The sequence below is a fragment of the Engystomops pustulosus genome, chromosome 11, assembly GCF_040894005.1.
Source record: "Engystomops pustulosus chromosome 11, aEngPut4.maternal, whole genome shotgun sequence".
NCBI classification, from domain to species: domain Eukaryota; kingdom Metazoa; phylum Chordata; class Amphibia; order Anura; family Leptodactylidae; genus Engystomops; species Engystomops pustulosus.
In genome coordinates, this window is record NC_092421.1 from 56,773,125 (window position 1) to 57,061,482 (window position 288,358).

General features: G+C 42.0%; 4 protein-coding genes across 9 annotated transcripts; 1 reads left to right on the forward strand and 3 right to left on the reverse strand.

Moving 5' to 3' along the window:
• Window positions 1-9,674: 9,674 nt before the first annotated feature.
• POLL (DNA polymerase lambda) lies at window positions 9,675-27,609 on the reverse strand. 3 transcript variants are annotated; one of them, XM_072131177.1, is made up of 9 exons: window positions 27,484-27,595; window positions 24,923-25,042; window positions 23,671-23,968; window positions 22,425-22,590; window positions 20,987-21,304; window positions 20,482-20,655; window positions 19,764-19,892; window positions 13,776-13,944; window positions 9,675-9,823 (listed from the first exon to the last, which is right to left on the reverse strand). In XM_072131177.1, exons 2-9 carry the CDS (start codon window positions 25,029-25,031, stop codon window positions 9,798-9,800), a joined length of 1,389 nt encoding a protein of 462 aa, XP_071987278.1. In that variant the 5' UTR covers window positions 25,032-25,042; window positions 27,484-27,595; the 3' UTR covers window positions 9,675-9,797. The 3 variants fall into 3 exon arrangements, with proteins under 3 accessions (XP_071987278.1, XP_071987277.1, XP_071987276.1); XM_072131176.1 differs by lacking the exon at window positions 9,675-9,823 and adding an exon at window positions 11,343-13,462 and having other exon boundaries at window positions 27,488-27,609; XM_072131175.1 differs by lacking the exon at window positions 9,675-9,823 and adding an exon at window positions 11,343-13,462 and having other exon boundaries at window positions 27,484-27,579.
• On the forward strand, window positions 27,572-42,797 carry DPCD (deleted in primary ciliary dyskinesia homolog (mouse)). 2 transcript variants are annotated; one of them, XM_072131178.1, is made up of 6 exons: window positions 27,572-27,710; window positions 30,070-30,150; window positions 32,039-32,163; window positions 32,400-32,533; window positions 41,650-41,752; window positions 42,628-42,797. In XM_072131178.1, exons 1-6 carry the CDS (start codon window positions 27,647-27,649, stop codon window positions 42,730-42,732), a joined length of 612 nt encoding a protein of 203 aa, XP_071987279.1. In that variant the 5' UTR covers window positions 27,572-27,646; the 3' UTR covers window positions 42,733-42,797. The 2 variants fall into 2 exon arrangements, with proteins under 2 accessions (XP_071987279.1, XP_071987280.1); XM_072131179.1 differs by lacking the exons at window positions 41,650-41,752; window positions 42,628-42,797 and adding an exon at window positions 34,100-34,226.
• A 20,863-nt stretch (window positions 42,798-63,660) lies between these two features.
• On the reverse strand, window positions 63,661-172,741 carry FBXW4 (F-box and WD repeat domain containing 4). 2 transcript variants are annotated; one of them, XM_072131361.1, is made up of 9 exons: window positions 172,415-172,737; window positions 147,994-148,089; window positions 141,129-141,314; window positions 136,844-136,976; window positions 129,502-129,596; window positions 101,463-101,528; window positions 70,964-71,104; window positions 66,297-66,438; window positions 63,661-65,462 (listed from the first exon to the last, which is right to left on the reverse strand). In XM_072131361.1, exons 1-9 carry the CDS (start codon window positions 172,603-172,605, stop codon window positions 65,325-65,327), a joined length of 1,188 nt encoding a protein of 395 aa, XP_071987462.1. In that variant the 5' UTR covers window positions 172,606-172,737; the 3' UTR covers window positions 63,661-65,324. The 2 variants fall into 2 exon arrangements, with proteins under 2 accessions (XP_071987462.1, XP_071987463.1); XM_072131362.1 differs by lacking the exons at window positions 63,661-65,462; window positions 66,297-66,438 and adding an exon at window positions 70,697-70,889 and having other exon boundaries at window positions 172,415-172,741.
• A 90,225-nt stretch (window positions 172,742-262,966) lies between these two features.
• On the reverse strand, window positions 262,967-271,992 carry FGF8 (fibroblast growth factor 8). Of its 2 annotated transcripts, none has more exons than XM_072130115.1 (5): window positions 271,104-271,992; window positions 270,954-270,990; window positions 269,541-269,688; window positions 266,002-266,108; window positions 262,967-264,044 (listed from the first exon to the last, which is right to left on the reverse strand). In XM_072130115.1, exons 1-5 carry the CDS (start codon window positions 271,133-271,135, stop codon window positions 263,766-263,768), a joined length of 603 nt encoding a protein of 200 aa, XP_071986216.1. In that variant the 5' UTR covers window positions 271,136-271,992; the 3' UTR covers window positions 262,967-263,765. The 2 variants fall into 2 exon arrangements, with proteins under 2 accessions (XP_071986216.1, XP_071986217.1); XM_072130116.1 differs by having other exon boundaries at window positions 262,968-264,044; window positions 269,541-269,721; window positions 271,104-271,257.
• Window positions 271,993-288,358: the final 16,366 nt, after the last annotated feature.

A 288,358-nucleotide genomic window follows, 5' to 3' on the forward strand; every position in this document is an offset into this window, starting at 1 on the left:
AGGGTTCTGTTATTGTGCAGCTAATACATCGGCGACATCTAAATGTGACTTTTATTATCTCATTAGAGAGGTTTATGGATATATAGTTATTTATTTGGGTTACCATTGTCTAAGGAACAGACAATGTTACATCTGTGTGAATTTTCTGCAGTTCCCTTTGCTGCATATTTTGGTGAATATATTGGTGTGGGGTCTGTATGATCTCCTCACATCTTACTGGTTTAGGAAAGTAGATTTTCTTTATATAAGTATCTGGATTTGTACATATTTTAGAGGAAATTTTGAATGTTGTGACGGTAAACATTTTTGCCATCAAAGTCAAATTTTAAGTATTTTTAATAAAATGTTTCAATTTGAATCAAAATTGCATGAAGGCGCCTATGTCTATAAAATCTTTGATGCAATTTTGAAAATGGGGCAAGTGTCTGCTTTCAGAAAATATCGGTCCCTCTCCCCAATGGGCCTCACAGTCTAATCAACCTACCAGTAATTTTTTGGAGTGTGGGAGGAAACCGGAGGACCCGGAGGAAACCCACACAGACACAGAGAGAACATACAAAATCTTTGCAGATGTTGACCAGCGCTGCAAGGCTGTAGTGCTAATCACGGAGACACCATGCTGCCCATACATCTCCCTATCATTTATCTATCTCCTATAAAATTCTCCCATATTACAGTTTGTTTTACCATACTAAAGGGAGCCTCTTGCTGACTGTGACTGGTCATAAAATAGTTTTATTTTGGGGCCCCACTTTTAGTTTTGCCCAGGGCCCCACTTTGTCTAGAACCGGCCCTGCCCTTGCTCTGTAACTGCTTTCAACAGGAGACAGGAGTTGGCCTGATATTGTTCAAGTGAACAGGCACAGCTGTATACAGCTATCTAGGGAAGGAGTGGAATACAGCAACACTGGGCCCCTTCATTCTTAGGACAAATAGTGAGTCCTCAACAATGATAAAATTAGCTTTATATAAATAACCATGAGTGGGCTGTTTCATATGATAAACTAAGTAATATTTTAGGGAACAGGGAACTATTTCAGTTTCTGAATTTTTAATGTCGCCATGTGAGTTCATTGCATAGGGGCCCACTGAGGCTCTGCCGCCCAGGGGCCTACTGAAACCTGGAGCCAACCATGCTTTAAGTGATCTGGTATTTACCGCTTAACCCCTTCCCGACAGCTTAACCCCTTCCCGACCCCTTCTAGTACGGCACGTGCCGGGTCCCGGTGCATGGAGATGGCTTGCGGGCCGAGCCCTCTCCATAACTGGTAAGTCTTTGCTGCATGTTATCCCGCCGATCCCCTCTGGAAATGCGCTGCCCATCCGCTGCCCTCTTGCAGCGGATCGTCGCTCCCCGTGACGTCATCGGGGAGCGGCGATCCGTCGCCATGACAGCCTCAGGTCTTACGAAGACCCGAGGCTGTCTTGTTTCAACCCATTCCTTACAATGTGCTAATTAGGAAAATCCCTATATACTGCCATACTGTAGTATGGCAGTAGATGATAGGATCGATCAGACAACCTAGAGTTAAAGTAAAAATAAAGCAAGTAAAAATAAAAATAAAAAACCTAAAAATTCAAATCACCCCCCTTTCCCTAGAACTGATACAAATATTAATAAACAGTATTGTGAAAGCTGTAATATCCAAGCCCACAAGAATACGTCACAAATGCGTTTTTTCACCATTTTCACTGTATTTGGAATTTTTTTCCCACTTCCCAGTACATGGCATGGAATATTAAATATCATCCATATGAAGTGCAATTTGTTACAAAAAATAAGCTGTCACACAGCTCTTTATGTGGAAAAATAAAAAAGTTATAGATTTTTAAAGGTGGTGAGTGAAAAATGGAAGTGAAAAAACTAAAAAGGGCCAGGTCGTTAAGGGGTTATAGGAAATCTACCATCAAAATCCATCATGATAAACCATGGACACTTACTCAGATCCAGACACTGTGACTGTGATAATGTTCTTATATTTGTTATTTATGGCCTCCTTCCTTCTAAACTCAATTTTTAAAATTATGTTAATGAATGGTTCCCATAGCTCCTCTCTGCGGCAGTTTTACAGGCTGTTGGACTGTTCAGGAGCACTTCCACCCTCCCACCTTGTGCTGAAACTTCCTCTGCTGCAATGAGATTACATTAGACAGAGGGAGGGGGAAGTGCTGAGGGGGCTGTGGGGGAGGGGAGTCAGTGTAACAGCCTGTGAAGCTCTGGGAACTTCCCCAGTAACTCCACAGTAGCCTCTGAGCATAATTATAAAAGTTGATTTTGGAAGGAAGGAGGCCATGGATAACAAATATAAGACGATTATTGCAGTCATAGAGCCTGCGTCTATGAGTTATTGTCCCTGGTTTATCATGATAAATTTGGATGGTAGATTTCCTTTAAATTGGGTTGTCTGACTTGTAATATCAGAAAGACACTGAAAACATTGTGTGATGGTATAAAGCACTCAGCCAGCAGGGGGCGATGTATAACCATGTTAAGCAGCCGTCCCTGGGGTGTAGGGATATCCCAATTATTCTTAGATAGCTAAGAATCAAAACTATAGTATTCTAAAGTTTAAGATTCTATGTGATTAGATACAAAATAATCTTTATGCACCACTCTAATCATACAGACTAATCATAATCATACATACATGCTCTATATGATTTGCTAAGTTCCGTATTGTATTTTACTTGTCCCCTACTTAAGAACACCAGACTTACAGACGACCCCTAGTTACAAACGGACCTCTGGTAATTGTTAATTTACTGTACTTTAGTCCCAGGCTACAATAAGCAGCTATAACCTTATTAAATGTGTCTGTAATTAAGATTTATGGTTATTCCTGGATCTTATGACAACCCAACATTTTTAAAATCCAATTGTCACAGAGACCAAAAAAAAATTGGTTTGGGTTACAAAAATAAAACATGCAGTTCCGACATACATACAAATTCAACTTAAGAACAAACCTACAGACCCTATCTTGTACGTAACCCGGGGACTGCCTGTAGTTGGTTCCTGACTAAATTCTCTTGTCTTCCCACAAGGTGATATGAGGAGGGTCAATGGCCGCTGCCAGCAGTGGGCATACCTGGGCAAGTGCCGAGGCTCATAGCTGCAGTAGCTGTTGTAGTATGGCAGTATATGATAGGATCGATCAGACAACCTAGGGTTAAAGTACCCTAGGGAGTCTGAAAAATAGTAAAAATTAAAAAAGTTTAAAAAAAAAAATTATATCAAAAAACCCTAAAAATTAAAATCACCCCCCTTTCCCTAGAACTGACATAAATATAAATAAAAAGTAAAAATCATAAACACATTAGGTATCAACGCGTCCAAAAATGCCCGATCTAACAAAATATATGAACAGTTTTTCAATGCGTTTAACCCCATAGCGGAAAATAGCGCCCAAAGTCGAAAATGGCACTTTTTTGCCATTTTGAAAAGTATAAAAAAATCTATAAAAAGTGATCAAAAGGTTGTACAGTCCTAAAAATGATATAATTGAAAATATTATCAAATGTCGCAAAAAATGACACCACCCACAGCTCCGTACACCAAAGTATAAAAAAGTTATTAGCGCCAGAAGATGGCAAAATCAAAAAAAAAATTGTACAGGAGGTTTTAAATGTAATTGTAAATGTATGAAAACATAAAACCTATACAAATTTGTTATCCTCGTAATTGTACCAACCCAAAGAATGAGGTAGACACGTCATTTGGGGCGCTCAGTGAAAGCCATAATATCCAAGCCCACAAGAAAATGGCGCAAATGCGCTTTTTCACCAATTTCACTGCATTTGGAATTTTTTTCCCGCTTCCGAGTACATGGCATGGAATATTTAATACCATCACTATGAAGTGCAATTTGTTACACAGAAAACAAGCCATCACACAGCTCTTTACGTGTAAAAATAAAAAAGTTATAGATTTTTGAAGGTGGGGAGTGAAAAATGGAAATGAAAAAACAGGAAAGGGCCCGGTCCTTAACCGGTTAAATCATAAGGCTTATATTTAAAGGAGAAATGTCAGGATATTGTTACAGCTTGTCCATAGGATATGGTACTGGAGGTGACAGCATTGTTGTGGCTTTTTCACAGTCCCCCAAGGATAGTACTGTACATGGTGTAGTGTCTCAGCCCCACTCCCTTGAATTTACTTTCACTGGCCTCCACTATTGATATAGATGAGTACAGATGATTCCAGAAGTAATGGAGCATCCCTTTAAAGGAAACCTACGACTTGTAGTGGCAGGTTTCTGATGGCAATACCGAGCACCAGCTCAGGGTGAGCTGGTGCCGGAGCTTATTTTCGTTAGTGTTTTAAACCGCGGTATCGCGGTTTAAAACACTTTTTAAACTTTATAGCCGGCGCAGGCAGGTACGCGCTCGGCGCTTACCATGCGCGCGGCTCTCCTTCACTTCCTATGTAGCCGCGCGCATGGTAAGCGCCGAGCGCGTACCTGCCTGCGCCGGCTATAAAGTTTAAAAAGTGTTTTAAACCGCGGTTTAAAACACTAACGAAAATAAGCTCCGGCACCAGCTCACCCTGAGCTGGTGCCCGGTATTTCCATCAGAAACCTGCCACTACAAGTGGTAGGTTTCCTTTAAGCTTCAGGTTAAAATCCTAAAAACCTAAGAACAGTATGTGATGGTTAGTAGAGGAATATAGACTCAGAATTTTTAGGTATTCCTTTATAACAACAAACACTCATTGCCCTTTAGGCTTCATTCTGATGAATGGGTGCAGGCGTCCGTGCTCTGGAGAGAAGGAGGGACGAGCGCTCTCCTCTCCATAGAGAAGCGAGGGGCCGGTACCGTAAAACGGCGAAATGTAGGACATGTCCTATATTTTTGTGCGCACGGTCCCGGTGCGGTGAGACAAGCTGATTTTATCACACCGTGACCAAGCACCATTGGTGTCGATGGGGCGGGTATCAGTCCCCACTACATTTGTATAATTGCACCCTGTAAATACAATAACTACAATTAAAGGGGTTTTCTAGCCACAACAAGTGCCTAGCCTGTGGATATTGCTAATACCAGTGATGGGACCCCATGGATGAAGAGAACAGGGGGTCCACTACAGGGCAGCCATCAGGAAATTCGGGGCCCCATACAGCAAAAGTGTCTGGGCCCCAACACACCCCAAAACCGAACAAGCCTCCTGCCCCCCGCAGTGACCTTTCACAAACAGGGTTTGAGGCCTGTTGCTACGACAAGGCACACTCTTCTGGTAGATTGCCAATAGGAGTCATACTTTTGGTCAAGTATATTTATTATAGTGCAAATATGGCATCAAAAACTAAAGCATGGTGAACAGTAAACATATAAAAGTGTTTAACAGACAACATATAACAAATATAACATTATAAAGTGCAATTGCTAGGGCCGCCACTATCTTTTAATGTTTTAATAAAGAATTGTGTTAATTACCAGTGGGGGTGCTCCAGTGCACCTAAGGGCTCTTTACGTCACCCTGCCACCAGTCCTGAGGTAATCTGAAGTCCTGGTACCTGTGCCTGCTCAGCAACCTCTGTGAATCACTGCATAAGGGTCAGGACTTCATATTTCCTCAGAACCAATGGGAAGGAAAAGAAGGAGCGTTCATTGCATGCCCCAAGGAAACCTAAAGTCCCAGCACCTGCACACTGATTCACAGAGGCTGCTGAGCAGGCACAGGTATCGGGATTTCGGATCACCGCAGTCCGCAGGACTGGCCGCTGGGTGACATAAGGAGCCCTTAGGTGCACTGGAGCACTCCCACTGCTCCTAAGCTGGTAATTAACATAATTCTTTATAAAAGCATTAAAGGATAACCATAGAGGCCATTTTGATGGAACTTACAGTGCTGAAGTCAGGGTCATCAGGTGCATAGCATGATACCTTCAGGTACTATGCTGTGCACCTGGTGCTCGATTCCCTTTAAACAAGGGATATATATAAAGACAAAATACTCATGTACCACACTATAAAAATAACTTTATTAGATGCATGCATCTATAAGTGTCTAGTCACAAGAATGCCAATAAATAAGCATCAGCATTCAATGGATAAAGTAAATGCAACAATGTTTATAAATATATGTAAACTTCACCATAGGTGTAAACAAAAAATTAAACCAACTCAAATCACTTTGAGCCTCTATTGCAACAAACAGTTGGTCCCAGCAGCTCCAAAAAAGTGTACAGTTGGTGCAACATGGTCCTTGTGCTGACTGCATCACAAGGACTGCACTTCTCACATCATAACCCATATATGATGCAGGGAGCTCTGAGCACTTGGAGCTGCAGTGAACTGTAATGACATCGTTTGTCTTTACAGTGCACTGCCACTCCAAGCACTGTGGAATTCCTTGCATTATAACTGGCTTAGGGTGCAGTCCTTGTGACGCGGTCAGCAAGGACCATGTTCTACAAACTATACTCTGGCCTGAAGCCACATCAGCTAGATCTTGGCAAAGTAACCGCAAATTCAGATTCACGGAGCAATCAGTCTTCTTACTTTCAGATTTGCAAAATCTTTTATCAAATTCCGCTACCTGTTCAGAAAATGCTGAAAACTTTACTAACAATTAACATCCCTACAGACAGCTCCCTGACACTGTGTGACTGACTACAGGATCTGGGAGTCATTAGTGGCATCTAGTACCTTATAGATGACAATCTCTTCCATCAGGAGGACTTTATTCCGGGTTCTCCAATCCATGACGTATCACAGGTGAATTCACAGCTGGATATCTTCAGCTCCGTGCAGCATCTCCACCCGGCGTCCCTAAAAATACCACAGTCACTTACAGTATAAAGTCTCCTGGATAACAACACTGCGCTCCTAAATAACCCTCACAACACAAGTGACCGCACGCTACCCCACATAGAACACATCCCCTCATTATTGATATGCTGCCCCCCCCCCCACAATGATTTATTTGATATGCTGCCCCCCACAAGGAATGAAATGATATGCTGCCCCCCCACAATGAATAAAATGATATGCCGCCCCCTCCCCCACAAGGAATGAAATGATATGCCGCCCCCCACAATAAATTAAATGATATGCCGCCCCCCACAATGAATTAATTGATATGCCGTCCCCCCCCACAATGGAATAAATGATATGCTGCCCCCCCACAATGGAATAAATATGCTGCCCCCCACAATGAATTAAATGATATGCCGCCCCCCCCCACAATGGATTAAATAATATGCTGCCCCCCCCCCCACAATGGATTAAATAATATGCTGCCCCCCACAATGGATTAAATGATGTGCTGCCCCCCCACAATGGAATAAATGATATGCCGCCCCCCCCCCCACAATGAATTAAATAATATGCTGCCCCCCACAATGGATTAAATGATGTGCTGCCCCCCCACAATGGAATAAATGATATGCCGCCCCCACAATGGATTAAATAATATGCTGCCCCCCCCACAATGGATTAAATAATATGCTGCCCCCCCCACAATGGATTAAATGATATGCTGCCCCCCCCACAATGGATTAAATGATATGCTGCCCCCCCCCACAATGGATTAAATGATATGCTGCCCCCCACAATGAATTAAATGATATGCTGCCCCCCACAATGAATTAAATGATATGCTGCCCCCCCCACAATGAATTAAATGATATGCTGCCCCCCCCACAATGAATTAAATGATATGCTGCCCCCCCCCCACAATGGATTAAATGATGTGCTGCCCCCCCACAATGAATTAAATGATATGCCGCCCCCCACAATGGATTAAATGATATGCTGCCCCCCCCACAATGGATTAAATGATATGCTGCCCCCCCCCCCAAAATGAATTAAATGATATGCTGCCCCCCCACAATGGAATAAATGATATGCTGCCCCCCCACAATGGAATAAATGATATGCTGCCCCCCCCCCACAATAGAATAAATGATATGCTGCCCCCCCCCTCAATGGAATAAAATGATGTGCTGCCCCCCCCACAATGGAATAAATGATGTGCTGCCCCTCCACACTGAATTATTTAATATGCTGCCTCCTCCCCCACCATGAATTATATAATGTTCTGCCCCCATATTTTAATAAGCCCCCACCATGTTTTTACTGCTATTTGATTTAAAAAAAAAAAAAACTCGTACTCACCTCAGGCTCCCACATCTTCTTTCTTCAGCCCGCGGCCAGGCAGGAAAGGGTGCGCGGCCGCGTGATGACGTCATCGCGCGGCCGCGCATCCTAATTCATGGAGCGATGTGGCCGGAAGACAACCCCGGCGCACATCGCTCCAGTAATAGTGCTCGAGCGGCCGTTTCCGGCCGCATCGAGCACTATACAGTGACGGGCAGGAGCTTCCGGTCCGGACGGACGGAGGTCCCTGCCCGTCTACCGTGGAGAGTGTCGGGGCCTGCCGGGGCCCCAGCAGGAGCATGAATATCGGCGCTATTGGAGCGCCAGGCCGGGGGCCCCCAACCAATAAATCCGGATCCGGGGGCCCGGCGCTAGCGCTCCAATAGCGCCAATGATGATCCGGCTCTGCTCATGGCAGATGCGGCCCTGCGGGCCCCCCCCTAGTGTCTTAGAGTCCGGGCCCCATAGGGCAGTACCAGTTGTACTGCCCTATCGGCGGCCCTGGTCCACTATACCCCGCGTGAAAAGAGGGAAGGTCAAGCATGTAATCTGCCGCTCCATTCACTGTCTTGAAGACATAGCTGAGTACAGTGCTCTGCTATCTGTCAGCTCCATAGAGATGAAAAGAGCATCAGGTACATGTGTTCATTTCGGGGTACAACTCACACCTGTTTTTCTGATCTTTGGGATTCCCAGCATTTTAAGCAGTAAGTTATTGCTTCCTGTTTTGCCACAACTTTCAATTGTATCGGCCTCCTGAGGACACCAATACAGTTGAAAGAAGAAGAGCAAATTTGGACAATCATTGTAGCCACTCTGAACATGGGGCAGGCAAGAGGGCCTCCAAAATTAATCCGGTACACACATTCTCAGGCTTCCTGCAATCCCAAGCAGCCAAGGATGTGTTGCTATAAAATATGGCTGAGAGCATCATATCATGAATCGCTGAGTGAAATCTATAGTGGGCCGATGCCCACAGAGAGGTAGCACCTGTGCCATAGGTTCGCCACCATAGTCCTAGATACTAGGTGAGCTCTCAATGCTGTGACCCTTATATGTTAGGTGTAACAGCTAAAGACCCCCAACATCTGCAAGTGACTGAGGCTCTGTCCACAGCTGTGCTTTACATAAGAAACACTTCAGCTGTCCAGCGCCCAGGTCCTTTAGATACATTTATGGGTTTAATCCGCTACATAAAGTTCACAATAAGCGATCCACAGTCAACGACGTGTGAACGGCCTCATTACGGGGCGGGTTTTGTTGTGCAAGTGTGATGACATTTTTTTTATATTCTTTCCAATTGGGTTTTTATTAATGCTAATCGCACCCCTCCCTACTACAGGTCACCTTTCTCACACCATCCATGACAAAAGAATGGGGGAGTAGGGGAGGCTCAGAGCTGCGTAATAGACTCCCCTTTTATTGGCCTGTCTTCTGTAAACGACTGTGTGATGTCTCAGGTTAAACCGTGACTTACCCCGAGCTCAGCTAAAGGCCTGCCACCTACTTGTCAATTTATGCACCTGGACCAGGACTTTGTGACCGCGGCTCATAAAAGATTTAATGACTTTGCCTTGTTCTTTGAAGAAGGTTGTTTGAGGGTTTAGTGTAGTGTCGTCAAGTACATTCAATCTTCTGACCTTTGTCACCGTCGATGGTGGTTCTTTGTCAGCTTTGTCCTTCTAAAAACTCGTCCTTTAAAAATGAGGCATAATTCTGTATACTAAAGAAAAAAATACAACTATTTACTACAATGATTGAAAAAAAAAAAAATCCCCTAAACTTACAGCTTTCACTTATTTTTATCCCCTCCTATATCATCAGCAAACCTGGGCCAAATTGTACCCCATTAAAAACTACCCCCCTTAGGTAGACCAGGAAATCCCCTTTCTAATATTCCCTCTTATGTGACATCTCACCTATTTACCTCCTCCAATGTCACATGAAAATGAGCAGAGAAGTGTCATATTTTGTCTGAGATGAGTCAAGTTTACAGGCTGCAAGGGGAGCTTCACTTCAGACGCTTTTATCTTCTGTTCTATGGCACCTAGAAACATGCTTTGTGTCTCATATTTAAAATAATGTTTTCTATCTATCCTACCTGAGGGTGTTATTACTTTAGTGGGGTATAATCTTGTGACAGTCCCTTCAAGGAATCAGGTTACTCAGGGTAACAAGCAAAAGGACACTAGAGACATTATATGTTCATGAGAAACATCTGTAACACCTCCTATGTACATTCGCGTACCCAAGGTAGCTGCTGGTCCATGTAGGGATCTGTTCTATCTTGAGGCCTCAATCATGATGTAACATATCTCATTGAAGGATTTGTTGAGAGGATTCCCCATGTGTCCTTACAGCAGAGTATGTTTCCCGCTATATAATATAGTATCCAGTGATTGGCTCCTCTCATCCTATACGGGACTCCTGGGGACTGCACAAGCACTGAAGCTGCCGATCCATGGAAGTCCTGGGTAGATTGAGTGAAGCAACCAGCTTCCCCATACTGAAAGGGACTTGTTCTAGTGATCAATGAGGATCTCGGAAAGACAATCACCTTTTCCCCATCTGAATGGAGTGGCAGGTGTTCTTCAGCGCCGCTCATTCTCAGAGGGACTGCTGGAGACAGCACAGTGCTTTCAGATATTCCTTGGAGTCCATTATATAATTAAAAGGAAATCTCCCATCAAAATCCATCATGATAAACCAGGGAAATTACCCATAGATGCAGGCACCGGGACTGTGGTAATTTTCCTGTATTTGTTATCCGTGGCCTTCTTCCTTCTAAAAGCAACTTTTAAAATTATGCTAATTAGCCAGATGGGCTCTAGGGATAGTGACCTTACAGGAGAACTTCCTTCCTCCCACTGTGTAAGATTACATCAGGCAGAAGGAGGGTAAATGCTGGAAGACAGTGTAACAGCCTGTGATAATGCCCCCATAGCACTTTTGGCACCACAGTCACGGTGTCTGGATCTATGAGTAAGTGTCCCTGGTTTATCATAATGGATTCTGATGGAAGATCAGGTGTTGTCCCAAATTTGTTTGCCACAGAAATAAGGATAAAAATCTTATTAGTCCATCTATTGGGAGCATAACCTCAATGATAATGAGGACAGAGGTTCAGCTATATCTGGTACTACCATCGACGTTGAGCAGGACAGACCTCCCCTTGATGTGAGATCTTAGACTTACTCAGTTCACCTTTCCGATAAGATAGTCCATGACACAATACACGGGTGCACACATTATAAATTTATTATGGACAAATCACATAATTATATCAGATTTACAAAATTCATCCAAGCGTCAGTTCAACTTCATATTAAAAAAAAACAAAAACAAAAAACACATTTTTGCAAAATGTCTTCAAGTATTGTACAGATTTAGTGCAGGATCTGCAATCCCTTTATCTGATGTTATGACAACCCCATCCTTATAAGGGGAATGTTAGTGGATAACTTATACATCCATTTGCGTGAGTAATAACAGAGGGACATATACATATATGTGTATATACATATATATATATGTGTACATATATATATATATGTGTGTGTAAAGAGAAGATACTGAATTATTATTTCATGAAGAATACAAGTATTTCCTAAAAGTGACCTGTCAGAGAGGCCATCCTTAAAGGGTAATGAAGAGTGAATACTTTCAGTCATATAGGTATAAAGTGCGAGAAGAACATAATAGCCTAACACATTATTACTGGTTGTGTGATGGTTCAGCATATAAGATACAGTGCATTACGCTGTGGACTAGATGATGACTAGTCATACACATGAGAATAAGAAGCGCGGCATATATGTAAAGTAATGCTGAGATCCCATTACTGTTGCGGCTGTCGGTGTATCATATATTGTGCAGAGAGATAAGACATATCGGGTACCAGATTATACTCTTGATGGCCAATGAGAACATAGAATAATAGAACAATGAGTGAATGATTGTTTGATTCCTTCCTCCCTATATTTTGCAGTAGTCTGTAGTTGGCTATTGGGCATTTAACTAAAGACCATTGTAAAGGTAGGTGATACTGCTAGTCCTACCTATCTGACCACTCTAATACATAGCCATGTTCTACCAAATGTATATATGTTCTCAGTGGGTTAAAGGGATTTAACCAGTGTCAGACATATCTTGTGTTCGCTCACCTCTCGTGATCAAGAGAATACATACAATATATCAGATCCTTCCTTTCCCAAATATTTGCTATTGAGGAGAGTGTGGACACTCCCAAGCACATAAGATGGTTGCCTGGTTCTACCAAAATGTTAGGTTTGGTTGTTTCATCTAATGTTTATGGCCACCTAAACTGTAACAGGCAAAATAAGAACAGAAGTTCTGCATCTTTAAAATTCCTTCATAAATTATATTCTTAAAAGGGGGGGGGGGGGTAAAGCTCATTTTAAAAGAAGTAATACCACCTGAACTTGTCCAACTTTAGGGCTTCCTGGATCCCCTACTAGTATTCACCTCCTGTTCCTTTTCAACACTCAAACAATCATTGACTATGTGCGTCACGTACGTGGCCAGTGATTGGCTGAGCAGTCACTTCCTGTGTAAAGAAACGGGCCAGGAAGTAGATACCAGCAGGGTATGCAGGCAGTATTGGAACATGAGCCTATAAGAACCACTTACATAAGATGGAAAATTTCCCACAGAAGGGGTAAAACAAAATTTAAAAAGGGAATACGCACCCCTCTGCTATTATGCTTGTCCTATTTGAGGGCTTCCTGGATCCCCTACTAGTTTTCACCTCATGTTCCTCAATCATTGGCTACAGTGTGGCATCATTGGGATGGGAGTGTCATCTGTGTGACCAGTGATTGGCTGAGCAGCCACATCCTGTGTAAAAAAACGGGCAAGGAAGTAGAGACCACCAGGGGGTGTAGGAAGCATTGGGCTTACAAAAGACATACAATTAAAAGTAATAATTTCTATCCTAGCAGCTGATCCAAATTTCATGTAAACTTGTCACTTTTTTTTCTTTACCAATCTCTTTCATGTGGCTCTCTAAAAGGAAGGCCGAGGATCTCAAACACATGTCTCTCGGTGGGTGTGGGCAGAGGATACCCGGTGTTGACTTTTAGATTTCTATTCCGCACCACGTCCTTGTTGAGAGAATGCTCAGAGAGGCTCATGCCCTTAGTCTTGGCAAGAGCACGCATGGAGCGATTAAAGTGCGCCGAACCCGTAAAATACAAGAGGGCGCAGGCAAACTCCCCATAAGGCACAATGATGATATCTAGTCTCCGATGCTTCTGACCAGGCCCCGGTAAGCGACATACTCCCAAATACTTCTTCTGATTTCCATTCTCTTCGTGGCTCACCAAATCATCAGTCAGGAATCCTGGATGGATCAAAGCAAAGGGAAGTAAGATCAAATATTCGGACGTTGGCTTTAATCACAAGGGGCAATGTATCTCTATTCTGTCATGTCTGTGACGGCAGGTGCAAGAAATCCAGAAGGGAATAGTACATACAAGATGTACGGTATGATTAGCACATGGAAATTACAGGGCGCTCCGTCATGGTTCCTGTTCTCTGCCTAATAACTAAGTAGAGCTCAGAGTTTGTAGCGTTGTTAGGATTTGATTTGTGGTGTTTAATGCCAAGTTATATATGTTTTTCTCTTATGTAATGGACACTAAGGGTTTCCTTACCTCGCAATTTAAGGCTGTCGATCAGTTTGCTGAACACTCCTTTATGAGACTTGCCATCAGGATGCGTAACTAATACATCAACATCCCCACATGTCGCTTTCTGTCGCCGGTAAGAGCCACAGGCCACGGAGAGAAGCTCTGGGTTTATAGACTTTGCTGCTTTTCTAACCTGATGAAAAAAGATAGATTAGATAGATAGGAGAGACAAGCCAGTGATAGATAGATATATATCTATTTATTATATATGAGATAGAGAGAGAGAGGACCTGGTCAATGGGCACTCTATAGGCAGAGTGTCTCTAATACATTTAATATAGAATTGGACTTTTTTTTCCTGTATATAAATTGAGACTTTTCTGCTAGAGGACAATCTGTCACCATCGGATCAGTAGGGGTCCAACTTTCTTCACCACTAGGTTCAGGATCCACCTGAAAGCAACCTATGTGGGGGTTATTTTCTATAGTTGATATAGGACGGGCCTTGGGATTTATCTTAAATAGTCCTGGAGAAGAACATGTCGAATCCTTGGTGGGAAAAATGGACGATTTCTTCTGTTTTTCACAGCAAATTTGCTTCAATTTGTCAAATGTTTTTCACTGATCCTGATAAACTGTAGTCTATGGGTGACACATGAAAACTGTTAAAATGGACGTATGAAAGTACAGACTGTCCCCTACTTTAGGGCACCCAACTTAGAAGACCCCTAGTTACAAACGGACCCCTCTGCCGCCTGAGACCTCTGGTGAAGCTCTCTGGATGTTACTATAGTCCCAGACTGCAATGGTCAGCTGTAAAGTGTCTGTAATGAAGCTTTATTATCCTTGGTCCCATTACAGAAAAAAAAAAATGTAAACTCCAATCGTCACTGGGGCAAAACAAATTTTTGTCTGGATCTACAATTATAAAATATAAAGTTTTCACTTACATACAAATTCAACTTAAGAACAAACCTCCGGAACCCATCTTGTACGTAACCCGGGGACTGCCTGTAATGCATTGAGTGCAGCCATGTGCTGCCTGCTGTAAAATGAGGCGGATAATGGACGCATTTCACTGTTTTGTGCATCTGCCCTAGTCCCACACTGCCAGATGCAGATGTATGGAGCATTATAATCCATTAACCCCTTAAGGACGCAGCCATTTTACAGCTTAAGGCTCAGCCCGATTTTTTGGATTCTGACTTGCTTCGCTTTATATGGTTATAACTTTTGAACACTGTTACTTATCAAAACAATTCTGAGATTGTTTTTTCCCCACATGTTGTACTTCATTTTAGTGGTAAATTTTGGCAGATAAGTTTTGCGTTTATTTACAAAAAAAAGAAAATGTGATGAATTTTTTGAAAAATTTGCCATTTTCGAAATTCTAAATCATCACGTTTTCAGGCAGATCGATTTACCAGCTAAATAAGTTGCTGAATAACATTTCCCATTTGTCTACTTTACATTTTCATAATTTCTGAAATATCTGGATAATTTATTTTGATGTCACGCGGCTTGCAAATAGAATATCGCTTTTCCGGATTTTCAGAATTGACTATTTTGGGGATAAATACAGTTTTGAATGAAATTTTACATATTTAGCATCAAAACCCCGTATATAACCAACCCATTTTCAAATCTGCCCCCTCAAGATATCAGAAACAGCTTTTACGAAGATTGTTAACCCCTTGAGATCTTCATAGTAATTGAATCAAAATGGAGGTGAAATTTAGAATGGTCATATTGTTCCCTTATACGTTCATTTAGCACCAAAATTTACACATTTCCAAAATATAAAAAGAGAAAACCCACCATACAATTTGTTCTGCAATTTCTCCTGAGTACAAAGACCCCCCACATGTGGCCGTTACTTGTTTTATGGGGGCACAGCGAGGCGCAGAAGGGAAGGAGGGCGCTGCAGCTGCCAGGAATTTAGTTTCCTCATTGGCCCCTTTTGAAGGCTATAAAATTTTCGCTTTTTCGTTATTGGGGCCATGTGACGGCATTTTTTTTGCGGGATGAGATGCTTTTTCCATTGTTACCATTTTGGGGTTGGTATCACCTATTGTTGAAAATTTAGGAACTTTTTTTGAGGGCAGGAGTAGAAAAGCATCAATTCTGTACTGGATTTTTTACTTTTTTTTTTTTGGTGTTCACCGTATAGCCTAATAGTCATGTTATCTTTATTCTATGGGTTGATACGATTACGGGGATACCAGACATGAATATATTTTCTTACGTTTTACTAAATTTGTCAAACAAAACCCTAATGTGGGGAAAAATCTATAATTTTTGTATTGCCATCTTCCAAGTGGCATAACTTTGTTACGTTTTTGGCTACGGAGCTGGTTGATGGCTTATTTTTTGCGGGACATGTTGTACTTTGCACCAGTATCATGTCTGAGTACATATGGTTTTTTGGTCGCATTTTATATCATTTTTTGTGGGATTGAAAAGGTAAAAATCATAATTTTTGGAGGGTTTATAACAGTTTTTTTTTACGGCGTTTATCGTGGGGGTTCAATAATGATTTACTTTTATTCTACGGGTTGTTACGGACGCGGTGATACTATATATGTGGGGTTTGTGTTATGATTTAGACTTTTTTTTTGAGTTATATGTCTCTTTATATGTTTTGGGGGTTTGGGGCATTTTTAGTGATTTATGACTTTATTTTTTTATTGAATAACTTTTTTTTTTACTTTTTCACTTTTATACCATGGGACATGAAGAAGCAATCTTCTGATTGCTTCTTCATGATAATATTCTGCAATACTCATGTATTGCAGAGTATTATCAGTGTCAGCCTATGCACTTGCATAGGCTGGCACTTTGCCAGTAAGATGACGTCACAGACGCCATCTTACTGGCAATTCTTGCTAGTAACTCTGGGGTCCAGATCGGACCCCAGAGTTACTATAGCAACGATCGGCGCCCCCCGAAAACGGTTCGGGGGGGCCGATCGTGGGGGAAAGACCCCCCAGATACTTGTTAGATGCCGCGGTCGCGCTGACCGCGGCATCTAACGGGTTAAGCACCCGCGATCGGAGACAACTCCGATCGCGGGTGTTACACTGGGGTGCCGGCTATTAGTTACAGCCGGCACCCCGTGTTTCCCGATGCCGGTTCGGCTCTGATCCAGAGCCGAGCCGGCATAGGAGCCGTGGCGGATATATCCGCCACTGAGCGCTAAGTCACTGCGCTCCGTGGCGGATATATCCGCCGCGGAGCGCGAAGGGGTTAAAGGGGTTGTCCAGTTTCAGCAAATAATTGGTATTGTTTATGTAACGAGAAGTTATACAATTTTAAAATGTATTTTCTGTATCAATTCCTCACATTTTTTTATATCTCTGCTAGCTGTACATTTATAGGAAGCTTCATCATTTACTTCCTGTAGATACAAAACAAGTCCCTGGTAATGTGATGTCACACAGGTTCACGGGTCATTATATCCCCATTCATGTGATGTCACACTGGTTCACAGGTCATCACACACCTTTGATGTGATATAACGAGCCATGCACCTGTGTGACATCACATGATCAGGGACCGATACATATCCACAGGAAGTAAACAATGACTCTTCCTGTTCTATGACAGCAAGCAGAGATCTAGAAAACAGAGAGGAATCGATAGAGAAAGTATAAATCGGAAAATTAAATTGGACAACCCCTTTAATGGAATCCTCCTATGTAGAGTAATTACATACCTGCCCTGGAAGAAAAGGTTCTGCTGACTTGTTTTCTATAAAGGATTCAAAGTTTTATAAATGAAATGGCGATGGGTGAGCGGCCAGTGACGTATGTGTGTAAGCCGTTTCCCAGATGTGACAAACAATGACACACTAAAGGGTCTGCAATCCCCCAATATTGGCCCTTTTCTGTGTCATCCTTCTCTTTATCTCCAGATAACAATTAAGGATCATCTTTCATTAGCAGAATAAACCCATTAATTCTATCTTGTGTGTGCCGGTGACATGCTTAAGAAGGTCAGCACTCTTTTCTAATGCATATTTTGTCTCTTTTTAATGAAGATTTCTGAAGACCTGCTACACTGCTACTGAGTGCAAAGCTGCCCCCCTCCCCTTTAAAATCTGGATGCGACATACAGCAAGGACAGTGGCTAATCCCTTAATCCCTTCTTTCTCCTGTGTAGCACCCACAGGGGCCCAGAGACCCAGGACGAGTAATCCAATCAACAACAACAATAGGGCCGGGGTCCTCCTCCGACAGCAGCCACAACAACCTGGCTGACTTTTCAAAAGACGGGGAGGGGAGGGAAAAAGGTACTTGAAATTGGAAAGTCATTCTTGAAAATCTTTTACGTGACAACCAAAAAGGAGGGGTGGCGCTGGGGGAGTTAGGCTTTGGCCCTTTAATCATACGCATGGGAACAAGTTTCTCAGTGGGGTCCGGTTTGGTGCACATTCTTCGGGGTCAGGCTGTGTGGCTGAGTGACAGCGTCGCAATGACCGATGCTTCCACGGTGATGGGGGTATGCAGGTGTAACATAAAGCGCCTCGTTCCAACCCACCCCGAGGGATCCTGTCACTCAACCCCAACGTTCGGACTCCGCTGCCTTTGAAATTGTTGTGTCCTGATGATCATCACAAAGAGCCGCGGTCTTATAGAAGTTTGTGGGAGAGAAAACCTTTTCTGAACGGAATATATTAATGTTGTGACCGCATAAAAGAAATTTCTGAGGCTAAAGGCACAAATAGCCCCCGAAAACAAAGGCCGGAGTAAAGCCGGAGTTTATCTGCACAGCTTGATCGTGTCTTCTGGTTCCATTCTCAGAAGCCCAAAAGATCTCAGATGTGGTGTAACCTTATTTAAGTCCTGGCCAAAGCACCTTGGAATGTGTTCAGACGTTGCCAGCTATTTATGAGCATCTATTATGTCCCGACTCCCTTCTGTGCTCTGCAGTCCTTGCGTCTTGGTGGTATCGAGGTGTAACGGGCTTGGGGTATAGGATCTGGAGCCCACAGCAACTAGTTACATCATGTCATTTACTATTCTGCACCCGGATAACGAGTAAGCTGGAATCTGTTTTGTTGCTGTTAATACAGATGTCACTTACGGAAAGGTGTCAAAAGGTGTCTCAGTTGAGAGCGTTAGTGAGAGCGTTTAACTGGGATTATTTTTACCTGGTTCGATTTTAAAGGGGATGGTCCCATTGAAATGCTTTTCCATGTCCGGTGATGCGCAAGTCAGGTCCAACAAACTTTGTGAATGTGTTCAGTTCTAATAAACGGAATGCATGCCCAATACTTGCCATGTAAACTGTCCCATCGAGCCTATAGGAGTGTCACCCCGTACCCAATGTCACATCAGGAGGCCAGAGAAGGTTGACAATCACAACGAGCAATTGTCTTTAAGTCCAAAAAGAACAACCCCCTAATCCCAAGTGTATATCTGGGGTCCTACCACTATCATTAGGGAGTGTGGCGGGCGGGCAACATGTAGAAGAATAAGAAGTTAAATAGAGACAAACAGGTGAGGGCAGGTGATCAGCCACATGAGCATTCAGCTGATTGTAGACACATGGCCACCTTAAAGGGGTTTCCTCAGGTTTCATTGGAACAACAAACTGATCGAGGAGGTGCAAGGCTGGATTGTGAATTATTATTGTTGTGAATAATAGGGACCCGGCAGTCGGACCCCCACCAATTTGGTTGTTATTCCTTGTGGATAGGGGATAACAATGAAACCTAGTACAGCCCCTTTAACAAAGTAACTCATTTTCCCTTATCTGTGGTAAGACCATGACATATATCCTCCATGTGGCATCTTGACAATGGCTTCCAAGCACACAGCTGCGAGAGTATTCCCAATATACCAGCTACTCATACAGCTTTCTACCCTCATCTTGGAGCTAGTATTGAAGCTGTCAATATTAATGCAAGTCATATTCTTCAAGATATGGCAGGTGATACACAACTATAATACAGACTCATAAAAACTGATAACAATTAGAAGTAAGAACATCGAAGAATAATGATCTTACAGTTTCTTCAATCTGTCCAGCCTCCTCCCTGGGCATACGATCTAGGAAGTCTTCATAATGTTTCAAGCCAATAGCCTGCTGTGAGGTCAGGTTTGCCTTAGTCCGGATGTCATCGAGACTTCGAAATCCCTTTGAATAAGAAAAGGATAATGAGTGATATCTATAGGAAAAGCCATATCATACATAAATATTCCCTATTTCACACCTGTAAGACATCTATGTGCAGGTTTTTTTCCTGCAAGACCTCAGGGTGTAAGTTACCCCCTATCCTGTGTGTAACAAGCTGATCGATGAGGATCGAATCACGTGAACAAGACCCAAGCATTCTGGATAATGGGGGTTCCCTTCTAACTAACAGGTGGAGAAGCAGGTTGAGCATGTGTCCTGTCGCTCCATTCAACAGTATGGGAGGCAGTGTCAGAAATTGCTGAGCAAAGCGCTCTACTATTTCCATCACTCACCTGACAATCAATGGGAGTGCTGGAGATGGCGAGCATGACATGCCCATTGATTTGAATGGGGCAAGAATTGAATGCTTGATCGGCCAGCCATCATTTAGTAAAAACAGTTCTCTGGATTTCTGGAGGTCCATTCTTATGATAGGAGAGGGTTCTACCGTAGGACCCTCGCAGCTCAACTGATTATGCCCTATCCTGTACACTTGGTACAACCCCTTTAGAACTAATGTGTATGTTGGAGGCTGTTGAATAGGAATTACCTGCTGGTACCAGCTTTGTGCCGTCTTTACACCAGCTCCCCATATATTAGTGAACACCTCCAGAATGTTCACACTGTCACTAATATGGTCAAGTTTACGCAAGTGTCCACTGTCCAAAATTTCCTCAATTTTCTCAGCCATCTTCTTCCCAATACCAGTGATTTTTGCAGCTTCCTGGGGAAAAATGAGATTAGATGAAAAAGACAATTGTACCCAAAATAATGTAGTGTAGCATGAGACAATTGTTTTTAGTAAGGATCCAGTAATTGCAATAAGCTTCATTTATATAGGCTGGTAGGATAATTTAACAGATCTTTGTGGTTGTGCCGAAATCCATAAAAATATCTGATCGCTGGGATCCTGCAGAAAAATCCACCACTCACAGCGTAGACACACATTCGCCGTACGCATTACCAGTGCAATCCGATGCAGACACTGATTCAGCAGGGAATGCTGAGAAATTTCAGCTCAATATTACTATTAAAAGAATACCCGGATAACTAACCTGTGCTGATGTGACTGGTTTATGGTAACTCTTCAGGGCATTTATGGCTTTCTGATACCCCAGAGATCTCCATCTGTCTCCTTGCACAGTGTAAGCCTTGGCCAGCACCTCCAGCTTGTCTGTGATGAACTGATTATGATTCTGCTTCTTACTCTCGGAGGAGTGAGCGCACACCCACCTTCCGGTGGCAGCTGTAGTGTCTTCTGTTGTCTTGTCGCCATCTTTGTTCTTTGTAAGTTGCTGACCAAACATCAATGCGTCCAGGTCTCCTTGTGTGACACCGGAATCTTCTCCATCACTGGCCTCGTCATCAGAAACCTTCAAAATCGAAAAAAAACCCCATCATATAAATTAATAATGACTGTAGCTAATGTATGGACTAGTGTGACCTCTGGCTGGAGAGTCATTGTTCAAGGATTTGTCATTGTCACCATTCAGGAGGAAGTTTTGGTAGGCGTCCCACCCCATCATGGTGCTTAGACTGTGCTTATGTACCTATGTATAACTATCTATACTTATCATCCACACGATAGGTGAGAAGTTCGTAATCAGACAGTCACCTGTTCCATGAAAATGGGGGTCTGCATGTGGCCCTGAGTGCACCATCATTCACCTCTAATAGACTCCCAGGACAGATAACTCTTATAGTCTCATTAAAGGTGCAGGCCCCACTTGAGTGTGTGATGGCTGTTGGTACGATTGCCGTGACCCCCAGTGTACAGACACTGTACATGGTGGGAAAAACACACAAAATCATATAAAGTACAGTAGGAATTGCACAAGGATGAGGCCCTTTTGGGTGGACATATTGGGTATTGTTCTAGGACTGTTCTATACCCCCTGTGCAAATGAGCCCAGTAGACCTAGAGACCATGTTAGTAGCTCTGCTCTGGGTGAAAGATGCGAGTTAAAGGAAACCTACCATTTCAGATCGTCGGTGTAAGCTGTAAACACCGAGCACCAGCTCAGGGTGAGCTGGTGCCGGTGCTTAGTTTCGTTAGTGTTATAAACCGCGGTATCGCGGTTTTAACACTTTTTAAACTTTATAGCAGAAACTGCTTCGGCGCCGAAGCGGCTTCTGCTATAAAGTTTAAAAAGTGTTAAAACCGCGATACCGCGGTTTATAACACTAACGAAACGAAGCACCAGCACCAGCTCACCCTGAGCTGGTGCTCGGTGTTTACAGCTTACACTGACGATCTGAAATGGTAGGTTTCCTTTAAGAATTGGGGACCCTGCTCTAGTAATAATGAATTTCCTAGTAGAGATTAGTTGTTGCCACTGCCCATTATCTTGCTTTATCATTGGTGCACGGTTATTACCCAGACCGCGGACTTTGTCTATCCTAGATTCCATAATCGTTTGATAACTGGAAACAATTATGTAATTCAGGCTGAATATATTATATACTTCCTGAATGAGAAGTGGTATATCTCACCTGTGCTTTCAAGTCTCTGCTGTCACTCAGCTTGGAGACATCAGAAGCCGTGTCTGTGTGCGAGCAGCTGGTCGTGGCTTGTGGCCGTTCATCATCCGCTTTCCTGTCTATCACAAGACCCCCGTGCCTTTGTTCTGGTTCTGCCTCGTCCTTCACATCCAGGTACCTGTCGCACGATTATAGTCATTTCAAGTATCATCTTTATTTGTGGCTCTATTGAAGTTTCAGACACGGCGCTTTTATGCCCAGGGGGCGCATACCTGAGTACAGGGCGATACATGGCTATTATGTGATAAAAGGAGATCTCAGGAGCAAGTTCTAGGAAAACTCAATGCCGATTTCAGGAAGTCAGAAATATTAACTAAACACGGGAACACCTCCGCAGTTACCGGCATCACCGTTATATGTGACAAGATCAATACAAGCTGATAGTTACAGTGCAATGATATCTGCCTCCCAGATCAAGCACGGGACCTGAAATTGTCATATTCAGAGCTTTACCAACTGAGAGACTAGACTAGCTATTCTACAACCCAAACCTTCTTCTCTGTGTTGATCTGGTAGTAGTGCTAGAACCTACTTCTCCGAGATGATCTGGTAGTAGCGCTAGAACCTACTTCTCCGAGATGACCTGGTAGTAGTGCTGGAACCTACTTCTCCGAGATGATCTGGTAGTAGTGCTAGAACCTACTTCTCCGAGATGATCTGGTAGTAGTGCTAGAACCTACTTCTCCGAGATGATCTGGTAGTAGTGCTAGAACCTACTTCTCCGAGATGATCTGGTAGTAGTGCTAGAACCTACTTCTCCGAGATGATCTGGTAGTAGTGCTAGAACCTACTTCTCCGAGATGATCTGGTAGTAGCGCTAGAACCTACTTCTCCGAGATGATCTGGTAGTAGCGCTAGAACCTACTTCTCCGAGATGATCTGATAGTAGCGCTAGAACCTACTTCTCCGAGATGATCTGGTAGTAGCGCTAGAACCTACTTCTCCGAGATGATCTGGTAGTAGTACTAGAACCTACTTCTCCGAGATGATCTGGTAGTAGTACTAGAACCTACTTCTCCGAGATGATCTGGTAGTAGTACTAGAACCTACTTCTCCGAGATGATCTGGTAGTAGTACTAGAACCTACTTCTCCGAGATGATCTGGTAGTAGTACTAGAACTTGTGTTTCTCAGATGATCTGTTAGTAGTACTAGATCTTACGTCTCTGAGATGATCTGGTAGTAGTACTAGAACTTACTTCTCGGAGATGAAGATGCTGTATCCCGCTGTGTTGACAATCTTCTTTTCTTGAATACACAAGCTTAACCAGCTGCACTTCACAAGCTGCACACCTGCTGGAAGCTTTTGCAACTTCAACAACCGAAAGGCACGGTCACAGTCCATTCCTTCATCCACTATAACATGTGTCACCTCAGGGAAAAACTGGCCGTAGACCTGACCACCATTCTGCACAATCTGTTTCTGAAATATCCCTGATCTGGCTTGGCCGATCCCAGCAGGGAGAACGTAAGCGTGGACTCCGGCAAAACATTTTCCTATATAGGTAATAAAAATAAGATGAGATATATGGGAAGGTTGAAAATGTTATAACACTTCCAACTCCTGTTTCATTGAACACTTTGTAAAAGGGAAACTAAACTACCAGCCCCTGCAGGTTTTTCTGGAATTCACTCTTATGATAAACCTCATCTTTTTACCTTTAAAAAAATACTCTCCAAAATCACACACAAGTGAGCTGAGAAGGAAGGAAATCTACCATTTGGTTGTACATTGTGAACAAAACGTACCTTGAGAATGCTGTAGCGACACTGATGCAGAAATATATCTTGTTTAATAACTGAACCAAGTGGTTTTTCTCAAAAAACTATTATACAATTCAGGACCTTGAGAAAGCTGGGTGCAGGCTGGCTGCCGTACATAAACACAATACTGAACTCTTCAGAGACGACTAATCAACCTGAGCTGGACGACTCATATGGCAGCTGTGGGATGGTGCAGCAATTGATTACTTCTGCCTGTCAGGGACAACACAGTGATTACATAGTCTCGGCTTATGCTGGCCAGGACAATGCTGGAGCAGTGCATAATTAGGGTGAGGAGAAGCGAATTGGCAGCCACAGGAGTGACAGAGCCTCATTATCATAATTTTATAATTGTTTTTTCAGCAAAACCAGTTCAGAGATTAAACAAGATATATTTCTGCATCACTGTAGCCACATCATTCTCAAGGTATGTTTGGTTCATAAGGCATAAAAGCAAATAGTAGATTTCCTTTAGGGCTGGAAGGGCAGTGTCACTTCAGATGCCCCCATCTTTGGCTCTATGGTACCACTATAATTTTGGCATAAAGATAACAATCTCATCTTTCTGTATGCTACAGAACCGGAGATACAAACAGTTAAGGAAGTATTTGGCCAGTCCCTGGTTAATGTGATACATATACATCCAGACACAACTTATTATAAATGCTACTATACTGACTTGCTTACCCTGAATACCAACATCTGCCTTGATCTTCTTGGTGTCTTCTTTGGGGTCACTGCTTTCTCTTGCCCGTTTTACTTTAGGGAAAGATTTCACTATCCCTCTTGGTTCCATGCACACGCACTCTAGAAAGAGACACAAAAATTGCAATGGAAAACATTTGGCCTTATACGGCAGCTGGGGGATGGTGCAGCAATTGATTAGTTCTGCCTGTCAGGGACAACACAGTGATTACATAGTCTCGGCTTATGCTGGGCAGGACAATGCTGGAGCAGTGCATAATTAGGGTGAGGAGAAGCGCAGGGGCAGCCACAGGAGTGACATGGATCAAAAGTGTCCATGATGCCCACCGCACACAAGACTGATACTAGAAACACTCTCTCCTAGTATGCAGTGCAGCACAGAGGATGGCAAGTTGTTGGTGCTGACGAGACATCTTACTGTTTTCATTACAAAGAGTAGAACTGTGACTACATATCTGTAATTAAAAGGAAACCTATCCGTAGAAAGTGACCTAATAAACTTATACCAGTAATTGTGAAGAAGCTTCCAGACCGTGTTTCTTTCATGGCTCAGCGTGATGGCATCACCAAGAAAATCAACTTTAAAGTTGGGTGCAAATTGGTTGTAAAGGAGGCTTTATTGTGTTTGATGTAGTTTCTTCCGGGATGAATAACTAACCGCTATTAACCGGAGGCAAAAAGGAGCCCCCTCCCCCCACCTGCCAGTACATGTCTATGGACACGGCCAGTGTGTGTGTGGAGGAAAATGTGATGTGAAATTATTAATGCAATTTATTTACACAGTTACTAAGTGTTTACCAGATAACTGTATTATACTTATGTTTATGACGGGGACATTCTGAGAGTTTCTCAAAAGCAGGAGAAACACAACACTAGTGGGACGTGTGACTGCACCTGTAAGTCAGAGACCATGGCTATAAATCAGTAGTTGTCAGTGAGCAGCCATGTTTGGAAATTTGATCTGAACATATAATTGGCCATGAAGCAGCTGCTGCTGAACACCTTGGCTTTCAGGACAGGGTACTTGGACTGTGAGCGGCCAAAAATGTGTAAAGTAAAATCCCTTTACAAGTCTGGGAAGGGGAACATGATGGGAATAAAGGGGGCATGCCACGTTTTACTCCAATTTCTGCATCGGAATGAAGTGATGTGGCCCACTCCATAGAAGTCTAGTGAGCGGTGCTACACAACAATCGTCATATCTTTGAAAGAACTTGTTTCACACTACAACTCCCAGCATGCCTTACACATGCCGCTGCTTCACACTACAACTCCCAGCATGCCGTACAGATGCCTCTGCTTCACACTACAACTGCCAGCATGCCGTACAGATGCCTCTAATTCACACTACAACTCTCAGCATGCCCTTCAGGCGCCGACGCGACAACTCCCAGCATGCCATACAGAAACTATTGCCTCACACTACAACTCCCAGCATGCCATACAGATACTATTGCCTCACACTACAACTCCCAGCATGCCATACAGATGCTATTGCCTCACACTACAACCCCCAGCATGCCCTACAGATACTATTGCCTCACACTACAACCCCCAGCATGCCCTACAGATACTATTGCCTCACACTACAACCCCCAGCATGCCCTACAGATACTATTGCCTCACACTACAACCCCCAGCATGCCATACAGATACTATTGCCTCACACTACAACCCCCAGCATGCCATACAGATACTATTGCCTCACACTACAACCCCCAGCATGCCCTACAGATACTATTGCCTCACACTACAACCCCCAGCATGCCCTACAGATACTATTGCCTCACACTACAACCCCCAGCATGCCCTACAGATACTATTGCCTCACACTACAACCCCCAGCATGCCCTACAGATACTATTGCCTCACACTACAACCCCCAGCATGCCCTACAGATACTATTGCCTCACACTACAACCCCCAGCAGGCCATACAGATACTATTGCCTCACACTACAACCCCCAGCAGGCCATACAGATACTATTGCTTCACACTACAACCCCCAGCAGGCCATACAGATACTATTGCCTCACACTACAACCCCCAACATGCCCTACAGAAACTATTGCCTCACACTACAACCCCCAGCATGCCCTACAGATACTATTGCCTCACACTACAACCCCCAGCATGCCCTACAGATACTATTGCCTCACACTACAACCCCCAGCATGCCCTACAGATACTATTGCCTCACACTACAACCCCCAGCATGCCATACAGATACTATTGCCTCACACTACAACCCCCAGCATGCCATACAGATACTATTGCCTCCCACTACAACCCCCAGCATGCCATACAGATACTATTGCCTCCCACTACAACCCCCAGCATGCCATACAGATACTATTGCCTCCCACTACAACTCCCAGCATGCCATACAGATACTATTGCCTCACACTACAACTCCCAGCATGCCATACAGATACTATTGCCTCACACTACAACTCCCAGCATGCCATACAGATACTATTGCCTCACACTACAACTCCCAGCATGCCCTGCACACCCCTCCTCTCCCCCTGATCACTTATTACCTACAACTCTGGGGCAGCAGGGATTATTTCTCTCGGTCACTGCCGCTTCCGGCTGACCCGGAACTTGTAATGGCGGGTCACCGGAGTTATTAACGGCCTGGGTGATGGGGCCGCGCTGGTTGCCATAGTAATGACGCTGTGACAGGCGAGTGGGTCGTCCAAGATGGCGGTGCAGCACTGGCTGGAGAATCTGCGGGCAGCTAAGAAGACGTGCATCCTACAAGACGGTGACTGCTATCCTCCCTCCTTGTACAGAGCAGAGCTTGGCCGGGGGCAGCCCTGCTCTATAACATCCCCAGGGGACACTGTGTTTTGTGTAGAGTAGGGGAAACCTCGAGCCAATCAGACTGCAGCTTTCATTTTCTAAAGAGCTTCTGAGAAATGAGAGCCGCAATCTTATTGGTCTATAAGGGGAACTTTTATTTTTCATCCGGATTAGACCCAATGTGGACGTATTTGAGCGTCTTTTTTTTAGGTCTACAAATCCAGTCCTAAGCGTATGGCAGTGATGTCGATAATTCGGGTCAAATTTTACATAGCCAAGACACTATGGCTCCCAATATAGAGCATAAGGTGTAAGCCCCCACCTCGCTATATTCCTTCGTTACTGCTCATTCGACTGAACTTCTTATAGAGTAACCTACAATGTCCTTTCTAGAATTCCCTCTTTTATGTGAAATCTCCTACATTTACCTAAAAAAATAAATCCACCAAAATCATGTGAGAATTAGCAGAGAAGAGTCATATTTTACCTGGAGTGAGTCCAGTTGGGAAGCGACAGGTGGAGTGCCGTACCGTCAGGTCTATAGCACCTAGAAAGATCATAATCTAATCGTTCAGATAGCATCAGGCATGTGGTCCTGTGATATACAGAACCAAAGATCTAGACAGCTAAAGAAATAGTTGGAAATGTAAGGTGCATAAAAAGATTTCCCTCCTATTTTTTTTATCCGCCTGTCTCTGATTCTATAGCTCACAGAACCCTAAGCCTGATGTAATCTGAAAGATGAGAGTAGTATCTTTTTTTTTTAAAAAAAATGTCACCAGTATGTTTCTAGTTGCTATAGAACCAAAGTTAGGGGGATCTGAATTGACTAGCCCCCACCTCCCCCTACTGTCTTTTAGGGTACATTCAGACAGCCATATGCTGCCGGGCGGGCATACAGCTGTGTGCTGGAGTGGAGGAGGAGGAGGTGGTGACCCCTCCATAGAAAAAAGTGTAACACGGCCGTAGACACAGGGAAAGATAGAGCATGCTCTATTTTTTCGCCATGTACTGCGCGGATCATTACCACACACAGTACTGCTGCTGAACCGCCATTGCCATCTATGGGGACGTATATACGGCCGCATATACATCCTCCCAGACAGCCATGTAAATGAGGCCTAAAATGTGACTCCTCTCAAAATAGGGCAAAATATGACTCTTCTCTGCTCATTTTCACATGGCTGGGGGGAGGTGTTTTTTATCTGGTAAAAATCTGCTTACAGATCTCCTGAGTTCTGGTTTCTTAGTGGCTGATAACACAACCTTTAGAGGAAATCTACCATGAAAATCCAGCATGATGAACCAAGGGCACTTACTCATAGATCTCGCATCGTGACTGTGGTAATCTTACATCTGTTATCCATAGCCTCCTTCTTTTTAAAATAGAGATCTAAAATTTTACTAATAAGCCAGAAGGGTTCTGGGGGGGGGGGGGGTGATACCGGAGCTCCTCCACGCTGTAGCTTCACAGGACTCAGCACTTCCCGTTTTCCTCTGATGTAATTTTACTTCAGCAAAGGAACTGGTAACACGTAACATGACTCATCAGCATAATTATTGTTGAGTTTAGAAGAAAGGAGGCCATGGATAACAAATATAGAAAGATTACCACAGTCACGGTCCATGGATCTATGAGATATTTCCCTGGCTTATCATCATGGATTTTGATGGTAGATGGGCAGTCCTGGGCAGTTGATGAGCACCACTGTTTAAAGATCCCTGAATCCCCTGAACAGCCGTATTGAGCCAATATATTTACTCATTGATGGGGTCACTTTCATCCCAAAAGTTAGTAGAAAAACTTGAATATCACAGAGGTGATAAAGTTTATAAAACCCTGTTCACACATTGCATCTCTGCAAGACCAGGCTGCATTCATTGACTTCTACAGAACCAGATGTATATAAATAGCAGAGAATCGTTTTACTTGCCTTTGATGGGATTGACTTCTGATTTTAGAGGGAAGCGTATGGACCAGGACATGCACTCATTTACCCATTTGTTGCAGTACATTTTCACATTGTCCTGATGTGTTACTGTAGTGATTTCATACATTCTCCACACCAAGAGAATCTCGTCATAACCATGTATTTAGACCCAAATTGTGTAGGACAGGCACTACCAAGGTATATGAATGTATGTAAGCCAATGCACCCCAATAGCTATACAATCCAAACAGTACCATACAGTACCATGTATTGTCATCTCCCAGTTAGTTGTACCAAATGACTATACACGGTAAAAAAAAAAAAAAAAGCAGCTTTATATTTCAGTTTTAGAGTTTTACACTCTTTATTTTTTGTATGTTTTCTCTACAGGAAGAAGAAAAGTGCATTATCTGTTTTCTGATGGAAAAGAAATGGTGGAAGAATATGATCATAAGACGCATGAACTGTTGGGTAAGAAGACTCGCTTATAGTCCTAGTCTGAGCCCATTATAGTACTTTAATAACACTAGATTAAAGGGATGGCTACCACAATTAAAAAAAAATGGAGGATGCAATCCAGTCCCAAAATTCAGGTGTCAATACGTTGTAAAATAGATTCTTTTTGCAGCTTTTGTCAGCTCGTATGTACAAATAAAATGTCAACATATTGCGGCTAGTTGGTGGAAAGCGACCATGGTCTTCTCAGCTGCACTGCCAAGCAGGACTAGGAGCAATTTCTATTGGTTCTTCTATCCTATGTATCTCTTGATGACCTACCCATTCTTGGCAATGTTTAATATCAGATCCTGGAGATGGCAGCATTTTGGCTGGGTGAGGAAACCTGAGATGAATCTCAAGGTGACTGGCCTGGTAATCGAAAAAGCGGAAAAGAAACTGCTCAAGTGTACCTCGCCTTATATGAGGCCTGGTCTTGGGCATATAGAAATGGAGAGCAGCTGGTCGGTCAGAAGGTGCCAGATGTACGGACTGATCGTAAAATTGGTTTTTATTGTATAGGATGTATAAAATTGAATAAAAGCAACACGGGCCGGAGCAACTTTCAAGTTTTTCTTTTTTCCCCACAAATCAATAGCTCTTGGGGTGTAAAACAACTTTGCTTATTATCTTTATTTCCTATATCCAGCGGTTTCTTTGCTATCCCCCTCACATTATCTGAGTGCTGCAGTAGCTTCTTCCTCTCCCTGTGCTGATAAGCCCTGGAGTCCATAGTACAAACAAACTCTACAAATTCTATGGACTCCTGGGAGGAGAGGAGCTACTTCTCCCTGCTCACAGAGGGAGGTCATGTGACAGAGCTTTCTCTGTGTATGTAGCCGAGCTAGATGTGTTCAAGACTGGATTCTGATGTCTGCTGTACAGAATAGTGAGGTACAAGATCTCCCCTGTTCCCTATAAGTCGCTGCATCCCAGTCTATGATTCTACAGAATTTTCTCTCTCTCTTCTCTCCTTATGCTGCTCCCCTTCCCCATCTTGCAGTCCACACTGTCTGCACTGGGCACATAAGCTATGAACCCTTAGTGCTCACACAGCACAGGCTAAAGACTGCATGTAACTGGGTTACTTATGCTCCTCCATGTGATGGAAGCCGCCAGGCAGTCACCATATATTTCCTGTATGTGCATTGTGCAGTGTTCAGTAGATTTACTTGTGGGAAACTAAATGGATTTAATGCAAAATTATTTTGAGAGAGAACACAAGGCATCATGGGATCTGTGGGCAAGCTAACTGGCCTCAGCCTGAGGGCACAGACTGACAGACATTAGTCTGAGCCCACTTCCCATCTGGTGAGAGATTTTTATCAAACACTTTCAGAACAGAAAATGCCATAACTTTGGAAAGAAAGGGACAAACAGCACAAAGTAGGCATTGGTATGTTTGTTTTCAAAGGGGGAATTATATATATTAATTTGGTAAAATCATTATAACTTTACAGTTTATGCTTTAAATATACATAGAAACACTGCAATATCAGATCCTGGTGTTGGTAAGCCACAGATCAACTAATTTTAATGCTAAAAGCAACAAAGAGAATGCTGGTGGAATAACAGCTCTAGTCTCTGTGAAGTGGCCAGGTTGGGTTACTGCATCCCAGCTCCCATTCTAGAGAATGGTAGCTAAACCAAGCAACTCAAGTGAGCTGGGACTTGGCTGTAATAACACAGCTTGGCAACTACAGATAGTGGAGCTGTACTTCCATCTGATATTGATGCCCAGTCCTATGGCTAGGTCATCATGATGGCCCAACTCAGTGTAACGAAGGATACCAAAAATATCTCCTTTATTTGCTTCCTAGAAATAAGTTCTGTAATGTGGTTCCTATGACTGTTTTGTTCACAGTAAGAAAATGGAGACAGAAGTCTGCGCTGGGGGCGTATGGTCAGTGGCAGATTGAAGTCGGTGAAGCTCCTTCCCCAATAGTTGTGGCCGTGCAACCAGATTTCTTAAAGGAAGACAGTTCAAATGTAAGTCCCTCTGACACCATAAATTGATTATGTAAAGTGAATATAACAGAAACCTGGGACAAGATTTCAGAATGAATGAAGGACACTGTCTACAGTCCCAATGTGACCAGTTTGGGGGTTCACCTCTCCGCTTCCATCCCATCATTTTCTACTGAATCCATAATGTAAATGTCTGTGTTCTGTCTGTGGAATAAACCTTGAAAGTTTCGTAACATGAAGTGTTTCTGCTCCTTTAGCCAGTTTTCATGAGGAAGGATACAAAAACAAATTTTCAGTGGAGAATCCGTAATCTTCCTTATCCAAAGGAGGTTTATAGCGTGAGCGTGGACAAGGCGGAGCGATGCTGCATTGTACGGACGACTAACAAGAAGTAAGCCTCTTATTCCACACTCCTCATCTATCCCTCCAGACACTCCCTCTGTACACAGTACCACATAGTGAAATATTACAGCTTATTGTTTTATTTTTTTATTTTTTAAATCTCGCCACCCACTCTCTTTTTTTTTTTTTTTTTTTTTTTTTTTTTTTTTTTTTTTTTTTTAGTTATGCTTGGTTTTCTGCAACTTGGCAAACTTGATTGGCATTCCATATCCGCAATATAGGGGATAACAATCTTATTATTGGAGCTGATCATTTAATTAATTAAATGATTGATCATTTGATTAATTAATCACTGATTAATGGAACAACAGGTTAAGTATGGGTCATACACTCCATTCAATACTAAGGGAGTATCAGAAATTGCTGAACACAGCGTTCAGATATCGCCAACATTTCCATTCACTGTCTGAAAGTGCTTGGCAGTTTCTGACACTCCCCTGGTATTGAATGGTGTGGTAGGACACATGCTCCATCTACTGCTCCATTAATTGGTGAGGACAGGACCCTCGTTCTCATAATCAGGTCTGTTCATGTGATTGGTGGGGGGTCTCAGCAGTCAGCTCCTATCCACAATAAAATATTTTTTTATATATATATTTATTGATGATAAGAATAAGGGTAGAAATTAGGAACACAGTCCTCAGCATATCCACAATGTACAATATAATAATGTGAGTCTTATCATACAGACATGTATGCAGGAAAATAAAGGACATGCAAATGAATACCACTTGTCTTCCGACTTGTTTTATGAAAAAGGGGGTACAGCAAGGACCCAGTGACCCCGCAGGGTCTACAAAAGGGTCCTCAATAAGAACAAGAATGATACGTAGAAGAATAAAAGGGGAGGAGGGTATGAAAAGAGTACACAAGGAGCAGGAAACACAATAAAATCTTGGTCAGTTTATTCCTTCACACCGGTGAGGCTCAATCTACACTACAGTTTACATCACATCACTTGTGGTCCCTTGTTCTGCGGATCACATGGGTAACGGTTGTCGGACCCTTGAGATCATACATTGTTTTCCTATACTGTGGATAAAGGGATACATGTCACACTTGATAAAAGCCCTGCAAGACTGCTCGGGACTAATAGGTTTTTGCAGGATATTGTTATGCCTTTATATAAATAAAGGATTTCTGCTGCACACTAACTTGGGTGGACTTCACAGGTGCTCTGGAGAGGGTCCCAAATTCTTATAGTGTAAGAAATTTGTAAACAGTCACACTGTTTGTGTTGCAAATTTTGATTTTTATTATACAAACTTCCAAAATAGTTACATCTTTGACTTGGTGGGGTTTAGATGGGCTTCTAGAGGGAACCCCCTCTGTATGTTAAGCACAGAACCTGAGGGGTTCAACATCTGTCCAGCCACTACATTACAGCATGTTGTGGGAACTGCTGCTATCACACGTTATATAATGCTGGAAGGGGTTAATGGGTATTGGGTTCTGAGCTGGGGGAACACTTCTATGATGTGCATATGCTCTGATAATTTACATGTGAAGAAGGGGCAACAACTACTACAAATATGACATGCACATTTGTCCACAGAACAATAGAGGGCGCTGTTGGAGAAGAGGCCGCAGCACAAGTGATGATCTGTTCTACCAGTACAGATAGTGAATCCAGGGATGGCCGCGATTCCATTGCTCATATTGTATGAATTCCAAGTATCTTTATTTCCCCCAAAACAACAAGTAATAGAATCAGATAAACAGAAAATGGCATGCAAAGAGTGAGATTGAGGTTAACAAGAGCTTACACTTTAAGTAGGTACCTGGCCATAAGAGCTTACACTCTACAGGAGAGAGGGCACTGCCCATTAGAGCTTACACTCTACAGGAGAGAGGGCACTGACTATAAGAGCTTACACTCTACAGGAGAGAGGGCACTGACTGTAAGAGCTTACACTCTACAGGAGAGAGGGCACTGACTATAAGAGCTTACACTCTACAGGAGAGAGGGCACCGACTATAAGAGCTTACACTCTACAGGAGAGAGGGCACCGACTATAAGAGCTTACACTCTACAGGAGAGAGGGCACCGACTATAAGAGCTTACACTCTACAGGAGAGAGGGCACCGACTATAAGAGCTTACACTCTACAGGAGAGAGGGCACCGACTATAAGAGCTTACACTCTACAGGAGAGAGAGGCCACTGACTATAAGAGCTTACACTCTACAGGAGAGAGGGCACTGACTATAAGAGCTTACACTCTACAGGAGAGAGGGCACCGACTATAAGAGCTTACACTCTACAGGAGAGAGGGCACCGACTATAAGAGCTTACACTCTACAGGAGAGAGGGCACCGACTATAAGAGCTTACACTCTACAGGAGAGAGGGCACCGACTATAAGAGCTTACACTCTACAGGAGAGAGAGGCCACTGACTATAAGAGCTTACACTCTACAGGAGAGAGGGCACCGACTATAAGAGCTTACACTCTACAGGAGAGAGGGCACTGACTATAAGAGCTCACACTCTACAAGAGAGAGGGCACTGACTATAAGAGCTTCTACTCTACAGGAGAGAGGGCACTGACTGTAAGAGCTTACATTCTTCAGGAGAGAGGACCCTGGCCATTAGAGTTTACACTCTACAGGAGAAAAGAACTGACTATAAGAGTTTACACTCTACAGGAGAGAAAGGGCACTGGCCATAAGAGCTTACACTCTACAGAAGAGAGGGCACTGCCCATAAGAACTTACACTCTACAGGAGAGAGGGCACTGACTATAAAAGCTTACACTCTACAGGAGAGAGGGCATTGACTATAAGAGCTTATACTCTACAGGAGAGAGAGGCCACTGACTATAAGAGCTTATACTCTACAGGAGAAAGAGGCCACTGACTATAAGAGCGTACACACTACAGGAGAGAGGGCATTGACTATAAGAGCTTACACTCTACAGGAGAGAGGCCACTGACTATAAGAGCTTACACTCTATAGGAGAGAGGTACTGACTATAAGAGCTTACACTCTATAGGAGTGAGGTCACTGACTATAAGATAGTACACTCTACAGGAGAGAGGGCACTGACTATAAGAGCTTACACTCTACACGAGAGAGGGCACTGACTATAAGAGCTTACACTCTACACGAGAGAGGGCACTGACTATAAGAGCTTACACTCTACACGAGAGAGGGCACTGACTATAAGAGCTTACACTCTACACGAGAGAGGGCACTGACTATAAGAGCTTACACTCTACACGAGAGAGGGCACTGACTATAAGAGCTTACACTCTACACGAGAGAGGGCACTGACTATAAGAGCTTACACTCTACACGAGAGAGGGCACTGACTATAAGAGCTTACACTCTACACGAGAGAGGGCACTGACTATAAGAGCTTACACTCTACACGAGAGAGGGCACTGACTATAAGAGCTTACACTCTACACGAGAGAGGGCACTGACTATAAGAGCTTACACTCTACACGAGAGAGGGCACTGACTATAAGAGCTTACACTCTACACGAGAGAGGGCACTGACTATAAGAGCTTACACTCTACAGGAGAGAGGACACTGACTATAAGAGCTTACACTCTACAGGAGAGCGGGCACTGACTATAAGAGCTTACACTCTACAGGAGAGAGGGCACCGACTATAAGAGCTTACACTCTACAGGAGAGAGGGCACCGACTATAAGAGCTTACACTCTACAGGAGAGAGAGGCCACTGACTATAAGAGCTTACACTCTACAGGAGAGAGGACACTGACTATAAGAGCTTACACTCTACAGGAGAGAGGACACTGACTATAAGAGCTTACACTCTACAGGAGAGCGGGCACTGACTATAAGAGCTTACACTCTACAGGAGAGAGGACACTGACTATAAGAGCTTACACTCTACAGGAGAGAGGACACTGACTATAAGAGCTTACACTCTACAGGAGAGAGGGCACTGACTATAAGAGCTTACACTCTACAGGAGAGAGGGCACTGACTATAAGAGCTTACACTCTACAGGAGAGAGGGCACTGACTATAAGAGCTTACACTCTACAGGAGAGAGGACACTGACTATAAGAGCTTACACTCTACAGGAGAGAGGACACTGACTATAAGAGCTTACACTCTACAGGAGAGAGGGCACTGACTATAAGAGCTTACACTCTACAGGAGAGAGGGCACTGACTATAAGAGCTTACACTCTACAGGAGAGCGGGCACTGACTATAAGAGCTTACACTCTACAGGAGAGCGGGCACTGACTATAAGAGCTTACACTCTACAGGAGAGAGGGCACCGACTATAAGAGCTTATACTCTACAGGAGAGAGGGCACTGACTATAAGAGCTTACACTCTACAGGAGAGAGGGCACCGACTATAAGAGCTTACACTCTACAGGAGAGAGAGGCCACTGACTATAAGAGCTTACACTCTACAGGAGAGAGGACACTGACTATAAGAGCTTACACTCTACAGGAGAGAGGGCACTGACTATAAGAGCTTACACTCTACAGGAGAGCGGGCACTGACTATAAGAGCTTACACTCTACAGGAGAGAGGGCACTGACTATAAGAGCTTACACTCTACAGGAGAGCGGGCACTGACTATAAGAGCTTACACTCTACAGGAGAGAGGGCACTGACTATAAGAGCTTACACTCTACAGGAGAGAGGGCACTGACTATAAGAGCTTACACTCTACAGGAGAGCGGGCACTGACTATAAGAGCTTACACTCTACAGGAGAGCGGGCACTGACTATAAGAGCTTACACTCTACAGGAGAGAGGGCACTGACTATAAGAGCTTACACTCTACAGGAGAGAGGGCACTGACTATAAGAGCTTACACTCTACAGGAGAGAGGGCACTGACTATAAGAGCTTACACTCTACAGGAGAGAGGGCACTGACTATAAGAGCTTACACTCTACAGGAGAGAGGACACTGACTATAAGAGCTTACACTCTACAGGAGAGAGGACACTGACTATAAGAGCTTACACTCTACAGGAGAGAGGGCACTGACTATAAGAGCTTACACTCTACAGGAGAGAGGGCACTGACTATAAGAGCTTACACTCTACAGGAGAGCGGGCACTGACTATAAGAGCTTACACTCTACAGGAGAGCGGGCACTGACTATAAGAGCTTACACTCTACAGGAGAGAGGGCACCGACTATAAGAGCTTATACTCTACAGGAGAGAGGGCACTGACTATAAGAGCTTACACTCTACAGGAGAGAGGGCACCGACTATAAGAGCTTACACTCTACAGGAGAGAGAGGCCACTGACTATAAGAGCTTACACTCTACAGGAGAGAGGACACTGACTATAAGAGCTTACACTCTACAGGAGAGAGGACACTGACTATAAGAGCTTACACTCTACAGGAGAGCGGGCACTGACTATAAGAGCTTACACTCTACAGGAGAGAGGGCACTGACTATAAGAGCTTACACTCTACAGGAGAGCGGGCACTGACTATAAGAGCTTACACTCTACAGGAGAGCGGGCACTGACTATAAGAGCTTACACTCTACAGGAGAGAGGGCACTGACTATAAGAGCTCACACTCTACAGGAGAGAGGGCACTGACTATAAGAGCTCACACTCTACAGGAGAGAGGGCACTGACTATAAGAGCTTACACTCTACAGGAGAGCGGGCACTGACTATAAGAGCTTACACTCTACAGGAGAGAGGGCACTGACTATAAGAGCTCACACTCTACAGGAGAGAGGGCACTGACTATAAGAGCTCACACTCTACAGGAGAGAGGGCACTGACTATAAGAGCTCACACTCTGTGGGAGTTTCGTCTGTATATTGTATATGTAGCAGGAGATAAAGGTGTGAAATAACCATTTATTATCCTCTTCACTATAATACGTTTGTGAGTGAGAGCTGCTGTGGTCAGTAGGGGCCTCATCATGCACCTGATAGAATCTTATCAAGTTCTGATCCGGACCACCTTTGATAGTGAGGGTCTGGTGGGGGTGTTAGGTTTTCTGTCTTCTTGCTAGAACTTGCTTTGCAGGGAAATCTCCCTGACTAATAGCGGCTGGTGGAGTGTCAGGCGCTCGGCGTGTCCCGGCACCTCTCGTGTGCTGCACGTTATCAGCTCCAACAATGTCCCAGATACATCCATTGTAAGGAACACTCAGTCACTGGATTACTCGCTGAGTTCCTCCCTGTCCCATCCAAAGTTCTGCACTTTGTATAGTCTTTTTATCTATCATTGAGGAGTTAACACTTCTTTAACATGTCTTTGTGTTCATCTAATCTCTGCTGTTTAACCTTTGACATCTCCCTTATTATCCATGTCTGCCACCTTTTGCCAAATACCAAGAGCAGCTACATCACAGGAGACTTTAATCTCTGTCGGAGCACATTCTGCACCCAGTCTCTTTCTCTTCTCTCTTCGTTTATTCCATTTAGACAAATTTTGACATTTATTAATATATTAAAAAAAATCTGTATCGCATGGCGGCAGCGGACAACCCATTTCTCTAGGAAATGCTGAAAATTATACAAAATTAAGGAAAATAATTTTATCTCTGATAAATGGACTTGAATGTTTGGTAATCTGGCATTGGACCAAAATAACGTTAAAGGGGTTTCCCATAAAACATGTTCGTCCCTATCCACAGGGCGCTCAGCAGTCTCCGTGAGCTCCATAGCTGAACATGGCAGTCTGGCCATGCGTGACCGGCTGCTCCGCTCTTGGGGAGCGACAAGGGGCCCGACGGGGGTACATTGGACCCTCATTCTCGTGATCTTTGGGGGTCCCATCACTGAGACCCCCACTGGTCAGCAAATTAAACTTGTTTTGTGGGAAAATCCCTTTAAAGAGGTTTAGTCTTGTTACCTTGTATGGAGTTCTGGGTTTCAATCTGACCAAGGGTGTTTGTGGGGCTGAGAACTCCAAACACAGCCTAGTTTAAAGAGAAATGGGTATTTATGGAGCACTGGTCCCAAATATCACTATATCAAATAGGCTTTGCTGGTTCCCCAACTTCTCCTCTAGTCACTCTAGTGAAAATCCCAGCTAGATGGAGAGTCCTGGGACTGCTGCAGCCTTTCAGTCCAGCCAAGTGTGTCTGAGGATGTGTTGCATGGACTGGGAAGCTGGAAACCCCCTTTAAGCATCTTTTGCACAGGACGGCTCTGGTGCACTGTGATGAATTATGCGACTACGCCACCTCCACACCGTGTGAGCCTGAAAGGGGCTAGGGTCGCCAAGGGAGGCAAGGGGTTGTTCCTGCTCTTCCTAAAATCCTGCGCACCTTCACTGCTAAACATTTGCAGGTTTTTACACAAAGTAGTTTTGTCGGCCAGCGCAGCCGGCAGGTCTAAGCCTTATGATGTATCCTGCATGGCGTCGGGCGGGGAGGGGAGGGCTTTATCATACAGCGACACACATCTCCCTCTATGTAAGAATATATGGGGGCTTTCTAACAATTTAAGGAAATAAATCCACCTATGTCTTCTACCAGTTCCGGTTTCCAGGTCAGACCTGGCGTAGTTCTGTCCACTAGCGCGGCCGGCAGATACATCATGATATATCCACCAGGGGGCGGGGCTTTATCATTCGGTGGCGCACAGGGAGCCAGTGTATGATACATCTCCCCTATATAAGAATAGATAGGTGCGGTGTAACAATACAAGGAAATAAATCAACCTTTGTCTAAGTCTAGACTATTGGAGCACATTTACTAAGGGCCGTTTGCCAGTTTTCTGTCGTTCCTTTTAGTGGAAACTGCTTGCACAGGTATTTAAGAAGTGTCTGCGCCACATTTGTGCCGCATGGACCCTTTTGTGGAGCAGTCATCATGACACACAAATTAGGGGGTTTTCCGGTGCTCAGTCGGACCATGCGCCAGATTTTACATGCAAAGTCAGACAAAAGTGTGTCGCAGCCTCATGTTAAAGATAGACCATAAAAAAAGTGTCAGACTCTGTCGGGCCAGATTCATGAAGAATGTGCACCAGAAATCCTGGATTATACACAGGGAGCCACACTTAGGGAAGTTTGCACCATTCTTAGTACACACTGCACTGTTAGGTCCATGGGGCACAGTTACTAGCAGAATTTTACAAACTTTACGATTTGGATTCAAAGTGACTAAAGTGAAAAGGTTTGAGAAGTGGAGCGTGTTGGGTGTTGAAGCACGATGCGTCCAGCTCTGGAGGTGTCTTAGTCGGCGATGACTTTGCAGCGTCTTGGTATGTGGTGGAGACATTCTTACCACATGGCCGCCCCCACTTTCACCCTCTTTGAGAAATCGCAGACCTATCAGCTGTCTAAAATATCTTCCTCCACGTCTGATACCACAAACGCGAGGGAACCACCAGTCACTTGCTGAGATTCCTATTAGTCCCAGTATACACAGGGAGCGGGGGGGGGGGGGGGGGGTCTGTACATGTCATGCACATAAGGATGCTATGCCATGCTTTGTTATGCTACAGGACTGCAAGTGTAGAGGAAAATCATCAGGATGGACTAACAGTAAGGCTGCTGTCACATGTTATGTCTACATTACAAGATGTGTACATTGTGCTTACAAGGCATATACATAAATGAATTAACATTATGAAAATCTGATGTTAACACATTGTAAATGTGAATGTGGCATAAAGGAAATCTACCATTAACATCCATCAAGATAAACCAGAGACACTTACTCATAGATCCAAGCACCATGAATGGGGTCATCTAATTAGATTTGTTATCCATGGCCTCTAATTTCTTAAATTCAACTTTTTAAAATTCTGCTAATGTGCTAGAAGAGGTCCCGGGGATGTTACCAGAGCCCCTCTGTGCTGCTGTGCACTGTGTAAGATTACAGCAGGCAGAGAGAGAGAGAACGGACAAGCTGAAGGAACAGCATAATTGTAAAAGTTGATTTTAGATGAAAGGAGGCCATGGATAACAAATATAGGAGGTTACCACAGTCACAGTGCCTGGGTCTATGAGTAATGTCCATGGTTAATCATGATGGTGGATTTCCTTCAAGGTTGTCCCTACATTTGTGACCACTTGTCTCCCCAACATACATGCACACTCAGCTCACCTGGAGTAAACCTGGCCTTACAAAGCCCCTGATCTTCTTCTGACCTCCTGCTTTATATTTTCCTCAGGTATTATAAGAAGTTTTCTATCCCGGACCTAGACCGATGCCAGATAGAACTGGACGGCAACGCCCTAAGTTTTGCCCATGCGAACAACACTTTAATTATAACTGTAAGTATTGACAAAGGGGTGACCAGCGATGCAAAAGTGTGCTGGGGCAGGTGACATAGTAACCCTGTGTGTACAGTTACTACTGGTCACTGCACGCCACTTCCTGGGCGTGGCCCACTATACAGGAAGCACTAGAGGAGGCCACTCAGCCAATCACAGGTTATAGCAGCAAATCCTTTGTCTCTGGTATCGGGAGACACAGACAGGAAGAAGAATGTTACCGACCCCCAGCAGATGCCTTTTTAGCATAATTCTACCCAGGGGATGATGGGAATGACAGGTGTGCAGTCCTATACGCTTGGGCTTTGCTGTATTCTGCTTTATTCGTTTGTAGAATAACGATGAATTCAAGGCCACACCCATCATAGGGGGAAGGGAGGGACCACTGACTTCACAATCTGGGCGGGTTCTAGTGCTCCTCCCACACCAAACACTTCTTACCTTTGTTACACAGGGGTTAAACGTGGTGACAGGTTCACTGCGAATCACAGGTTTAGTGATTCGCTACCAAAAGTGCAGATGTGCGGCCCATATGTTCAGTGACTTCATGCGGATGACTTGCATTGCTGTTTGGGGGATTTTGCTATGTGTCCAGAATTCTCCCACCAAAGAAATAGGCTCTTTCCTGCTGTTCTGTAATTACTAGCAGCCTGACTAGAGAATGGTAAGGGTTAAGACCTCCTAAGTTCCAAATTCCAATTAATTGCCCGTTTGGCACTGAAAGCATTTCACACTGTAAATAGCGCCACTCCTGTCTACAGGTTACTCACGGTATAGCAGCTTAGTCTGATCCATTACATGACACAAACGTGACCGTATCCATTCTACTGCCCGTGACGAAGACGCATTAATATCTCCCATCATCCCTTTCACAGTATCAGAAACCAAAGGAGATTCTCGCTGTGGAGGAAGAACTGCAGAAAGAACTGAAGTCCATGAAGTCCAGTAACGACGGCGACGTGGACTGCAAAACCCAGTGACGTGGCCGGAGTCTGAATTATCTTTTTCTAGTTTTGTATTTATGAGAATAAATCTGTGTACGATGCGTCCGCCTATAAATTAATGGAGAATCCGGGCCTGGCACGTGTGAGGTTAATGGCTGCGAGGACGCGGTGTCTGGGGTAGGACGCGCTGTCAGGGAAGGCGGCTTAATGGCTCCAATTTATAGGAAACAAACACAACGTAGATTATAGTAACATTCAACAGAGACACATTATAAAGCGCTGCAGATTAAGTGTGAGCGGCCATGAATCATCAAGTACAGGGGAAAGCGAAGGATTGTGTTCTGGATGAGTCAGGGAAATGATACGACGTTACAATATGGTCTGTTATATATGTTCTATGTACTATCTGCTCCGCTCCTCCTGCTCTATAACACGCTGCCTCTAGATAAGACACGATGTACAATCTGCTCCGCTCCTCCTGCTCTATGACATGCTGCCTCTAGATAAGACACGATGTACAATCTGCTCAGCTCCTCCTGCTCTATAACATGCTGCCTCTAGATAAGACACGATGTACAATCTGCTCCGCTCCTCCTGCTCTATGACATGCTGCCTCTAGATAAGACACGATGTACAATCTGCTCAGCTCCTCCTGCTCTATAACATGCTTCCTGCAGATAGGGCCACTATCTGCTCAGCTCCTCCTGCTCTATAACATGCTAAGAGTATTATTAATACACGGTTCATGTCCTGCTGTCACAAGAATTATCTGCCTGATTAGAACGGTTAAAAGTCTTTAATATCTTCCTTCAAAATATCATTAAAAGTCTGCTAGAAATAGCCATAAGTACTCATTCAGGCATTTCATGGTGCACCTTCAGGTGGCAATCCCAACACATATGTGCCAACCGAAGTCCGATAACATGCACCAAGAAACAAGTAGGCGCAATCACAGGAGCACAGGTTAGCTTCCCGCGGTAACACCTATTATCAGTATTGTATATAGTAGGTCTGTCTCAATTATGTCCCTGCCGGACGCGTTTCGGCATCGACCCTACTGATCGATGCGTCATCAGAGGCATAACAGGATACACTTAGACAATGACGGCCACAACAGTGCCGTGTGTGTCTGTGTCTGCAATGCCAATGCAATATCGGGCAGCTAGGGCAATCTATAGCATGCTGCCTGCAAATAGGACACTGTACAGTCCACTTAGCTCCTTCTGCTCTATAACACGCTGCCTGCAATCTGCTCAGCTCCTCCTGCTCTATAACATGCTGCCTGCAAATAGGACACTGTACAATTTGCTCAGCTCCTACTGTATAACATGCTGACTGCAGATAGGACACTATGTACAATCTGCTTAACTCCTCCTGCTCTATAACATGCTGCCTGCAGATAGGACACTATGTACAATCCACTCAGCTCCTCCTGCTCTATAACATGCTGCCTGCAGATAGGACACTGTACAATCCACTGAGCACCTCCTGCTCTATAACAAACTGCCTTCACAATGGACACTATGGATAGGTTGCTTAGCACCTCCTGCTCTATAACATGATGCCTACAAATAGGAGACTATGTACAATCAGCTCCCTCTGCTCTATACCATGCTGCCTGCAGATAGTATGTAGATTATGTACCATTCACTCAACAGCTCCTGCTCTATAACATGCTGCAGAAAGCACACCATATACAAGCTTTCTACTCCGTAGATCACATACAAACCTTATGTGCTCTACAGTCCAGGGATGATGTAAAACTCATGAAACAGACCTGGACAGAAATTATGGATCCCCTGAAAAACATACGAGCAGAGGGAGATGTTACATTGCAGTGTGTACTCTACATAGCATCACATGTATCTACAGTCTATAGAGCTACAGCTCCTCAATGTGCTGTATATAGCATAGCTCCCAACCGTCCCGATTTTGCCGGGAAAGTCCCGTTTTCTTACTTCTGCCCCGCGTCATGGGCAGCTACCCCCAGGTCCCGCATGTCCCGGCACTGTGTCCGCATAGTAAATTCTTTAAAAACCTGAACTGATAGGACAGAATGGCTTCTACAGACATCAGGCAGGGAATCCTTTTCAGAGAAGTGTCGGCTTAGCGGAGAGCAGGGACCACGTCATCAGGTCTGATCAGCATCTGTCCATATATGGTCTCCAGGGCTTCCCCAGACACAAGCTCTTTATTTAATTACATAAAGTTTTGCCCAGGCTGAGATTCAAACCTGGGGCCCTCGGCACTGTAGACAGGAGCCTTAACTAACTGAGCTATAAGCCCAGTGATACAGAGGTCAGGATTTATGGTAACTAAGACATGTTATCTGCCGTTTACACTGTGACACAGACTAATGCACTGATATATAGAGAGGGATCTTCTCAGAGATTATTATTGTAATTATTGTGACTATTATTATTATTATAAATTTTATTATTTTTATTATTATGGAGATGATTATTAATAATAGCAATAATAATAATATTAATCATCTCAATAATAATAATAATAATCTCCATAATAATAATAATAGTCTCAATGATTGCAATAATCTCTGAGAAGATCCCTCCCTATATACCAAGGCATTAAATCTGTGTCACAGTGTAACAGTAGCAGTCACAGTTCTTAGTTACCAAAATTCTACACCTTGAAAATCACAGAGGTCATAGCTCAGTTGGTTGAGGGGCTGTGTAATTATTGTACATGGACACTGCAGGTTCTAGGTTCAAATCCCATAGAGGATAATTTTTTTTTTTATTGATATGATTTTTATTATTATAATATGGCTAAAATTTGGGGCGTGGCCAGGGAGTGATTGGGGGTGTGGCTTAGGGGGATCGCCGCGTGCCGCCATTTTGTCCCTCTTTCCCTTTCACAAATGTTGGGAGGTATGTATATAGGGCTACAGCTACTCACTGTGCTGTATGTAGGGCTACAGCTCCTCACTGTGCTGTATATAGGGTACAGCTCCTAACTGTGCTGTATATAGGCTACAGCTACTCCCTGTGCTGTATATAGGGTACAGCTACTCACTGTGCTGTATATAGGGGTACAGCTCCTCACTGTGCTGTATATAGGGTACAGCTACTCATTGTGCTGTATATAGGGCTACAGATACTCCCTGTGCTGTATATAGGGTACAGCTACTCACTGTGCTGTATATAGGGGTACAGCTCCTCACTGTGCTGTATATAGGGTACAGCTACTCATTGTGCAGTGTATAGGGATACAGCTAATAACTGTGCTGTATATAGGGCAGCATGGTGGCTGCATGGGTAGGACTACAGCCAGGGGCGGACTGGGAATTTAAAATGGCCCTGGAAAAAACTATAAAAGTGGCCCCATTTTATGGGCGGAGTCAAAACAAGTGGGTGTGGTCAGATAATGTGGATGGGGTTATAACAGACAAATTGTTGGTACATGGCATTACTGGAAAAGATGTTCTTGTTTTGCATTAAGTGAATTTAATGTGCAAAGAATGTGACCTGTCGTTCAGTAAATGATGCAAACACACGACCCGATAAGCCTTAAATACCTTTCCCCTGTGCCATACATGTACAATTCAGAGAAAGAATATATTGATACTGCCTCCTATGTACAGGAATAATGCTACAATAACACATTCAATCCTGCCTTCTATATACAAAATAAAACTACTACCATACCTTCTCCCATATACAAGCCAACTACTATAATACTGCCCCCTATGTACAAGAATATAACTACTATAATACTGCCCTCTATGTATAAGGATATAACTACTATAATACTGCCCCCTATGTACAGGAATATAACTACTATAATACTGCCCCCTATGTACAGGAATATAACTACTATAATACTGCCCCCTATGTACAAGAATATAACTACTATAATACTGCCCCCTATGTACAAGAATATAACTACTATAATACTGCCCACTATGTACAAGAATATAACTACTATAATACTGCCTCCTATGTACAAGAATATAACTACTATAATACTGCCCCCTATGTACAAGAATATAACTACTTTAATACTGCCCCCTATGTACAGGAATATAACTACTATAATACTGCCCCCTATGTACAAGAATATAACTACTATAATACTGCCCCCTATGTACAAGAATATAACTACTATAATACTGCCCCGTATGTACAAGAATATAACTACTATAATACTTCCCCTATGTACAGGAATATAACTACTATAATACTGCCCCCTAAGTACAAGAGTATAACTACTGTAATACTGCCCCCTATGTACAAGAATATAACTACTGTAATACTGTCCCCTATGTACAAGAATATAACTACTATAATACTGCCCCTATGTACAAGAATATAACTACTATAATACTGCCCCCTATGTACAAGAATATAACTACTATAATACTGCCCCCTATGTACAAGAATATAACTACTATAATACTGTCCCCTAAGTACAAGAGTATAACTACTGTAATACTGCCCCCTATGTACAAGAATATAACTACTGTAATACTGTCCCCTATGTACAAGAATATAACTACTATAATACTGCCCCTATGTACAAGAATATAACTACTATAATACTGCCCCTATGTACAGGAATATAACTACTATAATACTGCCCCCTATGTACAAGAATATAACTACTATAATACTGCCCCCTATGTACAAGAATATAACTACTATAATACTACCCCCTATGTACAAGAATATAACTACTATAATACTGCCCCTATGTACAGGAATATAACTACTATAATACTGCCCCTATGTACAGGAATATAACTACTATAATACTGCCCCCTATGTACAAGACTATAACTACTATAATACTGCCCCCTATGTACAAGAATATAACTACTATAATACTGCCCCCTACGTACAAGAATATAACTACTATAATACTGCACCCTATGTACAAGAATATAACTACTATAATACTGCCCCCTATGTACAGGAATATAACGACTATAATACTGCCCCCTATGTACAGGAATATAACTACTATAATACTGCTCCATATGTACAGGAATATAACTACTATAATACTACATATATAAACAGAAGCGAACATGAAAAAAATCAGTATTTATCATATACAGCTACAAAAAACACATGAGATCCTCACCTTTTGCATCCAGTGACATCAGGTGACGTCTCCCCGGATTGTTCTCGTTCCTCATCTTCTCCTTTAGTTCCACCATCACCTTGTCTCTTCCTCCAGGTACACAGCTTTCCTGCAGAGTTTACCACACAGACGTCTTATGTTCTGCACTTTCCCATTGTCCCTTCTTCTGCTGCCACCAATACTGTGCCCCAAATACTGTAATAGAGCCCCCTACAATATTAGTACCACACAAATAGTGCCCCATAATGTAACATACTGTAATAGTATAGGATATTTTATTTCTTCTTTCTATCCTTTAACCCCCTTAAGTCCCCCAACCCCCCACCCCAGTATTGATAGAGCTCCGACTATGACCCAGGCGTAATAATAATGGCCCCAGTCTGCCCCAGACATAGAATTAATGGCCCCAGCCTACCCCAGACATAGAATTAATGGCCCCAGCCTACCCCAGACATAGAATTAATGGCCCCAGCCTACCCCAGACATAGAATTAATGGCCCCAGCCTACCCCAGACATAGAATTAATGTCCCCAGCCTGCCCCAGACATAGAATTAATGGCCCCAGCCTACCCCAGACATAGAATTAATGGCCCCAGCCTGCCCCAGACATAGAATTAATGGCCCCAGCCTACCCCAGACATAGAATTAATGGCCCCAGCCTACCCCAGACATAGAATTAATGGCCTCAGCCTACCCCAAACATAGAATTAATGGCCCAAGCCTACCCCAAACATAGAATTAATGGCCCCAGCCTACCCCAGACATAGAATTAATGGCCCCAGCCTACCCCAGACATAGAATTAATGGCCCCAGCCTACCCCAGACATAGAATTAATGGCCCCAGCCTACCCCAGACATAGAATTAATGTCCCCAGCCTGCCCCAGACATAGAATTAATGGCCCCAGCCTACCCCAGACATAGAATTAATGGCCCCAGCCTGCCCCAGACATAGAATTAATGGCCCCAGCCTACCCCAGACATAGAATTAATGGCCTCAGCCTACCCCAGACATAGAATTAATGGCCCCAGCCTACCCCAGACATAGAATTAATGGCCCCAGCCTGCCCCAGACATAGAATTAATGGCCCCAGCCTACCCCAGACATAGAATTAATGGCCTCAGCCTACCCCAGACATAGAATTAATGGCCCAAGCCTACCCCAATCATAGAATTAATGGCCCCAGCCTACCCCAGACATAGAATTAATGGCCCCAGCCTACCCCAGACATAGAATTAATGGCCCCAGCCTACCCCAGACATAGAATTAATGGCCCCAGCCTACCCCAGACATAGAATTAATGTCCCCAGCCTGCCCCAGACATAGAATTAATGGCCCCAGCCTACCCCAGACATAGAATTAATGGCCCCAGCCTACCCCAGACATAGAATTAATGGCCCCAGCCTGCCCCAGAAAAAGAATTAATGGACCCAGCCTGCCCCAGACATAGAATTAATGCCTCCTGACAGCCCCAGATATTGAATAATGCCCCCCCCCGCACGCCCCAGACATATAATTAATGCCCCCTGCCCGCCCCAAATATAGAATAATGCCCCCCCCGCCAGACAAATAATCAATGCCCCTTGCTAGCCCCAGATATAGAATAATGCCCCCCCCCCTCAGACATATAATCAATGCCCCCTGCCAGCCCCAGAAATAGAATAAGGCCCCTCCTCGCACGCCCCAGACATATAATCAATGCCCCAGATATAGAATAACGCCCCCCCCGCCCCAGACATATAATTTATGCCCCCTGCCAGCCCCAGATAAAGAATAATGCCCCCCCCCGCCCCAGATAAATAATAATGTCCCCCCCCGCCCCAGATAAATAATAATGTCCCCCCCCCCCGCCCCAGATAAATAATAATGTCCCCCCCCCGCCCCAGATAAATAATAATGTCCCCGCCCCCGCCCCAGACATATAATTTATGCCCCCTGCCAGCCCCAGATAAAGAATAATGCCCCCCCCCCGCCCCAGATAAATAATAATCCCCCCCCCCAGATAAATAATAATGTCCCCCCCCACCCCAGATAAATAATAATGTCCCCCCCCCGCCCCAGACATATAATTTATGCCCCCTGCCAGCCCCAGATAAAGAATAATGCCCCCCCCCCGCCCCAGATAAATAATAATGTCCCCCCCGCCCCAGACATATAATTTATGTCCCCCCCCGCCCCAGATAATAATAATGTCCCCCCCCCCCGCCCCAGACATATAATTTATGCCCCCTGCCAGCCCCAGATAAAGAATAATGTCCCCCCCCCGCCCCAGACATATAATGTATGCCCCCTGCCAGCCCCACATAAAGAATAATGTCACACACCCCCCCCCCCCCCCCCCGCCCCAGATAAAGATTTAATGTCCCAATTCTATAATTTAACAAAAAAAACCCCATAATACTCACCTCTATGGCGCAGGTTCGTCTCGTCCCCGGTCTTCAGCAGCTTGGTGTAGAGGCGCGGGATAGTGACGTCACTGCTCCGCGCCTCTCACATCAAGCCGCGGAGCTACATGGAGGCAGGCTGACATCTGGTAGGTGTCAGCGCTCCTCCACTGAGTGTACACACAGACGCAGAAGCAGCAGCGCTGCGCTGCGTCTGTGTACTAATCTATAGTACCTGCATCTTATGATGCAGGTACTATAGATTAGATGAAAAGTTGAAGGGAGGGAGGGAGTGCGGACCGGCCCCGGACGAGCTCCGCACCGGCCCCACACCGGCCCAGGACCGACCGGCCCACCGGGAAAATTCCCGGTGGGTACTATGGCCAGTCCGCCCCTGACTACAGCCCTGTAGCGCTGGGGTCCTGGGTTCAAGTCCCATGCAGGTCCACATCTGCAACATGCAAAAAGTTTGTATGCTCTTTCTGTGGGGTCCCTCCCACACCCCAAAACATATTGGTAGGTTGATATTATTGTGAGCTCTGTGTGCACTATATAAATAAATAATTATTGATTATTATATAGGGCTATAGCTACACAATTTACTTATCAGGTCACCAGAGTTCACATAAAGTGCATTGTCCGTCTATAATGCTGTGTGCGGCGATTCACTAAAATCGTGCGCCAGAAATCATTAATGTGTTGTTTCCCTGTACTGGTCTGACATTTTTTATTGTGGTGCATATTAAACATAGGGCGTGCGCATAATTAGCAAGTTAAATACGCCGCTCGGTCCAATCAGTTGGACCGTCAGGCGGCATGACCCCTACTTGTATCCCACGGGCGCAGCGCCTCAAAAGGTCACGTGCAACACAATCCCAGCGCAGACACTTCTTAAATACCTGTGCAAGCTGTTTTAGCCATGAAGAACATGCACAGTCCGACAAAAGTGCAGCACGCGACTCTTAGTAAATGTGCGCGTCCCCAGCTACTCACTGGGGGGGATTTATCAATGTCTCAGGTTCTGCCAGTTTCTGGCTGGAAAACACTAGTCTTTTGCTCCACCAGATTTATCACTGTGATGATAAATTCTGGTGCAGTATCAAGACTGTCGATTACTACTTTTTGTTGGTCTAAATTGTGCACCCGTAGGTCACGCCCCTTTCCCATGAAGCCACGCCCATCTCCCAAAGGTCACGCCCCTTAATCAGACAAGATGGAAAAGTGCCAAAACAAAGGTCTAAAAGCCTTTGATAAATATGGTGCAAGCACTTCAAGCCTGTTGGCAGATTTATCAAGGTGTCCTGAGGTTAGACAGTGCAGAGTTAGACTAGAATGTCTTATCCTGCACCAAATTTATGTGTTTGGTGCAGGATGATAAATCTGTCCTAGTATAAGACAGTCTAGTCATACTCTGCACTTCCTATTACTTGGTTTACTTTTCCCCAGAAAGTTAGGACAAAATTCTGTCTGGTGGTCACGCCCCTTTACTTAGGCCACACCTTTTTGGCGCACTAGCAGTAGGAGATCATAAATGCGGTACAGAGAGTTTCTTTTTTTGTGCAAACGACAACAGAATTCTGTTGTGGACAGATTAAAAAAATCTCCCCCAGCGTTTTTGCTACACTTGTTGTGGCACAAGTACATTTATAAATGTACCCCCCACTCTGCTGTATATAGGGTGTAGCTTCCAAATGTCCATATATAGTCTTTACATCTCCCAGGGCTTCCCCAGACACAAAGTCTCTACTTAACTCAATCAAATACATTTTTGCGCAGCCTGGGATTTGATCCCACAACCTCCACACTCCCACTGCCACTGCCACTGCCATAGAGTTACAGGACAGAGCTTCTTTCCACTAGGCTATGCGCTTAATGGTTGTCTATGGGAGGATTTTATGTAACTTAGAGCTTCACTCTTACCTTGTGTCTGGCAGAGCTCTGTGTCACAGTGTCTCTATTTAACTCAATCAAATACATTTTTGCCAAGCCCAGAATTTGAACCCACAACCTCCACACTCCAACTGCCAGAGATACAGGACAGAGCATCTTTCCACTAGGCTATGGGCTTAGTGGTTGTTTACGAGAGTATTTTATGTAACTAAGAGCTTCACTCTTACACTGTGACTCTCCAGACAGAAGGTCTCTATTTAACTCAATCAAATAAACTTTGGCCCAGGCCAGGATTAGAACCCACAACCTCCAGACTCCAACTGCCATAGAGATAAGAAATGGAGCCTCTATCCACTAGGCCAGTGATGGCGAACCCTTTAGAGATTGAGTGCCCAAACTACAACCAAAATCCACTTATTTACCAGGAAGTGCCCACATGGCATTTCAATCAGTAACTTATTGCTACCTGTGCAACAATTGTATTGTCTTCCTAAGGCCACCAATAGAGGTGGGCAAATTCAGACCATCATTGTAGCTCCTCTCCAGGAAGAATGGTGGGTCCAGCAGGAGGACCTCCAAAGACATTGCAGTACTGTCTCACTTTTCAAACAGCCAATGAAATGTCGCTTTAAAATGGCGCTGAGAGCAGTATTTTTTAAGTTGCTTGGGACTGTAGGAAGATTTGGTGTATTTGGTCCTGTTTAGTGGTATTGGGACAATGGCCTGAGTGCCCACAGAAAGGGCTCCGAGTGCCACCTCTGGCACCCGTGCTATAGGTTCGCCACCACTGCACTAGGCTATGGGCTGAGTGGCTGTCTATGTGAGGATGTTATGTAACTAAGAGCTTCACTCCTACACTGTGGCACAGGGCTTCCCCAGACAAAAGTTCTCTATAATTACAATAATTATCTCTGAGATCCCGTGGAGCCTGTGTCACAGTGTAAGAGTGAAGCTCTTAGTTACATAAAATTCTCCTACAGGCAACCACTAAGCCTATAACCTAGTGGATAGAGGCTCAGTCCTGTATCTCTATGGCAGGTGGAGTGTGGAGGTTGAGGGTTCAAATTCCATGGTGGGCAGGACTTTATTTAATATTATTATTATGGAGATTGTTATTAGCATTATTATTGAGGTTAGTATTATGGAGATTATAATATTATAAAGCATATAATACAGTTAAACTAAATTAATAAAAATGTATAAGGCAAATAAGGGATCATTCAGACGGGCGTTGGTGCTGCTTATCTCAAAAAATGTGGTGTCTGTGATCAGTCCATATTGTATCCGTTCGCCATCCGTTTTTTTCACATATGGAACCCAGTTGGTTGCCTAGCAACATTTGAAGAAATAACACTCTGCATACGGATGTCAAGCATGTGCCGTCCATTTTTTTTGCGGATCCACTGACTTCTATGGATGTTGCATAGAATAACGGATGCTGCAATTTTTTTCTCACAATCTGCTCCTCCGTGAAAAAAATGGACATGTGAACAGACCCATAGTGAACAGTGAGTCCGTTTGCCATCTTTAAAAAAAGGATAGCACATGGAAAGCAAAAACACCGGTCTACATGAGCCCTCAATGATACTATTTAGTATAGTTATTTATATTAACATTACCAGGATAACCATTACAACACATCCACTACACAGTCATAAAGCACTAAACTTCTCCTGGCAAATCACTGGTGACCGCTACTGATTGCATGTGTTTCAATGGAAATGTAAATGTGATCAGGCTGAGCCCCGCCCACAGAATTTTGCATCACATTTCTGAATGCAATATAAACACCCCATGTGACCGCACGCTAACATTCAGATAATCCTTTTTTTTTCTTGAAGTATCTTATCGAGTATTGTGATACTTTTTCAGGTATCAAATCGCCCTCAAAATTCTGGAATCCGTGCAACCTTAATACAGCCCCCGAGTTCGGCCTCCGTCTTGGTCACCATAGTAACTCTAAGTTAAGCTGAGAGGCGGAGTAATGATATCTCCACCACGGACGGTGCTGCCTAGGAGGCGGAGCCCTCTCTGCCCGCACAGCTACTCACTGTACCAGGGGCATAACTGTACCAGGTGCAGAGGTTGCGATCGCACCTGGGCCCAAGAGGTTTAGGGGGCCCTTATGGTGTCACTTTCCCATATGAGAAGACTAGTACTATAAGCCATACATTATAGTCGGGGGCCTGGCACAGACTCTGCTTCTAGTTACGCCACTACACTGTGCTGTATATAGGATGCAACTACTCATTGTGCTGTATACAGGGCTATAGCTACTCACTGTACTGTATATATGGCTACATCTACTCACTGTGCTGTATATAGGGTACAGCTACTCACTGTGCTGTATATAGGGCTACAGCTACTCACTGTGCTGTATATAGGGCTACAGCTACTCACTGTGCTGTATATAGGGTACAGCTACTCACTGTGCTGTATATAGGGTACAGCTACTCACTGTGCCGTATATAGGGCTTCAGCTACTCACTGTGCTGTATATAGGGCTACAGCTACTCACTGTACTGTATATAGGGCTACGCTACTCACTGTGCTGTTTATAGGGTACAGCTACTAACTGTGCTGTATATAGGGCTACAGCTACTCACTGTACTGTATATAGGGGTACAGCTCCTCACCGTGCTGTATATAGGGTACAGCTACTAACTGTTCTGTATATAGGGTACAGCTACTCACTGTGCTGTATATAGGGGACAGCTCCTCACTGTGCTGTATATAGGGCTACAGCTCCTCACTGTGCTGTATATAGGGTACAGCTACTCACTGTGCTGTATATAGGGGACAGCTACTCACTGTGCTGTATATAGGATACAGCAACTCACTGTACTATATATATGGCTACAGCTACTCACTGTGCAGTTTGGTGACATGGTGTGTACCACACTCAACATGGACCAGAGGAAGCAGAGGATTGAGTTGTCTCAGGAGCTTAAAGGTAATAAGACCATCTCCAAGCAGCTTGATGGTCCTGTGACTACAATTTTACATATTATACAGCAATCTATAGGACTGTAGCCAATGAATGTGGCTGCAGGAGAAAAAATGATAAAAAAAATTAAAGAGATGAATAATAGGAATGGTAACAAAAGAACCCACAAAACTTCTAAGAGAATAAAGCTCAAGGAACATCGCAGCATCCGTCTTTGTTTGAGTCAAAGTTGACTTAATGGGAGACGACCAAGGAGGACATGATTGCTGAAAACATATAATAAAAAAAGCAAGACTGGACTTTGCAAAACTACAGGTTGACAAGCCACATAGGTTCTGGGAGAATGTTCTTGGACAGATGAGACTAAAATCAAACTTTTTGGCAAGGCACATCAGAAATGTGATTTATTTTTACTTTTGTCAGATTCAAGTTATTTCTGTGACCATTGTGGGTTTTTCTTTCATTAAACGAGTGGTAATAACACCCAAAACAGGGTCCAGGATATTCTCTATACAAGCCCCTCACTTTTATAACACACCAATGACCTTACTGGGTCACATTCACTCAGGTTGCTGCCTGTCTTCTGGAGTACTATGCACCCAAACGCTGGCACAAAGTATTTCAGAAAGATGTATTTATATTTTTCGCTAAGAGTAATGACCTGATTCACCAGGCTTGAGATTTTCTTTGGCTCAAACGTGGACGTGGCCAAAAGAAGTTGTAACGTAACACAGAATTATTATTGGCGGGAGCCTCCCTATGACACAAGTTAATATTCTATAGTTGGCCAACTAAGTGCAAGGAAAAGAAGGCTCAAACTTTTAGTGTGATGGACCAAATCTAGGACACATGTAATACCGAAATCGTACCTTTCCAATGTGTTGGAGGCAACTGAGAAGTTGAATTTGAGACACACAAGAAGTGAACAATATGCATAAAGCCCTAGAACAGATCTCCATAGGGGCTCCTAGACATCCATCATGATAAACCAGGGGCACTTACTCATAGATCCAGACACCGTGGCTGTAGTAATCTCATATTCATTATCCATGGACTCCTTCCTCCTAAAATTAACTTATATAATAACACTAATTATGCTAATGAGCAGATCTTCTTGGTGTGTTAAAAGATTTGAGTTCTTTCTGCACAGGCTGTTACACTGTCTTCCCCTTCCCTCCCCGTCTGCTTCCTCAGTACTTCCCTAATCCGCCTGCTGTAATCTCCCTTCAGGCTCATTGGCATAATTTTACAAGTTGCTTTTTGATTATATAACAAATATAATTTCACCATAGAGTTAGATTAGTGCCTGGATCGATGAGTAAACATTCCCTTTAAAGTATCAGTGAAAAGTCGAAGTTTAAGGGTTACTTTTCCCAGGCTTTCCTTCCCAAAAGAAATTTACTCACCATTTCATACATTAATACATTTGCTTGACATATGGTGGAGATGAGATGGTAACAGCTACAAAATAGAGACCCCAAAAAGACATGTGGCTCCTGGTACACTATGGCCCCCCTAGCTCCACTCTGCAAGTCCCTAAAGGAGTTGGCCACTAATAAGAAACTTGCCAGCATAGAAAATGCTAATAGGGTCACCCTTATTATACTTACCCCAGTAAAGTCTCTGTGCAGCCCCCGGGAGCCGCAGGCATACCCAAGCAAGTGTCAGGGCCCTGAGCTACTGGGGGGGGGGGGGGGGGTGCACCAGGCTGGATCTCAGAATCTCACCAAGGTTATAATATAACAATGGGAGGATGTATATAAAACAACCATGGGGGGGGGGGGGGGGGGGGGCTGTAGCAGGAAATATAAGTAGCAGGAGACTGTTTTAATTTCTGAATTTTTAATGCAAAGTGCGTTCACTGCCTAGGGGCCTACTAAAACCTGGAGCCGGCCCTGGCCACAGGTCACACACGTCCTTTGAAGTGCTGCTGCCTTCTGGTGGATGAAGGGAGCCGTGCAGTCATCACATATCCCCACATTGACATCTGCCCCCCCCCCCCCCCTTACCACTGATATGAGAGTAGTGCAAAAAGTAATGACTCTTCATGCGCCAGAATCAGCAGGAAAAGAGACGTCACAGGAAGTCCAGAGTCCTACTGCTAGGGGTCACGTGATCCATGGCTACTAGGACACTTTACCAGGGAAATTTCTATATCTTGACCCTATTAGGGTCTTATACTTACCCTGATAAAGTTTTATATTAGGGTTCAACCCCAATAAAGAGAAGATGGTTCTGCTCACCCTGACCAGTCTATGTATAACATCCAGATGGGTTCTAGTGTCCTATGGGTGCTCAGACTTCTACGTCCCCTGAATTCTAATGTAAAGATGAATAGTCATCACACTAAGGCTTTGCGCCGCACTTTTTTCGGACTGTGCAGGCTCTTCAATGGTAAAATAGCTTGCTCAAGTATTTAAGTAGTGGGGGCGTTGCGATGTGGGGGTGTCGAAGCGCCTCCTTTTTCAGGCGCAGCTATGCATGCCATCGGACAGTCCGACTGATTTAGACTGAGGGCAGGATTTAACTTTCAAATTGTATTGCAAGCCCTAACACTTAGATGCACCACTAAAAAGATGGTGAACTCTGTAGGACCTCAGCGGGGAAGCGACACATTCATGATATCGGGCGCACAATCTTAGTGAATCTCAGCACAGTGCATTAGAGTCGGACGATGCACTTTCTGTGAACTCTGCTAAACGGGTAAATAAATGTGCCCCTATATGTCCATCGAATAAGCCAGGTCTGATACCGAGGTGCCGTAAATAGTGTACGACGCGTTTCAGGAACAGACAATTCCCTTCTTCAGGTTCAATTTACCTCTAGAGATGGATCCTTTCGGGTCAGATGCATATAGCAGTTATTTCAGGAAGGTAAATTGTGGTGACAATTCTATTTTACTCTTGAAGAATATGTAAAATATGATAACAGATCTGACGTCTATAGAATAGACTAAAGTCCTACAGTTTTTGTACTTTGCCAAATATGCGACGTCTCTGAGCCCTCAGAAGAATGTGGGAAAAGTATCCAGTACATTGAACAATCCATAGACATGCCTCGTCTTCATGTTCTCCTTTGATCTCCTCTTAGGGCTGTCCCTCTTCTCTCCACTATATTCCTTCTATTCTAGGTGTCTAATAGTGAGCAGCAGACCATTAAGTAATGCATCTCCATTCCCAGAGAGCTGAATCCCCACATATCTTGATGGTAAGTCTGATTGACAAATGATGGGACGTGTGACCATCCCTGGACTCTACAGGAGCAAAACACAAAGGTTTTAGTCAAAACCACAGCTTTATCTGATGCAACCGCGACACGTCTACTCAAATACTTCAGACACTTTGGTAAAAACACTTCAATATTAGGAAGGAGTCAAGTTATTTGTTTTTTTTTTTTCCCTTCTTCTCAAGATGTTTATATTGCCCCAAAGCCGAGAGGCCAGATAGTCCCACGAAATTCATTTTGGGAGTCATGTTACGCTTTTGACGGAGATAAAGAAGGGGAACTGTCTTTATCCAGTGGTGATCTGATGAGCTCCTGTTTCAGGTGACTGCTTGCTCCCTTACATCTGACCTCTTGACAATGGTGCACAACTTCACATGATGGATCTCGAGCTCCACACAATTTGGTCTTGTCAGTGGTATCCTGTTTTCACAAAACTTTTCTTTGGATGTGTTTTAAGTTCTCCCACATTGACTTCTAGTAAAAAAGATAGAGTAGATTGAGGAGGGGATGAAAAGCTAATAACCCTATGCGCTAGTGGATAGAAGGCCATAATTCTATCCTAATGTCTCCACAACTGGAAATAGATTGACCCTGTAGGGTCTAGAATGTTCTGTAACCCATCCAAAGAGTATGTTCCTGGCTTACAATTTAAGTATGAATAAAAGTAAGTCTAGGAATAGACTTTGGCTGAGGACACCTTCATACATATGGCCGATCTTTATCTCCCATCTTATCTTTTCTCAGGATGCATTAGGAGGCCCACATACACATCTAAAGGTCCATTGAAGCAGTTTAAGGCTACATTCAAACGAACGTATGGGGGACATATATACACTCACCGGCCACTTTATTAGGTACACCTGTCCAACTGCTCGTTAACACTTAATTTCTAATCAGCCAATCACATGGCGGCAACTCAGTGCATTTAGGCATGTAGACATGGTCAAGACAATCTCCTGCAGTTCAAACCGAGCGTCAGTATGGGGAAGAAAGGTGATTTCATGCCTTTGAACGTGGCATGGTTGTTGGTGCCAGAAGGGCTGGTCTGAGTATTTCCGAAACTGCTGATCTACTGGGATTTTCACGCACAACCATCTCTAGGGTTTACAGAGAATGGTCCGAAAAAGAAAAAACATCCAGTGAGCGGCAGTTCTGTGGGTGGAAATGCCTTGTTGATGCCAGAGGTCAGAGGAGAATGGGCAGACTGATTTGAGCTGATAGAAAGGCAACAGTGACTCAAATCGCCACCCGTTACAACCAAGGTAGGCAGAAGAGCATCTCTGAACGCACAGTACGTTGAACTTTGAGGCACATGGGCTACAGCAGCAGAAGACCACAGCGAGTGCCACTCCTTTCAGCTAAGAACAGGAAACTGAGGCTACAATTTGCACAAGCTCATCGAAATTGGACAGTAGAAGATTGGAAAAACGTTGCCTGGTCTGATGAGTCTCGATTTCTGCTGCGACATTCGGATGGTAGGGTCAGAATTTGGCGTCAACAACATGAAAGCATGGATCCATCCTGCCTTGTATCAACGGTGCAGGCTGGTGGTGGTGGTGTCATGGTGTGGGGAATATTTTCTTGGCACTCTTTGGGCCCCTTGGTACCAATTGAGCATCGTTGCAACGCCACAGCCTACCTGAGTATTGTTGCTGACCATGTCCATCCCTTTATGACCACAATGTACCCTGTAACATCTGATGGCTACTTTCAGCAGGATAATGCGCCATGTCATAAAGCTGGAATCATCTCAGACTGGTTTCTTGAACATGACAATGAGGTCACTGTACTCAAATGGCCTCCACAGTTACCAGATCTCAATCCAATAGAGCATCTTTGGGATGTGGTGGAACGGGAGATTGGCATCATGGATGTGCAGCCGACAAATCTGCGGCAACTGTGTGATGCCATCATGTCAATATGGACCAAAATCTCTGAGGAGCTTCCAGCACCTTGTTGAATCTATGCCACGAAGAATTGAGGCAGTTCTGAAGGCAAAAGGGGGTCCAACCCGTTACCAGCATGGTGTACCTAATAAAGTGGCCGGTGAGTGTACGTCCCCCATACATCGCAATGGCCTCACGGCGCTCTCCCCCTCGCTGATGTATGCCCGTTGTACTACGGTACGGCGGGCATACGTCGTGTGAATGCAGCTGGTGGGTGGGTTCAGCACCAGTTGTTATGACTTTGCAAAAACACTTTGAGCCTACATGAATAGATTTCCATCACCATTAAATATCTGGACCATGAAATTCCTGATGCTTTTAAAATCTGGGGTTGGGTATGTTGAAAATAATTATGTCCAAACTTTTTTTACCCAGATACCTGCTGTCGCATGACACCGTCAGACATGGTTAAGTTTAAAGTATAGGGAGATGCTTCACAGTGCCTGCACACAAACATTGAAGGCGACAAAAACATTTTAGGAGAATCTTTCACTTGCTGCTTGATCTCCGGCCACTAAATCTCAGCCATACTGCTAATAGGTAAACTACTGGAGAAGTGTCATATGGGTGGTCCTAGGCTATTGAGGAGTCACGGCTGGACCAGAACCAACCAGCTACAGCATCCAAGGTGTATTGGTCACGTAAAACTAGAAGATACCCAGGGGCATTATAAGACCCGATTCCTAAGAATGTAGAAAAATCTTCTGTTAAATAACAGGAACTTTGGTGGCCGTTTCATACAGTTACACAATCTAAATCAGTTTCATCATGTTAACAAACGGCATAATGTCCCATGTACAGACTCCACCCCATCTCTAATCTTCATAAACTTCTATTGCTGAGGAACACATCCTCCTTACATATTGCGTGCAACATAATTCTGTCAGATGCGGCCTATTCTGGAGACATCATAAAATAAGCTGGACACTTTTTCATGGGAATCATCATATAATTTACGAGTCCCGAGACCCCTGGATCTATTGATAGGAAATGAGTGTTTGAATAGTTCAGCCCCATTATCGTGGCTCATAGGCCATAACATGTGATGACCTAGGTCCTAGGGGAACCGGCACAATGTTATATATGGCTGATCAATAACCTCACAGAAGCAGAAGAGATGATTTTGGAGGGAATTATGGCACGTATCAGGAAACATTTACTTCCAAGCTTCAAAACGTATCCAATTATTTATCTCGTACACAGTGGGGTAACTAGAAGCTGATGGGCCACAGTGCAAAGTCTGTGCCAGACCCCCCCCCCCCCCAACTATAATGTGTTGTTTATAGTACTAGTCTTCTCATAAAGGAAAGTGACACTTTATGGGCCCCCTAAGCCACTTGGGCCCGGTTGCGACCGCACCATCGGCACCCCCTCAAGTTACGCCCCTGCCCGTACTCCATTGAATCTGCAAGCCGTATACTTCCTGTACATCCAGACAATAAAAGCCAATTACAATCTATAGGGGGAGAGTTATCAGTAGAATTGTGCCATCATTTTGTATGGTATGGAAAAAACTTCAGGTGTGTGGGAATTATGAAGCAACCCATTCCATATCCTAGAGTTCCCCAAACACCAGGCCACGGTACAATGCCAGGCCAGGAACCAATTAGTCCCGGGCCACAAGGGGACGCAGGAATGGCTGCTGACTGACAATGTGGTGGAGGCCCTTCTGGGGTTGTCCACAGGTTAAAAACCATGGCTGCTTCCTTACAAAAACAGCACCACACCGGACCATAGCTTGCACCAATATTGCAACTCAGCTGCATAGTGATGAATAAAGCACAAACTATCCATGGTCAGGAGAGGAGCTGTTTTTGGAAGAAAGCAGCCATGTTTTTCAACCTCCAGACAACCCATGTAAGGGAAACTCCCTTCAACACCATCATGCATTGTGCAAGACTGTCAATCCTTCCCATCACAATCCCCACTCCTTCTGCTACTGGCCCATTGGAAGGACCTATGGGGTAGCAGCCACTATGAGGCCCGCAGTGTAAGGGGGCCATGGCATCTGGGGTATTGGGTGTGTAAATGCTGCATGAGTGTTGTATATGTTGCATGGTGTATATGCCATTGTATTTATGTGTGCTGTATGTGTGTGTACATATGATATGTATGGATGTATATGTGGTGTGTATATGCTGTATACCAATATGTCAGAATGAATGCAAGAAGGAAATTACAGTACTTTATTTATAACAATTCCATAAGGGGTTAAAAACAAATAAAAAACAGTTCATATCCAAGGGCTAAAAACCCATTCAGTTATGGTATAAAATGTATGCAATTGTAGCAAAGTGAACATACAGTGGGCAGGAAAGAATACACTCACAGGAAATAATACTGCAAATAATGCCCATCTGTCCAAAATACTGGGATAATAAATCTAATGGTGACAAGTAAAAAAGTTACATTACCAGATTATATAAACCAGCAGACGGGGAGAGAGGAGGTATATAAGTATATACATGTGTGTATATAAGAGTGTATAAATGTTTGTGTCTGTAATGAAGCTTTATTGTTAATCCTGGTTCTTATGGCAACCCAACATTTTTAAAATCCAATTGTCACAGAGACCAAAACAAATGTGTCTTGAGTTACAACTATACAATATACAGTTACTGCCTGTAAGGGGGAAGAAATCTGCTATGGGACACTGCCTCTCCTAGTTACGCCCCTGTCCCTGTGTTAATAAAAATAAATAGGGGACCACTGTCTAGCCCATTAACCTCCTAACGCTCCATGATGTACATATACGTCGTGGAGCGTTAACAAAAATGTGAAGAGGTCTCAAGGACTGAGCCCTCTTCTTGCAGACATGTGGTTTGCATAATCCAGCAAACACTTACCGATAGCACCCTCAATTGGTTAATAGCCGCTGACATCATTGTTTTAATCGACTCAGAGAGCACCACATGACACAGCCATGACAGCATTGGGTCTTATTTCTGTAGATCTGTTACAATGTGCCAGCGACAGACACATTGGGGGTTATTTATTGTTGGTTTTTGGTGTAAAAAAAAAGGCGTAAAAAATGTGAGGTTTTTTGGGACTTTTCACAGTCTCCTCTTTCACCTCTTCATTAATAAGGTGTAAACATAGAACTAATCCTAGTGCAGAGCCAGATACACAACTTCATGTCTCATAGTTACTCTATTTCCCTGCTGTTGTATGTGCTGGGACATTTTATGCATTTTGAGACTTTTTTTGGGACTTTTTGAAAGATAAATCCCAGACAGATAATAGACCATAAGAACATTTATTAAAGGGCCAAAGCCCCTTTAATGAATCTGATGGGTAGTGGAGATCCAATAACCGACATAGAACTGTCCCAAGCAGCCGCCTAATGATAAATAAATCCCATTCCCTTTAAAAACCAAAGCAGTACGATCAAACACTGACATTTAGTGCAAATACACAAGGGAGGAGACCTAGACAAGTCAGGGAAGCCAAAAATAACAATCAAGACACTTGGAAGAAAATCAGTTTTTATTTAAAAAGAAGAAAATCTCTTTGTCATATAGATATTTCCATATATAATCATCAGATTCATGTTACCATATACTCTTCATATCACACACAGAACCCCATAGTGTGGAGCGTTCCTACAAGGATCACAGGGGCCTTCTACATAATAATGATCCCAGCGACATCAATGCAGCTTGTGAAGGAGCCGCGTGTGATCCGGACCTCCCATGTATATGGACCATATGTGTTCTAGGACATACATGTTCCCTATAATTCTGGAGTAAGATCTATGTTTGTGCCTCTTCTACCTTGTTCATGTAATTTATGCATAAATTGACAACTGGGTGTTACAGGGAGGGTCTTCCCCTCTTTGGGAAGGTTAATGGTAACACCCATCTGTCAAATTATACTCAAATTTTCTGCTGAAATAGCTGAGGAAATAAGCTCCAGAAATGCATTAAAAACTGCAAGTATAAGATTTCTGCTTGCTGACACTGAATAGGAACACGTATTATACATTCACATGATGAAAATCCTTCTTGAATAAAACCAATTCACCAAGCTGCCGGGCTGGTCTCAATGTATCAGTCTTAACGTGAACCTGTGACCAGGAATGTCATTTTTTTAAGCTTATGACAGATTCCAATAGACTATGCTATGCTGATTTTAAAAAAATGCCTTTGTCAGCATTCTGAATAATTTCAGTACTCTCTAAAATTTTATTTCATTTGTCTAACTGCCAGCAGCATGTGGTGAGTCCATGGGGACAGGACAGCAGCCTGTGTCTCCCTATCCACCTCCCACCATTGTCTGCTTAAAGGGCATCTACCACCAGTATGAATGACTGTATGCAAATGAGCCTGAGGGGCTCCATGCTCCATAGGTGTTAATGGAGCCTGGAGCATCTGAGGCTTATTTGCATACAGTCCTTCATTCTGGTTGTAGATGCCCTTTAATGCACACGAAAGGAAGTGTGGAGGAGGATAGGAGACACAGGCTACTGCAGCTGCACTCCCCCAACCCCTCCAGCACCATATTCTGCCGACAGGGAGCCAAATAATGTGAAATAAAGTTTAATAAACTACTGAAATGATTCAGAATGCTGACAAAGGCATTTTTAAGCCATCCGCTTAGCACAGGCTATTGGAACCAGCTAAAAATGACATTCCTGCAGCCTACGTCCAGAGAAAGACGTGTGCATTAACGAGTTACAGGACTGAACCTCAAATTACTGAGCTCAGCAAGTCTGTTCAGTTCAGAAATTCTAGGTTGAGTCCGGGTAATCCAGCAAGTGCGGGAACAAACTCACTTCTAGACTCCAGTCTCCAGGCCCAGCAGCTGTGTGAGCAAGACTAGGACATAAGGGGGTATCAGACCCAGTGTGAATCAAGAAAATTTCTATTAACAGAGATTTCGTCATGTTGGTTAGTCTTCTGGTGTGAACCACGATAAATGTGGTGGAGACTCATGGCCGTGCTGGGGGGGGGGGGGAAACCAAAAAAAAAACAAAGCTCCCCTTGTTTATTGGGTACGTGAGGAGCCTTCTATAAGAACACAGGACGCTGTATACAGAAGGCACCTGGGTGCTCTGCATATACCATTAAGGCTCTTTCAACATGGAATTTCTTTGTGTAGGTTAAAAAGGTCAAAGCCAAGTTCCTGAGGACTACAAGGCTGTGACCTGGCTGCTGGAGACAGTGAAATCCAGGCGGTGCAATGATGTAGCCAGGGCGGCGTAGAGGTGACACGTATTGAATCGAAGGCTGTACACCGGGCTGCTGGTGGGAGATGACAACGAGTAGGACTGGAAGATATATAGAGAAAAAATTATACCAAAATATTCCATACACATGGGGTAACCTAGAAAAACGGGATTCGGATACAAGGGGTCAAAGACTGTGTAAAGAACATAGGTCTATTCTCTGAATATTGGCTGTATCAGGTCACTACAACCAAACTCCTATTTATGTGAATGGGAGCAGATCTGCAGTGCCCTGACATGACCACTACACAGTGTGTGGAGCCATCTTGCAACATCCACTGTGCTGGAGGCAACAAAGAACAGACAATCAGGGGGAAAAGATGTGCCGAGTATCAGAACCTGACCTATCTGATATTGGTGAGATAAGAATAAGTCATCAATATGAACAACCCAGAAAACCCCTTTACATGTTCACAATTTCTGACCAGATTATAAAATTAAAGTACCCACAAGCCTCTGCTGTGGTCTTCAGTGAACTTCTACTTAGAATACTAAGTAGGTTACCTAAAATCAGTGGTGCAACATTCATGAGGCGAGGTGAGCCTCTTGCCTCAGGCAGCACAATCTACAGCAAGATAGGGGGCAGCATCAGGGTGCGGTCATCTGCTATAAGGCAGGACCTGACACCTAAATAGTGTCTCTTCACACCCAAAGTCAGCATAAGTGTGAGACACTGCATAGAGAACCCATTCACTAAAAATGAACCTGATATATTACTTCTGGGCAGGACGGAGGGGGCGCATTCTAAGTCGCTCGCCTCAGGCAGCAGAGAGTTAGGTTCTCCCCCGCCTACAATGTATGATATTATAACAGATACTACGTCAAGCAGGATTTATGCCTTGTTTTAGATACATACAACAGAGAGAGGGATCTTACCTGTAAACACCTATTCATTCTTCTGTCCCACAATCTGACGACACCGTAGTACGATGACCCGCTGGAGATCATGTAGTTCCCGTCGCTCTGTATGCAGTACAGGGCGCTGTCATGGGGCTCCTCCCACTCGCCGACACATCTCCTGAACAAACGGGAAAAATATGGAAACTTGTAATGTATTGACCGCAGATGCTGTCTTTGCTTATAATATAATATCACCGATAGGGTTGACACATGTGGAACCCTGGCACAAAATTCTTCTAGCCTTTTTATTTGTAAAACATTTCAGGGGCGGCCACTTTCTCCTTGTATTTGCGTCTGTTCATCCTGCACCAGTCTATACAACAAAGACTCAGTATAAATGTTATATATCACATACAATGTGTGTTACAATATAGTCCTCTGTGAATACAAGACCTATCGCCCGCCAATACACTATATCCTTATGCATATATACAGGGTCAGTGTAAAGTAGAAATAACCCAGGTGCAATGGATCCTCAGTACAGGCACTGACCCCCCCCCCCCCAGCACTTTGAGGGGGACACATTCCACACGGAGGGAACTTACTGTATCGATGATTATATTTCCTTCACTCTTACTCTAGGTCAAGCGCAGCTGAGAAGCAGGAAATCCCTTAGTACCCTTTGTGTGCCGATCAATAGTGTTTTAAGCAGCATCTCATTGCAGGAGGGAAACGTTCCATTGGCTCTGTACCACAGGGTCTCTAAGCGAGGATGATATCTCACATCGCACCTCACAGCATCCACTTCCTAAAGGAAATCTTCTCCTAAAGGACAATTACACATGGACCCAGGCACCGTGACAGTGGTAATCTTCTTATATTTATTATCTAGGGCCTCATTCCTTCTAAAATATAAAATAATGATAATATATCTATGGGACTCCTTTGGGTGTTACCAGAGCCCCTCCATGCTGTAGCTTCACAGGTTGTTACACTGTCCCCCCTTACCTTCTGCTCCCCCAGCACTTCCCCCTCCACCCACCTTATGCAATCTCAATGCAGCAGAGGATGTTTCAGCACAGTGGGAGGGAGTGGTGCTCTATACAGTGTAACTGGCTGCGAATCTGCAATACGGAAGGGTTCTGGTAACGACAAAGCTCAGAGACCTTCAGACTGATTAGCATAATTGTAGATTATAGAAGGAAGGAGACCATGGATAACAAATATTAGATTACCACAGTCACTGTGCCTGGATGCATGAGTAATGTCCCTGGTTTATTCGTGCTGAATTCTGACAGTAGATTTCCTTTATTTCGTGACTTTCTGTTATTACTAGTGAAACAAAATAATTTAGTTTCACTTTTGTGTTAATTTGAACACTGGTGGGATTCAGTCCGGCTTCTCCCTGGTAACGCTCCCGCAGGCTATATCCTCATTAAACTCAACCCAACAAGATATTTCCTGAGCAGGTGGTGGCCATGAGAAGAGATATGATGACCAATAGCATCTTAGCAGAGAAGTTCTGTAGCCTAAGGTCCATCACCAAGATCTAGCCCAGGCCAACAATGTCTGGATACCACCAACTCTTGGTGGCAGAAAACCTCTGTGTTGATTATTCTATGTTGTGTTTTCTCCTGTTGTCCACATGTCTACTAAAATGGGGTTTTCCCGGAATTACCATTGACTGCCTATAGTTGACCGGTGGGGAGGGCGACATCTTTTGGGTGCCATATAAATCAGTCTACAATCAGTTGACTTGATCAGTGCACCCGTAACTCCCAGTGACAATTTGGCAGACAAATACTAGGACCTTGTGCCCTAGTTGAGGTCCTATTTGGAGATTTACTGTGGACCCCAAACCCTTCCATTATTTCCTGTAGACATCAACCACCAATGTAAAATCTTATTCTCTGAACCAGAACCAGACTCCAGTTTTTATGAGAAAGTTGGGGACCTAAAGTTCCAGGCTCCTACACCAATAGCATTAAAAAAAAAAAAAAAAACTTGTAAGCTTTGGTGTGAATATTCTGCTATAATAGGGCTAAAAAAAAATCAAAAGCTGAGAAGATGTGAAACAACACCCCTGCTGCTACAATTGTTCTGGGGTACCAGAGCCCCCCAGCTGTGATCTGTACATTAGATAAGGTGGGGTGCGAGTATCTGACATTACCTATGAATGTTTAGTGTTCTACAGGGATCTGCATTAATAAATTATAATAGGATGGCATCACTTTCACTCGTCTGACATCTTGTCTATCCCAATAAGTGAAAAGCAGGAAGACCAATTAGTATCTGGCAGAAAAGACCCATGGCTGAAAGATAATCAATTCTATGGAGACCCGACCTGTCCTTCTCCCATTAATGTAGGACGCTGACAGTAAACAAAGTGTTCCCCTTGACCTTATGTGCAGTCACACTGACTCTGTGCTAAGTGGTAATGTACCCAATCAATAGCTGCGAGCTGCTGGATGCTGCACACTGCTGGCCGCCAGCGCTGCTCATATATATTATACACCCAGGATAGACCGCCCAGAGCATCTGCCTCAAGAAAGGAAAACTTCACCAGCAATTGCTATGGCATTAGACGGATTAAATGAGCTAAATCTTTTTTAAATTTCTGTATTGTATTAGGATTTATTTATGGCGCTTTACGCTTTAAAATTCTGCTCAATCGCAGAGAGAGATAGAGAACACAGTGCGTTGTGGGGGGCTCTGACGATACACTAGGCAAAGGATAATTGGTAATTAAAAGTTGGTACAACCCCTTTAAAGGGAACCGGTCATCAGCTCTTTTTCTGGCTCCCCCAAGTCCCCATAGACAATAGTGTGCACATCAGGTTCCCTTCAGAACTCAGCAGTCTGTCCGAAGTAGATGGATGTAGCCACACAATTGTGATCGACTCTCCACTCCCTAACGTACATTTTCAAGATAAAAGCTGTGAAACACATTAATCAGACATTTGGGATATTCCATGTCCTTGATGAGAGTCCCCCTTTTAAGAGCTCACTTTAGACATCTAAAAACCAAATTCAATAATTAAAAAAAAAAGGTCTGCAGGATTCTCATTAGCGCCCTCTTGTGGTGGCTACAGTCAGCCAGAATTTCATTCAAGAGAACATACCAACAGAAATCCTATGAAGGTAGATCTGATAGTAGGTTCCTTATAACCGAAACCCTAATAATCTAAACCCTAATCTCACTTAACTAATCCTATGATAGTTTTTAAGCAAACTTTATCTAGCTAATATGCAAATTATCAGCAGAGGCTAATGGTGCGTGGAGTAGCTGCTCCAGGGAGCAAAGGCTCTACACTACTACTACTGTGTGACACTACTGGACAGTGTGCATGCAAATTTTTACATTTTCTTTTCAATTTTACAATGACAATGATCTTAAAAGTAACTTGTAATCAATCCGTGAGGAGATTACTAATAAAGATCCTGTTCAATAAAATGAAAGTAGCCCAAGAAAGAATAAGTGTTCTCAGCATGTAGCAGTACGGAAACTGGACGTGTCAGCTGCACTTAGGCCCCAACAATGAAGATCCCCCGTGGCGCCTCGCCAACGCCCGTAATTAAAAGTTATTTTAAAATTATTTTCTAATTGCAGTGGGAGTGTGATTCCTCATTCCTCGGATGCCTCTGACTCCCTCATCTGTTTCTCAGACCTCGGATGGTGTGATAATATAAATGTTACGGTTATTAATAAATTCATCTTCTGCAACTTTGTACATCGTAAGTGCAAACTGAAACATTATTAAATTTGGCTGCAGAGAGAGATACAAAGCAGAGTGGAGGTCTCAGGAGGCATCCTAGTCACCACACGTGTGGGCCTAGGAGGAATCCGTGTAATCAAACTGTCTATAGCAGTGGTGGCGAACCTATGGCACGGGTGCCAGAGGTGGCACTCAGAGCCCTCTCTTTGGGCACCCGTGGCATAACCCCAACACAGAGTTCGCCAGACAGGACTCAAGGCCTCCTGCAATACCAGGCAGCCCAGGACCCTAGAAGGAAGCTACAATGATAATCCAAACTTCTTCTCCTTATTTCTACTGTATTGGTGTCCTCAGGGGCCTATACAATTTAAACCTGTGACAGAGCAGGGAGTAATAGATTACTGCTTATATTGTTGAATTGGCACTTTGCAAAAAATATGTGGGTTTCAGTTGTAGTTTGGGCACTCGGCATCTAAAAGGTTTGCCATCACTGGTCTATAGTTTAGGAACTCTTAGATCCACAAAAATTCTTATATTTGTTATCCATGGCCTCAACTTTTGAAATCATTCTAACAAGCCTCTAGGGCTCGGGTGGGGTAACCAGAGCCACTCTGTGCTGTAGCTTCACAGGTTGTTACACTGTCTACCCCCTGCTCCATCAGCACTTCACCTCTTGTCTGCAGTGGGATGGGGGGGGGGGGAGGGGGTTCCTGCACAGTGTACCAGTCTGTGAGGCTACAGCAATAGGGGCTTCTGTTGAGGACTCCTCTGGCTCGGTAGCATCAATTTAAAAGTTGATTTTAGAAGGAGGGCCGCCTCGGATAACAAATATAAGAAGATTACCACAGTCACAGTGCCTGGATGTATGAGTAATGTCCCTGGTTTATCAAGCTTGATTTTGATGGTAAATTTCCTTTAAGAAAATAATGAAATTAAGTTAGTTTCATGCAAATATATTCAGGTATCATCCAAATTCACCAAATTTACCTGAAGCTTGTTCTTAAATCCCAGCATCGAATGTATGTATCATAGCCGCAGGACAGCAGAATTGAGGGAGTTTCATAGAAGACATCCAAAACGCCAGCACCTCTTTTGAAGTCCGTCCCAAGGCAGTTCATGAGCTCTCCACTGAAATTAGACAAGGTAGAGATATTACTTCTGTGTACAGTACAGGCGGTCCCCTACTTAAGAACACTCGACTTACATACGACCCCTAGTTACAAACGGACCTCTGGATATCAGTAATTTATTGTGCTTTAGTCCTAGGCTACAATAAACAGCTATAACAGTTATCAGATGTGTCTGTAGTGAAGAGTTATTGTTAATCCTGATTCTTATGACAATCCAACATTTTTAAAATCCAATTGTCACAGAGACCAAAAAAATTCTGTCTGGGATTACAATGATAAAATATAAACTGCCTGTATCTGCATATGGATTACTCGGAGAAATTGAACAAGGGGTTACGGATCGGGAAGACGACCAACCAGAAGTTCACTCTTCTTGTAGTAGAATGGAATCTGACATGAGATTCATGCGTTGGTCCAAAGTTCTGAGAGCTTAAAGAAAATCCTCACCCAATCCATCCACCCCTACGTTCAAACTTTTATAGTATGACCCTTCATGGTGAATGGAAGTGGAGGTACATGGAAGAAGATGCTCACCTAAGCAGCGTCTTTCCAGTCTTCTACCCACATGGTAAATATGACTTTGCCTTTCAGATACAGATATGGAATATTGGTCACTGTAACAACAATATGTTCTACTGCTTAGTGTAGATTATGGTCAATGTTAGAAGAGACGTATTGGCTTCGACAAGTTGAATGTCCAAATAAATAGAGCAGGAAAATGTTCATCACCAGCTAATCTAATCTCACCATGGGCCATAAATCAATATCACCAGAGAATACATTTTCCTTTCTCGGATACTGGAAAGGCCAGTAATATTTATTAAACCAGATGCCTATATGTCTCATCTTTGGAACATATGCTTCTCATACTGAAAGGCTGTCTCCATCCTCCGCGCTGGTCCCTGAAGCAGGTGTCTGAGGCAGCTATCCAACTTTATGTTTTTTAGGCAGCAACATTGCATATTAAAATGTGTATTTGCTCCAATACACTCTAGAACCTGCTGACGCTTGGACTCCCCAAGTAGAATTCGGCCATTGCTCAGGTTACATTGTTACATGTACAATATTTAGAAGAACAAACTATTTTATATCAGAACTCTTATCTAGTTATTGATCCTATTCTCTCCATATATCATAATGGGCAGTTGTACTGTAAGTATCACATACTGCCGATTCATTCTAATCAACTCTCACAGTAGTAAATACACTTAAACTTATCACCTCCCCCAAAATTCAATAAAAACAATATTTTAGGGGGTAGGCCCCCTTCTTTAGTGGTTTGTTGTAGAAGAGGGGCTAAATACCTATTGGCTGGGGGTAGTACCAGGCACAAGCTTCATGGGTGCGAGTATGGCAGGCAGTAAGCTGACCTTGTGCCATGATAGGTTGTACGCATCCTACACATCGACAAGGAGTAGTCTTGTCGAAAGAGTTTCTAAGTAAAGTGCATAGGGATGGGGCATGACTGGTATGTTCTTCTTGGCTCTTCTTACCCCTGAGGTAATGAGTTTTACCAAGAGTAGTCTTATAGGGGTATTCTCAATCTATGGTTGATATGCCAGAAATATTTCGTGTTCATTAAAATTTTATTAGGGTTATCGACAATGGTACAATCAGTGGTGTCCAAGACAATGGTGTTCAACTTTTGTTCTGCGCTATGTAAAAGTCATTCTTTTAGGCTGCAACTCGAATCATGTTCAGTTTAACCGAATTATTGGAGCTGTCCAAGAATTTGGATTCTATCCTCAAGATGATCCATCAGTCTCTGATCGGCCCTCGAACTCTGGATGATCCATGAGTCTCTGATCGGCCCTCGATCTCTGGATGATCCATCAGTCTCTGATCGGCCCTCGATCTCTCAATGATACATAAGTCTCCGATCGGCCCTCAATGTCTATGTACAGTAGTTTCTGGCCACTCAAACAGAGCCAATTCTAGCCAGCCCTGGACATAAGGTCCCCTGACTGATAAGAGATTGGTAGCCTATCCCGAGGATAAATCATCAAATAAAATTCCTGGAAAACCCTTTTAATAAATGTAGTTTACATATATTTTAGAAACTCACAAGACAGTTCATATTTGACTTCTTTTGAGTGGATCCAATACTACATAAATAATTACAGGTCCTTAGGAGCTTCACCATCCACTATTCTACAACAACTTAAAAGCCTCAAGTAATAAAAATAAGTAGCCACTTCAATGTATTGTAGTTGACTGGTTCTTTACAATCGGCTCTTGTGAAGGGCATTATTTTGGAGTGCGTTACCATTCATTACAATATGCTGGAATGTATCAGCTGGGTAATCTCATCTGCCCATTATTAGCACTGCACAGTTACTACCAAAAACTAATCATGGCCGGGTAATCCCTGGGAACAGCGTCTAAATGACCTGCTTAGGGGAAAATGAAGCCAAATAACGCAATATCATAATCTTCTACTTTGTTCGATAATTTAACTGCTCCTCTTGTCCGCCGCACAATGGGACGAAAGCACCTGCTCTTTAAGTAAGTTACAAGCGATATACATTAAGTCGAGAGAATGGGATCTGACATGAGATTCATGCGTCGGACTCCATTATTTTGTCACTCTCTGCTCCTTGATCCGGTGTCACAGATCTGAGGCACCATCTGTAATCTGGGCTAAAACCTTGTTGGGGGATAAAGACCACACAAAAGGAGAAATAGAGTCCTAGGAGATGTTAAAATAAGTAAACACCTTTGTGTCAGCGAAATAGCTGATAAAGCAGATTAGCGTCTGGTGCGCTGGAGTTCCCAGATCAGAAGGCCAAGTCCTGTACGATCTTTGTAGCCAGCACGCTTCTGTGATCACAGCCCTGGCGGCATGCTGAGGCCGGCCCGTTTCCCCCAGTGGCTCTCCAAAGAGCAGATTATGTAGAATAACAATTTCATTGTCGCTGTGTAATTCCCTCCGTGACCGTGACTGTGGGCAACAACATCGACCCTTGATGCCTCGTCCCTATCAACCATTTACACCGGCTTGACAGCCCTAGCAACAGCCTCCCATGAGATCATCATGGACAAGCTTTAGCATCAAGTGCATGGACTAATCCCCCAAACCTCAACACAGGGGGTTCTAGTTATTGGACTTTAGACTTTCTCAGGGCACTGGACGTGTCGTTATCGGCTTTCAAGTGTATCTTTAATTTGTAACTACACTTAGTTTTTGATACATTGAACTGACCAAAATGTCAAAATTTATTTATTTTAAATAAAGTGATTCTTTTTGCCACTCAACAATGGGATGTTGCTGAGGTTAAGTGTAGATCATATTGGAAATCAAAGTTTGGTTCCTGTCCTCTCTACACAATGCCATAGGTCTGCTGGGTTGATCGCACAGGCTAAAAACATTGCAGAGGGCAGGAGTCCTTGCATCATATAGATATATGATGCGAGGACTCACTGCCTGCCAAACTGCTATTGTAACAACTGTATCCTGTACCGGTGCTGCAGTTGCTGCAGATATCAGATAAGGAGCCCTAGATGGATAATTCTGTATAATTCAAGGACTCCTGTCCTGTCCGGTTCAATGTGTTCAGTCTTAGTGATCGGACCAAGTCACAGTCCATTGAGCTGAACACATTTGTTTGTTAAAAAGGAGCTTGAGGGGTTAAAAAGTTCTCCTCAAACCTTTATTATTTATTTAATAATTTCATGGTGCTGTACAATCAATAAGGGGTTCACATGCATAAAAGACAAGAACAAAGCTGAAATCTCAAACAAGTAAAAGGAGGACCCACAGTCTATATGACTTTTAGAGGCATCTTGAGCCTCGGCTGTGCCTTGTACACGAGATCCAGTCTCTTCTCGTGACGCGTCTATTTTAGTATCCTCTATGGAATTATTGAGCATTTTTTCTTAAAACTCGATGTAAGGCTACATTCAGACAAACGGGAGAGGAGGAGGGGGTGCCTACCCCTCTCCATATAGATACACGGTGCCATATTAGGGGGAAAGTTAGGACATGCCCCATCTTTTCCCTGGGTACGCAACTGTGCAGCACTGCACAGTTCCATTTGATCCTTGCTGGCCTATAGGGGGCTCATATATACGGCGGCCGTATATATATGAACCATACATTATATTCGGGAGCCTGGCACTGCCTTTGCACTGGGGCCCATCAGCTTCTAGTTACGCCACTGCTTTTAGGATGGCTGCAAGGAACGTGCTCAAGCTGTGGAGACGATCCTGTATGTTGAATGGATTCCACGGAATGAACAATTTGTGCAGGACTGGTAGAAATATGATGCAAGGACTCCCTCTGTCGGCTAAATTCCTGCTCTGGCACGGTAACAGTTCTGACACTTCCATCTCTACAGTTCGGCTTGCAGACAGGGAGTCCTTGCATCATATTTTTGAAAGTCCTGTGCAATGTGTTCGGTCCGTGGGATCCAACCAACATATAGATCCATTTCCATGAGTTGAAGGCATTCATGAGCAGCTGGTCTAAGGCCAAGGAAGGTGGCATATGTAGGCGAGGCAACAAGAACCCAAATTTAATGGCCAAATACCGTGTACATATTCCTGAAAGTGCCTACAGAATCTATAAGGAGGGGGGGGGACTATGTATTGTCATATAGGCTTTTAGAGGCTAAGAGAGATGGGTTCCTCCTCAAAAGTGCTGGAATTCTTACGTAATTTGCATAATGACATAACTATAGTAGCGCTAATCTAAAGCTTCTAAATACAGAAAATAGGTAAATCTCAGCCCAGAGCACGGGGAGACACAATGACGAACATCAGCCGGCGTTATACACGTAGCAAAGAGATGTAGTGTCTAAGAAAAGCTGTCTAGGGGGTTATTTACATCGAGGGTTTGATGTTCCCAACGATAGGAAAGGAGCAGTAGCGCTACCCTGTGACCAAGCCCTTATCTCCCCCAGTCATCCTACATCTTATACAGCGCTAGATGAAACATCAACACAGATTAAAAGCCAAATTTGTCAGGAGTTTAACTTCAAAAGAAAAGCCCTCACCGTCATTCCTTACCTTTAGACATCTCCTGAAGGTAGGAGACCACCACAAAGACAACAATGAGGCTGAGCCTACAATAACATTTCTGTCATTCCATCCACAACTCACAAGAGACAGAAAAATGTGTCCTATACCTGGGATCATCACATATATAGGCACGCTATATACAGGCCCGGGGTCACAGGGAATATTCTCACAAAACTCAGAAATAACACAATATCAAAACCAAGTAATAACAAAAATGAACCTGTCAGTCTGGCTCCACACAGGACACTATGGGTAATCTGCTCAGCTCCTCCTGCTCTATAACATGCTGCCTGCATACAGGACACTATGGGTAATCTGCTCAGTTCCTCCTGCTCTATAACATGCTGCCTGCATACAGGACACTATGGGTAATCTGCTCAGCTCCTCCTGCTCTATAAAGCGCTCCCTAAAGACAGGACCCTATGTACAATCTGTTCAGCTCCTCCTGCTCTATAACATGCTGCCTGCATACAGGACACTATGGGTAATCTGCTCAGCTCCTCCTGCTCTATAACATGCTGCCTGCATACAGGACACTATGGGTAATCTGCTCAGCTCCTCCTGCTCTATAAAGCGCTCCCTAAAGACAGGACCCTATGTACAATCTGTTCAGTTCCTCCTGCTCTATAACATGCTGCCTGCATACAGGACACTATGGGTAATCTGCTCAGCTCCTCCTGCTCTATAACATGCTGCCTGCATACAGGACACTATGGGTAATCTGCTCAGCTCTTCCTGCTCTATAAAGCGCTCCCTAAAGACAGGACCCTATGTACAATCTGCTCAGCTCCTCCTGCTCTATAACATGCTGCCTGCATACAGGACACTATGGGTAATCTGCTCAGCTCTTCCTGCTCTATAAAGCGCTCCCTAAAGACAGGACCCTATGTACAATCTGCTCAGCTCCTCCTGCTCTATAACATGCTGCCTGCATACAGGACACTATGGGTAATCTGCTCAGCTCCTCCTGCTCTATAACATGCTGCCTGCATACAGGACACTATGGGTAATCTGCTCAGCTCTTCCTGCTCTATAAAGCGCTCCCTAAAGACAGGACCCTATGTACAATCTGCTCAGCTCCTCCTGCTCTATAACATGCTGCCTGCATACAGGACACTATGGGTAATCTGCTCAGCTCTTCCTGCTCTATAAAGCGCTCCCTAAAGACAGGACCCTATGTACAATCTGCTCAGCTCCTCCTGCTCTATAACATGCTGCCTGCATACAGGACACTATGGGTAATCTGCTCAGCTCCTCCTGCTCTATAAAGCGCTCCCTAAAGACAGGACACTATGTACAATCTGCTCAGCTCCTCCTGCTCTATAACATCCTGGCTGCAGACAGGACACTATGTACAATCTGCTCATCCTGCTCTATAACATGATGCCTATATGTATATATATCACACATACACACTATAGACCAAGCAAATGAATTACTGTACTTTACTGCTTGGACACATATAGTCATCCCAAAAGACAAAGGCCCTATAAAACATCACTTAAATTGTATTAAATCTAAAACCTAACAAAAATATTTGTTGTATGACACACATGTGATACTGTACTATCTGCCTTGATTCATTGGTCTCTTATAGAGCGTCACACACCGGCCCCTCACTTGTAATATACGGGGCCTCAGAGAGTCTCTTCTATGAGCGGAGGCATCCTTAATCTGATCAGCTAATAGTTCATTTACCCCTTGTGAATCGCAGCCCCCCTGTCACACAACAAGAAGTGGTCTTGTCTTGTGAGGTCCTCTGCTCTTAATAACACCCGAGACACTTTCAAGTGGTATATTCATTACCGGATAATGAAAAGAGCTCCCTCCGCAGTTTTGTTATTGTACCACTCCATTCATTAGAAAAACATCTGCTCGGGGCTCTCCAATATTACCAAATTTACCCCCCTGATCCCCCTTCCCCTGAGCATCCGCTAATGAGTCTAGAACACACTGAAGAGCTCTTGTCTGCTTCAATCTGGGCAAGAAATGTACGTTTTGTTTGTTTGTTTATTTTATATTATGGCAGATGAAAGGGACGGAGGGGGGGGGGGTGTGAGAACGGCTTGGCACTTGTAGGGCGCGGGCATGCCAGCGTGCAGGGTGAGGGTGGTAGGAGTAGAGCCAGCATTATCTAGTTACTAATGCCTCCCTGCTTCTGGATGAAGTGGAGCCTCTGGCAAGTCGGGGATGTGACCATTTGTATCAAATGTTTGTTTTCTTACTTCCAATAGATAAGAGGCCACAAAATAAGGATAAGAGTAAATACTTTTCATAAATTTCAATAAACCAGGATAGTCAGGAGAGGAGATAGGTCTTCTTAAAGGTGTTGTACAAAGCTCGCAAGTCATTACCTAGCCTAACAGGACAATGGATAACTATGTGAAGGTCCAAGTGCTGGGCTCCCATCAGTCACTGAAATGGACCTTCAGCAATCTGGAAAACAGGGGTCCAGTTCTCACTAATGTGTGTCCTGCTTATCCGTATGCGATAGTATGATAGTATGCGAGTGTCAGAAATTGCAGAAGATAGGGCTTGGCCATCACCGGCAGAGTGAACGCGAGTCCCCGAGATAGCCGAGTGCTGCGCCCCTATATTTTCTACACTCCTATACTATTGAATGGAGTAGCAGGGCACGTAATCAACCTGCCACTCCATCTATTCAGGGCCTGGTTATGCAGATCTGCAGTTCTTGTGATGGTTGGGGTGTTCCAGCAGTCAGATCTTCACCGATCAGCTCATCACCCATCTTATTGATAAGGGATTACTTCCTTACTTGGTACAAACTACTGTATCCCCCTCATGGCCATATCTATTGTCCCAATAGCCAAACCAGATCCCCCTGTTCTGGTGATCTTGGGGGTGTTCCCTTACACATTCTGATCAGATGAGCCATAATTGAACAGTGTAGGAATACAACCGGGTAACAAGGTAATGAATACAGTAACACCCACTTGTAAATTCATTCAGATATTTCCGAGAGGCACAAACTATGCAGTGTTTTAAAGAAATAGTTCAATAAATGGTTTTGGCCGTGATTTTTGAAAACAGAGATGATGACAATGGCTAGAAAAGTTTACATAGACGATAGGAGATGTTTCTTAAAGGAGTATTCCGGTCACAAGGAGTTTCGATCCTGTGCAAAGAAGATACCTGGCTGTTTGGTGGGGGGAGGTCTCATCAGCCAACTGAATGAAGAGGTAGATTGAGCATGAACTTGGATGCTCCATTATGGCACAGAAGTAGCAGAGTCCTGTGCTCTTCTATCTCCTTTCCTGCCGTAGGAGTGGGAAGTAAGTTCTCCTTACGGAGACTGCACATTAAGGCCACCATGTAGAGAAGACTAAAGCTGCAGGCACATGAGCGAACAGCTTCTCTCTTCTTGGGGTACAAAGGACCCCCGTTCTTATAATCGGTCGGTCTGGATAAAGAAGCACAGGCTGAGTGTTACATGCCCCATCCTTTGCTTTTGGAGGAGATAAGCCACTGCCAGCTCCTTAGCTTGAATGTACAAGTGGAGGCTCGTGAGGAATAGCACACGCTCTGTTAAAGATTTATCACCAACTTTTGGCTTCAAAGCCGAATGTGGTAAACTGTGAATTGTAGTATCTTCTTATACTTTATCTCTTGTTATAACGCACTACTGATACAAAAACCTGCATGTGTATGGAGAGCCTTAACCTTGACACCTACTACAGGTGTCCGGCCTCTTGTTACAAACAAGAACGTGTGGAAAAGTTTCATGTGGTTGCATAACTTTAGGCAGTGATCCCTGAGCTAAAGCCGGACTGATCCACGTTATCCACAATGATACATTGTAACAGATTCTCAGAGACGCTAGAGAGATGGCTGCAGATGACTGCCTGGGCTCCATAACAATGCAGCAATCTCTCAACCTTGAGAACGATTAGCTATGTCCAGCTGTTCAGCCTCTCGATAGAAGCGACAACGTGTCTATGTTGGCCGAAACCGAGATCATCACATTACTGATACAATTCAGAAACTTTTCGTGACATAATTGGACGTTTATCTAGTAACCTTCTTAAGATGAAGTTTTTACTTAAAAAAAAAAAAAAAAAATTTAACAGCAACGACAAAGCTGTCTGTATCTCCTCAGATTGATGAGAGTGCGTTCTCTGGTAGGAAGGAGAACACATGTCTCCATCCGTGGTGACCCATCTGCATGTACCTTGTACCGGACACCTGTTTTTACACTTAAAACAGCAAAAAAAAATTTAAGCCATTTACAACTCCATATAAATCCAGGAAAATATGAATATTTTTACAATGTTTATTGTATGAATAGGTCTCTCCCAATATATTTTTTTAATAGTAAATATTTGTATTCCCCATCTATGACGGGATCTTAAAGTCACAGTGTCAGCCTATGCATATACATGTGCTGACTGAGCTAATATCCTGCAATACATCAGTATTGCAGGCTAGTATGATAAACAAGCAATCCGATGATTGCTAGTTCATGTCCCGTGGTGGAAGTAATAAAAAAAAACAAAAAAACAAAAACAAAAATGTAATTCAATTAAAAAAAAATAATAATAAAAACACGAAGTACAATGTGTCACGAAAAAAAAAATCTCAAAATTATTTTTGGTAAGTTAAAGTGTTGAAAAGTTATGTCAGATTACAAAACAAAAAAAAGGCAGAGCCGTTGGCCCGTTAGCAACAGTTCGCAATTAAAATTCTAAAAAAATATAAAAAATTTAAATGACTCTCTGCAGATTCTATTTTACATGGCATTAAACATAAAAAAATAAAACTACCCAGTTTTCGCTGTGTCCTAAAAGGACCATACTAGTAAAATATAAAAGGATGATCTGATAATAGTAAATGCTGTACCAATAAAAAAAGGAATCAAAAGATCATTCCACAAAATGTTTGTATCTATAGTTTGTCCCACACACAAAACAAAAAAATCCATTTCTACAGATCAGTTTACAGAAATGTAAAAAAGCTGTCAAAATAAGCCGATAGAAAAAAAATTGGCCCCAAAATTTTATTTTTTAAGGCAGTAAAACATAACAAAAACTATACTATTTTGGTAAGGTAAAATTTAACTTTGTCCACAAAAACCCCTCAATAAAATGATATGTGTGCATTTCTTCAGCCAAAATTATAACCAGAACAATATTCTGGTAATTTACATATGAATATAATATACAATAAAAAAAATATTTAGTAACTTTCCACTTCAGTAAATAAATAATAAAAACAAATGTAAAAAAATTGATGCACATTTCTAACAAAGTTCCTTAAAAAATGTGAATTTTTTTTTTTAAATGCCCATTTGGGGAAAAAACTAAATTCAGGCTAAATTTGAAACATAAAATACTCTTCTTTAAGATCCCCACAGAGAAGAACAATATCTTGATCCCGTTCCTTTTCTCCCTAACACCTGAGTGCTAAATTTGTTATTATGTGGCTGCATTGTATACATCAAAGCAAAGCGAGGGTTTGCAATTTACAGAGGGTGGGATATCCCGGCTTTTTATGGTCTGCCCACCCAGCTTACACAGCTTGGGGACATGAGCATGAAGAAACCTGCAGTGAAAGAAAGCTTAGGGTGTCTGTGTGTAGGGTGAATTGGAGGTAACAAAGGGAGAGGCAGGTCTGCAGAGGGAGATTGCTTTATCCCGCCATAGGAACGCAGGTTTCCTTTCAGTATTGGCCTCCACGGATAGAGAAAGGGCCATTTCAAAGGAGCTCCGCTCAGTATGCCTCAAAAGCTCATGGCACAATTTAGTGACACTTGTTTCACAATACGCAAATCTTAAGTCAACGCCTTGGCTCGACCTTGCCCGTAATTGAAGAATTCTGTGACAAGCTCAATTCTCATGGACAATGTATACTGTGTACACAGAGGAGGCTCGGAAACTGTGCAAGTGCCATGGTGACCACAGGTTTCCTTACATTTAACAATCTGAAAATATGTATAGTTTTCCTATGAAATCCCGTCCTATGGACATGCTATGGGTTCCTGGGGTCAGCACCTGTCTCTAAAATGAGTCCTACAGCACCTGGGGTTCACCAGCAAATACAGACTATATTAGGGTTGGGTTACGGAAAAAAAAAAGCTCCAGAAGAGCGGGCAACGAGTAACTTGTGTGCTTTCTCGAGCCAGAACCAACAGCTCTGGGGTCCATTGTTTGCTGGCCGTGTGTAGAGATGAGTGGAGTAGCTCATCCCCACCGGTAACATCACCACCATTTTCCTGAGGATTCTCGCGTGACAACATCAAGGCGCAACAATACTAGAGTAAATGGCAGCATGAGTATGCCGTCGGAGTTAACACCCATGATCGGTGCCAGTACCGAACGCCGAAATTCTGGCTGAAGAACATTGTGGTTTGGATCTGCTCATCACTACCTGTGAGTCATTGGGGTGTGAGGTCCACTCACAAGCTGATGACTGTAGAAATGTCGCCCGAGCCACAAACACGGACTTGATAAGACCTGCTCTGAGTTTCGGGCAGTCTGCTCTCACACAGGACAGTGGAAACCACAACCCTATGTGTGGGCCCATCTAAATGAGCTTGCCATCTATTGGATCAATAGAAGGCACACGGTTGAGAAAAAACTCTGAAAAACGTATATTTTGTTAAATCATTGTCATTTATGGATGACATATGCAGAAAGTGTTCAACCATATGCATTAATCCGTCACATACGTTTTTATGTCCAAATATGGATCTTAGAATTCTCCATCTTGGTAAGGACACATGGGAATGGCTTCAGAAGGAGCAAGAAGCGGGGGAAAAAAAGTATACCTTTTTCAAGTGTAAAAACAGATTCAAACAGATGTGATGTATACGTCAAATAAATGTAGACGGAGGACAGAAAATGCATCTGTTTTTGTCCATTTATAAACATATACGTTTTGGCATTAATCAAGTGGAAGCAAAAAAAACGTGATATGAACTCAGCCGTACAGTGTGGAATTCCACACCTAGTTCCTAACCGACAAACAATTTTCTGGCAATGAATAGGGTATTTTATAGGCGCGGAAAAAAAACGTAACACAAGGAAGACTGCCAATTCGTTATTAGGACTGCCTACTTGACTCCCAAACCCACGGCGTTTCAGCACCATGGCATGAAAACATTGTTTACCATCCACTGCAACCAATCCCTGTCTCTTTTCCACCCTGAAATGACTAACTACCCAATGTGACCCATTTTGTGATAAATAGGTAACATATTGGGTACAGATATATTCAGTCCAATTTTGAACTGCACTTACTAATGTATCTCTAAAAGGAAACATATCAGCGGTCCTTCCAACACATCCAGCTCGGACCCCTTCTCCAGAGCTCTCCTTAATTATCCAGCAGGAGACCTATTGTGGCCAACTAATGCTGGCAGAGCCTTCCCTGGAGCTGTGCGCTTCTTTCATCGTCAGCCATTGTCTCTTGAGACAAAGAATCAATTAAATATCGAGAGGGAACCCAGAAGGTAGAACTGATCGTTTTACATTTTAAACTGGACAAAAAAAAAGTACTGTCTGTATATTTTATGGAAAAAAAAATTAGGCCATAAAATTTTTACAAGAAAGACAGGCTTACCGTGCATGGCACTTAAAGGGCACCCGTCATTGCTTATTAGCCCCACCCCCAAACCAATATTACATTCTCGAGCTCATTCTATACATAACATAGGCAAACAATGCTAAATTGGTCTGAGATGCTTCAGGGGGGCGTTCGCTTTCTCTACCCCCCTTCCCCAATCTGACAAACGATGGGCTGTGTGGGTCGGTTCAGGGGGGATTGCAATTAGAGTGTGAGCCCCATTGGGGACAGAGCCCGATTTGGCTAGCTCTATGTAATCTGTGTGCGATATATAAAGGAATTATTATTTTTATAATTGTTAACGGTTTGCTAACAATTGTGATTATTTCCAGGCTTCTGTGCCAGTACATTGCCATAAAAAACCCTGATAAATGCCCCCTCTTGTGACTATACAATCAAAGGGGCACATTTACTTACCCAGTCCCTGCACGATCCCCGATTCGGAATGTCCGATGAGGTGATTCACACAGATCGTGCGCCTGATTTCCTGAATGTGTCGCTTCCCCGCTCAGGTCTGACGGAGTTCACCTTCTTCTTCCCGGTGCATGTAAGTGCTTGGCTTGCAACACAATTTGAAAGTTAAATTCCAAGGTTTGTCAGAATCCGTTGGATCGTACAACGGCCCGTCCCCAGATTTCTGACGCATGAAAGAACATCCGATCACGTACGACACAATGCCTTTCTAAATCCATGTCCCGGCGGCGCGATCCCCGAAAAGTCGGAAAACCCGACAGAACTACAGCCGCAGGACCATTAGTAAATAAGCCCCAATGTGTAGAAAGAATAAAACAAGTGGACCGGCCGGTACAGCCCAACCCCTCGTGAATGAATATAAAAACTTTTTGTTCTTATAAAGTTTCAGACAGATTTCTATATTTTCGAAACTTTGGATATGTTAGTATTGATAAATAATAAATTGTCATTTCAATCAAATCAATTCCTTACAAATTTTCATTGTGCCGTTCCTCTTTATTTCAATGCAATACTGATTTTATTTTACCTGGCCAATAACTATACATCGGTCTCGTCTTATCTCAGCGCAGTAACAGTTTCCCCTACTTACAAACACACTGGTAAAACTTACAGCAGAATACATGAGTGAAATAGGAAAGAAAAATTGGTAAATTTCTTACCAAAAAACCGCCCATCCTTCTCATTTTAATTAATCAAATGTGGCTGTATAGGCGAGCAACTGACAATATCAAAACATGTTTTATGCAGACGCTCATAATAATAGAGCTCTGCCTCTGAATTGGCCCACACACATTTTAAAATGGGCCAATAAAAAAGATACAATTTCTTTGACATCCCTGCTAAGAGACCCTGCCACGTTTTGTTGTGCAGGTTCCCGTAAGGTTAAGTTCAGTGTATACAAGGACATGCTGGGCTATGGGAAACAGCCAGCTTCATTAAATAAAGCCAGGATGGCACAAGGGAGACCCCACTGGGTCTTTTATTTAGGAAAACAAACAGAAATGGCACGGAGCCCCTCTGCTTATGGACCAATTTAATGATAAACCAATGCTCTCTCGCTGACAATTGGCCGAAACTTTTGGGAGTGAGGACAAAAAAAAAAAAAGAAAAAAAAACAAGCTGTCCGTCTCCTTTTCTTGTCTCCCATTTCTTTTCTTATTGCACGTGTGTTCTTGTAAAAACGATTAGATTGCAGTTTGTATAACACGGTGACCCCCAAAATTCAGACATTTAACCCCTTTATGAAGAAAAACAATGCCAAGAATTCTCAGCTTTGTGGCAATTCGCTCTAACTGTGATTTTCAGGGTGAAAATGCAAAAGGTGGCTCTCAGCACAGACCCCTGGGTTTGCACCTCTTGTGTGGGAACTGATGTATACAAGTGGGGGCGAAAAAAAGAAACGGTGGGGTCTCAGTGGGCAAACAAACTTAACATGGTGACTAATTGAATTCAACAAGACGACAAATGATTTGCCCAAGAAGCTCCACTGAAAAGTTCTTTATTCAGCCTTCATGCAATGTAATAATCACTCTAATCGCCCTTCAAGCTATACAGACCATGCGGCAGTGTGATCATATACTCAAAAACATATTTGGAAAAGGGCTAAAAGGTATTATTATAATATATACAATTATAATAATAAGAAGAAACACCATTAATTAAATATATGACTTAATAAAACATGCGTTAAAATTTACGTAAGGGGAGGGGGGTGGATAAAAAAAACAAATCCCATAAGAATACTGTATCACTCTGGTACTTCCTTTTGGGTGTTTATTCTATGAGGTTAAGGGGAGGGGAGGTCTCAGCATCTGCTTCATCCAATAAGTGGCCTCAATGATGCAGGGAGCAACCCCGAGTCCGAGAAGGACACTCGCTGGATGAATCGAGTCCTGTACTATATGTATATATGTATATATTGTATGCTACATTGTAGAACTATCTGTAAAGAATAGGTAAGGAGTATGCAAATAAGTTTTCCATGGTCGGAAAAAGGAAAACTTTTTCTTAAACAAGGCAGCTCCCTCTACATCATTGTCTGACATTGACCCGATGTGGGATTATACCAAACCAGAAGGAATAGGCGATACTTTCCATGTATTACATCTCATCAGAAAATGATGGTGGATGTCGGTCAAGAAGGGATTCATTCTTCTAAAAGAGATTGCTTTTGCAGGCCATCTTTTTAGGAGAACAGAGTCTCAAAGTCCATGCATGCTCCCCTGGGGATTCTGGTTAAGGAATATGCAAATACAGGCGGTCCCCTACTTAAGAACACCTGACTTACAGACGACCCCTAGTTACAAACACACCTCTGGTAATTGGTAACTTGCTGTACTTTAGCCTTAGGCTACAATAAGCAGCTATAACAGTTATCAGAGGTGTCTGTAATTAAGATTTATTCCTGGATCTTATGACAATTCAACATTCTTAAAATCCAATTGTCACAGAGACCAAAAAAAAAAAATTGTCGGGACTTACAATTATAAAATGTATGGTTTTGACTTCCATACAAATTCAACTTAAGAACAAACCTACAAAACCATCTTGTACGTAACCCGGGGGCTGCCTGTAAGTTTTCTAGGCTGGAGAAATGAAAACTATTCCTCTAGGGCTAAACTAAAATAAGGCAACTCCCTCTACCCGAATTTGAAGAAGCCTTGTTTCATGGCATTGTATATGACTGTAAAGAATGTATTTTTTCAAAAGGTACAAATTTTCATTAAATTATATAACTTTTAAAAAGAAGGAATTTGAAATGAATATATCTGAAATTCAGGTTATTTTTCTACAAATTCCAAATGATTTTTTACTGATAGATTCAATAGATCAGAATGTATGGTCAATGAAACTGGCTAAATGCTTAAATTTGCGTAAGATTTGTGTCCACTAGCTCTATGTAGGGCTGCAGGGTTAGTAGCATTACATGTACTATTCAGTGCTGGGGTCCTGGGTTAGAATCCAACCAAGGACAATATCTCCAAGGTGTTTGTATTGTTGAGTTAAATCTGAGAAAACAAATTTCTTCTCACAATTAGAGATACCAGTCACCAAAATTCTTGCTCAGCCAATGGCTTACTCTCTTCCTACTTGTATAAGTTCACTGAACAAGAATCTGAACACATGTCTCTGGGTATTTTGAAATCAAACTTGTTGGAAACTTCCCTTCCGACAAATTAGGTAGTTCGCCAGTTCCTTCAAAAATAATTTTCGGCAAACATAGGTTTTACACATATGACCAGGTTCAGATCATTAACCTGATCTTTCCTGAACCTAACAATACGCCAAGCAGTAGAATACAGGCAGTCCTCAGGTTATGTACAAGATATGTTGTTTAGGTTTGTACTTAAGTTGAATTTGTATGTAAGTCAGAAGATGTATATTTCATAAGTGTAGCTCCAGTGAAAATTTTTCGTGCCAGTAACAATTGAATTTTCAAAATTTTAAGCTGTCATGGGCACAATGATTATCAATAAAGCTTCATTACAGACACCTTACTGCTGATCATTGCAGCCTGGGACTAAGGTAACGCAACCAGGAGGGCTTCACCAGATGTCATAATGGTCATAGAGGTCCGTCTGTAACTAGGGGTCTTCTCTAAGTCGGGTGTTCTCAAGTCGATGACTGCCTGTATATGGTTTTGGAACTATTTTTAAGGCCATCAACTGAATGTACTTTCTTAATTCTACGTCTCCATGTTATAAAATTGAAGTCATCTTGTATGAAAGCTCATCTGCTCTGCCAGATAAGATATCTAACGTGACCAAATTCATATTAGTTTTAGTGTTTCTAAATTAAAAGCTTCAATAGTTGTAGGTGGGAAAAAGCAGGACCTATGACCGCACTTCTCAAGAATAGCAATACTTTATTTCATAAAAGGACGACGCGTTTGGGGGGCGTAATGCTCCCTTCTTCAGGTCCGTACAATTACACAAAGTTCTAATTTAAGAAACAAACATAATATGGATGGTTGGTCTTGGGTCATAAAATCGAACAGTCACAAATACAATACTGTATATAATACTGTACAGTCATAAATACAAAACTATATATAATACTGTACAGTCATAAATACAATACTGTATATAATACTGTACAGTCATAAATACAATACTGTATATAATACTGTACAGTCATAAATACAATACTGTATATAATACTGTACAGTCACAAATACAAAACTATATATAATACTGTACAGTCATAAATACAATACTGTATATAATACTGTACAGTCATAAATACAATACTGTATATAATACTGTACAGTCATAAATACAATACTGTATATAATACTGTACAGTCACAAATACAATACTGTATATAATACTGTACAGTCACAAATACAAAACTATATATAATACTGTACAGTCACAAATACAATACTGTATATAATACTGTACAGTCATAAATACAATACTGTATATAATACTGTACAGTCACAAATACAAAACTATATATAATACTGTACAGTCACAAATACAATACTGTATATAATACTGTACAGTCATAAATACAATACTGTATATAATAATATATACACAGTATTGTATTTATGACTGTTCAGTTTTATGACCCAAGACCAACCATCCATATTCTGTTTGTTTTTTAAATTAGAACTTTAATTGTACGGACCTGAAAAAGGGAGCATTACGCCCTGAAACGCGTCGTCCTTTTACGAAATAAAGTATTGCTATTCCTGAGAAGCGCGGTCATAGGTCCTGTTTTTTCCCACCTAGAACTATTGATCTTTCATCCCGACCTCTATACAGCCGGGACAAGTGACAACGCAGCAACATCTCATACTACTCCTACCATTAGGAACATCTGATACATAGTATCTTTTAATCTGTTAACTGGACTTGTGATGCGCCATGTTCCATTGTTGGTCTCTATTACTGCTAAATTAAAAACTTGGCTTAGAGAATGAACTAAAAATAAATGGTCTTTTACAGTTAAGGCTACATTATCCCTCCTTTGCTAGTAGTAAGCTTTATGTTTAGCTCAAGGCAAGCGTTAAACCTGTCAAAACATACAAAAATGGGCAATATTTCAGACAAGTGTCTTAAAGGGCAGGATTATTTGTCTGTATTTTCTTTGCAGAGGGACAGAAGTGCAACAGATACCGCTGAGTATTCTCGTAATGGTGTGTACAAGAGTTTGCCACTGACCCCTGCCCGGCAAATCTCCTCTTTGGGAAGCCTCCTGTGATCTGCATGGACGGTAAAATTTGAAGTATTGTATTACATCGCTGCGCAGAACTTTAAAGTGATGTCTCCTTAGGAACACTCCACTTAACCGGGCAAATCCCTCAGTAAATACTAGAGGGGGTGAAGAGAGAAAATCTGTCATGATCCTCAAATCTGGTGAAGAGGCACTTAAGTACTTGTGCTTCTTTCTTGCAGGAAGCCGACCGCAGGATTGTGTGGTTCTTGCAGTGAGGAGCGTGGGATGGGAGCTTTATTGGTTAAACTAACAAAGATCAAACTCCACGTCTGCTTTTCTCCTTATGTAAACAGATGAAGGGGTGCAAAGCGGCGCTCTATACAATGCGAAATACAGTAAGCGGAGGGCACGTTACACAGAATGATACTGTTTACTCTAGGGAATCGATGCAATTCTAATTGCTCCTCAATGGCCTTCAAAGCCCATTCAAGACTAGAGGAAAGACCTGGGGAATGCTGCACTAATACAGGAGCTATTCTTCCTAAATCAGGGGATATTCCAAATTAAAGGGGAACACCCTGCATGGTTAGCATCATATTATGACCTATTTGATGGTTCTATTCAATTCTAAGCCTTAGATTGCCAAAAAAAAAAAAATCTCTCTTTAACGGGTGTACCAAGTATGCAAATTGTCCCATATCCACACCCCCAATGATTACGAAAACAGGACCCCTGGCAAACCGGAGAAGAGAGGTCTTGTTCTCACTAATGGAGCAGCAGGCTGAGTCCAGCTAACAATCTATGAGGATGAGGGGGTGACACAAGAGCTTACAGTCTATGAGGATGAGGGGGTGACACAAGAGCTTACAGTCTATGAGGATGAGGGGGTGACACAAGAGCTTACAGTCTATGAGGATGAGGGGGTGACACAAGAGCTTACAGTCTATGAGGATGAGGGGGTGACACAAGAGCTTACAGTCTATGAGGATGAGGGGGTGACACAAGAGCTTACAGTCTATGAGGATGAGGGGGTGACACAAGAGCTTACAGTCTATGAGGATGAGGGGGTGACACAAGAGCTTACAGTCTATGAGGATGAGGGGGTGACACAAGAGCTTACAGTCTATGAGGATGAGGGGGTGACACAAGAGCTTACAGTCTATGAGGATGAGGGGGTGACACAAGAGCTTTCAGTCTATGAGGATGAGGGGGGACACAAGAGCTTACAGTCTATGAGGATAAGGGGGTAACACAAGAGCTTACAGTCTATGAGGATGAAGGGGATGAAACAAGAGCTTACAGTCTATGAGGATGAGGAGGATGACACAAGAGCTTACAGTCTATGAGGATGAGGGGAGACACAAGAGCTTACAGTCTATGAGGATGAGGGGAGACACAAGAGCTTACAGTCTATGAGGATGAGGGGGTGACACAAGAGCTTACAGTGTATGAGGATAAGGGGGTGACACAAGAGCTTACAGTCTATGAGGATGAAGGGGGTGACACAAGAGCTTACAGTCTATGAGGATGAGGGGGTAACACAAGAGCTTACAGTCTATGAGGATGAGGGGGTAACACAAGAGCTTACAGTCTATGAGGATGAGGGGTGACAGAAGAGCTTACAGTCTATGAGGATGAGGGGGTGACACAAGAGCTTACAGTCTATGAGGATGAGGGGGTGACAGAAGAGCTTACAGTTTATGAGGATTAGGGGGTGACACAAGAGCTTACAGTCTATGAGGATGAGGGGTGACACAAGAGCTTACAGTCTATGAGGATGAGGGGATGACACAAGAGCTTACAGACTATGAGGATGAGGGGGTAACACAAGAGCTTACAGTCTATGAGGATGAGGGGGTAACACAAGAGCTTACAGTCTATGAGGATGAGGGGGTAACACAAGAGCTCACAGTCAACAACCACTACTCTTACTTGAGAAAATCAATTTGACAAAACCCATGTAAAATCTATTTCAGTTCCATTTCTAAGCTTACAGCTTGTCAGTACCACTTTTTCCCCCCAAACATCTGTATTATTTAAAGCAGGTCCCACACCCATCCATCTGTCCAGCTACATCTGACTGTGTACACAGTCTCATGGAGGAATTCCAATAGGTGGGTATCACAAACCACAATCTGAAGACGGAGCAGAAAAGGACCTGACATTTCCTGACTTTGTAATGTAACCACAAACATTACCAGCTCTAGTCATAACAAAATGTGATGTGATCAAATAAGAGCACAAGGGCTGCCCTCGTCAGAGAACTACTACAATACTACTAGCACAAGCAAGAATAGAAAGGAACGCCAAGGATTAGGCCAAATGTATGTAACGAGGATATGATATTGTATTAAAAAAGTAAAAACATTCAAAGTAAAAAGTCATCAAGACTGAATTTACCAATTGCAAATTTAGGGCAAAATAAAAAAAAAACACACACAAAACCCCCCCAGAAAAAATGGATGTTGCTCCAAGAACAGAAAATAAGGAAAGAGGCTCTGGGGAGGTCAAGACCAGTTTTGGCGGTCAGTAATATACCTGACTGTTGGTTTAAACCTTCCTGCAACTTTGTTTATTTTTTCATTCATGTAAATGTACATGTAAAAACACAAGAGACTGTAAAGGTTTCCAGGGTACGGGGGCAGTTTTGTTATTGCCTGTGGAAGTGACTGTTCTTATGACAGGCTTATGAAGAACCTTATCTAGAGAAATATATTATTGTTGAAGAGAACATGTCATGGCATTTTGGGACGATCACCCATCCACAGGTCCTTATAGACTGGTGTTTTAGTGTACCCTATGGCCCTGCAAAAAAAACACCTAGAATTATCTTAGACTAGAGCTCTTGTGGCCTTTGTTGTCGTTTGTTGAGTCAGGCGTAGTAATCCCTAGCTTCACTGTGTGTGCGCAATGATGATGGCGGGACGTACTACGCCAGTTCAACCGACGTAACGTGCAGGTCACCGTTTCACCGGAGATGAGTTATTGCGCCTCATCTGTAGGCAAGTATAGGAGTGGTAGGGGGATGACACAAGGACTTGTAGTTGGTTGGCTGTCCCAAGGAACACTTTAAAGGAACACTCCAGCGACTGAGGGCAGGGCATGTAGGGAGAAGCAGGACTATTGGTCCTAGAAATATAATGAGAATCTTGCTCCTCCTTCATTATTTAGAGGGGTTGGCCACTTTACCTCATGTTTTTTGTAATGTGTGTAAGTGTGGGGGGCAGAATATTAGGGAATTTACCAATATACATCTAGTAATAGTTCTGCACCGCTTTCTTGATATGTAAAGTGAAGCCTCCTGTCTATTACCTTAACAGCCAGACATTCCTGTCAATAAAATGGCCGCAGATGGAGGGTCATGTGATCACTAACTGGTGTTTATGGACGGTTAGAGATCACATAACCCTCCATCTTTAGCCATTTTATGGACAGGAATCTCTAGGTGATGAGGTAACAGACAGGAGGTTTCACTTCACACAAAGAAATCAGAACGATTCTGCCCCCCACATTTACACACACATTACAAGAAACATGAGGTAAAGTGACCAACCCCTTTAATGAATTAGCTGTGACTGGAGTGTTCCATTAAGTGGACTCATTGGAGTAGGTCCTTTCCACATTGAGGTTGTGATGTATCTATTTTTTTGTCACTTTCTTTTTATTGTTTTAAAATGTTAACAAACATGTATGCATGACCAAATGAGGAGAACTAATAGCAGTGCCTCTGTGTTCCTTTATGTATTGTAGTTGAAGTAGTATGAGTCTTTGCATATAAAAATAATAACAGGTGGGCTGAGAGAAATTCATTCCAATCAGTCCATTTTGTTTCAAATGTTTTCCCTGTACCTCTGTTGCTTGCTAATAAAGCTTCCATCTTAAAATTCCTGTTTGTGTTGTGTAATATCTCGTTAATGGTGGGTAACACGAGTGACTTCTGTTTTTTTTTGCAGAGGTTGTAATGTATCTTTACTATATATGCACTAGAAAATTTCCGGGCAGCCATGTGACTTGGGCCCAATGTATCCCAACGTGTTATTACTGGACTAACAGGGAGAAGATTTTACCAAAACACCAAAACCAGGGATGGCTATATTAGGGCACATTTTTACAGCTTTTCATAAAACTTGACATGTTGGTTGTTTCAAACTCCAACTTCTTGGCCTGGCAGACTTGCATAAACCTAAATCCTGGTATTGGGGTAAATCTCCATGTTTGTCCACAATTCAGAAGGAACACCCAGGAAGTGGAACTCTTTGGTTCATTCGGAGCTGTAATGCATACTGTCACAGAATGATATGGTCTAATTCCTTGACCTCTTCATTGAGACACTGCTTACTCTTAACTCCTTCACGACACACTGTGTAATATTTGGGTGTATAGTCTTTATGGAGAGAGCTAAGGGGCTGAGCCTTCACCATATATAAATTATACAGCACAAAACTGATTACCCTAGATGTCATGGTCGAATGTGATTGCAGCAACTAAATTGCTGGGGCACATGGACATCGCATATCGGGCAGCAAGCTGTTACCATGACAACTTGGAAAAGGCTGCAGTGACCCACTACTGGTGGCACGGTGTGATAGGGATGTAGTACATAGACAGTATATTGCAATATTGCTGTATAATATATGAGCGATCGGACCCCCTAGAGTTCAAAGACCCTTTCTTTAAGGGCAGATGTACTAGACACATGGCCGGTGCCAGCACTGGGCATACCTGGGCCACTGCCGAGGACCAAGGCTGCTGGGGGGCCCACATAAGGCTGTACATAAGGAATCCATGGGGTTGAGAGGTGCTGTATCTATAAGGGCGCTTTATGTAAAATAACCATGCAGAGCGGTTGGGATGATAAACTAGGGAATATTTTAGGGAACAGGAGACTCCTTTAGTTTAAGAATTTCTAATGCCGCCATGTGAGTTTACTGCAAAGGGGCCTACTGTGGTTCTGTCACCCAGGGGCCTACTGAAACCTGGAGCGGACCCTGACCAGACAGATAAAATCTTCCATTAACAGACAGTGTTCATTTCATTAAAAAGTACAGCAGATCAAAGTCAGAGGCGTTTTCACTGACCCGCGGTCCAAAGGACGTCAATGGGTCAGAAATATCAGGGTTTATACGGTTTAAATCTGGCACAGAAACTCTCGATTAAGCGCAATTTACTGGCACACGGCCAGGAATTGCACCTTTCTCCAATCTTATGCCACCTCCACGCCATGTGCTTGTGCAGAAGATAACAGGAGTAGGCTGTGGCACAATTCTATGCCAGGCCGGATGTGTGATAAATCTTCACCAATATGTCCATGAAGAAAAACGGACAGAACTCAGATGGAAATAGAAGGTCGGTAGGAAGCACTTGAGTGTCACAAAGTATATATTAAAAATCAACTGTTATTTTGACAGACATTTATGGAATTAAAGATGACCGACATAAGCAACTAGATGAAAACAAACGGATGGATTATGGGCCGGCACGGTTGCTGAGTGGGTAGCACTTCTGCCTTGCAGCGCTGGTGTCCTGGGTTCGAGTCCCACCCAGGTCAATATCCGCAAAGAGTTTGTATGTTCTTATCGTGTTTGCGTGGGTTTCCTCTGGGTCCTCCGGTTTCCTCCCACACTCCAAAACATACTGGTAGGCTGATTAGATTGCGAGCCCCATTAGGGACAGGGACCGATTTGGCAAACTCTGTGCAGCCCTGGGTAATCTTTGTACGCCATTTAAATAAAGGAATTATTATAATTATGGACGAGAAAGGAAGAAATTTAGCAATGAAAAATGGACATTAATGTAGCCCAAGCCTTGAAAAAAACCATTAAAAAGAGAAACGTAAAAATAAATATATATTTATTGTGCCACCAGAAAGTACAATTCAGCCCACACAACACAAGCCTTCACATGGCTCGATAAACTGGTGGAAGAAAAAAACTACTTGTCAATTATGGCTTTTGGAAGGCAGGCAGTGAAAGAAAAAATAAGCCCAATGTTTTGGCATTAAAGGGTTACTTCAGAACAGGAAAACCATTTCCATATTATAACCTAAATCACATTTTGGAACTACGCATGAAGTTTAAAAAGGAAAAAAAAAACCAAAACCTTCAGATGTGCAAATGAATGCGCCAACACAAGACCGTTCATACCTTTGAGTGCAGAGCCACCCGCCTTTATTGTTTCGTGGTTTTACAAAAGGCATGAAAAAGGGATAAACTTCACACATTGACTTCTACATTAGAAAGAAAAACATAAAAGAAAAATAGAACAGCACTTTTCAGCGGTGACAGGTTGGACGTTTAGCCGTCATAGTCGAGCCTTGTGTTGGCTTCATGCTTTCTGGCTCTTGATTCGCTTCTGGCTTTGGTGTTATTGAAAGATCAGACTAAATCCGGCCTGTTCAATACCTTAATCCTATTTTCTACAGCTTTATTATCTGTTTCGGCTTCTCTGGGAACAGCAGTTAGGGATGGCACGTTCTCTTGGGATTTTTTTTTCCAGGTAAAGAGCATTCATTCATTACCAAAGGAACATTTAACAAATCTGCTAAATAAACAACCCGTGTGGCTTCCAGGTCTTCTCTTCTTCCTTCTCTCCAGCTTCTTCGAGCACAACCAACACTGTAAATATTTTTTTTTAATTATTTTTTTTTTCCCCCCCCTCAAAATTTTTTACTTATCCGATGGGGAAAAAAAATCTACAAAATAATTTATTGTATCTGGCTCTTCTGGATCCAAGCGCAGAGAATGAAGGAATTCTTCTGGTTTGCTTACAGCGTTGTTTCTCCCGTCCAAGAATCCTCAACCGCAAAGTAAGAAAAACTGAAACCAAAACTGGAAGCGAACAAATGCAAAATGAGGAACCTGATACTACAATTTATTAATTGAGCTTGTCTGCTCGGCTTCTGACAGCGGCTCACAGGTTTTTTTTTTCCTATTTAGAAATTCTCTAACACACCTGTTACAGTCTCTGATTTGCACTGTTAAGGGGATTTTCTATCAATCTTTAATAGTGATGACATCTTTTCTCAGTCAAAAAGATTTTTTTTCCCCGAAAATATTTCTTATGGATATATGTAGTTTACAAAACGAGACATAAGAAAATAAAGCAACCCCCACCAACATCCTCCTCAAAACTGAACCCCGGCAGAAAGTGCCCTGCAAACCTGCTTCTAAAAAGACAAGTATCTGACTTGCTTCTTAAAAAAACCCAGCAAAAACACACAAAATATATAAAATATATATTAAAATCTACCAAATCCATCATAAACCATGTAAAGGCCTCCAACCTTTACATTTATGCAAATGAACCAGAAGGGCTCGGCGGGGGGGGGGGGGGGTTCTAGAGCAGCTCAGTGCTGTTACACTGTCCCCTTTCCCATCTGCACTGCAGAAAAGGAGGTTTTAGCACACAGTGAGGGGAGTGGGGGTGCTACTGTACAGTGTAACACACTGTGAAGCTATAATACCAAGGGGCTCTAGCATAATTTAAAAGTTGATTTTGGGAGGAGGAGAAGGAGGCCATAGATAATAAATCTAATCTGGTTTATCATGCTCACTTTTGAATTCCTTGAACACCTAGCCGGGGCCAGGGCAGGGGTGCCAAAAAAAATTAAACCAAAACAAAGTATATGCTCCATGCACACGACCATATGGGGGTCCGTGATAGAGGTCTATGGCACCAGACCACAGTGCCGGGAGCACACAGGGTGTCTTACTGCACCATGACCAAGCCAGGCTGCTGGGCTCTAAACCTAGAAGGGAGGGTGAGGAGTGCGTGCTACACCTCCCTTCCCCTCCAGGGATCTAGGAGTGTAAATCCGGCCTTACACTGCTTCTAAGTCTATTGGTCGTCCAATTACTGGCCTCACTAGACCACAGGACGTCCCTTTCTCATAGATAACAATTGATGTCTCACTATCAGAGGGGGCCAATAATTGGCAACTCTGCCCAACTGGAAGTCTGGCTACAGACTGGAAGTATTGGAGGTTACCAAGTAGTACTGGAGGTTCTGGCATCCCAACCCAGAAGGGTTTTCCAGAATTCCTAATGGAAACAATAAGGGGTCTCTGATCAGGGGATGGCTAGCCAACATAACCGGTTCATCAGACCAGGCTATGTATTAATACAAGGTTTATCCCTCCATACAGAAAACATTGCATGGCTACTCCAGCATGGTCTACTTTTGCACGAAATGATGATTAGTGGGGTGCAGGGTGTTGCAACCCCACCAATCACCTATTAATGGCCTTATCACCGATCAACTGCTAATGACTTATCCATTGGATACATTGAGGCACATTTACTACTGGTCCGCGGACTTCCTTTCCGTCGGATTTCCCGACTATTTCCGACACAAATCGGGGGGTTGGGCATGGCCATCGGACAAGCTGATGTGTTTCGGACTAAGTGCGGGATTTAAAATTCAAATTGTGTCGCAAGACATGCACTCACTTACAACGGGAAGAAGGTGAAGAAGAAGCGACACATGCAGGACCTCGGGCACACAATCTTGTAGAATCACGGCAGACTTCATCCTCGTCGGACAATGCACCTCAGGGAACGCGCAGGGACCGGGTAAGTAAATGTGCCCCATTTTCTTTTTTAAGGTAGAAAATATTAGTAACCACACACTAAATGACTGTAGCTAAACCTAATAATTTTGGTGGATAGGTTGACCATATAAAAGAGTAAAGTGGGGGGGGGGGGGTTCAATCTCTATAGAAGCAGATAATGGAGAAAGAAGGACTGGGCAGAATCATTACAAATAATGTTATCCTTTGTTTTTGATGGAGATCTACTACTGCCAGAAGTGTTTGGGGGCAGATTACACCCCCACCTCCTTTGCATGGGGAACGCGTATCGCCAGCTTAAATATTCCCAAGACAAAAACTTCTATAGGTCAGAAGAGAAAAAAACGAGGGAAAATCTGATGTCACATAATAGGCAGCGACGGTATCAGGAAAACAAACTGATGGTGTATATAATGCACTGCATATGGGAACCTAATTAAGAAAGTTCTGTTTTTTTAAGCTGTTTACACTTAGAAACAGAAGGCAGCCTGCAATAAATACAGAATGGACCTGGTAGGACATACGCTGTGCATAGTCCTCTTCCCAGTAACTTAACCAAACACCCACTCACCTACAAGCGCTCTGTATATTCACATCCATATTACAGTGCATTGAAATGCAGTTAGTCATAGGTCAGAGGCTAGGATTACCTAGGGAAGCAACTACTGGCATACGTTGTAGATTATGTTGCAGTGAATAGCATTACCATATGGTGTGTCAGGGAAAAATACAGTACTGAAATATGCTGTAATTTCGATATCTCTCTGAATTGAGAAATGGATAGATCACGGCATCCAATTCAAGGGAATTGTTGTATAATTGGATAGTTCGGGCTAGTGTTATCTTAGGTTGACATCACAGACCCAGTAGAAATGTATCAGTAAATAAATCACTTTATAATCACTGTATTCTGATGAAGACAAAGGGTTGGTCATGTGTTCATACACACCCCTAAAAAAAAAATATATAAAACACTGATATTTAATTGCATATACAAACAGTCCCCATCTTACAGACTACCCTAGTTACAGATGGACCTCTCTGCCCACTGTGACCTCTGGTGATGCTCTCTGGATGTTACTATAGCCCCAGACTGCAATGATCAGCTGTAAGGTGTCTGTAATGAAGCTTTATTGATAATCCTTGTTCTCATGAGACCACAGATTTTGAAAATCCAATTGTCACCATATACAGTGCTGTTCCAGGGTCTGTAAGTGACCTATGAGTGTCTGCCCCCATAACCCACCTGCTTCGGTCTGTCTGGAGTGCATATAGATTCATCATATCAGTGTATTACATACTTTCGGTAGAATTCATCTTAACTTGAAGAAACAGCTGCCAATACAATACACTGCATATTTTCTTTTGAGATACTTCTGTTACCAGCAAACGGGGTCAAGAGGAGATCCAGTGACCTGACCTATAAATGCCTTGGCAGCTTTCTAGTGCAAGGGTGCTAGTTATGGTGGGGGTCCACCCGATGAGAGTTGATCAGGCCAGAAATACTATAAATCCATTGATTGTGATGATGTATTTGGCCCATGGGACATCCCAGCGTCACTTCTCTTGTCTTCTTTGGCTCTGACTCCTTACAGTTGAGTTAAACTCTAAGAGATTTTGCCACGTAAAGCTGAATTTCCCACAATACAGAAGGCCATCCACCTACAAGAAAACGTACCACCTGGGATCTCTACCCAATAAGGTAGTTCCGATAGTAGGTTGCTTTGTAAAGCCCCAGCGCCTTCCTTATTTGTTTAAATTTTAATAATTCAGAACCTAGTAAAAATGTTATCTTTTATTCATACAAATTTTCTCTAGAGCCGCTTGGGGGTGGAGTAACCGCACTGTGGACCAGTAAGCTCTCTCAATCCCACCTACCATCATGTCTTTTCAGCTCCATGTACCTGCACGCCCTCGTCTGCAAAGCCGGAGCTAAGTACATGCGCAGTAGCTCCAGCTTCGCAGACAAGGGTGCGCAGCTACAGCGGGCAACTAAAGAGCATTCCTAACAATAAGGAAAGCTAAACCACCTCAGCAGAATACAACATTAGGACTAAGAACATGTCAAGGGGCGCAATATTGTGTATTAAATTAGTTCCGTGCTGTATGATATTAGTTATCATTCATGTTCTTCTGTAGACGACAGATTCTCAATCAAATGGGTCTGGTGGTTGTGGTAGATAATAAGTAATCTGTAGCGATAAGCTAGCAATAAAGGTACAGAGACGGAGAGCAGTAGTAATCATCTGGAACATGGCTCGGCCAAGTCATCCATACGAAAGGCTAGCTCAAACCATGACCAGACTGTTTTGAACAACATGCCAGGAGGGATAAGGTATAGATTAGAGTTGGTATCGAATCGTACATTTTTAACAAGTTCTTCCCTTCTGTAATAGCTGTAGGCTCCAGGTAGTTTGGACTAGAACTGGTTAGGGTGGACACTTAATGACGTAAATGGGAAGCATCTGAAAGAGCTAAGTCGCCCTTTGAGTCCCTACATGAAGAATATCTGATGGAATGTGACGGAGTTCTATGCAAAGTCAAGAGAAAAAGGCTGTCTCTCTCTTAAAACCAAGACTGGCATTTTGTACGATGTTGTATAGTTACGGAACACATCTCCTGTAACATGGTTCCCAAAGCCTGACCATCGAAGGTTGGATATAGACAGCATATGCTATCAAAATTAAAAGTTCTCCTGGCAATTAAGGCCACCATGTGTGTAGAGTCTTATTGCCATGGATGCTCCACTAAGCGGATTCTGGGAAAATATGCAAAGTTTTCCAGGTTGCGATAAGGATAACCCCTTCTCTTTTAGCTACCTTGTAAGGCAGCTCCCTTGACATCAAGTTTGACCTACAAGAGGCCTTATAACAGCACTGTTTCAACCCAATTAGGTCTCCTCAATACAGCGTAGGGAACAGTGTTGGCTGGGTGAGAGGCTCGTGACTATGGTTGGGAAGTAAGATTTCTCCTTATGGAGACGGCCAATTAAGGCCACCATGTATACATCATGGATGCTCCACTAGGGGGATTCTGGGAAAATATACAAAGTTTTCCAAGATGGGATAAGGAAAACAACGCCTCTTTTACAAGGTAGCTAAAAGAGGTGTGGTCTCCTCATCCCATCCTGAAAAATTTTGCATATTTTCATAGAAATTAAAGTTTCTTCTATTCAAGGCCTACTAGAAAAGTAAACTTTGAAACGGTGTCGAACACAAATATTAAACTGGTGTTGAAAGGAAGATGCAAATGTTCACCAGACATATATAACAATGTAAATGCCCTGCTGTATATTAGCGTATGCAGGCGGAGGAAAGTTACTCTCCTCCCATACAGTATTGTAGTTGGATTACTTTATAATGTGATCAGAGGCCAGAACAGAATGAGGAGACTCATCTGCTCATATTCCAGATTGCTATATCAGTTTCACAGTCGCTAGACATCTATAGGAAAATTTACACAGTGCATTAAAAAAATGGTCCTGCAAGATCATTTATTTTATGAGTGCCTTGGCAGAGAACAGATGTCTGATATTACACATAGATATTACCTCTGAAGGTCCCAAATCCTGAGCGGTGATGTATGGTGGCAGCAGGCTGTCCCAGTAACAAAGGAGCTGTTAAGACATAGAAAGGGAAAAAACATTACCCAGCAGCCGGGATCAGGGGGTCACCTGTCCTATAGAGAGTACACAGTGATTGAATACTTGTATCACATCTGTCATTCATGGAACATACCTCTTGATATGGAGAATCTTGATTTTTAACCATGGACTCTCCACAACAGTGACCTCATATTTAAAGGGGTTGGCCACTTTACCTCATGTATTTTGTAATGTGTGTAAGTGTGGGGGGCAGGATATCAGGCAATTTACCAATATACATATATTAATAGTTCTGCTCTGCTTTCTTCATAAGTAAAGTAAAGCCTCCTGTCTGTTACCTCATCAGCCAGACATTCCTGACCATAAAATGGCCGCAGATGGATGGTCATGTGATCTCTATCTGTCCATCTGCAGCCATTGACTATCTGTCTGATGAGGTAAAAGACAGGAGGCTTCATTTTACATATAGAGAAACTGGTGCAGAACTATTAATAGAAGTATATTAGTGAATTACCTAATATCCCGTCCCCCCCCCCCACACACACACACATACATTTACACACACATTACAAAATAGATTGAGTAAAGTGACCAATTGTTTTAGGGAAGTCAACCCCCTGCCTGTCCTTTAGTGGAGCTTCTGATGCCCTCAGCTACTTATAGTTGTGTCTGGGAAACACCAACAACTAGAACCATGGTTATGCCATTTTAAGGTTTATAATCTCAATTTATAAATTATACAATGATCAGTGTTCTGGCTGCTACAGAAATGAAGATATAGTATTCCTTAGGATATGGGATAACACTGAGAATGGATAAACCAGTACCAACTGGATAGGGGATAACAAGCTGAATGCAGATGTTTCAACTGCTGGGACCTGTAATAATCATGAAAATGAGACCTCCAGCAATCCAGATATCGGGGGTCCCAGTCTCACATATGAGTGGAGCTCCAGGTCAAGCATGCGTCCTGCAACTCCATTCAATAGTACGAGAGTTTTGGAAATTGCATAGCATATAGCAACAGGACCCAAGTTCTCTGGATTGCTGGATCAGTCGATCAGATAGTTACCCCTTATCCTGCGGATAGAGAATACCGTGCAATCTTACAACAAAATCCAGCTTCAAGCGAAATTCACCAGTTAAAAATCTTTAATATTTATTAAATCAATTTAAAATGTATCGTACTAAACAAAAAAAAAAAAACAAGCATAGGATCCCAAACACATCGAGCCTACGCATTTCGGATTTAATCCTTTATCAGCCAGTTATAGTAGATTAGAAATAACATGGACACTTCATATTCGTACGTCTTTCTCTCAGTAGCCATTGGCGATCGAAAATGTGAGAAAAGTATTTGGTCAATGAAGCTCTCCACGACAAAGTAATGCGCTATTGTGTTATTCTTGCACGTAATCCATTAATAACTGGCAAAGCCAATTACTGTAGTGAGTAACATACCAGCCTCTCACACATCTTTCTGGTGAGCAATTTGCTTCTTAAGATGCTTACAAAAATGTCAACAAAGAAGAGACGAGCCAGGTTATACCCCCCCTCTGGAAGGTATGCAATAACACTCTTTGATTGTTGCCACCGGTCTAAATTAGCATCAAGGTAAGTCAATAGTGAAGAGAGAGGGGAGGGAACCAATTCTAATCCCTGCCACTCTGGCAAATCTGACCTCCCAGTAGGCCTGCGGTAGGGATTAATATCTCTACCCCACTGGCCCTTCACCCCTGGACCCCCCCCTTCTTTTGCCTCTCTGACTTGATCCAGTCTGCAGTCAGTAGACTAAAACCAAACGAGTTCCCCTCCCCGTATTGTCTTAGCACATTTCTCCCAGGTGCACAATGAGACGCTGGTTTAGTAAAGGCGTTCTGTCCCACCAAGATACCTGTGGTTTTCCCACCACCTTGATCTTTCCAGTCCAGTGCTCCTCTTCTTTAATACAACAGAATTGCTTCTTTATTCTTTTGATAAGATTGGCCTTACATGGAGTATGTGTGACACAGAAAAAAAGGCATGAAAAAAAGAAAAAAAAACGACAAATGCCTTAATTCTCAAGGATTTTTAAGACGTTTTAAAACCTTTTTAGTTGTTTGCGGTTGCAGCTCTCTTTAATTAAATTGCACATTCAAGACAGGTCTTTCAATAGACGGATAAAAACAACAATAAATGAGAACCAAACATCTAAATCTTCATTTTCGCTCACATTTGCCAAGTGTTTAGAAATTTTTCAGGGGCATCGTTTAATGATAGAGGTCGTGACTTCATAGGAAAACAGCCAAACGCCAACATATCGGCGCAATTTTCCAGTGTAAACAAAGTAAAAAAAACCCAAGGTTTTGAAGTAATAATAGACAGTAAAACGTAGAAAGAGTTTGGATTGCATAAGTTTTGTTGAAGTTGAGACTGTCTAGTAGAAATGAGCGGACCAAAACTTTGTTCGGGTGCATCCCACTCGTATAGCCGGACAGCCAGTCTAGAACATTAACACCCTAAGCAACAAACTATGGTTTTGATTGGGCAGGAGTGTTCCCTTGGCCAATCACAACCCATGACAAGTAGCAAGACTAGTTCAACAGCCAATACAGCAATATGTCAGAATCCTGTGGGACACACCCAAACAGGAAGTTTTAGCATAACTTTCCAATAATTTTTAGAATTTCTGTGAATTTGTCCTGCACAGCAATGACACTCAAAATAGACAATGGATACCCCAGCGCCCTACCTAGTCATTTTGAACACACAAAGCTCGACTTGCCACTGCACACATTAATGAGAACGGGTCCCCTGTACTCCAGATGGCTGGGGGTCCCATACACATGATTTTTTTGGGTTCCAACAGTTGTAACCTCAACAATCAGCGTGTTATCCAATATCCTGTGGACAGGGAATAACTTGCAAAGTTGTATAACTACTTTAAAAAGAGTTGTTTGCTTTGGATACGCAGCGGATAGTCCAAGGAGAATGACTTTAATTGTACTTGTGGCAAATATTTATTACATGGTTCTTATGAAAATAAATGGTTGACCATTCTCCACCCTAAACTGGACCCAACATGTAGAACATAAAATAATGACTTGCCTATAATTCCCCTCACTAAGCTTTCTGGGACCAAAAAGTAGTGTTTTTAAATCTTAGACGGGAAGTTTAAAACTAACCTCTAGTAGTCAAAGGGGCGAATAATAGCCTTATCTAGTGAGCGCCCTAAATTACATAAGAATTGGCCCAGAAATAAGAGTTCTCCTTACGGCGACTGCCAATTAAGGCTGTCGCGTAGGCGTGGAGACTTATATAATCATGGATGCTCCACTAGGGGATTCTGGGAAAACATGCAAATAAGTTTTCCGCTTTACTGACGAGACCCAACCAGGTCGAAACAGCTGTCTACAGTTGGGAATCTGTTCCTTCTGGAATAGATATACTGGTTTGGTTTTAATCCCTGAAGGTCCTGTTTGATGTCAAAGGAGCTGTGCCTTGCAAGGTTTCTAAGAGAGGTTTGTTATCCTTATCCCATCCTGGGAAACTTATTTATAAGAATTGGCCAGCAGTTTGGAAGGATACAGGCCAACCAGGTTGTGATTTGGCATAATGACTAAATGGTTTGATTTCCTGGCCTCATGACTGCTTAAGGTGAATTTGCACAAGAGGACCATTAAAAAAAAAAAACACTAGTGCTACTGCATTTTTAGCAGTGTTAAACTGCTAGCTTTACCGAAACCCTCCGATAAAGCTAGCAGATACTGCAGCTCTGTACCCTCAGAACGCCAGACCAAGCTCAAAGGGGTCTGACATATTCATAAGGGGGCCTTCCTCCCTGGACCGTCCCTCCCACATAGGCCGGCGTTCATCTAACCGGGCCCTCATTAATAGGCCAGACCGCACTAAGCTTGCTCCAGCGTTCTGAGGGTATGGCGCTGCAGTATCTGCTAGCTTTATTGAAGGGTTCCGATAAAGCTAGCTGTTTAACACTGCTAAAAAGTGCTTTTTTTAGGGTGACCAGTCCGCTTTAAAATAACAGAAAACTTAGCAAAGAGAAGCAGCAGCAGAGACTTGATGCTGCACATACAAAGGCTATTTAACATGCCACATGCTATGGAGAAGTTTTTTAGAATCTTGAAGAGGGAATCCACCCTCTATTTACTTTGAATTCTCAACCCGTCTTGCTACTTTTGTCAGTAGAGAGAAGGCTACATGTGTTGGACTCCTAAGTAACGAGGATAGTCAAAAAGGGTGTAATCTGTGTATGTGTCATGAATTCCCAAGACTTTCTATAAATCAGTATAGCAACAGTCCCGTTCTGAACAGGAAAAGGGAGCGCAATGTTGCTGGGTGTTTTTCCTCTTCGTTTCATTGACAGGTAAAGGTCTCAGCATTCAGACTCCCACCAATCAAAAACATAAGTCACAAGTCAGACTGAGTGAAAATAATAGGTGCCTCACTCTAACTCCATAGCAGGCTTTAATCTATACCACAAAAATGCAGTGAGGCTTAATACATCGGCCACTAATTTTACAACTTTGTTTGTCAACACCATTGCTATCATTTTTGGTTCAATTCCTCTTTTTTAGTAAACTTTAACCACAGTTTTTATTTCCTTAACATATAGATTTCTAAATAACTCACTATAATAAAAATATATTTTTAGACATGACTTATGCTGCGTTGGAATTTTTACTTTTTTTTTTTTAATTTGATTGAAAAGAAAGTATTCTCGGAACAATGGCTAAAAATAACAACCCAGTGAAGACATATGGCAGGTGACGAAGAAGATAAAAGTAGATAAGCGGAAAAAAAAGAATGACATGACCCCAATGCTACTAACCATACAAGTTTGTGGTTTGTGTATCCTCTAATTCAGCAGTGACACGCTTTGGCAAGGAAGGCCACCATAGCTGTCAAGTCCTTCATCGTTGTGCCCATCAAGTGCTTTCAGCTATTCCCGACCCGTACTGGCATTTTAATTACTGTTGGGTAAACTAATTTGTCCAAATGAAGGCAACTAATAGAATATGCAAGCTCTCTGACCTCTGACAGACAGTGACACAAGATACAAAAGAGGCTAAGGAAAAGCTTTTTATCCGAGCCTTATTACTCTCTATTACTACAATTAGTCATACTCCGATGCTTCAAAAGAGGCGGGGGCTAAGAATTGCAATTAAATCAATTTTTGATGGGCTGAAAGTTGGTTAGAGAACCAACCAGCCTGTGAAACAGTGATATTATAGCAGCAAAGGTCACAGCCTTTGTCAGCACCTGGATTCACCCATTTTGTTCATTACTTTGCCGGCTGTAACAACGAGTCATTAGAGCATTCTACATTCCAACTGCAAGTGCTCCGCTCTCGGTGACCTAATCAGCTGTCATTAGTCTTGAAAAGGTACCAAGCTTCGAGCATATGGTGCCAGGGCTCTAGTTGACCAAGCATTTATGGAGAGCCACATACGCAAGTTATAAAAACAAATAATTAACTCTTAAAAATGGAGCCAAATGGCAAGGATTCCAACGAAGATGCAACGACTGCTGAGTAAGCACACAAGGTTAAGTTCTGGTAGTTGTAATCTTCTATAAATCACTAACACCGGAGTTTGTTTCTGAATATATATATATATATATATATATATATATATATCACATAAACAGGGATTTTCAGCAAAAGGTTTATGGGTCAACTGGTGGGAATCTAATTACTGGGAATCCCACCAATCTAGCATTTATAACAGTGCTTTCACATTGATTTCCAAATGGAGGATCAGAGTGGATGTCCAACTACTACTCCAATCAAACTTAACATATCCATGCCTGTACGGGTCCCCCCACCCATACAGGCATGGATATGTTAAGTTTGATTGGGATCCCCCATACTAGCAATCAGTATACAAACATTCCCCAATCTTGCATTTATCCCTGTGCCTGGCTTTTTTTCGTCAGCGTCGCTGATTTCCAAATGGAGCAGCATGGTGGATGCGCAACTACTGTTCCATTTGGAATCCTCCTAGTGGTGGCTGTACAGTTGGGTAGAATGGGATCCCATATATGCAAGGGAGTGTACTATATGAAGTATATTAGATATTAAAAACAATGCTAATGTTTTCTACATTTTATATTCAGTCCAAGGTAAAAGGAAATTCAAAAAGTTTAATAAGATGATCTGATTTACGCAACCACAAAATCATATGGCCTAATATGTCCTCCTCACTGCTAACCACTGAAAGGATTAGCCTTATTTAATTGTATTGTATTAAAACATTTATAGAATAGGTCCACCCACCACTCCCCTGCAGGTAGCACCATTCTCTGTGTAGTGGCTGGACTGAGTCACTGCAGCTCAGCTCCCTCTCAAATAAATGAGAATTGATCTGGAGTAACCTCGTCTGACCACATAGACCACAAAGTTGTCTACATCCCGTCTCCCATAGATTTTTGAATGACGGCCTATTTTATGGATATATTCAATGTTTTCAAGGAAACACTGACAGGGTGACTGAACATTTCCTCTAACACTTCTATTAGCATTTCAACACTGTGGATATTGGTACTGACAATGCCATATAAACAGGATCGACCATCAGAACAGAACTGGCTGGTATATGCAATTAACAGCGGTTAAGATAATTGAGAAGATAAGATAGTTGGTCCAGAGAGAATGTCATTTTATACGCTACCATGGACACTTGAGGATTCCTTATCTCACGGTTTAGGAAATCTTAAAAGCCTGCTCGTGTCAGTGAAATCCATTTATGAGCTCTGACACTTGATGATGCACAAGAAAATTCTGAGATCATTGCTTAATTCCTATACTTGGTATGCCCATGGCCTGGAATTCAGAGGCACTTACTGTGACATTTAAAGAGTAGTGGTTTCTTTGGAGTCCTGGAACGTAAAAAACGTCTGGTAAAATACTGGGTCTAATGAGGAATGGGGGCAAAAAGATTTTATTATTTCACATACAAACTCAAGGGATCGTATAAGCAATAGAAAATATGTCCTGTACGATCCAAAAACAATAACCTAGACTGAAGATAGGTCATCAATATCAAAATGATGGAAAAAAATACACTGTATACCCGCAAGCCCACTATCAATCTAAGGCCCCATTCACACAGGCACCATGAGGATGATCTGGCGGCACACATGTGGCGCCGTACCACACCGCACACAGGGAAAAAAGATAAGGTATGCTCTATTTTTCCCCGTATGTACTCTTACTCAATACGTACTCTGTATGTAATCTTATTTTTGTATTTCACATTTCATATAAGCATTTATTTGAGAACTGAAGCCACACTTGGTGTTTGGCATGTTAAAATATTATCTTGGTCTTGGAATTTCTGTCCCTACAAATGAGTTTTCCAGTTTCTAGAACTTCAAGACTATAAACAGATTTGTAATGTTCCGATTAATCTCTGGACTAGTAGACTGGGGTCACTCTAATTAAAAAAAATGCAAAAGGATTACCAGTAAATATGTATATATATATATATATATATATATATAAAAAAAAGAATACAATATTATAAATATACATATTATAAAAAGAATAAAAATAGACAAAAGTTTTAAATAGATCGGCTCCTTTAAGAATCTTGTCATCTTAAATTGTTAAGATGATATATTGAGTCTGGCACAAGAAGCCTGTTAAGTAGAGGAGGTCTCTGATTTTTACATAAGCTCCTAATTGCTAGAACATGGATTCTGTGTGGGGATTTGAGGGGATTAAGGTTGGTACAAAGATTTCACTTCTAAAATCTCAATCCTCCTACATCTAAAAGGGAGTCAGGAGAAGAATAATAAAAAAAATAATAATATTACAACTATTTTCTTTGAGCAACTATAGGCCAGGATTACAGTTCTGTTCTTTCTATAAATTATCCAACCAAAAATGATTACGTTTTGAGATAGAATTTAATGAATTTTTTAAACTTTTTTTTTTTTTTTTTTTACATTTCCAATTACTTTAATCTAATCCGACGCCTGGGGGATAAAAGTTTCCCTCACTTTTCCCCAATTCGGTCTAATTTGTTTCTGGAAGTTTAACGCTGCTTTCACCTGGACAAACTTGTAATTACCTTTCTTTTCTTTTACGTATGAACCTGGCGATTTGCATGAGGGGCTCGTACCGATAGGAGGGCTTTTGTTTGCTCAAATACAATGAAAACTCAAAATGTTTCCCAGCAGGACAAAAGAAAAAGAAGTGAAAAAAAAAAAAGTGGGCGAATTGATGGAAAGTTGTAATTTTAAGACAATGCAATTAGCGGAGGCTCTTTCATAGGCAAGCTGTGCATGCCAAACATCCTCGTAAGCACATGAGACTGTGGACCAGCTCTCAGCATGAAAAAACAAATGAGCTAGTAACTTTTGTCAATGAGGTACTATGAGATGAAGGTAAGGAATGGCTGGACAAATAACTAACTTTACAACAGGGTGTCATTACCCACCAGGTGAGTGCCTGGGTTTTAATAACCAAAAATAAATCTCCATTCACTCTGGGGCTTTCCACAAGTTACTAAAGAAAATCTCTTGTTAAGAACATTGTGACACAAAATACAGACCGTTTAAGGAATTTTTTTTTTTTCTCCAGGAGTTAAGGTTGGGTTTCCCAAATTACTAAGAACACTGATAATGCCGCCATTCATCAGAAGGTCTGTCTTGTAATGCACCTTACAGCCAAAACATAGCTTTGATTTTTATAGTAGGTGACGTCGGACATCTCTTTTCAGTACAAAAGGCAATTACTTTTTGTGATTTTTTTTCCCCCCCTACGTGAAACACAATCCGCCTTTTATATAATGTTACCAAATAACAAAGTCACTGAAAATGCAGTCTCAGGAAGACAAGTCCAACTAATCCACTCATTCAGGAGAATGCCATCATTACATGTGTGTAGGCTTTTATTTCACTATGATTTTGTTCATTTTTGGGTGCACAATGGGGATTTTAAGGGCTGATCAAAGGGCAACGTGGCCCAACCAAATTTTTGAATTTTTGAAAATGTTTTCACAAATCACAACTAAAAAATAAAATGTGAAAAAATTATTTTCTTTCCTTTGATTATTTACATAGGAGGACCATATTTTTTTGGTAATCGTCCAGCACGATCTGAAACTCAGTCGGGATTGTAGATAAAACAAATGGGGGACATTTACTTACCCGTCCCTGCCGCAATTCACAAAGATCGTGCCTCTGATATCCTGCATGTGTCGCTTCCCTGCTCAGGTCCAACAGAGTTCACCTTCTTCCTGGTGTATGTAAGTGCATTGGATGGGACACAATTTGAATATTAAATCCTGCGCTCAGTCCGAATCAGTCGGTTCGTCCATCAGCCCGCCCCCGATTTCTGTCGCTTGAAAGCCACCGCAATTGCGCCACAATCCGATCGGGTGTGACACAATCCCCAGTTAAATACTAGTCACAACGGCGCAAATCCCGAAAATCCGATGAAAGTGCGATCCGCGGACCCTGAGTAAATAAGCCCCATTGTTCCTTTATTGAAGTACAAAAATATTCATGACACTAGCAACAAATTCCACAGCGGTTAGCAGTACCAAAATGGTCTACGTATTTCGATGCGATGCGTCTTAATCACGACCATATATTTTTTCCTAAAGCCTTTTTAGCCAACAACTAAAAGTCCAAAGCAAAATCTAATCATTTGGATTACAGTAATATATTTTATGGGAAAATTTTATATTTTCTCTTAAAATGACTTTTAAGCTGCATATATGGGACTTACATGGGACTTTCACATGGTACAGAAAACAGGAATCCCTTATCTTTCTAAAGGAAATTATGAATTGTTAAAGATGGATATAAAGATGCAAGATATATAATTTAGCTTTATTTTTTCCTTCTTCTCGGGACAAAAATACATTTATTCAAAAATATTTAGACTCCAAAAATTACTTCATTTAAACCAAATAATAATCATCATTATATGATGCCAAATATAAACACTTGGGTAAATGGTAGGGGGCTGGATATTAGGTGATTTACATACAAAATAGATGGAGGGTCATATGATCCCAACTGTCGATGACCAATCTACCTACCAGGACCTTAGCTTAGTATTCACAAATACAAGCTTAAAGGGGTTATCCGAGTGTATAAAAAACCCATTGGTGGCTGGGATGCGGCGGGTTAAAAAGAAAAAACATGTACTTACCTCCCGGCCTCCAGCACTGCAATCTCTCCGGTCCGTGCTCCAACTAAACAAACAGGGGCACAGAAGGCGTGTTGTACCCAGCTTCCGGCCAGCCGAAGTACCCACCCGTCCCGCATGGTACAACGCTGGGGATAGAGATGACTTGAAGCTGAGAGCAGCGCGGTTTCCGTGCCCGTTTATTTACATGGGGCACGGACCATAGAGATTGCAGCGCTGGTGGCCAGGAGGGCGTCGGGAGGTTTATGTTTATTTTTTTTTTAACCCAGCCCCATCCCGGCCACCAAATGCTTTTTCTTTTTTTATAACCCCGGATAACCCCTTTAAGGTCCTGGAAGGTAGATTTGTCATGAACAGTTAAAGATCACTTGGCCACTGCAGCTAGTTATTGGGTGTAGCCATCAGATGTTTGTGCCAACATTTTAGTATTGAAAGGAGATCAGAAATAAGTGAAAAAGGTAATACTTTCTATTTATTTTAAATGATTGTTTTGAGACAATCTAAGTTTTCTATTAAAAAAACGTGTTAACTAAGGTATAAGTTACGATACCATATTCGGCACACTGTTCTGCTGTTACTAAGAAAGCAGCTAAATTTTGCCAATTTTATGCAACTTTGTAAATGGCAGAGCTGTAAAAATATAGGGGCACAATCACTTCACCGTCTGGAGGAGTTGACAGATTGTCTGACGATAATGCACTGTGCCGCGATATCCTGCATGTGTCGCTTCCCCGCACAGGTCTGACACAGTTCACCTTCTTCTTCCTGGTGCATGTAAGTGCATTGTCTTGCGACACAATTTGTATGTTAAATCCTGCGCTCAGTCCGAATCAGTCAGATAATCTGACGGCCCAACCCCCGATTTGTGTCACATACAAGCCAGAGCAGCTGGGCAACAATCCGATCGCATTGCTAAATACCTGTCAGAGTCGCGCAATCCGTGAAAATGTCGGAAAAGCCGACGAAAGTGCGGCCGCGGGCCCTTAGTAAAAAAGTCCTGCTGTCTGTAATCATTAGTTATAGCTTATAATTATATAGAAAAGATGTAATCGAAATACATATAAAAGACTGCATTTTTACTAAGTTAATGGATTTATTTTTAAATGCCATCTTAATATTTATGTAAAATTTTTACATTTTCATTTTGGTTACTTCTACAATATCCATAGTTGGCAACACATAAGAAATCATCATGAACAAAATACATTCACTATGATTTGTAAAACGCTACAGAATATGATGGTGCTATATAAAAGATTATTATTATTATTCACTATCCTAAATTAAATAAAATTGCTCACTACATTCCTTTGTGGTTTACCACACAAGATGTGTATTGGTTATTCCTTGCAAATGGGTTTTTTACAACTGAAGCTTTCAGCAATGCTCCCGAAAAATTCTCCAGTCTTTTTTGAAACCTTTCCGAAATGGCGATCTTCTACGAGAAGTAAATTCTCAAAATTGCACCTGCTTAGCACCCACAGAATGCCTATGTACTTGACCCCCATCGAGAGAGTGTTTCCATTAATCTACTTTAAAAAGGCTCCTCTTGAGGAGGCGTCCACTAGTTTGGCATATTCACTTATGTTTATGGTCTTTTCAAAAATACTGTAAAGGGAATTTTTGTTTTTATCCAAACATTCATAATTCCTGTTCTTTTGGAGCTGCTTGGCTTTATTAATGAAAAAGTCAGAGCTACAATACCAGACACATAGGTGATATACCAATATAAGTCTTTACAAACATTACCCAATCTTCCTCTTTATGGGTTTTTGAAGACCAGCACATGTGATGTGTTGGCTCATCGGTTGCATGTTACGACTTTACATTCCCCATTAAAATGGCTGCCCATGTCTAAACAGATCGCTCAGGGCTAGTCAAAAGAGCATCATTTCTGGCTTCCAGAATGGGAATTTCTGGACCATATTTATCAACATTTATTTCAACTAAAATCCTGTAATATTAATAAGCCCAAGCTCTGGGATGACAATTCTCCTCAATGTAGACTTGTTGTGGACCATTATCTCATAGACAGATGGCTGCACATGATCACCCCCTTTGGTCAGTGTAGACTCCATGGTCCCTTTCATCAAACACTTTGTTACCAATGTTACCTGTGTTGTCCAACTTATTTGACTCAACAGTCTACAGGGCATTTTCTTCTAATTGTAGGCCATAAGACACTAGGGAGAGCCCTAACATTCTTTGCATGTCCTTCCAAGATGTGTATTCTACACATTTAGGCACTTTAAGACACTTCTTGGTGGGGCCTCTTCTTGGTTCAAAGTCTTTTTCCAATGATAGTTGAAGGTTCTCACTGAGGTTCCATGGAATCTCAAAAGTTTACTCTACGACCCATCCCAGGATAATATGTTTAATCCTTTAAGGACACTGCAATTTGGTTCTTCAGGGCACAGCATATTTTTTGCACTTTTTGCCTCAATGCATCCCTAAGAGCCTGGATTTAGTTAGTTTCAGGTATATATTTTTTGTAAATGTAGAAAGCAGAAAAAAAAAATGTAATTTAACAAATTTATATACTTAGGGCACATGGATACAATTATTGATACCAACAATCCTTTAACGAGGTTTGGCGCTTACAAGGACATTGCAAGTGATTAATAACACTTTTAGGCCCCAAGCAGACGAATGTATGCTACGCCCAGGCCACAACTATAGGGAGCCGTGCATCTGGTTAAATATAGAGCATACCCCATCTTTTATGCACACTTATGGGCAGCCTTATGCTAACTGCCCCTAGCATACAGCCGTCATATACATCGTGTGCATGGGGCCTTATGTGCAATATTTTTTTTTAATTTAAATACATTTTATATGAATTAATGATACCACACACTCATAAACACAAAAATTGTCTAATAATAAAAATGTTAAATATATACCACAGATGCCACTCATTGTTAAATAGAACTTAGATTGCGGAAAGTTGGACGTTTGTTATGTGCCAAACAACCTACAGCAAGCAATTTTATGGATGGACCTACAGCTAATAAACACATGACATGGGTGTTCTCATTACTGAAGATTTTACGAGACCCCATGTCAAAAAAGTTTCTCTCAAAGACTGGGATGATGGATCTTCTCTAGTATGTTTCTATTTAGTTTTGGACTCCAGGGACAAGTGAAACACATGCATGCAGCCACCACCACCACACAGATGGAAATGATCTGCTCATGTAGGCAAAAATACCTTCCTATGTTATGTATTCAGCTACGTCATGTGAGAAGAACCTATATTGCTGGATTGTCTGACGTTCTGATCCGCTAAAAGTCAACCATGTTTAGCAGAGTAACCCGTACGAAGGTTAGACTTTCCATCTGTATCCACCATCTTGGGTTATTAGATCCTTTCTGTCGCCTTTATAATTTTTTTTCTATGGAAGATCTATGGATCTTCCATTTTTATTTTAATATTGCATAATGAAAATGGATGTAAAAAACATGTTTTTCCTGTGGTGCTGCAATTCCCATTTTCTAAAGGAGCAGTTCTAAGAATATTTCCTATTAAATTAACGTCAAGTGAGATGAGAAGTGTATATTATTACAGACAACTTGAGACGCAACACTAAACTGCCTCATGGGTACAGAGAGTGCCAGGGTATGGAAATACAAAAACATCTTATGCTGTAGGAGCACAGCAGTGGAGATGTCAGATAAGGAAGCCATGGCGTAGATGTGTGAATCTGCAGGACTTTGGAGTCTCCAAACCTTTAAAGGTTGCCATACGCTTACAAAATTGCAGTTGCCTCGCTTGGCTGAGCTATTCTGCTTCACTGGCCAGCACACATGCATGCTCAATTAGGCCAAGCATGCTAGTGTTATCAATGGGAAAGAGACACCGATGACAGTTTAGTCCCCAATAGCATTGGGCATCAACATGGGAAGGTCCCTCTAAGCCGAATTGATATGATCCATCTTTACGAACGTATTTAGACATTATTGTCGTCAATATTTCTAGACTATCAAGCAGAAAATAAAAACACAAGTCTACTCTACATTTAAGGGGTTTTCTGGTTTTGTCCACCTATGAAATGATGACTTATCACTTCATGATTGGTGAGGTACCAACCTCACCAGGCCACCAGCTTTGCAATGGAATTCAGCGTTCCCTATTTAAGTAAATGAGACTGTCCTACTACTTCCTAAAAGAACTAAAATCACAGATTTTACCATTTACAACCTCATCATCCTCAGCAAAGGTGACCCCAAGATGAGAAGACTGTGCTAAATTTAGAAGACTATGGTGACACCAGCCTTTTCAATTTTGAGCCGGTGTTTGTGTGTAATTTTGTGGTCACTAAAAAACATCAACTGATTAGATTTCTCTTCTCAAAAATGTATTATAAGTACCGCAGGGAAACATGTCATTGGCATAGGCCATAGTTTGCCATATACAGCAGATCAATTTGTCCTGAGCTCGTCAAATGTGGAAGGACTCTGTTTCCTTCCGGGGGCACGTCGCCTTGCCGATAACGGATGTTGGTAAATAGAGATGAGAATAGTAGAATTTCAGAAGAGTGGCCATGGTTTAGTGCAAAGTTGACATAACAAATAAAAGACCAGCAATGGCAAGCTTTTTTCTCGTCATCTATGGACAGACACATATATGTATAAACAATAAATATAGGGAATATTGATGATGTTAGATCTTGGGCTGTTAACCACAATTCTATCTAATCACCATAGTCAGGGCCGATGTAAGGGGCGGCAAACTGGGCATTTGCCCAGGGCCCCCTGTCCTAAAGAGGCCCCCATGCATGTCGACTTTTGTGGGCAGAGGATGTATTGCTCCTTGGTTGAATGCCCGTGTGAAGATGCTTCACATCTACTGTATCCCCTATTTATACTTCTATCATCTATCCGTCTAGTTATCCATCTCCTATAATTTGTCTATTTCCCGTCTATATATTTGTCTGCCTAACCTGTTATCTATCAATCCATCTTCTATCTCTATATAATCTACTATATAGTTATACATCTATAAATCTATGTATCATCCATCTGTCTAGTTATCCATCTGCTATAATCTATCATCTATCTATAAATCTTTATCATCTTTCATATTTATCCTCTATCATCCATCTCCCTGTCATCTGTCCCCATCTCCTATAGCAGTGGTGGCGAACCTATGGCACGCGTGCCACAGAGGGCACGCAGAGGCCTTGCTGTGGGCACGCGCACCATCTCCCCTGCCGTTTATACATAAATCCTTACAACTCCCGGCAGGCAGGAAAAGCTGCTGATCGCTCTCTCTCTCACTGAAGGCTGCGTCAGTGCCCGCCCCTCCCCCTCCTCCACTCCCCCTTCAGCCCGGGAACACAAGGAGAGAGACAGGACTGCCGGAGTACACTGCATCAGCCAGCTCTGAGTAAAGATAAGTGCAGCAGGAGGAGAGAGGAGGGCTGGAGCTGCTCTGTGTGTATGTCACAGGCAGCAGGCAGGCAGCTTTGGGACACTAAACAACTATAGGTCCTTATTGTTTAGTGTCCCAAACTGCCCTGTGTGACAGCTATTCATGGCCATATATATATACACTGCCCTTGGTCCAGATCTCTTGTTGCTGTGCCATGCTGCCAGTGACCCTGGGGTGCACCACACTACCCTCACTGACAGCATGGCACAGGTGCCCAGAGCTCTATATATATGTGGCTACAGACCTGTCATATGTGGTGATTTGATGGCAAATTCACCTGCCTGATTCCCTGTAACTTTGCTATTCCCTCAACCCCCACTCCACCCCACAACACACTGCCCTACGAACCCAAATTGGATTCAACAATCTTTCATATTGCCCCTTTATGGGGGTAGTGTCCGTCACTGTATGGGGGTAGTGTTCCTCTCTGTATGGCGGTAGTGTCCGTCTCTGTATGGCTGTGGTGTCCGTCACTGTATGGCTGTGGTGTCCGTCACTGTATGGCGGTAGTGTTCCTCACTGTACGGCGGTAGTGTCCGTCACTGTACGGCGGTAGTGTCCGTCACTGTACGGCGGTAGTGTCCGTCACTGTACGGCGGTAGTGTCCGTCACTGTACGGCGGTAGTGTCCGTCACTGTACGGCGGTAGTGTCCGTCACTGTATGGCGGTAGTGTCCGTCACTGTATGGCGGTAGTGTCCGTCACTGTATGGCGGTAGTGTCCGTCACTGTATGGCGGTAGTGTCCGTCACTGTATGGCGGTAGTGTCCGTCACTGTATGGCTGTGGTGTCCGTCACTGTATGGGGGTGGTGTCCGTCACTGTATGGGGGTGGTGTTCCTCACTGTATGGCGGTAGTGTCCGTCACTGTATGGGGGTAGTGTTCCTCTCTGTATGGCTGTAGTGTCCGTCACTGTATGGCGGTAGTGTCCGTCACTGTATGGCGGTGGTGTCCGTCTCTGTATGGCTGTGGTGTCCGTCTCTGTATGGCTGTGGTGTCCGTCACTGTATGGCTGTGGTGTCCGTCACTGTATGGGGGTGGTGTTCCTCACTGTATGGCGGTGGTGTCCGTCTCTGTATGGCTGTGGTGTCCGTCACTGTATGGCGGTAGTGTCCGTCACTGTATGGGGGTGGTGTTCCTCACTGTATGGCGGTAGTGTCCGTCACTGTATGGCGGTAGTGTCCGTCACTGTATGGCGGTAGTGTCCGTCACTGTATGGCGGTAGTGTCCGTCACTGTATGGCGGTAGTGTCCGTCACTGTATGGGGGTAGTGTTCCTCACTGTATGGCGGTAGTGTCCGTCACTGTATGGCGGTAGTGTTCCTCACTGTATGGCGGTAGTGTCCGTCACTGGATGGCAGTAGTGTCCGTCACTGGATGGCAGTAGTGTCCGTCACTGGATGGGGGTAGTATTCCTCACTGTATTTTTTCCTGCTTTGTGATATAATTGCTGGTGTTGGTCTTTCTTTAGTGGTCTGTTTATTATCAGTATGGTGATATTTATCTTGTTGTTCTGGTAATGTTCATCATGTGGCAGTATTATATGTCCCTTTATAGAGCGGTATTGTCGGTAATTTTAGGCTAAATAGCCATGTTGGCACTCTAGGATTATTACAAGAACTTTGGTTTGCAGTTTGGGCACTTGGTCGCTAAAAGGTTCGCCACCACTGTCCTATAGCATTCTCAGTCCTACAGTCCCATATTCACATTGTCTTACCTACTACTGCTTGTAACTACAAAGTGTTATTATTGTGCAGGGCTAAAGGAGCCTCTTACTGACTGTGACTGTTCATAAAATAGTTTTATTTTGGAGCCCAACTTTTAGTTTTGCCCAAGACCCCATTTTGCCTAAAACTCGCTCTGACCATTGTCTATAACTCTTCAAAGGAGGATAAAGTAGGTCAGAATTGCACAAATAAAATGCACAAAAAATGAATAAAAGTCATATACAATATACATTCCAAGTATATCCAACATTTCCATTGTTTCATTAGACTAATCCCATTTATTTTTTAGGATGATACATATGTTCCGTATGTAAATTATGAATGTGACATGAGCTAATAAATTGTAAGCGGCTTCGTGGCTGTCAGGCACCACCTGTTTTTTTCCTAAATCGCCCCTGTGAGTAAATTGTGGGAATGAGAAGACTAACCGTTGTTTTTTTTTTTTTTTTGTAACACTAATTACTTGTCCAACTCTAGAAGGGAAAAAAAATGTGTTGGCCTTACAAAGCCCAAGTGAGGGGAAAATAATAAGGGGGGAAAAAAAAGCAGAAATGTGCACGGAGTGACAGAAGGAAAGAGAGAGAGTGAGGCAGAGACGGAGAAGGAGGGGTGAGGGAATATAGAAAAAGCAAGAGATGCATTTCAAAGTTTCTATAGCAATTTGAGGCAGAAAGAAAAGCCGGCCTAATGTGAAATCATACGAAGGGTCAAAGGTGAGCCTCTCGCTCTTGTGAGAAAGTGGTGAATCAGGACGGTTTATCAAACGATCATTTTCTTTTGAAACTGGGAGGCAGCAACTGGGACAATTCTGCAGATGTGCTTGATGGGTTTTAGACAAAAATGGCTCTCTCTTTAAGGCTCTCATCGGGGGTTACTTCTCCCTCCACTGCCTCTCAGATCCTCCCCTCCCTTCTTCAGTGGTCAGCTGAGACCCCCACCCACTGATAGCTTTTGTATTCTTGGCCTTTGGACATACTGACAGAGCCCTTTATGAGACCCCAATCAAGACCCCCGTGTTACAGGTACCTAGTAGAGATACCAGACCTTTTCAAATGAGAATCAACAAGGAAAATCTGCTTCCTATTGTCCCTGTGCAGTACTAAGTGAGATGAAAGGGAGAGGCCGCGCTCCCTCAAACGACAGCCTGCCAATCACACCCGGAGAGTAAAGGGCACAATGTGGAAATTCTTTTGACCTACACCTAATCAAAGATGCGCTATGCCGTAGAGAACATATTATGGGGCAGTTCTTCCCAAATTCATTGCTTACAAGTATATCCCGTCTGGGAGGAAAAAAGATCTACTATTCCCTTATTGTCCTCTTTTATTAAATATTGATTGTGAATCACTGATACTACAAATAACTGATCATTTCTTTTTAATTTTTCTATTTTTTTTTACAGGGAAATTAGTATTTTAAACCAGGAGTAGAATTATTTTAAATTTTTCAAAATGTTTTTTCTAAAGCCCACATTTACCCTGGAAAGGATGGAGGAAAAAAAAAAAAAAAAAAAAAAGGTCCACCTAAAACTCTAATTTTATTTCTATTCAAAAGTGTTCAGACAGTTGTGTAAGAATTAAAAAAATTCTGTTGGGTGGAACAGTGGGCGAGGGCTCCCAATAAGGTAAATTGCTTATTGTTTGAGCAGTTGATCACTTTACTTGTGTTGTGTCATGTGTGTTAGTGTGGGGGGCAGTAATTTACCTGTATTATGAACAGTTCTGCACCACTTTCTTGATATATGTAACATAAAGCCCCTGATTCAGAAATGACTTTTACCTCATTACCTGCTATTCAGATCCATAAAATGGATGGAGGGCCCCTAAACTGCCCATGACCCCTCAACTTTCTAGGAACATAAGCTTGTATTCATGAATACCATTATAAGGTCCCAGAAGGCAGAGTGGTCATGAACAGTAGAAGAAAGATCAGAAGTGTCTTGCACATCATCAGCTGCCAGTCCATGGAGGTTCAGGTGATCACCAACTGTCCAGGTCCATTCACCCTTTCAGGGCATCTAAAATCAGGTACTCAGCGGTGTCAAAATGACACAGATCCTATGAAGGTGCAGCCTCCTCCCAGTCTGTCCTATTCAAGTAAATGGGACAAGCTGTTATACCTACAACAACCACTACAAAGTGAATGGAGTTCTGCTGCACAGAGCTAAACAATGAAGAGGCTGCAGGGGTGTCAAGAATCAAGACCCCACCAATCTGATTTTGATGGCCATTAAAGCACAACCTCTCCACAGGACTTCCTCTTTGAGACAATCACCCCCTTATTAAGAACATAGGGTAGCCTTGCAGCGCTGGAGTCCTGGGTTCAAATCCCACCCAGGTCAACATATGTAAAGAGTTTGTATGTTCTCGCCATGTTTGCGTGGGCTTCCTCCGGGTCCTGTGGTTTCCTCCCACACTCCAAAACATACTGGTGGGTTGATTATATTGTGAGCCCCATTAGGGACAGGGACTGATCTGTGTGCAGCGCTGCGGAATCTGTTGGCGCTATATAAATAAAGGCAATTTTATGTACTCTACTCTGCTCTATCTCATTGTATTCAGAGTAAAGAACCCCCCCTCTGCATGTTTTTGCCAAGTTTACACACCCCAATTCTGTAATTCAATAAGATGACACGAGGAATTATTATAATACATCCCTTTATCCCCGGAGAGGTGTAAATCTCCAGGCTGCTGTTTAGAAGGGAGATGTTTAGCTACCAGATTTTATCTTTTACGTTACTAAAATTTATGCCGGCATTAAGGATTGGAACTACAAGGTAGACATTGCAATAATAACTCCGCAACATTACAGATAAAAGTATCGTAATGTGGCTAAGTGGAGAGGGGAAATGTTATAAAATGTACAAAATCATTGCAAACATTTTGAATAAAAAGAGAAAACTAATTCCTGGAGAGAACTCCCACTGGCTTTTATTCGGCTTACATCTAAAGCCTCATGATATGGATATAAATCAACTCTCAAAAGATAAGACAACTGTATGCACGGTTACGACAACAGGATCTGCTGGTTCCCACACACCCTTGTATCTTGATTTTCAATGTTCCATAGCTAACTACATGTACCTGTATTGGCAACAATATGACAACATCTTCTATACTCACATGATGACGATTTCTATGCCATTCCCAAATCTCTTCCTAAATCCACAGTGTTTTTAATGTCATGAGAGGCGGTCAATATGTGACAAGTTGCTCGCCATCATGTGATGTCACTACAGATGTCTTTAGAATCAAAGGAGTCAGAATCTTCTTACTTGTTGCTGATGCTAATGTCCTAGTCATGACCACTTACATAATAACTTACTGTGATGGTGACCTATGTTCCACCTATGATGGTGACCTAAGACCCGAACTTCTATTTCCAGACTGTACGGCTCATTTTAACAGGATCTGGTCACCATGATAAGCTATGACCATTTGTTATCTGATGGCAAGTAGTACTGCAAATGATTTTTGGGGAGCAGAAAGACTCCATGCTTGGCATTTGTCAGAGAACATTATTACTTGCTAGTTCGCCACTGGCGCCCCAAGCTCTTCACAGATGAAACCGGTTCACACTGAGCACATGTGACAGACGTGACAGTGTGGAGAGCGATCTTCTGCCTGCAACACCCTTCAGCATGACTGGTTTGGCAATGGGTCAGTAATGGTGTGGGGTGGCGTTTCTTTGGAGGGCCGCACAGCCCTCCATGTTCTCGCCAGAGGTAGCCTGACTGCCATTAGATGCCGTGATAAGATCATCAGAAGTCTTGTGAAACCATATGCTGGTGCAGTTGGCCCTGGGTTCCTCTTAATGCAGGACAATGCTAGACCTCATGTGGTTGGTAGAGTGTCAGCAGTTCCTGCAAGATGAAGGCATTGAAGCTGTGGACTGGCCTGCTCGTTTCTCGCGCCATCCACCAGCGGCAAGTTGCACCACAGACTGTCCAGGAGTTGGCAGATGATATAGTCCAGGTCTGGGAGGAGATCCCTCATGAGACCATCCCCAACTTCATCAGGAGAATGCCAAGGCTTTGTAAGGGGGTCATACAGGCATGTGGAGGCCACACACTATACGGAGCCTAATTTTGTCTTGTTTTATGGACATTACATCAAAGTTGGATAAGCCTTTGGGAAACTCCAAATCCAGGCCTCCATTGGTTAATACATTTGATTTCAATTGATTATTTTGATTTTGTTAGCACATTCAACTTTGCACAGAACAAAGTATTCAGTGAGAATATTCATTCATTCAGATCTAGGATGTGTTGTGTTATTTGAGTGTTTCCTTCATTAATTTTTTTTTTAGCAGTATATGTATACACAAGTTAAAATTACTGGAGAAAAACTGTCTATGTCATCTATAAAATATGCAAATACATTTTTTTTCCAGGGTTTGGACAAAATTTTTCAGGAATCCAAAAAATAAGATGCAGGATTCTTCTTACCATGTCATCAATGTACCGTACATCCATTACTGAGCTTTCTCGCTCCTCCTTTTCATGAATGTTTTACCCAGACGACGCCATCTTATAAGAAAACAAAGTCTGTGATCTGGAGGTAAATAATTATCCTTGTTTACGGACAAACATTTAACTGTAGGCAACACAAGACAGATGTATAAAGATAGACTCCTATGATAGCAGGATTTATAGCCCGTGTCCAGCCTCTTGCTCTGCTTCATCACCCAAAAGAAAGAGGGGAGGGGGGTCAGTAATTTTAACATTAACTCCACACTTCCATCCTGGGATGCGATTGCTAAATTATCTGTTGGCAGGGTAATGATCAAAGCTGGAAAAACAAAGGCACACTGCCCAGCACCAGCAAGATAAACAACGTAATTCATCAGTAAGAAGACGGCAACACAATAAAACTTGTACCCATAAACAAAATTACATTATATAGAATTTTTTTTTTTTAACAAATTTTCCCCTAGTGTAAGCTAGAAAATAAAGAAACAAAATGAACCCATAGTCAACTCTAGCACAGCTGTAGAGGTCAAGGAAAGCACAGTGGCTCTGCCTTGTGGGAAGACCATGACAATTAGGTGTAGCGTTGGATTGTATGGGAAGAAGAAGACAAATCAGTTGTCTTCTTCAGGTCGAAATCCCTTTAGGTGATGTGCAAGTAGAATGGAGTCTGGAAGATTGTCATTAAGAGAAGGCAGCACGGTGGCTCAGTGGTTAGCAGCACTGGGGTCCTGGGTTCAAGTCCCATCAAGGTCAACATTTGCAAAGAGATTGTTAGCTACCATCCAGATTCCACTGTACATGCTCATGACCTGAGAGATATATGACCAGAAGAAGACGACATTCTTCTGTCCAAACACATTGGGGCAGATACCTGGTCCTGCCGCGATCCCGCGGTGCGTTGTCCGACGAGGATTCGGGTCTGCCACGATTCACTAAGCTCGGCAGAGTTCCTAAATTTGTCGCTTCCCCGCCGAGGTCTGCCGGAGTTCACCTTCTTCATCGATTTCTGTCACGTGGAAGTCGGCGCCGATGTGCCAAAAATCCGATCGCATGCATCCCGGGGGAATTCGGCGCAAAATGGAAATAGTTGGGAAACCCAACGACAATGCGTCTGACGGACCCTTAGAAAAATGAGCCCCATGGTTTTTTTGATGAAATCCAGTACAACCCACTTAACCCAAAAAACCTTACAAAACAATAAGACTAAAATAGCCCCATTCCGTGTCAAAGATTTGAAGCACGGCCCTCACTATTGTTTCATCCGACCAGGTTGTTGCTCTGTAAAGTCTTATTTTATTTGTCCCCCATAATCTGTAAATTGCTGCTGAATATGATGGCACAGTATGAATAAAAATGTATTATTCTTAATAGCAAAAAAAAAAAAAAATCTTGTACATACTTATTTCATCTTTAATATTCTTACACAGAAGAACATCTACGGATATGAATTATAAAAGGAGTCTGCAGTGATGTCTCAATTTGTTGGCTTGCAAAAATGTCGAGATGAAAAAGAAAGAAGGAAAAAAAAAACTTTGCAGAACTTCTTGTTAAAGGCGCGCACTCTACCCTGGACCACCGCATAGCTGAATTTACAATCCTTCAAACCTCTGTGGGATCTTAATCGGTTATACACGGCAGAGTGGAAGGGAACGGTTGATCCTTGAGATGTTCATTTAAATCAGTGTATAAATTATTGCCCTATGGGGTATATTTCCTAAAAGCAACATGTGTTCTGCTGTGTTATCATGATGAGGCATGAACAAATAACATTATCTGTGAAGTGCTCTGGATCCATATGGAGAACACACACTGAACGTGAAAGGTTGGGTCAAGGGTTCTTCAGCTGTTGCTAAAATACTGCCACAGCCACAAGTCTCCTGCACTTTGTTTCGAACCGTCTGATATGTAGAACTGCTCATCCACGCTACAAGAGCCTTGGTTATTATTTTAGGAAATGTATCTTCTTCTGATCTCTCTCCACTCTTCTGAACACCTACTTTTCCGCTCTTCTTTACTCCTATTGTAGATCACTCCGATCGGTTGTCAAATGACAGGTTTATAGGCTCTCTGACACCTTTACTCCCAGGAATTTTAATTAACTTCTCTCATCAACAATATGTTGAAGAGTGGGTTTCCATTATCTGGGGTCAGTAGTGTGTTGCAGGCCCCTGCTATACCAGCCATCAAATTGAAGAATTAATGACGTGGATAATGGTCTCTAATTCTAGAAGAATTTGCATGGATTGGAGACTGGATGGATAATTGGGGCGGAGGGAGAACCTTCTGGTTTCAGGTAAAATGGGTAACTGATTTAAATTGGGCAGTGGAGATATCCGTCAATCGACCCTATAGAGTTAATACTGGGACATTGGTCTGATGTGATAAAAGCTCAAAGAGTTGTCACCCAAGTCCAGTAATACGGATCAGTAGAGGGAACAAAGTCTGTGCTGTACCAATAGGATCGCTCGTGAGGTGTACTCCCAGGCTTCCAATCACATTAATGTATTGTTCAGGTAATCCATGGGTTACGTACAAGATAGGTTCTTTAGGTTTGTTCTTAAGTGCCATCTCCCATCCGGTAGACCAGTCCTACTAAGACGTTCCCAAGGAACATCACTCCTCAGGACTTCTTTTATACACTTTATACACTGTCATAGCAGCAATAGAGAGTTTTTTTAAAAAAAAATGTGCTAATTAGTCTGGGGCGCTCTGGCTACATCAATGTGCACCTTGTCTTTTCACCTTCCCACTTGGGAATTGCAATTGGGGGGGGGATAAATTTTATAATGAGGGGCTAAGTAGCGCCCCTGTGATGTAGCTGCAGTGCCCCAGACTATTTAGCATCATTTTTATAACTATTTATGGCCACAAGTGTGGTGTATAGACAGTCATAATAAAAGAAGTCCTGAGGAACATCTCACCTCTGAAACTTCTTAGTAGGACAAGTCTAGCATCACTAAAACTGATGGTAGATGTCCTTTAAGTTGAATTTGAATGCATTTCAGAATTGTATAGTTTATAATTGTAGCTACATCCTAAATTACATTTTTTGTCCCAGTGACAAGGGGACTTTCTAAATTTTGTGCTGTAATGAGAACAAGAAATATGAATTAAGCTTCATTACAGACTCCTTACAGCTGATCATTGCAGCCTCAGACTATAGTAACACGTCTAGAGATCAATGTTTTTTGTTTGGTTGATTTTCTTTATGTCAGGGACCACCTCCTGTATATATAAAATGTTGAGCATCTCTGAATTGCTTTATCGGTTTATGGCCCCGAAACAGTACCATTACTGATGACAAAGGCAATTGTAGACCTATTGGTGCACATTTACTTACCCGTCTGGAGGAGTTCACCGATTGTCCGATTCACTACGATCGTGCGCCCGATATCCTGCATGTGTTGTTTCCCCGCTGAGGTCTGACGGAGTTCACCTTCTTCTCCCTGGTACATGTAAGTGCTTGATCTTGCAACACAATCTGAAAGTTGTAACAGTCGGATCGTCCGACAGCACAACCACAATTTTTTGTGGCACGCAAGCCGGCGCAGTTGCGCCAAAATCTGATCGCGTGCGACACAATCCCCCGTTAAATACCTGTCACAGCCGTGTAATCCCCCAAAACGTTGGAAAATGTGACTAAAGTGCGTCCATGGACCCTTAGTAAATAAGCCCCATTATATGATGACTTTGCACTATTATTCACCCTCACCAGAATGACTCATGCACTTTTGTAATGATGAAAGAACTCCCTGTGGAAGACTGCTCACATCATTGCATGCTACATCCCTGTGCTCTTCTCCCGATTTCAAAGATTCACATGCCGAAAATATATTACATTATTTCTTCTGTGACTATGGTTGGGGAATACTAAAAAGAGGGGGAAAAAAATGAGTTAAGGAAAAGTTGGTGTTCAAGGCCAGAAAATTGCTTTTCCATGAACTTTTCAATCCCATTAGTCTGGAGAAGAAATAAATCCTAAATTCTGTAGAGTAACAGCGTCTGTGTAATCTAGGCTACAACAAAAGTTGTAGCTGAAGAGCCATAGTCCATCCAACTTCTATTACGGATTAAAACTTGATCTATCATTTGAAAACTTGACAAAACCCAGACCTTTGTGCAGGTCGGCGCCGGTCTGTCAAACTACTGTGGCACATTACTATATAACAAAGCCTAGGCAGCAGCCTGTACCTGAGGAAGGGCTCTGGGGTAAAGATATTCGGAGCAGCACATATTGTCTTTCATTTACTTGTCTCTCCAATATTCTGCAGACACAGAGAGGAAAAACCTCATCGTTTGGTATAAAATCCATAAATTTACTAAGAAATTTACTTTTATCTTTTTGCTTTCATTTGATAACAAAATTGAAAACCCCATTTAATCTCTACAAGACCAGACGTAAAAAAATCGAAAATAAGTTTTATAAAATTTATTTGTAATAGAAAACGAAAAAGTTTGGGGCATGGGGAAATTTGGGATTTTATTTATGCCATTTAGGGAAAACAGTATTATTGTACTTTATTGTAATTTTTTTAAACTACTTTTTCAGGGGTTTCAGGGGGTGGTAGCGAATCTGATCGCTCATCCAGAAAATTGTATATGATAGAGAAATGAATGATTAGGTATGAGAGTACATAAAAGGCCAGTGCGATGATGAATAGGGGCCATTCATTACTGGCTCCAAACAGGTTAATGGTAAGTGTTCGCTGCAGCAGACACCTGCCTGTAAGGAGAGGGATACCACACACAAGCCCTCTCCATATAACATCAAACGCAACATGACATACAGGTGCATCATAGTGAATTTAGGGGTAAAAATTCTCTCAGTCCCACTTATGCCACTACACAGGATATCCAAAACAAGTCTTGTGCTATCTGCCATGAAAATGGTAGCACAGAGCCTTTAAACTGGTTGCCCATGAAAGAAAGTTCTCAAATTTTAATCCCCTAATAAAGATAATTTTTAACCCCCTTACAACTCACTTAGTGCTAGTCGGTGTAAGATTCCAGAGTGTGAATGAGGACTCTCTAAGCAGACACTTTATGATCCCTCTGTGCTGTCAATGTGTTTAGATTATCAGGGTACAGGGCTTATCTACACTTTCTTTTTCTGTATGTCAGATACTAGTACAATGTTCAGAAGTTAAAGAGATGAAAGATGTATGAGATGTATATAAAACACAATGACACTCTCAGTTTTGCTAACCTACCTATAATACACAAAGTCAACTCTGCTGTATGCCTCCATCGGATAAAGACCATATCTGTCTGTAGCTTTTAAAGGAAGTCTCAGCACGCTGCTTCTTGCCGACAGGAATTGCCTGTGTCTGAGTTGGTCTTGTAATGCAAGGAGGAGAGGCAGGAGGTAGAGAACACTGCAGTGTGCAGACCTGAGAAGCTATTCATGACATGGATCTGACCATATTCAGAAAATGTATGGTCGTATCTAGGGACGACCAAAATTGTAAACACCAGGATTGATAGAGACTGGTTGGAATTATATCTGTGAAATGCTGTATTTTTGTTGATAACCGTGATTAAGAGAATGTGTTATTTTGTGATCATAAGTATATTTAAGAATCTTGTTTTCGTGGGAAAACCCCTTAAAGTCCACTAAGTTGTGTCCTCCATGGATTGGACTTGTTGATCCAGGATTCATATACTGGTATTTTGGAAGGGCAATTCTATGAATTTTAAAGCATCTTTCTTAAATTATTTCAGGAACAATTTTTTGACAAATGTCTTATACTGCTGAAGGTCAGTGCCAATAGTAAATATGTGCGTGTTCTGCAATGTTAAGGCAAGTGTCAAATTGCCCATTGAGAAGCATAATAGTCTCCAGCTACACTGACAACTTTTTTATTACATTCACCTATTACAGTAGCTCTTCTGTACGATTAGACCATTTGGGTTAGGCTTTGCATCCAATTCCTATCACAGGACAGTCCTAATCGCATATTTTCCCTGACCAATGGTTGCTGCATTGAGTGCAGGCGTCTATAACAGCAGGACTCCCATTGCTGACCACATGAGTAACACTTTAAGTTTGTGTTATATAAAGTTTTATTGAGATTTGAGATATCATTGCCTAAACCTAAAATGCCATTGCAACTATGTGCAGACATATTTTAAATGGAGAACACACAAAATGTAAAAGACAGATGCAATACTTTAGTTACCAATCCTTTTATTACCTTACAAGAGGGTTGATGGCAACTGACCATACTCGGTCTTCTGTCTGTATGGTGTGCAGCCGTCGTCCATCTGTAGTGGGTGAGAGAGACCATACCTGCAAGAGAACACATTGTCATGTATGGAGGGGGACTGGTTTGCATTCATTACCATAGCTGTCTATGAGTGGTCAGAGGCCCAACTGGCGTGATAATAAATAATAATAATTCTTTATTTATGTAGCACACACAGATTATGCAGCGCTGCACAGAGCTTGCCAAATCGTAGAATGATGGCCCAAATGTGTGATATGGTTAAGTCCACTCTCCAAAAAGCAGGCAATTCCATAGAACTATGATGGGGCCACATAAATCTTTACATGCTTCCTGCCACACTATATATACATCATAGACAACACTAAGGGAGGAAGCAAGCCACAAAGCATACTGGGACAGTGTATGTGATGCTACTTGGCTAGTTTAAAGGGGTTGGCCTTTTACCTCATGTTTTTTGTAATGTGTGTGCAAGTTCGGGGGCAGGATATTAGATAATTTACCAATATACAGCTATTAAGTCAGCTGGACATTCCTTACCATAAGACTACAGAAGAGGGTCATGTGATGTCTAAGTGACCATGAACAATCGCCCTGCCAACGCCTCATAATAGTATTCATGAATAGAGGTGGCAGGGTGATTGTTCATGGACGGTTAGAGATCACATGAACCTCCATCTACGGCCATATTATGAACAGGAATGTCTGGCTGATAAGGTAAAAGACCGGAGGCTTCACTTTACATCTCAAAAAAGCACAGCAGAACTTTTAATAGATGTGTATTGGTAAATGATCTAATATATAGATAAATATAAAATAAAGATAATAATATATAGATAAAGTGGCCAGCAAGGGATCAAGTGACCGCTTCAAACATCTCTATTTTCAGTAAATAAACTGGATTTTACATTTTTTGGGTTCTACATCCATTTCATACATGTGAAAACTAAAATTCTGGACAACTCCTTTTACAAAATGCAATTTATGACGTGGCGATGCGCTTTCCATCCCTTTGGAATAGTATACAATTAGTATAGAAGTTCAAGAATAACACAAAAACTACTAAGACTTTCTCAGACCGTGGCTGGAGAGGACATCCCTTGTAATCAGACGATCTTCTCTGATGAAGGTTTGTGTTTTTTTTTGCTTAAAGCTCCTTCTTTATACACAAAAGATCCCAAAATCTTCAGCATTCTTTTCGCGCACGTGTTTGTTGACCACAAAGGGGATTGTGTTTTATTCATGTCAACAGGAATTTACTATCGCACCCACAGCGACCAAATGAAGGTGGCGGAGCTTAACTGGGCTAAGCTTCCCTATCTCCTACAGGTTAAAAATATTGCTGGGAGCAGCCTATCTCTGGACTATCAGTGAGGAATGTACATTAGCAGCTTCTCTGGGCTTAACACCAATCAACACTCCACCGAGTCCTCCGTCCCCGCCACACGTCCCGCATTTAGAGCTCCCATTAACTTTTGCAGTATTTCTACGTGTTAAATGAATAGAATGCAGAGTTTAAGATGTCCACCCGTCGGCACCATAGTTGGCGTCCAGCGCCACTGGAACAGACAGCAAATGAATCCAAAATTATTACTGGGATGATCAAATTCTCTGTGCAATAAAGAAGATTATAAAGGCTTTGTCTATTTTTTGATAATTGATCCAGCTCACCCGGAACTACTGTCTATGCAAACCTAGTTTCCATGGTTACAGACTACAAATAAACCCTCGGTAGTCAGATCCTGCGCTCATGTTTCCTTTTATATGTCATCAAGGTCTGTAACTTGGCAAGACATACTGAACATACCCTTTAATGAAAACCTTAAAAAATTGCTTCCCGTTAACCAAGAAGTTTATGACCATATTAAAACCTAAAAGGAAATCTACCATCAAAATCCATCATGATAAAATAGGGACATTTAATTATAAATCCAGGCAGCGGGACTGGAAATCTTCTTAAATTTGTTATCCATGGGCCCCTTTCCTTTTAAAATCAACATTCCAAATTATGCTAATGAGTCAAAAAGGGCTTTAAGGCTGTTAACAGAGCCTCTCCGTGCTGCAGCTTCACAGCCTGTTACACTTTGCAGGAGAACTTTGCCTCCCACTGTGTTCTGAAAATTCCTTTGCTGAGATTAGGGCGTGACAGACTGAAGCTACAGCACAGAGTAGTACTGGTAGCACCCCCCCAGCGCACTTCAACCTTAGCATAATATTAAAAGTTGATTTAACAAGGAAGGAGGCCATGGATAACAAATATAAGAATACAGCAGTCACAGTGCCTGGATCTGGTTTATCATGATTTGATTTTCTTTTAAGTTTGAATATAGTCATAAAAAGTCTTGGTTAACTGGAATCCATTACCTTAGGTTTCAGTATATTTTTCCAAGTTACAGACCTAGGTGACGTATAAAAGGAAACATGAGTGCAGGATCTGACTACATAGAGTGTAGTCTGTAACCATGGAAACTTGGTTAGCATAGACAGTGTAGTTCCAGTGTTATAATTAAGAAGACCTGGAACAATAATCAAAAATTAGACAGAGCCTTATACAGGAATATCAATTAAACTTCACTGCAGACACCTTACAGCTGATCATTGGAGCCTGGGACTAAAGTAAAGTATCCAGAGAGCTTCACCAGAGGTCACAGTGGGCAGAGAGGTCCGTCTGTAACTAGGGGTCATCTGTAAGTAGAGTAGACCGCCTGTATATGATCTCGTTAAAGATTGGGAGTATTCCACTATATGCACTATACTTCACTACAATGGCCACCAACATCACTGTGTGGTACTTACAATTTTTGAATTTTTTTTTAACACCTCAAACGAGGTCAATGGAGGTCAAAAGTACACTAGTATAAAAGATTAGAATAGAGATCTCCGTATGAGAAAGGGATAACCATTATTAAAAGGACGTTATCTGCAACTGTTCCACTTTTCCATGCAGCAGTTGTTAAGGGGGAAAAAAAAAACTTTTTAAATGTTTTTTTTTTACCCATATAGAAGCAACATTTTTGAAAAAAAGTTGTGCAGTAGAACTTTTTTTTATGTGCAGAATAGTTTGTATTACATATACTCAGCCTTCAGAAATGGACTGGCTCGTTAACCCTTTCAAGGCGGCCGTTCAGATCAAACGGTGCGTATTCCCACGTGAGTAACAGTAGTACAACCAGCTGGAAACAAGATTTCTGCATGACATTGCTCTGGAGAGACCAGTTTGAGCGTTTTAACTGCAATGTCAGATGATTCCCAGCGGACGCTGCCGGGAAGTGTTTTATAGAGTTCTACAGCTCATGGATGGAGGATGGAAAATGGAATATCTGTCCGAGACTACGGTCTGTTGTAACAATGCGACCGGGTCTCATCTTCAGACTCATTCCTGCACTAGATCTTAATTACCATCCATTTCCTTTAATCTGGCACCTGGAGCTCTTGTAAAATTTTACAAAATCTGAGAATGTTAGTGATCTGCTGGAATCTCGCCAGACTAAAGACAGACGTCTAAGTGGAGACGACAAATTCAATGACTTTACCCACCTGAATGATGGCGGCATAGTAGATCTGAGACTTCAAGATCTGTCCGGTTTTAAAAATGTATTATTTTAAATGTACGTTATTGAATTGTCAATTGGTTGAAAATTTTATCCGTTCAACTATTCTTTATTTCTATTTTCAGCCTGCTATTATAGAAAGAGCAGAGGTGTCAGGGACCACATCAGCCTCCCGTTCGCCTTAAAAAGTGCTGAATGTCATTACATTCAGAATTACCATTGAAATCAGCACTTTGAGGGCAACTACAAACCTGCACATATTGTTAAAGGACATTACCACAGCTAAATCTGGTGGTAGGGCTGTCACCAAAGCAATTCTCGTTACCTTAGGGCAGGAGTCAGGAACCTTTTTGGCTGAGAGAGCCATGAACGCCACATATTTTAAGATGTTATTCCATAAGAGCCGTACCATATGCACATGCTTCCCAGTAGATAGATAGTCCCAGCGATCTACGTCACACCCGTGCCCCTCTCCGTGGTGGCACCCCTTTCAGAGTTCACTCAACTCACCACTTTCCGTCTCCAATCCTGGCTGGCCAGTGCGCGCAAGTTGTCACTCGCAGATTTAAAGGGCCAGTGCGCCGCCGATTGGCGCTGCCCACTTCCTGGGTTCCTTCAAAGACTGGCGGCTCCCAGCATTCCCTGCCAGATCTTAGTGCTTCATGCCTATGAGGAAGCTTTCCACAGCGTTTCCTTCCCAATTGTTGACCTCCCATTGTAACCCTGGACCTGTTCCTGATTCTGCTCTTTCGCTGCCATCCACAACCTCACATCATTGCCACCTGCCTTGACCATATGCCTGTTCCTGACTACGAGACTGCCTAGTGATCCTGTACCTTGACTTTAGCTGCCACCGTGGACAAGTTGCGCCTGTGGAACGACCTGGTGGTACAACGCTGCAGCAAGACCATCCTGCTTTGTGGCGGTCTCTGGTGAAGACCGGGTGCCACTTAGATTCCGGTCCCAGGTGTCTGGTTACATCATTGTCCGCGGTGGTCAAGGGGGTTCACTACTCCAAATCCTGACACTCACAACATGCCTCCCAGTAGATAGGTAGCCACAGCACATGCCCCCCAGTATAAAGGTGGTTACAGCAAAAATAAGAATATTCACTTACAAGCGCTCCCTGCAGCCAGCTCCTCATCGCTCCCACACTCTTCTCTATGACCCAGGCTCAGGCGATGGCACCTGGGTCGTACAACGGACGTAGGCAGCGGAAACATCGCTGCCTGTGTCCAGTGATCAGTCTAAGACACACACAGCAGCCATCATTATTAAATATCTGTCAGATGCACCAAACAAAAGAGCCACATCTGGCTCCCGAGCCATAGGTTCCCTACCCCTGCCTCAGGCCTCCGGCAGCCAAGCGCCTCCTGGTTTCGTCCAATAATCAAACATGCACGCATTATTATGCATTATTATTCCGTCCGTAAGCGCAAATCTTGCGTGAGCAGTACACCTTGCACAGCTGCACTGGTCTCAGGCCGGCTGCCGAATGTGTAGTGCTCCCGCGCATGTGAGAGATTTGCAGAGGTTGTCTGCAGAGCTTAATAATTATGATCATGAAGGGGGCGTGCATATTTTATTATCGGACAGACCCTGAGTGCTTCCTGCTCATTAGCATATTTTTATAAAGTCTCTTTTATTCTGTTCAGCGGACCTGCATGAATATGGGAGAAACGCTGGCCCTTAACCCCCAAGGAAACAAGCATTGCCTTTGTGAATAAATCTGGTGGTAGATGTTCTTTAAATAATCGCCATGACCAAGAGGTGCCCCAACAGTAGCCAATAGTCACAGTCTCTAGTCACAATGTAGTATTGGAGTAACCTGGGCCCTTCCTCCAGCACCGATGATGTATCGGGCAGGACGTCTGTGCTGCCATAGATTCTATGGAAGGTCCTGCCTGGAATAAAATTACACTATTATTAGTGACCAATCATTGAATGCAGCGGGTGTGCAGGCGCAGGGAAGGTACAATGGCTGCACCCTCTTCATTCCCATTTGGAGTGAAGCAGGTTTGTGAGACAATGCGATTATTTACTGCAAATCTATTTGTTGGTTCGAACATTTGGTACAAATCTGCCATTTCACAGGCACTGAAGCAAACAGAATGTTTTAGACTTCTCTGCAGAATACAAATTTTGTGAATTGGGGGCGAGCTGCTGCTGTCACTCATCCCAGGGTTTAGGGATTTATTAAAAAAAAAAAATTTATGAAAAGAAATAGAGGCTTTTCATGAAAAACTATTTTTTAGAGGGGATATTTACTAATATTTAGGACAATCCGTTTGGACCAAATAGACTCAAACCCAAATCGAATCTGTAGAAAAATGTATAGAGGTTTGTGAGAAGCAAATTACGGATGATCATTCTGATGGACTACCTGATCGTTGGGGAGGCAGAACGTAGGAATGTTTATTCTCCTAAAAGTAGCCATGTTGGCGATCACAAAACTTTCGTAGTAAACAGACTAAGAAATAGCTAGTCTGACTTAGTTATGCCTTGTGGTTACTTTGTTACTTTTGTATAGGTATGAATAAAATGAGAAAGTGTATACATAACCAGCCCAATAGCTGTAGTATCACAGACTGTGCAGGGGAATGCCCTTGCCATGGCAAGAAAAATAGTAGAATAAGACTAGAAAACAAATGGACTGCTTTTTCTTTTTTGCTAAGAGAGCACAGAACTTGTCTAAAGGTTATGTGTGGTATGAGCCAGTGAGCCCCCATCACTATGTAAGTCTTGGGCTGGCTGCATGCTACCCTATGTTGATACCATCCCGCGGACTGCACATCCTGCATAAGACTGGAGTCCTTGCATTACACAGAAATATGATGCAACGACTCCCTTTGTACTGGCGACCTTCAACTCCAAAACTGTATTAACTGCTACATTGTCAACGATGAGTTATGGCAAGCAGACGCGAAGTCTTAGCATCATATTTCTGTGTAATGCAAGGGCTCCGGTCCTGTTCAGTGTGTGCAGTCCGTGGGATTGGGCCAACATATAGTCACGTCTCCACGTGTTGCACAGGTTCATGTCCAGGATTATCCCAAATTTAGCTAAGAGTGGGAATCACGATAAAATAGAAAAGTATTCACTGCTTCGATACCTATTGATCTGACACGTCCACTAATGGTCATAGGCACGATTTGTGTGGTGGCTGCGGCAAATCACTGGCCTCAATGGTCACCAATGACTTCATCACTGCAGAAGCAGCAGAATACACCGCAGCACTGCGGCAGGAGTGTCGGGGGACTATATTGGGGAGTAGTAATTCATTTTTATCCAGTTCTTACTTAGGAGCATCCTAGATGAGACATCCTTGGCAATCACCAAGCCTTAGGTGCACACAGTAAATCCAGCTTCTGACATAATGTATGTCCTGCTGCAGTAATCATATATTACTGTTCAGTATTAAATGAGGTTACATTGAGTCATAGTTGACGTGTGCCAACATCGATCCTGTATGCTGTATATGCTGCATATTAGAAATTCATGTTACTGACAGTGAAGGGTTAATTATGCCACAGTACTGGGCCGCCCCTTTAAACTAATTGCCGTAATGGTAATGCTCAATCTCCGTGATATATAAGAGAGGAATAGCAATGAGAACGGTAGCATGGCACCCTTCCAGCTGCTGATCTGCACTACACGTACCTTTTTAGCTAATCAATTTTCGGCATGAGTGTGAGTAATGTGCTTTGCTGCAGTGCGGCTGGCGAAAGGAATGATGAAGTGATGGCTTTAAGACGACTTACCCTGGCAGTCCTGTCCCTGGAGCCGCTGACTACAATCCCTCCATGGCAGTCCACGCAGTTGACGTCCTGCTCGTGTGCGCTGAACTGGATGCTGGCAGCGCTGTGGAGGTTATGAAGGGCGATCTTTCCATCCCTGCAATAAAGATCAAAGTCATTAACTGAATCAAAGCAGAGTCTTGTCCTGTGCTACCATGAGAAGACTGCAGGTATACTCTGTGCTCTGCAGCCCTTACAGAACGCAGAGAGGAAGAACTTAAATGGCCCCGTTTAGGAATCCATAAATAATCGCAAACTGTATATTCTACATTTTACATTTCTACAAAATTTTATGTACCAGCATCATAGATAAAAACTGATCATAGCAATCAATCAGAAATCAGCTTCTGTCTCTTAAAGGAGTTTCCAACATACAAAAAAAAAAATACAACAGTCTTAGACAATAGTATAAAAGGGTTAGTCAAGACTAGGGAATTGATCACCTATATTTGGGATTATTACCTGATGCGTGGGGGAACCTACAGCTGCCCCACCATAATGTTCAGGGATTCAGGGTAGAGAAAACACAAGGCACCGGGCCAGAAGTAGTTGGTTCCATGTCCCTTTCAATAGGAGTTGTAACTGCAGTGCTGGTGCCAGCCGCTACAGGGACACAGATGGCCCCCCACCAAAACTTTTCATGGTCCATCTTGAGGATAGGACATCAGTAGTAATTCCTGTTCACCCAGTTAATGAATAAACGCTTAGCTAAAACAACCGACAGGAACCCTATGTGAGGTAGATGCCAGGCGAAAATGGGCGACTTTCTTGTTCAAAAGATCTTCCTTTCTGGTATGAGGTTTTACAATTCCTAGAGGACAACCAGGAATGACTAAACGACCACCCCTGATGTGATGGTTACATCTGCTTAATACCCACCATTATATCAAATGCTATATCTCCATTGGAAATGCACTTATACATTTGAGAAGGTCTGGACTTGATGGATAGAGACACCAACTACGACTGTGTAAATTTCTCCTGTTTGTGGGAAGTGAGGGGGGTGGGGGGTAATGGGGTCACCATTCTAAGGTTTATGTGAATAATTTGTACTAGTCGGACAACACCACCTCTAAAGTATAAAGGTAAGACTAGTATTGTAGCAACCAAGTGGCCATGGGGACCAACTGCATATCAATCCAAAGTTTTGGGTTAAGTGTTCCTAAATCTCATACACTGATGCCCAGTCCTCTATTCTTGGCTACGCGTGGGGTAAAGAAGGCCTCTTGTAGTAAGCATTCCCCTGGCATCCATTACAGTACCAGATGGTGATACTTCATTCATCACTCCGCATAACACTTTTCCACCGCTCCACTTGCAGTTGGCTTTATGCTGCTCCGTACAATATTTGGCAATCATCGTGGTGATCTCAGACTTGTTTTTAACTACTAAGCTATAGAAATCCAATATTTTTGTATTGCTTCTAAAAGGCTGGCCAGTTACATCTGTAACCAAGGACTGAGGGGCACAGCACCACTTGGTGGCCTCAGGCTGTGACCGCCTGCTTTGTGTCTAAGCTGTTGTAGCTCCTAGACATTTCTTCTTGGGATAAGCAGCATTTATATCTTAGGACAGCAATGCAGGCTTGTAGAGAGTCACCAAACAGGACTCCTAACATAAACAGTCATCCTATGAAGACCTCATAGACATCTATAGGAAGGCTGAACCAAGGCTGACGGCCTTGCCTGAGTTTTCTACAGCCTCCTACACAGATCAGTGAGGAACAGGTTAATGCATGTGGGGGGCCACTGAAATGAATGTGTGACATTAGTTGAAAAGACACATATTAAAGGACATCTACCACCAGGATCAAGGACTGTAAATCACGCACACTTACAACTAGTATGTCCCCTCTCTGGCAGGATTTGTGCTACTTTTAGCTTCTTATGCCCTGGTTGTTACAAAAATGCAAATGAGCCTAAAGGGCTCTGCGCTCCATATTTGTTAATGGCACCTGGAGCCACTCAGGCTCAATTTCATACCTTTAAAGCCCCTTTTCCTTAAAAACAAGGGCATATGGAGCTTAAAGAAGAGCAGATCCCGTTGGAGGGGGCACACACCAGTATGTCAGCGTGCTTGGTTTACAATCCTTCATCCTGGTGGTAGGTGTCCTTTAAATCAAAGCACGTGTGCGTGTAGCCCTGGGCTTATAATGATTTTGCAGATAACGTGGCCACTTTATTAAAACACCACATTTCAATGCGGTTGATGATGATGCTCAGATGATATATGGATCAGATACAAAGCCAGGGCTGTATGATTTGTACTTCTGTGGCGGCACGAGCCCTGCGATTATCGTGATGAGTCACGCGGTGGGACGAGTGATAGCACAGGAAAAGGACGATTAAACTATACATTAGGGATCAAAGTAAATCTTGCTTATAATGTTTCCAGCTATAAAAAGCTGCTCAAAGCAAACGTAATTGATATAATACCCTTACATGCCCATGTCCAGGCTTACTTAAGGAAGGATTCCATTAAAAATTCCTCATCACTTTGAGGACTCTGAATGGATGAGCCGGCTGATGCCTTCACATTTTCCTATTGCAGTTGGCACTGAGCACAAAAGGTGATGCTGCGGAGCTGCACTTCCTACCTGCCTCGGCAGGCTTATCCCTTGAACTCACCTTGAAGCAATGCAGCCGAGCTTGCCGTCAAATGAGTCAGACCATTTATCTCTTTTATGAAGAGGATTATCTTCTTACACTCTTCTGCTCAATGCTGACATTTTAGTGTGAATCTTCAAAAAGCCATGACCTCAGCCCAGGTTTAGGCTTCCGATACATTGTACCCTTTGAAGAACTTACATTGTCTTATTTCTACGTGTTGGGGCAAAAGTTGTAACCTTCCATGACGAATGGGAGTTACAGGGGAGATCAAAAAGTACTAAAAAATGCCAAAACATAGGAATGACAAACAATAGGCAGATCCTCAGCCGCGCATTTGCCAAGAGACCCCCATTATATGTATTTTGGGTAAATTTTTAAAAGATCATCAGGTTTTGCCCCACTAAACAACTTGAAATAGATTTTCTAGAATTCCCTCTTTTACGCGAAGTCTCATCCGTTTACATAAAAAAAAAAACTGGCAAAAATGACTCTTCTCGTCAAATTTTCACATGAGAGGAGTCAAGTTTAGTGGTTGTAGGAGAAGTGTCACTTCAGCCCCTATTGCACCTAGAAACATGCTTTGTGTCATGTTAAAGATACGGATCTCATCTTTCAGATCACAATCGGCTTTCTGCGCTACAGAAGGTTAAAGACCTAGATGGAAATGCAAGCTGCAGATAAAGGTCCAGTTTCCGGCTATTTTTTATGTCTGGTTCTGTAGCTCAAAGAACCATAAGCTTTTATGGGGTTTAAAAGATTAGATTCTTATCTATTTTACACCAAAAAAAAGGCTCTTTCTAGGTGCTATAGAACCAAAGTTAACGGCTTCTGAATTGACTCTCCCCCTATAACCACTAAACCGATCTCATGTGAAAATGCGGTGAGTAGAGTCATATTTTCCTGACTATCTATAGATTTTCTATAGGTAAACGAGTAACACTTCATATAAAAGAGGTAATAATAATAAAAAAGACATTTCATCCCCTACCTGAGGGGGCTGCTGGTTTAGTGTTGTAAAACCTGGTGGCAGGTTCCCTTTAATGGCAAATACAAGGTCCTATAATAGAACTGTGTATTGGAAGGCAAACCTCCTTGTAGTCTGATCCTGAAATTATAGTTTACTATCACAAGGCCTCAGTCTTGCAAATCTACCATCAAAATCAAGCATATCATGCCAGAGACACCGTGATGTGGTAATATTCTTATATTTGTTATGCATGGCCTCCTTCCTTCTAAAATCAACTTTTAAAATGATGATAATGAGTCAGAAGGGCTTTAGGGGGTGTTACTATGCTGTGGCTTCCATGCTGTTACACGGTCTCCCCCTTCACTCTGCTCCCTCTGCCCCTCCCTTCATCCCTCTGCCTGATGTAATCTCACACAGTGGGAGGGAGGTAGTGCTCCAGAACAGTGTAACAGCATGTAAAGCACAAATGGGCTCTGGTAATGCCCCCAGGAGTCCTTCTGGTTCATTAGCTTGATTTTAGAAGGAAGAAGGCAATGAATAACAAATATAAGATAGATAGATCCAGGCACCGTGACTGTGGTTATAAGTAAGTGTCCCATGGATTTTGATGGTAGATATGAATTAACTTATGTGTACATTATCCATCACCTAGAAATATATGTATTAAACCTACCCTCCTCCACTGATGATGTGAGAATCAGTGATAACAAAGCGACAGACATCTTCCTGATGACCCAAGAACACTGCAAAGGGTCTTTTGTGAAGTCCACCACCATCAGAGCGGAGCTGATGTGCTCGGATTTCTTCAGCCTGAGTAAAATATAACACGTCTCCATCTACTTGTAACCAGGGCATCAAACTAGGAGAAATGAGAAGAGAAGTGCAATTAAATACTAGGAGGAGATGGCCAAAGGTAAACTACAACTACACACACACACACTATATAAAGGACACCTTCTGGCACTGTATAGAGAGTGCACACTATATAAAGGACACCTTCTGGCACTGTATAGAGAGTGCACACTATATAGAGGGCACCTTCTGGTTCCGTATAGAGAGTGCACACTATATAGAGGACACCTTCTGGTTCCGTATAGAGAGTGCACACTATATAGAGGACACCTTCTGGCGCTGTATAGAGAGTGCACATTATATAGAGGACACCTTCTGGTTCCGTATAGAGAGTGCACACTATATAGAGGACACCTTCTGGCGCTGTATAGAGAGTGCACATTATATAGAGGACACCTTCTGGCGCTGTATAGAGAGTGCACATTATATAGAGGACACCTTCTGGCGCTGTATAGAGAGTGCACATTATATAGAGGACACCTTCTGGCGCTGTATAGAGAGTGCACACTATATAGAGGACACCTTCTGGTTCTGTATAGAGAGTGCACACTATATAGAGGACAGCTTCTGGTTCTGTATAGAGAGTGCACACTATATAGAGGACACCTCCTGGTTCTGTATAGAGAGTGCACACTATATAGAGGACACCTCCTTTTTCTGTATAGAGAGTGCACACTATATGGAGGGCACCTTCTGGCACTGTATAGAGAGTGCACACTATATAGAGGACACCTTCTGGTGCTGTATAGAGAGTGCACACTATATAGAGGACACCTTCTGGTGCTGTATAGAGTGCACACTGTATAGAGGACACCTTCTGGTGCTGTATAGAGAGTGCACACTATATAGAGGACACCTTCTGGTGCTGTATAGAGTGCACACTATATAGAGGACACCTTCTGGCGCTGTATAGAGAGTGCACACTATATGGAGGGCACCTTCTGGTTCTGTATAGAGAGTGCACACTATATAGAGGACACCTTCTGGTGCTGTATAGAGAGTGCACACTATATAGAGGACACCTTCTGGTGCTGTATAGAGAGTGCACACTATATAGAGGGCACCTTCTGGCGCTGTATAGAGAGTGCACACTATATAGAGGACACCTTCTGGTTCTGTATAGAGAGTGCACACTATATAGAGGACACCTTCTGGTTCTGTATAGAGAGTGCACACTATATAGAGGACACCTCCTGGTTCTGTATAGAGAGTGCACACTATATAGAGGACACCTCCTTTTTCTGTATAGAGAGTGCACACTATATGGAGGGCACCTTCTGGCACTGTATAGAGAGTGCAAACTATATAGAGGACACCTTCTGGTTCTGTATAGAGAGTGCACACTATATGGAGGGCACCTTCTGGCACTGTATAGAGAGTGCAAACTATATAGAGGACACCTTCTGGTTCTGTATAGAGAGTGCACACTATATAGAGGACACCTTCTGGTGCTGTATAGAGAGTGCACACTATATAGAGGACACCTTCTGGTGCTGTATAGAGAGTGCACACTATATAGAGGGCACCTTCTGGCACTGTATAGAGAGTGCAAACTATATAGAGGACACCTTCTGGTTCTGTATAGAGAGTGCACACTATATAGAGGACACCTTCTGGTGCTGTATAGAGAGTGCACACTATATAGAGGACACCTTCTGGTGCTGTATAGAGAGTGCACACTATATAGAGGACACCTTCTGGTGCTGTATAGAGAGTGCACACTATATAGAGGGCACCTTCTGGCGCTGTATAGAGAGTGCACACTATATAGAGGACACCTTCTGGTTCTGTATAGAGAGTGCACACTATATAGAGGACACCTTCTGGTTCTGTATAGAGAGTGCACACTATATAGAGGACACCTCCTGGTTCTGTATAGAGAGTGCACACTATATAGAGGACACCTCCTTTTTCTGTATAGAGAGTGCACACTATATGGAGGGCACCTTCTGGCACTGTATAGAGAGTGCAAACTATATAGAGGACACCTTCTGGTTCTGTATAGAGAGTGCACACTATATGGAGGGCACCTTCTGGCACTGTATAGAGAGTGCAAACTATATAGAGGACACCTTCTGGTTCTGTATAGAGAGTGCACACTATATAGAGGACACCTTCTGGTGCTGTATAGAGAGTGCACACTATATAGAGGACACCTTCTGGTGCTGTATAGAGAGTGCACACTATATAGAGGGCACCTTCTGGCACTGTATAGAGAGTGCAAACTATATAGAGGACACCTTCTGGTTCTGTATAGAGAGTGCACACTATATAGAGGACACCTTCTGGTGCTGTATAGAGAGTGCACACTATATAGAGGACACCTTCTGGTGCTGTATAGAGTGCACACTATATAGAGGACACCTTCTGGTGCTGTATAGAGAGTGCACACTATATAGAGGACACCTTCTGGTTCTGTATAGAGAGTGCACACTATATGGAGGGCACCTTCTGGCACTGTATAGAGAGTGCAAACTATATAGAGGACACCTTCTGGTTCTGTATAGAGAGTGCACACTATATAGAGGACACCTTCTGGTGCTGTATAGAGAGTGCACACTATATAGAGGACACCTTCTGGTGCTGTATAGAGAGTGCACACTATATAGAGGACACCTTCTGGTGCTGTATAGAGAGTGCACACTATATAGAGGACACCTTCTGGTGCTGTATAGAGAGTGCACACTATATAGAGGACACCTTCTGGTGCTGTATAGAGAGTGCACACTATATAGAGGACACCTTCTGGTGCTGTATAGAGTGCACACTATATAGAGGACACCTTCCGGTGCTGTATAGAGAGTGCACACTATATAGAGGACACCTTCTGGTTCTGTATAGAGAGTGCACACTATATAGAGGACACCTTCTGGTGCTGTATAGAGAGTGCACACTATATAGAGGACACCTTCTGGTGCTGTATAGAGAGTGCACACTATATAGAGGACACCTTCTGGTGCTGTATAGAGAGTGCACATTATATAGAGGACACCTTCTGGTGCTGTATAGAGAGTGCACACTGTATAGAGGACACCTCAACACTTTCAATCAGCAAATATCATTATAGTTCTGCTTTAAAAGAGGTTCTGCAGAATAAAAAGTCACACACTACTATATCGTTCACCTTAGAGTCTCCTGACCGTCTGCTTTACTGAACGCTCGTGTGGCTTCTAATATTCCTGAAAATTTATAGCAGGGAGTACAATATCCAGTATAGAAGGGGGATCCAAGAGCGCAGAGCACCGCAACGTTACAACAGGTTAAGGTTTGGCTCAACGTGAGATTTTAATTCCAAGAGCTGTGAAACCACAAATTCGGCTTCTACTGCGCAGGACAATGAATTGGGTAAAAGAGCGCAGGTGAAAAAACACCACAAACCACAGAGATGTTTTTAATCCTCCTCGGGATGGGGTTTATAGTATCCTCAGCCCTGATATCTACGCTGTGTACCAGAATGTGGAAGCGGGCATGGCGTCTTAAAGGGAAGCTCCACTTTGGAGTCGTATGTTGAGATGTGTTAGGATCTGCAGCTGCGGACAAGTCCCTTAATAAGTATTATGGAACGACTAGTGTCAGACTTTCTAAATTGTTGCCCTTTTACTTTCCTTTTTTTAAACTCCAGCTGTAGATGTATAACTAAGCAGATATCACTTCAAAGGGGTTTCCAATCAAACAAGTTAGGTCCTATCCACAGATCACGAGAATGGGAGGTCCGATGGGGTCCCAGGTACCTCCGTTGGGCCCCTTGACGTTCCAGAAATTAATGGAGCAGCAGGAAGCGCATGACCATTCTGCTCCATTCATCTCTATTGCCGCGCTCAGAAATATCCGTCAGCTCCATAGAGATGAATGTAGAAGAACGGTATAGCGGCCGTCTGCTCCATTAATCTCAGGATGCGACAAGGGGTCTGACAGAGGTACCTAAGGCCCCACCGGACCCCTCGTTCTCATAATATGTGGGGGTCTGATCACGGAGACCTCCACCAATCAGCAGGTTAGGCCCTATCCTGTAGATAGACCTGAACTTGTTTGGTGGGAAAACCCCTTGATCGGTGACCAGATTTTACCCCAATAAATTACCAGCCCAGGTAGGTTATGAAATACCCTTTATACTATTCACTCTTTTGAGATGTAAAGCGCTACGGAATACGTTGGCGCTATATAAAGATTATTAAGGCATTATTATTATTAATTATGTGAAAAAGCACCTGTTTATATGAGATGAGTCAAGTTTAGAGGCTACAGGTGGAGAGTCATTCGAAATGCTCCTACCTTGGGTTATATTGTATCTAGATCCATTTTCAGATTTCGAATCACATCAGGAATTTAAGCTACGGAACGGACGGAAAGAAATAGGATAGAACAGGATCTTTATCTAAGTCTTTAACTACCTGTATCTCACAGAACCACAATCCTGATGTGATCCGAAAAAGGAGGTTCTTATCCTTAACATGATACCCAAAGCATTTATAAAGCTGGAGACAAGAGTATCTAATATAACAGCTTCTAAAAGTGACTCATTTTCACATGATTTTGGTGGAGCTTTTTCATTTTGTTATATATATATGTATATATATATATATATATATATATATATATATATATATTTATTTATAGCGGAGTTTTCACATAAACGAGAAAATTCTAGAATGGACCTATCTGAGGGTGTTGGTATTTTGGTAGACTACAATCTGGTGACAGAGTCCCTTAAAGGCATGTTGTAGCCCAATTTTGGAGGGCTTGAAAAGGCCTCATCTATATGTCCTATTAAAGGAAATCTCCCATCAAAATCAATCATGATAAACCAGGAACATTACTCATAGATCCCAGCAGCGGGACTGTGGTAATCTTCTTATATTTGTTATCCATTGCCTCTTTCAAAAATCGACCTTTAGAATTATGTTAATGAGCCAGAAGTACTCTGGGTGGTGTTACCAGATCCCCTCCCCATGCTGCCGAGTCAAAGACTACATAGAAAAAAAGGAGTTTTTTTTTTTTGGTTTCATCAACATAAACAGGACAACCTGCACAGTTCTTTCTAATGGGATTTTGCTGCCAAATTTAAAGAGATGTGACCAGAAATTCATTATTGTGTTAAAGTGACTCACCAATAAGATTTTGGATATCCAGGCAATGAAAAAGTAGTACCAAAGATCACGGTTCTGACTAATGACTCACAGCCTTGATATTGCAAACCAGTGGGGTGGCAATTAAACAAATTGTTTTTTTTAGGTTTTAAAGTGAACAATTAGGGAAATATTTCCAAGTCTCAGCATATTCTATATCCAGCTCATATTTCATCTATTCAAAGATGGTCGTGATTCATAAAACGTCTGTATTTTGGTTTAGGAAATGAGATCTTGTAACGTCCCCCTGTGTGGCGGGGGGCTCAGGCACTGGTCACCCTTCAGGCATCACTATAGTTAATGTCAGGCGTCTCCATTCTCTATGACAGGAGAGTCATTTCCCGCCAAACTCTGTCATCGCAAGCGGAGCCGGGGGCGTTTTATGGGACAGCTCTATGGCCGGTACACAGCCACCACTTCCACAATCCTTTTTCTTTTCCCCATGTATCACAGAAGGTGGATACGTGAAACTGTAGACTGTGTTACGCACCTCCTTATTTCTCCCCCCGTTTTGCATTCTTGGTTGTGGTGAGGACTCCCACCTTCTCGCCACCTGAACAGGTTTCCTGGCAGATAACTATAAAAGCCTCGCAATGTCAACGCCCTTCTCAAATCCCCCAAAAAATGGATTGTGCCTATATATCAGAGACGCGTGTAAATATGGCTCCCCGCCGGCACAGACTATACTTTAAAACCCATTTATTTAGGACATGAATCCAGCTTTAAAATACATCGGCCAACGAGATGACGAGCCGTGATAGCAGATAATTACAGATGTTATATTACTAAAATGTATTAAAGGCTGTAGCTTTGTGGTGGCTGCTTTCCATAAAGCTTATTGAGGAACACTCAGGACATTTTTTTTTTGTGGGGGGTCCCCACTCTATGGCAATGATGCAACTTGGACCTGTTCCATCTATACAGCACATGAACAGCTATTCGCTGAATGGCCACATGTAATACTACATTTCTCCTATAGTGGCCACTGCAGGGAAAACAGGAAGCTGATGGTGACCGATAGCCAGATCACACTGATGGTCTCATCAAGAGGACTTGCAGATCAATGACCTGTTAATCCGGTAGCAAGTTAAGGCCGATTAATATTATTATTACTATTTATTATGTGAAATAGCTCCCCTTTACCCGAGACGAGTCAAGTTTAGAGGCAACAGTCGGAGAGTCATTTCAGATACTCTTATCTTGGGTTCTATAGCACCTGGATCCATGCATGTGGTATCATATTAAAGATAAGAATCTCATCTTTCGGTTTACATCAGGAATTTAAGCTACAGAACTGACAAAGAAATACATAAAAACTGAGAAAAAAGAAGTTGGTCTTTGTTTTATCAGCTACTTCTGGATCTATGAGTTTATCATGCTTGCTTTTGCTGGTAGATTTAATTCATGGTATAGATAGAAGACCATATAATGAGAAGCTGCATAGTAAGAATTGAGACAACAAAGAAGAAGACGACTTTGTACGATGAATAGTATAACATGGAAGCAATTCACATTAGAAATGGAGACTATAATAAGACAGTGGTAAGTAAAGTCACTTGCTTGCGTTTCCACTTGAGTAGGATATCCCGCCGACAGCGTCCATTTTTCCAGTTTTGAGAAACCCGTACTCTTTCCTTCACAGGAATTCCAGAAGCCCTGCAGACAAAGACCGGTGTTATTCCTCAAATCCTCGTCTGAAAAGCTCTGGGGTTTACATAAGGAATTATACCATTTTGCCTGTCCAACTTCAAGGAAAAGTAAAGCTATGGTACATTTTCCGATAGAGAGACAGTTCAAGTTGTTAAAAGTGCAGGGATGGAACAGTATAAAAATATAAAACAAAAACTATATATAAAACACAAAGCACTAAGCAGAAAAGAAGATGCAACTCTATGAAAATGTCACATACTATTAGAAGAAAGACCATGTGTCATTTATTACATCCAATAATTCAGAATGTATACACCAGAAACATAAAAGGGGTAAAAACCATGTACCACTTTTTAATAGTTTTTGTTCTTTTCTTGTCTGGTGTATATATTATGAAGTATTGTATAATATAAAGATTTATCGTTTTTGCTATAGGAAACATGATGAGGGAGACTTGTCAGTAGTGTCCAACCAATCAGAGCTCAGCTCTCATTTCCCCATGGCTGTTTTTTTTAATTTAAGCCAAGCTCTGATTGGTTTTTTATGGGCAACTAGAACAGTTTTACACTTGTGATGAATGCCTCCCATGGTCTTTCTTTCTTCTTATACTATTAGTTCTTTCTTCATGTGTCTTAGCTACATCATCCGGGTGTTCCAGTCCTTTCCCATGTTACATACTAGAACATATCCCCTCCTGGAGAGGACACACAGTATCCGCTATTGTATAATAATGTGATGGCCCTAGACACATCCCAAAATCTCCCATCACTCAACTATGAGGAAAATGTGAGTATTCTGCTTAACCTGGATACCCACAGATACATCTCCTATGAGCCAGATATTTTACATATATCCCCTGTCTAAACTTGTGTAACCTCCAGTGAAAGTAGAAACTGCTGATATAATGGAAGATGAAAAGCTCCCATTTATTTCAATGGAAGACACATTTCTGTAATGCGGTCCCATTAAAGGGGCATTCCCACCTCCTGTATTTATGACATACCCACAGGATAGGAGAGGGTACTCCCACCTACCCCGAAAATGGGTGTCCACCCCCCCCCCCTTCCACAGCAAGATCAGACTGTGTCACGCATACGTGGCCGTACTCTATTGTCCATGTGAGCACAGGCTATACGCTCCGCTATTTCCAGGGCTTCCATAGATGCAAATAGTGTGTGTGTGTCAGTGTGCACAAAGCTCTCCACGCGGCTGTATAACGGAAAAAGGGGTCCCAGAGGTGACGTCCACACCTATGGACATGTCATATATACTGGAGATGTGAATACTCCTCATAAGGCCCCTGTCATCTGATTGGCCACAGCTACCTAAAAAAAACAAAACTAAAAATGTTTTGACTATGCAGATGTTAAACCAAAGGTCAAAGATGAGTCCCCTGTAATTCATAATTATGTATTTAAGCTGCTATTTTTCTGGTGAGATAGAGAGATTCATAGATAAAATAGATAGATACAAATATTGATTAGATAGATGAGATACAAATATAGGGGGAGAACCATCATAAGCCGACGCCCCTGCGCATGACGGAGGCCCCGCCTCCCCTCGTCACTCCGGATACTTCAAGAGGCTCAGGCCTCTTCATGCACGAGGCGAGTGGCACAACCAGCAACAAATCTACACCAAGTCGGACCTGCAAAAAAAGCCAAGGCACGGGTTCCCTCCACCGGCCACTGCGCCCCTCTATGCCCACATGGCATAGACGCAGTGATAAATCTGCCCCATAGACTCAAAATATATACATATAGATCATGTACAGATATATAGATTAGAAAGATGCAGGGATAGATGTCAAAGGGATATAAGAATTAATTATATAGAGATGGAATAGATGTATTTACAGACACACTACATAATCAGACAGATAAATATATGAAGATTCATTGGATGAATGAATATACAGATACGAGGATTCATTGAATAGATTATAGATAGATAATTCTATCTAATAAATGCGAATAAATTCTCACTTCCTGTTGGTTTTGTATCAACTCCCAGAAAGTAGCAGGCAATACAAATAAAAATAACTCAGCATTTGAAAAATAAATTCATTTGTTAGATTCTACATTCTACATTTTATTTTACTAAAAATCCCTTTGGACCAAAGCTAAAAAAAAAAAAAAAATCATTGGTAAAACCCTCAGCCCATTAGCGGAGGCTTTGAGAGGAGAGGCCACATAAAAAACGATTAGTCCCGTGTATATAAACATCACACCTAGCTGTTAATACATGCAGGAATCTCTAACCTGGCCCCGGGGCCTGCCTAAATCTCCATTTTCCCAGCCCTTTCTCAGAGCCCAGGGCTCATTTTTCTCTCCTCTCTCTCCTCTCCATCTTCCGGCACTTAGAGACCATTATAATTTGACTGCATTCCTGGGCATCTGACCTGTTTTAAACAAAACAAAAAGCAAAGCTTTTCGATCATTTAAATCTTCGCCGGCGCTTGGCCTATGATCAGCAAAGCTAGACCAGAGAATAATTTAGAGGTCTTACAACTGCTCTACTGAGGAAGGATTCCAGAAATTAAAAGAAAAGAAAAAAATAAGTAATAATTGTGTTGGTTCCCAGCAAAAGAAAAAAAAAAAAATTTGCAGACGTATCCCAAAGAATCCTTCAGTCCCCGCGTGACATTAAATTCAAGGTCCGCACAATACGCCCCCCCACCTATATATCAATAACTGCACTTGTGCTGAACTTTATGGCTAGTGCTCGGAAAACTCAGCGCAAAAAAACAAAGTCAATGGAGCGGAACGTCCCCGATGGAATATGGATGCCAAAATGTATCAGAAAGTAACAATCGCAGGCTGTAGAAGTAATTGGGGGGGGGGGGCTGTTTTCAGCATTCAAGTAAATTGGTTACCCAAACAGAGCATGCCATAGCCCAGGAACAGACCACACATCGTGCTAATCTCTCTCCCCCGAGCTGAGCGCAGGGAGACCTGAGGCTTGTCTTAACTTTATGGAAGGAGAAGCGTATGAGGCGAAGGCAGGGTGTGCAGAGTGCAGTATAGTGCACACACAAACATAGACATGGTTACTTACAAATAAACAAACTGCTCTTCCTGACAACTTTTACATAATTATTTAAAGGATTGTCCAGGCATTCAAGTGAAAAATCAAGATTTGCTTCAATAACTTTTTGATCAGTGGGGTCCCAATGGTGGGACCTGCATGCATTCCTTCCAATCGTCCCGTATCTAGTGGGACAATAAGGTTTCATGGCATCCTTCGGACAGTGACAGAGCCGATTACAACGAGCAGACACCCACTTTATATGGTGAGGCCGCTAATAGCGCACATACATAAGTTTGGTGCGCTGGAGAGCAGGAGGTCACCCCTCCCCTCTCCATAGAGATGCAAGGATGCACACACGGGGAAATATAGAACATGTCCTATCTTTTTCTGTGTACGGAGCGGTATGGTGCCATATGCATATAGCACCATATCACTCCTTGCACCTACAATAATAATAATATAATAATTCTTTATTTATATAGCGCACACAGATTAAGCAGCGCTGCACAGAGCTTGCCAAATTGTCCCTGTCCCCATGGGGCTCACAATCTAACCAACCTACCAGTATGGTTTGGAATGTGGGAGGAAACCGGAGGACCCAGAGCAAACACGTAAAACTCACATACAAACTATCACCGTCTATGGGGACTTGCGGACGTACATACGAGCCCTGCACGGTCATGTGAATGTAGCCTTAATCTGCATCACATTCTGCTCTAAGCACGCATATTGGCATTACCAAATATAGTTTACATTTTAAATAATACAATAGAAAAAAATAAATCTTCAAATATTTAACTCCAAGACTCGGGGCCTTTTGACTTGGTCATCCACAGAGGTCTTTTTTTTTTACGGGATGACTTGCGGTTTTCATTCTCGCCATCCTGGATGCCGTCTTACAAAATGGAATACACAAAAAAACAATGACAAGTGGGAATTTTTCCTCAATGAGCCAAAACTCATGTCTATCCCTTGTAGACTGTAAGCCTATATGAAATATCTGACAATCTCGGGGCTTTCTTCTGAGATCCAGAACCGCTGGAAGAAACACAGTATACACCTGGGGCAGAACCAATAAGTTGCATAGATGAATCGTGGTATACAGAACATTTTCCCCAAGTAGGCAACTTCATTGTCTGAAATATATGTAACATAACAACGAGAGGAGGTGAGGGGAGTCTTCAAATTAAGGATTTCCTCTCAAACTTGGCCAGTACAGCAGAAGAAATGCAATATCCCTAGCGAGCTCCAGGTTCCAGCTGCAGGAAGGAGCCGTAATGAAGGCAGCAACTCCACAACCAGCGAGGAACGTAACTCTACCGTCACTTTATCTATCCCACGCAAAACTTCTGAAAAGATTGTGCATGAGGGATTAAGACTCCTGCACAGACCCTCCCGGAGCTATTGTGATGCTCAGACACTGATATGTCCAGCTTACTCATGTTACACGGAGCTCTACATGTAACTTTTATAGAAGACAACACGCAACGCCAACATAGGAGGCTAAAACACGGCCATGGTCAGTCCGAAAACAGTGCCAAGGATGGGGCTCTGAGCACCACAGTGATATAGGAGTCTCTGCTGCAGGGTCGTACTGAGTGTTGTACTGCAAGGGTGGCAGGGATTCTTTGCATCATATATCAATAGGATGCTGGGATTCCTGGATCTGTGAAATCTGTCCTTTGCGACTCATGGACCAACCATGGCCGTGTGCTTTAGTCATAACAAAATTTTATTAAAGGAAAACAGAATGGTGCCTTACAATAGGTCATGGCAAAACACATACCCCTTGCAGGGGGTTGGTTGGGTATTTTATAGCTCTTCATAAGGCCACACACACTTTACTAACTAGTAACTACTTTATACACATGAATACTTGGCTGGCCATGCAATGCACATTTGCTGGACCAAAATATGGATAAGACGGCTCAATTATAACTTGCCATTTCTTAATATCCCCTAAATCTGCCATGGGCGAGCTTCAGGAGATTCCGACAAACACAATAGATAGGCAGCCAGGTTTGAATGAAACTTGCTTTAGGCCAAGCCTTAAAAGGAAATCTACCATCAAAATCCATCCTGATAAACCAGGGACATTACTCATAGATCCAGGCACCGGGACTGTGGTATCTTCTAATATTTGCTATACATCGGCTGTTTCTTTAGAGGCTGTTACCAGAGCCCCTCCTTGTTGTAGCTTCAAAGGCTGTTCCACTGTCATTTTACCAAACCGATTCTTGCAACAAGTGAATGGCGTAAATCTGTGGTAAATCGAAAGTCCACAGGAAAAATCCATAGCATTAAAGGACATCTACCACCAGATTTACTGTGCAATGCTTGTTACTTTAACCCCTTAATGACCGCCGTATCGGCTTTTTACGGCGGTCATTAAGGGTACTTCTTCTGATGCGTACGCCTTTCTACGGCAGCGCGTCAGAAGAAGATTTCGGGACACCGGGTCTCGCTGGTGCCGGTGTCGGGCTGTGATATGAAAAACTCCGATCCCAGGTGTTTAACCCCTTACACGCCGCGGTCAAGCATGACTGCGGCGTGCAAGTGTGTCCCCCGTGGATCGGAACCCCCCGGTGTGCTTACCGGGGGATCCGATCCCTCCTGCCTCAGCCCCGGGTTCCGACGAGTGACCCGGGGCTGTCGGCTCCTCTCTGTGCCGGGTTCCGCCTCCTGGCAGGACCCGGCTGTGTGTAACTGAGCATGCTCAGCTACTTGTATTGCAGTGTAAAGGCTTGAATAAGCGATCGGATGATCGCTTATTCAAGCCAAGAAGTAGAAAATGTAAAAAAAAGTTTTAAAAAAATTAATTCTTTTTATAATATAATTAAATAAAATAAAAGTCCCATAATCTCCCCAGTAACACATAAAATGCAAATAAAGTAAATAAAACACAAAAACACGTACATATTTGGTATCACCGCGTCCGTATTAATCTGTACAATAAATCTAAATCAACATTGAACCTGCTCAGTGAACTACGTAAAAAAAAAAACCTCGAAAAACTTCCCATAACATACAATTTTCCATCAAACACCATCACAAAAAATGTTCTAAAAAGTGATCAAAAAAAAGTTACGTTCCCTAATATGATACGACTGAAAAGAACAACTGTTTTCGCAAAAAATAAGCCCTCAACCAGATCTGACAACAGAAAAATACAGAAGTTATGACCCTGAAAAGTTGTCAATAGTAAAAACAATGCGATTTTCTCCAATATTGGTTTTGCTCAGGAAAATTGAGCAAAAATAAGAAAAACTATATAAATGAGGTAACACCGCAATCGTAGTGAACCAGAGAATAAAGATAAAATATTTTTACATTGCGGTGAGCGGGGGAAAAAAAATGCTAACAATCCAAAATAAAAATTGATGATTTTGTTTGTGTCCCCCTTGAAATAGTTAATAAAATCTCATGAATAAGCTTTAGACTCCCAAAATAAATTATCTATACATTGTATCTCATCCCGTACATAATAAGCCCTCATATGTTCGCATTACCAAAAAAAAAAAAAAAAAATGTATAGGTCGTACAATGTGACAATACAAATCTGCTGTGGACGGCGCCTCCATTCATTCTATGCTCGGCCGTGCGCCCGTACAGCAGTTTACCACCACATATGGGGTATCAGTACACTCGGGAGGAATTGGGCATCAAGCGTTGCAGTGCGTTTCATCATTTAATTTATTCTGAAACTGTCAGTTTTGGCCTAAATGAATGTATTTTCCAAAAAAATTCTATAGTTTCTAAATCGCAGGTCCATATTTTTTAACCCATGTGAAACACCTAAAGGGTTAATAGACTTAATAGAAGTTGTTTTACATATGTTGAGGGGTGAAGTTTCTATAGTGGGGTAATTTATGGGGTGTTACTATTATTTAGGCCTTACAAAGTCACTTGAAAGCTGAGTTGTCCCTCAAAATGTGAGTTTTGGCAATTTTCATGAAAATAAGAAAAATCGCACCTAAAGTTCTGCACCTCATAACATCCTAGAAAAGTGAGAGGATGCATAAAATATCATCCCAACATAAAGCAGATATTCTGTAAATGTTAATTATCAAACTTTTTGGGTAGTTTTACATCTTGTCTGGAAACCAGAACATTTCCAACTTGGAAAATGAAGAATTTTTACAAACTTTGGCCAAATTTTCACTTTTTTTCAGAACGAAACGCAAAACGTATCACGAGAAAACATTCTCAAAATCACCCGGATATGTTAAAGCGTTCCGAAGTTATAACCAATTATCGTGAGACATGTCAGATTTGAAAAATCGAGTCTAGTCATTGAGCTGAAAACTAGTGTCGGTGATAAGGGGTTAAAGGACACCTGTCATCAGGTCTGTGTCACTTGTCCTGTCACCTCTACCTGTTGGAGCAGCTCACAAGGATCCCATCCCAGCCTTTATCTAGTTATTTCATACATTATTCATTGTAAAATCATCTATTCTTTATCATGTAAATGAGGCTGGTCACGTGGTCAGAGGCAGTGATGTCACCCCTGTTACCCCTCCCCTCTCCTCCCCCTGCTCATGTCTGTGTGTAATGTATAGTAAAGCATGGCTAGTGTGTGTGCTGCATCTGCTGACATGCTGCATCCTCCTAATATACAGGTGTGAGACACAGACATCAGCTACACAAGTACCTGACATGTTCTGCTGTAACATGGCTGCCTGGAGCTGTTGTATCTCTCCTACATACACACACACAGGCTGCAGGGGGTGTGGCCACCAGAAAGCACATGGAGCAGCCATTACACCATTATGCAGGCTGTCAGTCAAGCACTGGGGGTGTGTCTGTGCCTCCCACTCATGAATAAACTGGAGAGCTTGAATATGCTAATGACTCACTGGACATTTCACAGGTCATTTGCATACAGCTTTAGGACCTCATTGCTTAGGTTTACAGGCATGTAGAGGGACAATGAAGGGATAGAGGTAATGCTCTCAAATGGCAGTTTATGAAAATCTATTTAGATTAGGGGGCTTATTTTGCATGACGGGTTCTCTTTAAGGGTATATATGGCAGATTTTCTACGATGTTCTGGAACCTCCTCTACACCGAATAAATAACTTTATTAAACTATGCAAATGGGCCTGAGGGGGGTCTGGACTCCTTAGATGTTAATTGAACCTCTTAGCCGTTCATTTGCATAACTTTAAAGGCTCATTCTTGTAAAAACAAGGGCATAAGAAGCTAAAAGATCAGTGTATCCTGCCAGAGGGGCACACACCAGCATGTAAATGTGCTTGGTTTATGATACTTGATCCTGGTGGTAGATGTCCTTTAATTACAGCTGTTTTTCTTATATGCAAATGAGAAGGCAAGAGTCGATTACTGAAGAGTCATGTTTTCTCCAGGCTGCCAGTGAACACCGCCTCCTCCGTTGGACAGCTCTGTGTCTCTTCAAACTCAACCTGAGCAGGCAGGTTCTCTCCCAGTCCCTCTCACTGCATAGGGAAAACTTGCACTGAGAGGGAAACTGCAGTTCTTCTCACCATTTACTGCACCCCATGATGGGCAGTGCCAGGCTTCGGTGGGCGGAGCCAACATTGATAAAGGCAGGACGAGAGAGGGGAATGATTTTACTGGCGGGAGAGGGCAGATTTAAGCTGGGACGCCTGCTCTGCACTTTTCAACAAAGGCATGTGGGGGGGGGAGGGGGGGTCAAGAGTTCCGGTTTACTGTGTCTGTACTGTACTCAATATTCTCAAGATCCAATGATTGTAGTATTCAAGTAGTATAGTGTACAATGTGCTGTAATAACCCTAAATAAATATATATTATATATACACACACTAGCTGTATACTATACATACATATTAGTCTATCACAATTGAAAAAGAAATACTAAGGGTTTGTGTGCCTTTAGGATCAGCTACAAGCTCTGCATTATCAATTGAATGGTAATAATGTGCACTAAACCGCTAGTGTGGTTCTCAGAACGAGTCTCTAGTGGGATTATCTGCAGAGTCCGTCACAGGCAACGGATTCTCTGGAGGAAAATAAAGTTTTGTACTTTGTAAAAGACCAGACCAGGGTATCCATTCATGTAACATGCGCTGCCTAATAAAGTTACCCCGCTACGATCTGCTGTAGACCGACAGAAAACACAATTAAGTAATTCTTTAATAATCTGCTGGACTTGCTGAAATTACTGTGGCATCTGCATCGCAGGGAGAGCGAAACAACTGGAGAATAAAAAAGAAAAAATATCAAAAAGAACTAAATTCTACCTGTATCGATTATAAAGCGATTCCCTCTGCTTTGATGAACACCATATGCTGCCATTAATATTGAACTGTTGCACCTGAGCTGGAAACTTTCACTAGTCACCAACGCGGCACGCACGCCAAGCCGCCACGACTCCACATACGCCAAAGACATCCCTGGGCTCCCACAATACAGGCTTTAACCTCTTATCTGCCAAGCAGCATTTTCTAATATTACAAATAGACGGCCGTCCCTTCAGCTGAATTTTTCCCTGTTCACATGGGTGGTAGGTGTCTGACTACTGGGAGCCCTAGTGACCATGAAAAGAGGGGTGGAAAGTCCCCTGCCGGACCCTTATAAATGGATATCTGGTATGTGAGCTCAGACAGCAACCACAATGGACTTTCAGTACAGCTGAGGTCCAACAGTTCTTGGGACTTAAAAGCTTTCAATCTCATGATCACTGAGATTGCAGAACTCAATCATTCGGAAACCCAACAGTTCTCCAATGAAAAGGGATGTGACCACTTGTGTAGACAAGAGTTGGTGGACTTGAGAATTACAACATGACCACAGTATCCATCAACTCCCTCCTGGAAGCTCTTCTAGATCTTTTCTTTCCACCAAGCCAAAAATCCTGATGACAGGTTCCCTTTAAAGAATACCACTCAACAACTTCATCCAACTATTACTTTTGGGAACCTTTAGTCATAGCTAAAAAACCCAGGTTCGCAGACAAGTGCGCACAGGAGCTCATAGCCGCGCGCCTATCTGGTAGGCGGTACACAAGAGGCTACTGGGGCGTGGAGTAGCTGCGCCGTGTAGCCTCAGCTCCGGCTACTCCACGCCCCAGTGGTCTCTTTAGGAAATTTGCATATTGGGGGAATTCAAATTTATAAAAGTTCTGTCCATGAAAGAATTAGCCCTAAAAAGGGCTATACTAGTATATATTAGCGGAACCTGCCACTGGATCCACCATAATAGGTAGATCCATGGTGGTAGGTTTCCTTTAAGATAAATTTCCCCCTATATAGTGCATTAGGACACGACAATGGTGTACGAGAACCAAAGCATGTAGCATATGGTACGGCAGGTCCTATAGTATACAGCAGGTTTTTCATCCATATTAAAGTGGTGACAAGAGCACTGGCGAAATACAGTTAAACTGGACGACATATAAAACTTCAAAAGTTTTCCAAACTCTGCTGTTTTACAACTGCTCCAATACGAGTTTTCCGCATAACACCGTTAAACGCTTGAAAAGTTAAAAATGTTTTAGACGTTTGATATATATTTAAATTTTTCCTTTTTCTTTAATCTAAAAATAAAAGAAAAAAAAAGGAAAGAAAGAAAAAAAGAAAAAAAGGAAAGAAAGAAAGAAAGAAAGAAAGAAAGCTTGGAACGCGTTCCAGTTGCTGAAGTGTTTCCCTGCCAGTGGCTGAGGTCACGGCTGAGTATTCCAGAAGCTCTTGCCTGTAGGAGTCGTGTGAAGTCTGGGAGCCGGGTCCAGGAAGAGGTCGTACAGTCGAAACTCTCCATTCCCAGACGTTCAATTCTGCTACAAGAATTCATCCCGCTTTCTGAGGTGACGGGGTCTGTTACACCCAAAAACATTTTGGTTTCCAGGTAACATTATGTTTTGCACCCACAGCCAACAACAAGAGTAATGCTGTATAACACCGAGGCTGTGATTTATGCTGATTCTTGTAGGCACGTGGCAGCTTTCTGTATTGATTTAGCAGAAGGTGAGCTGTATTGCTATGCAAGTTTGGGATTGATTTAGCCTCTATGCCTGGTAGTGGGTGGTCTTTTTTAACCACTTTTGTCCCTTTACCACTGCAAAAAACCTGCCTACTTCAGACAGGGTGACCCCAAGCAGTACTACAAGGTCACGTATCAAAACTCATCAGAACCTTCTGGTGTACAAAACCAAGAGTTCCACGTCAAATTAAACTAACCAAAGTCCAACCTAGTAGTATGCAGTAGCAAAGGGCCTTGTGTCTGCACTGCCTCGGCCACAATTTACAATGATAACGTCCATATATCATTTGCAACAGAAAAAAATCCAGTACATGGTCTCCAAAGAATTTGCGTCCAGATGCATTTGTATTATATGTAGATTTTTTCGGATGAGGTTTGTTAACTTTACAGTAACAAATGTTGCAAACTGCTGAAGACTTTCCACGACTCTCCGCACTGTCGATAATCCGCTGTTTCAGCACTGGATCCTCTCTAGTTTTACACTGCATCAATGTGATGTTCATTGGTCGGGTTTCAGATGCAATTCCAAGCACAACCACTACACTGGTAGATTGTGAAGAAACTACTAGCACTTATCCAAATGCTGTAGACCAGTGGTGGCGAACCTATGGCACGGGTGCCAGAGATGGCACTCAGAGCCTTCTCTGTGGCCACCCAGCACAAAGGTCACCATTCAGGACTCCTCCTCCTGCAGTCACAGGCAGCCCAGAACCTGCCATGTTTAGCACTATTTTAAAGTGACTTGAAAGTACAGGAGCAGCAAGGAGGTATGGAGCTGGATTATCATTGAAGCCCCTTCTCAGGGCCTGTGATTCATCCTGTTAAGGGGACCTTAGAGGGCAGCTACAATAATAATCCAAATTGCTTCATCTTTCTACTGTATTGGTGTCTTCAGGATGCCAATATGTTTGAAATAAGTTACTTTAAATTTGCCTTTGGCACTTTGTAAAAAATATGTGGCTATTGGTTGTAGTTTGGGCGCTCAGTCTCCAAAAGGTTCGCCATCACTGCTGTAAACAATAGCGGATTATAATATGGGCGTTTTGTGCAGAAGCCCAGTGCCCAAGGCTTGTAGGGGTCCATGACCAACCAAACCAAATACCAGGATTGAGATACTGAAGATAGCCTATAATTTTCATACATGTCTGCTAGCTCTCAAAACGACCCTCAGCGTTAGGGAGTGCAAACTGGGCATTTGTCCAGATCCCCCAGTCCTAAAGGGGCCCCCTGTGTGTGGACCTTTGTAGGCAGAAGATGTATTGCTCTTTTAATACCACTTGGTTGAATGCCTAGATGAAGATGTTTATCATCTATCATCTATATATCTACCTATCTATCCATATATCAATCGATCTTCTATCTCTCTTATCTATCTTCTAACATCTAGGTATCTATATATAATCTACTTTGTATTTATGCTTCTATAAATCCATTGTCCATCTATAAATCTATATAATCTTTCATATTTATCTTCTATCATCCATCTCCCTATCATCTGTCTCTCCTTTAATATTCTCATACAGCCCCATATTACAGATACTTACCTACTACTGCTTGTAACTACAAAGTGTTATTATTGTGCAGGACTAAAGGAGCCTCTTACTGACTGTGACTGTTCATAACATAGATTTATTTTGAGGCCCCACTTTGTCTAAAACCGGTCCTGAAAACACATGTACACAGGAGCCATTTCAGCACCTTTATAGGTCCTCCAAAGGTCCAGAAACTACAGAACTAAGAGCCCACAGAAGGGACCCTGCTACCATGTGTAGGCTGTAAATGTCAAACCATCAAGTATATATGAAGGCTCACCTTTTCCATACACTACAGCCAATGGTGGTCCGATTGCACCCCCGGCTACAGCCTCTTAAACCACCAATTTCTGTTGCTTCCAGATGTCAGACCTCCACCCATCTAATTGGAATCACTTATCTAAAACACAGGGAATGGAAGAGGAAAGCACTTGGCTCCCTGTACATGTAGCTGCCATGTAGCGGCCGCACGCCGTAACCCACAACACAGACACGTTAATCAAAGCTTACACCTAGACTAGGAGCGCCGCTAAAAACCTTATATAAACCTCGTCATCAGACTGCAAAGTTCTGTATATTTTCTCCTTCCCTCTGAAATACAGACCTCTCCGCCCATGTGATGACCCCCCTCTCCCCCGTAGTAGTACTCAGAAGGTGTCTAATTGATCCATTTAAAATAGAAAAGCCCTAGGGGACTTACAAATTGTTTTAGAAGTAATCTGCTTGAGTAGTTAAGCTGTTTAAGGCAGGGCCCGTGCTCCTATGGCAATTTCTATTAGCTTTCTGCTTTTAGGAAGCGTAAACTTCCAATGTTACGGGAAGTGCTTGGACCTGTGGGACACAATCCTAATTGCCCGTCGGTACACACAGTTCTTCCTTGTGCGGCCTCAGATGGGCAGCAGTAGAGCCATTACGGAAGATTATTCTGGCACCGGCTTGTAGTATTTTATATAATTGGCAATAAAAATAAAAAGCTGGCTCTGAACTTAGAAGATGCATTAGAGATTGACGTCTGTTCACGACGCTGATACCTTAGATAGAAGGCACCGGGTAATGGTCTTATGCAAAGGTGGATACTTTGCAGGGGTCCCCACACATTGGTACTGTTCTACAAGGGGTATTCTTCATTAAGAAAATGCATTTATATGGGAATTTTAAAGCAATTTTTGGGTCACTATGAAAGGTGTGTGGGTTTCTGTTCAATAAATTCTAGACAGAGAGATAATTTAATGATGGGGCCTCTTTCGTTCATACACTTCAATTAAGTGACGATTACTCATTGATTGACACCGAGTGTTATACTCCTCACTCCGCAAGAGACAGAGCAGGTGCTATCCCTGTCTGGGGGCCAGACATCTCCCCCTTCCCCTCTCCACCCGCCTCGCAGCTCATGGCAGACGTCTGCTGCTACGGTCGTGTGCATGTAGTGGATAATGTACCGATTGGTGAGGGACCCCCATATTTCATGACTCTGGGGGTCCCATGTACCCCTGAATGAATGATAGCTAGTTAAACATGGTACAGGCTAACTTGCTTCATTCCTTCAGAAAGAACAAAGGGCTATGGGTTTTTTTGTGGTCATTTGGGTCCCAGTCATCAACCCCCATGATTGACAAGTGATCCTAATACTGTGGATTAGGTAGAAAATAAATAACTGGAATATCCCTTTAAAGGAAATCAACCAAACTCAAACCTGATAAACCAAGGACTGTGGAAATATTCCCATCTCCTTCCTTCTAAAAGCAATTTTTATAATTATGCTAATGACTGAAGATCTCTGCGGTCGTTTCTAGAGCCCCTTGCTGTAGCTTCACAGAGCAGGTCTCCCCTCTCTTGGCTCTTCCCGCTGCTGCTACATTGCACAGGTAGAGGGAGGGAGGAGATGAAACATGTTCTGCTCATTGTAACAGCCTGTGAATCTGCAGCAATGTGGGGCTCTGATTCACCAACAACAAGGAGGTCGTAGATAACATATATAGGGAGATAGTCATAGCTCCAGGCACCATGACACTGACAAAGTGTCCCTGGTTTATGGTCTGATGGTAAATTTCTTTAAAGGAAGTATTTGACATCACTGGTGGATAAAGGATAAAAAAAAGTACATTTAGCAGAAAAGCTCAATATTGACATATCGTAAAAAAAGACTATTATTGGTAAAAAAAATATTCAATCCCAGTAACGTAATACAATGTAGGGTCACATGACCGCCATACTTGTCTAACCTACAAAAGCTACAAGAAAAGCTTGGATGACGAGGACGTTCATAACACATTATTTGGAAAAATCTTCCATTTTTTATTGTTGAATGTATGAGCCTAGTAAATGTCCTGCTGCCTGGCTGGATGCTAAAAAACACTTTCCAGGAAGACTTGGCCTCGGTAAACAAGAGACCTCTTCATCATACACCACATCTTCCAAGAGGAAATATGAAAAAAAAAACATATCCCTGTGCATTATGAAGATGATCGCATCATTAATAATGGGAGTTGGCGGGCCGCACGTCTTGTGAAGTGCAGCTGGGAAAGATAGCTGATAAAAATAGAGAAACTCAGGTACATTGTTACAGAGGATAATAAATGATGTCTGCGGAATCCCAAAACAAACGTCCACAAGTTGGAGAAAGACACATGTATTCTCTTATAATACTGCTAGAGCCATACCAGGTATATGTCTCAAGTCTCTTCTCTCCAGTCATGTGTACAGCAGGATATCCTACTGCGCCAAACCATTACCACCACCATGGAAGCCACGAGACCGGCAGTAGATCTAGGAACTGAGGCCAACACAATGCTCGGAACAAAGTCATGTCATGCCTCTAAGACTGAATTCACACACACGTGTGCCTGCCGTACCGTAGCACAGCGGGCACACGTCGGCGCCGGGGAGAGGAGGAGGGGATGAGGACTGCTCACCCTGTCCCTCTCCATGTCCTATCTTTCTCCCGGCTACGGAACGGTGCGGTGCCACTCCATACGGTGCCGTGTGCCCATTGCCAGCCTATGGGGGACGTTTATCTGACGTATAGACGTCCCCCAACGGCTGTGTGAATGAGGCATAACAATTATCAACTTTCAACATAACATTGGAAATAGAATTATAATAGGGTTAGGACAACCCTGGATAAACATTATATATTCGTGAACCTTTGTGAATAAGTTCACAGCTACAGACCGCTCTCTAAAAACATTAACAGCCACTGTCCAAGACAAGGTACTGCTGTGGTCCGAGTAGTAACCAAACACAAGTCCACATAAAAAGAGACATGTCAACACAACCCAAAAGTCACAATCTGTATTGTGTAGATCAGAGGGATACACATCTTTCCCCTCTGCACTTAGGACACCCTGCACTGCCTTATACTTTAGGCACTCCTGTAAGGTGTCCCATATAAAATAATGGAAAACAGGTCCATTTCTATTCCACTTCCGACCTTAGAAGTCTAATACAGTATAGGGCAGCTCATGGCGGGTTCACAGAAGTTTGAGCTTTCCCTCTTTCGAAATTACACATTTAGAGGATAAGTGCATTTTAAGATAAACGAAAAAAAGCATCTTCCTTTTTATTGGTGGAACAGGTGAAGACCAAATCAAGATGATGAAATTCTGAGGGTGCGTTCACACGATCAATTTTTCAGATGTAGTTTTTGATGTCCAAACCAGGACTGGAGTACGTACAGAGGAGGAACAGCTTCTCCCATGATATGTTCTCACCCATTATGATCCACGCTTGCTTTTGGCTTCAAAAACTTCATCTAAATAACTAAACGCACAATCAAAGGTGTTTTTTTAAGTGAAGGGCAAATAGTTGGTCGACTAAATGCCTCCCGACTGTTGGTTGGTCTCCCCCCCCCTACCTCATTTCTATATACACACATATAGTTAGATAGGTAACCAGGAACAATTGTCATCTCAAAGGGCCCCACCTGCTGGCTCTTTTCTTTTGCACTAGATGTGTGCTGTCAAATGAGAGTATGGAGACCCAAATTTTTCTTCTACCGCCTAAATAAAACACAAAACCCAAGTGCAGAAACATTTCCTTAAACAAACATTACGATTATCGGCGTATCTGTTCTAAATCTACTGGAGGTAACGTTATGGAATGTAAAGAGCTACTTTCGGGGTCTGGTTAATTTTTGAAATAAAAACCAGGAGATTTCCTGCTTTACAAGTTTGGAGGAGAGAAAAGAAGGATTTGCACATAGATGCTGGCGAGGAGGGCGACGCAGACAGGTCCCCCCCACAATAAGTGATTTAAGTGCTTGCTAAGATGGGTCATTTCCTGCCGCCCAAAACTATTTTAAATATAAAATAAACCTTTTTTTATTAACTCATGTGGAAAGCGTTATAACAGTTATCTCAACTGGGCCGCAAACAATGCAAATTAATAAAACAGTTTTTTTTTATCCATAAAAAAACCAGGAATGAAATACGAGACGAGAAACAACTTCTACCTAATGACTGAAGGAGTAGGAGGTGGACACTCTACATCCAGGGGAGCGGAAGACTGAATGTGGCCACTGATGACAGCATGAAAGGAATAATCACAGACAATATTGCCGACCTATGCTCAAGATAGCTCCTTAAAGGGGCTGCCCACTTTTCCTCATGTATTATGTAATGTGTGTGAAAGTGTGAGGTGCATAATATTAGATAGTTTACCAATATACATATAGTAATAGTTCTTCTCCGCTTTCTTGATATGTAAGTAAAACCTCCGGTCTTTTACCTCACCAGCCAGACATTCCTGTCCATATAATGGCCGCAGATGGAGAGTCATGTGATCTCTAACTGTCCATGAGCAATGGCCAGGACCCTCATATTCACTTTACATTAAAAAAAAAAAAAAAAACACAGAAGAACTATTGATAGATGTACACTCCCCGGCCACTTTATTAGGTACACCATGCTAGTAACGGGTTGGACCCCCTTTTGCCTTCAGAACGGCCTCAATTCTTCGTGGCATAGATTCAACAAGGTGCTGGAAGCTCCTCAGAGATTTTGGTCCATATTGACATGATGGCATCACACAGTTGCCGCAGATTTATCGGCTGCACATCCATGATGCGAATCTCCCGTTCCACCACATCCCAAAGATGCTCTATTGGATTGAGATCTGGTGACTGTGGAGGCCATTTGAGTCCAGTGACCTCATTGTCATGTTCAAGAAACCAGTCTGAGATGATTCCAGCTTTATGACATGGCACATTATCCTGCTGAAAGTAGCCATCAGATGTTGGGTACATTGTGGTCATAAAGGGATGGACATGGTCAGCAACAATACTCAGGTAGGCTGTGGCATTGCAACGATGCTCAATTGGTTCCAAGGGGCCCAAAGAGTGCCAAGAAAATATTCCCCACACCATGACACCACAACCACCAGCCTGAACCGTTGATACAAGGCAGGATGGATCCATGCTTTCATGTTGTTGACACCAAATTCTGACCCTACCATCCGAATGTCGCAGCAGAAATCGAGACTCATCAGACCAGGCAACGTTTTTCCAATCTTCTACTGTCCAATTTCGATGAGCTTGTGCAAATTGTAGCCTCAGTTTCCTGTTCTTAGCTGAAAGGAGTGGCACCCGGTGTGGTCTTCTGCTGCTGTAGCCCATCTGCCTCAAAGTTCGACGTACTGTGCGTTCAGAGATGCTCTTCTGCCTACCTTGGTTGTAACGGGTGGCGATTTGAGTCACTGTTGCCTTTCTATCAGCTCGAACCAGTCTGCCCATTCTCCTCTGACCTCTGGCATCAACAAGGCATTTCCGCCCACAGAACTGCTGCTCACTGGATGTTTTTTCTTTTTCGGACCATTCTCTGTAAACCCTAGAGATGGTTGTGCGTGAAAATCCCAGTAGATCAGCAGTTTCTGAAATACTCAGACCAGCCCTTCTGGCACCAACAACCATGCCACGTTCAAAGGCCTCAAATCACCTTTCTTCCCCATACTGATGCTCGGTTTGAACTGCAGGAGATTGTCTTGACCATGTCTACATGCCTAAATGCACTGAGTTGCCGCCATGTGATTGGCTGATTAGAAATTAAGTGCCAACGAGCAGTTGGACAGGTGTACCTAATAAAGGGGCGGTGAGTGTATATTGATAAACTACCCGATATCTTGCCCTTTACACTTACATTACAAAAAAACATGAGGTTAAGTGGGCAACCCCTTTAAAATCAGATTCATGGCAGTCCCATGGCCAGCACCACAACAGATCATATGTTCTCAGCAGCTGATAACCATAGAAGGGAACAGAAAGCAGACACCTCCATTCTCTGTGAAGTGGTAAGACCTATTTGTTTGAATGGAAGAAAAACTGCAGTACTCGGCTAGGCCACTACACAGGGATACCCTGATAATCTAACCACATTGTCATTACAACAAACAGAACTAGGACAAAGAGGGATAAGATGCACCATTCACTGTATTGGGAATGAATAAATAGCCTTTATTGATTACATAACATCTTAAAAATGTATATAACATTTTTTTAGTAGAGACACAACATGAACAAACCAGGTAATAGGTACACAGAACGTAAATAATTATATATACAGGAAAGCACAGTAACATCCATAATAGTATATGCATAGCATTGTGCAAACCCTATCCCAATCACAGCTATTCTACCTATAGAAGCACTGGCAGAATAATGTGGTAACATGTATTAAACACTAATAATAAGTGCTGTGAGACGGATATACTGTGGACCATATTACCTGGCGTTCAGCCCCCGATCTCGAGCTGTGACTGGGATAGGGTTTGCACAATGCTATGTAATTCCTTTTATGGATGTGCTTCCCCAAAAATAATTATTTACTTTGTGTACCTATTACCTGGTTTGTTCATCTTGTGTCTTTCCTAAGAAATTTTTATATACATTTTTTTAAAGATGTTATGTAATCAATAAAGGCTATTTATTCATTCCTAATACAGTGAATGCTGCATTTGATCCCTCATTGTCCTAGTTTTGTTTGTTGTTATACATCGATATCCGAGAGGGTAATCTTGGCTTCTCTGGCACGTTATTAATTACTATACAGGAGTAGGTTTCATATGACCTTTGTTACTATTTATACAGTAGTAAACGGTTTGTGCTTTGAATGTAACCACATTGTCAGCACAAAGCATCTCACAGCACTAGAGGGATCATGAAGTGTCTGCTTAGAGAGTCCCCGCCCACACTGTGGAATTTTACACTGACCATCACTGAGTGATAGGAGCTAAAACAGCAATAAAACATTGTAAAAAAAGAAGCTGGCAACCTAGGAGTCTGTCCCTGCTGTAGACAATGGGGAGCTACCCACAGACATTAGAACTTGGTTATCCACCAGCGAGGAGATCCTAATAAATTTCCCACAACTTGTGCTAATTATGTGCTATAATTCATGCCCGTTTCTGCCATAATCTGTAAAAATACTATCATTTTTGGGTGCTGCTCCTTATGCTCTGTTCACACGACCATATTGTACCATCAATGAAACCTCTATAGGGCCGTGATCCCGCCATAATTGTAACTAGGTGGCGCAGTTTTTTTAGCTGAGCCACATTTTTCACAGTGATGTTAAATTCTGCCGCAGTTTAAAGCCGACATGCTCTACTTTCTACCTTCATAGTGTTTGTTCTAAAATTGCGCCACAATGTCAAAAAATATTTGGAGCCTGCGCCTTTTCATAAGCCACGCCCCTTTCATCGGACAGGTCGGAAAAGTTTGGAAAGCAGGTCTAAAAGCCTTGATAAACGTGGCGGAAAGCATTTTCTGGCTCAAATTCAGGCTAATTACATCTCCTCCCGAGTCGCACCGACCTATGACCAAATGGCTACGCTGCAAAATATACAGCAGGTCCTATTTTGGGCCGGATTTGCATACAGCTCTGCTATGTGCCCTATAACGGAGTCCATTATGTTAGTTTATGGCCTGTTGCACACAATCGATTCTCAATGTTACGCTCTTAACACTTCCTGACGTATATATGCGTCATGGGGGGGACATGTATCTTTAACTGTATTTTTCTCTTCTTTTTACAGGTTTTTGGATGTTTTGGAGCTTTATAGGTGCATTTTTGTGACTATGCCAAGAAGCTAAGAAGTTAGCCTGTGGTTGTGTCTGTTGCAGTGTTCCTAAATGTATCTTTAAAAGACAGAGGTTGATGATACATGTGCCCTTTAATTGCGCTGCCATCTTTGTTTTGATTGTCACTCCTCGTGACATCATCAGGAAGCCACAATCTGTCGCCATGACAGCCTCGGGTCTTTATAAGGCCTGAAGCCGTATCATTTCTGCAGATCTGTTACAATGTGCAATTTTCACATTGCAATGGATGATGTGGAAAATCCAGATATACTGCCATACTGTAGCATGGCAGTATGTGGTAGAATCAGACAAACTAGAGATAAAATTAAAAAAAATAATAATAGTAAAACCTAAAAGTACAAATCACCGCCTCTTAACGTAGAACTGATATAAAAACAAGTAAAATAAAAAACATGTTAGATATCGCCAATACACAGACAGATCCAAACTTAACGTTAGATATCCACGTATACAAAAATGTCTGATCTATCAAAATATAATAACGGTTATTCCCGGCATTGAACCCCTGTAACAGAAAGTAACGCCCAAATGCCTGAAAGCCACTTTAAGCCATTTTGCAACGTATAAAGAATTTAATAACAAATTATCAAAAGGCTGTACAGTGCTCAACATGGGAACAATAAATATGTCAGCTTACAAGAAAATGTCGCAAATGCGTTTGTTCACTGATTTCCCTGAAGTTGGAATTTTTTTCCCCCCACTTCCCAGGACAAAGGATGGAATAATAAATACCAACACTAAGAAGTACAATTTGTTATGCAGAGATAAGCCCACCCACAGCTCTGTACACGGTAAAATGAAAAAGTTATACATTTGTCGGGAGCAAAAAATTAACAAAAAAAGGCTGCGTCCTTAAGGGGTTAACAGAACTGTGACTCCTCAATCAGCGGGGTAACTAGAAGCTGATGGGCCCCAATGCCCCATAATGTATGGCTTATAGTAATAATCTTCTCATATGGGAAAGTGACAACATAAGGGCCCCCTAAACCTCTTGGGCCCGGGTGCACTCCTCAAGTTACGCCCCTGTCATCGATCGTTTATAATCCTATGCACATGTCAGATGTTTTTGCGCAGTTAGTTGAAGCGGAAAACACAGCGTGCACGATTCTGATCAGACTTGTGTGTGAAACTTGCGATTAGGATGTGAAAATCTGACACAATTCTGATGGCACTTGGACTATATAAAAAAAAAACAAAAAAAAAACAGATAGTCAAATAGCACTAAGGACAGACCAAAATTGTATGAATTGACACTTGGTTTGTTGCCTACTGGTCTAAATAAATATAACAAATATAAAATAATCACAACAGATTTTTTTCTCTTGTAGATAATACAATAGAAAGAATAAAATATATAGACCTATGTATTAGCAACAAAAAGACCAAATTAATTCAATAAACAAATGAAAAAATAAATAAATAATCTATTGTATTGTCATAGAATATAACAGCTAGGAGGCTCCACTCCCCAGTACACGTACAGAACGTCTGTCCTGATGACCCTGGTGTTGACCTCTGGAGATCAAAACGATGGTTGAAAACTGCAATTAGCAACTCAGACAGAACTCTTCAGTGAAGTCCAGATCTCTGACACCAGACGACCAGCGATGGACTATTTGTAGAGCAGAATACTCCTAGTTCAGTACAGTAACAATGTTATCACGGCCCCAGCACTATACGGTTTAATGACTGCGCCAATGTCTGATCACCATCTTGTGACCTGCCTCCACACAATGAGGCTTTTCTCTACAGCAATGTCCTAAGTGGCTTGTATGGACATTCTCCTCCCTGGAATTTCTATCACTTGTTGAAAGAAAGTTTTAGAAACTCAGGAGTAGACAATTCTAACAAAGTCATTAACACCGTCACTATAAATAGTAACATCGCACACCCCATCTTATATGTTCTATGTTACATCTATCGCTGTGACAAACATCCATCCACAGAAGAACCAGGAAATACTGGGATTAATGCAATTTTCTAGAATTTACATTCAGCTTGGAGGGGAAGATTTCGGAGCCGAAAACGGCCTCCAACGATTCGGATGCCATTTATGATACTGACATCACCTAAGGTGGCAGAAACGTTGTGGGGTGTGCAAGACACCAGGATCCAAGTCAAGGCACATCTGCCCTTTAAAGGGAACCTGTCACCACTATTTTACATATACAGCCAGTGACAGGTTCCCATAGAGCCCTATTAACTGACACCTTTCTTTTAGCTAAAAATTGTTTTCCCTACATCCACAGAAATCACCTTTATATTATATTCCCTGCCATCAGAGAGGACATGTCCTTGCCAGCCCCTCCCATTTACTCCTCCCCATGCCTTATGCCTCCTTACTATTCAGCACTTCACCTCATGTGACCAGGGTGATGTCATCTAAGGTCCTATACACTTTTCATTTGCAAAATGTACCCCATGTTTGTATGTGATCACAGAAAATTACAACATGTATATTTGGAGGTGTAAAAGTCCATAGAGACATTCAGCGATTCCATGTGATCAGATACAAACATGAGGTACATTTTGAAAATGTTAAGTGTATTGGACCTTCGATAACATTGTCCAGGTCCCATGACATGAATGCAACACAAGGTTCCGTGTAAAAAAAATGTACACAATATTTCCAATAAATAAATAGAACTTTATATGTCTATGTGTAATAGACATGCATAGTAAAATAAACAGAACTTTATATGTCTGGCCTTTTGGTGTTTTTACACACGCAGATTGATGTGCATTTGATGTGGTTTTGACTTCAAAAGGACACATGGGACAGGTCCACTATGGGACTTCAATGTGGCAAACCCACTTCTGACCCACATGTTACTCAAATGGTGCAGTTGGGTGCTGTGGGTGACAAAAAATTTATCAAAATCCATCATTATAAATTATACTTACTTACAGATCCAGGCACCGGTGATGTTCTTCTTATATTTGTTATCTATGGCCTCCTTCCTTCCAAAATCAACTTTTAAAATTAGTCTAATTACCCCGAAGGGCTCCGGGGGGTGTTACCAGAGACCCTCCATGCTGTAGCTTCACAGGCTGTCTTACACGATCTCCCTGCAGCAGAGGAAGTTTTTGAACACACCAGGAGGGGAAGGTGCTCCTACACAGTGTAACAGTCTGTGAATCTGCTGCATGGAGCGACTCTGGTAACAACTCCAGATCTCTTCATACTCATCAGCATAATTTTAAAAGTTGATGTTAGAAGGAAGGAGGCCATGGATAACAAATATAAGAAGATAACCACAGTCACGTGCCTGGATCTATGAGTAAGTGTCCCTGGTTTATCATGATGCATTTTCATGGTAGATTTTCGTAAAGGAGGCGGATCAGCACCTGCTAGTTGCGCCATTTTCGGTTGCTTCGTGTCAACCTAAAAAGAGATTTTACTTTTGTGTGTGACTATACAATTAATGACTGACGTCACACAGAGACAGCAGGATTTGAAAGAGATATCTCTACATCCCTGCACAAAGAGCCAGGCATTGCTGGGCCTTGTAGTTCTACACACGACTGTATACAAACTACGCAGATTTCTTTTGAGAATACCCGTATGTACGTTCTTTTCTAACGTGAACCACGTCAAAGCGGCTGCGCTACGTCCTAGCAACAACGCAGTTTACGTAAAGCTTCCCAGAGGACTAGGCCGCAGCCTGAGAGCAGAGTAGCGCCGGTAATCACTCACACGTCTGTTCCCTGCCGAACGAAGCCGGAGTTGAGGCAGCGCCGGGCTATCCTCCTCCACACCGCGTCCCTGCAGGTGAAGTGACGGAGCCTCCTGCACACCTGCCCGAGCCGCCCCAGCGCCCGGCCGTCCAGGTAGGAGAGGACGAGCAGGAGGATCTCCTCCGGCAACTGCAGGAGGTGGAGAGCCATGTCACAGGGATGTGGAGGTGCTGGGGCCTCTGCGCGCTTCGCTCTCCCATGTTTGGTGCTCGGGTCACAAGTAGCTGGGGCAGGGAGCCATGTCAGGGCCGGGCCGAGTCACGTGACCGGCGGGAACCTGCATAGACGAGACTGGGCAGGATGCGTCCAATCAGACAGCAGCTTGCACTTTACCTGTGCAGGTAACATAATAAAAGCGGCGACCTGATTGGTCCCTAAAGGACGATGGGGCCAAAAGATAGAGTAGTGGCTAAACACTATACTCTGTTAAAATACAACGGACACAGGAAAGGAAGCAGAGGCGGCTCTACATAGCTCCTAACACAGCAAGAGGTGCTGCAGCTGCTTGTTTTCTGCAAGTACATGGAGAGTGTGAGTTTCTACAGGAACCTGGGGGCGGTGTGTGAGGGGCTGCAGAAACCTGGGGGGCGGTGTGTGAGGGGCTGCAGGGACCCTGGGGGCGGTGTGTGAGGGGCTGCAGGGACCCTGGGGGCGGTGTGTGAGGGGCTGCAGGGACCCTGGGGGCGGTGTGTGAGGGGCTGCAGGGACCCTGGGGGCGGTGTGTGAGGGGCTGCAGGGACCCTGGGGGCGGTGTGTGAGGGGCTGCAGGGACCCGGGGGGGGGGGGGCAGTGTGAGGGGCTGCAGGAACATGGAGAGTGTGTGAGGGGCTGCAGGAACATGGAGAGTGTGTGAGGGGCTGCAGGAACATGGAGAGTGTGTGAGGGGCTGCAGGGACCCTGGGGCGGTGTGTGAGGGGCTGCAGGGACCCGGGGGGGGGGGGGGGGGGCAGTGTGAGGGGCTGCAGGAACTGCAGGGACCCGGGGGGCTGTGTGTGATGGGCTGCAGGGACCCCGGGGGGGGGGGCAGTGTGAGGGGCTGCAGGGACGGGGGGGGGCAGTGTGAGGGGCTGCAAGGACCCGGGGGGGGCAGTGTGAGGGGCTGCAGGGACCTGGGGGGGGCAGTGTGAGGGGCTGCAGGGACCTGGGGGGGGGGGGCAGTGTGATGGGTTGCAGGGACCCGGGGGGGGGGGGGGGGGTGTGAGGGGTTGCAGGGACCCAGGGGGCGGTGTGTGAGGGGCTGCAGGGACCCAGGGGGGACAGTGTGAGGGGCTGCAGGACTGGGGGGGGCAGTGTGAGAGGTTGCAGGAACATGGAGAGTGTGTGAGGGGCTGCAGGAACATGGAGAGTGTGTGAGGGGGTGCGGCGAGTGCGTGTGCTGGGGCGCTTGACACCTCCCAACCCCTGTTCCAGCACTGGGGCATCCCCTTTAAGCACCCTAGATGCACCAGCAACCACAGTACTGCACAAAATACCACCCCAAGAAACAGCATTACAGCTTATCAATAAATACCAACTCAGGCAATAATATTGGAGACCCCAGAGCAGATCTTAATCGCGGAGACCCAAGAGCAGATAATAGTACTGGAGACCACAAAGCAAACAAGAAAAAATAAATCATCTTCTTTCCTGACTTCTCTTCTGTACCCTGCTCTGCACTGTAGTTTCTTCTTTCCTTCATGTGCCGCTCAGTGTCCCAGGTTGGTTTTATGTCCCAGATTCAAGACCCGGAGCAGAGCTGAGCCAAGAGCATTGGAGGACCTGGGAGCAGTACAGTACAGCTGACAAGTACTTACCACTCCTAGGTCCTGATGCCGGGACATACAACTGGCAACAGGAGTGAGGACCTCCGCTGCACTGCCTGCACCAATGAACACTTCCATCAGTTATGTGGCGTGGACCACAACCCAAGGCTTAAAAATTAGATGAATGTGGCTTCACTTTATGTACATGCTCAGTAGAGGAGCTCCAGAAACTCAAAATCACTAGAGTGACCATAAAAAAAGAAATGTGGAGTCAGAAGTTTGGTTTACTGTTTCCACAACCCTGATTCACAGACCGACCCCAGTCATCAGAAGATGCCCATATGGAAGATGGATAATCAGTATCGTATAAGTGGTGGTCTGGCCCCCAGAAATACAGAATGGAGGGGGGGGGGGGTGAACAGTATTTGGTATAAAATTGTAATCTGTATATTTTTTTATTTTTACAGGAAAATTAAAATAAATTGGAACCTTACATGTTACAGTTTCTATTTATCCTTCTATATCTATGGAAAGCTACAATATTTCTTTCAAAGCCATCATAGAGCACGACTGTTATACTGGAAGCATAGAAAGTCCTGCAGTGTAGTGTATTGTATTTATGCATATCCTATACACACACTGTGGGGAAAATCTGCAATGGAGAATGGCTCTGCAGATTAACCAGTGACATGCTGGGGATCATAAATCCATATTTCTGTGTAAATGGCATTAGGATAAATCCCACACTACAGAGCATAAAAACACATCAACAACCTTTGGATCTCATTTGTTTCTGATGCTTGTGTAATGGCTGTGGAATTATACGCTCTGCAGCCATTCCACAGCGATATTGCCATATTAATGATACTGGGTATTTTCTAGTACAAACAATAGGGTCAGTAGAGAGGCAGAAAAGAGGGTTGTCTTGTATATGGGTGTTGTTTGACAGGATTGGGATGGCACAGGACGTTCCTGCCTGCACACTATAACAAGTTATAAAAGTGTGCAGATTATAGTACAATTCTGCACCAGGAGTAGAGTGGTCCGACTGCGCAGCCAATGCCAGACAGATCAGGGTGCACAAGCCTATGATAAATGTCCCTCATAATGTCCAAAGGGGGGCGCAAAATATCAGTCCAAATAATAACACTTTTTATATATAGTGCACACAGAGGCTATGTCCCCATGGGGCTCACAATGAAATCAACATACCAGCATGATAGGAAACCCACGCAAACACGGAGAGAACATAGAAACTCTTTGCAGATGTTGACCTGGATGGGTCTTGAACCCAGGACCCCAGCTCTGCAAGGCTGTAGTGCTGATCACTGAGCCATCGTGCTGCCCATGAAACTGCACATCCTACACAATTTCAGGTAAGGGCTCAGGGACAAGTCCCCGTTTACTTCTATAGGCTCATTCACACAGCCACAAATGATAGAGCAAGTCCCATTCCTGGCTACGATTGTTTCTCATGCAGTTCAGCTGTACCAGGTTCAAGGTGTTAAATATGGCCCAAACACGACCAAACTGCCCGACCACAACTGGGCCCTGCAGATGTCTTGCTTCCTATGCAGTTTGAAATGTTGTTACATTTTTATACTTTGCTTTAAATTTTTTAACCAAATTATAATATTTAGCAGATTTAAATAATTTTTTCATTTTGTTGTTGTCAGCAATCTTACCGATCTCCCCGCCAGCGCTAGAACGTAAATGTTACGGTTCACGAATACAGAATACTGTATGTCAAGCATGAAGCATTTGCCTTTTGTGGTCATCATGTTGTAAATTCTCTTTGCCTCTACAGAAAAAGGGCTACAAAAATAACAATAAAGTATAATAATCATCATTGTCTGCTATTGACTTGGACAAGAGAGAGCTACCCTGTTGTGTTTTATGGAACCTTTGGAGGGTACTCATTGTGTAATTTAGGACTGGATTGGATGACAGGAGTATCACATGAGGACATGTATATCATGACAAAGGAATGTCGACAATAAAACACAAATTCCAATGGCTGTAATATTTCTTAAGGGACCGCACACTGTACTTTTCATTTTTGTCTATTTATGTTAAGGGAGCAGTTTATTAAATGGTTGGATACTGCAAATATAATTGTCAAACTTTTGGGGGGAAAATATGGAAAAGTTCACTCTGGACTATTATTAAAACAATGATTAATAGATATGATTTAATTACAAGCAAAGATTGCTCTTGTGTTGGATACGACCTTGGAAGACTAAACGTCAATCACAAATGATGCCCACGAATGATTTTCGTGCTGTCTGAACGTACATCTGACAGATCAGAGGACGTTTATTATACAGTGCCGCTTTGTGCATAGTATAAAATCCCCCTCCGTAAACCGGGTGTGCTGGTGTATAATCTTAAACAAGGCATTTCCTTCCACCATTCAGGCTTGCGCATGCCCATTCGGCGCCCACTTGGGTGGAGGTGGTGTAGAGGAAAAAATAATCGTAATGCCTGATGGTTCGCTAGGCATTGTAATTATTTCAGGGCTTGGATGCTGGTACAAGCGCTGATAAATGTTACCCAGTTTTTTTGTTTTTTTTTAACACACTGTAGATTCGATCCTTTGTGAGATAAACACAACATGCGCTACTCTCGTCCGAGTCATGCGTAAAATTCAAAAGTGGGCACCACTGGAACCTCATCCTAGTACTGTCAGTTTTTCCCTACGCGTGGTTCAAGGAAGAAACTCTGAAAATCGTATACAAAAATCTGACAATAGGTGGTTGAGTAGCACTGGGACTGAAGTCAGTTCAAATTTGGATGAATTTCCAAAACCAAAATCGTATGTTTTGACACTTGGTTGGAGGGAAATTGGCTTAAAGGGGTATTCCTACAAAGGCAATATTCTTAAATATACTCAGGATAATAAAATAGCACATTCTCTAATTCAATGTTATTAACAAAAATACAATATTTCACACATATAATTCCAACCTGTCTCTATCAGTCCTGGTGTTTACCATTTGGTTGTCCTTGGATATGACCATAAACTCCTGACTACGATCAGCAGATTCCACTGGCATGAACCACTTCTTTTGTACTGCTGGGGGAGGAGGCAGAGAACACTACAGGTAGAGACACCTCCTATCCAGCAGCAGTGTGTAGAAGACGTATGAAGATTTTTGCAGGTGGTCAAGGAATTATTTTTTTACAAGAAAGCCATACTTTGTTTCTTAAAGGGGTATTCTCGTCTGTTTCATTAATCTGCCACATATAAAAATTTCTTCAATTGGATGTTATTAAAAAAAATGTTCCTGTGTGAAGATAATTTCTCATAAATGTAGTCATATGGTCCCTTAGAAACAAGACTGTGTCCTTGGATACGGCCACCTCTGCTGGAGTGATTGCACAAAGAAACAAAAGGTTTTTGTATATGAAATGTCCGGGAGTTCCTGCAGGTCCGACAGCCGTCCTGTGATAATGATTGCTGAATCCTGGTGGTCAGGCGGGGCTCAATAGCGCATGTCTGGCCTCCGCTGCCAAAATGTGACGTGGTCGTATCCGAGGAGCCAATCTCATTTCTAAGGGACCATATCACTACATTCATGAGAAATTATCTTCACACGGGAACATTTTTTTAAAAAACATCCAATTGAAAAAATGTTTACATATGGCAAATGAATTTAATTAAATGTGAATGCCCAGATGGGAATACCCCTTTAAGAAAGACCACTGGAAAGACAATAGTTACTGTAATGGGGAGTTCAACTTCTGAGAGTCAGTGCTATAGCATATGAATGGAGCAACAGGGAACATGTTTAAAGAAAATCTACCATTTGTTTTATGCATTATGAACCAAACATACCTTGAGAATGCTCTAGCTACATTGATGCAAAACATATCTTGTTTAATCCCTGAACCAAGTGGTTTTGCTCAAAAGACAATTATAAAATTATGAAAATGAGTCTCTCTCGCTCCTGTAGTTGCTTGGTGCTTCTCCTCTTAACGGAATTATGCACTACTTCAGCCTGTCCTGCCCAGCATAAGCCGAGAAAATGTGTTGTCCCTGACAGGAAGAAATAATCAATCGCTGCACCATCCCCCAGCTGCTGTGTGGAGTCATCCAGCTCAGGTTGATTAGTCCTGTCTGGACAGTTCAGGAAGCTCTGTGTGTAATGTGTTTATGTACAGGACCCAGCTTTCCCAAGGTCCTGAATTTTGTAATTGTTTTTTGAAGAAAAAAAACACTCGGTTCAGGGATTAAACAAGATATGTTTCTGCATCATTGTCACTACAGCATTTCCAAGGTATGTTTGGTTCACAATGCATAAAAACATAGTTAGATTTCCTTTAAGGTATCTTCTCAAAATAAACAGGGGCCGATCGCCCGTCTGCCTTCATCTGCTTTTCTTGGACAACCCGTTCCTTTTTCTTCAGTTTAAATTAGTCTTCAAAAACCCGTAATACTCACCATATTTTTATTGCGAGACTTCATAGCACATAATTAAAGATAATGCCAAGAATTTAACTACTAGAACAGTATAGCAGGTCTGCTGCCCCCACAAGTTTATCTTAAAGAATTTTCATACCACCATGAGATAGATTGCGATTTGCATGCCTTGCATTCCATTTCATATACTTTTACATCTGGGGGACTTTTAAATGAAGTAATGTGTCTATCCTGGTACATTTATTTTTCAGGTGTCTGCTTGAAAGATCATTTTGAAGGAATAAGTAGTCTCCCAGCTGTTGCTATAGGCTGGCTGTGAAACTAAGAACTATTTCCTTTCGAAATGTTTTAAAACTGCAAGGCCTAAAAATGTAGCTACACCCTTGAAGTATTTTGTTATACAATTCCACTTGAAAAAGAAATCCACGCTGGTCGGGCCACTTGTTTTCCCTGAGCCACGATCTGAGGCTTCGGCTTACGAAGTTTATGTTGTGTTTTATATATGTTTTATGTAAGTTTTTGCCCTGCAGCCATATAGCGCCCATGGCAATTTTATACATCGCAACATATACTATGAGTTCACTTCTTATAATTTCCACTTAATTATTTCCCCTCCGAAACTTCAAGAAAAATCTGTTTCATGTTGACGTATTTTCACGAGTAATAGCAGCTGGCCACGTCAAACATCCCGTAACTTTAATTGGGACGTTTTCCCCTTTTATAATTATTTCAAGGTAAACTGAGATTTCTTTACGCACCGCAAGTGAATTAACAAAGTGGGTTTATTTTTTTAACACGTATGGCCGATCCTGGTAGGTCCTACCCTTCTGTGATGATGCAGGAGTGAAGTGAAATGAGTCTGGTCTTATTGTATTTTTAACATTTGGGAAAGGGTTGCATGTTTATTGAAGTAACTGCAACAGATGTTTTTGTTACAGTGTGCCACCCTTTATTCTTTAGCGACCCTGAAACTCGCCTAAGCATCTGTGAACCCTTAAATAAATGAACGTTAGAAACAAACACATTTGGCAAAAATCTGATTCACCAAATTTTTTCCAAAATGTATATTTGGATCCTAATTGGCCAACTCTGGGTCCTCCTGATTCCAGACTTCCAGGAAGGGAATCGCAGCTCTGGTTCAGCAACAGGAGAACCCTTTCCCCCACCCGCATCAAGGCTCCCGGAGGACGGCTACTTTTTCATAGACTTTTGGTCTTCGGATAAATTTTGCAGTGATTGGAAAGAAGTGCTTGGCCATACCGGAACTCAATTTACTCATCCCTAATGATAGCTTAAAAGGATATTCCAACTACTATTATATCGATGACTAATCCAGTACACAGAGAACATTGACATTTGGGATTCCAAACAATTAGCTAATTTTGGCATCAGCTACACAGAGACTGGAACTGGAACAGCTCCAATCTCTATGTAGTGGCTCAGTCATGTTACTGCAGGTCAGGTGTCGGTAAAAGGATCTCAAGTGTCGGCACAGACAACCAAGAGAGAAACTACAACAGATAAAGTGATGTGAGGAATGGTGCAAAAGACCAATGAAGTTCATGATGATTTTTAGAGGGTGGCCAAACTAGCGCCACTCTTGTCCACAGGTTGTGTTTCCTCTTAAAGCTCAGCCCCAGTCTCTTCAATGGACCTGCACTGCTTCTCTGGTGAACTGTTATATCTGCAACTGGTTTAAATTGTATTTTTTAGGACTTAAAATAAAGCAAGGTGTTGGTTTAAAGTTTCCTATCATTTTGTTTCCACAGTTCCTATTCACTTTTATAAGTTTTTGGGGGTAACAGACAACAAACTGCTTCTGTAGTCTGAATCTGATCACTACTGTCCCCTATATATACCGTATATACTCGAGTATAAGCCGACCGAGTATAAGCCGAGACCCCTAATTTTACCACCAAAAACTGGGAAAACCTATTGACTCGAGTATAAGCCAAGGGTGGGAAATGCATTGATCACAGACCCCCCCCCAGTTTATAGCCAGCAAATCCCCAGTAGAATACAGCCAGCAAGTCCCCAGTAGTATACAGCCAGCCTGCCCCCTGCAGTATACAGCCAGCCCAGCCTGCCCCCTGTAGTATACAGCCAGCCCAGCCTGCCCCCAGTGGTATACAGCCAGCCCAGTCTGCCCCCAGTAGTATACAGCCAGCCCAGCCTGCTCCAACTAGTATTCAGCCAGCCCAGCTTGCCCCCCAACAAGTATACAGCCAGCCCAGCCTACCCACAGTAGTATACAGCCAGCCCAGCCTGCCCCCAGTAGTATACAGCGAGCCCAGCCTGTCCCCAGTAGTATACAGCCAGCCGAGCACTACAAAAAAAAAACAACTTATATACTCACCCTCCGGTGGCCCCGAAGCGCAGCGCTGCTCCCCCGATGTCTGCGCGGGTCCTCTTCTGGCTTCCACGCCCTTCTTCTGTCAACATGTTCTTCCCGCCATGTTCTTCCCGGCCGACAGGTGCATAGCATGACGCGGCCGCTGCTGACGTCATACTATGTGCCGGCCCGGGAGAAAAACATGGTGGCGCCCAGCAGGATGTAGCCAAAGACAGAAGAGGACCCGCGCTGACATTGGGGGAGCCGCGCTGCACATCAGGGGAGCCGCGCTGCACATCGGGGCCACCGGAGGGTGAGTATATAAGTTGTTTTTTTTAAGTATTTTTTTTTTGCTGTATTGACTCGTGTATAAGCCGAGTATATAAGCCGAGTATTGACTCGTGTATAAGCCGAGTATATACGGTATATATGTATATATATATATATATATATATATATATATATATGTATATATATATATATATATATATATATACCATATATACTCGAGTATAAGCCGACCCGAGTATAAGCCGAGACCCCTAATTTCAACACAAAAAACTGGGAAAACCTATTGACTCGAGTGTAAGCCGAGGGTGGGAAATGCATTGGTTACAGCCTCCCAGTATATAGTCTGCCAGCCCCTGTAGCATACAGCCTACCCAACCCCTGTGGCATACAGCCTACCCAGCCCCTTTAGAAGGAAAAAAAATAACACTGTACTCATCTTTCCAACGTCCCCCATAGGTCATCTTCTGTCTCAGACTGTCTCAGACAGAAGAGGACCTATGGGTGACGTCAGAAAGGTGAGTTTTGTCTTTGTTTTTAGTTGACTCGAGTATAAGCCGAGTTAGGGTTTTTGAGCACAAATTTTGTGCTGAAAAACTAGGCTTATACTCGAGTATATAAGGTATATACATACATATATATATATATATATATATATATATATATATATATATATATATTTATATAGTGGGAAATGGGACCCTTCAGACGAACTTGTTGTCTGGCACAAATTCAAGTTCAGGCAGGTTTGTCCAAATAAAAGTCCAAAGATTTATTTAACACAGTCCAACAAGAACTCAAGAAGTTTTCTTCAGCATAAAACAAAAACATAATGTCCTTAGTTTCAGGGTAGCAGTACAAAAGGCTCTCACCCAGCTTTTCAGGCTTTTGCTCCCGCTGTGTAGTCCAGGACCTGCAGTTGGTCTTCTCTTTAGACCAACAGCACCCAGCAACTCTCGCCTCTTTCCATTTGCTCTTCAAGAATCTGAACACCCACAGCTAAAGGGTCAGGTATATAACAGGTCATGGAGAATGGAGAGAAGCAATCAAGGCAGGAACCCTGCAACATCTAAACCCTGGATCTAAAGTCCAGTTACAAAACCATGGCCCTATAACATGGAGACTAGGAAACTTAAAGAGACATACTGCCCATCTATCACTCTACCAAGTGATGGTTTACAATATTCAGAAGCTTTGATATAAATAGAGGCTGGATTGCTGCACAATCAGACTACACAAAATTTGTATAGTTGTATAGTATAGTTTATACAGTTGAAAAGAAAATACATGTCCGTCAAGTTCAACAAAAGAATGGAAGGTATTGGATGAGGAAGGGCTTTAGGGAAAAAAATTCTATATAACATAACCATCAATGTTATTTAGGTGTAAAAACGCATCTAGACCCTTCTTGAAGCTCTCCGCTGTCCCTGCTGTGACCAGCGCCTGAGGCAGGCTATTCCACAGATTGACAGTTCTCATAGTAACACAGCCCTGTCGCCTCTGGTGATTAAACCTTGATTTCTCCAGGCGGAGACAGTGCCCCCTCGTCTCTTGATTTGATTTAATCTGAAACAAATCTAATTGTTTTAATCTTTCCTCATAACTAAGACCCTCCATACTCCTCATTATTTTTGTGGCTCTCTGTTGGACCCTCTCCAGCTCCATGGCCTCCTTTTTATGGACCGGTGCCCAGAACTGGACAGCATATTCCAGGTGAGGCCGCACCAATGCCTTGTACAGTGGTAATATTCCATCCCTATCCCGAGAGTCCAGACCACTTTCGATACATGACAATATTTTGCTGGCTTAAGAGGCAGCTGATTGACATTGCATGCTGTTATTCAATTTATGATATGCCACTGCATTATAGTTTAGGTGGGGGAGGGGATGTCCGACATTTGGGATCCTTATTGATCCTAATAATGCAGCTGTTTCCTATCACAAATTTTTACCTGCACTGAGGCCCAACTTGCCATACAGGTCCCATTTAATGCATAAGACTCATGTGGTACCTGGCCTAGTCTAGTGGCGAAAAGTGCCAGTATGTGGGATGTACTTCAGTAACTTCTACAAGTTCTTGAAATCTCAAAGGTCGCACAGCTACCATTTAGGTAAGTTAGGCATTAACCTCTTAACCCCTTTACTACAATAGATCACTTGCTAAGTATTATTAACTCCTTAACTGTCATAGACCACCGAGGCTAAAAGATACCCAACACACACTTCCAATGTTAGTAATTGTTATTCATTCTATCCCCTAATATAAACGGTTTGCAATTGGATATATATTATTCCCCCAAATTATCCAAGCCAGTTGGTATCATTTTATCAAAGCTAGAATGAGTCCAGAGTAACCAAGAGGTCATGGATAATGATATATCTGATAAATATATCTGATAAATCATACCTTAGAAGTAAATGTTGCAAAGATACCTAGTAAATTTGAGAATCTGGTGGACATATACAGTATAAGTGATATGATAGGGCCAGTGGGACTGAGCATTTACATTGGGCCCTTAGGCCTCTTGTTACACTGAGTAAATTCATATGGACATCTGTGCATTGATGGCGCATTGTTGGATAAACAGATCAATAATTGAAGTGACACATGATGCAATGGAGCAGTTTTCCCTCTATAACCCTGCACAGTCCCTTTACATTGAAATGAAAGCGTTACTATGTAACCTCGGAGTTGCGATGGCTCCTGTTAATTTTTATTGGTGTATTTACTGCACGGTGATACTTTTATGCACTAAGCAGTGTGTGCTTTATTACTTGGACTATATATAACTTTGCACTTTTAATATAGTGAGAATACAATAAGCAGAAAGTGTCAAACAGAGGGAGAGAAGAATAGTTTCAGGACCACGGCCAGCTTTGTTGTGCGTTGATGAAACCATTGTTCTTGTTTAGTTATTATGAATCATTCAGGTAATACTCCCTAATAATATCAATTCCGTAATAGATACACAGGCGATCCCCGACTTAAGGACTCTTGACTTACAGACGAGCCGTAGTTACAGACCCCTCTGACCACTGTGACCACTGTGGTGAAGTCTCTGGGTGCTTTACTATAGTCCCAGACTGCAATGATCAGCTGTAAGGTGTCTGTAATGAAGCTTTATTCATAATCCTTGTTCCCACGACAGCACAACATTTGGAAAATCCATTTGTCACATGGACAAAATAAAAAATTTGTCTTGAGCTACAATTCTAATACCTGTTCCGACTTACATAGAAATTCAACTAAAGAACAAACGTAAAGAACCTATCCTTTAGGTAACCCGGAGACTGCCTTTATACAATGAATAAAGTTGCTGTAACTCCCGTAGACTAGAATAGACATGACGTTGACAACCCCAACCAAACAGACATTTATGGCATATCCTGTAGATATGCCATGAATGTTGTAGTGAGGGGGGTTGTAAACCTGTTAAAATGTATCGTCATAAAATAGTATTTATTATACAAATTGTAAAAATCACATAATATTTATATGAGTGATACCTTTAAGCAGGAATACTTCCCACTATCTCGATACATAACTTGGATTCCTTTAGGACAGGGTCCCATAGACATGCTGTTGATGAGATCCATTTGCTTGATATTCAGGCTACAAGTCTAGATATATCCAATTTCCCATCGGTACATGTTAGTGTAATTCAAATGGATATGGACGCTATCCTTTGCGTGTCAGAAAGGCAACATAATTGTAATTCAAAGAGGATTTCCCAGTTATGGTAAAGGTAGTAATTTTAATGCCTGACTCAGCAGAACTAAGTGGTTGACTACAATTCTTCATCTGTTGTAACATCTGTCCCCATTTGGACTTCAGTGTCATCCTCACTCAATACAATAATGTCTTATACCACTCCTGGCTTCTTAATTGATTGTCACCACACCTACCTGTCTCCTGTTGACATTGATGGTTAAGCTATCTGTGATGGGCAAATGTCTCCTCCAATCTCTTAGTATCCATTTGCCTTGAGATTCTGTACTGCTCTGTCCTCTTGGTTTTTACTTTTTACCCAAATCTGTACAAACAAAGACATGGGTGGCATATGTGGGCATAGACTTACTTAACATAGCAGTTACTTTTGGTACATAAATTGTAGTGGTGGATTCCCTTTAAACAGGTTTTACGAGGATGGAGTGAAAAAAAGGCATAGACTTGCCCTGCTTCAACTCCTGGTCCCTGCATCACTCCAGTACATCTGGTTTTTTGGGCCTACCACAGCAATGAGTGGCCTCCTTGAACAGGGTAACAACAGAGGAAGTGAAGTCTTCTGGAAAACAGAAGTGACGTCTCATGGTCTGAGGAGGCCACTGAAAGAAGTGGGTCCTGTTATTTCCTCAGAACTTCCAGATAGGCACGGACAAATAAAACGGAAGTACCAGGGAGATGTGGGAAGTTGGAACAAGGTAATTATTTGCTTCTTTCCCCACACCTTGGCCCCCTTTAATCCAGAGGAAGGTGTATTCCCTAGAGAAAAGTCCTAATCGTAACCCAAGTTACTATTTGACTAGTTTGAAACTTCGGCGTAACAGTGGGTGCTAGCTTTTTGTTGTATTCCCGCTGTTATATTGATGGTTTGACTAAAAGTGGTATTTTGGTGAACACTATCTTGGTTGTTTCAAGGGACCCTGTTATATTCTTATTAAAGGAAACCTACCACTATGGATCTACCTATTAAGCTAGATCCGGTGGTAGGTGCATCTAACGTATGTAAGGATAGCCCTTTTTAGGGCTAATCTTTTACTCCCATCTATCTTTTCTAATCTTTAATCAGGGTAATATGCAAATTTTCTAAAGAGGCTACTGGGGCGTGGAGAAGCCGGAGCTAAGGCTACAAGGCACAGCTACTCCACGCCCCAGTAGCCTCTTTGATCCTCCTACTCAGACACCTTTAGCATGCAACTCCTTGTAGTCTGTGAAGAGCTGAACACAGGCCAGTGGCTGCACTATTTCGGCTCCAAAGTCAGAGCTATTATGCATGCGCAGAACTTCGCCCACAAGGAGCTGCGCGCCGAGGATGTCTGGGTAGGAGGATCAAAGAATCTACTGGGGTGTGGGGTAGCTGCGCCTTGTAGCCTCAGCTCCGGCTACTCTACGCTACAGTAGCCTCTTTAGAAAATTTCCATACTACCCTGATTAAAGATTAGAAAAGATAGAGAGGAGTAAAGGATTACCCCTAAAAAAGGCTATCCTTACAAACGTTAGATGCACCTACCACCGGATCTACCTTAATAAGTAGATCCGTAGTGGTAGGTTTCCTTTAAGTGATAAGAGACAATACACTTGTAGATAAGTAGAATAGTAGACATACTCAGTACATATTTCTGAAGTTATGCATAGCATACCTCTGCGCATACTTCTTTGACATATAGGAATACTCATACATTGCAGTATCACACACCTAGAGCTGTGTCATGTTAATGCATTGATACACAGGAATTGGGTGGAAACATGTATCTTAAATACATAAAATTAAATAGAGAACATTTTGTAATTCTTTATAAAAATCCACATCACTGGAATATAGACATAAACTTGACCTCTTCTGTATTTATATTTTAGTGGAATGTAGGTGTGAAAATAGTCCATTCTGAATTCCAGATGTATCAGAAATGTTATTACTCTGCGGTGGTGGAAACCTTGTTGGAATGTCTTGCTTAATGTAAGTCTACCGTTGCTCAAGATTTGTAGGGAATGTCATGTTCTTCAACATACTAAGCTATATATAGAACCGCGTGATTAATGTAGTGTGTCAGTGTTTACATGCAAGTGTAACAGAAAAACTCCTGTGAATTTTTGAATGTTATAATCCATCTCTTCCATGTGCGCTTTAACATTTTTCCCTCCTTCTTCTATAGTATTGATATTCTTATTGTTTTCTTAGAATGGGCTAACAAATGTACCTGAGCCTTTACCCTTTTACATATAGGCACAGATAGTACTGTTTCCTTGTCTCCTACTGTAATTGATGAAGAGACGAGAGATGATAGTACTGACTCACTTTGTAAACCATAAAGTCATAAATATTCTGATTTACTACCTGAAACTGGTTAAGGCACAGATAGTACTGTTCCTTTGTCTCTTACTGTAATCTATCAAGACATAGACAGTTGAGCCTCGATTTTTAAGTAATAAAATGACAGATTCTCCTAATTACTCCCTGTAACTGTTGCAGGCATAGATAGTACTGCCTCACTCTGTAAATCATAAAGTCTCCCACTTATACTCCTACTTACTCCCTGTTACTGATATAGGCAGGGGGCGAGGGGGTGAAGCAGGTGAAGTCTCAACCTGTCTCAAGAGGCTTAGGGGGCCCATAAGGTGTCACTTTCCCATATGAAAAGACTAGTACTATAACCTATGCATTATAGTTGGGGGCCTGACAAATACTTTGCACTTGGGCCCATCAGCTTCAAGTAATGCCACTGGATGTAGGTACAGAAAGAACAGTTTTCTTGTCTCTTTTTGAAATTGATATAGACACAGACAGTTCTTCCTAAAATGTTAATAAAATCACAGATACTCCTAATTACTCCCTGTAACTGTTGTAGGCACAGATAGTACTGCCTCACTCTGTAAATCAGAAAGGCACATATACACCCATGTACTCCCTGTTACTGATAAAGGCAGGGATGGAACTTGAGGGGGGTTGCAAAATTTGTGGCCACAACATGGCCCAAGAGGCTTAGGGGGGCTACAAAGTGTCACTTTTCCATATGAGAAGACTATAACCCATACATTATAGTTGAGGGCCTGGTACAGACTTTGCACTGGGGTGTATCAGCTTCAAGTTGAGCCACTGGATGTAGGCACAGAAAGTACTGTTTTCTTCTCTTTCTGTAATTGATATAGACACAGACAGTTCTACCTCCCTGTGTAAATAATAAATAATAATTATTTATATAGCGCCTACAGATTATGCAGTGCTGCACAGAGCTTGCTAAATCGGCCCAAAACGTATACTCCCACCATACAGGCCAATGTAGTACTTTCTTCTTGACTCTTTGTGTAATTCATGTAGACACAGACATTACTTCTTCTCTCTGTAAATAATAAATACCCAATGCTCTCAATTTGTTGTATATCGGCACATTGAGCATTGCTTTTGGTCTGACGTTAAAGGTGTCTCTGTCTTAGCCATTCATAATAATAATTCCTTTATTTACATAGCGTACACAGATTACGCAGCGCTGCACAGAGCTTGCCAGATCAGTCCCTGTCCCCATGGAGCTCACAATCTAATCAACCTACCAGTATGTTTTGGAGTGTGGGAAGAAACCGGAGGACCCAGAGGAAACCCACGCAAACACAAAAAGAACATACAAACTATTTGCAGATGTTGACCCTGATACTTGAACCCAGGACCCCAGTGCTGCAAGGCTGTAATGCTAACTACTAAAGCCACCATGCCGACCATTTATGCAGGCTCACTTGAATTTTTATTGTGGAGAGTGGAGTAAACTTTTGTCAGACATAGTGTGCCTGATCTTTTCTTTCTACTACATTATCAGTTGAGAAGCTAGTTGTCCTTTTCTCCGAAATTGCTTATTGCTGGTCTCCATGCTATTCTATTGGGATACAGTGGAGATACAACAGACCTCAATTCTTGTGATCTTTGGGGGTCCCACCAATGAGACCCCCACTGATCAGCAGGTTAGTCCCTATGCTGTGGATAGGGGCTCACATGGTGTGACTGGACAACCCCTTTAAGATTACATTTAAATTATAACAATAGCATTGTGGCATTGGAGAGATTTAACATTAGGCGGCTCCGTGGGACAGTTCTATGTCTGCTTTTGGAGATCCCCTGACCATCAGATTCATTAAAGTGGCTTTGGCCCTTTAATAAATATTCTTATGGTCTACTTTCTTTCTGGGATAATTTTTTCAAAAAGTTTCCATAAAGTCTCAAAATGGATAAAAAGTCCCAGTACACAGGGGACTGGAGTAACTTTTTGCAAAGGTCCAAAGTCATGTATCTGGCTTTGCATGGTGTTGTATTAGCAGTAGTTCTATGTTTGCGCCAGATTAATGAAGAGGTTTAAATAGTCTAGTGAGACTTTTTAGTGGTGGAAAGTCCGAAAAAACATCAGTGCAACTTTTTTTTACGCCAAAAGAGACCAGGAAAACTAATGATAAATAATCCCCATTGTCTCTTTCTGTAAAGAGTGTAGCACAGATAGTACTGCCTACTTGTATCTTCCTGTGAGCAAACGCTATGCAATTTTTCATTCTGTACTGCCATTTTCCTTGAAATTTTCAGCCCTTTTTTTAATTCTTAAGAGCTTTTAGACACATGTACTTGCTGTACATAACTATTTGGATACATTTTATTTCAGTTAGAAGGAAAAACATTACAGTAATAGAGAGAAGTGCATAGAACATTTTTATTACTGCATCTGACCGGCACTGCCAAGCCACCAGTTACTACTCCTGTTAAACATAACCGTGATTTATTTTATTTTTTTTCTACCTTACTTTTTATGGCAGGGCAATCCATATTATGTAGCATTAATTCATCATTATGATCAAGGTGGCTAAAACCGCTCATTGTGGGGGCATGTCAAGAAATCACATACAGCGCCGTACAAGGAACATTCCTTCTATGCCGGGCCCGGAGTCATTATTTTAACAGCCTTTGCTAGAAAAAAAAAAGAGTCAAAAGGAACATATTTTAACAGGAATAACAGCTGACCTCGATGCGGGCCGGCTAAGCTACTGAATTGGATGCCATTTTAAATGGAAAGGTGCATAGCCGGTGCCAGTTAGCAACAAGTTGACTTGTCCTTAAGAGAAGCCAAACAGTGGATGTTGTACTCTGTAGCTAGGAGAGACCAGTGATGACTTTAGCAGCTGGCTAATAATATATGAAGAACTAACACAGTTGGCCTGTTATATAGACTATGTGACAAGCGTGCGGCTCGGTTACACACAAGCGGCTAAATTACTAAAATCATGAAATATTACAATAATAAACAATAAAACACATCACTTCTTCTACCCAGGCCTTCACTCGTCTCATGTTATTCCCATTTTCCTTGAAAGAATGCATAGGCTATTTTCTTATCATCTGAGGTCCTTCCAGCCCAAGGACTTGCCTAGAATAATAAAAAAAATAACATGGCTGCTTTGTTATAAAAAACGGTGCAAGAACAGACTATAGGTTGCAAGTGGTATTGCAGTTTAACACCCTTCACTTCACTGGACCCGAGTTATATTACTAAACAAATCCAATGGACAGACAAGGTATTTTTTTTATTATCTAACCATGGTTTATGATCTCTGTCAACACCTTCTAGTCAAGCGAGTCTTTTTGTATGGAAGCTGCTAATATACTAGACTGTAATTTTATTTTGGGGCTTGTTCAGGAAAACAGACTAATAAAAGACTAAAACTGAGTTGACTATTCAGTGATTTAGCCCACCAGGGATTTATCACTGCCCTCGGGGGTATGGGGGTATGCTGTTTGTGTAGAGGACATCCCTGAGACCTGTGATTGGATGATCGCCTCTTCTAGTACTTCCTGTGGTGTAAGGAAACACACAGGAAGTGTAGCTTGGCATTGACAGGAAGTAGAAATCTTATTTGTGCTGTTGCACATCAAAAGTTGGGTGCTAAATAGGATTAGAGTTCCCACCCCAAGTATCACAAAAAACAAGAATAATCCAAGCACTCCTTTGAATACGATACCAAGTGATACATACTTGCTCTTCCCTGACACATAGGGCCATAAGCATTTTTATTATTTAATTTTTTAATATCAAATTCCAAGAGTCATACTTTCTTGGTTGTTTGTTAAAGTTACTGTTTTTTGCGGGACAATTTGTGTTTTACAATAACAATCTATTTTTCGGTGGCAGAATAACTTCTTTCATCATTTCCAAAATTGTGACCCTAATAAACAAAATCCCCACATCATTCTATGGACTGCCTTTGTTACAGAGAAGGTACATTCGACTAAGAAAGACCTTTGTTCCTCTAGTGCTCGTGCCACTACTATATTAAATTGTATCTGTGTCTTGAGGACTGAGGTACTAAATTCAAGGAAGAGATACAAGTTTGGGGGCATGATGCAAGCTGGCATCAAGTGCCACTGAACATAGTTAAGGACAACTATGGTCTCCACAGGGCACTATGAAGGGATTAATCAGAGTTTGTACAGTTGTACGCTTGCACAATCCCTGACATAGTTGCAATTCCTGGCACACAGCCAGGAATAGCAACTATTTACATCCATGAAATGGGCTGTCTCAGGACTTGAAGTGGGAATCCTTAGCTGTAGTGTGCAGGCTGTAGATAAATTTTATTCCAGGCAGGACCTGAATCAGAATTGCCTTTCACCGGACATTCAGTGGGTGTTCCTACCCTGTGCCTATGTGCTAGTTAAAGAGTGAAGGTTATAGCTAGGGCCGGCGCCAGCACTGGGCATACCCAGGCAAGTTCAGGAGCCCATAGCTGCTCTGGGGGGCACACATAAGGTTGTATATAAGGAACTCGTGGTGATGAGGGGGGCTGTATCTAATAAATCCATAGAGGGTGAGGGGGGCTTTATAACCAGAAGGGAGCTGTATATAAAATAACCATGAGAAAGCTGTTTGGTATAATAAACTAGGGAATATTTTAGGGAACAGGAGACTGTTTTAGTTTCAGAATTTTTAATGCGGCACGTGAGTTCACTGCAAAGGGGCCTACTGAGCCTCTGTGGCCCAGGGGCCTACTGAAACCTGGAGCCGACCCTGGTTATAGCACAGGTCTACACAAGGCAGGGCCTGGCATAGAATTTCCAGATTGTTGGATATACTGAACAGCAGAAGTTTACATATAGTATATAAGGTATCTGTAAATTGCACCCAAAGGTGAACAAGACTTGTGCTATTCCACAATTCTCTTCCTGAAATCATAGATGATTTCTTTAGTGTTTCCTGTGATGTTCCACAAACAAGCAGTGTGCTTCAGTTGTGCCTTCCCATACATCTACAGGTGTGTCTTTAATTTACTCAGATGTTGCCAATAAACCAGAATCTTTCAAAGACATGACATCATCATATATCGGCTGTGCCAAACCGTTTGAAGGCATACAAATTTAGTATTTCAAATTTTGACTTTGCAGAAAATAATAAAAATGGCTTTAAAAAAATCACTCTCTCTCTCTCATAAGTCTCATTAAATAATTTTGGTAATCTTAATTGACCTAAAATAGGAAAGGTTTGTTCTGATTTACTGTCAGATAGTGAGATATACATGCAAATGTGTCTTTTTATATAGTGTATATATATAAACTTCTGGTTTCAGCTGCAGCTTTAGATACATCTGGCACATCAGGAGGTGCACCAACGCTTGATAAATCCCCCCAAATGTGCACAGCTATTATAGCCTAATGTACTAAAAAATATCAATCAAACCCATAAAATGTGATGAATATTTTCTCCCTGGGCTTATCCTCTGCCAGCTCACTGTTACTCCATCACCAAATTATTCATAAATCTCCCTAAGTATATGCCACATCTTCCAAGTTGTCTTTTATGTGCGTAAATGACTTGGGGATTTTGGGCTGAATAGTGTCTGTCTTGATCTTTGGCCTTTAGTGAATCATTTAATAAGCTGAGAGTGTTTATGCAATGTCCACGTTTGGATGAGATACAGCATAAGACCCAGTGCCATGTGTGAGTACCTGTCTGAGAACACATTCCCTAATGTAAAAACAAGGTTGAAACTATTTTAAGAAGTTGGAAAACATTATTGCTGGTCTGTTCCACGGTCACAGCTATTTCATTGTTAGTACGAATCCTATGTCATAAAATCCAGCTGACATGTGCAAACACACCGTCCCGACCGGGAAAATAGAAGATAGCAGAATTTTTTTTTATTAAGGATCAAATTTTATTTTGACCGAGCATTATTTTTGTTGAAAATTCAAAAGGAAATAAATAGTGAAATTTGCTAAATAGCTGCTAATAATGGGCGAGGGGACTGAATATTTTGGTGCCCTCAACTCGGAGCTTGGAGGACAACATCAAAGTTACTGCTCATGACAAAAAGAAACTGTTTGTCTTCTTCCAAGTAAAACCTTCCACTTGCATTACTTTTTTTCTTTGAAGCCCTCCCACTTTAGGCCCTGGGAAAACGTTAGAAAAAGACTTTGCTATCCAAAGGGCTGTTTCACTGTATTGTATTTTACAGCTAGACCTGAACGGGCTAAAAGCAATTCAACTCGTCTCTTTTACTTAATGTAACGTTTTTAGCCTTTTGCTAAATCTTGTCTTCAGAGAGAAATCCTGTGATCTTCCTATTTGTATGCATGTAAATCAAGCCATCCTACTGACCATGTATTAATTACAAGTAACATAAGCTATCCTATCCCGCGTCCTCATACTTCACTCTACATGAAAAAGGACTTCTAAGAAGACGACAGATAAAAGAGGTGGAAAGGTTGTAGAATCATTATGTGGTGTTTGTTATATACTGGAGCAGGAGGAAAATATTGAAACTTCTGACTCTATTTTATTCTATGATATTTCTATTTGACTTACCAACGGTTAAGCCATGGATCTATCTATCTTTATTCATTAATATGCTGTTTTATATTTTTCTATTCTTTTCTCAATTATTTGTATCTGAGTAGTATCTGATAACATCTATCTATCTATCTATCTATCTATCTATCTATCTATCTATCTATCTATCTACCTATCTAGCTCTATCTATTATCTATCTATTACCTGTTATCTATCATTATAGATCTATTATTTATCTATTACATGTTGCTTACCATTATCTATCTATCTATCTATCTATCTATCTATCTATCTATCTATCTATCTATCTATCTATCTATCTATCTCTATCTATTATCTATCTATTACCTGTTATCTATCATTATAGATCTATTATTTATCTATTACATGTTGCTTACCATTATCTATCTATCTATCTATCTATCTATCTATCTATCTATCTATCTATCTATCTATCACTATCTATTATCTATATATTACCTGTTATCTATCATTATTAGAGATGAGCGAACATACTCGTCCGAGCTTGATGCTCGTTCGAGCATTAGCGTACTCGAAACTGCTCGTTGCTCGGACGAATACTTCGCCCGCTCGAGAAAATGGCATCTCCCGCCGTTTTGCTTTTTGGCGGCCAGAAACAGAGCCAATCACAAGCCAGGAGACTCTGCACTCCACCCAGCATGACGTGGTACCCTTACACGTCGATAGCAGTGGTTGGCTGGCCAGATCAGGTGACCCTGGAATAGACTAGCCCCTGCCTGCGCTGCTCGGATCATTCTGTGTCTGGATGCCGCTAGGGAGAGAGCTGCTGCTGGTCAGGGAAAGCGTTAGGGTGTTCTATTAGAATAGTGTTAGGCAGGAGTGATTCTACAAGAACCCAACAGCCCTTCTTAGGGCTACAATAACGTTATACATTTTTTTTTAATTTGCTTGTGGCTGGGCTTGCTGGCACTAGTAGTGCAGCTAGTACCATATTGTGAGGAATTTGCAGGGGGACTTGCTACCGTTGTGTTTAGCTCTTAGTGACACACATATCCATCTCAAACACCAAAGTGGGACAATTTATTAGGGGTTTGATTTCAATTAGGCACAGTCTGCCAGTTTCTTTTTATTTTACGTTTATTTTTTGATAACTCAGCGTCATCTCATCTGGCATAGCAGTGTGCTTTCATAGTTGGCTAGAAAATAGCCATAGGAGAATCCAAACGGCTTACTTAGGCCTACAATAGCGTTATATATTTTATTTCTGGTTGATCTGCTGGTGGCTGGCCTTGCTGTAGTGCATCTACTACCATATTGTGAGGAATTTGCAGTGAGACTTGGGACCGTTGTGTTTAGCGCTTAGTGACGCACATATCCATCGCAAAGACCGAAGTGGGACAATTTATTAGGGGTTTGATTGAAATTAGGCACAGTCTGCCATTTACTTTTTATTTTACGTTTATTTTTTGATAACTCAGCGTCATCTCATCTGGCATAGCAGTGTGCTTTCATAGTTGGCTAGAAAATAGCCATAGGAGAATCCAAACGGCTTACTTAGGCCTACAATAGCGTTATATATTTTATTTCTGGTGGATCTGCTGGTGGCTGGCCTTGCTGTAGTGCATCTACTACCTTATTGTGAGGAATTTGCAGGGAGACTTGCGACCGTTGTGTTTAGCGCTTAGTGACGCACATATCCATCGCAAAGACCGAAGTGGGACAATTTATTAGGGGTTTGATTGAAATTAGGCACAGTCTGCCATTTACTTTTTATTTTACGTTTATTTTTTCATAACTCAGCGTCATCTCATCTGGCATAGCAGTGTGCTTTCATAGTTGGCTAGAAAATAGCCATAGCAATAGGATAGCATCGTTTGGTTTTAAAAACTAAAAAACACAAAAAAAAACACAAAAAAAACACAAAAAAAAGTAAAAAAAAAAATTAAAGTTATAACTTTCATTTTCAAAATGTTTAACCCGAGGGCTAGGGGTAGAGGACGAGGGCGGGGACGTGGGCGTCCAACTACTGCAGGGGTCAGAGCCCGTGGTCCTGGGCGGGGTGAGACACCACCTGCTGATGAGGGAGCAGGGGAACGCCGCAGAGCTACACTCCCTAGGTTCATGTCTGAAGTTACTGGAACTCGTGGTAGAGCACTGTTGAGGCCAGAACAGTGCGAACAGGTGATGTCGTGGATTGCCGACAATGCTTCGAGCAATTTGTCCACCAGTCAGTCGTCCACGCAGTCCACCCATGTCACCGAAATCGGCACTCCTCCAGCTCCTGCACCTCAGCCTCCTCCCCCCCAGTCTGCCCCCTCCAAGGAAAATTTGGCATTTGAACCGGCATACTCTGAGGAACTGTTTTCTGGACCCTTCCCACAGTCACAAACCACTTGTCCGGTTGCTGCTGAGCAATTTTCCGATGCCCAGGTTTTCCACCAGTCGCAGTCTCTGGGTGATGATGACCTTCTTGACGTAGTGGAAGAAGTGTGTAAAGAGGTGTCGGACGATGAGGAGACACGGTTGTCAGACAGTGGTGAAGTTGTTGTCAGGGCAGGAAGTCCGAGGGGGGAGCAGACTGAGGGATCGGAGGATGATGAGGTGACAGACCCAAGCTGGGTTGAGAGGCCGGGTGAACACAGTGCTTCTGAGACGGAGGAGAGTCCTCGACCAGAACAGGTTGGAAGAGGCAGTGGTGGGGCCAGACGGAGAGGCAGGGCCAGAGCTGGTGCATCAGCGCCAAATGTGTCACGTAGTGAAGCTCCCGTGGCGAGGGCTCCCGCGGCGAGGGCTAGATTTTCAGAAGTCTGGAGGTTCTTTAAGGAAACACCGGATGACCGACAGACTGTGGTGTGCAACCTTTGCCAAACCAGGATCAGCAGGGGTTCCACCACTACTAGCTTAACTACCACCAGTATGCGCAGGCATATGAATGCTAAACACCCCACTCAGTGGCACCAAGCCCGTTCACCTCCGGCCGTGCACACCACTGCTCCTTCCCCTGTGTCAGCTGATAGTCAGCCCCCTGCCCAGGACCCTGGCCCAAAAACCCCATCGTCGCCTCCACGATCCTCCACAGCATCCACCAGCGTTCAGCTCTCCATACCCCAGACGCTGTAGCGGAAAAGGAAATATAGTGCAACCCACCCGCACGCCCAAGCCCTCAATGTCCACATCTCCAGATTGCTTAGCCTGGAGATGCTGCCCTATAGGCTGGTAGAGACCGAGGCCTTTCGCAACCTCATGGCGGCGGCCGCCCCTTGGTATTCGGTCCCCAGCCCCCACTACTTTTCCCGATGTGCCGTCCCAGCCCTGCACCAGCACGTGTCAGACAACATCATCCGTGCCCTAACCAACACCCTTTCTGACAAGGTCCACCTGACCACGGACACGTGGACGAGTGCTGCCGGGCAGGGCCACTATATATCGCTGACGGCACATTGGGTTAACTTGGTGGAGGCTGGGACCGAGTCTGACCCTGCGGCTGGTCATATACTGCCGACGCCGAGGATTGCGGGGCCTACCTCGGTCCAGGTCTTTCAGGCCTACTATGCCTCCTCCTCCTCCCACCCCTCCTCCACCTCCTCCTCCGAACTACCATCCGTGGGCATGGCGCCATCAGTCGCTAGCTCTAGGCACAGCAGCAGTGCCGTCGCTAAGCGACAGCAGGCGGTGCTCAAAGTGCTGAGCCTAGGCGATAAAAGGCACACCGCCCAAGAACTATTACAGGGCATCACGGCGCAGACTGATCTGTGGCTGGCACCGCTGAACCTGAAGCCAGGCATGGTTGTGTGTGACAACGGCCGTAACCTGGTGGCGGCTCTGCAACTCGGCAGACTGACACATGTGCCATGCCTGGCCCATGTGTTAAATCTGATAGTTTAGCGTTTCCTCAAGACATACCCCAATCTGTCTGATTTGCTCACGAAGGTGCGCCGCATCTGTGCGCATTTCAGGAGGTCCAGCACAGATGCTGCCACTCTCAGGTCAGCGCAGCGCCGCCTCCAACTGCCCGCTCACCGACTGTTGTGCGACGTGCCCACGAGGTGGAATTCAACATTAACCATGTTATCCAGAGTTTACCAGCAGCGCAGAGCGATTGTAGACTGCCAGATGTCAACTTCCACCAGAACTGGTAGTCAGGTCAGTCAGCTTCCTCAAGTTTACAATGAGGAGTGGACGTGGATGTCAGGTGCTGAGTAACTTCGAGGAGTCAACACAGATGGTCAGTGGCGATGCCGCCATCATCAGCCTCACCATCCCGCTGCTTGACCTGTTGAAAAACTCTCTGATCAGCATGAAGTCGGAAGCTTTGCGCTCGTCACAAGAGACGGGGGAAGAAGATTCCCTTGTTGATAGCCAAAGCACCCTCAGGTCTGTTTCTCAGCACATATCGGAGGAGGTGGAGGAGGATGAGGAGGAAGAGGAGGAGAATGTTGGCGAGACACAAGAGGGGACCATTGTTCAGTCCTTCACTGTTCAGCGTGTATGGGCAGAAGAAGAGGAGTTGGAGGAGTTGGAGGAGGAGGAAATGGAGAGTCAGGCCAGTGAGGGGAGTGAATTCTTGCGCGTTGGTACTCTGGCGCATATGGCAGATTTCATGCTAGGCTGCCTATCCCGTGACCCACGCGTTCAAAGAATTTATTCCAGCACCGATTACTGGGTATTCACTCTCCTGGACCCACGGTACAAGCAAAATCTTTCCACTCTCATCCCTGGAGAGGAAAGGAGTGTGAGAATGCATGAATACCAGCAGGCCCTGGTGCACAAGCTGAAACAGTATTTCCCTTCTAACAGCGCGAGCGGGAGAGTGCGTAGTTCTGCGGGACAAGTAGCGAGGGAGAGTAGGCGAGCAGGCAGCTTGTCCAGCACTGGCAAGGGTATGCTTTACAAGGCTTTTGCCAGCTTTATGTCACCCCAGCAAGACACTGTCACCTGTCCCCAGTCTCGGCAGAGTAGGGCTGATCTTTACAGAAAGAGGGGGAGGGAGTACGTAGCTGACCATACCATCGTCCTAAATGATCACACAGCTCCCTACAACTACTGGGTTTCAAAGCTGGACATGTGGCACGAACTGGCGCTGTACGCCTTGGAGGTTCTTGCCTGCCCTGCCGCTAGCGTGTTGTCCGAGCGGGTTTTCAGTGCAGCTGGTGGCATCATCACCGATAAGCGTACACGCCTGTCGACTGACAGCGCTGACAGGCTAATGCTTATTAAGATGAATAAAGCCTGGATTTCTCATAATTTCCAATCTCCACCAGGTGAAGGAAGCTCAACCTGAATAATTTATGCACTCCTCCTCCTCATTTTCCTCCTTCTCCTCCTCTTTGTACACTAAAGCAGAGGAAACTGGCTATTTTTTGACAGGGCCCACTGGCTCTAGCTATAGTACTCTATGCATTTAATTTTTCTGGAGGGCCACCTACCCGGTCCTCTGTTTTAAACAATTTTTGGGACTGCCACATACAGGCACTCAATCTATTCAATTTTTCTGGAGGGCCACCTACCTGCTCCTCTGGTTTGAAAACTTTTTTGGACTGCCACAAACAGGCACTCAATCTATTTCATTTTTCTGGAGGGCCACCTACCTGCTCCTCTGGTTTGAAAACTTTTTTGGACTGCCACATACAGGCACTATCCAGATTAAATTGTCTCCATAGCAGCCTCCACACGTTGTCTCCATTGCTACCTCCAAAAGTCGTCCATATAGCTGCCTCCATACATCGTCCCCTTATCAAACGAGGTGTGTCAGGCAGAAATTTGGGTTGTTTCACCAGATAATGGAATCCACATCAAAGTTGTTAACTTTGTCGCCACCCTGCTGTGTTATCCACAAAATATACTGGCAAACTTTTATGATTAACCGATATTATTTCAGCGCTTCTTGCGCATCTGTTGATTACACTGCTGTGTAATCCACAAAATATACTGCCAAACTTTTACCATTTACCGATATTATTTCAGCGCTTCTTGCGCATCTGTTTACATTCCCCTCACCCGCCATATCCCAAACTTATAAGAACGCTACTACACTTAACTTGGTGGAGGCTGGGACCGAGTCTGACCCTGGGGCTGGTCATATACTGCCGACGCCGAGGATTGCGGGGCCTACCTCGGTCCAGGTCTCAAAGGCCTACTATACCTCCTCCTCCTCCCACCCCTCCTCCACCTCCTCCTCCTCCGAATTACCATCCGTGGGCATGGCGCCATCAGTCGGTAGCTCTAGGCACAGCAGCAGTGCCGTCGCTAAGCGACAGCAGGCGGTGCTCAAACTGCGGAGCCTAGGCTATAAAAGGCACACCGCCCAAGAGCTATTACAGGGCATTCCACATCAAACTTGTTAACTTTGTCGCCACCTTGCTGTGTCGCCACCCTGCCAAACTTTTACCATTTACCGATATTATTTCAGCGCTTCTTGCGCATCTGTTTACATTCCCCTCACCCGCCATATCCCAAACTTATAAGAACGCTACTACACTTAACTTGGTGGAGGCTGGGACCGAGTCTGACCCTGGGGCTGGTCATATACTGCCGACGCCGAGGATTGCGGGGCCTACCTCGGTCCAGGTCTCAAAGGCCTACTATACCTCCTCCTCCTCCCACCCCTCCTCCACCTCCTCCTCCTCCGAATTACCATCCGTGGGCATGGCGCCATCAGTCGGTAGCTCTAGGCACAGCAGCAGTGCCGTCGCTAAGCGACAGCAGGCGGTGCTCAAACTGCGGAGCCTAGGCGATAAAAGGCACACCGCCCAAGAGTTATTACAGGGCATTCCACATCAAACTTGTTAACTTTGTCGCCACCCTGCTGTGTAATCCACAAAATATACTGCCAAACTTTTACCGTTTACCGATATTATTTCAGCGCTTCTTGCGCATCTGTTTACATTCCCCTCACCCGCCATATCCCAAACTTATAAGAACGCTACTACACTTAACTTGGTGGAGGCTGGGACCGAGTCTGACCCTGGGGCTGGTCATATACTGCCGACGCCGAGGATTGCGGGGCCTACCTCGGTCCAGGTCTCAAAGGCCTACTATACCTCCTCCTCCTCCCACCCCTCCTCCACCTCCTCCTCCTCCGAATTACCATCCGTGGGCATGGCGCCATCAGTCGGTAGCTCTAGGCACAGAAGCAGTGCCGTCGCTAAGCGACAGCAGGCGGTGCTCAAACTGCTGAGCCTAGGCGATAAAAGGCACACCGCCCAAGAGCTATTACAGGGCATTCCACATCAAACTTGTTAACTTTGTCGCCACCCTGCTGTGTAATCCACAAAATATACTGGCAAACTTTTATCATTTACCGATATTATTTCAGCGCTTCTTGCGCATCTGTTTACATTCCCCTCACCCGCCATATCCCAAACTTATAAGAACGCTACTACACTTGATCTTATACAAAAGGTTCTTAGAAGTGCTGTTTGGGGAGTAGCCTAGAGACAGGGGCTTGGATTGGCGAAAGCTCGCCTGGCAGCGGAGCGCCAGCTCCATCCCAAGATCCAACTAACATAGTTTTAACTGCAGCACCTTTAATCTACTACTAGTTCACTGCCTCCATACATGGTCCCCTTATCAAACGAGCTGTGTCAGGCAGAATTTTCAGGTGTTTCACCAGATACATAGTGGAACGCGGCCCATCTGTCGCCGCCATGCTGGAGACCTGAAGTTGCAATCATAGCAGCGCAATATGGATGCCCCATACTGTCGCTCTTAATCATGGAACCATTTCCGTAAAAACAATTAAAAATAGATCCACTATGCTATTCCATTATTCCTAGGTGAAATATTCAAACGACCCCACCTGCTTTGAAAATTATAATTTTTTCAAAGTAAACGCTTCTGGCCCCCATGCCCATTTTGGGTGGGCAGGAGCCGAGAGACAGGGGCTTGGACAGGCGAAAGCTCGCCTGGCAGCGGACCGCCAGCTCCATCCCAAGATTAGGCAGCCTCAGAGGCATCCATGCATGCTGCCCCTGCTGTTTCCCGTCCATTTCGCCTCCACAGCGTCCACCATGCGCAACTTTCAACTGTCTATACCCCAGACGCTGGAGCACGAGAGGATATGCAGCACATCATCCCCTTATCAAACGAGCTGTGTCAGGCAGAATTTTCAGGTGTTTCACCAGATACATAGTGGAACTCGGCGCGTCTGTCGCCGCCATGCTGGAGACCTGCAGTTGCAATCATAGAAGCGCAATATGGATGCCCCATACTGTCGCTCTTAATCATGGAAGTCCTCTCCATGGCTGCCTCCAAATGTCGTCCCCTTATCAAACGAGCTGTGTCAGGCTCATTTTTTCGGGTGTTTCACCAGATACTTTATGGAACTTGGTCACTATGTCGCCACCATGCTGTGTTATCAACTAAATATACCGTCAACCTTTTGTTCACAGAGAAAATAATTTCAGCGCTTCTTACTCACCTCCTTTGGTTCCTCTCTGCCACCCATTGGTTTGAAGCCTGAGTCCATTTAGGGTATGTCGCCATGACACTCTCTAGCCTGCCGCTGCTGCCGCTGCCTCTGCATGCCGTCCCCTATAGTGTCAGGGTCAATTATTGGATGTTTTAGATGCTATCTAGCTTCATTCTGTCACTCTGTCATGGCCATGCTGTTGCCCATAATTTTGGCATAATGGTGCGTTTAAGCAGCCTCAGAGGCATCCATGCATGCTGCCCCTGCTGTTTCCTGTCCATTTCCATGGTGTTTCCATCCTTTTCTGAGGTTTCCAGGTGTTTGGCCAAGCTTCCCTGTGCAGAGCCTTGGTCCCCTTGAAAAATGCTCGAGTCTCCCATTGACTTCAATGGGGCTCGTTATTCGAGACGAGCACTCGAGCATCGGGAAAAGTTCGTCTCGAATAACGAGTACCCGAGCATTTTAGTGCTCGCTCATCTCTAATCATTATAGATCTATTATTTATCTATTACATGTTGCTTACCATTATCTATCTATCTATCTATCCATCTATCTATCCATCTACAAAAACAGTGGCACTACAATAGAATGAGGTATGGGTGCACGCTACCATCAGACAGCCACGTCCTTCCAAATTTAGAAAAACCAAAACGAACGGCACTCCAAAGTAATGGAATAATTCAAGTGAAACACCACTTGAATTATTCCACTACTTCGGAGTGTCGTTCATTTTTGTTTTTCTATCTATCTATATATCTGTCGTTGAAAAAAGTGTAGGCAGCACTCCAAAAATCCCAAATTCCAAAGGTTGAAGTTTATTGAAACAGTGGCGACGTTTTGGTGTGAACCACCTTCATCTCCCTTTGTAATTTTGGATTTTTGGAGTGCTGCCTACACTTTACCACTGAAGGATCCTGCCAGGATCCATGGAGGTTTCTCTCCACTGTGAGGACATGGTTTTCTTTTTTGTATCTATCTATCTATCTATCTATCTATCTATCTATCTATCTATCTATCTATCTTTCTTTATATGTATCACACATTATTCTAAGTGTTGTTGTAAGTCAACAGCATTTCCCTTGTATCGAAATGATATAATGCATGGGCATCACAACCTGTGTAGTTGATAGAGCAGCTGTTATAGGGTCCTAACTACTAAAGGGACCAGATTTCAAACATAATAACCCTGAATCATTTCATCATTCAACATTATATCTATCCTGTGACATTACAGTGCATCCATTTTTCTTATGCTGCAGGATTAATGTGTATTTATCATCCCTATAACATTGCTGAGCGTCATACCCAGGATGTGGCATCACTGTGTTATTACTATTTCTATACTGTGACATCACTGTGTATTTATTGGGGCAGTTTATCACAAGTGGGAGCATTGGGCGCGTCTCCCTGCTGGCATCTGATGTACTGAGATAAATATATCAAAATACTTTCCTCCATTTCTACGTTCCCCTGTGTTTTTGGCAAAGAACAGCACATGAACCATGAAAAGAAGGACTGTCCTACAGTCTTTTCTTGGTTCATGTGCTGTTGCCGAAAATACATAGGAAGGTAGAAGCGGAGGAAAGTATTTTTATATATTTATCTTTGGACTTTGTAGAATTTTGGATTTTTGCTTCATTGTATTACCTTCAGCTCCGTTGTCCTCTTTTGTATTGTATTGGCATTTTGGAGTTGATTTCTTGCTTGTCGTTACTGATATACTAAGTGGCTCAGGCCTCCTGGTAGATCCCGTGGACAGATTAACTCTATGCACAGGTAGCAGTCATTACTCCCTATGCTGTGACATCACTATTTATTCATTATCTCTATACTGTGACATCACTGTGTGTTCATTATCTCTATACTGTGACATCACTGTGTATTCATACCTGTTTCTTGGAGTTCACAGAAAGTGCATTGTCTGATGATAATGCACTCTGCCGTGATTCACTAAGATCGTGCGCCCAATATCCTGCATCTGTCGCTTCCCCACTCAGGTCCACTCAGGTTCACCTTCTTCTTCCCGGTGCATGTAAGTGCATTTACTTGCAACACAATTTGAAACTTAAATCCTGCGCTCAGTCCGAATCAGACGGCACGCCCCCTGATTTCTGTCACATGGAAGCCGGTGCAGCTGCTCCACAATCTGATCACGTGCGACACAATTCCAGCGCAAGCCTATGTTAAATACCTGTCAAAGCTGCGCAAATCCCGAAAACAGCGAACAGTCAGACGAAAGGGAGTAGCACAACCCCTAGTAAATAACCCCCATTATCTCCATACTGTGACATCACTGTTTATTCATTAACTGTATACTGTGACATCACTATGTAGTCATAATCCTATCTATACTGTGACATCACTATGTAGTCATTATCCTCTCTATACTGTGACATCACTGGGTGTTCATTTTCTCTATACTGTGTCATTACTATGTAGACATTATCCTCTCTATACTGTGACATCACTATGTATACATTACCTCTATACGGTGACATCAATGTGCCTTTACCATATACATTTATATGACTATGTACTGTATGTGCCTATAATATATAAAGCATCATTAAGTAGATGTTAGACCTTTCCAACTACATCTGAAAGTATTTACCTAGGGATAAAGAATGACATGAAATTGACTTGTGTTTTTCTTCTGTTATCATCCAACTTTGACCTGAACAGTTGATCTATGACTGACAGCTTGGATCAACAAGACCTTTCAAGGGGCACCATAGTCATTGCCTCCAGTTTGCCTATTCTATCTTCTTGCCAATTAACTGAGGACAGCAAATGGGCAGGGAGACTTGGCACGACCTACCCTACACCTTTTTCCATCTCTTACTGGTTGTTTTGTAAAAAAAAAAGCAAATTAAGGTGGAGAATCCGGGAACCTCCTTAACATCTTTACAAATGTTCTGATCCTGCCTTTGCTACTTTAATTAAAAGGAACACTACATTCCAACTGGAAATATCCTGTGGGAAAACGCATTATGTATTTGATGAAGAGTTAATTAAAGACTTCTGTGAACTCTCTGAAAACGTCTCTATTTTAAGATTATTCAGTAAGTCGAGCTAACGTTGCACCTGTTTTAAATTTGCGGCCTGTATGATCCCATAACTACATAAAATGCAAACCACAGCGATCACAAATCAATATATGAGGAGAGGTAGAGGTGGACAGATACAGACACAAATTGCTTTTTAAGTACTGTACTGCGAGACGGCAGGTGAGGCTGGAAAAATGCAGGTCCATTCATGACCAGGGATTGCACAAGGAAGACATCTGAAGGACGATTTTCTCGGTACATGTTCTGCACATAAATAACAAACTATGAAATATCAAAATGTACGTCTGAATGTTTGTATAAGGTTTGATGAATACCAGTCTGGCACACAGAGAAAATTTATGAGAATGAAGTGTAATGAATTACTTTCAACTTATGAACCTTGTGGGAGATCCCTTTAACAAGGCTGTCCGGGATCCGGCTTGTACAAAAACCACAGTGCTTAGATAAAAGAGCACAGTGCAGTATATAGTATAGTGGCCGTACTTGGTATTGCAATTCAACCCCACTTGAAATGAAACATACGTGGTGGAAATACTTGACATCTGGGGCCTGTGATGTTGTAGCACCATTACTGGGACTGAGAATAGGTGATGCATTTCTAAGATCTGGACAAATCTAGAATGAAGTTATTTTTTTGCCCAATCAGAGAGGACCAAAGGAGCACCTACACCATCTTGAGGGTTATTCAAAGAACAGCTATCACCAGCTAAATGAGTATCCTATCCACATGCATGCTCATCTCAAAGACAACTCTGACTGGGCTTTATGTAACCGAGGGAAATATTAGGTAGGCCCCCATACACATAAGATAGTTGGCAGGCTTCTACAGGTCGACAGGTTCTTCCAATGTTTTTTCTTATTGTTATTTAAAATTGCTTAGTAAATGTAATAAACCCTTGTAGGCACCTGACATCACAGTTTATTATTGATTTTATCAGGTTTGGGGGTTATACTACTACTAACATTAGAAGTGTTTAAAAGAGTTCCCATACATCTACATGCTTTGTCAGCATTTCATGGTAAACTGGTAACTGTTGACAGACTTCCCTAAAATCTTTAGGTTTGACAAACAAGCCTCGGATTGGGTATGCTATATTTCAATGCTCTTTTTTTCAGCGCTCTTCCTTCTTTATTGACAGTGCTATACCAAATCGATCATGAATGTGTAAAGGGAATATATGAGCATTGGTAGATCTACCCACTACACAACCCAATAAATCATGATAGTAAGGGGATTGCACATAAAAAAGCCCCAAAAGATAGAAGAAAACTAATTCTCAGACCCCACTGATCACAGGAACAGACATTTGCTGATCACGAGACGCAGTGTCCCGTTATCAGTAATTGAAGGAGCAATACTGTCGAGCAATACTATGGAACTGACTTGAGTATACTCCATTAAGAGAGTGCTGTAGATAGATGAGCATTTAGCTTGCCAATTTCCAACTCTAGTAAAAAATGGACCGGCAAGACACATGCTCAACCTATCACTGCATCAATTTATGAGAAAGAGACTCACCAGAGATCTGGAATACCCCATATAGTGGCGAGATGTCGGTTTTCAAGATCCTTTGTTAAGAAAGTTTTGAGGATTCAGGGGAAAGAGGGGTTGCTGACCTGCAGAAGGCAGACTTGTAGGCTTGTCTACAATTATAGCCATTGATTCTCCACTAGGGAATTCTGAGAAATATATGCGATACAGTCTCCAGGATGGAACAAGGAAAACAGTGCCTCACATTCCCAACTGTAGGTAGGTGCTTTCTGTCAAGGTAGAAAAAAGAGGTATTGTTTTCCTTGTTCCATCCTGGAGAACGTATTTGCATATTTCCCAGAATCCCCCAGTGGAGCATCAATGGCTATAAGTCTCCACACACCTGCAAGATGGACTTAATTGGCAAACCCTCCATTTGTTGAACACTTGCTTCATGACTTTGGTCAATAGGCTCCCATTAAGTCAAACCAGTTCCCTACACTGTTCTGAACAGATGCCATGACCCAGGTCAAAACAGCGCTGTCTACAGTTTCTTTTAGAATAGATATACTGATATACTGGTTTGATATACTTTTACTGGTTTAATATCGATATACTGGTTTTGCTTCAATTCCACATCATGTCATTAGGCTTCGTGAAAGTCATGCTTAATATTTGTCATGCAAGCTGATTGTATGTATGGCTATTGTTACTATGTAATGTCACACGCATCATAGATATCTAAGTGTGAGCCAGTTATATAATAAAATGACCCAAGGTTAATGTGTACAGTAGAACAGGGTAATAATGGACGAACCCAGATAGAAAATGTGACAAATCTGGTGTTTTGTAAAAGACCTGGGATCCCAGAGGGTATTAGTGATCTGCAGTGAATTCATTTGTCTGGATCTGGTCTGTGTAGCTTCAAGTCAGCCTCCACGCTCTGCTTTTAATAAATCAGCTATGAGACATCTGCTTTTGATTTTACATTGGTTGGCAGTAGTGCCAATATAAAGATATCAATATAGACAGGTGGTCCTGATACGGCAAGGCTTATTTATAGCCCCAGTCTAGCCCTAGTAATGCACAACTGAGTCTCACATCCCATTATATAAAGACTGTAGAATTACATTTATACATTTATATATCAGGGAGCAATGCACATGGGAAATATAATCATACCCAAGCACTATAACTACACATAGTTATAAATGTATGGAAATGTGCATGTTTAATGCATAGAAAATGTGTTACCCTATGTGGTCTCTTGTTGTTTCTACATGTACCCTTAATAATTAAATGGGCTTTCCCACAAATCAAAGTTAGGCCCTATCCACAGGATAGGGCCTACCTTGCTGATTGGTGGGGGTCTCAGTGATGAGACCCCCACAGTGCACAAAAATCAGTGGTCTGATTGGGTCCTAGTTTCCTCAGTCTGACCCCTCGTCACTCCCAGAGAGTAATGGAGCAGACAGCCGCGCATGTCTGTTCTGCTCCATACATCTAATTACCATTAATTATTAGTGCTGAGTTAACAATTCAGGATCTGTCATTGGGAAAGATCTATAACAGTGTGCTGAGGGCACACTGCTATAGATCCCTAGCAAATTCTCCAAATACTGCAATACTGTAGTGTTGCAGTATATGGTAGGAATAATCAGACCCCCAAAGGTTAATGTGCTCTTGGGGGTCTAAAAAGTAGTAAAAAAAAAAGAAGAAAAATAATTTATTATTAAAAAAAAACAATAAAAATAATAATAATAAAATTCAAATTTCCCTCACTCCCTAGAATTGATATAAAAATAAATAAAATCATAAATATGTTGGGTACCGCCAATTGGTATATAACATACGGTAGTCCTGTACTTGTATTTTTGCTACAACCCAATCTATCAACATATATAAAGGGTTATTCCTGATGAACCCTTTATCTCACTTTTTCCCCATTTTGTAACATATAAAAAATTGAATCAAAAGTGCTAAAAAGAAGTATGAAAATGATATTAAAATCACAATAAGTCAAAAGGAAGACATTTTTTTTAAACAAAAGGTTTTAATTTATTTAATTCTATTTTAACATAATAAAACCTATATAAATTTGGTATTCCCTTCATCGAACCAACACAACTAGAATAAAGTAGAGGTGTCATTTTTTGTGCCCAGTGAAAGCCGTAAAAACTCTTTTCAAAAGAAAATGGCGCAAATGTGTTTTTTCTCCAATTTCATTGCATTTGGAATTTTTTCCCAGCTTCCCAGTAACCGGCATGGACTATGAAAAGCTGTCGCTAGGATGTACAAATCGGGATGCAGAAAACAAGCCCTGACTCTACTCTTCAGATGGAAAAATACAAAAGTTAAAGATTTTTAAAGACGGTGGGGCAAATTTACTTACCCGGCCCATTCGCGATCCAGCGGCGCGTTCTCTGCTCTGGATTCGGGTCCGGCCGGGATTCATGAAGGCAGTTCCTCCGCCGTCCACCAGGTGGCGCTGCTGCGCTGAAAATCATCTCCACGCGCCGGAATGCACCACCTCGGACCAGGTGAAGGTAAGCGGTCACCAAGCGACACTTTTTCGGTTTTTAAATGCGGCGGTTTTTCCGAATACGTCGGGTTTTCGTTCGGCCACGCCCCCCGATTTCCGTCGCGCGCATGCCGGCGCCGATGCGCCACAATCCGATCGCGTGCGACACAATCCCGGGGCAATTCCGGTACAATCGGCGCAAATCGGAAATATTCGGGTAACACGTCGGGAAAACGCGATTCGGGCCCTTAGTAAATGACCCCCGGTGAGTGAAAAATGGAAACACAAAAAACTTAAATGGCCTGGTCCTTAAGAGGTTAACATATTCAAGTACTCACCTCATTCCATATATACTCTTCTATTTTATCACTATTCAATGTCCATTTAGAGAAAATTTTACTCTGGATCAGCAATTGTGATGTAAATATCATTTTACCTCCTGATTATAAAAAAAAACAGCTAAATAATAAAATCCCCCCCCCCCAAAAAAAACACCCATAAGCTGAACTATGTAATTATGGTCTCAGGACTATAATTAAGATTGCCACTGCCCTACATCTTTATATCACGAACATATTTCCTAGACCCTACAAGTTGAATGCAAAAAGACATAAACCTCAGCCACACACAACAGTTAAATAAAACAATTTCACGGGACTCCGAATCTGCAATATTATATTCCTAACTGGATGGGAATGAATCGCTATATAATAGAGTCCTGTTCTGATTTTCCTTGACATTTATAGCCGGCAAAAGCTTATGGGTAAGGCACAGCTCAAGTCCTGGAAATGTACACTTCACAAACGACTTCTTTTTGCAGATGTTCTCCAATTTTTTGGAAAGCAGTTGGGTTTAGTGATCTAAACAAGCAATAGAAGCGGTAATGTTTGCATTATTTCCTAGGTTATTTATATGGTTACTGCGGTTATGTTATACATAAAACATATCGTGAGAATTTTCCATATCAATTTTCTCCTAGCCGATCCAGATTGGGCCGAATCCCACGTTATTTAGTTTGAGCATCTGACTAATTTATACTCTATATAGATGAACAACTGTGATATCACAGCCTCGGAGAACATATGGTTGATATTACCTGCATACCATAAGAAAAGAGATTCTGAGTAAGGAGTTCCCGCATACGATCCCCACTCATCTCGAAATACTTGGCCTGTTGAGCGGCCTTTTCATCCCCAAGCACTTGTTTGTTTCCAACGGCCCTCTGATGTTTTTGTCTATGACAGGCCTCCTCTGATCTCTTTGGGAAGCATATCCATGTTATTCTTCCAAATCATCATTGTATGACATGTTTTATATCACGTTAACAAAAGAGCTATTTGATCAGGGGGTATGGTGTGTGAGTGTAAGAAATTCAGCCACTCTGTGGCTACCATTGTCCCCAAATGCAACTCTCTGACCCCAGCCTATTCACAGGGAAAAACAGCTTGGAGTGGCTTCCATTCAGCAAGTAACAGTAGCCCATATTCTCCATCCAGGAACATGTCCCATTCAAAGGTATGTTACAGATATTGGAGATAGATTATCCTTTAATCATTTCTTTCACTTGACTTCATGTTCATTGGTTGCTTAAGATACAATCTTGGGAAGATCAATGTAGTACTGATACGTAATCCTGGACTATGAAAAAGGGGAATAAAAGCCCTACAAATGTGGCAATTGCCTAATGGGTTTTTAGATTTTCTCAAATATTTTAAATTATTATAAAATATATATATAAAATTTTATTTATTTATTTATTTTTTATTTACTTATTCTCTTTAGAATTTGGAAACTTTTGACAAAGTTTTGCTGGTATTTTGTATAAATCATTTATTTATTTATTTATTTGTTTGTTTATAGTGTTCCCTTAGAATTTGGTAACTTTTTGAATGTATTTGTGTTATTTTGGATTTTACATAAATCACATTAATATTATATTTATTTATTTATTCATAGTGTTCTCTTTAGAATTTGGAAACTTTTTGCATGTATTTGTGGTATTTGGAATTTTGCATACATCACATTAATATTATATTTATTTATTTATAGTGTTCTCTTTAGAATTTTGAAACCTTTTGAACGTTTTATGGTATTTTGCATACATCACATTAATATTATATTTATTTATTTATCTATAGTGTTCTCTTTAGAATTTGGAAACTTTTTGAACATTTTTGTGGTATTTAGGATTTTGTATATATCACATTAATATTATATTTATTTATGGTGTTCGCTTTAGAATTTGGAAACTTTTTGAACGTTTTTGTGGTATTTGGGATTTTGCATACATCACATTAATATAATATTTATTTATTAATAGTGTTCTCTTTAGAATTTTGAAACCTTTTGAACGTTTTGTATTATTTTGGATAAATCACATTAATATTATGTTTATTTATTTGTAGTGTTCTCTTTAGAATTTTGATAGATTTTGTGGTATATTGGATTTTGCATAAACCTCATTAACTCCTTAAGGACACAGCCATTTCCCATTTTTGTGTTTCCTTTTTCTATTCCCCACTTTCAAAATTCCATAACTCTTTTATATTTCCATGTACAGAGCTTCATAGCGGCTTGATTCATGTGTAACAAATTATACTTGCTAGTGATGGTATTTAATATTCCATGCCGTGTACTGGGAAGCTGGAAAAAAATTCCAATTACAAAAGCACATTTGCGCCACTTTCTTTTGCATCCTGTTTTTACAGCTTTCACTGTGCACTCCCATTTATTCTTTGGATTTGTATGACCATGGAGATAACATTTATATAAGTATTATTATATTTTAGTAGATTTCATTAATTTAAGTCTTTTGTACAAAAAAGAATTCTACATTTTGCCATATTTTGAGGCCAATAACTTTTTCATTCTTCAAAATACGGAGTTGTGTACAGTATCATTTTTTGCGGGATGGCATGACATTTTAATTTCTATTCTTATAGAAGGCAACATGGCAAAAAAATAGTGATTCAGAGATTTGGGGTTATTTTCTGTTTTGGGGTTCACCACTGGGAAAACCTTTTTTATATTTTAATAGATGGAACATTTTGGGACACAATGATGTTTATGATTTCATTTGTTTATTATTATGTGAATTCTAAGGAAAGGGGGTTGAACTTTTAGGTGTTTAAATTTTTTTTTGCTCTTTTTAAAAATGTTTTAAGACCCCTTAAAGTACTTGAACCCTAGATGGTCTAACTTCTCCTAAAATATATTTAAATGCTTCTGTATTGCAGTAAATGCAGATTTACTCATTGATCTATAACAGTGTGCCACTGTGTGTGAACTAAATATGAACCAGTAATATTGGTCTCAAAGGAGGTGAACTTAAAGTTACAATTCGGGTTTTTTAGTAGGCAGAAATAAAACGTGTAATTATTGTACTATAAAATCTAACTGTAATATCTGTAGATTTTTATCCTCTGAAGTGCTTCCCATATAATGACATTGAAAACTTTTATGAATCAATACAAAACTACACACATTAACCAAACAAGATGCTTATAAGAGTCTTCAGCAAATTCATATTATTCTTTATTTAATAAAATAATATGAAATTTACCATATTTTCTGTATTCATTTCTCTGTATCCTGTTACCAAATAACAACTTTTATGGCTTTTACCCAGTTAAAAAAAAATTGCTGAAAGCCTTGTCAATTTTTCATTTTCAAAGATTTGTCTGAAGTGAATCGGAAAACATTCCCATAGAAAAGACAATGCAAAACTAGACAACATTTTGACATATAGTTTTACAGTTTACTTTAATACATCAATACATATGATGTACATATAAAACCAATAAATTCCCTCCGCTATCTGTCCCAGGTGAGAAAAAAAATCTGCTAACTTACAGGGCATCTACCACCAGGATGAAGGGTTGTAAACCAAGCACACTGACATATTGGTTTGTACAACAGGGTCTGGCAGGGTCTGCTCTTCTTTTACCTTCTAATGCCCTGGTTAAAAAAAAATTTATGCAAATGAGTCTGAGGGGCTCCATGCTCCATAATTTAAAGCCTTTTAGTCTTAAAAACAAGGGCACAAGAAGCTTAAAAAAGTGGATCCTGCCAGAAGGGGCACACACCAGTATGTCAGTGTGATTGGTTTACAATCCTTGATCCTGGTGGTAAATGCCCTTTAAATAACACTACCTTATCCTGCGGGTCAGATGAGCTTGTCAAGATTACCATGACAGCCACATGTCAGCCTCATCTCTTCTTCCAGTCTCCCACTATTCACCAGCATATCCATCCTATCTTCCACCTCCAATGGCTCAGGTGGCAGATTCATGCCAAATCTATGCACCAACAAATAGATTCACTCGGTGGATTTGGAAATAGTAAGAGAGACAGCTGCGGAGGTCCCAGGGTGCAGAGAGGGGCAAGAAGCTAGGGGGCCCATATGGTGTACGTTTCCTATGTGAGACTAGTACTATATACTATAAATTATATTTGGGGGCCTAGCACACATTTTGCACTGGGGCCTGACAACTACAGCTGCCATTCAAGGTAGCAAAATGAAGCATTTCTTTTTCCCACCTTGGAAAACATATTTGCATATTTCCCAGGATCCCCTAATGGAGCATCATTGGCTATAAGCCTCCTTAGTCTATAAGACAGCCTTAATTAGCAAACTCTCCATAAGGAGAACTCTTACTTCCTGCCACTGCCACAAGCAGACATTTTTTAATCGGATCTTGAGGTGAACATTCATCTCAAAATCAATCCAAAAATGCAGAGTGAACGTGGCCTAAGAGGTTTTGATTGGTAAAATCTGCTGAAAGACTACCATAAATATAGTGCAACGGCAGATAGGGAAGTGTTATACTTTCAAAAAAAAGGAAAAAAAAATCTATCTTCAGAAAAGGAATTATTTCAGCTTGTCAAACAGATTTTTTTGTTGTTGGCTACCGGCTCAATGAAAACTTTAAACGTTACTTTAAGCACTTTGTAAAAAACTTGACTACGAGCTGAGCTTCTGAAATCCCAGGCTCTGTCGTTTTGCCCATTTCTTTGCAAAAATGCCGACTGCTGTGAGGAAATGCAAACACAGGAATGTGACGGATATTTCAAAGGATCCTGTAATACATTCTTCATGAGAAAAAAAAAATCCTTAGTGTTTGTTGCTTTTCGGAAAAGAATAAACAAAAACATTGAAAGCTCTTAGCCGGAGCGATGTTCAATGGCCAAATGTGAGCAATGCATAGGGTTTTACTATTTATTAAAAAAAAAAGGACTTCAACCAAAATATTTCCAACCTCAGCTATGTGGCTGAGCAATGTTTGGTCAGGGAGGCGTAAAAATTGGCCCACATGAGAGTACTGTTTGAGAATATATTTGCTTGCTTAGGAAAGTACTGCAGGTGCACAAAATTACTAGTTTGGGTTATGGATGTCACAAAAAAGGTTATTAATGAAGGCCCTTTTCTGTGATGTTTCCATCTATAGTTATCTCCTACTCGACGCTTCCTGATGTAATTATGTCTGCGCTTACACAATAGTTTAAGGAGTTTGGGGCCATAAATTTAGGACGATTGACGGTAAGGACAAAGCTTAGGTAGAGAAACAAATTATTACATCTCTATAACTGCAAAATTGTTGCCAACTGTCTCTCATTTAAAGGGATAGTTTCAGAGTTTCCTTAATGGGGCTTTCCGGGCTAAAAGTATTGATCAATCATTACCATTGGTCATAAATATTAGTTTGGTGTCTAGCACCTGCTACTTCCATCAATCAGATACTTTTAGCTGATAATACATGAAGAATGGAACAGGAATTCTTTGACCTGAACCCGGTTACTGCAGATTGTAGTAGAAAAAGTAGCTAGAGAGGACAGGGAGAGAGCGCTAATAGTGTGACATCTTTGGGGATAAATTTAGATGTGAAGGTGAAGACTGTGCTTACCGAGTGTGAATGTGCTACGGATAGGCACAACACTACTGAAAGCTTCAAGATAGATTGGGCCTGGTGCTGCCTCCAGAATGGCATACAGGATATGTGGAAGTGGTCTCTGGTTGTGGTTAAAAAGTATGGTGCACTTTTTAAAGTGGATATAAGGAATGTTTTATTAAAGGTCTTAAAAACACAACGCGTTTCGGGTTAATGGACCCCTTTCTCACGTGAACAAAGATGAATGCCAAGATTACAGGATCCCCAGGAGGGATCCATGCTATACCCTGGGCATTAGGGTTTGTTCACTTGAGAAAGGGGTACCTTACCCCGGAACATGTTGTGTTTTTAAGACCTTTAATAAAACATTCCTTATTTCCACTTCTGAGTGCGCCATTCTTTTGAACCACAACCACAGGTTACTTCAGATTGGCTTATATTCAGTTTCCATGCACAGAGTATTCATCTTCATGTTCCTTTCTGTATGTATTAAAAGGGTTGTTTCAACTATTTTAATTATCCACAGCGAAGGGGATCACAAACCGATTGGTAAGGCTCCGATTGCTGGGATCGACCACAATAACCTGGCCCCCAGGAATCTGAAGAATGTGAATCCCATTCAGTAATGGGAAGAGAGATGGGATGAGCATGCTTCCTGCCACTTCATTCAGTTCTATGGTAGAGCACAGCCATAGGCTATGTCCAGTGTTCCCATTCACTGTGTATGGGAATAGTGGAGATAGCTGAGCGCTGTGCTTGGCAATGTCAGACACTTACATATGACTAAATGGAGCAACAGGTTGCATGCTTGTCCTGCCATTCCACCCATTACTGAGAACTTATTTATAACTTAAATAGTTGTTACAATCCCTTTAACTTCTGAGAGCAACTTATTGGTGCTGGTACACAATAAATGACCCCTATGAATATGATATTTAAGACACTTCTCCCGCTCTGGTTTCAGTTTTAAATGGCAATTGGGTATAGCACCCAGCAGCAATCACAACCCTAGGGGCAGTGACGAAACTTGAAGCTTTCTGGCCCCAGTGCAAAATGTATATAATTATAATTTATAGTACGGTATATAGTACTAGTCTTCTCATATAGGAAACGTTCACCATATGGGTCCACTCGGCCTCATGGGCCCAATTGCAACCACACTCTCTGCCCCTGTCTAGGGGCCTTCCTGATTTCTGGAGAACCCCTTTTTAATTATCTAATGTAAATATGGGTCACCAAATATTTTTATTTCCCTAACACTGTCCATTGCTTTTTGAATGACCATAGAAGTAAATGGAGAGGGCCATATATGTTTCCTGAAAGCATGTTTGGGTAGCCCTTCCAAAGAAAATAAAACAAGCTACCCATTTTAATGGATAGAGCCACTTGAATTAGGATGATCTAACTCACTTTTCAAGAATATAAGGGACTATTCACATTGGTGATCATTAAATCAGTTGTATTCCTGTCAATAGGGGTGTAATAAGCGCAAAAGTTAATGTATTTCGGATCGAACAATAACAGAAATCTAAAAACAAGAATAGGTTCGGCGCCAAAGTGGGAATGGGGGATGGTAACAATCTGCGTGGTGTCGCTGGTATAAATAGTCGGTGATCTGCACCCCAACTATAAAATAGGTTACTTTATAAGTAGAGATGAGCGAGCACTAAAATGCTCGGGTACTCGTTATGCGAGACAAACTTTTCCCGATGCTCGAGTGCTCGTCTCGAATAACGAGCCCCATTGAAGTCAATGGGAGACTCGACCATTTTTCAAGGGGACCAAGGATCTGCACAGGGAAGCTTGGCCAAGCACCTGGGAACCTCAGAAAAGGATGGAAACACCACGGAAATGGACAGGAAACAGCAGGGGCAGCATGCATGGATGCCTCTGAGGCTTCTTAATCGCACCATTATGCCAAAAGTATGGGCAACAGCATGGCAATGACAGAGTGACCGAATGAGGCTAGATAGCATCTAAAACATCCAATAATTGACCCTGACACTATAGGGGACTATGCAGAGGCAGCGGCAGCAGCGGCAGGCTAGAGAGTGTCTTGGCAACATACCCCAAATGGACTCAGGCTTAAAACCAATGGGTGGCAGAGAGGAACCAAAGGAGGTGAGCAAGAAGCGCTCAAATAATATCGGTAAATGATAAAAGTTTGCCAGTATATTTTGTGGATTACACAGCAGGGTGGTGACAAAGTTAACAAGTTTGATGAGGAAGCCATGAAAACAACCCAAAATTCTGCCTGACACAGCTCGTTTGATAAGGGGACCATGTATGGAGGCAGTGAACTAGTAGTAGATTAAAGGTGCTGCAGTTAAAACTATGTTAGTTGGATCTTGGGATGGAGCTGGCGCTCCGCTGCCAGGCGAGCTTTCGCCAATCCAAGCCCCTGTCTCTAGGCTACTCCCCAAACAGCACTTCTAAGAACCTTTTGTATAAGATCAAGTGTAGAAGCGTTCTTATAAGTTTAGGATATGGCGGGTGAGGGGAATGTAAACATGTGCAAGAAGCGCTGAAATAATATTGGTAAATGATAAAAGTTTGCCAGTATATTTTGTGGATTACACAGCAGGGTGGCGACAAAGTTAACAAGTTTGATGTGGAAGCCATGAAAACAACCCAAAATTCTGCCTGACACAGCTCGTTTGATAAGGGGACCATGTATGGAGGCAGTGAACTAGTAGTAGATTAAAGGTGCTGCAGTTAAAACTATGTTAGTTGGATCTTGGGATGGAGCTGGCGCTCCGCTGCCAGGCGAGCTTTCGCCAATCCAAGCCCCTGTCTCTAGGCTACTCCCCAAACAGCACTTCTAAGAACCTTTTGTATAAGATCAAGTGTAGAAGCGTTCTTATAAGTTTGGGTTCTGGCGGGTGAGGGGAATGTAAACAGATGCGCAAGAAGCGCTGAAATAATATTGGTAAATGATAAAAGTTTGCCAGTATATTTGTGGATTACACAGCAGGGTGGCGACAAAGTTAACATGAAAGCCATGAAAACAATCCAAAATTCTGCCTGACACAGCTCGTTTGATAAGGGGACCATGTATGGAGGCAGCTATATGGACTACTTTTGGAGGCAGCTATGGCGATGACGTGTGGAGGTAGCAATGGAGACAACGTGTGAAGGCAGCTAAAAAGACGATGTGTGGAGGCTGCTATGGAGACAATTTAATTTGGATAGTGCCTGTATGTGGCAGTCCAAAAAAGTTTTCAAACCAGAGGAGCAGGTAGCTGGTCCTCCAGAAAAATTACATAGATTGAGTGCCTGTATGTGGCAGTCCAAAAAAGTTTTCAAACCAGAGGAGCAGGTAGCTGGTCCTCTAAAAAGATTAAATAAATTGAGTGCTTGTATGTGGCAGTCCAAAAAAGTTTTCAAGCCAGAGGAGCAGGTAGCTGGTCCTCCAGAGAAATTACATAGATTGAGTGCCTGTATGTGGCACTCCCAAAAATTGTTTAAAACAGAGGACAGGGTAGTTGGCCCTCCAGAAAAATTAAATACATAGAGTACTATAGCCAGAGCCAGTTGGCCCTGGCAAAAAAATAGCCAGTTTCCTCTGCTTTAGTGTACAAAGAGGAGGAGAAGGAGGAAAATGAGGAGGAGGAGTGCATACATTATTCAGGTTCAGCTTCTTTCACCTGGTGGAGAATGGAAATGCGGAGAAATCCAGGCTTTATTCATCTTGATAAGCTTCAGCCTGTCAGCGCTGTAAGTCGACAGGCGTGTACGCTTATCGGTGATGATGCCACCAGCTGCACTGAAAACCCGCTCGGACAACACGCTAGCGGCAGGGCAGGCAAGAACCTCCAAGGCGTACAGCACCAGTTCGTGCCACATGTCCAGCTTTGAAACCCAGTAGTTGTAGGGAGCTGTGTGATCATTTAGGATGATGGTATGGTCAGCTACGTACTCCCTCACCATCTTTCTGTAAAGATCAGCCCTACTCTGCCGAGACTGGGGACAGGTGACAGTGTCTTGCTGGGGTGACATAAAACTGGCAAAGGCCTTGTAAAGCGTACCCCTGCCAGTGCTGGACAAGCTGCCTGGTCGCTTACTCTCCCTCGCTACTTGTCCCGCAGAAGTACGCCCTCTGCCGCTAGCGCTGTCAGAAGGGAAATACTGTTTCAGCTTGTGCACCAGGGCCTGCTGGTATTCATGCATTCTCACACTCCTTTCCTCTCCAGGGATGAGAGTGGAAAGATTTTGCTTGTACCGTGGGTCCAGGAGAGTGAATACCCAGTAATCGGTGCTGGAATAAATTCTTTGAACGCGAGGGTCACGGGATAGGCAGCTTAGCATGAAATCTGCCATATGCGCCAGAGTCCCAACGCACAAGAATTCACTCCCCTCACTGGCCTGACTGTCCATTTCCTCCTCCTCCAACTCCTCCAACTCCTCTTCTTCTGCCCATACACGCTGAACAGTGAAGGACTGAACAATGGTCCCCTCTTCTGTCTCGCCAACATTCTCCTCCTCTTCCTCCTCATCCTCCTCCACCTCCTCCGATATGCGCTGAGAAACAGACCTAAGGGTGCTTTGGCTATCAACAAGGGAATCTTCTTCCCCCGTCTCTTGTGACGAGCGCAAAGCTTCCGACTTCATGCTGACCAGAGAGTTTTTCAACAGGCCAAGCAGCGGGATGGTGAGGCTGATGATGGCGGCATCACCACTGACCATCTGTGTTGACTCCTCGAAGTGACTCAGCACCTGACAGATATCAGACATCCACGTCCACTCCTCATTGTAGACTTGAGGAAGCTGACCTGACTACCAGTTCTGGTGGAAGTTGACATCTGGCAGTCTACAATCGCTCTGCGCTGCTGGTAAACTCTGGATAACATGGTTAGTGTTGAATTCCACTTCGTGGGCACGTCGCACAACAGTCGGTGAGCGGGCAGTTGGAGGCGGCACTGCGCTGCCCTGAGAGTGGCAGCATCTGTGCTGGACTTCCTGAAATGCGCACAGATGTGGCGCACCTTCGTGAGCAAATCAGACAGATTGGGGTATGTCTTGAGGAAACGCTGAACTATGAAATTTAACACATGGGCCAGGCATGGCACATATGTCAGTCTGCCGAGTTGCAGAGCTGCCACCAGGTTACGGCCGTTGTCACACACAACCATGCCTGGCTTCAGGTTCAGCGGTGCCAGCCACAGATCAGTCTGCGCCGTGATGCCCTGTAATAACTCTTGGGCGGTGTGCCTTTTATCGCCTAGGCTCAGCAGTTTGAGCACCGCCTGCTGTCGCTTAGCGATGGCACTGCTGCTGTGCCTAGAGCTACCGACTGATGGCGCCATGCCCACGGATGGTAATTCAGAGGAGGAGGTGGAGGAGGGGTGGGAGGAGGAGGAGGCATAGTAGGCCTTTGAGACCTGGACCGAGGTAGGCCCCGCAATCTTCGGCGTCGGCAGTATATGACCAGCCCCAGGGTCAGACTCGGTCCCAGCCTCCACCAAGTTAACCCAATGTGCCGTCAGCTATATATAGTGGCCCTGCCCGGCAGCACTCGTCCACGTGCCCGTGGTCAGGTGGACCTTGTCAGAAACGGCGATGGTCAGGGCACGGAGGATGTTCTCTGACAAGTGCTTGTGCAGGGCTGGGACGGCACATCGGGAAAAGTAGTGGCGGCTGGGGACCGAATACCGAGGGGCGGCCGCCGCCATGAGGTTTCGAAAGGCCTCGGTCTCTACCAGCCTATAGGGCAGCATCTCCAGGCTAAGCAACTTGGAGATGTGGACGTTGAGGGCTTGGGCGTGTGGGTGGGTTGCGCTATACCTCCTTTTGCGCTCCAGCGTCTGGGGTATGGAGAGCTGAACGCTGGTGGATGCTGTGGAGGATCGTGGAGGCGAAGATGGGGTTTTCGCACGGGAGGTGTTTGGGCCGGGGTCCTGGGCAGGGGGCTGACTAGCAGATGACACAGGGGAAGGAGCAGTGGTGTGCCCGGCCGGAGGGGAACAGGCTTGGTGCCATTGAGTGGGGTGTTTAGCATTCAGATGCCTGCGCATACTGGTGGTAGTTAAGCTAGTAGTGGTGGAACCCCTGCTGATCCTGGTTTGGCAAAGGTTGCACACCACAGTCCGTCGGTCATCCGGTGTTTCTTTAAAGAACCTCCAGACTTCTGAAAATCTAGCCCTCGTCACGGGAGCTTGACTACGGGCAACATTTGGCGCTGATGCACCAGCTCTGGCCCTTCCCTCTCCGTCTGGCCCCACCACTGCCTCTTCCAACCTGCTATGTTCTGCTATAGGACTCGCCTCCGTCTCAGAAGCACTGTGTTCACCCGGCCTATCAACCCAGCTTGGGTCTGTCACCTCATCATCCTCCGATCCCTCAGTCTGCTCCCCCCTCGGACTTCCTGCCCTGACAACAACTTCACCACTGTCTGACAACCGTGTCTCCTCATCGTCCGACACCTCTTTACACACTTCTTCCACTACGTGAATAATGTCATCATCACCCACAGACTGCGACTGGTGGAAAACCTGGGCATCGGAAAATAGCTCAGCAGCAGCAGGACAAGTGGTTTGTGACTGTGGGAAGGGTCCAGAAAACAGTTCCTCAGAGTATGCCGGTTCAAATGCCAAATTTTGGTGGGAGGGGGCAGACTGGGGGGAAGGAGGCTGAGGTGGAGGAGCTGGAGGAGTGCCGATTTCGGTGACATGGGTGGACTGCGTGGAAGACTGACTGGTGGACAAATGGCTAGAAGCATTGTCCGCAATCCACAACATCACCTCTTCGCACTGTTCTGGCCTCAACAGTGCTCTACCACGAGTCCCAGTAACTTGAGACATGATAAACCTAGGGAGTGTACCTCTGCGGCGTTCCCCTGCTCCCCCATCAGCAGGTGGTGTCTCACCCCGCCCAGGACCACGGCCTCTGACCCCTGCAGTAGTTGGACGCCCACGTCCACGCCCTCGTCCTCTACCCCTAGCCCTCGGGTTAAACATTTTCCAAATTAAAGTGTAAACTTGAAAAAAAAAAAATTTTGTGTTTATTTTTTTTTAGTTTTTTATTTTTTTTAACAAAACGATGCTATCCTATTGCTATGGCTAGTTTCTAACCTACACTGACAGCACACAACTGGATTTTGTGCTTTGCAAGATGAGTTTGAGCTATAAAATGAAATAAAGGTAAAAAAAAAAAAAAATCAGCAGACTCTGTCTAATTCTACTCAAACCCCTAATAAATTGTCCCACTTCGGTGTTTGAGGTGGATATGCGTGTCACTAAGAGCTAAACACAACAGTCGCAAGTCTGCCAGCAAATTCCTCACAATATGGTACTAGCTGCACTACTAGTGCCAGCAAGCCCAGCCACAAGCAAACAAAAAAAAAAGGAAAATATAACGCTATTGTAGGCCTAAGTAAGCCGTTGGGGTTCTCCTATGGCTATTTTGTAGCCGACACTGAAAGCACACTGCTTTGCAAGATGAGTTTGAGCTATAAAATGAAATACAGCTAAAAAAAAAAATAAATCAGCAGACTCTGCCTAATTCTACTCAAACCCCTAATAAATTGTCCCACTTCGGTGTTTGAGGTGGATATGTGTGTCACTAAGAGCTAAACACAACGGTCGCAGGTCTCCCAGCAAATTCCTCACAGTATGGTACTAGCTGCACTACTAGTGCCAGCAAGCCCAGCCACAAGCAAACAAAAAAAAAAAGTATAACGTTATTGTAGACCTAAGAAGGGCTGTTGGGTTCTTGTTGAATCACTCCTGCCTAACAGTAATCTACTAGCACCCTAACGCTGTCCCTGACCAGCAGCAGCTCTCTCCCTAGCGGCATCCAGACACAGAATGATCCGAGCAGAGCGGGCAGCGGCTAGTCTATTCCAGGGTCACCTGATCTGGCCAGCCAACCACTGCTATCGACGTGTAAGGGTACCACGTCATGCTGGGTGGAGTGCAGAGTCTCCTGGCTTGTGATTGGCTCTGTTTCTGGCCGCCAAAAAGCAAAACGGCGGGAGATGCCATTTTCTCGAGCGGGCGAAGTATTCGTCCGAGTACGCTAATGCTCGAACGCGCATCAAGCTCGGACGAGTATGTTCGCTCATCTCTATTTATGAGGTAACTCTATGAACAAACATAAAAGCAAAAATGTACACCTGCGCCAACTATATGTACATAACACACTGCAGCAAGACAGTACTAGACTATTCAGTTTCCACACCGGTACTAGCACATGTATGTTGATACCACAAACTCAAAACCAAACTAGTATGGTTGTTTGAGAAGAGAATGTAAGTAATTCACGGCAACCAATAGATGTGTGTAGGTACCTGTAGGTGAACAATCATGTCCAGCTTACTGTTCGTGGATACAGCTGTAAGTCCAAGTGCTTGATGGCTCCTTACGTAGGTTTCAATATCCCAGGAGTGATTTTACAAGTCGTTCTCTGCAAGAAATCTTACTTGTATCCAACATAGGCAGGTTCGCAGTGATGTTCCTGTACAAGGTAGCAGAGCCCCGGCCGGTGGCTTCTGCTCCGTTTACAGTTCTGGTACGGTCCGATGGGTGACGTCACCACGCTACGGGGAATCCAGAAGGACAAACTTGTTGGTGGTATCCACATACATGTGCTAGTACCGGTGTGGAAATTGAATAGTCTAGTACTGTCTTGCTGCAGTGTGTTATGTACATATAGATTGGTGCAGGTATACATTTTTGCTAATAACAGAAATCTTTTAAAGAAATGTGGCAAATGTGAATAATGTGGCTGGTTATTTTAAAGGGGTTGGCCACTTTACCGCATATTTTTTTTAATGTGTGTGTAATTGTAGTAGGCAGATATAAGGTAATTTACCAATATACATTTTTTAAATGTTCTGCTCCGCTTTCTTTAAATGGCTGCAGATGGAGGGTCATGTGATATCTATCTGTCCAAGAACAATTGCCCTACCAGGACCTTGATCTAAGGTCCTGGTAGGGCAATTGCTCATTTAGACAGATAGAGATCACATGACCCTCCATTTGTGGCTATTTTATGGTCAGGAATGTCTGGCTGATGAGGTAAAAGACTGGAGGCTTCACTTTACATATCAAGAACTATTAATAGATGTATTTTGGTAAATTACCTAATATCCTGCCCCCCACACTTACACACATTACAAAAAAACATGAGGTAAATGGCCAACCCCTTAAACAAAATATTTATTGTGTGAAACATATTTTAATACTTTTATTAAGGACTTTTTGAAGAAGTTGAAGATTGTAACCACCAAAGTCAAGGAAGTTTCCACTGCAGGTTCGGAGTGGAAACTATTTGGCTCTCACAGATAGCGCTAAGATTTTTTAAAATAACATTTTATGTGTAATATTTACAACACAGAGTTGTCTTCCGAGGCATAATGATGGCATTCCTAGCATGAATGCGAAACCAGATGTTTTGAAAATTATGAATAAAATTCCATGTATTTAAAACATTTTGCTCATATCACTGTAACTTTAAGTATTTACACTGTGCAGCCTCAGACAGACCTCCGTATAGGTATACTGGCGGAAACAGGATCTTATTCTTTTACACATTGCTTTTCTCTATTGAGGATTCATAAAATTGTCTTTTTTAAGTATTCAGATAATCAATTACATTCTGATTACTGGTAGAAAGACATGAAAACTCTTAAAGGGGTTGTCCCATCAATGTAATGCATCCCATCTTCACAGGATAGATAAGGAGTTCAGCAGTTGGGTGCTATTAAAACGACATTGTGGGACAAAAATTAGGACTCTAAAGGGGTGTCCCCATTTTAGCAAAAAAAAAAAATATATATATTTTTATAGTAAGATGAAAATTATACAATTTTCCAAAATACTTTCTGTATCAAGTCCTCATGGTTTTCTAGACTTCTGCTAGCTCTTCTGTAGTTTTCACTGGGGAGCTGTGCACCTGTGTGACATCACATTTCCAGGGATATAGCGAGTCCTGCTCCTGTGTGACATCACATGTCCAGGGATATCATGAGCTGTGCACCTATGTGACATCACATGCCCAGGGATATAGCGAGCCGTGCTCCTGTGTGACATCACATGTCCAGGGATATCATGAGCTGTGCACCTATGTGACATCACATGCCCAGGGATATAGCGAGCCGTGCACCTGTGTGACATCACATGACCAGGGATATAATGAGCTGTGCACCTGTGTTGTACTACATGTCCAGGGATATAGTGAGCTGTGCACCTGTGTGACATCACATGAACAGGGATATAATGAGCTGTGCACCTGTGTGACATCACATGTCCAGGGATATAGCGAGCCGTGCACCTGTGTGACATCACATGACCAGGGATATAATGAGCCATGCACCGGTGTGATAGCACATGGCCAGGGATATAACGAGCAGTGCACCTGTGTGACATCAAATAGGGGGACCCGTGTGACATTGTTTGGGTCAATGCCGAACATTGTTGGTTTAGATTTCTGAACCCCAATTTCAACCAGAAGTTTGGTTTCTGCGTTTGGGCTCCCTCCACTCTGATGCTAACCCTCTAAATGCCAGTGGAGCGTTGGTGCAGACACACGTGTAGCTGATGTCTGAGTGCCACTGGCAGGCCATGTTGGCAGCATTTAAAAGGTTATAGCAAAATATATATAATAAGAAAGATTGCAGCTCACCAGCCAAGTCTTTTATCAATGAAGTCCAAACCAAATAGCAGATCATCAATTCAGAGCCCAGGTGCTTCGCATTCATCTAAAAACCAGCAGTTAGTAACACCAAAATTCGGGCTACATACACATAAAGGGATATAAAAGCCTGTATATACCTAGTATTCATTGCACCATTATTACAGTAAATCCCTTTCTATTACTCAAAGCATGCGATTGGCTATCTTAGAACATACACCTAACACAAAACACTTGTGAAATTCCCCGCATTTTGGCGCTAGCCTTGATCTGGGGGCTAGCACCGAAACACGTGTCGGGGGAATTTCAGCGTGGTAGACGGGTTAGAACACTGCATTGTATAAATTCTTCCACTTGCTTTAATAACTTTGTATGTTTTCTAGGTATGCAGCTTTTATAAGATAAGCACTAAGCACTTTTTTATTCACTGCATCAATTTGCACAATAGCCTTTTACCTGGTATCCAATAGTCATGATTTATGGATAGTTCAAGTGCATTAACCTGTAATGTGATTATATATTGAGAAGTACCCAACAGCACCTTACATTACCTTGCAGCGGTAGGGTGCCCCCAGGTCATTCCACGGGTGCGACTAGGCCTGTGGCAGCCAAGGTGGTACGGCAGGAAATGCAGGCAACAGTCCAAACCTGATATGACAGCAGGAAAAAAGGAGAAACACTGGTAACACTGGCACAGACTGAAGATTCCGCTGGATAGGAACCTTGGAAGGCCCAGCAGGACAGAAACCCTGAAAGGCACAGCAGGACAGGAACCCTGGAAGGCACAGCAGAACACAGGAATGGCAGCAACACGGAGAAACTCTGGTAATGCTGGAGACAGGAACTCGGAGGAACACTAGTAACACTGGAGACATGAACATGGAGGAACACTGGAGACACAGGAGCGTTTGGAAATGCTGGGTGGCAATCACTTCTGCAGGAACAACTTAGGGAAGCCTGGCATGGAAACCATAGAGATCCTAGGAGAAGATCCGGCGGGGAGTGAAGGGAAGTGCCGGATTAGAAGGTGGAGCTGGATTAACCAGCGCCATCAGGAGGACGCTGGCTCTTTAAATCCTAAAGAGCGCACCTTAGGGAGCGGGAATGCACATGCGGCCTAGAAGGGACCGGAGCAGAGCCAGGAGCTTAGAGAGGTGAGTCCGGGCCGGGGGCACACCACGCAACATGGAAGGGCACGGGTGTACCCGCGATCCGTACCGAGGATTGCGGGTACAGTCATGACAACTAGTTGAGGATGACCATCTTGTTGGTCTTCTCAGCATTTATCCTAAGGTGGTTTTGTTGGCACCAATCAACAAATTCCTCAATCAGCTCTCTGTACTCCCTGTCGTCCTCACCGGTGATGAGGCACTATTGCAGAGTCATCAGAGAACTTCTGGAGGTAGCAGCTTGTTGATTTGTACCTGAAGTCTGCTGTGTACAATGTGAAGAGGAAAGGAGTCAGGACTGTACCTTGAGGTGCAGCGGTACTACAAATCACAGTGTCCGACACACAGTCCTGGGTTCTCACATACTGAGGTTGGTTTGTGAGGTAGTCAAGGATCCAACTAGAGAGGTGGTGGTCCACTCCAGCCAGATCCAGTTTGTCCTTTTAGTAGCCCTGGCTGTATAGTATTGAAAGCACTGAAGAAATCAAAGAACATTATTCTCACAATGTTCCCCGGTTTCCCAGGTAAGAAAGAGCTTGTTGTAGAAGGTGGATGATGGCATCATCCACCCCAATGCCAGCCCGATAAGCAAACTGTAAGGCGTCCAGAGATGAGCTCACTAGAGGACGGAGATGTGTGAGAAAAACCTCTTGAAGGCTTTCATCAAGTAGGATGCTAGTGCCACCATGGACTAATCTCTGTCCACTTGAAGTGGACATAGAAGCTTTCTATAGAATGACAGCAAGTGAAGACCTAGAAAACCACAAGGAATTGATATATTGTAAAATGGGAAACTTCTTATTATACAAACAATAACATGTATTTGTTGAATGGGAACAAATACCTGGATACATGCATGGCAGGTGCTCCACTTACTTCTATGGGAGTGATCTCACCCAATGCCCTTTAGAAGTGACGGAAGCAGTAGTCTCCAGTGTCTGCTGGAGCCCTCACCTGTCATGTGAAAGGAAGTCTCAAGTCGCTCTATTTGAATGGACCATATCTCTCTGGGGTTCCCATCAAGAAGGCAAGTACAGGGTGACTCTGGACACGTTTTTGTGATCAGTGGAGATCCAGTAGCTGTACACCACTAATCAGACTCTTACCCCCTAGTAATGGGGTATAATTTTATTTTTGGTATGACCTTGTTTAAAGTGGCAATTATTTACAATAGCAGTCAACTTGGTTCACAAAGTATCCATGTTCTCTCAAAGGGGCGTAAGCAACTACCAGACACATCTGGCAGTGGCTTATTTCCCCTGAGAACAAAAGGATCAGATGTTGAAATTTGACATGCCTGATACATCTTTACTCTTACGTCATCTGTCGGAAGTGGTAACACACAACCATAAACAGATTGCCGGATTGTGTGTTTGGTGGGTTTCGGCCAAGAAACACATCAATGGTTTTTCTGGTATGGAGAATTTAATACATTGTCACTTTTATTGATTGGGCATATGTACAGAGATATGGAGCAGTATTGCAAATAAACAATAGACATTATAGGAACCCATTGCATCTTCTACTAAAGTATGTTGTGGAGTTCAATTGATGGTTCATTATATATATATATATATATATATATATATATATATATATATATATATATATATATATATATATACACTCACCGGCCACTTTATTAGGTACACCTGTCCAACTGCTCGTTAACACTTAATTTCTAATCAGCCAATCACATGGCAGCAACTCAGTGCATTTAGGCATGTAGACATGGTCAAGACAATCTCCTGCAGTTCAAACCGAGCATCAGTATGGGGAAGAAAGGTGATTTGAGTGCCTTTGAACGTGGCATGGTTGTTGGTGCCAGAAGGGCTGGTCTGAGTATTTCAGAAACTGCTGATCTACTGGGATTTTCACGCACAACCATCTCTAGGGTTTACAGAGAATGGTCCTAAAAAAGAAAAAACTGTTCTGAGTGGCAGTTCTGTGGGCGGAAATGCCTTGTTGATGCCAGAGGTCAGAGGAGAATGGGCAGACTGGTTCGAGCTGATAGAAAGGCAACAGTGACTCAAATCGCCACCCGTTACAACCAAGGTAGGCAGAAGAGCATCTCTGAATGCACAGTACGTCGAACTTTGAGGCAGATGGGCTACAGCAGCAGAAGACCACACCGGGTGCCACTCCTTTCAGCTAAGAACAGGAAACTGAGGCTACAATTTGCACAAGCTCATCGAAATTGGACAGTAGAAGATTGGAAAAACGTTGCCTGGTCTGATGAGTCTCGATTTCTTCTGCGACATTCGGATGGTAGGGTCAGAATTTGGCGACAACAACATGAAAGCATGGATCCATCCTGCCTTGTATCAACGGTTCAGGCTGGTGGTGGTGGTGTCATGGTGTGGGGAATATTTTCTTTGGGCCCCTTGGTACCAATTAAGCATCGTTGCAACGCCACAGCCTACCTGAGTATTGTTGCTGACCATGTCCATCCCTTTATGACCACAATGTACCCAACATCTGATGGCTACTTTCAGCAGGATAATGCGCCATGTGATAAAGCTGGAATCATCTCAGACTGGTTTCTTGAACATGACAATGAGTTCACTGTACTCAAATGGCTTCCACAGTCACCAGATCTCAATCCAATAGAGCATCTTTGGGATGTGGTGGAACGGGAGATTCGCATCATGGATGTGCAGCCGACAAATCTGCGGCAACTGTGTGATGCCATTATGTCAATATGGACCAAAATCTCTGAGGAATGCTTCCAGCACCTTGTTGAATCTATGCCACGAAGAATTGAGGCAGTTCTGAAGGCAAAAGGGGGTCCATCCCTTTACTAGCATGGTGTACCTAATAAAGTGGCCGGTGAGTGTATATATATATATATATATATATATATATTTCACCAGTTGTGATAAATAATGGCATTTCTTATGCTAGTTAAACAAAACTCTAGGCAACATAGGAGCAACTATAGTAGATATGGGGATGGACATATAGGGGCTTATTTACTAAGGGACCGCGGCCACACTTTCGTCAGATTTTCTGTCATTTTCGGGGATTGCACTGCTGTGACAGGTATTTAGCAGGGGATTGTGCCACACCCGATCAGCTGCAGCTGCGCCAGCTTTCATGCAACAGAAATCGCGGGATGGGCCATTGGACGATCCGACTTATTCGGACTGAGTGCGGGATTTAACATTCAAATTGTGTTGCAATACAATGCACTTACATGCACCAGGAAGAATAAAGTGAACTCCGGTGGACCTGAGTGGGGAAGCGACACATGCAGGATATCGTGCGCACGATCTTAGTGAATCGCGGCCCAGTGCATTATCGTCGGACAATGCACTTTCTGGGGAGCTCCAGCGGCAGTAAATGTTCCCCATAGAATGTGTCTGCCTAAATATTATTATAAACCCCTCACTCCCCTTAACCACCAGAGGTGTATCCATAATCTCATTCATAAGCCTTTAGAGCAACTTATGTTACTGTTAAGTTTACAAAATTAAACAACCAGAAAGGAAATGTTTTTTTAGAGAAAATCATTATAAAGACATATAACTTGCTGACTTTGATTCTAACCAACTGGAAGATACAAAGAGGAATAAACATTCCGAGTTTTACGTTGTTGACTAGTATAAAGTGTGTCCTTAATGTGACAAAATATTTTGCCGTAAACTATATTCCAAGATACATGTCAACCAACAACAAGCTTCAATACTTGCGTAATTAAGGCTATAAATGAGGCCAATAGAATATTTTGGGAAAAACAGAAAAGCTTCTATTTGCTCATTCTACCATTCAAATTTCTTGAATTCTCTGAAACTCTAAATTTCTTGAAAGTTCATGTTTTTTCTTTTTCTCATGAAGAGACTTTACAATACTTTTTTGTGCATTTTTGGTATGGATTTGCTTTCTTGACAACTATTCTCAGGATTCACCCAATTTTGAAATTTTCTCCCGAGAAACGCATTACCAAGAAACTTTTGTTTTTTAAGTGAGGAACAATCTGTCCTACCCACACCAAATATTACATTCAATGGAAAAATACACATCCGTTTTAACCTGACTCAAGGCGAGCTATTTACAAAAGGAAGAGTAAACTAAAAACCCTTGGGCGACTGTGGCCACTTTTACTTCTTCTAGCTCTGAAGTTCAAGGAGAGGCAGTAGTTACACATCTGAATGGGTTAAACATTGCTAGGCCAAAGAAGCAGGAGCAGCAAAAATACGTTGATCTTTTTTAGACCCCCCCCCCCCCCCGAATAAGTTTTGTGTCGTAGAGACTAACATGAGAGTTGCAGTGAAATATATTTTATTACCATTAAATTTGTTTAATTTTTTGCCAGTTTTCCTCACTTTTTACGAAAGACAAAGTGACAGGGCAACAAGGTCAATTGGAGCTTGATGCCCCAGCCTGACGTATTTCATATACAGCAGCCTCCATCTGGAAACCAGTGGAGACTACATCTCAGATCTCTGCCCTCCAGATAAAGGGGCGTAACTACAGTGGTAGCAGCCACTATGCGTCCCGCAGTGTCAGGGGGCCCCATCATCTGACCTGACACTAAAGAATGGAGGATGTGCACCATTATATACATATTATGCTGCACATTGTACAACATTATATGTATATAACAAATATATATAACATGTATATGTGCTGTACACGTGCACATACTGTATGTGTGTATATATGCGGTGTGTTTGTATATGGCACTGTATGTGTGTGTATATGTGATGTGTATATGCTCTTAATGTGTGGGTGTGTGTAAGAGTGTATAGATGTGTGTGTATGATTGAAGAACTGTATGTTTATGTATATTGGTATATAAATGTGTGTATATACGAGTGTAATATATATAGGGCTATGGGGCCCTGTCTCTCCTAGTTACTCCCCTGTCCAGATATACTATGAGGCCAAAGCCTCTCAGTAAACCCAATATGTAGGGCTCCAGGTGGGGAATTAAGACTGGCTTTCAATACACCAGTTTTAATAAATTCCCTTTTTAATAATTATTTGAAATTTTTGGATATGTCATATTAATAATGACATGTGCATTATGACATAGCATTATAGTATGGAATCCGATCTCTGTATCCGGATCTTTATTTACCTAACTGTGCTGATATTCAACTAAGAAAAACTTTGCTTACTTTGGCTAAAATAATCTAGTTTTTAACAACACATACATGAAAAATCGGTTTGTGAATAGGTCCATAGAAATGCATTGATTGTAACATAGGGGGATGCTATCTGTTATAGATGGCAGGTTTTTTATGTCATGTGAATGAGGCCAATGACTTGCCTTCTGTGGTATATGGCATTGAAGTAAAAGTAATAATTGGGGCATCACTTCTAAGGCTTTTTCTCTACAGAAAAGGAAATGTCTGCGGTGGTTCAGATTGCTGGACAGAACGAACATCCACAAATTCACCATTTCTGTCCTGCGATGTCCGCTACTGCGATGTGTCAACTTGTCAGAAGTTCCATTACAGGGGTTGGCAACTTTACTTCATCGTTTTTTTGTAATGTGTGGGTAGGTGTGGGGGTAGGATATTAGGTAATTTAACAATATACATCTATTCCACTTTTTTGATAGGTAAAGTGAAGCCTTTTGTCTTTTACATCATCAGCCAAACACTCCTGTCCATAAAATGGCCGCAAATGGAGGGTCATGTGATCCTAACTGTCCATGAGTAATCGCCCTTCCAGCACCTTCTGATAGGTCCTGGCAGGGTGATTGCTCATGGACAGATAAGATCACATGACTCTCCATTTGCGGCCATTTTATGGACAGGAATGTCTGGCTGATGATGTGAAAGACAAAAGGCTTCACTTTACATATCAAGAAAGTGGAGCAGAACTATTACTAGATGTATATTGGTAAATTACCTAATATCCTACACAATGGGTTTGTGGATAATAAATGTCCTTTTTGGGAATCCCCCTTCAAAATCTCTTTTTTTTATTATTATTTATTTATTTTTTTCTTGCAAAATAGTCAAACATGTGTGGAAAAAGTCACCATGCTGCCCATTAGCAAAACATGGAATGGAAGTTATATCAGAATCAAGTTCAGAAGATTTTGTGCCAGTGCCAACAAGAATTGCTAAACTAACCCTTCTCTCTGTGCAGTGGTCTGTTTAGTGCCAATTTGCTTACAATTAATAATTTGTTTTTCAATAAATTGTTGTGCAACTTTTTGTATGTTCCTAAAACACATGAACCAAAAAACTTTCATAGTTTCATACTCTAAAAATGAGAAATGAGGAGAAATCTTTGCAGTTTTCCTTTATGGCAGAATCAGGACATGTGGTACCCACAGTGAATTTTGTAACCAGTTCTTTACTTTTCTGCCTTGAAACACATCCAAGATTTTCGTTCAGATCTTGTTCCATTTGAAATTAACACCTCAAACAAGTGCAGCCGTAGGAGTAATTCAAGGAGTCCTGAAAAAGAGAAGAGTCTCTGAAGAGAACTCATGGGCACTTAAACAAACCCAAGTAGTTTGTAAGTTGATCGTTCTTTTCGGAATATTATTTTAGGTAGCCTTGAACACAATGACTGCTCGGTAGAGCACTCCAGTCTATTGAGTGGGGGGTTTTCATACCTCCTAAGTGTTATTACTGCATCATTAACCATCTCATCCTCTCCAGCACCTGCCTGATAAGAAAACAGCCACCAACAAGCATATACTGAAAAGACCAAAGTAGATAACTGGTGTAATATAACCTTATGGCTGTTACTAGGAAGGGCAAGATTATTGGAGTTGATCATCAGAAGTTGGGTGCTGATGGGCGGAAGGGGTCCATAGGGGTATCTCTATTAGTCATGAACGTACCCATTGAGGTTTCAGGGTCAAGTCCAGGAACTGAACCTGAGCCGTCACTAATTAACACCTCTGATCAGTGCCAAATCGGAGTGTTAACTCTTCAACTGGCCTATGGGAAAATTGTGGCGCACACATGTTGCTAGCATATAGGTGCTCCATAGTCTGTATTTGAATGGCTCTGGCATTTCTAGAGTTAATGTCCGGTTCAGGTGGCCCGCCCCTGTGATATTCAGCATAGATCTGAATGCTCAGGTTCATTCATCACTACTTGCTTTCCAAAACGGGGAAACCAACCCTATTATGTTTGGTTACTATTATACTCATATCTTCCCTCTTTATTGTATTTTCATGCCAAAATCTTTGCAGAATTTTGTTTCACCAGAAAGATGGAATAAAGCTGAAACTGAGGTCTCTTTTACATTAAAGAGCTATTGAAGGGAAAGCTATGAGACACAGTGGCTAGGTCATTTGTTATTATTATTATTTCCATGGTGCTATTCATTAAGGGGTTCACATACATCCATTAAATCGGTATTCCCACAGAGACAAGATTCTTAAATATACTCAGGATAACAAAATAACACATTCTCTAATTCACGGTCATTAACAAAGCATTTTACAGATATAATTCCAAACTTTCTCTTTCAGTCCCAGTTACAATTTTGGCTGACCCTGAATACGACTATAAATCTTCTGAATATGGTTGAATTCTTCTCATGTATAGCTTCTCTTGTCTGCACACTGCATGCTTCCTGCCCCACCCCCCTGCATTACAAGAGCAGCTCAGACACAGGCACTTCCTGCTTCTATGTGTCAGATAATAGTAGAATATTCAGAAGCTAAATGAAATTGTATATAAACCCTGTACCCTGAAGATCTAAGCACATTGTCAGCACACAGCATCTCACAGCACAGTGGGATCATGAAGTGTCTGCTTACAGAGTCCTCGGCAACACTCTGGTATCTTACACTGACCATCACTGAGGGATATGAGCTAAAACTGAAATAAAACTGAGTAAAATTGTAAAGTAAGGGGTTAAAATTATCTTTATTATGTAGACATCAGTAGGGGATTTTTTAGAACTTTCTTTCACGGACAAATCCCTTTAACACCCCCTTTGTTTGTGTGCTACCTTAAAAATTTTTGTAGCGTTTTTTTCAGGACACATTTTTCATTTTCAATTTTATTTGGGTTAAAAGTTACATTTTTTGTAATTTATAGTACATATTTTTTAATTTTCACATTAACTTAAAATGAACATTATCAATAAATTCCTTATTTTGTTTTTCTTGTTCTGATATATAATGGGGCACATTTACTTACCCGGTCCTGTGCGTTCCCTGATCCGGAATGTCCGCCGGAATGCACATCTGCCGTGATTCTGGAAGATTGTGCGCCCGATTTCATGCTTGTGTCGCTTCCCTGATCAGGTCCGCCGGAGTTCACCATCTTCTTCCTGGTGCATGTAAGTGCATTGGATGCGACACAAATTTAAATATCAAATCCTGCGCTTAGTTGTGACTAGCACTGGAGCGGTAGAAAACTGCAGCGATGTCTAAAGACTTTGCTGCAGACTCCGAACCTGCATCCGCTGACGTCTCAAGTCAACGGGCCATCAGAGAATTAAGACGAAAACAAATGCAAGTACAAAACACCTTGGTCTACATCGAGCATCTCAAAGTAGACTGGAGAGGAAGAAGAAAATTAAGATAAAAAATAGTCTATCAATCAACGGAGAAGACAGTAGTCTGGCACCATCAGACCAAGATAATACATGGATCTCAATAACACCCGGCAGGGGTCTTGACAGGGTGGTAAGGCCTTCTTGCACAACTCGGAATACGGTGGTGCTCAGCAAGAGCAAAGGTAATCCAAATAGAAAGATATAAAAAAAGTTCAGCGGCACTCACCAGACAGTGCGAAGAGTACTTTATTGAGGTGTGCACAGGTACAGAGGGGGGCCAAGCGGCGACGGGCCGTTTCGCGCTAATCTAGCGCATTCTCAAGCCAAAAATCAGATTTTTGGCTTGAGAATGCGCTAGATTAGCGCGAAACGGCCCGTCGCCGCTTGGCCCCGCTCTGTACCTGTGCACACCTCAATAAAGTACTCTTCGCACTGTCTGGTGAGTGCCGCTGAACTTTTTTATATCAAAAAATAGTCTATGTATAGGTTTATGGCTCATGTGCGCAATCTGGATTTCTGCATACAGTAGTTTCTTACGCATTTCAGCTGACAAGTATAACTGACAGATATCTTTTTTGCATAAAAGAAAAGTAACCAAAAGGCGCTAACAACAAGTGCCACCTTGATCCAGCTGACAGTGAGGTCCACAAAGTGTTTGTTAAAGTTTATTAAAGTTTTTATTAAAAAAGATTTATTAAACTCTAAAAGTATATTCAAAAAACATATTGTTCAAAAAATAAAATGACAAATGTAAAAATGTGTGTATGACAAGTTTCAGGTCTGAAAAGATCTTTCCTCAAATGCAGAAAATTCGGGTACACCGATACTCACCACAGTGTACAGGTAAATACCTATCATAATGATGGGAAAAATATCGAAAACACATCTCTTGACTCCACATCACATATGTATACTGAGCCAATGACTTATCAAGGATCAGACATGTTAAGATCCAGCAGCATGACTTTTGGAGGAATATATATATATACAGGTGGTCCCATACTTAAGGAAACTCGACTTACAGACAACCCATAGTTACAGACGGACCCTTCTGCCCACTGTGACCTCTGATAAAGCTCTCTGAATGCTTTGCTATAGTCCCAGACTTCAATGATCGGCTGTGAGGTGTCTGTAATGAAGCTTTATTGATAATCCTTGGTCCAATTACAGCAAAAATTTTGAAACTCCAATTGTCAATGGGACAAAAGAAATAAAATTGTCTAGAACTTCAATGATAAAATATACAGTTTCGACTTACATACAAATTCAACTTAAGAACAAACCTCCGGACCCTATCTTGTATGTAACCCGGGGACTGCCTGTATATATAATTTATAATTTTTTGATGGCCTTCATATATATTCATACATATTCAATCGTTGGGGTGGGGGTGGGGGTCTTGGTGGAATTGAGAATATGAGCAATATTGCTCATGTTCATAGCAAGCTGTAGTCTTTAATCCTTACAGTCTATGAGGATGAGGGGGACACAAGAGCTTACAGTCTATGAGGATGAGGGGGTGACACAAGAGCTTACAGTCTATGAAAATGTGGGGGTGACACAAGAGCTTACAGACTATGAGGATGAGGGGGGGACACAAGAGCTTACAGTCTATGAGGATGAGGGGGTGACACAAGAGCTTACAGTCTATGAGGATGAGGGGGTGACACAAGAGCTTACAGTCTATGAGGATGAGGGGAGACACAAGAGCTTACAGTCTATGAGGATGAGGGGGTGACACAAGAGCTTACAGTCTATGAGGATGAGGGGGAGACACAAGAGCTTACAGTCTATGAGGATGAGGGGGTGACACAAGAGCTTACAGTCTATGAGGATGAGGGGGAGACACAAGAGCTTACAGTCTATGAGGATGAGGGAGGTGACACAAGAGCTTACAGTCTATGAGGATGAGGGGGTGACACAAGAGCTTACAGTCTATGAGGATGAGGGGGTGACACAAGAGCTTACAGTCTATGATGATGAGGGGTGACACAAGAGCTTACAGTCTATGTGGATGAGGGGGTAACACAATAGCTTACAGTCTATGAGGATGAGGGGGTGACACAAGAGCTTACAGTCTATGAGGATAAGGGGTGACACAAGAGCTTACAGTCTATGAGGATGAGGAAGTGACACAAGAGCTTACAGTCTATGAGGATGAGGGGGTGACACAAGAGCTTACAGTCTATGAAAATGTGGGGGTGACACAATAGCTTACAGTCTATGAGGATGAGGGGGATTTATATTTAGTTTTATAATCTAATATCAATTCATACTTTAATAACACATATATTACCATCTTTATTATTTATCTAATACTTGAATGTTCTAAATCTGTATACATTCATTCAATATTGTTATGGGGCCATTTTTAAAACAATATACAACGTTCTCTCACATATGGTTATCATATAAAGCAATAGAGGTCAATCAGATCACCTACAGGAAGACACAAATATCTAGAGTCCAATCACACAAACTCCTGTTTCTTATATTACAAAACGTTACCATGTACAGTCTCTGCTGCGTAATACCCAAGGTGATATGTGGTGGACGGGTTAGAACCTTTAACTATCTTCCATATTGTTTTTTTGTTATTTTAATATCATGTTATTATTCTGTCTCCAATAAACAAAGTTATTACTTGGACAGTTTAACTAAAGTTTCTTCAGGACACCAGTGATCACCATTTACTGTTCTGATAAAGAAGATTACTCCAAGAGGACCTGTCAGGTCACATAACACGTCTTATAAATAAAAAGTTCTGGAACATATTTGCTTCAAATTTTTACTTGGTGTTGTTTTCTCCTCTTAGCAACTTATAAATAAATTGTCAACCGGGTGTTTCCATTCTATACACATACAATATGTGTATATTGCTACACATCCAGCAGTGATTGGACAATGTCAATGGGGCACATTTACAAACCCGGCCACTGGAGTTCACGGAAAATGTATTGTCCGATGATAATGCACTATGCCGCGATTCAGTAAGATTGTGCTCCCAATATCCTTCATGTGTCGCTTCCCCACTCAGGTCCGACAGAGTTCCCCATCTTTTTAGTGGTGCACCTAATTTTAATGTTAAATTATGCACTCAGTCCACATCAGTCGGATTGTCCAATGGCACACCCCCTCCCCCCCCCCCCCGATTTGTGTCGCATGGAAGCTGCTGCAGCGGTGCCAAAAAAGGATAGCGTCCACCAAAATCCCAATGCAGGCACCTTTGCAAGCCATGTAATCCCCGAAAAATGTGCACAGTCTGACAACCAGCCTGTCTGCTGCTTGAGGGAGTGTAAGGACCAGATCCATCATATTGGTTTGGTGTAAAAATAAAGCAATGCAAAATGCATACAGCGTGCGGCATAGTATAAAATGCATATAGCGTACCGCCATGTAGTATAAAATGCATACAGCGTACCGCCATGTAGTATAAAATGCATACAGCATACCCCCATGTGTATAAAATGCATACAGCATACCGCCATGTAGTATAAAATGCATACAGCGTACCCCCATGTGTATAAAATGCATACAGCGTAACCGCCATGTAGTATAAAATACATTCAGCGTGCCGCCATGTAGTATAAAATGGATACAGCGTACCACCATGTAGTATAAAATGCATACAGCATGTCACCATGTAGTATAAAATGCATACAGCATATCGCCACGTAGTACAAAATGCATACAGCATACCGCCATGTAGTATAAAATGGATACAGCATACCGCCATTTAGTATAAAATGCATACAGCATACCGCCATGTAGTATAAAATGGATACAGCATACCGCCATTTAGTATAAAATGCATACAGCATACCGCCATGTAGTATAAAATGGATACAGCGTACCGCCATTTAGTATAAAATGCATACAGCATACCACCATGTAGTATAAAAATGATACAGAGTACCACCAAGTAGTATAAAATGCATACAGAGTACCGCCACGTAGTACAAAATAGAAGCCCTGATAAATATCAAACAGTAGATACAGCATATACACACATACACAGATACACACACACAGACATATATATATACACAGATATATACATATATACACACATATATATACAGATACACACACACACACACATATATATATACACACAGATACACACATATATATATACACACATATATACACAGATACACACATATATACACAGATACACACATATACACACAGATACACACATATACACACATATATATACAGATACACACATATATACACACATACACACATATATACACATATATACACAGATACACACATATATACAAATATACACACATATATACATACATATACACACATATATACATACATATACACACATATATACATACATATATACACATATATACATACATATATACACATATATACATAGATATACACACATATATACATACATATATACACATATATACATACATATATACAAATATATACATACATATATACGCATATATACATACATATATACACATATAGATACATATATACACATATATACATACATATATACACATATATACATAGATATACACACAGATACACACATATATACATGCAAAGATAAGTTTACTTTACTTCTCTGTTGTGTTCTTGTGTTCGGCGCCTAGTCCTGCAGCGGCAGTGTCGCGGTGGGGAAGCCGGGAGCGGGAAGACTGGATAGCCGGTCCGGTGAGGGGGGTGTGCTAGGGAGCTCGGAGCTTGAGTGGGGGCCATCGGAGCAGGGAGCCGAGAGCCTGCAGTGGTGGTGGGGAGACAGGAGCGGAGCGGGGCTGACACGGGAGCGTGGTTGACACGGGAGCGGAGGTATGCGGGTAGTGGCAGACGGGAGCACATTGTCGGCCGGGAGAACGGTATCCCCGGCTGGAAAGTGGCGCTGGCTGGCAGGGGGGGCGGAACATCAGTGCCGGCGGGGGCGGGCACAAGGTGTCGGCGGCGGCGGGGGGCGGGCGCAAGGTGCCGGCAGCATCGGGGAGAAAGGTGCCGGGCGGAGGGCTGCAACGCGGTCCCGTCGTCGTGCGGAGCACGGTGCCGCCCCCTTGTTGAGCAGGAGCCGCGCCGCCTGAGGCGAGATGGTCAACTCGCCTCATGGCAGGTGCGGCCCAGCCGACAACAGTGAGCAGAGCGACCCTTAGTAAATGAGCCCCAATGTGTGAACAGAGGCAAACTCCGAACTGGTATCACCAAGGTATCACTTTATATGTAAAGTCTTTCTTTATCTCTAATATATAACTACCTAATCTGTGTACTCTTTTTTTCACGTTGGTCTCAAGTTACGATGCTCAACCAGGGATGAATAAAATCATAGTTTTTGGGGCCACGTGAACATATCTATTAAACAGATGTTTTTTTTAAAGATAAAATCATTTTACTGATACTTTGTGTGTTTTATACACTTTATTGGACCTGGTCTTGATTTTTTCTTCATATTTCCAGGTACTTTAAGAGTTTTTTGGACTGTTTTTGGATATATTCAGTTTTGCCTCAGTTTTATCTACCAGTTTAATTAAATCTGGATATTTTATCTGTATTTTATCTTTTATAGATTCATGTTTTTTGTATGTTCATGGATAAAAAAGTGACATTTATTTAAAGTATCACGGCCAGTGCCTTTGTCATCCATAAGTAAGGAATGAAATCTGAAACGCGTAGCCTAGCTGTTGCTATTTTCCCTGCTGACATGTTTCTCCTCTCTTTAATGGAGATATTACCTCTTTTTTAATTAAAGCCCAATAATGCAACCATAATTTTTTAACTTGACTTACTTCCTTTTTAGCTGGACTACAGGTTTTTTTTATATATACATACATTGTAAAGCCAAGGGTGTCTTTGCTATGGAGCGTGTATGCAACAATCTCCGAGTGAGCTGACTGTTTACCCCATCATGTGTAAATCTTTGTTACAAAGTCCCATATGCCCCTATGTTTAATTGGGTTTTCTTTGATTTCTGGGTTTGGGCATGGATAAGCAAAAAATACTTACTTTGTTGGCTCCCGGTTCCAGTGTTTCGACAGTCAAAAGTAGTCATTTTCCTGGCACTTACGGCCATGATGGGGGTCATGAGACCCACTGCACCCGATTAGTGTCCTCATGACATCACTTGCCCAGACTAATATATGGCACACACAGCTCTACAACATGGATCACCTTATATTTTTTACACCTTACACCTGCCCCGTCCTTCTTGGAATTACCCGGGATTCCTGGGAAGCCCTTTGAAAGGTGACTATGGAGCTCACATGGCTTTGCCCGAAGAGTTCGTAGTAGCGAAGATTTGTTAGCCATGGAGTGAAGAAATCAGGCGATAGCTTTTTCAGGCTGAATATATTTGATGGTGAGCTTTCGAGAATACTAGTTCTCTTTGTCAGACATGATGTTATGCATGAAACAGAAATTTCACAGCATTTTATACACACTAAACAGTGATCATCAAAGGATATTAAAGATGTCCCTTTTGTTTTAATTTTTTTTTAACCCCTTCACGACTTGGCCTTTTTTAGTTTTTTCACTTACATTTTTCACTCACCAACTTCAAAAATCTATAACTTTTTTATTTTTCCACATAAAGAGCTGTGTTATGGCTTATTTTCTGCGTAACAAATTGCACTTCATAGTGACAGTATTTAATATTCCGTGGCGTGTACTGGGAATCGGGAAAAAAATTCCAAATGCAGTGAAAATGGTGAAAAAACACATTTGTGACGTTTTCTTGTGGGCTTGGATTTTACAGCTTTCACTCTGCGTCCCAAATGACATGTCTACTTTATTCTTTGGGTCGGTGCGATCACGTGGATACCAAATTTGTATAGGTTTTATAATGTTTTCATACATTTAAAAAAATTAAAACCTCCTGTACAAAATATTTTTTTTTTATTTTGCCATCTTCTGGGGCCAAAAACTTTTTCATACTTTGGTGTACGGAAATGTGGGTGGTGTCATTTTTTGCGAATTTTGATGGCGTTTTCATTACTATAATTTTTGGGACTGTGCGACCTTTTGATCACTTTTTATTAATTTTTTTATATTTTTCAAAATGGCAAAAAAATGCCATTTTCGACTTTGGACGCTATTTTACGTTACAGGGTTAAACGTAGTGAAAAAACATTATCATATTTTGATAGATCGGGCATTTTCGGACGCGGCGATACCTGATGTGTTTATGATTTTTACTGTTTATTTATTTTTATATCAGTTCTAGGGAAAGGGGGGTGATTTGAATTTTTAGGTTTTTTTATTATAATTTTTTTTTTTTAACTTTTTTTTACTTTTACTTTTACTATTTTTCAGACTCCCCAGGGTACTCTAACCCTAGGTAGTCTGATCGATCCTATCATATACTGCCATACTACAGTATGGCAGTATATGTGGATTTTACTCCCCATGCATTACAATGTGCAATTAGCACATTGTAATGCATGGGTTAAAACGAAGTAGCCTCGGGTATTCGGAACACCCGTGGTTACCATGGCGACGGATCGCCGCTCCCCGTGACGTCACCGGGGAGCAGCCATCCACAACAAGATGGCGGCGCCCATGCGGCGCCATCTCTTTGAAGCCGCCGGCAGCATTGCCGGCGGCGATCGAGGTGAGAACACCCGCGATCGGTGCTAGCTAGCTGCAATATGCAGCAAAGACTTACCGGCTATGGAGAGGGCTCGGCCCGCGAGTACGGCGCGTCGGGAAGGGGTTAAATATCCTTTGATAATCACTGTTTAGTGTATATAAAATGCTGTGAATTTTCTGTTTCATGCATAACATCATGTCTGACAAAGAGAACTAGTATTTTCAAAAGCTCATCATCATATATACTCTTATATATGGGTTGTTTCTGCAGCACATGCATGGATTTTTGCAAGCCTTATTCATTGGCATTGGACAGTAGCAGACAATTTTTCAACAGATGTATTATCGTCTCTGCGCCTAAAAAATGCCGTGATCTTTCGTTGTTTTGGCGCAGAATTGTTGCGGATTATTTATAATGAGTTTGCGCCGAAAGGAACAGATTTTTCTGACTATCCCGACTCCTCTGTCTTTTTTTGGCAAAATTGGGCTCAGCAAATTTTTCCACATTAACTGATGGGGGGTATTTACTAATTCTGGTGCAAGCACGACTGTCGGGGTCAAAGATCAGTCTCCGGAAAGCACAGCCCGATGTTTTAAAGTGGCGCACGGCTGTAAGTAAATAATGGATAGACGGTAGTCGTGTGCCATAAAAATGCCTACATCAATGAGATGTGCGCCAAAATCTTACATGGACTGCGCCTTAATTTTGCTCTCTCATCATTTTGTTCCTGGTCTATTGTATGCAAAATTTGCACCTAAAAATGCCAACAAATTCCACATAAATGTGGCGGATAATGTGGAAAATATAGGCCCACTTGGCCAAAAAAAGACAGACAAGTTGGGATAGTCGGAAACATCTGTTCTACTGGTGCAAACTCATTATAAATGATCCGCAACAATCCTGCGCCAAAAAAAGCGAAAGATCCTGGCTATTTTAGGCTCAGAGACGATAATAAATCTGCCCCATTGTGTTTCTATATCTAAAATAAAAATACTAAATATTTATATTTAAAAAAATCAATAAATTCAACAACTCCATCCCAGTTTTTAGCTAGAATTATTTAGTTCCGTCTCTCCCCGGGGTCGGTCGTTGTTTTCCGCATATAATACTAATAAAGGCTTACATGTTTCATCAGTAACGTAGACTTCTTTATTATAAATTAACCAAAAAAAAAAAAAAAAGAAAGAAATCAACAATCTTGGCAGCTTTTCATAAAAGGTATATTATCTCATTTGTCATCTGGCCATAAACAAATCCTGTAGTTACACCATCTGTACCTTCTTGAACTGTTGGCAGTCTGTAGACCAAACTAATCTAAGTCTGGCACACACGGGAACAGCAAACCTGACTCTGCTGCATGTTTGGGAAAAATGAAAAATGGAGAACATTTGTAGACTATATTTACATCCTCTTGATATGTGAGCAGGTGGCAAAGTCTAGACCTATTAAACTGTTTGTATAAAGTACTCCTTACAAAATACCTCAATAGTCTTTTTTTTTTCTAATCACTGAGGCTTCCATCCCGCTGCAGCCTTTGACTATTTCTCTGGATTGCTGCTAGCGTTTCCTACTTCAAGTGCTGCCATATATCTGCCACATGTCTATATTAAAGGGATTTTCCAGCTTCTTATAAGTAACGCCTACTCGCTTGTTTAATTATAATTTCTGCAACTATGCAATATACTTGTTGAATCTTTAGTTCTTCAGTATTTTCTGCAGTGACTCCAGGCAGTCCCTGGGTTACGTACCTGTAGGTTCTGTTGGTTTGTTCTTAAGTTGAATTTCTATGTAAGTCGGAACAGTATATTTTATCATTGTAACCCCAGACAGAATGTTTTTGGTCTCTTTGACAATTGGATTTTAAAAATGTTGGGTTGTCATAAGAATCAGGATTAACAATAAAGTGTAATTACAGACACTTGTGATAACTGTTATAGCTGTTTATTACAGTAAATTACAGTAAATTACCCACAGAGTAAATTATCCAGAGCTCCGTTTGTAACTAGTGGTCGTCTATTAGTCGGGTGTTCTTAAGTTTTTAAAGTCACAGCATGTCTGCATGGATTTTTACTCCTCTCCATGCCTCCTTGCAGGCTTTTGCCACTAAAGAATTATTGATCAGGTGTATTGTAATGCTGCCTTTTGGGAACAGACAGACATGGGCAGTGAGTCCTAAGCTAGACCCACGCAGCTGTCCCTACCTACTTCCCTACCCTACCATAGCTGGGACTCTGATATTGTCACGTTAGGTGCCAACTGATCGATTTTCACTTCTTCGCCAAAGCTTTTTCGCAAAAGCTGCTCATATTCACAAACTAAGTCCAATTAATTTTTTTATGATTTATTACTTTATTATTATTTATTTATTTTTATTATTATTTATTGTTATTTTTATTTATTATAATTTATTACTTTTTGATGCGAATAGCCCTTTAAATTTGGAGCTTTCTTCTTTGGTAGAACAAAAGGTATTACACACAGCCTGCAATAGGAATGAATATCTTATTGATGAACCTTGTCCTGAGTGTTAGTCTTGCTGGCTATCCAGATTCATTGTCTATGCGGATCCCTTCGATTAATCTCTGCCAGTGACTGGAGAACATTACGGCTCAGTCTGTGGCTGTCCTAGTCAGCTGTGAATCAATTGAAATATATTATTTAAGTGAGCCTAGTAATTCAGAAAGGAGCAATAACAATCCAAATCTGTTCTGTTCATGAACACATTACACATAGATTTGTCAGGAGAGCTGTACTGATACATATCCGTTCCACATATTTTATTTTTTTATTCTCATCTTGAGACAATTTAACCAGACACCATAAATTGTTCTCTATCGCCGCATCCCTGTACTTCTCACAAAGAGGCCAACCTCAAGAAATAACCTTAGCGAGCATTCCTCCGCACATCGGATACATTCATATTCCATAGACAAGCTGTAAAACGGAGCGCTGTGATGATATAGGAGCCTTCATGTTTCCTCTTTGTGTTTTAAACACCCCAGTAGGTATTCTATGTGTAGCATATACGAGATCTATGACCACCATGATGAACGATATGAAAAATTAAAGGTGATCCTTTAAATAAATGTCCTCGATTGAACTTGGTTCACTAAGTTTTCTTATCCACTGCCAGATTTCAAGCTATCCACCTTGTCAGATCAGGACAGCCACTTTGTATACTTCTTATTGTGGAATATGGAAGGTACAGAGGGAGGTTTCCTACTTAAAGTAAATCTACTATCCGAATCAAGCATGATACATTTATAGATCCAGGCACGGACTGTGATAATCTTCTTATATTTGTGATCCATGGCCTCCTTCCTTCTAAAATCAACTTTTACATTTTTGCTAAACAGCAAGAAGGCCTCTGGAGGGTGTTACCAAAGTCCCTCCATTCTCTATCTTCACATGCTATTACACTGTGCAGGTGCACTGAAATGCAGGGAGATTACATCATGCAGATGGAGGAGGAAGTGCTAAGGGAGCAGAGGGCAGGGCGTGACAGTGTAACAGCTTGTGAAGCTACAGCATGGAAGGGCTCTGGTAACTCCCCCAGAGCCCTTCTAGCTCTTAGCATAATTTTTAAAGTTGATTTTATAAGGAAGTAGGCCACAGAGAGCAAATATACAAAGATTACCAAATCACAGAGCCTAGATCTATGAATAAGCGTTCCTAGTTTATCTTGATGAATTTTGATGGTAGATTTCCTTTAAGACTCACTTGTACAATGGATGACTCCATAAAGCATCCTATGTAACTGGGGTTTACTTCACCCAGGAATGGGATGCTGGGTCACAAGACAGACTGTTAAAATCAGGCACAGTCGGTTACTGTTCTCCTCCTGCTTCTCTTGGTCTTGTGTCATCCTTACAAGGGTAGCTTGATAGGGAGAAATTAGACCTAGAGGAGGAGGAGGGGAGGAGCTTAGAACTGGAGGAACCCAAAATATAACTCCGCTTGGGACCCACAAAATGCCCAAACTGCCCCTGTATACACCTTTAATAGCTATCGACCCAAAGCTTTTTTTGGCAGACCACTATTACAACCAGTTGATTAAGGTACCATATATAAGGTATGTTGGGCAAACAAAACTTCAACCACAGAGAGCTTTGTAAATAGAGTGTTTAGCATTAGCACTTCCAAAAGTTTAAACTCAATGGCTCACATTTATTAAAGTGTTTGCGCCAGTTTTCTGTCTGACTTTGCACTAGAAAGAACATGGAAACTGCTTGCACGTGTATTTTAAAGTGTCTGCGCCAGTTTTGTGTTGCGGCTGCGCTGTGTCCTACAAGACACCCAAATGTCACCTAAAGGGGGTGTTACTACTTAGACCGTGCACCACAATTATGTCTGACGTGCACCGCAATTCTGCAGCAGGAACAAAGTGCACCAAAAATTAGTGCATGGGGCGCCAGAATCATGAAGAAGGTGCACCACAGGCTCACATCCTCACACTCCACAGGTAAACTGCACACAGAGGAATTTGCTATGTTTTTGATAAATGTGGACCAGTATATTATATGTAGGGATAGTCTTCTGATCATCAGTCCCTAATTCAATGGTCTAGTTATTGGGAACAACCCCCCTCTTAGTAGCACTTGTACAATGGCCTTTGACACCCCACTTTAAGGGGTGTCAAAGACCTATCTACTCCAGAAAAGGATCCCCAGCATTCCAAACATGCTGACCCTATTAGAGGCTTCATGTTAGAATCCAAGAGATTTAAGTTAATTACTCTGGTAAGCAAGTTGAGGATCAGTAAATTGCCAGCATACTATTAGGCTGCCAGGGTTTTGGGTACTAAAAGTGTCCCTCTAGCTAAAGTTGAAGACACCTCACCTAGTTTCAGAGTGCATGCCCACACTCATGCGCAATGCCTTTACTTTATCTGGGAAAGGCATTTTGATACAGATAGAATTTGAAGCATTAGGCTGCGTTCAAATGTTCAGTTTTTCAGATGCAGTTTTTGAAGCCAAAAGCAGGTGTGGATGATAATGGGGGAGAACATATCTTTGAGAGAAGCTGCTCCTATTCTTTTTTTTCACTCCACTCCCGGTTTGGACATCGAAAACTGCATATGAAAAGCTGAATGTTTGAATGCACCCCTAGCCCCAGCAACATAGCAGCTTTTTGTCAGATCAATGGCCCCAAAACAGCTGAAAGGTTTTGTTTAGGTGAGTGAACACTGGTTTAAATCTGGGCTCATTTTTCATTTAAGTTCCGTCAGTCTTGTTCTCTCAGGTTAATTCTTTACCATTAAATTTAAAGGGGAAGATGAAAGCACTTCCTGGACTCATTGCCTCATTTACATGGTACTGAAACTTCAATTACTGCTACCATTCCCATTAACCACCATCACACCTTCTACAATAAATCCACCACTGTTCATTTAGAGAAGCTTCAGACATCTAAACTTGTTGAACTGTACAGAAACAATCACATTCCAGACCTCTACCTACCACCCAACACGAGGGACATTGAGGGAAAGAAACCAAGTTCTAAGCACCCCTCCTGTCAAGAGCCTACTGGCATGTGCAAAGTGTTAAATGCATCATGAAGACAACTTTACACGTTGTAACAAAAGTTGAGTGAGAAAAGTCTTGTAATGCTCAGACACCTAGAAATGAAAGTGACAACACATTTCCATACAATACATGAAGTTCTGTAACATAGTATAACTAAAGAGGTCTATTAAAATGTTACCAAACATGGTCTAAGGGGGTTCACAAACATGGATATGGGCAACAGGATGGGCAAAAAATATCAATGCAGCTATGACTAAGAATTAACTTGATCTGAAACGCGTCAACGACCTTCCTTCTTTTTTCACCAAGTGCACATTGCACATTAAGATGCCTTATTAAAAGATCATTTTTTTAATGGATTCCTATCAAGAATTCTAAACACATTTTTTGTTTCAAAGCTGGAGATTTTTATACCATTGTGAACCATCAGATCAGCAAGAGTCTGACACTTTATCAGTTAAAAACTACTGTTGTTCTGAAAACAATTAGTGTACAGAGCCAGAAGCTGTATAGAAGCTGAATTGTAGTAACCAAGCTTGGCCACTATATGGTGTATAGTGCTGTTTGATTTGTTAGTGTACTGAAATTTCACTTAAGGTGGAAACAGTGTTAGACTGGCCCAACAGGGTAACAGAGTATCTTCTAGTGGGGTGAGGCTCTAACCCAATAATGAGCCCCAGTGGTCTATTTCCTAGGGCTTGATAAAGAGTGGGCCCCTAGAATAATATTATCTGATGGGCCTACGTGAGCCGGGAATTAGGAAATACCAACTGACCTCTCCCATAGTGTGTTAAGCAAGGAACGGGCCACCTTTCTGTGTAGGCTAAGCAACTGAATAGAAGAAATCCACGAACCAGCTGAACTCCAAACACATTGTGGCACAATCAAAGTATGAAATTCCACTTCGACAAGCACATTTGGCCAACACATTTTAAACGGTTTGATGGTCCTTAATCATGGCTTACGTGACCCCAGTCCAACACTCATTTTGCCTACTCAATTGGTTGCTTATCGGTTCGGCCAACTATCAGGCTCCCACCAATTTGATATTAATGACATATCCTAAGGACGAGTCATCAGTAGAAAAATCCTTGAAAGCCAAAAAATTAAATAATGGATTATGGATTAGCTGTGAGAGTGTTTTCATACCACACATTGATATCACTATCATCTCCTAAGACATGGCTTCTCACTTTGTTTGCAGTTGACTATTGACTATAATTTTCTAAAATTTCTTGTAGAAAGCATAAAAGTAGCAAAATTAATAATTTATCTAAGGAAGCATTTTTATGAAACAAAAACCACACCTGCCAGTAACCATTAAAAATGTTTGATACCTCAGTGCTGATATATAACCCCTCTGGTACAGCACAGGTTAAACAAATGTTACCCCCCTCATAATGCTCTTTTACCCGCTGAGCGTGGCTCATTATGCTTAATGCACCAGTGAGCGCAGCTTGCATGAAAAATGCATTAGCGTCTGTTTTCTAATGAAATGGGCATAGGATGGTTTTGTCCAAAAATCACATCCATGTATTCCATTGTAACCGTGTTTTCGGCAACTTTGTACATTGACACAGTATAGATCCTGATTCTATTAAAGTTCCCCACCTTCACAAACATTATTACATAGAGCGTTGGAGACACCTAACTCAATGTCATATTGTTATACGGTGCTTGGTAGACCTTCCTGCATTCCTCTTCCCCAAGTTTATTTCAATGTGCTATGTATGCATTTCCTCCATTAGCTACTACTATATATTTCTTTATACCAGCGCACTTCCTCCAAGTCCCACAGGTAGTTTGATGTTATGCACAAAGAGGTTTCATTTAGTACCAATTAGCAGCTGCTTTCTAGCAAACGTATCTGCCATCGTCCTTGCGGAAAGCAATTCATAGGCAAATTATTCTCCATTTACTGGTTACACAGCTAAGACCTTCATAAGGTGTGAACTACTCTACATGCACTGACTTTAGGTAACGAAATGCAAAGTCCTCAACCTCATTTGCTGTGTATTTAGATCCAGGATCCTAAGTGTAAACACCCTGGACAAAGGCAGAAGACTTTTCCTTTAATTGCTATCTTATTAATATTATATAAATTGTGATGGCTATTACTATTATTAGTAATGTTACTAATAGAAGGAATTATTGATGGAATATATCATACATTTTGTGACTATCAGGTGAGGGATCATTAATGGTCCACTGTAGACCCCACGTCAAGAACATAGTCAAATAGAAACTCTAATGGGCAACCGGAGAGATTTGAGTCATGGTGATCCATCTGGATTGTTTTGATATTCTATCTATAATACAGCCTTAGATTATGACATATGTCTTCAGTTGTCTCTAGTAGGGAGTTAAAAATGTATCATGTACCATTAAATTTGGCTATTGTCCCAGAAAACTTTCATGGCAACTGAGTGTAGAAGAATGGATGTCTGTTCCTTAGGTTCCATCACAAAGATGACTTGGCTGTTTTTGTGACTTCTGTGGACACGGAGAATATACAGACATTCACACCACCAAGTAGATACCCCAATAGCATGATTCAGTTGCCTTACCAGACAGAAAAATGATAGGAACCCCTGACCTCCTGATAAAATCCTAAAGTGGGAACATCTGGGTCATAATCCGCTGTAAATGTTATCGAAATAATTCATGAACTTGTTTGTTTTGTTTGTGTTCTCAAATTATTTTTGTGCTTTATAAATGATGTAATTCATCTACTTAATTAGGATCATATTTATTTTATGCAATTGAAAATTGAAGAGTTAAAAAAAATGTAAGCACATTTTTATGATAGTGTCCTTTTTCCATTTTGGTGGTTTTTAGTAAAAGGGATTTACAATATAGTCTAGTAAAAAGTTAACTTAGGTTTCTGTTTGATGGCCAATTAGGTGTTTGCTATTAAAAGTGTAAAATCTTTTAAGCAAACAAAACTACTGAACTTGATGGACTTGGCTTTACTTATAACCCACAAGGAATTTTAATTAGTTAATATGGGAACCTATTATGAAATTTGCAATTTGAAAAGGTGCTTATCCACCAAGGCTGCTAAAATGGCCACTATAGATTATTTTCACTTATATAATCATTAAAGGACATCTACCAACAGTTCACCGATAGTAGATATGTCCTAATAAGAAGTTCAAAGTTCCTCAGGACTTCTTTTTTTTATAACTCTATATGCCACCATCACGGAATTATAGAGTTAGAAAAGTTATGCTATATACATAGGCACTCAGAATATGTCACCAGAACGACTCAGAGAGCCTCATATTTTAATTTATGCACTAAATCTCCCTCCTCCCCCTTAGCGCTACAGGTCCTACCGTCCCCTATCTATGAGCTGTGGGCTTGGCCTAACCTGGAGCCCAGAAAATATAGTCTGAGCGCCAGATAATACAGACAAACACTAGATCAACTAATAACTGCTCTAACGTATGACTCCACAGTCATAAACTCATCCGGCGTGACTTATCTGGCACAGAATACAACTGCGGAGTCTGGACTGGTCTATTCACCGACACTTTTTAAATATCTCTCTTAATATACATTTAGTCTTCTCCAAATCCTGTTTGCTTTTTGTATATTTCTGGCTAGGCCAGAAGTAAAGACAAGACAATCCTGACTGATGCAGCCAATCCATGGCTTCAAGTCATCACTGGAGAGTGATCGGAGCTGCCACTGTTGAATGTCACTCTTCCTTCTTCTATAAAGGCTGTGGCCACTTAATGGTCACAGTAGGCACCTAATCCCCTGCACTTTTGACCCAGGGTGGATAAAGAGACCAGGGGGAGCGGGAATGGAATAAGTACATTTTATTTTCCCACTTGCCCCCATAACGGTTTTCCTTTTTATCTGGAAACTCCTTTTAAATTAATTTGTCTGTTTCCATGTTTTTGGTTGTTCCCCAAATGGTCAAACAATGGTTGTTTGACAATGGTAGTTTTATGATTGGTGGCCACTTTGACAACCCTTTTTGGTCCCTATTATAGTGTTAGGACCAGAAGAGGAAATGTTATTGGACAAAGAATCTGTTGATTGTAGGAATCGTTACATTTATTTTATTCTTCTTGGTACAAATTTCTTGTTGAATAACTAATGAAATAAATCAGTAGATGTATCAATAGATAAAGTATCTGTAGCTGCACTCAGCACAGAAAAAATGTTTGATTTGAAGCAAAATAAATGGCCAAGTGAGACTGAATAGTTACAAGTTCTGTGGTTTATAAAGAACACCAAGAATATTAAGTGTTGTCAATTCAGCACATTTAGGAAAAATATGAACTTTTGGTAAAAACAACCAAAGACAGTAGTGCTTTATTAGTTTTCTAGCTGAAAGAGCAGTCATTAGTTATTTAATTATGTCATAATCAGGTATAGCACAAAAATATATGATCAGAATTATTACATAAGAGGTTTTCTGGGACTGAAATCCTGAAGGCTTGTCCTAAGGATTGACCAATGTTTGAGTGGTGTCTATCCAATGCCTGGGAACCCTGCTGACATCAGAATGACAAGACTAGCGCAGTACCAGGAACAGCTGCATGTGTGTATGAGACACTCTGCCTAGATAAACAATGAAGGGGGTTTCTTCATTGTTCTGATTCCTGAGGTCAAAACCCTGCTGATTTGGCCTAAAGCCGGCCGTGGACTTTAGGTAGCTGTTGGCTGAACCCCTAGCAGCTTAAGCCCTGTTCACATTGTTTTTTCTCCCCTTTTGTTGGAGGTATAGGTTATGAGTATTTACTCATAACTGCAAAATATAATTCTAGATAATAATTATCTGTTTATAAAAACTTGCAAAGCGTATGCCCAATAAATACACTAGGAGCAGTGGCCCAATGGATAAATTCAGGGTGTACCCCTTTTATGTACACCTAATATAAACACAAAATGATATCAAATCAGAGCCACCAAGACCTAAAAGGTAATTTCTTAAAACATATTAAATAATTTTTCTATCTATCATAGAAAATTAGTTCAAGCCCCAAGGTAAAGGTAGGTGTCCTCTTTAGATGGGGTAATATTGGCAGAACATAAGTGGACAATTTTGCAGGCCATTTAGTTTTCATATTTCTATAATAATAATTCCTTTATTTATATATCGCGCACACAGATTACACAGCGCTGCACAGAGCTTGCCAAATTGGTCCCTGTCCCCATGGGGCTCACAATCTATTCATACTACCAGTATGTTTTGGAGTGTGGGAGGAAACCAGAGGACCAGGAGGAAATCCACGCAAACACGGAGAGGACATACAAACTCTTTGGAGATGTTGACCTTGGTGGGACTTGAACCCAGGACCCCAGCGCCGCAAAGCCGAAGTGCTACCCAGTAAGCCACCGTGCTGTGCTAAAAACAGTCCTCCACCAGCACCTCATTCAAAAATGTAACGAATATATCTGAGCCAAATCCATGAACCACAGAACCACCGATCACCCTCAGAACGACCCCTGTGTGGACAATCCTTGCCTTATGGCTTTGTTTCCATTTTTGCAAGATATACTGGCAGAGAAGTATTGAATATTTTGGTTGAAGACCCAAAATAGGGGACTGGGTGTCTATCATGCATCCAAGTATTATCCATACACTGATCATACACTATTCACATACTGTATATGCACTGTCCACATACTGTCCATACATTATCCCTACACAATCCATACATTACCCACACACTGTCCATGTATTATCCCTACACTATTCATACACTGTCCATATGTTATTTGTACACACTGTCCATATACTTTCGATACACTTTCCACACATAGTCCATACATTATCTGATTTCTATTCACACTTTGTCCACTCATTTTCATATGCACTGTCTATATATTATCCACACACTGATCATATATTGTTAATTTACTGTCCATACATTACCTACACACTGTCCATAGTTTATCCATACACTGTCCATACCTTATCTACAACACCGTTCATACACAGCATATACATTGTCCACATACTGTCAGTATATTATATACACAATGTCCATATATTATCCATACACTGTTCATATACTACCCATACATTATCCATACACTGTTTATACACTGTCCATACATTATCCACACAGTCGTTACATTATCCACAACACTGGTCATACACTATCCATACATTGTCCACACACGGTCTATGCACTATCCATACATTATCCACAACACTGTTCTTGCACTGCCCATACATTATTCACACAGTTAATACATTATCTACAACACTATTCATACATTATCCCCAACACTGTCTCTACACTGTCCATACATTATCCACACAGTCGTTACATTATCCACAACAGTGTTCATACGCTATCCATACATTGTCCACACACGGTCTATACACTGTCCATACATTATCCACAACAATGTTCATACACTGCCTATACATTATTCACACAGTCGATACATTATCCACAACACTGTCCATACATTATCCACATCACTGTTCATACATTGTACATACATTATCCACATCACTGTTCATACATTGTACATACATTGTCCACACACAGTCTATTCACTATCCGTAAATTATCCACAACATTGTTCATACACTGTCCACACATTATCCACATGGTCAATACATTATCCACACACTATCCATACATTATCAACAACACTGTTCATACACTATCCATACATAGTCCACACACTGTTCATACACTGTCCATACATTATCCACAACACTGTTCATACACGACCAACTTGTCATGCTTCGTGCAGCGCTGCGTAAACTATGTGCGCTATATAAATAAAGAATTGTTATTATTAATTATTATACACTGTCCATACATTGTCCACACACTGTTCATACACTGTACATACATTATCTACAACACTGTCCATACACTGTACATACATTGTCCACAACACTGTCCATACACTGTACATACATTATCCACAACACTGTCCATACACTGTACATACATTATCCACAACACTGTCCATACACTGTACATACATTATCCACAACACTGTCCATACACTGTACATACATTGTCCACAACACTGTTCATACACTGTACATACATTATCCACAACACTGTCCATACACTGTACATACATTGTCCACACACTGTTCATACACTGTCCATACATTATCCACAACACTGTTCATACACTGTCCATACATTATTCACACACTGTCTATACACTGTCCATACATTATCTAGAAACTGTCCATACATTAAGTTGAACAAAGCTCCTCCACTTCTTCAGTATCTGCATTGTGGCATAACTCCTAGCATCGGTCTTCTATGGTTACCCAGTTGCCCTTCATTGTTAGATCTGACTGCAAAATGTTCTCTCGTACGTCTACCAAATAGGACAAACTGATTACTTCTCATGAAGATTCTATTTCTGAACCCTGCTTCCAGCACTATCTTACTCACTCAAAAAAGAGAGTTATTCTTAGTGAATTGAAATGTCACATCGTCAAATGACACAAATATCCTGCACACTGGGGGTTCTCATCTGCTTAATCCTAATGTGGCCAGATCCCCAGTCAATAAAGAAACAAAACCCAGGGAGAGCATTTCAGGTGCCCCCTGTAGCTCATTGTGAACAGGGTAAGAAGTCCAATCTACACAGCATTTACACCAACACCAACATAGCAGAGCTTACAGCCACATTGATGGCCTATTGTCATAGGTTTTTATAAAATGAGTTACGTCTGTCTACCTAAGCCTTCCAGATGTAGCATGAGGGTTACCTGAAGTCCTAACCCCAAATCACAGGTAAAACTGTGCAAAATGACAAACTCAGCTCTGATTCATCTTTCATTTTTAATTTAGATGTTGCGTGGTTAGGCCCCACTATGTGCCCCATATACCGGTACATAATAAGTTAGTACTATGTAGTAACAAATAGGAAACACTTTAATCATATCATTTTACAGTGGCTTACTGATACGGAGTTCAGAAATCACAATTGCATCTTCTAGAATCCTTAATCCTTCTAGAAAAATGTGACTAAATTGATGACAGGATGTTGCCAGTTTGGGGGGACTTTTAGAGATGAGCAGACCGGCACATCTTGTACCGATTTGGGTACGTTCCACATGACCCCAACATATTGCTGGATTGCCTGCAAAACAGCCAATCCGACATATTAATTTCTCTAGCAAGTAGCCATAGCTTTGATTAGCCAGGGATGTCCCCTTGGCCAATCGTAGCCCTGGTTAGTAGCTAGAGGTTAATTTCCAGATTGGCTGTTTGACTGCCAATCCAACAATATGTCTCGGTTAAGGTTGGGGCAACCCGGACCCCAAACCGGAATGGGAAATTCCGGTCGGCTCATCTTTAATGACTTTGACATAGTCTAGTCAGTGCTACTTTTAGCAGACTTTATAGTAACCCCCAGGAATGGTACCATCCAGTGGTTCATTGCTTTGCGGATCCTTGTGGTCAATAACAGAGAAATGTCACATTACAGACTTCTCACCAAACATGTATATTATGGGGAATATTAGGGATTTTATTAAGCACATACATGTCGGGAGAACTGATAATATTTTTTATTTTGTTTTATTGGTTATAATGAGATCTAAGATTGTAACCAGATAAAACTCAACAAACTGTAGGGTAAGAGTAATATTTCTTTGTCAAGTAGGGTATCATCATACGAGAAAGTTAACTGCAATTAGTAAAATATTACTAGTAGAATATTTTTGCAATTAACAAAAATCTTTAAAAAAAAAAGAAACTGAAGGGGCAAACAGGGTAACAGCCTGAGGTTTACTACGGATGAGTGATCAGTTGGCTGAAATAGAAGGAGAAGAGTTACCATCTCTTTCAAGCGAGAGGTAAAAAGTTTAAGTAAAAAAGTAAATACCAAATGTGTCAAATGTAAACAGTTCCATACCTTAAGCGGCCTGGCTTTTAAATCTGGCTCTTCATCAAGTTGTCAACCCCATCTAAGTCAAATCATACAAAGCCCAAACTCCTAAATGCTCATCAAGTCTAAAATGTTTAATGGTGGAACCTAGACATGAAAGAAGCTCATGCCTGACATGCCCATGGTATTGGTTATATTGGAGTGTTCAAATATTAACCAAAATGTCTTTCAGCTAACAATGACAATGGCTGCATACATCACATAAACAGTGATTAAAAACAGTTATTTGTGGGACTGGCTGATTATCTAATATGAATGGTAATGTCTTGACTCTTCCTTTGTTTTTAAGGGAGCGGCATATTCCTCTCTGTTTAAAAAAATACCACATGACCACAATTAGGTCAGTTTTGCAGGGACATATTGTAGTACTGGACTCATTGTTGGACTGGGGTTCCTTGGGGCCACCAAGTAAGATTATCTTGGGGTGCATACCCCTTCAACCAGGAACTAAACCCTGGTAGCTTCCAATTGGGTTGTTGTCTGTTTGACCTCTGGGGTCTTATATTGGATTAGAGTCTGGGAGCTCAGTCTTGCTCTATTCTTATGTAATGTCTATGCAGAGTTTTCTTTGCAGCATGCCATAAATGGCATTTCACAACCTTAGGATAGTACCTAATGCATATATATATAAATATCTTTGTACAGGTCCCTATAGAAGTATTTTAGAAGTAAGCAATTCTAAATATTTAAACTGAGTAGCCAATAACAAACTAAAAATGTATTGCACATGTAAGCGCACATTTCCAAATACTACATGATGTCTGATTTCCAAAAATTCTAATTGATTTTGCACATAACACATCAGTAGACATTTTATTTTAGGACAAACTGCTTCCATGTTCTCAGACGGGCCAAAATACTCAGAATTGTCTTCCAGAGTGAAAAAATATAACTCACCATTTTCTAGGATCATGTGCCAGGAAACCAAAAACCAAGAAACCTAAAAAAAATCCAATAGGTCTAAGTTTTAAAAATAGGAAGTCAACTAGCAATCAAATCACCCTACAAATAAACTCATCATTGTGTAAGGAATTTTATAAGCTTTCCAGACATATCTTTTCTGTTTTAGAGAAGATGATGTTTTTTTGCTAATTCATTTCTTAGTGTCATGGAGGAAGGGCTGTGCCTACTGGTGCACCTGTTATTTCCTTACTATACTTTGTGGAAGATGTGCTATGCTTTGTCCTCCAGGTTTTTGGCAAACTTGAAATTTTTTTGTGTGTGGGGAATGCCCTGTCCTGCCATATTTACTAAAGTTTCCGACAGAAAGCCAGCAGAGACTATAGCTGAAACCTCATTAGACCTGGTATAAACTGGTGGAGATTGCTTCTGAATTTACTATGAGGCTGGTATGAAGAGGGGAGGGGGGGGGGGGGTGGAATTTAAGGCTGATGTTTAAACATTATTAATAAATCCCCCCTTTATATCTATGGGAAATGTCAATTATTGTGTGAAGGGTAGTAATTGACAGAATAAAATGTAAAAAACAACTAGTGCACCAAAACGCTCATTTGCATAAAAACAAAAAAACAAAGGAATTTTCTGTAAATGAGAGATCTCAATAAAGTATCCGATACAATGTTGTCATTACTTGTAGGGTGATTTGGCAGAGTATACACCCCCTTTAAAAAATTCAGGAAGCAGTTAATCTTTGGCACAAGACTGTTGACATTGCATTAGACCCAACAACCTTTAATAATCAGGGCAGCCAGTCAATCTTGCGTAAATAGTAACCAGATAATATCAGAGCCCGTTTGTCTTATATTAGGCATTCTCAGGTCTTCCAGTTCTTTTCGTCTTTTAAAGAATCGTAGGAAAAATGTCTTTTGCCATCTATAAAATAAATTCAGGAATAGCACCTGTGCGCCTTCATCTTGTATCTTACACATTAAGTTTTATTTCCAATAAAAAAAAAATGAAAAATGATCTGGTATTCTGCTGCACTCTCAAAATATAAATATACGTTTCGAGGCCAAGTAATGAGCTCTGTTCCTTACATTAAGGTTGTGTGTTTTCCTCTAGATCATTATTTGGCCCTCTTCCATGCCACAATCGGCTCAGCCTTACTTTTAATGTGTGGACCAAAAAGAAAAAGTGTCACATTAATCTTTGTATGCTATTTAAATCTTTTCATAAAAGTCTTCATACTTTACTGGCGAAATGTGCTTGACTTTTCTTTATTTTTTTTCTACTTCTTATTGCAAATTCCAACTTGTAGTCGCTGTGCACGCAGCTGCCTGGTAGGCTCTGAGAACTCATGAATTTTTGCATAGACCGCCGATTAGTTTGTGTTTTACAACAAATAGAATTTGTTTCATCCCTACGTTCCGCAACTCACTAATGATACGCCTTAAATTGGTTTAAAGTGCTGGTGGCCGAAACCACAGAGATTATTCAATGGTATATTATGGATCTGTGGTTCTTCCCATAGTGGTTATGACCTAAGAAGTGGGTCTGCAAGATTTTTCCAAAGTGGGTGAAGTCAAAGGAAAGAAAAGGCCCCCTCCCTACTATTGTAGGGTAATGAAGTGGATATCACTGTCGACGTGAAGGATTGAGTTCTGGTATCTGGGTCACCATAGGCATGTAGTTCTCGACACTCAACATTAAAGATATACTCATTAAATGAGTCTGTGGACAATTTTTTTTCTGATTTTGTGGGAAGAGAACACAACATTACAAGGTTAGTATAACTATGTTAATGATTTTAATGGGTTATAATTATTGGTGACTTGTATCCAACTTGTTGGGGCACACGGTTGTTTTTTGGCGGGGCTGGGCTAGCTTTCATGCAACATGATCGGGGAGCGATCCAACTGATTCAGACTGAGCACGGGATTTAACTTTCAAATTGTGTCGCAAGCCCAAGCACTTAGTGTACATACACCAGGAAGAAGAAGGTGAACTCTGTCAGACCTGAAAGGGGAAGTGACGCATGCAGGATATCTTAGTGAATCGTGTATTATCGTCGGACAATACACTTTCAGTGAACTCCTCCAGAAGGGTAAATAAATGTGCCCCTGTGTGCTTCGGTAGAGATTCATATTCTCCATGTAGTCCCTAAACTTTGAGTCATGATTATATTTTCCTTTCCCTGATGATTTTGGTAAGATCGGGATCCTTTAATCATCTACACCTGTCAGTACCTGAAGACCTCTGGTATGGCTGTTATTGTATTCACCCAGAGAATAACAGCCAACAGCAAATTGTATCATAAAAAAACTGTGTTTTTATATTCCTCACAATAGGATAATAAGATCCGTGCAGCCCAAAATGAAACCATTTAAAATTCTAATTTGTCCAACAATAAACAGGTCTGAACACAAAAACATTGACAGGGAAATAAAAATAGCAGCTCATGGGATGTAATGGTGAAAAGCAGAAAAATTACCAGGGTCGTTATGGCACAACACAAACCTCTTATTAAGGGGTTACTAATTAATCTTGTAGAAAAGTCAATATTGTGGGGATGAGGTTTACTCTGCACCTTAGTGACAAACAAACCCATATCCTGACTGCTCCCCTAACATAACCTGTGAATGTACCTATACTCAGAGGCCCACTGCGCTGTTGTTACCCTCAATGGTAGATTATAACATAGGCAGTTTGGACAGTAACCCAGGACACCCAAACCACCCACCAAATTTTATACTCAGGAGGACCTTCATCCATGAAATCCTTGTACATCTCTTCCTACTCTCAATACACATGTACACAGGAGCAATTTCTGGACCTTTGAAGGTCTTCCAAAGGTCCTAAAACCACAGATTAAAAGTAGGCAGAAGGGACACATCCTTCTACAAGAAGCTTCAGTCTAGTACCATATGAAGTGAATTCCAGACTTGTAGGGGCTATAATATACAGACCAGGGCCCATGGCAGGCTTAATCCACCCCTGTTTATACTTCACCATCACCAATTAATCCATTATTGACCACAAGATAAAAACCATGCTACAGAAGCACACAAACTGCTGATGCCTCATGATGACCGTCCCTGCACATCTTTTGCATCCCTTTATCCCAGTGCACTAAAATTAACAAACCATTAGCCATATATTAAATCTAAATTTGCCTTTTTTTCTTTAAATTTAATATAATATACTTTTATTATGTTTTTTTTTTTGGAGAATTTTCAGAACGTCCAACAAACATATTCGAGCAGCGTATCGCGAATCTGCTGCGTCAGACCAACTGAATTGGAGAATCACGTCACCTCAGTGTAAGCTAAAATAACCAGCGCACACGCCAATAAATCAGGCTGAAATTTCAAAGGCTATTCTAGGATGCTAAGAAAGTAACCAAATATAAACTTCTCACAAGTTACACTTCAGTGCTTTCTCATTTTACATCATTGACTATTAACTAATGATTATATTTCCTCTAGAATTAGTAATTAGTTATTGAATAATTAATATTTGACTTTCACAACCATTGTTTACAGTATTTTTCTATCTATCTATCTATCTATCTATCTATCTATCTATCTATCCATCTATCTCTATCATCTATCTACAGTATATGTCTATACTTACTAAATTATAACTATCACTTCAATTAAATATTTGCAATGACCTGTTTTAACAGGGTAAAATTAGGCTTGATGAAGTTGGTTGACACCAAAACGTCGCCACTGTTTCAATAAACCTCACCCTTTGGAATGTTGTATTTTTGGAGTGCTGCCTACACTTTTTTAACTTTATCACTTCAATTAAATATGTGCAATGACCTGTTATAACAGGGTAAAATTTAACTCCAAATTATCTAGTTTACACCTATAAGCTATTACAAAATTTTGTAAAAATTTGTAAAAAAAAAGTGTAGAGGACCCTTTTACAGGACTCTTACCTGTTGAGCTAGCCATTTTATATAAATATAGTTTTGATTATGATTTCTAAAACATTATATCAATACATATTATTATTGTTCGTAGCAGAAATTTTCTCACACGGCCATTCACATTTTTGAGAAATAATATAAGCAAATTTTTCAAATTTACAAAATTTTCGGTTTCTGAATTCAGTTTCTGAATTTCATGTGTATGGACAGCTTTAGTCAAAGTGAACAGTTACAAATCACGTCTGTTTCTGGAGGACCTAACTTGTTTTTGGATTACACAGACAGTCTATTGGTTTCAATAAGAACTGAGTAATGCTTAATTTCTCCTGCTGGGGGGCTGCATGGAATTCTCTCCCAGATTACAGGTGATTAATGGGTGTCCCAGCAGGAGGGGTACCTTGTCATCAGCTTATTGTCTAAAAACCATTCTTACAAAATGCCAAAGTCCTTTTTACTAATTGGTAATACTTTTTTAATTGAGCTCACCTGTTACTGAAAAATCTGAAAATTTTTGGAATTTGTTTAAAAATTGGAAGAATAGAATATCTTTCTAGTACGACATTTGTTTTTTCATTCATTGTTCAATGTTCCTAAATTTTGTGATCTGTAAAAAAACGATATCCCTTCATTTACATTTTAGGGATATTTAAAAAAATGGAAAAGAATCCAAAGTAAAGGGAATACATAAGGCCAAAATACTAGTACAAATTTTAATACACATTTAAATAAATATTTCATCATTAATATTAATATTTACACATATCCTTAAAAAAAGGACAAAGGTCTTGCCAGACAACTGACATTTGTACAGTGTTTCCAAAAAAAAATAACGTTATTACTTTTATCACTATTTTTTACAACTGATTTCTACCTCTGGGATGCATGTTACCACCGTTTAGTTGCAAGTCTTGAGGTTTTCAGTTTCTGAATGTCAAACAAAAACATGATTTGTCCTCGTTTGCAGAAAGAACAACATCAGTATAAAAAAAGTTTCACAAAAATAGTTATAAGTATTCATGGTTTCCATGAAGGAAACTGAATAGATGAAAAGCAGCTCTTATGAATAGTCACAAAAACATATGTTAAAATCAATTATTCCATAAAAGGTTGTCAAAGGAAAAAAAACACAAAACACAGAAGGTCGGGTTCCTTCTTCAGTCTTCATGCACCTGTCTTGTTTGTCTGTCTTGGGTTTTTGGTTAAGTGTTTTCATCAGTAAGTAGCACTTTTGGTCCCAGGTTTGTCCTCCTCTAAAATATCTTTTCTAAGTATTAAAAAAAAATCTAAGATCTAAAAGGAAGAGCCCACTTTTTTGTAGTTCATTTTCTTTTTTTTCTTAAAAAAAGTCTTGTAAGAATAAAAAAATAAATCATCTGTAAAAACAAAAAATATATATGTATATTTATATATAAAACAACTAGTTCATGTGTCTTTTCCATTTTATATTAGAATAGAGTAGTCTATATTTATAGTCTGTAGAATGTGGAATGGACTTTGCTCCAGTTCCTACCGAGAACTTGAGTATCGAGTCCTTTTACTTCTCCGATTAAAGGGATAATTAATGAATTCAAAACGTTTATGAGGTTCAGTGGTGTGGTGGCCTTTTGGCATCCTCTTCATAAAGTGAACCTCCCGTTGGTGCTGTCTTGTCTTGGAACCTTTTCTAGGACGACCTCTTCGGGTGAAGGCCATATACCACCCTTCGTACTTGGCATTTTGCAATGCCGTATAGTTGTTTTCCAAGACTATTTCCGAAAAGACACAATCTTTTCCCCTTCCATTTGTCTAAATGAAAAAAAAATAAATATGAGTCACAAAGAATAAAAAATGTACAAAGTGCAACATTGTAATTAAGCAAAGTACATTTTTGGACCAGACTGTGCTACCCATTATGGTTGGATCCGCTTTACCCTAATTTGTAATGATTAGCACAATTGCAAACACAAGGCACATATATATTTATTTTATATACAATTTGTTTTCTAATTAGACATGACATATTTTATGGCTGACTGGCTTAGTGTATGACGCACAGCAAATAGAATTAGATGCCAGAATTGATTAGAGAAGATCAATCTTCAAAGTAATGCACCATAATGTAACTTTTGTATCTCTTGAAGGTTTAACGGGAAAAATACCCAATACTTTTATTTATTGCCATTGTAAATGTCTGATTCCGAAACAAACATGTTTCTAGCATGTCAACTATACATTATATATCTTACATATTGTTGATGTGGTTAATAAAAATTTGGACGCTCCTTTCCGACAAGCTGTAGATGGGCCAAAGTTGCCCAGTAAGGCTATGGTAATCTCTACCGTCAACCCCCGTCAGTATTTTTGCCATCCCTAGTTGATGTATTTTGTCAAAATATATTTACAATTGAATAATATGTATCCAAAGTTTAATAAGCCCTGGACAATATATTGGTCCATATGTAGCTACAGTGTATGGATGCCTCAATTAGTATGCATTACATGTTGGACATAGTAACACAAGTCAACAAGTCAACAATGGTAATTACATGAGGTTCCCAAAATATAATGCAAAGTTTGAAGGCTCTGATGTAAAATGTACACATTGCCCAACACAAGTTAGTGTCTACCATGAGCTCATTCGATAAAACTTTTAAAACACCCCTTAATATGCATTATTGATTTGTAGACAGAGATAGCTTGTCTAAAATTCTTAATTCATTGGCTAGTAGTGTGATGTGTCAAGAAACCATTAGCTCACCCACTTACAGGGTTTATCTCATGTGGCCTCCTAGCTTAAGAAGACCAATTGCCTTTTTAAACCCCATTATGAAAAGCATAATTTGCCACCAAAAAACTAAAAAATGTAATATCGATCAATGGCGACAAATCAAAAAAACAGTTTTTGCCATTTTTTTACATGAAGAACTTGAGCAAGTTGCTAGAGAAGGCAGAAGGGTTCTCGGTGAACCAACAGTTGCCTGGCTCAAAACAATCACTCCACAATGAGCCTCAAGACCCAAAATGAAGAAGAAGAAGGGGCGGGTAAAGACATACAGGCTGTTCATATGAGCTGCCGTCGTGTAACACTGTAACTGCCAGGAAGTCATTGTCAGTTACTGAAGTGGATAGAGGTTGGGAAAAACATTTCTAAAGCAGGTATGCGCAGGCAGTGGGCGTATTAACTTTGATCAGCCCGAGTCCCCTCACCCCACATAATAACAGTGAATACGAGGAATGAAAATCCTCATTGTAGCAGACATCTTTAGAACCAATAATGGCTTGAAAGTAAAGTTTTAAAAGAACCCCTCGGAACGGTTTCTGGGTGTTAAAGAACAACCATGACTAATGTGAAGATTTCAGGGCTTAGTGATGAGGCAGCCTGAACTTTGTGTCTTAACATTCCAAATACTTGTAGCATGTAATTGTACATAATAGCAAAGCAATTTGGCTATTTGTTAAATAAGATATATGGAATTTGAAACACCCCTTTTTTTCCCTTTCAGCTTTTATTCCTTTTGACTCTTTTATCTCGTCTTTGTTACTCTTTTCCTTTCCCAATTCTCTTGCTCCTTTTGATCAAAAATTGTATTCACAATCTTACTACCGTGCACTTTCCCGTCTTTATAATCAGCACCTTCTTCGTGCCTCTTGACTGCAATATTCGCCCCAATGACCTCCTTTAATCTTTAAATTAATTTCCAAGGCCTTCCAAAGCTTAGTGGGAATATGACAACACTTTGTCGTGATGTAAAGTCCAACCCACCTTGCCGACCAACTTCCCCTTCTTGTTCATGCAGATGTAATAACCCGTCTCGGCTCCTTTAATGCGGACTCTGCTTCCGAATGTGTCTGTTTCCACAATCAATTTGGCTGCAGGGGAAAAAGGAAATATACGATAAATATTTTTGTGTTGATTAAGTCAAATTTTTACAATGAGCTGCCTACAAGACACCATTGACTGTGAGTAAAGATTAGGATATTGAGATAAACATTAAGTTACATTGGGAAGTTACTTTCACTGTAGAATACAAAATGATGAAAGGAATAATTTGGGTATAAAGGGATTGACCTCTATGACAATTTGGAATGTCCACCTTAAAACACATTATAAAACCTTAAAAATCTGCTATGACTCTTGATTATCATTTCTTACGAAGACAGACAAGAACCATCTGTGCTTAGCTGTTAACTATAGCCAGACAGGAACCAAAGTGTCAATCATGCTGGATCCGCCACCTCCTACAAGAACATCTCCAAAAATATCTGACCACACATGTACCTTTAATTTTAATGGTCTCCATCATGTGTTAATTCCCCAGATTTTACTAGCTTATTATGTACAACGAGATGGAGACCCAGAGGATAGAAACTGCCCTATTATTTGCTTGTGCATGGCGTATTGATTTACTCCCTCGATTTATAAAAGAGACATTGATCGTGGTACAGACTGACTATGCAAATTTCTGGTCGATGCGGAAAATAAATAAAAAAAGTTAAAAGAAAAGTCTCTCCGTCCACAGATATTACATGATCCTACTTTGTCTACTGCTGTCTTAGATGTTGTAGTTGGAGAATAACGTACAACTGAGTGAGGAATTTTGATGGTAATACGATGTTATACTTAAATTTCTGTAATTCCCCTTTGACATAAATTTTTTTTTTTATAAAACCTCTTAACGCATGGCGGAGCAGATGATCACTTTAACATTTGCATCTACCCACACAGTGAATGGAATACAGTCTGTAGACGCCTTTATTAAAATGGGCGTTCATCCCTACTTCTGCCCCGAAGCTAGGAAAAAAATATTAACCCATCAGATATATAATAGATGTCATCAAACATCATAAAATATAAAAAAAAAATACTCCTCCTACTCAATGGAGACTGCATTCAATAGGATAAACAGGTAACTCGAAGAGAGTTTCCTATGGTAAGAGGCATGGAGGAAAATCAATGTAAGATCCAGTAAAAGGTTTACAGAATATTGATTCAGAACTACATCTGTCTTGTATCGTTGCGCTGAGAAAAAAAATTAGGTTGTGAAAAATTTATATCAGATAGAAAATTTGGCAGCCGCTTTATCTAGATTTTAACACGACAGCAAACTTAACCATCAATCAGACTTAGCATAATAGAGATATATCTATAATAACGGTATCTATAGGTTAACGTTCTACTATATATTTATAGCCCTTGAAAAATGTTTCCATATTATGCCAATGTATTCACGCCAATTTATGTTCATAGTGGGATCTCAAACCTAATTTTCCTATTTTATGAACATATAGACATTAGAAAAAGGGGTCAAGAACCAAGTAAAGGATTTACATGGATTTATATACAGACAAAGGTTAAGGGTGCCTTTAAAAAATGTTGCCCAGAATTGAACACACATATCCATCAATACAATACATCACATGACCACAGGCTCAATAAGGAAGTCACTATTATACAATTACCCCCACTATGACTTCCCCCATCCCGTTTTAGGATGATTTGTAAATTACAAACTTTTTTTTTTTCTCTCTCAAAGGGTCTTGAGATTGTTCGAGATGTGTTTTTGGAAAGCTTAGCATATTCATTTTTATCCTTTTGCACTAGTGACAGCTTTATCCCAGTAAAATTATGTTTCAAGCTGAAACTTTGAAGGAAAGTAGCTACGTAGATGCAGAAAAAATGCAGTGAGACACATTTGATCCCAAAACTGCACTGAGAAGAGGAGAAAGTATTCAGGAAATGTTAAAAAAGGTGAAAGTAAGAAGAGTTTTAATGGCTCTTCCAGACATTAGGGGTCTCTCTGGAGATTCATATAGAACAATCTTGAACCTCCTTTTAACGTTTACAGACTACAACTTTCTTAAACCTTTACATCTGAGAAAATGCTTGTTCTTTTTCTGTTTTATATCATACTTCATAACCTCCTCTTAGAATTTGTGTATATATTTATTATATTTTTTTTGTTTTCCGCCCCCGCCCCCCCCCTGAAATATCCTCAAATTGAAATGTTCTGTTTTTTGTCTAAATTACATTTTATTTTATGAATCAATTTTGCTGTGGGAAACGTCTCTATACCTTCCCCTCCTCTCTTCTCTACCAGACTGTCTGTGTCCACTATGTCTAGCACTGTATTTACCTTGCAGAATAATTTTGTTCCCTCTTGGTAATAATTTGTCGACAGATAAAAAAAATATATATATATCATACGTAGCCAAACTTATGTGCTGAACAGAATCTCCAAATTCCTTCATTCTGTTCGACCTTATAACTCGTACAGATTTTTGATATTTACAAGTGCAAACCTTTCAATCCCTACAATCCAGAGATTTACAAATAACAAAAAACATGGGAAACGTGAAGCCAACTTCAAAGGTTGGAATTTAATTGTCCACTTAATTTACAACATGGATTGATAAAATTGGACGGCTAAAAATAACAGCTGCTCGCCCCTGATTCTTCCCACCTGATAGAACAGGCCTGGTCACCTGACCCTGTAGTTTAGGCCTAATGATAATAATACTGATAATACTGATAATACTGATAATAATAATTATAATAATAATAATAATAATAATGATAATAATAAAATTTTAAATGCTGGGAAAAAACTAATTAAATAATGTAATAATTAAATATTACATTCTAATAATATCATTAAATATAATTATTTATTGTATCTATGTTACCTTTAAACATGTATCTATGAAAAATCTATTATATCTCGTGGTTAAACAGATTTTATTAACCACTTTATAACATATTAGTAAAAACAGGCTAATAGGCAGGTAAATACTGTATAATTTTATGCAGATACAGATGAATGCATGTAATAAAATTGCAATCACGTCATATAAATCTTCACAGCCAACGTCTTCCCCCTGACGTAATGCCATGTCCTTAAATTCAGGTAATCAGAACTGGTATCCCAGATTGTCTGTATGACCCTAGCAAAGTTATATGATCTCTTAAGTCAGACACCAAGTTTAGATATAGAGCACTTTATGGAGCACTGACTCATAAGAACAGGGAAAAATCTTGAGTCGATTGTAACGTATTATAAATAGTTGTGTTGAAGGGGGGGGACCGGTAATAGTAATAATAGTAATATCATCATGAAATGGCAAATCCATGGAGATGTAGCAGTGCTGAATATGTCATTTAAGTCTTTCCAGCTGCACTTTATAAAGTGCATTTAAAAATCCATAACAAACCCAATTCTGCTACATGGATATGGAAAATCTTCAAGATACATAACATAAATCAGCATACATTATAGAATGACGCAGACTCAGGGGTGCTCTTACCATGTGGATCCCCATCCTCGGCCATTGCATTGATTTTCTTGTTGTCCAGTACTTGTACATGCTTCCCACTGGTGCGGCTGTATAACTGGTAGGTCCTGATGAGCCTTCTGCTCAGCTGATCTGTCACCAGGCTCTGCTCCCTCACATGCTGTGTAAAATTAGGTGGGGACTGAACAGTTACCTTTAGGAAATACATAAAACAAGCTATTATATTTTTTAGATCTTAGTACAACTAGATGAAGCCCGAATGCACCGGTATAATATCCCTAGAAGATTGTCTGTGCAGGGCGTTAACATCCAAATTTTGGGATATCATAATACATCTACTACAACTATAAAAACTTCATACCGGTCACAAATAAAGCTTTATAGTATAGTAATAAAAAAAACTAGTAAATTTAGGATATCATGTAAAAAATTATGCAGAATTTTTTGTTTAGCTATTTTTGGCTAAAACTCACTGATAAGCAATAAAAGATGGATATTATATAATGTTCCAAATGTCACTAAAATCTGCTACCTATGTATAAAATTAAAAGGCTGAATGAGTCGTAGTTTTATATATAAGGGTCATTTTCGATAAGTGATCATCCTTTAGATGTGTTACTTATTGGCAGCGTTATCATTAAAGCGTACATCTTTTTAATGCGTAGAAACCACAGTGACTACTGTGACAAATTTGGCAGATTGCTAAGTAAACCATCCTACTGGAGATTTATACTCCCTTTGGCTATGGAAAAAAAAAGTGGATAGGATTGTTCTTGTCTTTGACATTTATAAAGATGTATACTCAACAAATGTGAGGGAGATTTGGCTTTACTTCTATGGGTGACAAGGGAGCTCTTAGCCAAATCCCCGTATCAAATCAAAGATTTTTGACTTCTGCACAATAGCTCTTATACCTGACAAAGCGGAGAGATTCCCTTTCTGTATCATAACATGGACAATATGTTAAGAATTGGCTGCTAGCATCATGGGGACATACAATGGCATACGGCTCATAAGCCACAAAGTGATGTCACCTTTTGCAAAAAAAATCTGTAAACCAATTCTTGGGCCTTCTCTTGGGTTGAAAATTTTGGGGAAAGTATAGGAGACACTTCATTTGTAGCTCTCCCTATGACCTTGAAACATGCTGTCAACCCATTATTAATAAATAGGATTAAGGCTGACGTTGCAGTTATTTAGCTAATGTATCACGCTCCATGTCCTCATAGCCTCCTGTCATTTACTATTATTATGGAAGGTAGATAGCTAGTTATGATTTGCAGCGTTATAGCTGTAACACTGCATCTGGTCATGTGACTAATGACTACTTAATATATACAAGGTATCATTCTATTATGGTTAACTTGTTACTTTTAATGTAAACAGAATACTAATATAGAGATAAGATAATAATGGGATGCTTACCTGAGCTTGTAAACAGATGACAAACAAGTGCATCAACCTGGGGAAATATAGAGAGATGTAGTTTAGAGGTGTTGATGAGAAGATGATGGGAGTGATACATATGATTGCAATACATATATAAGGATGTAGGATTGTGCAGTAGGTACTCACAGGTATCCAAGCATTGATGTGATGTAGAGCATGATGAGCTCCGGGTTGTACAGAGCAGGATATTCCTTGGGACTGCTGCCTGGTAAGGGAAGGTCCTCAGTTGTAACGCAGGCAGCTGCTGGTGGGAGAAGAAGGTGCAGTGCTGCTGCTAAGTCCTAGGAGCTCCAGCAGATCTCTCCTCCCATCTCCCTGTCTAGGATGCCGGGGGAAAGCAAGGGATCAGAGCCGAGGCAGGCAATGCAGATTTACCAGGCAAATGTAGAGCAAACCAGCCCAGAAACAGCCCAGCTCCAAAGCCACCAGCAATAGTCCAAGATCCTGCAAAGCCCAGAACAAGCCCTCCAAAGAAGTTACTGCTGCTTCTAGTTTGGTTCCAAGAATTAGATGACAAATGTCCAAGTCTTCTCAAGGGTGGCCTCTTTGCAGATGGGACCTCAGAGGGGATGTCCCAAGTTGTAGATGTTGGAGATCTGGGCTGTCAGGTTCAGCCACTCAGTGTGAAGGTTTTCAGCAAACTAAAGCCAAACTCTGAATAACTGAGGAAAAAGAGCTTCTTGGGAGGATCATAATTTTTTTTCCTCTTCTCTGAAGAAAATGACGTTGTCTTGGATAGAAGGCAGCTCTTGTTGTGTGAGAGATGATTAAAGTGTTTGATGAGTGAAGCACAGATCAGACCATGTAGCTAACAGAAGAACCTGGCTGTGGAAGTTGTGGTTTGGGAACCTCCTGATGGACTGACTGTGAGTGTGTGTGAGTGTGTAAATGTGTGTGTCTTGGCTGGTGTCTCATTGAGGACTAAGTGTAATGATTGCAAGCAATCTGCTCTTGTCCCTCCTCTTGTCCTGAGCTCTCCAATGTCAAACACCCTTCTCATCTATCCTAGGTTAAATGTGGGAGGATGGACCAGGAAAACCAGCCCCTTGGATATCTGTAGCGTTACAGGATGCCTTCAGTTAGACACATAAATTATGTAAGTCATTATAATCCACCAATGACTAAGTCCAGCTTCTGGAGGAGCAAGTGTAAGGAGAAATCTTACAAGTGATCATTATGTCATAGACTAGTAGATGCGGTAGACCTGCAAGCACGATGCTCTCTGGAGGACTAAAGGTACCAGCAACTCCTTCCACCATCTAAGCACTTGATCATCCCTACAACATGGGAAAAACTATAGACATGATGCATGTTTTTTGCTGCTGAAGAACAAAAAGTGTAAGCAATTCTCAACTTTCAAGAACTTTAGGAAGTCGCGTGCATTGACACTGAAGGACTGCAAGTCCCATAATGCCAATGCATAGAAAAAAGTGTGGCATGCAATTGGTTATATGATCATCAACCATTGCAAAGCTAAAAGTTGCTTTCACTCCAATGTATGGATGGCAGTGAACTACAAGTATCAGCATGTCACCATGCAAGGCAAGGATGGGGACTCGAAGTGGCACCCACAATCTCCAAGTTGTCTTTACACTGTCATGAAGATGTGCGAGTGTTTAAATAGGGATTGCTCCAACAAGCTTACAATTAATTGGATTAGCTAGTGTTTAATCCATGTACACACCTCATCATTTTTTCACACAGTTCATCATTGGCCATCATTAGTGATAATGTATTTTTTTCTGTTACATATAAGGAGCAGAGTATATTTTGCAGGAGTGTGAAAATCATGTGTCAGCAGCAGTAGGGGATAAGCTGCTGTAAAGAAACCAGACACAGGTAGTTGCTGCATCAGGCTCTTGTGTACTGCCATGATTGGGTTTGTGTATTGGGATGACCCTGCATTGGAAATCTGGGAGACAGATTAATTGGATTAGGTTTTCTCTTTGAAAGGAAACAATAAGAAACACCTCTGCTACAGAAGTCATATGCCGACTACATTCCCACACACACCTCTCAACTACTCCGAGCTACTCCTTGCTGCTCCTCCAGCACCATTCTCATATTGTACAGAATCAGTGACTGTAATAGTAAAGGTAACAGAAATGATCATAAAAATGTAGCCACATACTGAACATTCTAAACAGTATGGTAAATCGGCATCAGAGTACTTTATTTACCTGGATATTTATATATAAAATATAATTTTACATATCAGGATACTGTCATTTCTATCTATCTCAATACCATAGTAAGTGAGAAGATCACAGCCACTTAAGAAACTAATAATATGGTCCGACACAAGCAAAGTGTCACATGTTAATGTAGTCGGGGAGGAAAAATAAATAAAGTAATTCAAATAAATCCAACACAACCTATACAATAAATAAAGAAAACAACATACAACATAGAAATACATCGATAGATAGTTAATTGATAGCTTTTCCCTTGAAGATGTATGCACTGCATGCATTGACCTGGATTAGGGCATCAGAGGGGGCACATTGTACCTACTACTAGTTAAACAATTATGACCTGCTCCCAGGCTAAGAAAAGCAGGATAAGGTGATTTGTTTAGCAAATCAAAGCAATTTTACACTATTTATTCAGGGGGTCCATTAAACCATATACACATGCAGATGGGGCAGTATCATGGACCAGACATAAAATTCACCCACCCACCCCAAATACACATACTGAGCTGAGCACTGCTGAGGTCCAGTCCACAGGACTGTCTCATGAGTGTTACTAGGAGCTCTCCACCCTGCTGGGAGTTTAGAAACCAGACACCAGTTTGCAGCAAATGCAGTTTCTTTCTTATAGATATTTAAATTGAGCTTGACAAACATTAGAAGCATCTTAAGTCAAGTAGTGTCATTATAAAAAAATGCCTTGTCCTTATTGTATTGCAATCTGTGGCCCCCACAACACAATGGCTTGCTCCTACTGTAGGGTCCCATGTATAATAAGGTGCACTGGAAGGTGTGTAATATCACAGCTACATCATTGTCCATCCTAGGTAAAACAAAACCTCATTCTTATGAATACGGATTACAAACGCTTGTCCTTGTTGACGCATGCATGGCTCCCCCCCCCCCCCCGAATAACCAGCTATACAGGAATACTTATCAGGTTGTTGTTTGTTTAGTGCTAAAATATTGGAGAATTTATTGGATCATTTTTTTATTCATTACCGCAGAACGGCGAATGTTTCATTCATTGCAACAATTTTTAGAAAAAAATTATATATATGATTATATAAATGGAAGAAAAATATTGTGCCAATATTAGAAAACATTTTGGGAGATTTTGTCAAAACTTAATCCTAGAGGAGAAGGAATAGAAACGTAACAAATTTATTAAACTGGCGCACTTCCTACACTGGACTAGTATTTTGCTCTAACGTTTTGGCTCATGTGATTAAAAAAAATGGCGCTTTCTAGCCCTACTACACGTCTTCTAGCCCCACTCATGTCCTCAATGGACCAATCTGGTGCATACTGTGTAAAATAGATTTGGGCACATACATCAATATTTTGTCCGCATTGACCACATTTTAGCCACACCCATTTTTGCAGAACTGGAGTCAATTTTAATTGTTAAATCCAGTGGAGCCCATTGCCCCCACATTTTTCCCACCTCCCCTTTAACGGAAGTGGCAAGGGAGGCGGAAAAAAAAAAATTTGGAATAGAAAAATATGCAAATCATGACGTGTACATTTTTTATGCCTTTCAATAAGACTTTTATAGGATTTCAGCTAGTAAATCTCCATCAGGTCCAGTAATACATAAGTGTTTAATAATGTGATGGAATGATGAATATATCAGCTGTACATTATGTATATTTGTATATATGAATATATGCAAGACTGCGCCCCGTTCTACCGTGACACATATGAGGTGTAAGTCACCAGGCACTTTATACCTTTACTTTTCTGTGCTTCCTAAATCTAGTGATATGGAATAAAGAAACAATCCATCGCTCACCAAGGTATAAGATAAAATTCTTTAGTTCTGTTTTATTTGATATCCAGAAAACGTGTCACAATGAACGCCAGCATGAAAACCGACGCGTTTCGAGCACTAGCCTGCGCTCATTATCATGGTTGGTTTCTCAGTGGCGGTCCACTATTACACAAATACTAGTGCACACAATTGTTACTGTTGATCACCTGTTGCATGTGAGCTAAAAACTCTGGCATGGAAGGATCACTCATCCGGCTAGGTGCAAAATCACCAAATCTAGTGATATCTAGTAATTCTTAATAGGAGGTTTCACCACTACAGGTACCCTTCCCCTGTTCTTAGGATAGGTGTTGGACCTTAGGGGCTGACTGCTGGGACATAGTTGTTGTCTCTTTGAAGAGAATGGCGTGCAGGTCACACATGTTCAGCTGCAGTCCATTCAACAGGGGGCACTTGGGGACCCCTATACTCATGATTACTGAGAAGTTGGACCCTTATCTCCTTTTAGGTGGATAGGGGATACATGTCTTTGGCAGTAAAACCTCTTTAAAGCACAATTCTACTCCTGGTCTCCTCTTCCCTCCGTAGTATGTAGTAAAACATGATCAATTAATCCAATTTTTCAGAGATTATACACATTACATATTGGCCGAATAATTGTCCACCCCCCATATATTTATATATCCATGCTCAGCCAAGTGTATATGTATGGATAATATAGAGATGGAGAAGACCCCTGCCAGACACTCTTGTTGTCCTCCTGTCTGTCGTAGTAATAATAATAATAATTCTTAATAATTATATAATACATATGTGAAGTTTGGCTATTCCCAATAGGATGGTCAGATTTGGGTGACTATGGTCTTGTCAAAAGGAAACCAGGTGCCTTATGGTCCTGTCAAGATACTTTGCCCTATATGTTACTGCACCCAGGGGGGAAGGGGTCTATATTTTGGGACCCTAAGTGAAATAATGCCTGTGGGCCCCTCTAATGCTTAGTGGTTTTGTAAATGCTATTGTTTCTTGTTCTGTATTTGCAAGGATGTCAGAGTGAGCCCCCCCCCCCCCAATCTCTGGGACCCCCAAGAAATTGCATGGATTGCTTTATGTCCCCCCCTGAACTTTCTACGCCCCTCAATTTGCACCCAAGGCTTGATCTATAGCACCCTGGGAGTAAAGACTTGCTAAACTCACAGGTCGTTTTTACCAAAACCCTAATATTTTGTTACTGGACTAAGTAATAGGAAGCAATGATTGTAACAGGAAGAAAAGAGATGAATGTCCATTTTCTGGGTGGTCCCATTCTGGCATGCATGATGTAAGCCCCCCTTAAGAACATGTAAGGACATGTTTTCAGGGATGATTTCACACAAGGCCATAAATCCATAGGATTCAGCAGGACAGATCAAGCTGGGACTTGTAGTTCTGCCAGTTGTGTTGAAGTAGCGGATACTTCACACCTACTAGGCTCATTCACAGGGGTAAGAGGAGCTGACCTGTGTAAGTATGGTAATGATGACAGGCTATTAAACTTATTACAACAGTTTGCTTGAAATAAGCCATAATTGTATTAGGTCAACTAGGCGTGCAGAGCAGAGCCCTGAAAGCCTGAGACATTCCCAGGTCTCCTCTTACCTGTAGCCCCTTTGATTGGCAGCTGTTAATATACTGTAGATTATCAAGCTTTTAATCTAAGATCTTGGCTTCTTTGCCTTGTTTTCCTCTGCAGCATCTCCCTTTTCTCCATCTGCCTTTTTATCTTATCAAAGCCCATAATTACAATTGCCATTTTGTTTCCTCGAATTAGCAATCAGTGCTATCTCGAACTGATAGAAAACCAGGGCCTGTCAACCTGATGTTTGACTGACAGCCCAAAGCCTACCCCACCCCACCTCCAGAATATGACCTCAACACAACTCTCCTATTGTTACTGTAGCTAGAAGCCCCCCTCCTCCTCCCCAGCTCCACGCCGCACAGGCTGCCTGCTAATGCTACTGTCCTTCCAAGAATTCTCCACTGGAGCTGCTTCAAGGACATGAAGCAAATTAAAAGAGCCGAACATCTTCTATATTTCAATAAATAAAATGGGTTTTTAAACCAAGATGACAATGTAACTATTTAACAAAAATATTTTGATTCTAGAATTGTGACAGATGTTTTGGAAAAAGAAGCATTTTGTTAATTTTTCTTTGTCGTTTAACCATTAGGTGTCGCTCTTAGCAAAAAAGGTCAAATGTGAAATCTATAGCGAAAATGACCGAAAATTTAGGAGACTTGACTAATAATTGGATCTCCATAAATTCTCTTAAGCTTTCATCAAAATTGGATAAACACTGGTTAAATCAACAAAGTTTCTGTAGTTATCTATTTTATCTGTGTCTTCAAGGGGTTATCCAACTGGATACGGGATAACGGGTTGGGGTCCAACTTCTAGGGCACCATTGCTTAATTCATTCTGTAGGTGAGTGATGGGAAAATGTCATAGGTTGTATGAATATTATACCCCCTACATGTCCAGAATTTACTTTTTACATCTGTTACTAGAATAAGATTCTTGGGGAATGGAGAATGTGTTCCTTCTGACTGCTTTCAATCTGCAGTTCCAGGACCTCTGGAGGGCCTTCAAGAGGTCATCAAATTGCTCTTATGTACATGTGCATTGAAATTATGACAAGATGTACAAGGATTTCATGGGTGAGGCATCTTCTCAGTATAAAATTTAATGGGTAACCGCCTATATTATAATCCACTACCGCTAGAGGTGGGCATTCAGTGCACTCATTCCTTGAGGTTTGCACATTTGCATTAGCAATTTCCAATTCAGGCGAGTTGTCAGTCAGCTTTCCCATAGTGCCAAGGGTCAGTTCTGCTTAATGTCTCTGAAATGTGGTTAAATGGATATATAACTACCCAGGACAAGACACTACTAACTATGGAAGAGCAAGGCTAATACTCTGCAGTGCCACCGCAGGAGAAATGGAATATTACAGGGCACCCAATGAAATCCATAGGCCTCATGGAGACAGTAAGAGAATGTCTTTCTAGCTAATAAATGTGTTACTGACAAAGTGACCTCTTTTATAACTTAAAATTTGAAATTGAATCTTAAATCACGCGCGTCCAAATCAGTCGGATTGTCCAATGGCACCCCCCCCCCCATTTCTGTCGCATGGAAGCCAGCGCAGCTGCACCACAATTTGGTCGCATGCAATAAAATTCCCAGTTAAATACCTGTCACAGCGGCGAAAATCCCGGAAACTTTGAAAATCCGATGAAAGTGCGATCCCCATTCCCTTAGTATATAAGTCCCATTGCCTCTTTGCTCACAGACAATGTCAGGTAATGCAACTCACCACTAATGAGAATAGACTGCAATACCAGACACAAACCATTATAAAGAGGGGCGCTGTTGCTAAAAAAATACCATCATTTTGCAATTGATTTAATCTTCTCCAAAAATCCCAAATCATACCATGGTATGTCATGTGGTAACTTTATCAGTCGATGATCCCACACATTGTTCCCCTATGAGCTTATCTGATACCATAGTATAGCAGCAGATTAGTGAGGTGTTAAATCATTCACATCCAATGTGTGATATTCCCTGTTCCACAGCAGGAACCCCTGCACCTGCGCTGGATTACTTTGGATGGGCATCTCTTCCTCAATGATTCTCCAAATTATGAATTTATTCTAGTTATAAAAAATTATTTTCCTCCACAAATGACAATCAATAGGAGAATAATATTAATAGGAAACTGTCAGCAGAATGGACCAAGCAGACAGTGTTAGGCATTGTTCCTGGAGATCTGTAGAACCATACCTTTGTGTGTATTGTTAGTAGCAGCAGGACTGTGAAAAATGCATATATAATCCAGGTTTGAGGGCGTGTCCTCACACTGCTTAGCCCCTCCCCTATTATCTAAGTAGCTACTGTAATACCTAGCCAGAAACTTGCTACTGGACTGAAAAGGAGGCTGGAGCTGCTTGATGCAGGGCGCTAAGAGTACAGCAGTGTGAGGACAATTGTGAATCCATTTCTTCACAGCTCTCATGTATAAATAGAGACATGGATCAGTTATTATTATGGGACAGTGCCCCCAAAATATATGTGTATATGTTAATTACCCATAGAGACCAATCACGTCACTTCTTTAATTTCCGAACTAGTGTTTGAGAGATGACAACTTTATCCTGATTGGCTGATTATTCTTTTACACTCTATTTTTAGTTTTTAGACTTTGTTTATTCACCCAAATCCTTTCTGATTCTTTTTCTTGTGATTAAATGACGTAATTCTGCAGCGGGATGGGGATTCGGACTGTGTGCAGCAGCTTCTGACAACTAACATTGAACATTCAGGCACCCAGACCCCAGGAGGCCTCCAACGTAGCTGCCAAAATATAAGGCCTGCACAGAATACCGCTTCCTTCTTAAAATTAGCTGCTGTCACAAAACAGTATTTTTCGACCAAGTGATAAAAGGCTTCTGTGATAATGGAGAGACTGGAGCTGCCAAAAAACCAACACACTAGAACTGATCAAATGCGTTTGGTGCATATTTTATATCAAGGAAACTTGTTGCTTCTTCCACTGATTTCCCAGAAGTCTTCTGATGATATAGAACAGGAGGAGACACCCCGGGTGGGTGTACGGTGTAATAACCTACCTGGTGGGGTGATACCGCTACATATGTGCACACTGGAGGGGAGGTCACCAGAAGAGGGTGAGATACCAATCACATTGCTGCTTTTATTTTACACCATAGATATGTTATATTTAGATAGATAACAGATAGATTATTAGAAGATGGATAGATAGATAGATAGATAGATAGATAGATAATCGAATGATAGATAAATAGCAGATAGATTATTAGAAGATAGATAGATAAAAGACAGATAATAGATAGGTAGATAAAAACATTAGAAATCCACCAGAACCAAAGCAAAAAACTTTGTGGGTGCAAACCCCAAACTGGTCTTGACACACTCCAAAAAATGAGACTGCACTTCAAATTTAATGTGTTTTTTTTCACATTCAATTTGGAGTGCAGCCTCATTTTTTTTGGAGATAGATATAAAGACAGATAGATATATAGATAAAATGGAAAATCGCTTTTCCAATTTTTTGTCTATGAGAGGCTAGACTAGCCCTGCAGATATTGCACTCCTCCTTCTTAGGAGTCAGTACCACTGCACTGCTTTGGACTTTCCATTGGATAGATAGATGATAGATAGATAAATAGACAGGTACATTGGAAAAAACAAGTCCGCACAGTGTGAGAACTCTTCATATGGAGAGGTGCAATGCCTGCACAGGTCCTGGCTGGGTCCTCAAATAGTAACAATGGGAAAGTGCAGGCAGCACTCCAGTAGTTCAAGAATCAAATTAGGGTGAAATTTATTGACATTGTGTCAATGTTATATAGATAGATACATAGATAATGGATGGATACATAGATAGGGGGGCATTTATTATTGACTTTCCAATGGTTTTTTGTCTGTTTTGTCTCTCCCTTGTTGCGCCTGTAGCGCCTTGTTTCTAAAATGTCAACCCCACAATATTGGTCCTTTTCCGACATTCATGCCTTTTTTGTTCTGGGGCTCACAATTTGGGCACAGCATTTAAATTCCGACACTTTTTCTGCACTTCTAGTTTGCCAACACTGGTGCAATTTTTACTGCACAATTAGAGCTACAAAAAGTTGGTCTACGTATTTCTATTTCACCATCATCAATGTGGAGTCAGTTCAGACCAATTTCAGTTGTGTACTAAATCTTAAACCCCTTGCACCAAAGTCTAACATCCCAGTGTAAATTAGCGCACAATTCATGCACCACAAAGGACAGGCCCTGTGCCAAAATTCATAATGCCCCCCCGTAGGATCTGGTCTATTCACCTATTATATCTATTTAAAATGTTAAACAACAGCAGCAGTCAGTTGGAAACACAAAGATATAGGGGAAGATTTATCTTACTCTGATCCGCATTTTTTGGTTGCATTTCAGTGACTTTTTGTACAATTTTCTGCACCTTTTTTGCCAGCAGTTCTCTGTAGTTCGTCGTGTAGCTATTTCCTGGTTTGCGCCTGATTTGTCTCTGCTTCCAGATGCGCATTATTTAATATTGATTTGCGCCTAAAAGGGCACAAATAATTCCACAATAACACGCCAGTCCTGGCCATGCTTAGGAAAGGCAATGGTCTGATGTGTGCAACAAAATTGCGCCTTTTTTAAAATTTTAACCTAATGAGGCTCAAAAAAACCTGCATTTGACAAGGAGCCAAAACTACAAAGACAAATGAGGTCCAAAAAAATACACTCACAAAAGGTGCAAAAAGATCTATCTATCTGTCTATCTATCTATTATCTATCTATCATCTATCTATCTATCTATTATCTATCTATCATCTATCTATCTATCTATGAGAAATCCAGATAGATAACACAGCAAGTGAGAGGTGGGTGCACAGCTTTAAGTTCTGTGGCATGGACTGTGGTATATAAATCAAAAACTAAGCAGCACTTCAGAGCAAATTCAAAATTCTAAAGTTTATTCCATTGCAGTGTTCGGTGGTGACCCAATGCTTGAAAAAGATGGGTGCCACCACTGAAACATCACAATGGAATAAACTTCACACTAGAATTTTGAATTTGCTCTGGAGTGCTGCCTATTTTTGGATTTCTCAATTTACATTCAAGAAGTTTTTGGTATAGCTTTGACCGCTATTTGATCTAACACTATCTAAGTAGTGCCGATCCCATCTTTCTATTTTAGTATTTTTGGATTTCTATCTATCTATCTATCTATCTATCTATCTATCTATCTATCTCATATGTATCATTTCTCTATATACATTTTCATCTCTTAAAGGGAACCTACCACCACTGATCTACGTATAAAGGTAGATCGGGTGGTAGGTGCTTCTGTAGGACGTGAGGATAGCCCTTTTAAGGGCTAATCCTCACTTCCCCGCAATCTTTTGATAACTTTTATTTCGCTAATATGTAAATTCTCTAAATAGGCTACTGGGTCGTGGAATAGCCGGAGCTGAGGCTACACGGCGTGGCTACTCCATGCCCCAGTAGCCTCTTTGATCCTACTGGATAACTTTGGCGCGCAGCTAACTTCTGCACATGAGCAGAACAGCAGGCCCGCGCAGACAGCGGGCTTGGCGGACGAGGGCGCGCAACTATCAGGAGCTGTGCACCGAAATTATCTGGTGGGAGGATCAAAGAGGCTACTCGGGCATAGAGTAGCCACGCCGTGTAGCCTCAGCTCCGGCTTCTCCACATCCCTGTAGCCTCTCTAGAAAATTTACATATTAGCGAAATAAAAGTTATCAAAAGATTGCGGGGATGTGAGGATTATCCCTTAAAAGGGCTATCCTCATGTCCTACAGAAGCTCCTACCACCCGATCTTCCTTTATAGGTAGATCCGTGGTGGTAGGACATGGAATAGGTTATTCATAGTTAATTGTGTGTCTGAACTATCTGTGTGGCTATTTCATCTATCCATCTATCTATCTATCTATCATGTTCCTGTGTATCCATCTGTATACATACACATCCATTTATGTATCTTCCCACTGTCTGTCTATGTATCCATACTGTAGACAAACCCTGCATGTACATTATTGTATATATTGATCCGCTGAGATGATGTAATGGACATGTAAATCTCATTGATGTATTATGTTTGTATGTATTAACCATTGCTTTCCCTCGGACAGGTTAATCATCAGAGCTCCATACATCTATTGCACTACAGTCAGGGAAGTGTGGAAGAACTCATTAAATGCATGTACACACAGCACCACCACAGCTTGACAAGAGATCAATAGGTCAGGCTTTGCTCAGCACTGCAGAAAGCTGCCGCTAACAAAGCTCTCCTGCCCATAGCACATCATAGACAAGAAGAATGAGAAGCTACGACCTGAAGAGAATTTCCATCTTTCACATCTATTAATATTTCTGTTATAAAATGATATGTTAAGTGCCTAGAAAGCATTGCAGACATTACTACTTTCCTCCACAAGATGGCGATAACAGTTCTGAACAAACCACACAACAATGTAAGCGCTGAAACAGGACAATAATATGCAAATCTTAGTTATATTTTGAATTTAAGAACAATTGTCTTAAAGGAAATCTATCACCAGGATGAAGGATTGTAAACCAAGTACAATGACATACTCGTGTGTGCCCCCTCTTGTAGGATCTGCTCTTCTTTAAGCTTTATATGCATTTGTTTTTAAGAAAAAGTACTTTAAAAATTATGCAAATTAAGCTGAGGGACTCCAGGCTCCATTAACACCTATGGAGGCTAAAACGCCTCAGGTTAATTTACATATTTTTAAAAGCCTTTTTTTGTAAAACTAGGGCACAAGAAGCTAAGAGATGAGCAGATCCTGCCACAGCGGGCACACATCAGTATATCAGTGTGTTTGGCTAGGTGTCCTTTAAGATCTATCCTTAAAGAGAACCTGTCACCAGATTTTACACCACTAAACTACTAGCCCTTTTATGGAGGGTGTGAAATGTCCTTTCTAGAATTTTCCTTTGAATGTGAAATCTCATACATTTACCTATAAAAATTTACCCCAAAGTCAGACAAATATGACTCTTCTTAGCTCATTTTCACATGAGATGAGTCATGATTAGTGTTGGCAGGGGTAGTGTCACTTCAGATCTTCTGTTAGATAGTACTTAGATACATGCTTTTTGTATCATATTAAATATAATAATCTCATCTTTCAGGTCACATCTAATGGTTTTGGCTAATGGTTTGTGAGGTACAGAAGCAGGTATACAGGCAACTAAAAACATTCTCGGAAAAGTGAGCTGCAGGTAAAGATCCAGTTCCAGCCTATTCTTCACTGCCTGTATCTCCAGTTCTGTAGCTCACAGATCTATATGTGATGTGATCTGAAAGTTAAGATTCTTATCTTTAATATGACACTAGTAGTATGTTTCTAGGTGCTATAGAATCAAAGAAAGAGGAGACAAAGACTCTACCACCTGCAACCACTAAACTTGACTCTTCTCATATGGAAACGAGGTGAGGTGAGTCGTATTTGCCTGATTTAGCAAGATATATTTTTATGGGTAACTGGGTGAGATTTCACGTAAAAGAGGACTTTTTGATCACTCACAGCTTAAATCTCATTACATGATAAACAATGATGCAAGAAACCATACTAGAGCTAAACTTCCACCTTAATGGGAAGATGTCAGTCCCAATTCATATATAAACTAAATGCAAAAGCTATGGGCTTGTTCTGGTTGCATATATGCAGATCTATCATCATGGTGTTTGAGGATTTCAAGATATTAGAATCAAATAATGCCACAATCTTTAGTTAGTATATAAGCCTCCAATAGGGGATTACAATATAGGTGGTTTGGGCGGTATCCCATGCCTTCTAGGGGGCCGCCCAAACCACACACCAAATTTTATACTGAGAGACTTTCACAGATGAAATCCTCGTAGCTCTGTTCCTTCTCTCAATACATATGTACACAAAAGCCATTTCAGGACCTTCGAAGGTCCTGAAACTGCAGATTGGAAGGAGACAGAAGGGACATATCCCCCATTTCCCAAGAAGCTGATTCTACTACCAGATGTAGGAAGTGGTTCCAGACTTAGGCTAGGTTCTCAATTTCTCATAGTTTGAAAATTAACATTATGTATGGCCACGTCACCTTTAGAGGAATATAGGTTGTTGACTAAATTCGTGATACTTTTTTATGGTTTTTGTTTTTTATTAGATGTTGTATTTAAAAAAAAACATATTTAACAACATTACAAGACAAGAATACAAGATAGGGAATGGGGAGCGGAGCCTTGGAAAGGAGAGGGAAGGGGTAGTGGGGTATGTGAGGGGGAGGGAATGGGGTAACCTATATGACCCTGGTCTTGCCAATTCCTGATATTTTTTAACCAACGATGCATAAAGCAAGTCCCTGAGACGCGTCAGCCGTTGCCATTTTTTGTGGTTGGATGTCATTTTAATGATCAATAAACTATGGAATTGTAATCATGGTGGCGGGAGACTCTTCAGTTTTGAACCCAATGTTGCTATTCATTTTTATATTCTAATTTAAAAAAGAGTGTGTGACCTATATGACCTATATGACCCTAGTCCCACTCTACTTTAAAAAAAGAATGGGTAACCTATATGACCCTAGTCTTGCCAGTTCCTGATATTTTTAAACCAGTGATGTATAAAGCATATCCTCGAGACGCGTCAGCAGGCGCCATTTTTTGTGGTCTTGCCAATTCCTAGACCTGTAAATTTTTATATTCTAATTAGGAATTTTCCTACTTTTACAATAATATGAAGTATCTTATCACTCGTATAATAAACTAGGTGACAGAACAACTGATTTATAACGTGACAGTAACAGAAGCATCTTTGGCACCCGCTAAAGCAAAACTTGGAGAAGATCACCTCCCAGACAGAAGAGAAGACTTTGCTTTGAGTGACATTTTGACGTTACTCCAATTTCAACCCCATAAACTGACTTAATGTGTTTAGAAAACAAAATGATTCCTAGGCTGGGCCTCCCCTGTAGTGGGCAGTGGCAGCGACGACGTGGTCACATAACTTGTTTGCATGACCTTCTGATGCACATTGCTGCCAAAGGACTTCTCATAACAACTGGGTTTCTTTTGATGTAGCACTTTATGGCAGAGAGAAAATCACCTCCTGTCCTAAATTGGCTATAACGAACAGCTGAAAGAATAAACAGTGTACATACTCTGCTCCTCCACATATTAACTTCTGCTTTATATCCACTGAGCGACGTACAAATGTGTGACTTATTGTCCAACAATCACCCCTCCACACTGTGCACACCCAGAACATTTGCCTGTCATAGTTAATTTGCTGTAACACATAGTCGCTGGGTGGCATTGAGCCCCCACCATCCGTGCCACTAGGGAGCCGACGGACGAAACTTTTTCATTTTTTTTCTATGTAGTTTTGAGTCCCCCTTGGAGATAATAGCCGACTTTATGGATGATTTGTACTTCAAATAAGTCCATTGAAAATGTTTGACATCTCCTTGTGGCTTCTGTGCTTCTGCTCTGCTATGGGAGAAAACAATAAAAATGAGAAAAAAACACATTAATCTCTCAAATGATGGAGCCCAAAAAATCCCATTGATTGTAGTAAATCCATTGGGCTTGCATTTTGGTGTTGGTACTTTTCTATCAGTGATTTCTAATCTGTGTCAGAGGCTTCTAACAGAGCACCTGATGCAAAAGGAGATCTTGCTTTTAAAGTATACATCCATTGTGCAGATGTGACTCATGGCTATAGTACTATGCATCAACTGTACAGATTGGGCTCATGGCTATAGTACTATGCATCCGCTGTACAGATTGGGCTCATGGCTATAGTACTATGCATCAACTGTACAGATTGGGCTCATGGCTATAGTACTATGCATCCACTGTACAGGTGTGACTCATGGCTATAGTACTATGCATCCACTGTACAGATGTGACTCATGGCTATAGTACTATGCATCCACTCTACAGATGTGACTCATGGCTATAGCACTATGCATCCACTGTACAGATGTGACTCATGGCTATAGTACTATGCATCCACTCTACAGATGTGACTCATGGCTATAGCACTATGCATCCACTGTACAGATGTGACTCATGGCTATAGTACTATGCATCCACTGTACAGATGTGACTCATGGCTATAGTACTATGCATCCACTGTACAGATGTGACTCATGACTATAGTACTATGCATCCACTGTACAGATGTGACTCATGGCTATAGTACTATGCATCCACTCTACAGATGTGACTAATGGCTATAGTACTATGCATCTACTGTACAGGTGTGAATCATGACTATAGTACTATGCATCCACTGTACAGATGTGAATCTTGGCTATAGTACTATGCATCCACTGTACAGATGTGACTCATGACTATAGTACTATTCATCCACTGTACATATGTGACTCATGGCTATAGTACTATGCATCCACTCTATAGATGTGACTCATGACTATAGTACTATGCATCCACTGTACAGATGTGATTCATGACTATAGTACTGTGCATCCACTCTACAGATGTGACTCATGCCTATAGTACTATACATCCACTCTATAGATGTGAATCATGGCTATAGTACTATGCATCCACTGTACAGATGTGACTCATGCCTATAGTACTATACATCCACTCTATAGATGTGAATCATGGCTATAGTACTATGCATCCACTGTACAGATGTGACTCATGGCTATAGTACTATGCATCTACTGTACAGGTGTGACTCATGGCTATAGTACAATGCATCCACTGTACATATGTGACTCAAGGCTATAGTACTATGCATCCACTGTACAGGTGTGACTCATGACTATAGTACTATGCATCCACTCTATAGATGTGACTCATGACTATAGTACTATGCATCCACTGTACAGATGTGATTCATGACTATAGTACTGTGCATCCACTCTACAGATGTGACTCATGCCTATAGTACTATACATCCACTCTATAGATGTGAATCATGGCTATAGTACTATGCATCCACTGTACAGATGTGACTCATGGCTATAGTACTATGCATCTACTGTACAGGTGTGACTCATGGCTATAGTACAATGCATCCACTGTACATATGTGACTCAAGGCTATAGTACTATGCATCCACTGTACAGGTGTGACTCATGACTATAGTACTATGCATCCACTCTATAGATGTGACTCATGACTATAGTACTATGCATCCACTGTACAGATGTGATTCATGACTATAGTACTGTGCATCCACTCTACAGATGTGACTCATGCCTATAGTACTATACATCCACTCTATAGATGTGAATCATGGCTATAGTACTATGCATCCACTGTACAGATGCGACTCATGGCTATAGTACTATGCATCTACTGTACAGGTGTGACTCATGGCTATAGTACTATGCATCCACTGTACAGATGTGACTCATGGCTATAGTACTATGCATCTACTGTACAGGTGTGAATCATGGCTATAGTACTATGCATCCACTGTACAGATGTGACTCATGGCTATAGTACTATGCATCCACTCTATAGATGTGAATCATGACTATAGCACTATGCATCCACTGTACAGATGTGACTCATGACTATAGTACTATGCATCCACTCTATAGATGTGAATCATGGCTATAGTACTATGGATCCACTGTACGGATGTGACTCATGACTATAGTACTATGCATCCACTGTACAGATGTGACTCATGGCTATAGTACTATGCATCCACTCTACAGATGTGATTCATGGCTATAGTACTATGCATCCACTGTACAGATGTGACTCATGACTATAGTACTATGCATCCACTGTACAGATGTGACTCATGACTATAGTACTAT

Excerpts from the sequence above, each read along its gene's own strand:
- POLL (XM_072131176.1), bottom strand. The coding sequence starts at position 25,031 with ATGGAACCAAGAGGGATAGTGAAATCTTTCCCTAAAGTAAAACGGGCA. Across the intron at positions 20,656-20,986 it reads AACCAGTCACATCAGCACAG|GAAGCTGCAAAAATCACTGG; the intron begins GTTAGTTATCCG and ends ATTTTTCCCCAG. Across the intron at positions 19,893-20,481 it reads CACAAAGCTGGTACCAGCAG|GGATTTCGAAGTCTCGATGA; the intron begins GTAATTCCTATT and ends TCTTATTCAAAG.
- DPCD (XM_072131178.1), top strand. The coding sequence starts at position 27,647 with ATGGCGGTGCAGCACTGGCTGGAGAATCTGCGGGCAGCTAAGAAGACG. Across the intron at positions 32,534-41,649 it reads GTACGGACGACTAACAAGAA|GTATTATAAGAAGTTTTCTA; the intron begins GTAAGCCTCTTA and ends TATTTTCCTCAG. Across the intron at positions 41,753-42,627 it reads ACAACACTTTAATTATAACT|TATCAGAAACCAAAGGAGAT; the intron begins GTAAGTATTGAC and ends TCCCTTTCACAG.
- FBXW4 (XM_072131361.1), bottom strand. The coding sequence starts at position 172,605 with ATGGCTCTCCACCTCCTGCAGTTGCCGGAGGAGATCCTCCTGCTCGTC. Across the intron at positions 129,597-136,843 it reads CCAGGGACAGGACTGCCAGG|GTATGGTCTCTCTCACCCAC; the intron begins GTAAGTCGTCTT and ends GTTCTCTTGCAG. Across the intron at positions 71,105-101,462 it reads AGGATTTGGGACCTTCAGAG|TGGAGAGCTCATGAACTGCC; the intron begins GTAATATCTATG and ends GTCTAATTTCAG.
- FGF8 (XM_072130116.1), bottom strand. The coding sequence starts at position 271,135 with ATGCTCTACATCACATCAATGCTTGGATACCT. Across the intron at positions 270,991-271,103 it reads ACATCAATGCTTGGATACCT|GTTGATGCACTTGTTTGTCA; the intron begins GTGAGTACCTAC and ends ATATTTCCCCAG. Across the intron at positions 266,109-269,540 it reads CGAGGATGGGGATCCACATG|CCAAATTGATTGTGGAAACA; the intron begins GTAAGAGCACCC and ends TTTCCCCTGCAG.